Source organism: Dermacentor andersoni, chromosome 10 (genome assembly GCF_023375885.2).
Source record: "Dermacentor andersoni chromosome 10, qqDerAnde1_hic_scaffold, whole genome shotgun sequence".
In the NCBI taxonomy this organism is placed as follows: Eukaryota; Metazoa; Arthropoda; class Arachnida; order Ixodida; family Ixodidae; genus Dermacentor; species Dermacentor andersoni.
The window spans coordinates 111,244,840-111,521,926 of record NC_092823.1 but is presented as its reverse complement, the minus strand read 5'-3'; the positions used below and the strand labels follow the sequence as shown (position 1 = coordinate 111,521,926).

Here is a 277,087-nt window from a genome sequence, read left to right as displayed (position 1 = left end):
AGAGTTCATGAGCTCATCTTCAAATTAGTTGAAGAAGAAACTCGTAAATGTGGTGCTTACAGCAGCCCACGAAAGTGTGCAGAAAGTATGGAAATAAATGCTAACTTAAAACGTTGTGCATAAAACGTAAGTGCGTTAATAACTGAAGTGTGCATCCTCCACAAAGGACCAACATGTCCACTCCTTATCTTTCTGCTCCCTCTAAATCAAAGCCATTCAACGCCATTCTCCGAGTCTTATCCAGCCTGGAATAAAGAGGTTGTGAAACTTCTTGTCTGTTTGCTTAAACGCGCTTTTGTAAACACAGGTATTCTATTGATTTGTTGGTTGAAAGTCCTCTCTCATAATCATACACCGGTGATTGATTGATTGATTGATTGATTGATTGATTGAGTGATTGATTGATTGATTGATTGATTGATTGATTGATTGATTGATTGATTGATTGATTGATTGATTGATTGATTGATTGATTGAGTAACTGATTAATTATTTGATTCATTGATTCGTTCATTAATAAATTCATTCGAGCATCCATCAAGGCTGTTGCTCAGTAAACAAGTCATCCAGTAAGTGAACTATCGAACTTGTGAGTGACGCAGTAGTTGAGCACAAGATCAAACAAATTCTTAACGGTGCCATCGAGCAAGCGAACAGTTCAGTGAGCGTGCAAGCGAACGAGCGAGCGTATTCGTGAAGTGCTGGGAAAAAGACTGCATCAATTATTGAGCTATCGACAATTCGCGCAAGTTCGCAAGTGACGGAGTGCGCGACCGAGTCCGCGAGTGCACAAGCTTTTTCGAGCGAGGGAGTGAGGAAAGTGCTAAATAAAGTGAGTGATCTTGCGATAAATGTTGCAATCTAATGATCTCCGCTGATTTATCGGGTATTCGTTCAGACAGATAGGCCATGCCGGAAGAACTTACCCTGAGCCTCGCCGCCGAAGACGGCGGCGCGCGTCTGCAGCACGGCGGTCACGAGGGTCCCGAAGAACTTGTCGAACGCGTCCTGCAGGAATCCCGCGCCGGCGTGCTGCCCGCTCCAGCGGTTGCACATGTAAGCGTAGAAGTCGGAGCACGGGTCCACGGTGGCGTCCGTGACGGCGTCCAGGTAGCGCAGCTCGCGGCTGCAGTTACCCTGGCCGCACTCCCTGAGCGCCTCGCGCCTGGGCCTCGGCGCCCGGTTGGTGAGCGCGAGAGTCACGACCGCCACGACGGTGACCAGGATGACGCTGAAGCTTAAGCAGCAGGTGACGTTGGCCACTTTCTGCTGGAAGGGCGTCATCTCCGCGCTGGACGAGGTCCGCCTCTTCAGCTCTGAGAGTTACAAAAATGACGTCGAGCTTCGTGGACGAGAGGTGGGAATACAGTGTTGAAAAGTTAAGAGTATATATCGATCAGCCCGAGTTAAGGTTGTGTGGGACGAACATCGCGAGTAGCGGACGAGGACGACTGATACCATTTGACCAGTTGAGCTAACCAGCAAATGTCCGGGCAGAATATCCGAGCAAGTCTTCACACCAGGAAACTATCGCTTGACTTGGAGAATTACCGAGCAATATGTTTTGCTGGGCTAGTGGTGTGTTGACGTGATCAAAAGTGGTGCCGAAACCGCGGTACATGTTTTCAGCGACTGCTACAACAACCTGTTTCGGGAAACCTGCCTCTTTCAACCGCAATATCTGCGAGTGAAAACTTTGCTTCATTAGGTGATGGCATGACTTTTCAAGCGCTTTCGACAAACATAATTGCATTATTGCGCAATATTTCTTTTAACCAGTTTTGAGTGCGCAGGTGAAAATGAAAACAGAGGCTTTCTTGTTCTGGGTTAATACATCCAGCACGGGTGATTTGGTTCGAAGACAACTCTGATGTCGAAAAATCATGTCATCACCTAATGAAGCGAAGTTTTCACTCGCAGAGATTGCGGTTGAAAGAGGCAGGTTTTCTACAACAGGTTTTTGTAGCAGTTGCTGAAAGCATGTACCGCAAAAAGAAAAATAAGGCAAGGTTGAAAAGAGAACAACGCGCGGCAACAATAGCAATGAAGACAGAAGCCAGAAGAAAAGAAAGAATGGTTGTCATTCCATACTTCCATAAAATTGCACATCGCCTAAAGAAGACAGGATCTCGCTCTGACGTCAAAGTCGTGTTCTCGGCTCCCCAAAAACTTGAAAGACTTTGCAGGAAAAGCTGCTCGATTAAGAATGAGAAACCAAAATGCATGATAAAGCATCAAAACAAGTTCATTGCATGCAAAGAAGGTGTAGTATATATCGGGTTCCCTTATCGTGCGGCAAGTGTTATATCGGCCAAACCAGCCGATGCGTAAACGAGAGGCTAGCAGAACATCGCCGCAAGGTAAAGCAAGGCATCCAAGGCCACATGGCAGAACACTGCAAGTTATGCAATGGTTGTTATTCTATCTTTAACAGGTGCACTATATTGTTTTGTCACATGAATCGGTTAACCAGGAAGATAGTTGAGGCCAGAGAAATTCTTCGGCATGATCAAAGTTGTGTGAGTGCCCCGTCTGTAGCATTAAGTGATAAGGAAGTGAGGTTTCTAGATGGTGAAAAGGTATGACAGTGACAAGTTTTGGCTTCGCCGGCACATGTGGCTAAGCAGTTTTCGCACGTGTTTTTGTTTGTTTTCTTGGATTCCTGTTTTTTTTTTTCCTGATTGTGGAAGCGTATATACATGTCGCTGTCACAATAAAAGCCAGTTGAAGTTTGCGCATTTTGTGTGTCCCTTCTTCGTTCGACGTCCAGCCTTTGTGCGCGCAAAAGTTTAATAAGAACCGTGTACAACCAACTCGCCCAAAACGTAACGCTTTCGAAGACAAAGGTCGATGTCACTGTAGTTAGCTGCTTAAACGTCAAGACAGTACTGTTGCTTGTTTCGATTGATTGATTGATTGATTGATTGATTGATTGATTGATTGATTGATTGATTGATTGATTGATTGATTGATTGATTGATTGATTGATTGATTGATTGATTGATTGATTGATTGATTGATTGATTGATTGATTGATTGATTGACGCTACTTCGTACTCTTTCCGGCAAGGCACTTACCCACTGGCACTTCTTCCTCCATCAGGTTCGGAGGGCATTTCTCGGCCACTTCTTTAGGTGGAGGAACCAACTTTTTTTGCTCGCTTTGCGGGGGCGCTGCATGTAAGGCCAAAACAAAGAGAAATAGATAAGGGTATTAGAAGCTCCGTCGCATCTGTCTCTAATGCAGGTAATCAATCCATAAGTTCCACGTTTCACCGTAGAGGGCGTGCTTACGCTGCTACTGCGTACTGCATAACAAGGAATGGTTGTTTGCCTGACACTGCGCCCATCCGACAGCGTTTCTGCACCATCAATAAATTCGTGAAAATACGTGTTGCGGGATGGTACTGACTAGACTAATCAGTACCATCAGTCAGAATCTAGTCGGTGTTGATGGTACTGACTAAATTAAAAGAGCGCTAATAAAGCATGAACAAGACAGGAAACTGAACAAGCGCGCACTAACAAGTGATATATTTCAGGAAGAACTAAGTGCACAGTCCATGGTCTGCATAAGCGCGCAATGCAAATGGCATCAGGGTTGACGAAAAAAGAAACTCGGCCGGTTGCTTATCGGCACTATGTCATATTAACGTTTACGGCAATCTATTTTCGTCCACAAGTTAGCTCACGTATCGCTATAGCAGAGAGGCGGCGATTGTGTTAAGGACATATCTGTTAAGTTTTATTTGTCTTCTGTTTCTGTCTTCTTGTGGGTGTGTGCTTCTTTCATTTAGCCTGAATCATTCCGTACAACTCATTCATTCCATTTGATTCGCATTCGGTTCGATAATTCGCTATTAAGCCGCCGTCGATAATAATAATAATAACAGCCATAATAAGTTATTTAAGAACAATAATTCGCTAGTATGATTTTACAAATATCCGCTTCTGATTGAGTATAAGGTACAACGACGCATACTAGAGCCTCGAAGAGAGTTAAATGCAAGTGATGATTGCTTCGAAAAGATTCTGCGGCGGATGCACCAGTTCCCGACCGAGCGCACTGGACGAATGACTTGCGTTTAACAATTTCCACTCGTTCAAAGCGTAGGCGACGTCTCAGGCAGCCGGTATAACAATTTCCTATCTGGGTTTTCACAAAGCAACTTGTTATTTAACCAGCCTCATCACATTCGCATGCTTGTGAAACAATATGCAGTGGTGCAGTATCATACTTCTGTCCTTCAACGAACATAACATTTTACGTTCACGCGTGGATGTGCTTCTTCCTTGTCTAATTGGTGTCATTAGCAGGGTGCATCAGATAAGGGAAGGCACCTTACAATGTCCTCGTTTCTCTGGGCATCCAGTGGCAAATGGCACTACGTGCGCCTATGAAATGTGGCAAGTGAACCATATATTTTTACAATACTCACTCCGCCTAATCTACACAGGGTGTTTCAGCTAACCTTAGCCAGAGTTTAATATGCCGATGCACTCTAAGACGACGCGACCAAGCGCATGTTGCTCACGTATGTGTAGTGTGTCACGCTGTTTTTTGTATTTTGCTTAATTGGACAATTAGTCAAGATTGATTAACCAAGTTCTGAAGCAACGAAGCTAGGAAAACAAAATTCAAATTAGAAAGTTGCAGAGCGGTTTGCGAAACGTCTGAATAAACAGTTTGTTTTTCTATCTATTAAGTATTAGTGTTTTTCCGCTTACTGCAGATGCCCGCGAAGTACAAAAAAATACCACGTGACATGCCCGCTTACACCGTCGTGATTGCAACGCTCCCAAACATTTCTCGCACAAACGAACATAGCACCTAGCAGGGTGTGCTGCCGCTTAAAAGACGACAGGGCAGGCGTTGGCTGTGCGAATTACGCCACCGATGTGCTTCCCTCGCGGCGTTTCATGATAGCAATAAGCAGGCGCAGCGGCAGCACATCCTGCTAAGTGCTATGTTCGTTTGTACGCCGAGCGTTTGGGAGCGCTGAAATCACGGCGCGCAAGCGGACATGTCACGTGGTATTTTTCTGTATTTCGCGGGCATCTGCAGTAAGAGGAAAACCACTGATGCCTAATAGATAGGAAGTTATAAACTGTTTAATCGGGCGTTTTGTGAACCGTTCTACAACTGTCTAATTGAGTTTCTTTTTCCTGGCTTTGTTGCTTCAGAAGATGATTAAATAATCTTGACTAATTATCTAATTAAGCAAAATACAAAATATAGCGTGATACACTACATACAAATGTGAGCAACATGCATTTGGTCGCGTCGTCTTAGAGTGCATCGGCATATTTGTAAACTCTGGCTAAAATTAGCTGAAACACTCTGCATATTTCACTTCACTTCATCACAGTCCTCAGCCTAGTTTCACGTCCCCTGCAGCACAAAGGCCGCTCCCAGCAATCTCAGTCACCGCTGTCTTGCGCTAGCCGATTTCAAATAGATCCTGCAAATCTCCTAACTTCCTCGCACCCCCTAATTCTCAGCCGTCCTCGACAGCACTTTTCTATCATTGGCGCTCATTCCGTAACTATGATGGACCCCCAGTATACCTCCCCTATGCATTACACGGCCCACCCAGCTCCAAATTTTTCCCTCTTGATACCAACTAGACTATCGGCTACTCCCGTTTGCTCTCTAACCCACGCAGCTTGTCTTCCTGTCGCTTAAGGCTATACGCCTAATAGTTCTCGTTTCATCGCTTTGTTGCGCAGTTTTTAACTTCCATCTCAAGCTTCTCTGCTAAAATCCAAGCTTCTGCCCCATGTTAACTTTGGTTAGGGAAGAAGAAGAAAATAAACGATAATAAAAACAATGGTCCGGCAGTTTTGTTGGTCAGGAAGGGAAAAATATTCTATATTCAATTCCATATTCCAAGGATTGTTTCTCTGATATTCGTATTCGATCCGGAAATTTCGCTATTCTAACACCCCCAGATAAAAGTGGCGCTCACTACTGCTCTCGGGCAAACCGGATGGCTCGGTCTCTTCAAAGTCGGTGCTCGATCCGAACGCACTGGTTGACGTTGTGGGCAAGGTGCTTCCGTGTTCTGCAAGTAATAAAAGAAAAGTACCACGCTTTCGATACGCGCCAACGTTATGCTCTCGAATACCGCAAAATCTCACCTAATCACTTACTCTGCTTCGGGAGCACAGAGACGGGGGGCTCCACAAAATCGGCCATGGTGCTTCTGCCTCGTCGTCTTAACTCCAGGATGCTAGCAATGACGATGGCGACGATGTTGATCTAAGCTTATGGCACGTGCTCATTGAGAAACCTGGGAGAACCATAAGGCAGCTCGTAGAAATGAAAACTCGTCCACACGTGGGAGACCTAAGGCCTCGTCGGCGAAAACTCTGCAGGACTATGAATAAAGTTGTTACCAACCAACCAATTCTAAAGACAGACTTAATTGCACTAAAGGCTAACTGCGATAATATTTAGGATACCCGTTTCGAATAGTTTCGATGAAGAGCAGGCTCCATGCAAAATTTTAACTTCGAAGTAAGAGTCGATTTGTCAAGAAGAGCGCATAAAAATAAACGTTTTTCATGCCGAAGCTACAAAGGAAACCCATACGGGTTTCCGCTTCGCATTTGGCGAAAAATTTGTACTAGCTCGCGATTCTAACCCGGGACTACCGTGCCCGGGACCAACGCCTTTCCGAAACAGTCGCTCTCACCAACTGAGCTAACTAGGAGGCTAGCAGATCCCAGCTCGAGGGCGAATTAATCGACAATTCGAAGCACAGGGACACACAATATGGCAAATCAGTTCTGCAGAATGCCGCAATGTGGAGGAAGTATCATGAAAGAGAAAAAATTGCCATCCACCCAAATGCAGCACGAAGCTACAAAGGAAACCCGCACGGGTTTCTCACAGAGAACGCTTCGCAGTTCTGGCAGAGTGACCACCGCAGAAAGGCGTTGGTCCTGGGTTTGGGTCCCGGACCAGAATGAATTCTTCGTCAACTGCAGAGCGTTCTCCCTGAGAAACCAGTATGGGTTTGCTTTGTAACTTCGTGCTACATTCGGGTGGATGACAATTTTTCCCTTTCGCGACTTCTGAGATGCGGGGGTGCCCACGGCTGTTGGCGATACACCGAAAATTTTCGGAGGCGATGTACTCAGACATCAGTCCTATCGTCTAAGCGCCAAGCGCACTTGTCTGCTTAGGCGATACTTTGACTTAGACTTTCACTTTATTAAACTTGAAGATTTATTAAACTTTATTAGACTTAAATGCTGCAAATTAAAAAAAAAGTTAGCAAAACCAGCTCAGGCGCTTCGCCAAGACTGTTTGAGTAATATGGGCTTCTCATTTATAAGCCATTAAACCAAACAAACTTCCTTGCAAGTTGTACTTCAATTGCACATGCGCCGCGCATCGTGTAGTTTGTGCTGTCTGCCGTTGTGATAATCTCATTCTTGGAAGGGAAATTCAGTTCTGAGTATCTTTTCTTCCTACTAGAGAAAAAGGTCCAAGGCTTAGCCGAGCGCTTCTTTTTGGTTCTCGTCCATCTCTCGCCACCCTTACTACAACGGATCCCCGACGACTCGTCCAAACGTCAACCTGGAGTGAGGCGACTTTCTGACACCCCTTTACGTCACACACCTAGACGCAAATGAGTAGCCCATCGGGAACGTCTCACTCCACTATGTTTAATTGCTGGTGGTGGCGCTCTGACATGGTATGTTTAATTGCACGCAAAGCTTCAGACACTCTGACGACTCAGCGTCCAATTGAGGCTAAATGCGTCCCATTTGCCGTGCTCAAAGAGAAAACGAGGAGAAAAACTACTGTTCTTTCAAGCATAACTTCCACCGCGTGCCAACTGATCTCGGAGGTCGTTCTTCAGAGCATCTGCTTCCAAAGCCGTAGACAAGAGGGCGCCAGCACCTAACCTTTTCCTAATGATAGGAAGGAGAGAAACTAAATAAAAAACATGAAACATGAAAATACTTCGGTATTCTTACTCATGATCTTACAAATAACAATCTGCTACGTGTTTTTGTTAACTGCATTGGTGCTTTTTACTGCTGCGTCACCACCACGTCCCTTGAGTGTCTTCCTTTTTTATTATTATTGCTCTATTGAAGGTCTGGCATGACTAAACCGTAGAAGAAATAGTGACAAGCCTCAGACAACAGTAAATAGTTTGGTATAACAGCTTTTGTACAGACACTTTTGGTTTCATTTCCAAGGAAGGAAGGAAGGAAATCAACTTTATTCAGGTCCTGCAGGCCACGAGAGCTTTGGGCTCTCATGGAGTGGACGTCTCCCACGACGTTCCAAGGAGGATAGTGTTGTGACGTCATGACGAAGTAAGTGGTCACGTGAGAGCAGAACATTGAGACGTTATGACACTCGCTTGGCCTTGCTCGATCGTCCGCTATGCTGCTACACCGGGCCTCACAGAAAGGAGCAGCATACGAGTCTACCGAGCGAGCTGGATTGAGTCTCAAAAGGTCGCAATGTCCTTATCCCACGTGACCGCTTGCTTCCATCGTCATGGCGGATATTGTGACGCCATGATGTCACAGTACCCTCCTGGGAAACTAAACCGAAACTGGCTGCAGAAAAGCTATTGATGCGATTAGCCTTCTTAGGGTACTTCAGGCACTTTCTGTGGGCGGGCTGTCGGTCTGTCTATTTATGTGCCTATCGATGTCTCTAACCGTTTTCGCACGGTTCTTTCACGGTTCATTTTTGTACAAGCCATATGCAGCAAGAGTTGCCTGAACTATGGATACAAAATTATGTACGTACGCACGGATCAAGCGTGGTGGTGTTGCCCACAGGGTCCCAAATACGTACGCTTATAATCACGAACTCCTTCGCCGTGTACAAGTGTTCGCTGCTCCTTCCAAACCGGCATCGGTTGCTTCACTCCGTGGTGAGAAACTCACCATTGTGAGTTTCTCTTCGCCGCGCGCACATTCGTTGCACGGTGAAGCACCTTGTCGCGCATTCACTGCGTCCGTTGTTGCCAACCATACTTTGCTGAAACGTTCACATGTGCAGGGGTTCGCGTGTGCATGTCCATGCTGTATGTGATTGATTGATTGATTGATTGATTGATTGATTGATTGATTGATTGATTGATTGATTGATTGATTGATTGATTGATTGATTGATTGATTGATTGATTGTACACAGGCGGTTGTGTGAGCATGAGGTGCGGGTGGTTCTGGCGGGCTCATGAGCACATTTGTATTTTCTCGTGTGAACTAATGTTTGTATACACGCCCTTGTATCTGTGCGTATGCAAATTTTGCACATGCCGCAGCATGTATTTGTGCCTGTGTTTGTGTGCTTGTGAACTTGACAATACATGTGCGAGCACAACCGCACGTTGCAGCTGGCCATGCGTGAAGACTGATGTGTTAGAATGTGCTGGAATGTTTTTATGAGTATCAAATGGTGCGATCTGTGAGGAATGCACAGGATATACAGTGCATCCTAGCTAACGCTATCCAAGCCGTTCAACGAATGCAATTAGTAAGAAAATGTAGTGCAAGATACACTCTTAACACCTACAGTGTTGGGTCGTCAGCCGTCCTGACAAACGAACACCGTAGGCCTCAAAGTCATTTCTTGTGCCGTGTATTTTAAACATTTGTTTTTTCTTCAAACGGCTTGGCTCACGTTAGCTGGGGCAACCTTTGTGTAACTATCGTGGCATGCCCACTTCGACGGGCTCAAAATAATGCATAAGAGCACAAAACCTTGTCCAGCGGACAAACGCATTGTGTCTTACGGATTACTGGAACATCAGAGATCTCGACCCTAACAGCGCTGGTAAGGCTATCTTGTTGCGCTTTCAACAACAAAGCCTTGAGACCTATTTTTTTTTCGTTTTTCCAGGTGAAGCTTTGTTTACCTCTTTCCCGAAGTTAGGTGTTCGTTTCTAACCGCTGTTGACTTGATGCGTGCGCATTCCTTATGAACCACACATTCTTCAGCCTTTCCGTGCACTTAACTCGGCTCGATATCTGATCAGCACCGGGCGACTGTGGCATTTGACTGAAGGCTATGTGTCACATGCGTTCTTAGTACGCTAGTGTCATTCATTACGCATGCGCACACTAGCAAGCCACCTAAACGCGCAGAAATTGTCAGCGTGGCGTTTTCTGACAGTAGTAAGAACACTTGGTTCCCGCCAATAATTGAAAAACGTTGCTCTGAACTACTAACCAATCAGGAAGAAGCAATTTACGTCATCAGACGTGTATAAAAGCTTACAAAAAGCCCTTGAATTCCGTCAGTTAATTGTAAATGGCGCCCTCTTGAGACCCACACAGCTGCCGAACACGAAGAAAACAAACTTCCCGAAACCATGGACGCTTCGCAAGCTGTGCATCGAGAGAGCTGCACATTAAACATAAGATGTGTTGATTCAATGAGCCGTTCTGAAAAACTCAGAAAGCTTTGCCTACATGAACAGACATCAGAGAAGCGTTGGCCTTCGTTTTTTTTTATTATCCTTGTTTTAGGGGAGGGGAAATTTTATGTCATTTATCGCACTTATGGGATAAAAGAAAAAAAATTGGCAGTGGCTTAGCTCGGCTGTGCCAGGATATACGTAGCGAAAGCTAAGGCATAGCATGGTTAGCCTTGGTTAATCTTGATTGCAAGTCCAGGTTAGTCTGGTTGTCTAACTAGCTATGTTGTGGCGTTTAGCCAGCCGTTCGGTGCGCTGTTCGTCCGTTTGCTGGGCGATTCGTTTCCTCTTCATATCGTTCCGATGTCGATTCCAGGCCTCCTCCTGCTTATCAGAATTGTCGCCGTCCATACTGCCGCCTCAACTGTGGTTGCGGCGCACGCGAGCTCTCCTTTTCAATCTTCCTACATGTTATCAGGCATGCGACGCAGCTAACGAAGCGAGCGGAGGCGAGCGCAACGACGAGGAACGCGGTGTGACGTCATATCAAACGGTGGCGAGGAAAGGTGCTGCGCTGCGCAGCGGTGGTACACCTGTGGCTGGGTGCTACCAGTGGCGCATGCGCAGTAGTGACTAGGGAGTGAGTGAGAGAGAGAGAGAGAGAGACCGTGTTTGGCGAGGCGCGCGTTGTGACGTCATGTGCCTCCTCGGAGCACCGCCTTGGCGAAATCGCAAGTTCGTGGCCAGTAAAGCTGTCGCTTTAAAAGAAATTAAATCCACTATAAGCACCTTGCACCGGTCACAGGGCGCCACACGACGCTGTAACTTATCATCCCAGCGTTGCCGACGTCGGCCACTATAGATGCGAAGAAAATGAGGCGACGCTATACACAACAAGAACTCACACTTCATCGTTCGTCTAATTGCTGAGCGCCGTTCTTCGCCAAGCTGAAGGTCGGCACTGCTCACGCTTCTAATCTGGATCGCGAGCGCGCCGAGTCAAGTGGAGCATGCGCACTTGGGACATTTGCTGGTCTCGGACCATCTCCCCTAGCGATAGGTGATTAGAGATGTCGCAGCAAATGTTTCAGGTGCCCCTCCCGTTTTGCTTTTGCTGCTCGGTACTGCCTGTGCGTACTGGTGCTAGCTGCTCTCAACTATGGAAAGCTTCAGCGCAAGGTGCTTGCACACCTACCAGCTGCCGCGAAGGCGCTCGCAGCAAAAATCGTAAGTCAAACATGGTCGTTGCACTTAGAATTCTCTATGTGCTGTAGTTAACGTCATGATCACAAGATTACGCCACTGGGGCTGGTGGACACGTCTACAATGCTCAGTTGTTCCGTGAACTGACACGCTTAGGTATTGGTTAAGCCTTTGTACTGGCGCGCTAACCTACGTGTTTATTTCGTGCGCCGCAATGATGATACGCCGAGAGCACCGTTCCTCTTTTTCTTGCTTGCTCTTTTTTTCTTGCTGATGTTTATTTTTCAATATGCACGTCAAGTACTCGACAGTGAACTTTGACATCACCGCTGGTCACATCCATTCGCACCTTAAACGTGCCGTTCTGAAACGTGAGAAAAAAGAAATAGGAATTAAGGAACAGTACGCGCTGCAGGGGCGAACATACCGACCTAACTGCAGCATTGCACGCTTGAAGTAGTATCTCAAAAGCAGAGAGACACCCCAAAGCACTCTGCCAGTAGTACGCCTAGAGTCAGTCTACGAAACTATTCTCTCGCGCCCCCTGCTTCATCACTCGACAGTCCCAAGGCCAAGCTCGGGGTTCTTCGTTCTGCCGTGTCCTAGTGCGACCGTGCCTTTCATCGCATCACGGCCAGCGTAGTTCAACATTTGCCGGTCTTGGGCACTCTTACCTATATAGTGATGAGCGACCGAAAGCGAAATCGCAAAATGGAATTAAGTGCCTCAGATTTAGCGTCGTCTACTCGCTAGGCTATGTGGTGCGACGCTGCGGTTAACTGTGGAGGGCTTGAGCGCGGGGTGCCTGTAGGAATGTTTTTCGGTGCGGCGCAACCAGTACCCATAGAGAGAAGGAATACACGCTGCGCTGTGTGTGTCTTGCTAAAAAATAAATTATTGGGTTTTACTTGCCAAAATCACAATTTGATTGTGAGGTACGCCGTAGCGAGGGACTCCGCTATAATTTTGACCATTTGGGATAGTTTGGGTTTTTTTTTTCGTCCGTCGAAAAACGATATGCTAAACCTCACAGCGCTATAAATAATCAACGAGATTAGCTTTCCACGGACTACTTTCGGTTTTGGTGTCACGGGAGGTGTGTGTGTGTTGTGTTGTGTGTTGTGTTGTGTGTTGTGTTGTGTTGTGTGTTTGTGTGTGCGTGTGTGTAATGACGTCATGGCTCACAAGGTGGTCACGGTGGGGGAAGTAGATGGAGACATTTCCACAATCGCTCCCGCTAGCTCGGTCGTCTGCTATAGTGCTACTCATTGCGCGCCGCGACGTGGCAGCGTACCACTATAACAGACCACCGAGAGAACTGGAGCGAGTGCCGAAACGTCCTGATAACCTGTTCCCACGTGACCATCTTCTGTGCCGTGGTGTCACGGCACACACGTACCTACTGCGAAACCAAAACCGAAAGTCGTTCGTAGAAAACTAATCTAATGAATTATGTAGAACGCTCTGAGACTTACTAATATTAGCTTTCTTTCTGTTTTCATTTAGGGGGAAGGGGGTCATTGTCCCTTTACCAGACCACCTCGAAGCTCTTTCCCGCCACTGTCGTCGCTATCGTAATAATCATAACAGAACTGACCCCTATGTGATGAAATCCATAGGCTCCCACGCGCACCTGCTCTTCAAAAAATACTTCCTGCTGCACCAAGCGTGCACTCACCGCGAGCACGGCTTTAATTATTGGGTGGATGAAGAACACCAGTCTTGAGGCATAGACACCGGCCGGAATAGGGCAGGTGTTCTTCCATGGCTCCCCTATTGTCTTCTCCATGTCAGACTCGCCGTCACAGCCTTTGTATGTACTGCGCAGCGCAGTAGGGAGGGCAACGTTGTGGTAAACGAGTCAGGACGGCCGTCAACATACATTCTTAGCGTGACTAGAAATGATTGGCACAACTGTGCCAGGGGACAACTTTACCTAACAGTGGAGCCAATTGAAGCTACGAAACCGAAATACATGCTCTTCTTGCACACGCCGAAGTAGTTCCTTAGTATCGTCCATAATCCTAAGGTTTCTGTAGCCCTAAGTGTATACTTGCAAATTTAATCATTTCGAAACCAGATTCTGAGCACTCGTATATCAAATTAAAACGCTTATTTATCTGACAAGCGGACTATAATTGCATACTGATACACGTGCGCAGGCGCCGCCTCCGTAGTTTTGGCTTCATTGCCGTGGCAAGCTGCCCCCGAGTTAAGCGAACAGAATTTGCTCTAAAAACTCACTAATCTTACACAAAGTCGTGTGGTGCCATTCTTATAGTCTCAGCATCCATTTCTTGGCTAACTTTCCCGCGCTTTTTGCTGGTTCAGGATTGCACAGCTATGGAGCCAGCCGTCATCATTAAGGCAGACTGCAGCCCATAGCAGCGATGAAATGAAAAACGTAAAAGTGCAAAGCTCAGTCATCGCGAGCACCAGCATCGGAACCATGATCCAGCGCTCTCAACGAAAATTGGCGGCTCATCCATCCTCTGGAAACGATGGGCGACGTTGAAGCGATTAGCAATATTGTGGTGGGTGCGTAATTAGTCATATATTTTATATGTTACGATGACGATTGTGATAAATTTTGTGTCAACATGTCATACCTGAATGACAAGACATTACGTGCTCATCAGCAGACACACAAACGAAGTGGCAATCTCGCCACCAACCGCAATGCCCAGTGATCCTGCGACACACTACATCTTCCTCTAGTCACTGGACCCTGGTTGAAACTTTGTAGCAACCACTGTATTCCTAGCATCTTGGCTGCAACTTCGTTGCAGTGGCTATCCATCCAGCAGCCGCGCTCGAATGGGCACATACTATTATTACATACTTAGCGTCGAGATAAAGAGAGGGAGAGAAACGTTTATTGGTTAAAAGCACTTTCGTGTAATGGTGGGAGACCCTTTAGTCAAAGGCCCCACTCGACTCGGCCGCCCGCTTGACCTGTCCTTTGAAGGACTGTCCCGAAGTTGTCTGTATGAAAAGCCACCCATTGGCCCATACCCAGTGACCCAAGTTGTCTACTAGGCCCGACAGCACCAAGTTATCTATTCGAGCACTTACCCAGAGACCAATGTTGTCTGTTTTGCAAGACCGCGGCCAGCTAGCTCGGCCCAGTGACCTGAGCTAGTAGACAACTTGGGGTCACTGGCTCTGTGAAAGAGAATATAGATGCATACTGGGGTGAAGTTTCCAGAGAATGCTTATCCCATTAACGAGGCATGGCTTCCGAGACTGCGCATCGCGCGCGCTCACGGATCTCCAAAGCCATTCCCGAACCGCAGAGGTTCCCACATGAATTATGCAGTAGGGAACTGGCGCAAATGTCTGCGGTAGCTACAAGTGTTGCGCTTCAGCCAGTAAGGAAATATTGGAAAACAGAAATCTTGCGAGATTCAAGCAAGAAAATTTCGTTCTAAAATAATTAGAGGAGAGTTCCTAAAGCTTCATTCACCAGTCTGCCCCCCGTGGTTTTCTGCGTGTCCGCTTCATAAATAACCACAAACTTGCAGATGACGTGTTACCATGAGCAGAAAAAAGAGGGACAAATTTTAAAATTCAGCTATGTTTCTTATGCTACAACGAAGGACACCCACCAGGAACCCATGTCTTGCACGCAAGGCATCTTCAATCCGTTCGAGTTCCACATGGTGAACTTGGTGATCAGCGGACCATGCAGTACTTCGTGGAGTTCGCCGACGTAGTGTATGGTCATGTTTCGGCCCACCTTGGCGTCCTCGATGCTCAAGTTGTGGATGGTGACCAAACTCGGCTCCGCTGCGGTATACAGACGGAGGTGAGTGTTCAGTATGCGAATGTAGCGATAGGCAGCGCCGAACGCTCATGCAACCGAGAAATGTGGGAGAACGAGGGAAATGAAAAGTACAAGGATGACGCTTCTAGCACTCCCTTCTTTCCGTCATCTCCTCGTTTCTTTTTCCTTTCATCAACCCTGCGGTCGAGCTGTAAACAAGGAAGAATACCCTTCAAGGTGGCGCCGATGTATCGACGAGGGGAGAGCGTTAACGGCTACAGTAGTCGTCCTTGCGGGTGTGCATGCGATGACCAAGGAAATGGTGATCATGAAATAAACAAAACTCGGCATACATACACAACACACACACGCGCACAAACAGCACAGAAATATGCGCACGCACACTCACATACGGTAGAATGCTGTGCAGGTGCCACGCAAACATCTGTAGGTTTCTTTAAACAACTTCTATGTATCCAGGTTCTTCCCTTACTCGCTCACTCTTGAGGAAGTCCCCTCCTTTCCCCAAAGGGAGGGTAAAGTGTAGTGTATGGGCAGGTGGTGCCGGTAGGTGGGGAATATAGAGCGCGTCTCTGTCTGCGCGCCTACCTTCCAGCACCTTAAATAGGCGAGGAGCGCTCATTGGTGAACAGACAATTAGGGCAGAAAAATGACTGAATGGAATAAAATTTCAATGCTGGAACAGCGCTCCCGAGCGTTTGAGAACATAAAGTAGCAGCCATATATAATAGGGAGCAGTGTTTCCCCAACAGAGTTCTACGGACGCACGGAAATGCACAAGAGCGTTCTAACAAAGACCGAAGGAAGCGCTAAAGCGATCATCGATTGAAATGCCGAGCAAAACACTGCAATAGCCATTTCATACACTTGTATGTAAAGCCGCGCCGTGATCTTCGATTCAGGACAGACAGACAGACAAGGAACTTTAATGACAAGGTCCTGAGAAGCTTTGCCCTAGGGCAGAGCTGCGGGCCGCTCCCACGTTGGGACTGGTAGGCCGAGCCTAACCGCCGCATCGCGGGCTCTCTGGACAGCCCAAGTTTGACGTGCATATTCTGAGCTCCGGATGGCAGAGCTCCATTCTTGTTCTGTGATGCGATTGGGTCCCTGTAACGAGGGGCATCGCCAGAGCATGTGTGCGAGATTGCTAACAGCCCCACAGTCGGGGCAAGTAGAGCTGAAAGCCTCTGGAGTAATCGTGTGGAAATGGGCCAGGTTTAGATAGCACATAACTAGCACGTAACTCGTGCGAAATGAAAATTCAGGCAGAATGTATCTGCAATAAGCCAAGACGACAGGCCCTTCTTCCCTAACAAAATTACTAGCTCGAATCACGTGACTACCCTCCCGCGTTTTGAGCTCGGTGCGCATAATTCGTATATTGCAAACTATAGTTTATGCGGCCAACTTGCATCCGACGTGGTCATGCGAGCCTCCGGCAAAGGCTAAGCCTGAGATTAGATTATGGGGTTTTACACATGCCGAAACCACGATTTCATTATGAGGCACGCCGCAGTGGGGGATTCCGGAAATTTGGGCCACCTGGGGTTCTTTAACGTGCACCTTAAGTCTAAGTACACGGGTGTTTTCGCATTTCGCCCCCATCGAAATGCGGCCGCCGTGGCCGGAATTCGATCTCGCGACCTCGTGCTTAGCAGCCCAACACCATAGCCACTAAGCAACCACGGCAAGTAAGGCTAAGCCTGAATATCGCCTTTACGCGACAATATTTGAATTACATCCGACGAGATATTGTGGTGTGGTAACACCACAATATTTGCAAATTGCCTGAGAAAATGTAGCGCGTACGTGTCGTTTGTCCCCAGTACGACTGTTAACGGCAGACGCTGGCCTGTTCATTACCTCTAATTAACCACAGGTCGTTAAGTGAGAAAGCTTTACAGGTATAATATCAACGAAACGAGTAATCAAGCCTTTTTTATAATTTTTTGGTAACGCAGGATTAGATTCAGTGCTACGAACGAATGCTTGGGACGGAAACTTTTCTATCGTCGCATGCTGCTTATCCTCATCACCGCTCCTCAAAACACTGACTCCTTTTCTCCTCTTCCTCATCCCTATGGCAGAACAGCCGGCTAGATGAATATTGCCTCATGCCGATTTCTCTACGGTTCCTCTAATAAATTGTCCTGTCCTTGTAGCTTACGGGAAAATAGGGAATTCACGGATAACTGGAGGACAGGGTGGATTACTCGGTTATCCAACTAGTCGACCTGTCAGATTTAAACTTGGCGCGTACTAACCCACAGGCACGTCCACTTTTCGGGATAACCTCGCTCAGTGTACCGAAAGTCATGTGACGACGTGAAGCTGATTGCACTGACATTGTTCACGTAAAAAGTCCCCTTAAATTTTGCGCGACGGTGTGCGGTTACTCTTCGCATTAGTCGTAAATCACGTGAGCTAACTGTAAGCACCTGTGTTGCTCAAAACCGTTGAGCCCGCGCCTGAATGACTGTAGGCCAATTAATCGTTCTGAGGCGCACAGTGTTCGCATAAAAGTGCTCACTGATCAATTTTTGTGGACAAGCGAAATGCGATCAAGTTGTGACTAACTAGAATGCATTTATTTCGTTTCCGCTTTCGCCAATCCGTTTGATTTCAGGTCTGTACGCGTACAGTCCGATTACTACATCAGAAACGGTGTAACATCGTTCTGTGGATTCGTTTCTTGCGAAAGTGTATAACTTTCCCATTTTTCTACGTGTTTCACTTGTCCAAAGTGATGCATCATTACAATATGTACACAGGTATAAGCACGCGTGAATTCAATACCTACCGGCAGACGGCGATAAAGACAAGGCGATAATGCTGCGATAAAGATCCTTGGGCTGCGAAGGTGCAGTGCACTGGTAAAAACGTCTATCAACCCGCGCATTTCCTAGTGAGTAGACTTTTGATCTGCGGTACCTTGTGCTGAATGACTCTTCATATATTACAACTATAATGCATAGGACAAAAGGCACGTTCGGTTACACATGGTCTGTGCACGTCTATTTTGTTTACGAAAAAAAGCGTCAAATGCCCATAGAGCGAAAAAAAACCGGCGTCTGTAGCAGAGAAATGGCACCTAAATTCCCATTGGCTGCGACGCCACATCACGTGGGCGCCTCGACGGAGCAGAGCGAGCTAAAGGGAACGCTTGCTGGCCCCGCCAGGTGAGCGTGAGGGCATCGCCACGTGACCCTCGCTCTCGGAAGCCTGTATGATCCACGCGTTCCTTGTTCGGGCAAGTTCTCGCCTGTATTTCAACTTCGCCTCAGTAATCGCTATAAAGAAATTAATGTACAAAAAGCAAGATAACTTCGAAAAGAAAAACGCTGGCAGCAATGACTTTCGAACCTACTACCCCACGCTCAGAATCCGAGTGTCTTGCCCACTGGGCTAAACCCGCGCCTCGTAGATAGCAGGCCTGTAGTTGCACTCGGCTTTATGACATAATGTCATTTGGAACGAAATTTCCATTTCCAAGCCCGGCGTGACGAAAACGGTGATGTCAAAATCACCGCGGCTTGCTCGGGAGCGTCTCCATTAGGTTATGTGGCAGTTGGGCAAGTAACATGACGTTATGGATCGAAGTACACCGGCCTTGTACTATCTAGGAGGCATTAGCAAAGCACCTCAACGCACTCGCTTGCCCGCGAGGAGTTCATAATTCGAAGGACCACTTAGCAGGGCTCAAATGGACATTAATGCTTTCGCACGCACAACTCATAAGTGTTTAGGTGTCCTCATTTTCTTGCTTTTTTTTTTTTTGCTTACAGGGTGTGATGAACTATGCTTATGTCCTGAAAAGAGGCGTGTGTGCTTTGGAAGTTTTCCAAAAATCGCAACGAACAAAAGTGTCACTACGCACGCTCCGTGGTGAATATAGATTCAAATCTGCGACGCCTTCTATCTAACAATTTCCTCGTACACAGCAACTACAGGTCACGAAGTCAGGTTCTACAGCTTAAGCTGTTATGGGCTCATTACAGTAGCTGCTTTTGCTGGTGATCTTGCCCGCCAATGCCGCTGCCGCCGGTGTACATCGCAGTTATCGCCGGGAATGAGAAAAAAATACCCAGTTCCCGCCGGGATTGAACCCGGGCACACTGCACGGGAGTCAGCTACGCTGCCACTGAGAAATGCCAGCGCTAGCTCGAGCCGGAAACATGCGCTATAAACGCCTCCTAGCGCGCGAGGAGACACGCGATGTAGTATTCACGCCGATTGATTGATTGATTGATTGATTGATTGATTGATTGATTGATTGATTGATTGATTGATTGATTGATTGATTGATTGATTGATTGATTGATTGATTGATTGATTGATTGATTGATTGATTGAAAACTATTATTCCACTGAGCTGGGATGCCCGCCTCTTAACCTACGTGCAGCTAGGGGGTGAGGACGAAGCAGTCCCCGCGCGTTGAGGACGGTGAGTCTTCACGGTCTCAACGGCCAGGCGGATTGCTCGACGCTGGTCGACTTCAGCCTCGCTCTGGAGCAAGGCCTCATAAATCATAATCATCATTAGCATCTTATCGTGCCATTTGTGACGACATGTGACATGCGCTCCACGTGGCGTCGACACGTGCACACTTTGCATTGCGATTGCATTGTTTCCCACCGGGTGTCCCGACATGTAGCAGTTGCATGTAGCTATTTGCATGCTGCATGTAGCTTGACCTGGTTAACTCAAGCAGGCTGGGTGAATATTTGTCACCGCTCCGTTTCAAAGGGGATGCAAATAAGTAATCACCATTGCCCACAGCACCGTATCGTGCCACGGGTCAAGGGATGCGACGTGCGCGTCGCGTAGTCTGGATACCTGCGTGTACTCTTCGGTACACGTTATGGCGCCTCCTCGCAAGGTACGAGCCACTACTGAACAAGCGAGTCGTAGAGTTACACGCGCGTCTGCAACCAAGCAACGTCGGGCTCAGCAGACCACTGTGCAGAGAGTAGCACAAGCTGCAGCTCGCCGTCGACGCCAGACGGACAGCTCTGATCGTTCTCGGGAAAACAATGCGAAAAGATCACCGCGAAGACCCTCTAGTGCCTACTGCCGAAAATGGAACTCTTATGGAGCCGCTCCTACAGCTTACGCTGTGACTGTGCTGCGTGTGCTGCGCAGGCCTCTGACATTTCTTTCACCAAAGGGCGCAACGCATTCCTATTTCTTGCCTTGATACCGTGCGACGCTACTTCGAAGGAAGTGCTAAAAGTATCTCGAGGATCTGCCTCTCTCCAAAGAAAAGTGCACCTGTGACTTTTGCGGGAACGATGAGACTGTTTAACACTCCAGAAGGATCGACATTTGGGCGAGTTGGTACTGGTTGAACATCTTGAAGGGGCAGCGCGAAAAAACGAAGACAGAAGGCAGGAACACACAGGACAGCGCTGAACTCACAACTAACTTTATTCGAAGGCATACACACACTTATGTACACAACCCATAGCCACGTGCTCTCCCATCCATGGCGTCAGTATCAGTGCGCAGGCAAAAAAAAAAAAAAACATGCAAACCCATTTAATCTAATGCTACGCTATGAGGCGGCTTAAATATTCAAATTCACTATCATGCAAATATAACGATGGCATGCTTACACAACGCGACCCTTTTTTTCTGATATGGAATGCCTCAATAATCTTTTTTTTGCCTGCGCACTGATACTGACGCCATGGATGGGAGAGCACGTGGCTATGGGTTGTGTACATAAGTGTGTGTATGCCTTCGAATAAAGTTAGTTGTGAGTTCAGCGCTGTCCTGTGTGTTCCTGCCTTCTGTCTTCGTTTTTTCGCGCTGCCCCTTCAAGATGTTTAACACTCCTTGCGCCTTTGTTCTCGATGCGACGTGTAGGGCTGCCCTCACCGGAACTGGCTGTCCTCAGGACCACTTTCGGCAGCGAATATCCATGACTGTGGCCGTGTGGCCGTGCGCTTCAGTGGCCCGCGAAAACAAATTAGGGTGTTGTTGCAGTGTACCTCAATCCGACTGGTCTCCGCGACCGCTAATAATCAATCAATGCGCACCCTCACACGTGCGTGTAGGTCGCCCGATCTCTGAGCCTTTATTTCTCTCTTATCGTCCCTTTAACATTTTCAGCGAGTTCAGGGTCACCCTGTTTTTCGTTTTTTACTCTCTCCCTTTATGACCTTAGCAGCGTTGCCCGCTACGTAAATCTTCGTACATGTATATCGTTTACGTACATGTATATCGTATACGTACGAATATCGCACAGATATCGCACGTATACTTTTCGCCAATACAAAAGTATAAGCACTTCATTTGCGTTCAAACAGCCATTCTTACAAACGTTCAAGTCCGACCCTGACGTACTGCTATTTGTTATGTTCTTCCCCTGTTGAAGAATCACACTTATGGAACCTTTCAGCATTACAAGCGCCCACAAGGAATGTTACCGGCTTTGGACACAAATCCGGTTTTCCCTTATATATTGACGGAGTGTGTAAGTAATAAGTGCGTGGTATATATCGCTCCAAAATGTCTTCTGAGAGAGCTGCCTAAACACATCGACTTACAATGATCCACGGCGTTTACTCCGGGGCAATGCCGTTCTACTGTGAAACACGAGGACCCGGGTTCGATACCTGGCCGCCGTGGTGGGCATTTCATTAGGGATGAGTTGCGAGAACTTTCGTTCACTTACATTTATGTGAAGGTGAAAAAAAAAAACTCAGGCCGTCACACTTAAGCCAGAGCCTCCACAACAATCGCATCTCACACAAACTCAGTGCAATTGCTTCGAGACGTTAAACCGTTACGAATGAATTACCTAATTAAGCAATCAATAGGCTTACACTGGCACGATGACACGACGGGATGCTGCACGGAAGCCCAACAAGAGCAGGCAATCAGCGCCAAAGCAGCGCAGCACAACACCGCCTCCTTTCTTCGCAACATCGTCAAGGTTTCTTGCCAGCGCGGCGTTGCAGACTCTCGCTGCAGGTCATTCAGGTGCTCCCTTTATCGACGGCATGGGCACACACGCGATCGTGGCCTTCTTTGCCTCATTATTCTTGATTTCCACGTGCGCCACGTAGAAGGGCTCATATTTCTGTTATTTTTTTATCTCCACCACGCGCGGTCACACAAGCTCATCAGGTGCGCTGTGCCAGCCCGGACCTTTGTTTAAACACGCGGCCTATGTACGGAAAACGTCATGTGCACACAGGTTGCCTTTCCTCGGCTATGATGTTTTTTATGGCAGCTGAGAAAGAACTAAAAAGGAGGACGCCGTCGGATAGCGACGAGCACGACGACAACCTGCTCTAGTGGCCCCGAAAACTGTCCGACGAGAGAACAGACGGATACAGGCACATTTTCCCAGCTGGGAGCGGTCATCATCGCAAGGCACCGTTCATCTTTTTGACACTCATCTGTTATGCGTCATTCGTTACCTCCTTGACGTCATGTACGGGCTTCACCAAGCTGCCCGAGTGAACATCGGGGCGGCAACTAATGTGCGCACATAGTAAAAGTTTATTCGCCCTTTTGGGTGCTGGTTTGTAAAGCTGCGAGAGAAAAAAATCCTGTACACGACTACATCTACAGGCCAAACTACACCTGCGATAAGGAACGCTGCAGTTGAAAACTGTACTTGAATTCTAGCCACCTAGTTCGGCCGAAATTTGTGACGCAATTGAGAGTTTATATATTTAAGTTTATTTTATGCAGTTCCCGTCATCTGTCACTACTATTACGTTTACTTGCAGCAAAGGTCGCCATCAAGAGAGCTGTATTTGTCTCCATCAACAATTCGATCTTACCAACGATGTTAGGTATAAGACAAGCCACAGCCCCTAAGGGTAATACCTGTCGGCAACAGTGTTAAGGGTAACGATTAAAGGTGTCCTTAAGGGTGCATTAGTTTTTGCTGCGTACATCCCTTTCAGTTCAGTGAACACATGCGCACGAATTAGATCATGCAAACCACTGTATAAGTCGACATCAGCAATGACCTGATGACAAGCGTAGTTTTGAAAGCTTTTGGCAAACCACTCCAGATTTTTGTGAACGTGGATGGTGCAGCGTGACTGTTCTCTAGCTGGATAGGTCGTGCATTCATGTTCACGGGGGACCTTGGCAAGCGGGTGCCATAGCAAAGTGGGCCGACACTGGAGACAGTGTTGGCCGAATGTAGCCGAAGCAACAGGAGTCTCAGAATGACCGCTACAGATATAAATGTGACTTCAGCATCACAGTCTGTAACTACATTGCTTATTGCTAATAACATTACCGCCGACAGTAATCGTGAGATGGGTTCCACCATACTTTTTTGACGTAAATGTCGCTTTCTTTGTACGTCTCCTGCATGTTCTACTGGTGATTTAGCATCATCATAGTGAGTCTCGAAATTCTGATCGTCATTTCTTTAAATTATTTTTTCAAACAAACCTTTTTTTGTCTCTCCTGTTGTCTACAGGTGCTGGCTCTCTTGTCGGGTAAACGAAGTGTGTGGTCCCGCACAAGGTGTCGCTCAATAAAAAAAAATTGCTTGCAAGATGAAATGATATGAACAAGAGTGCGTCAGCAAAATAACTCCATGTCCTACTCATCAGAGTAGGACATGACATCAGAGTAGGACATCAGAGTAGGACACCTATGACACGAGTGAATTGAAAACATTACCGCTATCTTTGCCTTGCCACATCGAACCGCCTTCGGAGTCGACTTAGGTTGTAATAGGACAAGTTGTAGCGTTCCTTCGCAGAATTACAATATATTACTCGTCACGCACCATCGCCATCGCCATTATGCTATCGTCGTCGTCAAGCCATCGTCGTCGTTGTACCACCGTCTTACCATTGTCGTCACACAAAATTGCTAGCATAGACATGGACATACTGCGCCACCTGGTAAAAGTGAGTAATACCAAACAATGCTAGATATCCAGCTATCTGAAAAATGCTTCGTGTTGGATCTGTATCTTTGCTAAACACATTTAGGCCTTTGTACTCGCAACTTTACCCGTGTGCCATAGAAGAGCCTGAGGTTGAGCGCGAGTATAGAATACTTAATTACGTACACCGCTTTAGTGTTGTACCTCTTTCTCTCTCTTAAGTATTCTTGAATCGACAGTTATTCGTCAGCGCTTAGCATAGTAACAGCAACACGATTCAGGATATTCTGTTCTATTTTTCTTCACTTTCTATCACGTCGAGTATACCGCATTTAATACAATGTGTCGTAATATCAATTTATTCACGCGTATAATATTCCATACCACGCATGAATACGAGTGAAATTTCTTCCTGCGTTTGTTGCTCAGCACCAGAACATCAACGCCATTGCAGAGTCCAGAGCATCGAGTGATTCTGCATTGCATGGAATAAATCGTTAAGAATGCACGCAAACACATTTAGGCCTTTGTACTCGCAACTTTACCCGTGTGCCATAGAAGAGCCTGAGGTTGAGCGCGAGTATAGAATACTTAATTACGTACACCGCTTTAGTGTTGTACCTCTTTCTCTCTCTTAAGTATTCTTGAATCGACAGTTATTCGTCAGCGCTTAGCATAGTAACAGCAACACGATTCAGGATTTTCTATTCTATTTGTCTTCACTTTCTATCACGTCGAGTGTACCGCATTTAATACAATGCGTCGTAATATCAATTTATTCACGCGTATAATATTCCTTCCTACGCGTGAATACCAGTGAAATGTCTTCCTGCGTTTGTTGCTCAGCACCAGAACATCAACGCCATTGCATAGTCCAGAGCATCGAGTGATTCTGCATTGCATGTGATAAAACAAGTGAAATTGGTCTCCTTCTGCACGACCGCCTTCTTCTTAATCTGCCTCTTTGCTCCCCACAAACAAAACACACACACTGCATATGTGTGTGTTGTATCTGCGTCACGTGTTAGAAAGCTTCCCGCCGACCAACGTGCGAACGCCATGCGTTAGGATTGACATTGCCCTCCTATGGCTTAAACTCAAGCTCTGCGACTGTGACAAGGCGTCCACGACCAGGCGTGAGTATCACTACAAGCGTCAAGATGGTACTTCCCTGATACGAATGGTTTCAGTCTAAAAGTATATTAATTTACTTTACACTGGTTTGCCTCCTCATAGGCTTATCATGCGTGGATATACAGGCTGTCTCAGCTAACTTTAGCCAGAGTTAAATAATATGCAAATGTACGTAGCTTGACAGAACAAAGGCAGTGTTGTTTGCCGTAGCTTGGAGATACTCAGATTATTTTTCATTCCGCAAAATTATATCATTAGTCCTAAGTAATTAATTAATCAACTTCTCAAATATAATTAGATGAAAAGTGTCAATGACAAAATTGCAGAGTTACATGAGAAACTCCCGATACAGCTTTCTGCTGTTCAATACATGTTATATAAGAGTGTTTTTCCAAACGTTAAATAAGCCCACGAGTACACGCAAAGTGCCTCGAGCGGCCAGATGCTAGAGTGTCTGGCCCTTATATTTTAATAAAAAATATAAAATAGATAAAAAAATACATTTTGCGTGCATTTGCGGGCTTCTTTGACGCTCGGCAAAACACTTTTATGCAGCGCGTATTGAGCAACAGAAAGCTGCATCGGGAGCTTTTCATGTCGCTCTACAATTGTCTCATTGACACTTTCCATCCAATTAAAATGTTTGAAAAGTTGGTTAATTAATTAGGACTAATCCGGTAATTCAGCAGAACGAAAACAAATAATCTGAGTATCTCCAAGCGACGGCAAACAATATTACCTTTGTTCTGTACAGCTACATGGCATATGCATATATTTAAGCTGGCTAAAGTTAGCTGGGACACCCTGTATACGTAGCTTACATGCTACTTATACACGAGACCTGTTGACAAGTCTACTTCCTGCTGTCTATATTGTGGCCAACAACTCCTTTGTTTGCAGACTAGGTTGCAAATATTAGGGCGTAAAAAGTGCGATATCACCCATCCACAGGCTGTGTATGTACAACATGTAGACTTCACAAAAAAATAAACTTGTATAGACTTGCTGTAGAGTCTCAAGGTCTTCGCAAGGCTGGTCACCACCTTGGCAGTTACGCTTGTGAACCAACTCGTTCCATACCCCTCCCCCTTGTTCGCTTGGCTTTCCGCTTGAGCCAAGCTAAAAAAAACTGCAAGGTCCCAGGAATGTCAGTTAAGGGACCATTATTTTTAGCCGTACTGCCAAACTGTCATATTCGGTTCATTATCCGGGAACTCTCGAATATCGTGAGCTTGCTAGAGATGGCTGCGCCTCAGACAAAGTCATCTGTGCATACAATGCCTGTCGGGCAAGGACACTGGCTAAGCACAATTAGCGTCACACAAAATTAACAGCGTCCTTGATTTCTTCAGCCTCATTTCTTTCACCTTGACACGTTCAGCTTTCGAGCAGAGCTCACACTCGCATCGGTCACCCCGTTAACTGCATGCATGATTTATTACGTGCTGGATTACTGTATCTACTTCCTTCTTTAGATATGAGTATAGGCCCGCCACCACCATCCATTGCGACGGCTAGAAAGGGGATGATGGAAACGCCATAGACACAAATCTCGAAGGACACGTTTTCTTCATATTGTTGGGTGGCCAAATGGACCAGTCCGATCACGCCTGCCATTTCTAGGACACCATCTATTGGGATTACATGCGCCATTTTGCACATTCACTTCATAACTCGTACTTCCTGCCGTTTTCTGTGTCCATCTTTTGTCAGCGCTATTAAATTTCGACCATGGCAAATTTAAGGGCCTCTTGAAGAACAGTTCCTATTTCAACAAATTCATTTTTCATAAAGAACAGTATTTTCATCCAATACCTAACAGTGGCTCGACGAGAGTTGCATCATTAAACAGCGCACAATCTGCATACAGTGAATTTTATTCCATTATCCCTTTCTGTATTACTACTTAAACAAGAATCTTCTCTTATTGCATAAAGAAGTCCACTCCTCACAAACCATGGCTCACACAGGCTTGCTGCTAGCACTCCTTAGAAAAAAAAAAAGGATAGCTTGCACAGAGAAACTAAATGGCAGCCATTTAATCTCCGGTCAAAATAAGGCTACAAGGAATACTGCAATATTCGTAATAACCTATATTAAGGAACTTTAAAAATGTTATAACGAGAATGAAATCATTCATCGTTCTGACATCAACAAGCGAATAGGGATTAATCATTTTTAACAAGCCTGCGTCCACTCAGATAACAAACTTCACTTTTCCGGTCCAGCTCAGGTGGGCAACGCGTATGGCACATTTTTCTCTACTACTCCAACCACTTTGCCATCCAGTACCTGTGATCACTCATAATTCAGACCCTTCCTCTTTTCTTCACCGCACTTCACCTGACGAAGTACGCACTATCATCTTGAATATGAAAGTTACTAGCTCAGGAATCAACCATATTCCTGCATGCCATATAAAGCCGGTGGTGAACAACATTGAGCACCTGTTCTCATTTATTATCAATCTCATTTTTGAAACTGGCGTATTTTCCGAAGAATTAAAGCACATCGAACTAACTACAATATTCAACTAGTGTGATAAGTCTCTCCTGACCAACTATAGGCTCATCTCTATCCTTCCGTTGTTCAGCAAGCTTATTGAAAAAGTGATCGAAGTTGGACTGTCGAATCACCTTTCTGAAATTTCATATTATACACCCAAAACACCTTGACTTCGTGCTGGGCTACTAACCGTTCATTAATAAGATTTGTCGGCAGATGTAAGTTGGCAATTAATAAAGGGGCTCCATATTTGTTGATTTTCACGAAGTATTTGACACATTTATTCAAGGCGCAGTATCCACGGGCATAACTGTGTATGGTATAAATTGTACCTCACTAAAGATGTTTCGAAGTTGAAATTGCTCGCATAACAGGAAACAAACTGTCAGTATATCGGGTTTCATCTCCCGCAACCATACCCAGTTTTGGGATCCCCCAAGGCTCCATATGGGTCCGATTTTACTCTGACTCTATAGTTATAAGATTTTCCTGAATATCTCACTTCATCCACTGACTGTTTATTATATGCTGACAGTACAACACAGATTGCTTTCAATTCCAGTTCGACGCTTTAACATCCCAATTAAACATTGACTTGATAAATTCAATCATGCGGTGTCAAAATATCCAAGTTTGCTATTTTTAGTTCAAAATCCTCTTACCTCTCAGGTGTGCCCCAAATTTTCACTAATTCCCACACCATACCACCGACTGAACAGTGCATATTATAGGGTGTCGAGCCTGACAGCTCCTTAAAAGTTACCTTGCACATATTGTTCTGGCAGAATAAGATATTTTATGGAATCAGGATTCTTCTCAAAGTAAGAAATTATTTCCGACAACATACCTTAATCATACTTCAGTATGCCTTCCACCACACTCAGCTATTGTTTTACATCTTGGGTACTAATTTACAAAAGCCATCTAGTTCCTGTTCAACGAATTCAAAATGAAGCTATCTCATGCTATTACGTGCAGCCCTTGCTATTCTCATCTCTCCACTTTTTCAATACCTCAATATACCAAGGATTGATGATTTGGTTAATTACGATCTCTAAATACTCGCCTATCAGATCATTAATAACCGCAATCTTCAATTCATCCATAGTAATGAGATTAATAAGCATAATGTAACACCATATTCATTACAAAACAACCTACTTCTGCCAAAACATCGCATTACGGCACTCAATAGAGCTGCTTCTTTTTGGTTATTTAAGCTATGGAATACTTTACCCTTACGAGATTAGGACTAAGCTATCACTTTTATCATTTAAATGAACTCTATCATACGTTTCTTCCTCTGTAGTTAATTTGTAATTAGCACAACACAACTTCGTATATCTAAGACTTTAGTATGTACCTACGTTCCATGTTGTATCTGAATAATCGCCATAGTGACGTTTTGGTTAGGCATGCATAATCAGTATGCGACCTTGTTGTTAACCATTCCTTGTGGTTTGTTAAAATGGTGCTGGTGCTACTGTTTATTTGCAATAATTTTTTTTGGCATTGCTTTACTATGGATTTTGTTTGTTTGCTTTAACTTAGCTATTAACCGAGGTTAAAGCAAACAATCAAAATTACCTCATTTTTATTTAGGTACTATATATAAAGGTATATATATATATATACGCGACACTCGGCAACCTCTGCAAATATTCTCGACCTCATCCTTACAAACAATCCTGACCTTTGCTCTGGTATCACCCACTTAGATGGCCTTTCTGACCACGGCATTATCACCGGCAACCTCACACGCCCGTTTAACACGCGACAAGCCACCAACAAAAAAATCAGATGCTACAATAGAGCCAACTTTGCTAATATGAATTCCGAATTATCGAATTTTTCAGAGCACTTTATTGACAGGTACCTATCATTCACGGTAGAAGAAAATTGGCTTCTGTTTAAAAACTTCCTCAAAGAACTAATAGAAAAATTCATACCTATCATTACAATAAGAAGCAACCGTACTACTCCCTGGTTCACGCAGCAGCTTCGGCGTTTAAACAATAAAAAAAAGCGACTCTACAGACAGGCCGATAAAAACGTTACGTCGGTTTCTTGGCTGCGTTACAAAGCCTGCGATAAAGAACACCAAACATTACTTAAAACCACACGCCGTCATTTCTTTTGCCATAACCTAACATCTATGCTTAAAAATAACCCTCGAAGATTCTGGCGCATCGTGAATCCCAAACAACATCCTGGTATCACTCTTCATGATAGCAACAACATTTCACTTCCGGAATCACAATGCGCAGAACTTCTAAATGAGACATTCACGGCTGTTTTTACCTGCGAGGACATTACTACCGCACCTATGAAGGATTGTATATCTGACATTGACATGCCAGAAATTGATGTAACCGAAGCGGGCATATTTTCCCTTTTAAGTAAACTGAAAATTTCTTCTACATGTGATCATAATGGTATCAATAACACTATACTGAAAAATACACGCCATGGCATCTGTAGTATTCTGACGGCCCTTTTTTCACAATCTCTCGCGACAGGCACTATCCCCGATGATTGGCGAATAGCCAAGGTAGCACCCTTTTTCAAGTCAGGCGACCGTTCTTTACCATGCAACTACAGACCTATTTCGCTAACAAGTACCATATGCAAGGTCATGGAACACGTCATTCACTCCCAAACTGCCAAATACTTAGAAAGCCACAACATAATATACCAGTATCAACACGGTTTCCGCAAGGGCTACTCTTGTGAAACACAACTTGCAGGGTTTGTTCATGACTTACACTCAACCATTGACGCTGGTTTACAAGTAGATGCAGTTTTCCTTGATTTCTCCAAAGCTTTTGATTGCGTTCCGCACCACAGATTACTTCTCAAACTTGCATGCCTTAACATACACCCTAACGTCCTCACATGGGTTAAAGATTTTCTTTCCTCCAGGCTCCAGTACACTTCCGCTAACAACTACAATTCTTCTTTTGCCCACGTTACTTCCGGTGTCCCCCAGGGCAGCGTGCTAGGTCCTTTACTTTTCTTAATATATATTAACGATCTTCCTTCTTGCGTAACGTCCCGGGTTCGTCTCTTTGCCGATGATGTCGTAATTTACCGCACAATTTCCTCTGATATCGATCGCCAATGCTTGCAATCTGACCTTGATGCAATTGCCTTATGGTGCTCCAAATGGCTAATGTCGCTTAATATCTCTAAAACCAAGTTCATGACATTTAACGGCCGAAAGTCTCGAATTGAAAACACTTACTTCATTAATAACAGCACGATTGAGTCTTCCACTTCCTACAAATATCTTGGCCTTCATTTCCAGTCTGACCTAACGTGGCATCACCATATAAATTTAACCCTGGCAGCTGCTAACCGTACTCTTGGAATACTTAAACGAACCCTCAAGCAAGCGCCACCACTCGTACGAAAACAGGCATATACCACAATCATTCGCCCGAAAATTGAATATGCTGCGGCAATTTGGGATCCCCATCAGGTATATCTAGCCTCTAACCTTGAAGCCCTGCAGAACCGTGCTGCTCGATTTATTTTTTCAGATTATTCTACATTCACCAGCGTTACATCTTTAAAAAATCGTGCCGGTTTGCAATCCTTGAGCCTTCGTCGAAAACATTCCCGCTTATCACTATTTCATAAAATTTTCCACCATTCCTCACTTCGTGATGATTTCTTTCAGTCACCGCCGATTATCTTTCCTCGCCGCGATCACCCTAACAAAGTAAAACGCATTTTGTGTCGGTCATTAACTTTCGCTCAATCCTTCGTACCACGCACTATCATCGATTGGAACGATTTACCCTCATACATAGCCATGGAAACTGACATAGCCAAATTTAAGGAAACAATTTGCACTACTGTGAGAAGCTGCTAAAATGTTGTTTCCTTATTCAGTGTGTTTCCCGGATAATTTTTATGCTGTGTGATGTGCTGCTTGCTCCTGACGTTTTTATGTGACGTTCTTTTTTTTTTTTTGGTTTCTTATGTTGACTACACTGACTTGTTGAACGAAAACAAAAAAACGTCTTCTAAATGTTTTTCTTTTTATGTATGCTGTACCTGAATGTACACTTGCTTTTCTTGTAGCCCCCCCCCCCCTATGTAATACCCTCCTTCGAGGGCCTTTAGGGGTATTGTAAATAAATAAATAAATAAATAAAGGTTAAGTTATCATGAGTTCAGTTTAGCGGCCTGTTCCTGTGTATAGTTCCTAAATTTTATTTTTTGACAGTAAATATTGAATAAACTTCACTAGGTAGCGCAAACCCTCACTCTTCTATATCATTACCCACATTTTTAGTAAGTGAAGGTCAATGTTTTCAGTGCTCCGCCATTTACTTGCCTCGCGAAACTTCGAAGTTTCTTTGATTTTTATCATTTCAGACGACATTCTAAAGAAGCTGAGCGCATAAGTGATTTTGTGACAACAAGCATTTGGCTTCTTTAGGTACAACATATTCCATTAGCGCTGGCCCGGTGAGAACATCTCAGCGTTTCGAGTTTGCTACATTAGTACAACACCCTTGCACGTAGCTGTCCTCATCATCATCAGCCTATTTTGTTATGTCCATCGCAGGAAGAAGGCCGTTCCCAGCGAACTGCCCGTCTGGCGCGAACAAATTTCACCTTGCGCCTGCCCCCCTGTCATATGAGGTGGCAAATGGCACGCATGGAGACATCAGCCACTCGCTCTGTTCGCTGGGCTCCTGCGCGCTTTGGTCAGCGGGAGAGCTTCTCCTCGCTATGCTTGATCAACCATCTTGTTAACCAACAAAGACCGCCAAGACGTGGAGTATTCTTTCAAACTGATCTGCAAAACGCTCCAGTTCATATCTCATGAAACACAGAATTCAACTCTCTTCCTCTGGCCTAGTCAACGTACGAGTACTAATTATTTGACAACAGAATTTTCGAAGAAGCATCGATGGTTCTCATTCTGGCAAATTGCTACAAATAATCAGGCTTGTTTGTGTGTAATGAAGGTCCCTTCTTGCATGCTACCACAAAGTTTGGTTATTAGGTGAACACTACAGAAAAATATTGGCAAGCCAGATCAATGGCTTATTCGTCTAGACGTTTACGATGATTTTCTGGGACAATGTTTCACTTGTTTTGCGTATAACATTGCCGCCGAGGAACCCGCTGTTGCTCAATTTGGACCGTTCGCGCCAAAAGGGACAGCTGATGTAATCTGTCTGCCTATTTATCCGGCGGTACAATAAAGTTGCTATCATCATCATCTGACCTGTGGATTAGTCAGTGCTGACGTCACATGAGATACCATTGCCCACAACAGGTGGCGCCACTCTGATTTTCTATTTTCGTCATTTTCTTTCTTGAAAAAGGCTTCTTTTCACCACAGAGTTAATGTAACAAACTCAAGAGGCAAAGCTCCCCATGGCACTGATGCATTGGAATCGGTAACCGCAGGGGTGCTGCCATGTTGCAGACGCAACGACGCGATGCGATTTAGACGAGACCCGCAATCAATTCGTTCCGAGCGTCCCTAGCTATGGTGTGTGCCATCTAGTTCAGCACCTGCAAGCGCCTCCTATACTTATTGTAAATTTTACATCGGATTTTACAAATAGCCATTGGACTTTTCTGAAAAATATATACGCAATGAACTTTACACATTCTCCATGCGCATGTACGTGTACATGCTTGTTTTTGCATCACAGTTTAATCGTTTTCAGCGCTACAAAAATGAGAGGTATCAGCATGGGGGCGTCATTGTGGTTTCCACTTCTTTCGCCTAGCTTTTGCTCTAGAGTCAATATACTAACTCTATGGTTCTCGTTATGAATGGCGGATTCTTTATTAAAGAAGCCCAATCTTTCACTCCATCTCAACTTAATATTTCATTTAGTGTGCATTTAAAGTGCTTTCAAGTTTATGAACATTGTGAGGAAAAAGGCAATTTAGGCTGCCCCGTTGAAGCGAGGCGAAAAAGCAGCTGCCAAAGCAGTACTCGTTCAACCATAGGCTAATAAGCAGCTTTTTGTACCATTCTCATTTGAATCATGATTCTAAGGATGAGCATAAACAAGGAACAGGCACATGGTAAGGAAACATTTATTAACAACAATGCTCATGAAGGACTCTTTTTTGTGCTTTGTGCATGATCGGCCTAGCAGACCAACATATTGAAAAAAACACGCATTAGAAAAATATCATCACATGGTGGGAAGAACAATGTTTATACACTGGACGTTTCAAACATTTCCTTTGTGTCAGCTGCCAACTTCGCCTGATAGATTCAAGGCAAAAAACAGGAACAGGCACACTGTTCTTAAAACCTATGAGAAAAACTTAACATCACGAACAACTCTTTAGAAACAAAAACTCAACAACAAAGAAAGGTGAACTGTAAATACATTTGGCAATAAGTTAATAGCAGTATCAAAGGCACTATGGCTGTTGCTTGCATGCAACACTATGCCTAACTACTCAAAAGTTATTCAGTGCTGCCAACAACAAAGCCCACACATAGTGTTGGAGCCACAGTACAGCTATGGGAGTCATTACATCAGTTTACTGCTTAAGACAATATACATAGCAGATCGGAAATTTAAACATGAAGAAAACTTGCAAATTTCCAATAAAACAAATCTCGTACCTCAACATAGCACCTGAGATTAGTAAATATATGAAAAAGTTTGCTTAAATCAATGTTTAAACAAGGTATGCCTTACTGCAGCTATGTACAAAAAATGGTGAAAAAGTCTTTGGGACAGTCTAAGCCTCAACACTACCAAACAGAAGATGACAGAGTGACAGTCATATGCACACAAAATGCTTGCAAATCATTTTCATCACAAAGGAGGGACTTGACGAAGTCCATACATAACAGAGCAATTGACATTCCGTGACTAAAAAGACAACCACCATACAAACAGCTGCACAAAGAATAGAAACGACCGATGTGATACTTACAACTAATATTTGCTCATAGCGGACCTTCCAAAGAATATAGCAAGGCTTGTAAAAAGGGGACTCATACAAAAACAGATGCTACTAGGAATCCTAACAGATCAAGCCACTGTTGTCTAGATAGCCACCTTGTCTGTCAGTAGAAACGAGGGCAAAAAAAGTTAAAGCATGCACATGCCCTTGCTCCTAAAGATATATTCCATCTTCACAACACAGAAATATGTATAAAGAAAGCACCATTACGCTCCAGCACAGCAGTGAAAACAGCACTGGTCATGGAGTTTGTTATGAAATGGTCTACAGTAAAAGGAAAGAGACATAACTTCCTGGAAAACAGTAGCTTGTTCTGAAAGTTTCTGTTATGCTTCCTTCTGAATAGTGCACAAGTGAATCCAACACAATAAATGAAGAAGATCCTAGATAAAGATGTATGCTTCTCTTTGGGGAAGTGTGTGTTTGCTAGTTGTCCTTACATCAAAAGAGTGCATCTCGTCAAAAATTCTAGAATTCTGTACAACACCTAACAATATGTGCAAAAGCAACCCTGTCTCTGACTAGTCTCACCAACAGCAATAGCATCACAAAACAAGTTCCTTTTGGACGTGTTAAAGGAGATCACAGGGCAATGCAGTGTGAAACAACAAACCTATTGAAAACAGGTGAGCAGATATCATGGGTGAAATATAAAGAAGGTCCACTGTACTAAGACAGGGAGGGATGCGTTTGCCTCAGAGCCATTGGACTAGCATGAAAGGCTAGCAATTTGGGACAACGTTGTAAGCTTTAAATTAAGAGCACAAGTTGGCAAATGCTTTTTTCTGCTTTCCTTGATGTTTGAACAATTTTTCCAGAGTTAATGTATTGGCAAGATCTTTCAGCTTATCACATTGCTTATGAGTAAATGTGAAGAAGAGATGAAGGAAAGAAGGTGAGGGGTGTTGCAGAGAGGTTTGATAAGCAGCCCTTTGCTCCCTGTGGTGAATACACCCACAGCACAGAAAAAATAGAGAGCCATGTAAAACACAATCAGTACTGTGCAGTGGAAAGCACACGCTTTATGTTTCAAGTATCCTATGAGAAAGTTCAGCTTCTCACATCAGATCTTCCTTGCATGCAGCATCACAAACATCTTAACAGAGCCCCAACTGTGGCTTTGGCAGGGTTACTGGAGATAAGAAGACATGCTGAACATGCGCAGATCAGGTTAAAGTGTAGAATATCACTCACAACAGATTGCCAACATGGCAGCAGCAACGACATTTGCACAAGTCACATACAGCCCAATGGTTTGAATCATGGAAAATTATTTTTGCAATTGAGCATGTTAAGTATTCTACAGAAATGAGCAGCAGCTGCGTGGTGTTCGTTTGGTGCTGTGTAATGAAATAATAAGCACTGAATTATGCTTTCATTCTAAAAGTCCGAGTGTCATTTCCCCCATACCCTGCATCAAAGGTCACACATATTGACATGGGTAGCTCAACTTCCCTTCTCTGCCCTGAATAATGAAGCTTTTTAATGTCTTTCAGATGAGCGTTATGGGACTAGGATTGCTAGGCTTACTGCTCAAAGGCCATTACTCTAGTAGCTACTCCGGGGTGTCATCAATGTCAGCCCCCAGTGTGCAAATGCCCAAGCCAAGCCGCATTCCGCTTCGCAAGACTTCTAGGCTGCACTGTGTGTAATTGTAAAAACTTCCCTCTTCCATGACTAACATAAGTGACATTGAATACACACTTGCATGTTAACTATTACACTGAATACCATACACAGTCCACTGCCTATTTTTCTAATCTAGAATACTAATTTCTCAAGACCACTGTTTGAAAACACTTCTTTAGAATGCTCGGCATTGTTAAAGAATGAGAGTCAGCATGTGGTCAAATTGGCAGAATACACAATACGTGCATTTTTAGCAAATGAACAAAGATCACTGCTTCACATTACAGAGTCCCCATGATCAGCACCCTAGCCCTTCACAACCTTTGAGACAAATGAAAGAATGAAACGAGCATCTAAACCCTGCATGGCACAAGAAAAGTTTGATGGAGTAGACAACAGAGGTGCTGTGAACACCTTGCGCCATCTGCTCACTCTGTCTTTCTCGCTGTTCACAACATAGGTTATAACTAGTATAAATAAAAGCATCACGAAATGGTGGAGGCCGGCTATCCATTACTTCAAACCTGAAGGATAAGCACACACAAGCACTAGTGCCTCACAGTACGCTAATGCTTAGTCTTTATAGTATAATTACGCTTATGTCATACCTAATCATAAAAATAAAGCTTCTCCATGGTGTTCATCAACCATTTGTGGGCTAGTTGTCAACATTCTCCTTAACTGTATACACAATTATCACTCCAAGTGCAGGCATCCCAAACTTCAAAAGAATTAAAATGATGATAGAAATTATACCTTTGCAAGAAGCAAAAAGCATCTTTTAGAGCTGCTGCTCATATAAAAAAGTTTTTTTTTTTTCGGTTGTGAACACGAAATTATTCTTCACCTTTACATAATCTATGTGTTCACCAAGGATTAAAAACTGCATGACAATCACTGTGAAAGTGGCGGGAAACAAAACGTGGGTTCAAATTGATATTTAAAATGAAGACTAGTCGAGTAAATTTTAAGGCAGCTTTCCCCCATAAGCAATATCCGATTTGCGAAAACTCGGGAAATATGCGAGAGGATCAGAACGAAATACACCAGATAAAACTATGTAAGCAGATGGCTGTTTTTATTTCTCACCTCCTTCATCACGCTACACTGGCGGAAATAAATATTATTACTCAGGAAAAAAGAAATGCAAGGGGGGTCATGGCTTGATAACGAACACAAGGCACTGTTGTAGTGGCTTTGAAACATAATAACAATTCAATCATTAAGGTCTAAATAGCCTCACAGCTTTTACAGGAGTACTCTTGTGTTCTCAGATTAATTTATCCCAGAGAATGGTTTGTTCTCATGCAAGATTGTTCCGTGTTTATTTAACACAATTGGCTTAGGGCCTCCAAAAGTGACTGAACTGGCTTTCAAAACTTCAAGACGCTTAGCTACTTAGGTAGAGACTGCAAAAAATCAGTCATAGGATAAACAGTCAATTTCAGATAAGGTAACTAAACAAAAACAATTTTGCTTTTAAGAACTTTGTTGAGCACATTCAGTCTCATCAATCAGGGCAATGTGCTCAAACCCAAGTTGGCTTAACACCAACATGACTTGAGTTAACCAAGCTAAACACTGTACAAACAAAAAAGAAACGTATCGTCCTTCAATCTGATAGTGAAATTCGTAGCACGGTGCCATATTTCTATTGTGGTAGAGAAAGTGAGCCTTGCGAAGCATCCCTGGCCACATCATCAACTGAGCTCCCAGGGCCAGGAAGTGTCTTAGGTGGAAGGAAACCCTTCCAGAGCTTGTGCACTTCTGCTGGAAGGTGGTGGTGCCAGCTCTTGAGGTAGTAGCGTGTGTACTTGCGAAGCTGACGGAACTTGCAGAAGGTGGCGTCACCATCCGAGACTTGCTTGGTCTTGACGAGGAAACCATTCTGCTTGAACGTGTCCTCCAGCTTCTGCTTGATCAGTGACCTCTGGCTCGGTTTGCGAAGACCCCGTGGTGCTTCCGAGGGTGACGGGCTTGTTGATGAACCATGGCCACTGCTGGTCCTCGGGTCTCGACAATTCTGCAGGACCGCCATCAATGCTGATCTACTGCCACTGCCCGAACAGTCTGTATGGGACTGTGGTTGAAGAGGGTGTGATGGCCTGACACCAGCACCAGAAGCTGATGTTGGTGTCGAGTAGAGGGCATAGCCAAATGGCAACTGGGTCGTAGGCACCACAGATGCGGACACCATAGACTGGTGACCCAGTGTAGCAAGTGGACTTGGCTGAGAAAAAGCACTGTAAAGTCTACGGTTTGGTGCAGTTGTGAGAGGTGCTTCCAATGCAACCTGGAGTGGAGACTTCTCAAAGCTGCCAGACACGGACGTCCTCGGGTCCTGGTAAGGAAAATGATAGTGCTCGGAAGGCACACTGGGCAGGTACGGTTGCGAGGAACAGGCCGGTAAGCAACAGGGCACAAAAGGCGACGCACCACACACTGCAGGCGAGAAACAACAGCTGTCGCTGTTGCCAACTGTGGCACCAGCATCCTCTGTTGCACGCACTCTTGTCTTCATAGACAAGTCCAGAGGGTGCGACGCATTGGAAGCTTCATCATTTTCCAAGAGGGACAGGTACTTTCGGTAAGGGACGACCCTGCGTGTCTGCGAGGGCTTTCTTCGGTGCCGCTTGGAGAGGCACTCGAAGAGGATCTCCGACTGTTTGACAGAAGTGTCGGCGCTCGCGTCGGCCGCGCAATTCGGTGACGCGGGCGCCGAGTCAGTCCTGCTTGGGACGTCCTCCGAGCAGCACGACGATGACGCGAGCTCGTTGAGGAGCTCGCTGCTTCTGGAAGGAATAAAACATCCGGGCGTCGCCCGAAGCGCTTCTTCGTCCACAGGCGCAGGCGGTGGAGCTGTGACGGCAGCGACCACGGGTCCCGCCTGACAAGTGACCTGGCCTTGTTGCTGGGGCCGTGGGTCCGTGCTCGGTCTTGACGCATCCGCAGCTCTGTTGGTTGGGCTCGACGCGGGCGGTGGGCAAGTCGATGCAGGCTGCCGCCGGGTCACCTCCGCTCGCAATCTGGAAGCCAGCTGAGACGGCGTAGCTTTCTCAGCTTCGGTCGAGGCGGCGGTATCGTTCCCGGCCGAGTGCCTTGACTCCGTCGCCGCTTGTACGAAAGAGGAAGACGACGACGAAGGCGGCGGCGCGTCCGACGAAGACACGGACCATTGGGACACCATGATCTGCTTGGTGCCGTGCTCCTCCTGGAGCTTGCACTCGGCGTGCACCTTCCAGACATCGTCGTGCGAGCCATCGTCTTTCTCCGAGGTGATGCTCTCGGAAGGGATGAAGTTGTGGAACTTTAGGCAGCGGCTGCCGCCACCGCGCCGGCCGCTCCGGCTGCGCGTGGCACGCTGGCCCTGCTGCTGCTGCGCCGGCTGGCGGCACAGGAACGCAGGCTTCATGGAGCAGAAGCGGCCGCCGCGCTGCTGCAGCGGTGAGAGCACGCTGAAGAGGTTCCCATTGGGGGCGTGGAAGAGTTGCTGGAAGTAGCCGCTGCCCTGACGCTGTTTGTCTGGCCTGCCCGAAGCGTGTCTGGTAGCGGCACCGCCCTCAGTTCTGCAAAGAGGAAGGCGACACTTTAATATAGGTGCTGTTGGCCGAATAACGTGTCAAGTGCGGGCAATTTAATGATGTGAAGATGGCCGAAGTCGGCACGGTTTAAGAGACTCTGAGCGGAGCCTTCAACTTTACGGATACGATTAAATCTTGACTGTGTTTCTTGAAAAAGAAAAGAGCCTTCGGAGTTGAAGATAAATTAGTCTAGTGCTCACATTGAAATATTAGAGCGTCTGATAGTTCGCTGCATCTAGCTTCTCAGGGACATAGCCAGAAGGGGGGACATACTGGGGTACGTGCCCTCCCCCCTAAAAAAATGTCTGCCAGGGGTATCCGGAATCAAACGTGCAACACCCGCCTGCCCTGCCCTCCTCCTCCAATCAAGTGCGAGCCTCCCTTCCGCACCCTCTTTAAAGAATCCCTGGCTAGGCCACTAAACTTATTAGACCTGGCTGAGGAATGAGAGGAAACATCCGACAACACTCACAAAGGCTGACTAGAAACATCATCATCATTCATCATCAGCCTGGTTACGCCCACTGCAGGGCAAAGGCCTCTCCCATACTTCTCCAACTACCCCGGTCATGTACTAATTGTGCATGACTAGCAACGGTAATGTTTAATCATGGCGAAGGGCTGTACATATGTAGGCATCACAAGGGGCCAAAGAACAAACTATTTATATGTCACCGTCAACGTGGGGAGCACATCTGCACTTAAACACGTGGCTATACAAGTGGCCGCAACCCAGAGTATTTAGCGAGTATGACGGTGAAAGTAAGATTAACTGATTAGACAGTTTTAGAATAGCATTTGTCGCCTCACGTACGTTAAATGCAAGCACCTTTGCGGGACGTTACAGTCCGCGTATCTTCAAGAGATTTAGAAGGACCGTCTGTTGCGCTCGTTGGTCTGACACTGTAAATTCCAAATACAGCGCAAAAAATACACATACACATAAGGAAGACACGAAAGCCGCGCACAAGCGCTACTACCAACTTATTCCAATCGACACACCCTTCAATTTTATAAAGCGAGCCACGCACAAGTGTCACTCCTCTTATCCCATGCGACGGTGATAAACATAACCAAAAAGTAAAAAGGTGAACAATAAATACTGCTGCCTGCTTTAGATAGCAAAATTCAAGAAGTCCAGTTCAGCACTGTTCAAAAGAATAGATGCTTGGCTTACACAGATAGGTGAATTTTTGTTGATATAGAATGCGTATAAAGCCACTCGAGCCGTGTGGTTTGCAGACTTGCCTACGATAGTAGTCTCAGAAAAAAAGTGCTCCGAAACAACACGCGATGATATGGGCAACGAAATGTGCATATTTGTCCTCCTTTTTTTTTTTTTCATAGCCTTTAGCGTGATCTCCCTGATCCGGACGTTGATGCACCTCTCGGTGTGGCCGATGTACGCATTTCCACACTTCGAGGGAAGTGAATGTACCACTGCTGTCAGGGTGTTCACGTCTGGTTTCGCAACGTAACTTGCTGTCAACGTAAATCCGAGGGCAGAGCCTGGAAAGCCTATTAGGAGCCGTAAAGGCCACAGGAATACGATGCCTCTTCGCGACCTTCTTCAGGTTGTGCGTGACCTTATGCATATAAGGCATTACTAGGGGCTACGCCGTCCTTCGCTGGGTCTCCGCGCTTTACGTTCCGGCTCTGTTCTTTACAGATTGCAGGAAAGATTCAGCCACTGCACCAACAAGCAACTCAGGAAATCCCGCCGCAAATAGGCGACCAATGTGACTATCAAAGCTATGCTGCATTGTATGCGGGCACGACTTTCGGAGCGCGCCATCCAAATACCGAAACGCGATGCCCCTTTTTACTGTTTTTGAATGGGCAGAGTCAACAGCCAAAAGGCCGTTCTTGACCCATGGGAGGTACTCCCAGCATACATGGCCTGCGCGAATAAATATAAAATCGAAGGGTGTGTCGATTGCAATAAACAGTTAATAGTAGCGCTTGTCCGCGTCTTTCGTGTCTTCTTTATGTGTATGTGTATTTTTTGCGCTGTATTAGGAATTCAAGAGATTTAGTTCGACGTACGGGAACGTTAAAGTAAGGCAGTAGATGACAGGGCGCCGTCTATAGTGCCTCATGCCGAACGTATCCAACCTATAGAACAATCCATTAGCAACCATACTACCTTTCTATACGGCAACGTCACGTTAGGCCTACCGACGCCGAAATCGCCGAACCACCTCAGAAATTGGACACCCTATGCACTCATGACTAACGTTTCAGATGTGTCTAGAGCAAGCGAAAGCTCATTTCAATAGTTATTGGTGATCAACGACCGGGAGAGCGCAGCCATCCTGATAATTAACGCTAAAGCTGGAGCCATGGGTGCCACCATGTTCGACAACGCTATTTCTTAGCGTCCCCCAAGCGTTGGGGAATGCACCTAACCCTTGGGCGTGGCTTGCGTCCCTTAACATAAAACTCTCTGCCACGAACACTAAACTCGCGAAATCAGGTACGTTATTGTTGCGCACGTAAACCGAAGAAACCCAATAACACACTGAGCATGCGCAGTGAGGACAACGCCATTTCTTTATTACGTAACGCATTTACGTTTGGTCGTAAACGCTATTCTAAACCTCTACTGATTCGGTTTAGTGTCGCCTGGACTATGACAGATGCGGTAGTCGCGTGCGTGAGAGATCTCGAAATGGTTTTCATATGTGTTCTTTACTCAGCACCTATAAGCTAGGCACAGGATTGTTTCCTTTTTTTTTCATTCAGTTCCTTTATATACATATAATTAGGCTGCAGCCGAGGCTGGCAGTCGAACCCGCGACTTCGTGTTCAGCAATAGAACGCCACAGCCGCTGGGCAAGAACATAAGGAACACTCGCCAACTGCGCTCTAGCTGCCACGTGTTTGCCTAGCTATACTCTCCGAAGCCACGTATTTTTAGCGCAGTAGGACGAACTTGGAGCTACAGCACCTTCCTCGTAGCTAATTTCTGGGCGACACAACCAGCGTGGTAAACTGTAAAATAAATTGCACCCTTAACGTGGGTGCAAATGAGCCTAGAATCCACACCGAATAGGGGCGTAAGGGTGAGTTATAGAAGGATTATTTACACCCTTATTTACTTTTAAGGGTGTTAATTTATCCTACAGAATACCGCAGTGCAAAACATCCACTCGGCCCCATTCCGAGAAGCCACGCGCTCCGCCCGATTCATCCACGCATAAATACGTCATTCCCGGAGTTTGAAGCGAAGTTGCAGGCCAGTTTTGACTGCAGAATACGAATCCACGATGCAGGCATGCCGATGCTGAATAACTAACTCTTAAGTTCATCAAAGCCAACCGATCCTTACGCTTTAAAGTGGAAAACAGAAGAACTATGGCCGCTTCTCAGTGCTCCCTAGCTCCCACTGAAATTATGCATACGATTGCGCAACACGTACGAGTAGTACGACAAAACAAATGGTCGCTAGTACACAGCAATACTCTGCAAGAAAAGCGGTACATTCAAAAACTCCTTCGGCCTAAGTTCGGGCTATTTCCACGGGACAACACATCAAACGCGCGTACGCGCACAAGAACGCAAACAAAATGAAGCCTTTTGTGCATACTCTTGCTAAAATGTCCTACCTGGACCGATATGAACATTTCATATATGAACGTAAACGTTAAAATTTGACAGAAATGAACATATATGACATATATGTTCATTTCCCATGCATGGCATGCATGGCTTATTTTCCATGCATGCCAACACTTGCCCAATTTATGATTTGTCCGTATATGGGCTTCTTATACGGCCATACTTGTGGAATTTTATATGGCTATATCCCCGGCTCCCATACAAAACCACATCTGTTTCGCTTATGTGTATAGCCTGTAACTGAGTCTGCTTCTCTTTTTCTTTCTTTCTCTGGGTCTGCCTTACATGGCAGTGTGTGCTAAGTAACATTTGACTGACAGGTCGGACACATCCTGCGCTGTATATGCCACATTTAATTCTTAACCCATACGCTGACCTGGGGCATATTTAGTTTAGCGCGTTGAAATGTAAATATATTACATAAATATAATAAGTATATTCCCCGGCTTTTATTTGAAAGCGCTGCGGCTGATGGCAACGCAAGAGTGCAGCACTTCGCAATTACATCGCTGTTTAACTCAAAAGAGAATGTGTACATTTGCACCAGTCAATAACGTTCGCTCGTTTCCGTGACGTCACAGCGAAGGCGAGCTCACCTCAATGTCGGCGTTTCTCGAGAAAGTGTACGTTCTGAAACGCGGAGGCTAAGAGAGCAGGTACAGTACAGTTTTGTGGGCGGAGCTTGTACAGAATTCTTTGGTTGTCACAGAGCATAGCCGAAAACAAGAAACAACTATATATAGACTGCACATTGCTGATCTCTCACATATTTTTTAAGCAATACAATGTAACCATACTTTGTAAAAGAAACCTAATTCAGTGCAAGTTCAGTCAACAAACTGCAGTGCACTTGCCTAGCGTGCCTTAGACGTTCATAAACACATTTCCCCCGAGACGCAGACACTGAAAGAATTTCGGCTACGCCTTGAATCAGGTCATAGAAAACGAGCGAACGTAAATGGCTGGCACATGTATAGAAATTATCTTTGGATTAGAAAGGCACGTTTACAGGTTGGCTTATCTCCGTTCAATAATTCATTAATGCAAGGGAACTGCACAGTTCTAAAGCGCGGAATCGAAATCCAAAAATGCATCAAGCAAACACGTCTGCATAAAGCATCGCGATTTTGTCAAGGCACGTGGGCAACCAGCGAGTAACGAAGAAATAAAACAGTGATCGACAAGAACTTAAAAAAAAGAAGGGATATATGTGCGACGCAGACGCCGTCGGTGCAGACGGTGCTGTTCTGCGCAGCGCGCGGTCGTCTACATTGACGTCATATGAACATGTAGGGTAACAACAACAAAAAGCGCTGATCACGCGCTTCTGCTTTAGTCACCGGAGGACCCAGGGTGCGCGGGCGCGTTCTAAATATGTCCCGCGACGCAGCGGTCAGATGGAGAGACGAGCGGGCCGAAGAAGCACCAAATTAATTTTAAAAAAAACGCAGATGGCAACTACGCATAAAAGTAGGCCGGCGAATGCGACAAACATCAGTTTCGAACGCATCGCACACTTTTTGTCACTTCTTGTAACTTTCTGTCGCTACCTCCCATCTGCGCATGCGATGTGGCAGCAGGCAGTAACATCAGTATACCGCATAACGCTAAGGTAAAATAGTGGATAATAGCGTTTAAGAAAGTACTCTGATCAAAGAACCGCTGGGTGCGCTTCCGAGATGACAAAACCATTAGGCTTATAGGAGCTGAAGTTCAAGACCGACGATGTAAACGCAGAACCTAGAGAATCGCAGTCAGTCACTGTTATACCAAGCGGTACGAGGGTAGGTCGAAACATTAGGCATCTACGCTGCTGCGAAGTCAGTCTGTACCACAGCTATAAGCAAAAGCGATTCAAGCGAGCAGCAAAAAGGACGCAGCCGCATCGAGGAAACACGTGCCTTACCGACAAAGCGAAACCGTTCGGTCGAAACCTGGAAACTTCCGCAAGTTTCGAGTGTCCGAGGCAAGCATTCCACATTCCGCGAAAACTAGCCGAACATACTACGCCGTCATCGCATCCAGGACGTATTGATTCGGCTAAGTGCGCACACGACGTGGACAAAGTCGTACGGCACGGACACGAAATCTTCGAAGAACTAGCGGCATGCCTTGAGCGAGGCCTGGGCACGCACGTCTGAGGATGGACGGAAGCAGGAAACCGAAGTGCGAGTCACGCGACAGACAGACGACCAAATATAGACAGACAGGCCTTGGCCCAATGTCAGCGAAGTCGAGTGCCCAACTCCAAGCGGCGAACGCGAGAAGGAATTCGCGGGAAGATGCCTGTCTATATACCGCAGACCACGTTCGTCAAGAGTACACAATTTCACAATACAAAACGTTCGGCAGATTCCGCAGCGTCCGTATACTAGCACGCCGAAAAAAAGAACAAAAGGAAATGCCTACCAAAAAATTAAGTTTCCTATCACATTATAAAAAAACTCGCGCATTTCATGCTCGTTACTTTGCGATCCCGTCTCTTGGACGAAGCGCGACACGCAGTGCTAAACTTGACAAGGATCACTCAATGTTATTAGTCAGAGCGCTCGATGCTGTATCGACGATTCCTTGAAATCGGAACACATGACGACTGCGCAAGCAATATCGGTATCGCGCCTGGAACCAGAGGCATTCTTTTTAGTTCCAGAAGAGAAATAAAGAAAGCTTACATGTCAAAGCATCCAAACTTCTCAACCGTTAACAAGAAACGGACCTAGAGGGAACTGCTACACGGCACGCCGATGGTCACATTGAACGGACTCGCAATGTCCACAAAAGGAAATGAGCGTGCCATTAGTCCCAGACATTGGAGATTCTTCGCACAGATGACGTGCCCAATCCAGAAGGACACAACGTGGAATCATCCCGTTTGGTCAGGAGAGGGCCCCACCACACTTCTCGTTCTTGGTAAGCCTAGTTCCTCGTGACGCGTTCAATCAACAAGTTATTAGGACCAACAAACAACGTAAGGACGAACGCGAAAACAAAAATGAAGAACCAAAGTCTCACGCGTCAGCTCGCCAGAGAGAGACACACACACACAAAAAAATATAACCGGTCCAGGACCGGAGGTCGGCACCGACCATTGCACAACCACGGCGAGAGAACGAACTCACTGTAGAACGCAGGACGTGGAGCTTCAACGACACCTCTGGTTACACAAGCCTCTTATTTTCCGCGCTGCATAGTGCGGCCACACGATCACATCCGGCAACAACGGACGTTCGGTCACCGCAGGCGGGGATCACAACACATCACAGTAGCGGCCACGGCCAGCACAATCTTCCACAGAGAAGCGCAGTAAAGACACTGACGTCTCAGCTTGCCAGTATGCGCCCAAACGGCGCAGTCATCCAGGCACCTGAGCGCATCTCGACCGACATGTAGGGACAAGATGAGAAAGCGAGCGGTGGGAGGGGGGTGTTGCCAAGAGCCAAGAAGGAAGAAGGACCCTGAGGAAGGGGGGAAAGGGGGGGTGGGTGCCGGGGACGAGTGACGCAAGGGCTCGGAGCCATCCCCCAGCCCCCCTTACACCCCGCCATCTTCGGCTTCCGTTCCCTCCCCTACCCGCGCCCTCTTTGCTCCACTACGAAACGGCCACCGCCGAAAACTCCAAACTGGGGCCAAATTTAGCCGCCCCACCGACACCACCACCGACCATCTTCTTCACCAACTGCGCAGACTCCTTTCCCTCTTCAGGCCTCGCCGCGCGCGGCGCAGGATCGTCAGCCAAGGGGCGAACGACGCCGCTAGCCTACAGGTCGCCGGGGCAAGAGGGGATCGCAACTCCTCTCCTCCACCTCGTCATCATCATCCGTGCAGACACACACATCTCTCACGTTCCTCCTCTCTCGAGACCTCGAGAAAAAAACATGCGAGGGAGAAAGGACGGCTCCTCCGACGAACCAAAAGGGAAGAAGAAGAAAGGAAGCCGCCGATGAGCGCGAGGTTGCCATCAGTGACTGAGTGACTGAGCAAAGAAGGCGGAGAAAGGGGCGAGAAGGAAAATGAGAGAGGGGATAGAGAAGGCGATAGAAGGTTTCGGGCCCCGTGCCCGAGCCTTCACCGCAGCCAGGCGGCTCGCGCGCCCAGACATTCTTTCCCCTTACAAGTCACTTCGAGGGCTCCCCACCCCACATTGGCGTGCGTGTTTCAGCCTTCTTGAAAAAGAAAGGCAACGGCGCAGCGGGGCACAAGAAGGAAGGGGAGAGAGTAGGCAGGCTAGAAGCGGAGGAGCTCGGTGGCCCGGGCCCGTTTGCAGGCACTCTGCTACTATTCATAGAGCGTCGTCATTCTCGTTGCTTCACCTAAGAGGAAGAGAAAAATGTTAGAGGGGGGGGGGGGGGGGTTAGTCGTCTACAAGACGTGCCCATATGATGAGCGGTAGACCACTCTACGGTCACAACGGTGCAGTGCAGTATGACGTGTCTGCAAGATTTTAAATGAAGCTGCGGAGACCACGGCCCGAAGCCCGAACGCTGCTGCCCTTAATTGCAGAATAAAATTGTAACATGGAACGAAATTTAGGTCACCTCCGATAGCAGCAATCTTTACTATGCTGAAGGACGACTGCGGGATTCGGTTGTACGTACCTCGGCGAACCCCCTCAGCGCTTGAGATAAAAGGCACGGAGGTTCGAATAGAAAGGTTCTACAATAAATTTTGGCTTGTGGAGACGCAGCCCCCCGCCCCATGTTAATCTCTAACTTAACTGGAAAATTCCACACCGGCAGGGTCTTCGGCATGACGCTCAATGTTGCTCAGTCGGTGTAATGAATGGTTCACTTCCGCAAAGACCAGAAACCGAAAGCGCGCATGCTCATGGGACGTTAGATAGAGTAAAAAAAAAAAAAAACTCAAAACCGCATCCACGAGCGCCCGAACGTGAAAGACAACAGTGCGGCATACATCTAAACGATATACAGCAGTTTACCTGCCGTGGTGGCACATTGGCTATGGCGTTGCGCTGCTGAGCCCAAAGACGTGCGATCGAATGCCGGCCACGCCGCCCACATTTCCACGGGGGTGAAACGCAAAGAAAAAAAAAAGATCCACCTCCATTCCACCCTATGAAAGCGAATGTACAACGAAGCTGGGGCGGACGTCAAACACGTGCCTCCAGCCCAACTGACGTTAGGCGACGTTACACAAGCACTATCACCACAATCGACGTACGTCAGGCGCGCACGGATGCGTGCGGAAGTGCAGCACACATCGTCATTCTCCAAAGCCGTCCGCCAAGCGCAAGTGTCTTATTGAACTAAATTAATGTTTAAAAGAAAATTGCGTCAGGAAATGCGTAAAGTACGACTTACACACAAGCTGCGGACATTATCGCTTCGGATGGTTATTCGAATATACGAGAAATCATAAATTTGTTTCGCGGAAACTGAAAGACAAAGCTCTTTTCCGGCTGCTGTTTGAGATTTGCCTGAGTGGCCGCAGCCGCAAGGTGGCGATAGCGTTAGCACAGCGTACATTGTCATTTTTGTAAGCTCTCTGCCTATATAGCGCAAATGCGTTATTGAACTAATTTAATTTCTCAAAGAAAAATATGACAGAGAATTCGTAAAGTACAACTCACACACAAGCTACAGACATGTTATCCTCCGACTGTAATTCGAATATACGAGAAAACATCATTCTGTTACGCGGAAAGTCAAACACAAATTCCTATTCCAGCTGCTGTTTTTGAGCAAGCACGCCATGAAAAATCCCGACCAACTAGAGGCTAACAGCTTCGCTGTAAAACACCAGTGCACCGCGCATTGGGTGCACGTTAAAGAACCCCACGTGGTCAAAATTAATCAGGAGTCCCCAGCCACTATGGCGAGCCTCAGAATCAGATCGTGGTTTTGGCACCTGAAACTCCAATATTTAATTTTGTAATACTGCAGTTTGTCAAGGCGCAAGAAATTCTTGCAGAAGAAAGGCGCATAAGTTGATCAGAAGGACTTCGCCGGTAAAGATGTATGCATAAGGCTAAGGGGAAAATTGAAATTTAGGTTAACTGCAACAATAATACTTAGGAGACCATGCTATAGGCCACATGGTAACAACTCTGCACGTATACGAAGCGGCGAAACTACGGCGCCAAAGCTGTCCTGTCAGTCTCTTCAGTTCTGCAGCGTGTCAGGTGTTTTTCAGTCTGTACAATCTTATGTTCATAGTGTAGTTACAAATAGTTTATTCACAAGGTAAATCAATGCCTTATGAATAACACAGCAATATGTGGCAGTTTAGATGGCAATAATATGCATGACGCTTTAAGGAATGAAAGAAAGCTTAAGGAGTTAGCAATGAATCCGTTTGCGACGATTCAATTGTCTGGTATGTATCAACGCGTGAGAGCGCTTGCGATGCAGCTTATAATGTGCCGATTAATGGAGAACCATAAAACCGGCAAATGGCGTGCCGGTATGAGTACCGAAACAAAAGCCGGCGTCGTTAGGGAACAAAACCAGTCGTGCCAGTGGAAAACCGGCCAGGTAGCAGCACTAATTGTGACCAGCGTCTACCTTCTTGCTTACCAATCCAATGTTCACGTACAGGTAATTTCACCAGATTCCGAGGACGCCAAAGCGGGACACGGGAGGGAGAGGACAGGGAGCAGATTGATAGAAACAGGATTCAACATTTATTCCAAGTTTCGTTTACGTTCACGAAAACTCTGCTCCAAGCTATTCAGTAAATTTGCACTAGCATTTCGGCATTATTCGACGTTCTGGCAACGCCACATACGTGACACGCAAGACGGCAAGAAGACTGCGTGTTCAGTCAACACCACCTAGTGTTGGTTCAGTTTACTCTGGCTTGGCTACTGCACGTTAACCAACGCATTAAAGAAGTCCACTCTTAACTGGATCAAGAAAATGGTTGTGCGTTGAAACCCTCGGGTGCGACCTTAACTGCACCAAAAGCGAACCGTTCGCTTACCCTTGCCTCACTGATCAAAATCGCGCTTTCGCCATGGAAGGCGTCATTCTGGCAAATCGCGCGAGAACAAGCGAAGGGTTCGCTTTCCGAACATTTAAAAGGTAGCAGATGGCGTGCCTTACTTCCGGTAGTGTTCGACTTTTCCGCCGGCCTCTGCAGTATACTTAAAGATGGCACAATCATACCCAAGATAGTCTACAGCCGATTCTCAAAAGAGAGGCAAGCATTTCTGGACAACCAGGGGTCCGGAGACGCCAAAGCGCGACAAAGTAAAGTCCCACACGTAAGCCGCGGGACAGTGGGACCACGGAGTTAAAAGAGGGCAAGTCCCGCCTAAGCCGGGACGCCTGGTCGGGTTACGTATAGGGCTCATCTTTCTGAAAAGCGTAAACTGTCAAGGCAGCTGAATACGTCTCTTTGATGTCCATTTAACCTGCTGCAGCGAAATTCCACAACTTCCTAAAAGAAAAAGATCTGGAGCAAGTAAATCACCACTCAGCACGTATACAGAAGGCAAGGTAAACAAAGCACCCTTAAAATCAACCATGCCGCCAACCATGGACCAAAGAAGAAACAATTAATCTGGTTGCTAGGAAACGAGAACTATGGAAACACATAAGAAAAAAGGAAAGTGAACGGGGAGGCATGTAGGTCTACTGCACAACACGAAGTAAACGGAGCGGAATAGCAGAAAAAGGAACCGAGATGAGACGGATGGGGAAGCGTGTTAATGGCCGTCGACGAAGAGCATTTGGCCCACATCCCGACACACACACACACACACAGACAGAGAGGCACAGAGAAAGACATACAGACAGGGGCACACACACGCACACGCACACACAGGGAGAGGGAGAGGCGAGCCACTTGAAAGAAGCAGCGGCAACAACACGGCGTATATACAAGGATAGCCCAGCCGGCAAGCCTCTATGGCAGTGGCGCTCCCGCTGACGCAGTTTGCGGTTCGTCCCGTGCCCGCCAGCGGCTCTTTCCGTTCCCGTTTAGGCTAATTCTGGAACTGGGTTTCGCGCACCCGTTCTCTCCTGGGGACGGATTTACGCGCATTCAGCGGCACGGCAGCAGCCGCCTGGCACGCGGCTGGGGCGGAGCCTACAGAGAGGGAGGGGAGAACAGGAGAGAGAGGGGGAGAGAGGGCCCGGCATCTCCTCTCCCACACCTACATGTGGCACTGAGTGCGTCAGCGAATTTGGCAAGATTTTGAACCGCGGGCGAGAGAAAGACAGACAAGAAAGAGACGTGCGTCTCAGGCTCTGCAGCAGCGCAACGGAGTTCGGTGAGGCGCCCGGAAGAACGAACGTGCGTTCCGCGAGACCGCAGACCCGCGGATCGGTGGTCGTCTCGAACAAGGAGATTATACAAGGCCAAGCAGGCGTATTCACTGCGCCAAAAACGGAGTTAAAATTTGCTTTGCTAAGAACCTTAGGTATACCGTAACGGTATACAATATATTCTGCCTTCCCTGATAAACAGTGGCATACGTATTGTCTCTGTAGATGGATTGGTACATGTAAACCGCCTATTTAAGAAAAAAAAGCTGCCACAATATAGCTGATGTTCGATATAAGGCGGCCATGACGTCACTGGTCCATTCTCCGCCTACATCACGGCTATAAGCGCACTACTCAAGGTTGGTTTTCGTTACTGAGGAAACCATTGCTGGTTGGGCAGGGTGGGTGTGATGTGGCCACCAGCTATGGCGCATATTGGATCGGAGTGAACAGTGGCTTCCAGAATCTGTCCGCACTGTACGCACGCAACCAGTCGTTCATTCTTTCTTTATTAATATTTGCAATGAAAAAAACGCAGTTCTCTATACGGTCGTAAGCGTGCGATAGTAGGGTGTCTTCTCTAAAGACACGACCACTGACTGTGTGTATAGCACGCACTCCACCCTGGCCCGCGGCCAAGTTCCAAAGCACGGCGAGAGATGATACACTGAACACAGTGCATTCCTCTCTAGGCCTGCAGCCCCGCGTTCGTTGTCCCCCTCGACATCGCGAGGCCGCGTTGCCAAATCGCAGAGTGCGCCCCGCGCCGTATGACCTCGCGCCTTTGTTGTTTTCGCATCTCGAGGACTCCTATGGGCGCCTAGCGACGAAAGACGGTGTACGTCTCTGCCCAGCGCCTCCTCGGTAACGCAATTATGCCTGCATGGATACTCGTAGCCGTGACGTCACGTCAGTCGTCTGAAAGCCCCGAATACGTTCAGAAGCGAGCTCAGGCTGCTTGGCGCCTTCATGCCTGTGTCGAGATATACCACTTTAAAAATTTACTTTGCAAAGCTATACACGTGAAAGGTTGTGCGCATTTACCTACGCAGTTTATCAGGCTGGCCAATTTCAATGCACTGGTCATAATCCATACGAGCCGTCCCTTTATGGTCAATCCGTGGGCTGAGATGAACAGTAGATGGGTCCATTTCCACGTACAGTCAATCACAAAACTTTACGGGCCACAGAATGTGAGAAAAAGCTGAATAGTTCCGAAAGGTATTCGCCTTCCCAACATCTCATAGCCTAAGCGAACAGTTAATATTGCGATGTACTGTTTTACTGGCTACTCTTACAGGATGTTCGGAAATTTTACGTTTTTCGAGATCCCGTGGTCCGTAAACATTCGTGGTTCACTGTACGGTAAGTTCATCAAGGCTCAAAAGATCATGTGGTACTCGTAAGAATTAACTAGAGGGAAGCGCGAAGGATATCAGCGACACTGAAGCCACGAAGGAATAACGAAGATAACCGAACTGGCGGCATCAAGCTATCTGGGGCCCGGGCTCGGTGCAGTCCCTACAATGGCGCCCTACCTTGGGCGTACGCAGTGTCCCGGGTCCACCTCTACACACAATGGCGCGCAGGTGCGGGGGCAGAAAAACGCCACCTGCAAATTCGTTCCGTCAACGTTCCATAAATCATATGTCACAGTGCGCCAGCAAAAGAAGTAATAGTTTACTGCAGTAACAAGGTGGAGACGACCACGGCCAAAGCCTCCAAAGCCTCCAAAGCCTCCAAAACGTGTTAGACATCTCGGAGGCCATGGCTATGACAACAGGCGCACATTCTGGCACCATCTCAATGAAACGTCGGCAGCCGCAAGCGACGGTAAGCACGTACGTCTGTGACCTCGAGTGGGAAAGGTCCGAAGGCTAAAGGGGGAAAATGCTGTGCACTTTCGGCCGAAGAGCGAATAATTGAAGCCATTTCTTCTCCAGCTCCTCGGACGGTGTCCTAACAGCAACATAGTGGCGCAACGCAACTGCAAGCGATGCAGCTGCTGCTGTGCAGCAGAGAGAGCGCCCTGGCAGCTACGAGGCGTTTCACAACATTGGCGCAAAGCCCCGTTATCCATTGTCGTGTCGAGCGCCGCCACCGACGTTGCGGTCGTTATACACCTAGAAGGTGCACGCGACGGGACCGAGCAAAAACAAGCTCGTAGGTTCACCGGCTTCACCTCTGAGACGACTGCACGAGCCACGTTGGGGTCACAGCCGCGCTGGAACGTGAGCACTAGCGTTAATTCCAGCGCGGCAGGGGTGGGTAATGCACGCGGTTGCTCAACGGGAACGCTACAGTCGTGAGCACAACGCTAATGCCAACATGGGGAAGGCAGAAATAACGCTACCCTGGCTCCGCTGCAGAGCCAATTGAACGGAGCGCTTTTTTTTTATAGTCAAACATACTGCGCGCCCTCCACGTGCGGACCGCGCATGCGCCGTTGACGCCAAGACAGCACGGCGGCGGCGCGAGCGCGCCTCCAGTGCCCATATAATCGGTACTGCAATAAAACCCTCAAGGAGGCAAGGTATAAGCCTAGAAACCGTTTGAAGAGTGTGTAAACATGTTTTCTTATGGCCGGCATCAAGACGCCCTATGCATGGCATGCCAGCAGTAACGCTTATCCCGTTCGTGCTTTGGTTAACCGTGCGTGCTGCAACGGGAACAGCAAGAAAGCAACGCCACGTCACCACGTACTCTACAAGCTGCCAAGCCTTCTATCTTCCAGAAGGCCTTTTTACACCACAACTATGGTTACCGTCTGCTCGAGATATTACGTGACTGGTCTCTTATTTCCCTTTTAAAAATCCCGAGCCCCACTGTCGCGACAGCAAATAAATCATCAAGACAGAATAAAAGAATGCATCTGTGACTTACAAACAAGCTGTCTGATCTTTAGTAAGGGTGCTGCATGAAGAATCCAGTACCGTCATCTTGGCTTCAGGTTCCAATTCGTTAGATGAGCCAAACCCGCTTTGCATACGTCAGGTCATGGCATCCTGGGACTCACAGATAGGTGCTGAGTTGTAGGCCTTACTGGAATCTGGAAGAAATTAGAACAGGCGTCAGAACAAGAGCACCGACAACATATTGAATATTAGAATGCTGGAAAGAGAGATGCGGGCACAATAATATGAATGAACTGTCGTTAACCAAAGAAACCAGCATATTTTCCTTGCTTCATAAAACAATTTGAGATGAATGTTTCAAATGACAACAAAGCGCGATGTAATAAGGTTCTATGCTTACTTGTTCCCATGACTATCGTTTAGTAATAAGAAAAAAATTAGTGAGTCATACCACAAAAAAAAATCTAGAGCCATTCAACTCTGTGAAGGTGCAGACCAGCGAAGCTGTGTAGCAAACGACAAAGAGGTGACACCGAATTTTGAACAAAGGTACGGACACATTTACTATCTTGATCGGTGGTCATCGTGACGAAAGGTACCCACAAACATTTTTATGCATTCGCATTCATTCGTGCAATACATTCGTTACAAACATCCGTTACAAACATTAGTGTTTTCATTTCGCCATATACTAAGGCAAAGAATTTCACACCGAAATCACCGCACCAAATGGCAGTTGGCCAGTGCCGCAAGCGCCTCCGCAGAGGGAGGTGAACCATGGCAACGCTGGCATGAAGAGCGGCATCGGAGTCAGCTGTGGAAGAATACGAGGACGAAGGCGCGAGCGATATATTAAGGCAAATAATTTGAGACCGAAATCACAGCACCGACTGGCAGTGGGCCAGTGCCGTCACTGCCTTCGCAGAGGGAGGGGCAATATGGGAACGCTGACATGATGAGCGCCATCGGAGTCAGCTGTGGAAGACGACGGCAGCGAAGGCGCGAGTAGTGGCACGAACGCGAGGGGCAGTATGGAAACGTTGGCATGATGAGCGGCAACGGAGCCAGCTGTGGAAGACGAAGACGACGAACACGCGAGCAGTGGCACGATCCATTGCTGATGATGATAGTTTTTGCTCGCACACATGAAAATTGCGCGGAACCCTAACCATAAACAACTTCGCTGTAAAACACGTAACGAAAGAACAGGTAATAAATTCTCAAGTGTTCACAAGAAGCACTTACATGATGTCCAGATGACTAGAGTTCTGATTGTTACGCACTGAAACCATTCATTAACCAGTTAAGACAGAACCGTTACCCTTATAAAATTCAACAATCTCACATTTGTCACTGCCGCTATCACATGTGCCGTTTCAACCTGCCACGCAATGTGGTGACTCCACCATTCCGCTGTTTCTGAGATGCTATACCTGTTCGTGTGAGCTTCCGAGCGTTCAATCCTCTCCTTCATTCGCTATGCTCCCTCTCTCTTAATATCTCTTCTGTTGTTCACTCACAGTCCTTTTTCCATATACATTTTACCTTCTAGAGCAGGCAGGCTTTCCACCCCTACTGGTAGCAGTTGCCAGCTAGCTCTCTCCCTCCTGTCTGTGATCGTCTTAGTGCGGTAGCCATTATATAAGCTTGAAGACGCTTCTTCAATTATTCTTTCCATGGCGTAAGTCCTGCAGGTCACCACGTCATCATCGAAACTGCAGCAGCTGCTTATACCCTCAGAAACACCACTTGCTCCTCGTACAGCTAGCAGAGACGCCTCCTTCAAGTCTACCGATTTGGTCCTCTCGCGATGCCCGTCCAACACGAGTCAACGGGGGTTGCATAAGTTCGACTTAATCTAATAAGCCGTTCGTCGTAAGCCCATCATCTTTTTTCAGTGTGGCTATTGGAAACCAACCAAATGCCCACACATTATTCCTCATATCAGGAAACTCGGCATAACCGGGTGCCTCTTAATGGGCCTCTAATGTATATTACACAGAATTGTCTACTCTTACGACAGCCCCCCTAGCGTTCTCGCACGGAGGTGACAGTAAGCGGCATACTTGTATTCTGTTCAATGGAGTGTTACACTCTTATAAAGGTTTGCACCCTTTAGTGTTTACCTTGTCCCACAACAATAATATCATATGCCTTGCTCGCGTTTCCTTTCTTGAAAAATATGCGCTCGCTAGTTTCCTGTCGAGAATGCTAGGTCACGCTGATAACGCGCATGCCGTTCGCGACCTGCAAGTATACCGGGCTCGCAGCGTTAAAGAAAGGAAACGCAAGCAAGGTAGAAGAGAATTACTGTTGTGGGACACCATACGTCCCAGAGGGTCAAACTTTCAAGTTTTTTTAACATAAGGCAATAAGACAGCGCGCACCTGCAACCGTTGCATGTATAACGCAATAATTTGTCGAGGATAACCAGCTTGCAAAGTCACAAAGCCGTTTGAAGCCGTAAGAACGAAAGTTAGGCAAATCCTTGCACTAACCATAATTCCCATGCTGGCTAAGCAACCATGCTTGCTGCTCCCACAGACAATAGCGCCAGAGTTGCCTCTAGCAATTTTTTTGTGTGGAATATATGTTGGAGATGGCCTCCGTGATAGGGTGGGAATCTCGGAGGCAATGTGTTGTAGGACAAGCTAATCCCTTAAAAGACGGAAATTTTTATTAGAGTATACTTCTCATTTTAAGGGTAAACGCTTAAAATCTTCCTGGTATGAGATAATTGACTCAGTAAATTTTGAGCAAAACTCGAACCAAATTTTAATGAAAGTCCTAATGTATTGAAATGGGATCGATATCTTCTTAAGGGGCAGCCAGAGTTAACCTCAGTGGTGCTTATTAGCATTCGCTCCTGTGACCACTCACAGGGCTGCGTGCAATTAGGATTCGTTCCGGATTAAGCAGGACAAATGTGGCAACCAAACATGGTATATCGAACAAAACGGACCATGAAATGACAGCGGTTGTTTCGAAGTAGGCTCTTGACTATCCACACGTGACACTCCACGTTCAATTCTAAAGAAGAAACTCGGGCCATCTCCGTGCATTTAAGTACTTCCGCGGCGCGGCCCCTTGTCTATGGTCGAACGGCGAATTCGAAGTACGCCAAAGCCATGGCCTTCGAGACTGCCGCAGATAATGTCACAGTCTCTGAGGCCATGCAAAACTGATGAGTTTTTTTTTCCGGTTGTTTCAGCTTTCTGTGACGACCATTCCCTTATATCACGGAGACATGCGTCTTTCCCGGCATATCATGAAACAAAGGAAAAATCTAACTTAAAAAATCGCTGCTCTGTTATGACGGCACGCAACTTCGCAACATGAGCACATTTTGGTGCCCGGATCATTGAATATAACATTTAGCAGCGTTACTTGACCGCTTTGTCAAGACAAAATGCGAATTTGGCTTCCTTCACGCTCCTTTGTAATGTCCAACTCACACCACCCGGAGAGAAGCAGAAACCAGTCTTGACCACGCTTCGCCGTAAAGCAAACGACGGCAGCAAACGGGTGACGTCATACCCGCCATATTTCGAACATTACGATTTCTCGCCCTTGAAAATTCAGACAAGGAACTGTGCCAAGTGTTATTATGGACGACCTGGAGCATAATATGACAGCTTACTATGCAATCTGTGCAAGAACTGAGCAACGCAAAGCGCGAAAGATATATATATATATATATATATATATATATATATATATATATATATATATATATATATATATATTCCAGAGAAAGCCGCCCGTGAATGCACATAGGACACTGATGGTTCAGTGAGGTTTTAATATTTTCTGTCCCTGTTGTTCTGTGCATAACCAACAGTATACAACAACATGTACGCACACATGAGCGCACTAGTGCTTTTAATCGACAATGTGGGGCACCGTGACCCTATTACCCGGACGTTCAAATATGTTGCATTTCGGCTTCCACGGAAGTCCGTCTACAAATGCACGTGTCTTCAGCAGAGTAGAAAAGCCACACATTGCTCCTGCAGCTATATGAAGAGCAAGTCCCGTCGATGTTAATTTGGGTCGAAAAACTCAAAAGTCAACGCAATTCATTCACGAGGAAGCCTTAGCTCGGGGTTTCCTATCTAAATACATGAGAAAATAGAAATCGCTTTGCTCGGCTGCACCAAATATGATTAGTTTTATTACAATTAGGAGAAAAAAAGTTAAAATCGAGTGACTACAGGAAGCCAATTTCTATTTAGGTCGTCGATTTTTTGCTAAAGATTGTTGAAAATTGCAAAATTTAGAAAAACGATACTATCAAGTTTACAAGTATGCAACTTGGCAATGAAAAGCGATATAATAATTCTGTAAACTGCACACAATAATACATTTTAAGCGGACAAAATGTATTATTAACTTGTGAATAGGACTTTTGCAAAACCCTTGTACCCACAGCAATATATTCACATGATTTGTTAATTAATATATTAAGTTTGTCCGCTTCAGACGCACTAGTAGATGCATTTGACAGAACTGCGATATTTGGTCTTGGTATGGAGTTACGAAATTGTGCTTCGAGCTTATATTTCTTTCACAGTTACCAATTTACTGCAATTTCCTGAAAAAGAAAGTATAGAAATTCCGCTTCTAAAAGTCACTATAATCTGACTTTCTACTTCAAATGCAACAAATGTCACCGAAATTGGTCCAGGAGTCATCTCAGAAAAACATCTCTGCTTTTTAAATCTATTTCAATATGCGACATGGGCGACCATGTGATTTTCTGTGCGTTTATATACACTATACACACTAAAAACGGTTGCACCCTTTGGGGTGTATATTAGTCCCACAACGATAATCGTCATCTGCCTTGCTTGCATTTCCTTTCTTGAAAACTCGGCGCTCGCTACTTTCCTGTCGAAAATTCTGTGTCACACTGATAACGCGCAAGCCGTTCGTGACTGGGAAGTACCGGGCTTGCAGCGCTAAAGGAAACGCGGGCAAGACAGATGACGATTATCGTTTGGGACAAGATAAGCCTCAAAGCGTGTAATTCTTTTAAATGTGTACACTCTAAAAAGAGTTGCACCCTTTGGGGTGTATATTTGCCACACAACGATAATCATCATCTGTCTTGCCCGCATTTCCTTTCTTTAATGCTGCGAGGCCGACAGGAAAGTAGCGGGAGCGGCATTTTCAAGAAAAGAAACGCAAGCAAGGCAGATGACGATTATTGTTGTGTGGCAAATATACACCCCAAAGGGCGTAAACTTTTTTTAGAGTGTGTATGTTATTACCAAAGATTGGAGTTGTGCAAAAAAAAAAAAAAAAAAAGAAGACCGAGTATCAAGCAGAACTAATCAAAATGAGCTGCTCATTGCAAGAAAACAATGTTCGGCGTGGGTCACTCACCGACAACGATTGATAAAAGCCGCGCAATCAGCTGCAAAAAGCCGCAAGCGCAAGTTTCGTAACTGAAAGAGCACGAATGCGGATAGGAGACGCGGCGCTCGCATTTCAAGAAATCCAGCAGCAGGCCACTCGAGCCCGGCACTTGCGAAACATGGAATAACAATAGTAAAACAGCGAGGCGGTCGCACCAAATCACGCGGAAATCGCCGCACCTGTTTATACATAGCGACAGGCGTGAAATACGGCAGCCACGTTCCGCGCCAACGTTACAACAGTGCAACAATGTTCAATCAACCGTGCTTGCCCAGTGTGGCACACATTTCCATCATTGCAAATGGGCAAAACAGTCATTAATCAAATCTCGTTTCCATGAACTTAGCATTTGCACGAGACGTTGCAACGACAAGCATTAAAAAAAAAATACAATTTCGCAAACAGACCTACACTCGGTTTGATGCAGTGACGGCGCACTACTCACCTGGCTGTCCGAAGGATTTGGCGCACCGAGAGCACTCCACTGTCACTTTGCGTCCGAGTCACTTTTCGCTAATCACTTAGCCGCACCGACCTTGCCGTCACGACAGACGCCACCGACGCGAGTTCGCGTATCACCGCACCGTACGACGAATGCACGTAACCACCGGTGTGCCGATATCACAGTGCCCAACAACTTCGAGCGCGAAATGCCGCAACGCGCAGTCGTGCTCGTCCTCAAAACGCGGCGGCCGCCTTGGTTCCATTACGCTTCGGTGCATATTAGGCAAGCCGGAGGTCGCCGACTCGAATTTCAGCCAAATTTGGTAATCCCGAGACCGTTTCCTCGGACGTCACGTGCCCGCATGGTCTCAAAATAAAACGCGCGCGAGCGGCCAGACCTCAATACGAGGCCGCCCGAGACGCAAGGGCGAGTGTATTGCAGCGTTGAATCTCTCGGTATCAAGAAGTAGGGAGAAAGAAACGCAATCGGAGACAGAAACTACGTTAAGATTCAAGAACGTCACATCAGCTGGGCCGAGCAGCCCACCATGATTCTTGCCGATGGGGCGCTGCCATGATTGTTTACGTGAGATGGACGTATGAAATAGCAGGGAATGAATGCACAGTTTGTGGTCTGTGACAAGACACAGTTATGAGAACTTGTAGAAGTGCATAGGACGTGCTCTAACAACAAACAAAATCAAGCAAAACAATGTGAACTAAAAATATGTTTAAAACGATGTTTAAAATCCCAACTTAGCACTTAGCAGAGTGGCGCAGTGGAAGCGTGCTGGGCCCATAACCCAGAGGTCCGTGGATCGAAACCACGCTCTGCTACATTTTTTTTTTTTCTGTGAAACTTTTTTTTTCATTTCATCGGCTTAAATAAGCGTCTCAAGAAGGCACATAAGGATGTGCATGGCCCTTAATAACGTAACTGCAATTAGCGGTTTAGTTCTTTTTTTCTTTACTGCCGGAACTTTCACGTAGCAAACACAAAGGATATCATCCTATTAAGTGAAGTAACTGATACATAAATATACACAAACACACTTTCAAGTTTGTGCGCATGCATATTGTGCGGTCAGTCACATTGTGGCTGGCCATATCACGTTTAAAATTCCTTTAATGTAGCGAGCGGCTCAATCCTCGCCAGCCAATCCGGAGTTTGCTGTTTCGTAAACCGGGACACGGGTCTTTCCACAATAAATACCTGTGCCAAACGTAGGAAGCAGACTTTCCTCTGACGGCATCCGAACATGACTTCTTATCACAGCAGCAGTCACAAAGTTTGCGTCAAAGTAAATGCTGTTGTTGTAGTGTTCAGATAAATTTTGTTTACTACGTGTCGACGCACGTCTACGTCCAGCTCGTTTCCGTGGTGTAGTGGTTATCACGTGCGCCTCACACGCGCAAGGTCCCCGGTTCGATCCCGGGCGGAAACAGACTTTTTTTTTTATTTTCAAATTTATTGTTACTGTTATGTTTATTATTTTCCTGCGGCATGGTATGCAGTATGATTGCAGCAAATTATGAATACTCCATAGTAAATTGATATCTGATCGAATTATGAACGATGACCTCCCCACTTCTCTGATTGCGGAATTAGTTTTAATTCACCAAATCAACATAGTGCTCGTTAGAGGTTCTTAACAGGGAACATCTGTCGCATAGATCAATAAATGCCCTTGCAGGGGCTGCTAATCTTCAGAAACATCGGAGGGGATAAAATTAACTTATATGTGCCGGAAACTGTTTGCCTTAGGCCAACTGGCATGCATGCCATTCCGGCTTTTGAGAATTTAATATGTACATAGTCTTCAAGATATTAACAATACAAGCAAACAAGGGATTGAAGCGTCAGGCTGCAGCTTCTTGTGGAGCATATATGTGGCATCGGTTTCAGAGCTTCTGCTTGAAGCGCACCGTATGTTCAGAGTTAGCAAATATATGGCTATGAAATTATGCGCACCGTCGGAACCGATGTAGATGCTTTCCGTGCTGTTTGCTTTGATTGCCTATAAATAGCGGTGATGTTGACGGCGAATCTTTAATTTATTCAACGTTTAGTCCAATACGACAGTGGTGGGTTGATGTGAAACGTTACCTTGCATGCACCACTGCTGTTTGTCTGCGCAGTGCACAAAACACACAGGGAGACGTGTTTGCTTGAAGCCTTGTTGTGCGCCATTGTTCATAACCTGTGAGAGAGTTGAGCGTTGTCATTGCCTCACATGACACATCGCATCGCGGAAGAAATATTGGCAGAACTATATGGGGTTGTACGTGCCAAAACCACAATCGGATTGTGTGGCACGCCGTAGAGCTGCGCTCAACTTTTGTATTGGGGAGTATCGTGTATGTAATCGGTGACCTTTTTACTACTTTATATAACTTCACCACATCACTTCTGCGATTAATGCAAGTTATTTGGGTTCACTTCAAGGTGAATTGGCGCATTTATGAAATTTCAGTTGCGGTGCTAAGTGTGAGCGGTCGGGTTGGCGTACCAAGCTCATCGAATGCATTGATTCGATTGGCTCCATCCTGCAGCTTGCACAAATGAGCCAATCGTGATCGAGAAGTTCGATCCCAGTTGGGCTCGATCGCGACCTAATATATGCAGTCTGTGACACCGTGAATCAAACGGCTCACTTGCAATCGCTAATATATGCGCTATGTGGTACCGCAAATCATACGGTGCACTTACGATCGCGATTGGCTCCTTTGCGCAAGTTGCGTAAGGGGGCCAATCGTGGTCCATAAATTCGATTCTGATCGGGCGTGAGCACGATCGAAAGCGCATCCTGTGACATCGGTATCATGTCAGTCAACTTAAATTATACATGTTAATCCGTTCCCTAATTGTGAAGAAACTAATGCCAATAATTCAACTCCCGCCAAGACCAGTTAAATTCAGTGAATACGGCGTTATTTATTTGAAACATTACTTGGGTTTCCGTGGCATTACTACACCGTGGGCATTACTCCCGTCGGCTTTGATGACACGCACCCGAGGCCGTGATGTTTTTAGGACACAGTCAGCCTGCTCACAACTATGACGTCTGGCAACTTAGAGGTACAATGGCTGCGCCCATTGCGATGGCTGACGACGTGCGGTCAAGTGACACTGCGCGTAGAAAGCATAAAAAGGAAAGCTTACCCACACCCAAGATCTTCAAAAAGACAAATGCAAAGTTCCATAACAATGTGTCGAAGCCACCGTTCGGCAGTGAGGCTTCGGAGGCCGTCAAGTTCAACCAGATGCTCGTCAAGCCGAACAAGAAGTGGTACGAGCAGGTAAGAACGTCGCATTCCCTCGTGTTTGCAGCTAATTCATAGTTCTCTTCATTCTGAGTAAAACGGCTCCCAGGTTGTCTCTAGGTTGCTGCAGATTACCTAACGTAGCAATTACGGGCAATGCGTACAGCCTGTCCTAAAGTATCACATCTGTTGTCAATGAATATCCTTTGAAGGCGTGGATTTTACTGACGGATTACAATGACGACAACGAGAACACGTCGCGCCGTTCACACGTAAATCTCTCTGGACACTGGTAGAAGGTGCGACATATTTTTCATCGGTGATAAGCACGTTATCTTGTCAACAACATCAAGCTTATGTCTTGAAGGGGACCTGTACTACTTTTTCTTTAAGTGAAAACAAACTATTTCAGAAATACTTTGCCGCAAAAAGCACGTCAATGCGTTCAGCTGAAGCGGAGTTATTGGCAATCAAACACGGCCTCTGCTGTGCTCCCATTGCTTCTTCAATGCTTTGCATTGCGAAGGCTTCGGCGCAATGGGGCGTGCCCACAACGCTCCGCCTTCTAATGTCACCGTGGCGCGCAGTTCAAATTTCATTTGGCCATTGGTTCCTGCGGCGCGCTAAACATAAGCCAAGCGCAGTTGTCCTCAGCTAGCCGCAATGCGCTTAGCCAGTGGACTCGTGGCGGCACCCCGCGGCAGCCGCGGTATCTACGCCATGTAGCCGATCGCAGCTTGATGTCAGCTGTCGGCCAATAGCAGCCGTCTAAGGAAATGACGAAATAGTGCGTCCGATGACGCAATAGTGCGTCTAAAAGAGAGTGAGGACAGGGTCTTCTGTTGAAAAGAGAGCGTTTGAGAGAAAGGGGACTTCGCGATCCGCTTTCGAGCTCCACGCACCGCGTACGACAGCAAAATTTGGTTGAGATGTCCACAAGAGCGTATGCTGCCCGCGGGCTAAGTTACTTCACCAACTCCGAGGGATGATTCAGGACCCCTTTGAGGTCGTGTGTGCTTGAAAGCCATGTGGTTGTACTTGCCTGTCAAATTATAGTCAAAGTTACTTGCGTAAATTTCTTATTGGTATCAATATAATCTTAACGCTTCTTTTCTCACTTAGCATATGTAGGTTTATCGCTTATTTTCTCCACAGTTGTGTTGTATCTTAAACTCTGAAGCCTGGTGCTTCCTAGGCAGTAGTGTAATTCGCTGTTCTTTGTGTACTACTAAACACATCCTTCCAAATGTGACTATGCCAGTTATTCAAAGACAAAGTGGCTGTTGACGATGTCATAGTGTCCAAGCAGGAAGAATTCGGGGAGTGAGCGTGAATAAATGTCGAGGCTACAGCATTTGAGCAAGCTTTATTTCCTCATCCTTCCTATTCAAGCCACTGAATTAGACACACCATTTGAATCGAAGGTCATGCCGGGCACTTCGAAGCTTTTCCGGTGTCCAGTAACTTCAGTTGCAGTAGTGTCACTTGAAAATCTCACTAGAAAGTTGGGGCTTTACGGAATGTTGCTTATGTAGACGTAAGCATCCGAGCTAGTGGCGCTTTTTTGTGGAATTGGTTTAAGCAAGAAGCACACAGCTATTATTGCGTTGGCAACCCATATTCCGCTTATTTGTTGACACAGAACCATGATGGCGACATTATCATTAACATACATTTTCTTTATTATTTTTCCTTGGTGAGCACCCTCATTCAAAAAGTGTTTCTAGCACTTCGTGGTTAAACAAAATGCTACAAGGTGCCGTAACAAGTACTGCTGCTGTCGTCTTCATTGCTGGTGTTCTGGTAATCTTTAAAGGTAAAGGGTAATACTTTATGGTCTGGTTCGCGGTAGTCCAATTCAGCTCTTTTACACTTCACTTATGTTTCTTTTTTTTTTAATATGTAAAGCACTCAAGAAAACTGAACATCGACATTGTAAGGCGCGTGGGAAGTGTTGGTGGACCGGCACACTGTGTCAGTAGTTAGTAAGGTCTGTGGGGTCTTTCCATGGTTGTCGCTGATGTGACCTTTCCGATCACTTGACCTATGCAGCTTCCTGAAGGAGACTCCATGACAGTTCCTGACAACCCTCCCGAACTGGTCTCAGCCAAGCGCAAGTTGGCGGAAGCCCTATTTGAGCATGACAAGGAACTTTACAGGAAACGTAAGCTCGTTGACACAGGCACAGTCGTGACTTGCAACACAAAGTAGCAAATTATTTTTGAAGAAGAGGGAGGCAACGGTTTTTAAGATGAAAGAGCATAACACAAGGATGTTTGAAATACAGCTTCCGAACCTTATGTGCATGTGGTTTTCTGCAACATAAGCAAGTGCAACATTGTGCTAGCTTTTGCTAACTTATGGACATACCATCTATGGAGACTAAACGAGGGCTCTTTGGCTGGAAAGACAAGCAACCAAAAGCCAGCCTATGTTCCTGAGAGTTTCAGAAACTCCAGCGTTTAGTTTGGTGGCTCTTGAGCAGTCGGGTGAACTCCCGTGCGGCTATTTGAATGTGTGTGTGTGTGTGCATGGCCACTCCTGGTGCAGGGGTAGTCAAGCACATGCATTGTGCTACTCCAGAGGATGTATCTGGAGGATGTATCTAGTGGTCTGGACTTGCAGAAGCCTGGCGACAAGCATAACAGCATGATAAGTGGTATGATAAATGGATAATTCAAGAATGCAGTTGTGAACTCATCACTTCCAACTCAAAAGGAACTTGCAGAAGAGTGCCAGCAAATTACGTTGGCTCAATTATGTAACATTTTGTTGGAGGTTAACGGTTTACCAAAATATTGTTGCATCCTTGTAAACAAGTTTGTCCTCATTGCTGAAAGACGGAGAACTGCTGGCAGTCTTGTAAGGGTTTTTATGCTTGCCTACCTGCGATTACACGGTATGGCTGTCTAAGCATACTTCACTGTTGCTCTCGGATGAGGCCTTTTTATGCAGTAAAATACCTCGCAATTATTTCCCCTTAGAAATACTCATGCCCCTGTTCAAGTGTTTTGCCAGTGTCAAGAAGTTGCAACATGTCATATGCCTCCTTTATGTGTCCTTAGGGTGCTACTTGCACATTCGTCTGAATATCATAGCAGTCACTTGGGTACAAGGGGTGCATCCAGTTCTTGTTGAATTGTTGAACAGGCAGGCGTGTGTCGTTCCTTTGATGTCGGCGGAAGGTTTTGTCTCGACGTTGGCACATGTATGTGCGCTTAGTGTTGGTGTATGACGACATAGGAGGTATGGTCTTATTTGATCTGCTTTGTGTGGGAGGTCATTGACAACACACAGTCAGCTTCAACTGCACAGAAGGCTTCGCATTTAATGTGAAGTACCATGGCTTATTCCAGACACTTTGCAGTAGGTTGCTGTCTCACGCAGGGGTTGCCAACCGTGCAGAATTAGGTGAAACATTCCCGACTTGATGCAGTCGGGACAGCCAAATGTCGTGACTTTTGCTTTTTGCTACTGAATAATGATCAGTAAACAAGATGTATCTTTTTTAGTGCCTGAGAGTTTGGTTGCACATTCTTCCATTGCATTATCATAAACAAAAAAGCGTCTTTCTTTTGTTGTTGTAGTTCTGTTGTAATCCCTAACCATTGACAGCACCTCTATCTGTATTGGTAGATGTGTTTGCCAGACAACTGCACCTTTATTGTTTTGAATCGTATTGTGACAGGGCAAATTTGTTGCATGTAGACTTGTGACTTCTGGCACTGGCAGGGTTGGTTATCGCCACTTGCCTCCTCCCTCTCCCCGTCCCGACTTTGTCTACTCGAGAGTTGGCAACCCTAGTCTCGCATAATGTGTCCCTCTTCAGTAAAAAAGTATACCCTTCAGGTGCTCTGTCCACAATTATGCCCGCCAACGTGGTGCAGCAAACCAAACACACTGACAAAAATAATGGTATTTAAAACATCTTGCATACATCTTGAAACACTTCTGGTTGTACCTAACCTGCAAACATGGATAATATGTGCAATATGATTTAGTAAACTGAGTTGGAAGGTAGATGACTGGGTGTATGTGCTCGGTCTCGGTATGTCATCATGTAGCAGGTTTGCTTCCTTGCGTGTTCTTCACGGTAACTTACATGAAGTTTTTTTTTTATCAAGAGGCTGGATAAGGGCTTTCCAAGTATGCTAGACACAAAATACATAGTTCTCATATTTGACATTCCTGTCGAGAGTTCCCGATGGCATGGAGCGCTAATTCTCTTAACCTAACAAAGCTCGATGTATAATTATACTTAATCTGTTCCGCAGCTGTACACCTCTGTTTCGAAAGATTTTAACGGACAGGATCAATTGGCACCTTAAGGGGATATTCAAGTGACCAATGGTGGGGTCGAACCTCGGTCTCCCAGAACAACAGCAGCCCGATGCTCTAACTACATTTGAACCTTCCTTTACACAAAACTATGAAAGACATGAAAACATGTTCATTATATCCTATATTCGTTATAAGCACATATTCGCTACACCCCAATATTGGTGAAAAACAGTTTACATTTACTTCGTTATATTGGATAATTCTTCATGTCCGCTATATGTCTATGTTTGACTGTATTAGGCCACGATTGCACATACTTCTCTCGTACGGATGTCAAATATAGTTCTTTGATACGAGTAGCGCATCTGTCACATTGCATAGCATGCACGAGAGCACGTGTTTTTAATGGCCAGTTTTCATTCAACCAGACTTCCTGCTGTCTTTTGCAGGCCTCACACAGCACATCAAAAAGTTCCTTATAAAATTGAATGCATGCCAGTTTCTTCCATTCTTCCCAACATGGCAGCTAGTACCTTGAGACCTTGTGTTACACTGCACCACCTAGGCGATTTACGTACATTTGCCAGACTGTTACTTCAAGCAGCTAGTGCTATTCAAACACCGTGTAGCATCATACTGTCTTCGGGATAGGCTTAGGTTGTAATGGAACAGGTTGTATCATTTCTTCGCTGGAGTACGATAAGAATCGGTTGTCATGCTGTTGCTGCCATACTATCATCATCATGATCTCCTTGCTGCAGTTGTTGCACGCCTATTCGTCCATCTGGAAACACATTGCAGGACCTCAAGCAGTGCTAGATAGGTGGCTACATGGAGAGAGCTGCACATAACATCGGTGCTGACAATGTGTAGGATCTGCATAATTAAAAAAACATCTTTCTGTGTGTTAATTTGTACATTCAGTGTGTAAAAAAGTGCTTTAACTTTGTCGCTTTCTGTAAAAAAGTAATGTAGCGATGCGAGATATATTACAAGAGGTGAAATTAGTACCTTTGCTGGGACTTAGTTACTTGTGCTAACAAAACTAGCGGAAGAAGGTTGGGACAGAACAATTAGTCTTGTTAACACTAGTAACTATGTCTCAGCAAATGAATCAACGCCAACTAGCCCAACTTTTTGCGTAAATTAGCGCCATTTCTCAGGGACCATGTTTTCTGAGCATGGGGGCACAGAAGAACGGAGGAAGTGAGTTTGTGCTGAAAGCTTAGGTCATCACCAAGTACAATTCACGGATCTAACTTGCTCGCTGTTCTTTCACAGACGGGGAGTCACGGGCCCGAGCCTCAGATATGCGATGGGTGCGAACTGTGCTGGCAAAAGGCGTGCTTGCCGACAAGGTGGCTGCCCACACGCTGTTGATTCAGGAGAGTCCCCTGCACAACCTGGCGAGCGTGGACGCTTTGCTGGCCATGGTGACTCCTAAGGGAAAGAAGGAGTGTCTCCTCGCAATGGGTGAGCCATAAGCGTTGTGCTGTCTTTGAGTGGGAGATCTTCGATAGGCACTAGTCTCTTTACACTTTGATTGACACAAAATTTAGTTTCGAAGACAGTGATAAATTAGAGTTAATGTCTAGGCTCCCACAGGGAGCCAGATATGCGAGCCGCTTGCACAGCCATTCGCCACGCCTGCTCACGAGGAGCTCCAAAGTTCAACAGAGAAGCCAATTCTACAACCGCACTGCAACACTGACAAGAGCACTAGCACTTTTAGTAGTGGTTGTTGTATTCACTTACGCCATTAAATAGTCTTACCTTGGAGTTTGCTGTATTGTAGATATACATAGAATCGTAATCAGTGCTTTGCAAAGCAGGAACTCCACCAGATTGTTGCGTCAATATCGGAGACACGCTTACAAATGTTTCTTTGTTGCACCCTGCCTTGTTTCCAATATGATTTACTGCAGAGATGACCGTCGTTGGAATGCTTCCTCTAAATCATTGTACATTTAATTGTGATGTTTACTTGTTCTGTTCTACATAAATGAAAGCACACTACTTGTGAAAACGCCAGTGCACAGGTTAGTCGCACCATCTATTGGCAGGTAAAGACACCCTAGATACAGAGACTAGCTGTATCTAATGACACATTTTATGCAGTTCAATATTTTCAATCACTTTCTTTAAGGAAGTGAAGTTTATGTGTGAAATCGGTAAATGTTATATGATTGTCACTATAGTAATAGTGATCGACAATAAAGCGCCAGAGGTTGTTTTGATGCTCATTAAACAGGCCCCAGCAAGCACGAGGAGTGGCTTTTCCACATTAAAGAGAATCACAGCACGGTGGACCTTTGTGCATCTGTGCTCTCTGTGGCAGCATATACAGTAACTCTAGTGATGAGATGACAAACGATTCTGCCAGTGTATATCATAGGTAATGAAGCCCAGTTCACGACGCCACCTGTGTAGTGGACCCAGATTTGCTGTGGAGGCTAGGTGTGCATGTGCTGCCACGTTGAGTATCACGACACATTGGGGATTGCTTCATCTGCAAAAAAGCTCTGTATTTTCTGTATTTTCCTTACAAATGTCCATTTCCGTGGACGACTACAGTCATGGGATGTGTATGTCACGGAAATAAGCTGCTTGGGAGGAAAAAGTCACTGTGGCACCCCCGATTATCTTTCGCTTGCTTTTCTTGCCTGCTTAGCATAGGTGATCTGTTAACAGGAGATCAGTCTTCTTTGGATATCGTGTACGTTTGGCACCTTGATTGCATGGGATCAAATGTTGCTGTTGTATTGGCATTTGGTGTAAGCCACAAGGAGTTGTATATAGATCTAAAAATTTTTTGTAGTCTCTGCTCAGTGTACTGGCTCATGAGGTGTCAGTTGGAGAAAAAATCCTGTAAATCTCAGAAAACCTGTCAAAACATGTCTACCATACCAGAGAAAGCAACCGAGCGGAAGAGATGGTATAAAGAATTCTGTATTTTGGTTTCCGTTCAGAGCGCTAGTCAAGCTAAAAAAATTAGATTACAAATCTTCCGAACACAAACTTGGAGCTTTAAGTAGGGAAGTGGCAGTGGTATAGTTCTGGGCAGCATTGATTAGCTTCTTTCTTTCTTTGTTTCTTTCCTTTCCGGACACTACCCTTTTCATTGGTTGAAGCACAGTAGGACCCCATTGATACGATCCTGTTCCATACAATTTCCCGACACGAACGTTTAGATCTAGAACACAAAAAATGACCCCATATAGTTACCCTTCTTTTTTTGCCGGTGGACACATTCCCAGAAAACACGATCTTTTGGCACTAATGTTCAGTACATTGCTAGACTGTGGTTGTGTGATATGTTTTCTGGCTTCTACATCCTATGTAAACAAGAAAAGGCACAAGGTGCATGCAATCACGAACAGTAGCAGCCTGCTGCAGCAGCTTCTGCACAAAACTCACCCACCTATGTCTTGTCAGAACGAAAAAGCTGCTGACCGAGGCTGAATTCGAGGAGCGCAAATGTAAGCTTGCTGAAGTCGTAAAAATGACAATGTGTCTCTCGGGCCGCTCCAGCCTCACCAGCCTGGCATTTGTCAGCATCTTGTGCTGCAGATGTTCGTGCAGTGCTTCGCATTATGTAGATGTCAACTACAGTTGAAGCCGCCAGATTTCTTTGTAACTTTGGATTGTACGTTTTCCCAGTTAGTACGTTTCCTTTCATATTTTTAATGCACTGGCATTCTTAGGGCACTTCACGCACTTTCCAGAGGCTGTATGTATGTATGTATGTATGCATGTATGCATGTATGTATGTATGTATGTAACTATTTTCCTGCCTACGTGGGTCACTGTTTAGCCCCTGGTTGAATGGTTAGTGCGTTGGGCTGCTGTGCTGAGGTAACAGGGTTCAAAACCAACCGTGGGACCAATTTGGGTCACTGAATATATGGCAATGTGTACATATGTGCCCGTCTTCAATGAAACTCTTTCACGCCACATAGGTGATTGTGGATGTGGGAGTGGTAGATACGCTGTTCCAAGGTACTCTTTTACGCCAACTTGGAGCACTAGGTAATAATGTCTTTCCCACCAACGCTTTAACGAGCTGTGCGATGCATGCACTGGACATGTGCCGTTCTTCAATGAACCTCTTGCCAACTTGAGTCAATTGCTGAGGCTGTCATTAAACAGTTGGTAGTTTGGCGCTTCGCTGTCTCCCTTTTTTCTGTCCCTTTTCAAGAAATGTATTTTGTGCCACAAAGTATACCTAGGAAATCTAAGCACCAACTAGCCCAAGAAGAAGTCCTTTTGAGTCAATGAGTATGTGCCACTGAGTGTGTGGCAAGCAGGGGAACAATTCTCAATGTTCACACGAACCAGAGGGCCCTGCATTTTGGAGGCCACGTGTCTGCTTCGTGGTGGCACCGGTAGATGGTGCCGAGTGTTTTTAGGGAATGAGGAATGCCACTGCAGTGCACACTTCATACATAACTTGTTTCGAGGGTGGCATTACATTGCGTCCCTATATTGGTTCACTGCTTAGCACAATACCATTGACAGTCACTGTGAGATGGGTTCTGCGGATTTTTTTTAAACATATTGTTACGGGGTTGGGGGGAATATATGTATTTACAATATATGCAGCTACAAGGTTGTAGCTCAGTAGTTAGGGTAACACCATCTACCAATCGTCGAGACACTTCAACCCCCTTTTCACCTCACAACGTCCTTTTGTCCACAGCAGCACAAACTCGTACGTGACAATATGAATGAGGTTCTACTGTTGCTGACAAACAACAAAGAGTGCCTCCTGGAGGTTGGCATTTCTTGAACTGTGCAAATTGTGCGCGAGTATTTAGAAGAGACCTTCTGGAGAAACAAGGGGGAGGGACTTCTTAAAGGGTGATTCATGGAATTATGTGAATTGGGAGTGTATTAATGAAGTTCTGCTCTACTTATGGGATGGCATACATACAGTCACTACAGTTGAACCTCGCAATAATGAAATCGACGGGGAATGCAAAAAAATTCGCTTTAGCAAGAATTTTGTTGTGGCAAAATGAGACAGCCCAAATAGATAATGCATCACAGAATGAAACTTAGCTGTCAAAATTTCGTTAGTCTACTTTGCCAAACTTGGTCGAGGATATTGTCACATGGTGGTGACGGTGAAAAACACTGCAGCAAAACTGAATAGCTTAACTAACTTTTTAGGGGGTGAACCTGTTGCCCACAAAAGCAAGTTTCACTCAAAGCACAACGATAGCGGCGAACACAGTCGGCGATCATCAAAATCTGATCAGCTGGTCAAGTGCGTTGCCTTCTACTACTCGCGAAAGTTCTAGTGTAATCACTGGTGCCCGCGTGTCTTTCAGAAAGTACTTCACAATTCGCTTCGTGCATACAGTCAGATTACACAACGTTTGGCGACGACAAACGACGGTTGGTACCATCAATGACATTAAAGAAACTTCCAATACATGGAGGCGCGTCTTGCGCTGAGCAATAGTGTTTAAAATTTGAAAAGTGGTTAACCGAGAAGGATAAACAATTACACGTGTCAATATAAAATTGCATTGCCGACAGTAAAAAGTGCGCCGCATACACTTTCTGAGATGCGATCACTTTTGTGAGATTTTGTATAACTCGGCACCGGATGCAGAGCAACAGCACTCCATGCACGCATCAGCATTTCTCCAGCACACGCTGTTGCCCGTAGCCTCCGACGCTTCCGGTGTCGAGCGTGGAAGTGATTGCATCTCGTATACCCTAAGGCAGTTGATCAAGCTTATGGCACCTCTGGACAATTCTATACCCGGTGCCGAATCTGCACGCGATGCCTGTCGGGTGGCACCAAAACCAGCGTTCTTGAAGCAAGGGATGCGTATTCTCGGACAATCGCTCAATCACATGGCACCGATGCATGGCACTCTATGCTGCGACCACCATTCAAGCGCCATAAACCATTCCGTGTCGGTGGTACGAGTATTTCCTTGTTTTTTGCTGCATGTTTTTCACCGAGGCGCACATTATGCACTGCACTAGGTGTGTGAAAACTGTTGTCACATGTCAGTAGCAACGTGCGCACCACTTCAAATGGGCGGTCAGCAAACTTTATTGGTGACCATGCAGTGTTTCCAGAGCACGCAATCACTTCCAACGCTTGGTTGTTTTTGTAAACAAAAATGGTGGCACCCACGCAAGTGTAATGTGTTGGTATTTTATGCAATTTTGGTGCAAAGTAATCACATTTGAGCACATTTTGCAGCCTGCTAGCCTTGCGCAAGTGGGTAATATGTGGGGTTACGTTCCAGCAAATTTCGTTATGCAGAATTGCAGTAAAGCTACATTTTGTTGTCGAGAGGTGCGAAAGGCCTTGAATCCTATGGCTGTTCGCCGGGGATACGGAAATATTTCATTGTGGCGGGATTTCATTATCGCAGGTTTCGTCTGTACCACATATTCTGACATGACACTGTATGTAAGATGGTCGGCCCAAAAAGGCAGCCTATAGTTGCTTCAAAACTGCAATGTATTTAATATCAGGAACATATTAACAGGTTTTTGCTGTTCTGGTAAGGATGCCATAGTGAATGTTTTCATAATACTGTACTTAACTTATGTGTTCAGTCAGTACTTCTAGGGCGAATGTGCCTATTGCACATACACACATGCTATGTTGTGTGCATTCATGTATCTATACAATGTATACACATTTCCTATTGGTACTTTCAGATGCCCTAAGAGACCTGTTTCTCTCTGATCTCCTCGTACCTGATAAGAAGTTGAAGGCCTTTTGTCAGGTAAGAACATGTCAGAGCATTCGGAGCAGAATTGAATGCCTGTCGAACTTTTGGCAGACAGGCAGATGGGCAGGTCCTGCTGTTGCAGCACCACACGAGGTTTTCAGCCTGATTTTTGAATTTGAAGGGGGGTAGAATGCAAGATTGCTCATGTACGAGGCATTTGCGCAAGTCCCCAGCTTGTCAAAATTAGCTAGGAGCCCTTTACAACGGCCCTCTCTCGTAGCCCCTGCTTTTCTTTGGCACATCAGAAGCCAACTTCAGCATTTTTGAATCTTGTGTAAATTGTTGTAGGTCCTTCTTTTTATGCTCGTTATTGCTGTTAATGAACTAAAGTTTGTATAGTGGATTTGGTGTTACGCTGGTAATCAATAGGTTGCAGGATCAAATCCCAGCCATGGTGGTTGCATGTGATGGAGGTGAAATGCAAAAATGTCTGTGTACCATCCATTGGGTACACATTAAAGAACAGCAGGTGGTCAAAACTTATCCACAACCAATCCTCACCACGGTAGGTCTCATGATCATATACGGGTTTTGGTGTGTAAATCCCCAGAATTTAATTTTTAGTTAAAGATTCTATACAATTTATCTTGCACTTATACCGTGTAATTGTGGTTCTAAGTTAATGAAGCGCTCTTACTAGTAACCTATACTTATCAACAAACTGCATTCTTCCATATCTGTTTGCCTGGTTTGTTATTTTTTTATATCATTCTTAATTTGCTGAGCTGTCAATGAGAATTCAGAGTCAATGCTTTCCCTTATGAAATTCCTTTGGGCCTTTAAGGTGAAGATTGATACTGAAATGAAATTTTGGAAATAAAAAAGCCTAGCTTCAGGTGGTTTAGATATGGAGCAGCTTCCATCCAAAACTTCGTTTGAAATGTGAGTGGGTGCATCATGAAAAACACGCAAAAATATAAATTTTTTATACAAAGATTGAAAAAGAAAAGAACGCGCCACCATTAAAACTTGCCACAAGTATTGCAGAATCCAGAATATTGACAACTAGTCCAGCTGCTCAGCATAATTTCCGAGATTAGGCCTTGCCCATGGCACACAGAAAATATTGGAGGCGATACCAAATTTATTTATGGGGAAGTGCCACTTTGAAATAATTGCGTGGCCTACTGCCTGCCTTGTGACCAGTTCATGTGTTCACGTCACATGACCCACTGGCTACCCATGCACTCAGCGCCCCCTGGCGAGCCTGAATGGCAGTGGCCCGCTCGAGTCCAGGACGCTGCTCCTCTGGCACTTTGAGGACCTGCTGAAGCAGCGGTATGCGACGTTCCTGCAGTCCGTGGAGACTGTCTCCTTCGACCAGGTGGAGAAGCTCAAGCTGCGTGCGGTCACATGCATGTTCCACATGCTCACGTACCACCCTGAGAAAGAACTGGTGAGTATTGCACACGATTGAGGGTGAGTGGGAGAGAGGGGTACCCTTAAAGGGCCCCTCACCAGGTCTGGCCATTTTGAGCTGACAAGTGCATAGATAGCGTACAATGTGCGCTAACGATCGTGTTTGCAGAGAATTACGTCGCTACGTGCCGCGGAAAGATCTGAAATTTCAATCTGAACGCCATTTTCCCTTTCCCTTGTGGCGACCGCGCTCAAAGCCGGACAATGACGTGCTGGTGTCCCTGCGCCTACATACTCAGGTCCGCAGTGTGACGTCGCTCGTGGTGACACGTAACTTCGAGAATTATTCAAGGCAACATCTGTTATTTGTGTGATCTGTTGCTTGAATTGATGAATTGAGTTTTAGAGAAATAATAAAACACACAAACATCTGTGTTTTTTGTTTTACTTCGCACCGAAGCAAGAGAGATATACTTCTGCTTCGTCTGCTTGTTCCCACAGTCGTGCAGTCACGTGCGCAGGTACCAAAACTGCCATTTTCTACCGTGTTCCAGTGCGTGATCATGCCCTGCGATGTGCTTGTTCTGCCTCAGTATACGTGCAGCACTGAATTATACCGCTAGTCATGTGTCCTTTTGCACATCGCGCAAAATCATGCGCTGCACGAAACCAGACAATCGCAACAGCTCATGCGCAAAGCTGTCAGCAAAAATGCGCAGCGCCGGAAAAAAAGAAAGAAAGCGAGGACAAAAACGTGGAGGCGGGGCCCGTGATGTATGCATCATGCGATCCACGAGGTCCGGTATGGGAGAATGCAGGGAAGGAATTTAGCTTGCGGAGGCTAGATGGGGCGAGTGAAGAGAGCGTCTTGCTATGCAGTGAAGCTCACCTCCTGAAATCATGGGTTCGCAGCACTGAAATATTTTTATCTTGGCTATTAATTAGCCGATTTTGAAAATTTTTTGTGGCAGAACGCTCCCTAGAGGACATGTAACGACTTTCAGCGTATAACAAAAATTTTCTGTGGGGCCTGGTGAGTGGCCCTTTAAGATGGCTGTACTCCACATAGCAGGCAGCTTTGAAAGCTTGAGAGACTTATCTCCCTCCTTGCATTCGCAACCCAAAAACGGTGCATCACAGGAAAAAAAGTCATAAGTTATGTGATTCGATGTAATGTTAGGTCTGTCACCTTTATGTAGCAAGATGTGACGCTACTACTATTACATTGCTGATTTTGTAACGATTTACCATCAAATAAGCATCGTTCTTGTGACCAGCGGTCACGAGCCTCTTGGTGGTGTGCTTGTGATCAAAACATACTATGCTGCCCGTTAGAAGCATGAAGGTGCACAAGTGACACCTGAGTTGACATGAACTTCCTTCAGGCCACAATCATCAAAGGCGGCAAAAACCAATTGAAGGCAAAAGTTTCACATCACTCATGAACAATCTTGCAAATCTCCTGCCCTGCCTAGCCGAAGCGACATGCACATTTGCCCTGAGATAAACAAGTTCTTTTTTCCCAGGTGCTACAGAAGGAGCACTGACAGTAATCTTTTTCGTTAGAGATGCAAAGAGCTTCAGTCATCTCCCATTTTTTTCTGAATACTGAATTTGCACGACACCAAGCAACACCAACACCATCAGCACTCAGAAAAACCAGGAGATTTTTGATGCTCTTTGTATCTCTAATGAAAAAGATTACTGCGTCAGTGCTCCTTCTGTGGCGCTCGGGAAAAAAACGTGTTTATCTCAGGGCAAACGTGCATGTCGCTTCGGCTAGGTAGGGCAGGAGATTTGCAAGATTGTTCATGAGTGATGTGAAACTTTGGCCTTCATTTGGTTTTTGCCATCTTTGATGATTGTGGCCTGGTTCAAGGAAATATGTTTGAGCGGTCGGGTACACCAGCAGTGCCTCCCCGTCTACATAAAGTCCGGTGTTCTTGTTGTGCCTCTGCTCGTCCGTGTTTATTTGTGTGCTGGAACAGTGTTTCATGATGCTGTCTGCAACTTTCTTTAAGTTGTGGGTAACACGGTGCATGTAAGGCAAGACCTCTAGCCTCACCGTTCTCTGCACTTGCCCAGCCCTTCTCCTGTGAGCAAGCGCAGAGAACGGTGAGGCCGAAGGTCTCATTGTTATCCGGCCACGGACGGCACATTTTGATGAGGGCAAAATGCGAAAACACCCTTGTACTTAGATTCAGGTACACCTTAAAGAACACCAGGCGGGCAAAATTTTTCCAGAGTCTGCCACTACGGCGTGTGTCATAATCAAATCGGAGTTTTGACATGTAAAACCCCATAATTTAATTTTGAAAAGCCAGAATTTGTTTATGCTGTGCTGGACCTCGCTAAGACTTCTAGCATATCATTAGTTTCTCTCTCCACCTTGCCTTTTTCAGTTCTTACTGGAACGACTGATCAACAAACTGGGTGACCGCATGCACTCAGTTGCCTCGCGGGTGGCCCACTACCTGACGCAGCTGACCAACCACCATCCGCGCATGAAGGGTGCCGTACTGACCGAAGTGGACCGGTTCGTCTACCGTCCCAACGTGGCACAGAAAGCCCAGTATTACGCCCTCTGCTTTCTCAGCCAGGTGAGTGCAGTTAGGTGCCTCTGCCAAAAGCGTGGTTGAATTGAGCAGGGAAATGTTTAGAGGTGTCTGTAACAGGTGTTCCAGTGCTGTTTGGTCATCATCATCATCAGCCTGGTTACGCCCACTGCAGGGCAAAGGCCTCTCCCATACTTCTCCAACTACCCCGGTCATGTACTAATTGTGGCCATGTTGTCCCTGCAAACTTCTTAATCTCATCCGTCCACCTAACTTTCTGTAACTCTTAACGACCTTCGGTTATCTTCCCTCCTCATTACGTGTCCTGCCCATGCCCATTTCTTTTTCTTGATTTCAGCTAAGATATCATTAACTCGCGTTTGTTTCCTCACCCAATCAGCTCTTTTCTTATCCCTTAACATTACACCTATCATTCTTCTTTCCATAGCTTGTTGTAGCGGTATGCTTCTATAAAGTAAGAACGAGTTATGATCAACAAACTTTAGCATTCAACCTACCATTCCTTTTTGAAAAATGTTTTGAACACTCAGTACACACTTCTGACTGCAGTGCCTATAAACGTGATTCCCGAAAACTGGCATGATTAGAGAGTTGTATTCTGAGCAGCCGACTAATGTCTTGCAAAGATGGGATCCTGAGTTGAAAGTCCGCGATATTTCGTTTTGATGCAATGCCTTTCGTAATTCATTTTTTGTATGGTCAGTGAGGTATTCGAATGTTTTGTCTCCCAATGTTATTGATACTGCTTTTAATTCAACTCTTGTTGATTCAGTTTTTCTGCTAATTTGATCCTGACCAAAGCTCCGTGCCAATGCCAATACATTTCCATGTTCCCAAAGTTTTGGTATTTTGATTCTGAAATGCAAAAACAACAAAGCCAAACTAATGAAGTATGCATGCTGTGCGAATTGCTCTTGCTTAACTGAGACGATCATCATAGACGGGTTCTGCCAAATAGTTTTGCAGTTTTGATTCTCTACTCGGTCTTATTACGCGTACCATATTTTGGTGAGCTTGACCAGAAAAAAAGCGTGTGTTATGATTGAGTAGTAGATATCATAGTTTTCTTCTTCTCACTCCCGGTGCTCTTGTTCATGCAGCTCCTTCTCTCGGACAATGATGTGATGCTGGCACGTTCCTTGGTGTCCTTCTACTTCACCTTCTTCAAGAAGTGTGTCCAGCGTTCCAAGGTGGCGGACGCTCGCACCATGAAGGTGCTGCTGACGGGCGTCAACCGAGCGTTCCCCTATGCTCGAGCAAGTGATGCTGAGGGCTTGCCGGACGACCAAGTGAACCTCATGTTCCGTCTCGTCCACCTCACCGACTTCAACATCGCGGTACAGGCACTGACGCTGCTTTTCCAGGTCAGTGAACAATCATTTAAGCTGGATGTACATTGCAATTTTTAACTCTTTTAATGCATTAACATTCTTATGGTACCTCACACACTTTCTGGGGTCTAGCTATGTTTATATGTGGGTTTTTACCTAACCTTTTTCCTGACTGCCTAAGTCACTGGGTAGTCCATGGCCGAATGGGTAATGCATTGGGCTGCTGTGCGGAGGGAACAGTGTTCGAAACCAATGGTTGGGCCAACTTGGGTGGCTGAGTATGTGTGTACAATGCGTCAAACAAGGGAACGATTCTCAGCATTCAGAGCCACCAGCACGGCATGCTTCTAATCTCAGAGGCCATGCGCAAACTTCTCCACAGCACCACTAGGTGGCACTGTGTGTTACAAAAGGCTAAATAAAGATTATGAAGTTGTTCTAGTGATATTCCTTGATGGGGAATCATGTTTAGGCCTTCTGCAGCTATGTCGCTCGTATTGAAATGCATGCAACAAACATGTGGCTCACGATGTTAGCTGTTTGGCCATGTCAGAAGGAGCGCAGCATTCTGATGCATTTGCGTCATTTCACATGCTTTGGGGAGTGAAAGTAGAGTTTGCTTTATTGTCGACCTCTCTGGCTTCTGAATGCTGGTGGTGAAGTGATCCGACGTATGTCTCCTGGGTAGCTCACATGTCGCAGTGACGTCCATTGTGTGAATACAGCTTCACAGGGTCTCTGGGGCACCTATTTTTGCACTGTCCCATAGTTCAAGCGTTAAGAAGCCTCAGCTTGGAACGAACTGTCCCAACAAGGGTGCGTGTCTTTGTCGGGGCAAAAGGAAGTTCCTTGTTTCTTTGTGAGGTCAAGTATCCTTGTCAGAATGTTGGCTTCCCTTGTCAGCCCAGTGTTGATCAACTCCCTATTCTTTCTGCGGCACTTTTGTCTTGTATGCATGCACACACAGATTGTAATTACCATGTCTTGCATCAACTAAGGAGGAGGGAAGCATGAGACCAATAATTAATATACTCATTGAAGTGGACAAGATTCAAAACTTTTTGAAATGGTGGCACATCTACGCAGTGCTTTCACATCTTGACTAATGGCAGCCTTCTTTGTTCACATCAGCAGGATGAAGAATCACATAGGTAGTTTTTTTTTTTGCTATAATCTCTTAACACTTTACTTTCCTCTTGGCTGTGGCTAGATCCTGGATGCCAAGAGCTCACTGTCGGATCGCTTCTATGGGGCCCTCTACCGAAAGGCGCTGGATCCGGCGCTGGAGCACTCAAGCCACCAGACCATGTTCCTCAACCTCCTTTACAAGTCGCTCAAGCGGGATACCGAGAACAATCGGGTCAAAGCATTTCTGAAGCGACTGCTGCAGGTAATGGCGTTATGATGGCCACGTTTCTTTATATTGGAAGCATATTTTGTGATAACTGCACTTAGTGACAACCTAAGAGTCCAGTAAAAGCTCCGTGTCCACAAAAGCACACTATACCTGTCCTTGTGCCTCTGTACTCCAAGGCAGTGTTCTTGAATAACATTAATATTGAAAGATATTTACCTCCAAGGATTCCTTAGCGGCATATAATAACATACTGTTTTTGAATATACTTAAAGGAGTACTGACACAAAAGGAATCCACGTGGTTTTTTCTCCTTTAATAAGTAGTTAATGACCTAATAATCACAGCAGGAAACCTCATTTACTTCAGAGCGCGACAGGTAATTATTTGCAGTCTTTTTTGTAGCGACCAGTCGAAGTTTCGGTTCCAGAGAGCAACGAGACGGGACTGTAAACAAAGTGGTCACGTGTTCGCAAAAAGCCATGACGTATGCTCTGACGCGCAGCTAGCCTGCGCGACCAGCTTGCTGAATATTGTTGTGCGACTGCCGCATCGGTCGGCCGACCGCAGCCAATGACAGCGCCGGTAGCGTGAACGTCATGGCCACGTGGTAGACCCGGCGGGGCGGGGCCGGCAAGCGGGCGCCTCGCCGCTCCGATCATGTCTGTTTTTTTTTTCTCTCCCTGGTTGAAACGCGGGCCTCTTTCGCCGCTGACGGCGGCACATAAATGGGCTACAATTTGTTTCTGGCACGAAATAACTTGTAGAATAAAGTGACCTCGAAAGAGTGCGAGTTATAAAACGTTGTGCGAAATAGTAAATCGTTATCATGATTTCCACTCGGACGGGGTAAGCGCTGACGCGCCAGCAATCGTCTGTATATGAGGCGGCTCGCCTGACTGGCCTGTTTACTCATCGCTACTAACGGCACCGGGAAAACTAACCGTATTTTCACTTAAGAGAAACATAAATGTTCAGGCATTGATTGTGCTGACGAATTTAGGCGCTTTATTACGAGCTGCGGACCCTCAGCTCCGGATAGACGGCCGGCGAGCTAGGCCTACATCGCCTCCCAGCGATCGCAAGCTCGCTTGGCATGCTCGTTCGGTTCTGTGGGCGCCAATGAAATCAAATGTGCTGCAATTTAAGCGTGACATAACTGTGTACAGGTTGTGCCGACTAACATATGCGCTTCGTTATACGAGCTGTAAGCGATCGTGTCACAAGCGCAGCCGGTGTCGGATTCAATGGCCCAGCTAGCTATGCCTGCCGGCTCTTGGCCATCGGCGGCTGTCAACGGATCCGATACTGCTAACGCGGCCTTGCGGAAACACGTCTACAGTGCTCGCATAGACGTGTTTATATTGTCATCGTTTGTTTCAAACAAGATAGCTGTGCAAATACGGTTGCTTTCACTTTCTGTTCGAAGTTACGCAGCATTCCGAACTTCCACACAGGGGCGCCGGTTCTGGGCCGTCGCACGCTCATTCGTACCATGTGTCCCGAATCGCCACATGCGGCAAGTCGCACACGACGCGCCGTACTACAGATCACACGGAAAATCGCGCCATGTGTCTCGCGCTTTAGATGTGGCCAATCACTAGCGACTCAGATATTGCAGCCGGCGATGGCGAGGACGAACCTCAACAAAACCCTTGCATCGGCCACAATCAATGGTAAGACGCAACAAATTGGCGTTGAACGTAGTGGCAGCGCAGTCAAGCTGATAGTGTGGGAAATATCCCGATGGACACGACAAAAACTGCAGTTGCAGTGACACGGAGAGCGTCCCACTACAAGTACAACAGCTTGAACAAGCAACAACAGAGGAGAAGAGCACGTGTAAGCCGCATGGCAGCCAACGAAAATTCGTGACGTAGCCACATGACGTAGCGTTTTCATGGCTATTTACGATTTCGGTTGATGTCAATGTCACGAGGTGCTTTGTCTTGCGGTTGGCTGCACGCACGTACTTTAAAATTGATTTTAAATATGTTCTAAGCAATATTCGCCGCTGATATATTATAGACAATGCGTGTGTAACCAACTAAATCGATCTCACCAAGTTATCTCGACTTCAAATTTTTGTGTCAGTGCTCCTTTAAGTAACCCATTTCAACAAGCCTACAAGAAGATAGACAAGCAATTAGATTAAAATTTTGCGAGTTTAACAAGATTTTTGCTCAGTCAACTTTGATTGATTAGCTAATAAATAAAGTATACAGTGTAATCCCATTGATACGTTCCTCGCCGTTGCATTTTTCCCAGCTGCTATGTCGTGCTTACACAGTCCTGACCTAAATTAGAGTAACTCCCACGTATTATATTTTCATTTGATATGGCTCCATTTTGTAATCTTCCCGCAGTTTGTGTTGCGTTTGATTGCAGCGGTCACGCAAATTTAGTGGCGCAGAGGGAAATTCGCTCTCTCACATTGCAACAAGTGATTTATGTGTTGCAGCAAGTGACCAGCACATGGCAACAAGCGACTGATACATTGTGACAAGCAACGAAGTCAATGCAACAAGCAACCGAAGTTTACAATCCGTGTGCATCACTATGATTGGGAGGAAATGCGCACAGAGCAGGTGGTGAAGCACCCGAAAAAGTGCGCATCGGGTAAAACTTACAGGGAACCGCAAAGCGCAGTTTCATTTATTTTGGTGCCTGCAAAGATCATGTTTGGATTGCATAATTACCAGTTTTCTTTAGCCAGCTTCGTCTCAATAGAGCCTTGTTATACAGTGAATCATAACAAGAGTGGAAAGGGGGCACTGTGATAGACCATTGTAGTGTCCCTTAATTGTACATAACCTCACATGCCATCCCTGGTTACAGTACGAGTGCCAAGACATGTAATAACTCCACTAGCTACCATTCAGAGCTGTTTCTGACATTACTGTGGCTATTACCGCTCTTCCTCGCTGTTATGTTTTCCTGTATGTTAAATTTTTTTTTTAACGTGGTCCCTTGAAGAACTTGTCAATGGGGTTCTACTGTAAATAATACAAAGACAAACTCAAACTTACGAGAGACAGAGAAACATAGTCACAGAATTACAGGTGGCGCATTGAAATTGTGCTCGTGTTTTTTTTTAGAATCATCCAAAAATGCTTTGAAACGAACATAACAAACTGCTTCAATGTAATGTGATAAACATGATGACCTAGTACATTGTGGCAAACCATTTTCAATTTCTGGTCTGCAGGCATGCCTGTACCGGTCTCCGCATCTGGCTTGTGGCATTCTCTTCCTCGTGTCCGAAGTTCTCAAGTTACGGCCAACGCTTCTCGATGCTCGCACATTTGATGACAGCCACAACGAAGCCCCTGAGTGTGCCGTGCAAATGGACGACAACGAGAGTGATGGCGAGCATTATGATGATGCTCCAGATGATAGTGTGAGTGTCACCATTATAGTGCTTGCACTATCAAGTTATACTTTGTCTCTGTGCTGCTTCGTCAAGTTTTTGTCTGAAGCCTCTTGTGTGTCATACGTGTCTCTGAGACAGAAGTTTACTTGTGATAGCAAGTTAGAAAGTAAAACAACATTTCAAAGGACACTAAAGGAAAATATTACGTGACTTAATATTTTACTTTTGTGACAACCATAGCAGCGAGCACAGTTGGCGGTTGAAGTTAATCTTACTGCTCGAGTGTGCATCACTGTTCATTCCAGAGCATTCTGGGGCACTCGTGTCAGGTTACAAATTTACAATTTGTTTGTGTGTTGCACGCTGTCAGTCGCGTTAGGGTGGGCCCATCATCTTACAAAAGTAACAACTGTGCTCTCACAACCATGTGAAGCCAAGGAAAGCATGGGGGAAATTGTTTGTTGTTTTAACCCTTTCAGTGTTACTGACGCACCAGTTTGTATCTGCGTTTCTGCCCCGCCATGTTCTTTTTGACACTCTTTTTGTCAGATAGGATTGTGAGGACCAGACCAAGAGAGCATTTGCTGCTATCTGTGTCATTTTTTTTTATTTCACCTAAGATAACCTATTGTGTTTGTTTTATAATATTCGAAATATTGCAAAGGGAAATGAAAGTGGACGAAAAAAACTTGCCCACTTTTATTCCCCTTTCACATCCACTTCCCTTTACCTTTTCTACACTTCAATAAGTACAACAAATAATTTGCCCTATGGTTTCCTTGGCTTCGTATGGTGTGACTACGAAAAATCGGGCCCCTCGGTTCCCCTTCTTCTTGCTCATAACTGTGCTCGCAGAGTTTCCGATATAGCAAGTGAGCATTCTGCACCAAGTGTAAACATGGTGACTGTGATAATGCAGTTAAAGTGGTCACCTGTAGAAAGCAAAACGGTGCATTTGTGGCAGTGTGGTATAACAGTATAATGTTGGATGGTGAAGTAAGGTGAAGCATAGCAGCAGTAGATCTTCATTGACGACACGCATATAAGGTTTTTGCACGTTTCTGACATCTAAGACATCAAGTGCGTGCCCTTTATTCGTCAGGACAATGGAGAAGCTACAGATGCTGCAAAACTAGCACGCTCAGATCAAAGTGGCAGTCGGACGGGAACAACCAGCGAAAAGCAAAGCACGGGTTCCTGGGTTCATACAAGGTTGGCAACTGTTGACGAGTCGGGAGCCATGACAGTGGAACGGCGACGGAGAACTGGGTATGTGATGCCTTCTGGGACTGTTTTCTGTGCAGCACTTGAGGGTTTGGGGGAGTTTTTGGATCAGTAGCTCTTTAGGGTCTGCAGTCTGCATGTATCACCATGTTGACACAGTGAAAAGGACCGAATGCAGAGAAGGAAGGAAGCTTTTGACTTGTTCGAGTGCGTGTAGTTTATATCCAGACATGCCAACTGTTCTGGAACCTATATTTTCATATTCCTGAGAGCGAAGCCTTTGCTTTGTGCACTGATTCCTAGAACTTTCTTGACCTGGAAGAATTCTCTTCGGCTATTGTTCCATATCGGGAATGGTCCGACTTCCCATCCGTTAGTTCTACAAACCTTGATGCAGTCAGGAGTTTGGCAGAACATTCTCTGGTCAGATAGAAGCATCTGTACAAATCTGTACATATTGCAAAATGTAAATTTTGGTTTTCTGACATCGGTCAGTTATCCGTTCAACTAATGTTTCTATGCATCTTGAGTGCCAGGCTCTATTACAAATGGCCATCACAAATTATGATCAAGAATGCTGAGGCTTACTGTCGCAATCATGATTGGTGTGTTCATCGTGGCTCCACATAAAATGCTCATAATGGCCGATGATCCCAAGCTAAGGCAGTACAGGAAAACCTCGTTAATTTGGAAAATCACATAATTCGGACTCGTCCTCTGGTCTCGTCATGCATATGCATTATTTAATGCAATCAAACTCTCGTTAGTTCGGACACATTTGGCCTCACATCGATTAATTCGGACAACTGTTGGAGCTCGGCAATCGCGGAGCGCCGAAAGTGTGTGACACAAATGACCAAAAACAGCGCTAGCCCCCAACCTAAACGAAGCGGTGGAGTCTGCGTTGCCATAGTCATCAGCGGAGATCGTATGTGAATGATGGCAACGCCGGAATGCTTCGTCCTTATTTGTGCCATTGAAGCCTTTATATGCCTCCGTTCTTCAGTTTACTGCCACTCATGACAGCGTGTTGGCTGCGTGCCTTCATAACTGTGTAGTCACCGTCCATGATCGCGCCGATAGCGACCGCTCTTTTGTCCTCAGTTGTTGCCACAAACAGTAGTTTTGTTTTGACTTGGTGCGCATGTTGGCCGTGTGCATTCATAACTGCAAAATAGAAGCAGGATGTGCCGGTTCATTCAGTGAATAAAAGCATGTGGACGTAGTACGCATTCGTTTGTTTTCTTGGTACCCTCGATAATTCGACATTCGAGTAAGTTGGACATTTTTGTCGGTCCCATGAAATCTGAATTAACAAGGCCTTACTGTAGTAGTCGAACATGTGCATTAAAGTACAAGTCCAGCTCTTTCTGTGAAAGTTAGAGTTTCTCTTGCAGGGCTTCACATTATTCTTTTTTCTTTTTTTGCAGGTATGACCCTCTGGCTCGCAACCCGCTCTACTGTGGCGCGGAGTTCTGCCCTGCCTGGGAGCTGCGCCACCTCAGTCGCCACCACCACCCGTCAGTGGCGCTGTTTGCCGAGCGCATCCTGCGAGGGCAGCCCGTTGCATACCCTGGTGACCCGCTGCAGGATTTCACTCTGTCACGCTTCCTCGACAGGTGAGCAACAGAATGTGTTCTGAATGGCACATCAATGCTCTGGCTGATCACTTTTCTAATGTTTGCGAAACTACGGTGCTAATCATCATCACTAACATGACGATAGCCATCATCAGTGGCAATCGCTTTCTAGTCCACGTTGCAGCAATATGCTTCTCGGGGGTGGTATTCCCAGGCAATCATTTTCGGAGATATAGTTTCAAATTCACAAGATCTTGGGTGAGTCGTCGCCAAACGAGTCCATGTATACCGCTTACAGCATTTCTGGTGCTGTGCAAAACTAGCTGTTGTCGCAAAGTGCTAAGAATGCTGTTGGTCGTATACTTCGACGCCTCCAGTGCCGAGTCTCATGAAAGTGAAACTCTCTCCAAAACATATCACCCGAAAATACCACCCATGGAAATTTCATGGCAATGTCTGCCGGGCTGCCATGAAGCTACATCTCAAGGCAAAATTCATGCTGCCATGAAGCCACATGTCATGGTGAAATTCACGTATAACATGTACCCCAACTTTGCTGTATTAAATTGCTTGCATTTTTGGTGCAGGTTATAAAAAGTACGGTATTATCTACTCGTGTGATTTATAATCTGTAGAGCCTTAGTGATATCTTTAATGTTAAGCCCGACTGTTTTCTTCGAAAAAGGGCTGTAATAACTGGACATTTATTTTGAAAATCTTGTGTTTCAAACTTGATTGTGGTAGTGGTTGTGATTTTGTTGCTGCTACAGGTGCTGTTGGCATGGCAGTTAGTGCTGTCAATTGCTATGCCTAAGTGCTGCTGTACAGAGCATGAAACACTGCAGCACTGGTCCATTATTTCATCGTCAGCATATTTTATGCCCCTGCAAGATTTCTGCCAATGATGTCCAATTTAATCTAGTCTCAACTCTACCATATGCCTGGAAATGTCCTAATTTTATCACACAACCAAGTTCTTCGTCATCCTTGACTGCGTCTTCCTTCTTTTGGCACTCGTTCTGTAATTAACCACCATAGTCTGCTGTATTTTCTTCTTCAAACTCGATTTCTCCCTCTTAATTGATCTCATCTACAATATCGGCTACCCCTCTTTGCTCACCAATTCACACTCCTGCGTTCCTGTATCCATTACGCCTATCATTTTTGTATCCATCACTCATTGCACGGTCCATTAGTTCGCCCCTGTAAGAACACAGGAGTGAGATCTTGCACCCTTCTGAATATCAGCGGTTAATGCCTGTTCTTTAAACTGTGCTGTCCTGTTTCCTTGTTATTCATATTCTGTCTCTCTCTCCTTCCAAATGCCAGGTTTGTATACAGAAACCCCAAAGCAACCGGCGCCAACGAGCCCATCATGGAGGACCAGGCTGCCAGCGTGTTCGGCAAGCGTAGGCAGTATGTGCCCAAGGGAGTGCGCAAAATGGACGTGCTCAGTCGCCAGTACCAGCAACAGGTCGAGGCCAACATTCCACCTGAGGAGACATTCCTGTACAGGTGAGGGGTCTGGCACTCTTGAATTGAAAGTGTGGCTGACCGGTCTGAATGTGCAGTTCAGTTTACTGTTAAATGTTACACGTGACTGTTTTTAGCACGCCATGGATTTCTCACTTTTTTAAAACCCGCCATAATAGCCCACTGGTTGTGGTGTTGTGCTGCTCAAGTCGAGGTTGTGGGTTCTATCCTGGCAAAGCCTGCATTTATATAAGGACGAAATGCAAAAAACGCTTGTGTGATGTAGGTGCACGTTAGAGCAACCCCATGTGGCCAAAATTAATCTGGAGCCATTCACTGTATGATCCCTTATAAACCACCGTGCAGTTTAGGAATGTTGAAGCCCACAATTTTTATCACTGTTTTGACATACAGACCTAAAATTGCTTTACTTTCTTTTAGGGGGGCATATGTTAAAGTAGCACGCTCTATATTTCTATAGACATTGTTACTGTGACATAGCACCCCCTCTGTAAAAAAGGAAAACCTTTTATTTCTTAAATATAAAACAGTCTTCCCAACTCTGTAACCATGTTGTACAGGGGTTGAACATCTGCCTTTGCCAAGTAAATCAAATGGTTGCATTTTTTTTCTTCCTTTTTTCCTTCTCGGTAATCAGGTACTTCAAGCAGGAGCGGGAGCAACGCAAGGCCGAGAAAGGTGGGGATGAAGACAAGAAGAAGCAGAAGAAAAAGGAGGCGGACGACGAAGAGCTTGCATCTGACGCGGAGAGTGTGGCCAGCGACGACGTCGGCCGGGTCCTGGACATGTTCGAACCAGGCGTCGATGGAGAGCTGGACTTTGCCTCGGCCTTCTCTGGAAGCAAGGTCAGTCTAAATTTGGCTTTGTGTGAGAGCTTACTGTTTGTTTCTGCTATGGCAGCATTTAACAATCTCTTAACTTTGCTAGTTCAGTGATTCCTGAAGGAATCATGATGCTTTATAAGTAATATCAAATGCAGAAAAGAACAAAAACTGATACTAACCTGAGGATGAGAGTAACAGCCACTATAATTGTAACATAATTTACGTAGACTTTGTGGCGCACACAATTAGTAGTCCGTGAATTTTAGATAAAGCCTACATGTTACCAAATGTTGAGATTAGCTGTCTCAGCTATTCTTTGGAGCTTGCCCCCTGTAGTGTGCAAAATGCCATAAATATAACATGCAACCAATCTTTGAATTATTTGTGCCCATTCTTCTCACACTACTGGTTAAATTTTAAAACCTTGAAGGTACATAAACACCCGCAACATAATGAAATTGTAACAGGTGGTTCCCGCATATCAAGAAAACATGCTAAGGAATTGTTATTTTTCTCTGGTTCTTCTCAGTTCATTGCACAGAATATGATATCGTTATTTGAATATGAAATATAATCCAAAAAAGGATAAATGTCTGCTCTAAAATCGTCAATACATCACATGTGCTGCAAAAGTCCACCTAGAATAGTATTCTGGAAAGAATGTGTTAGTGGAGTAGATACTTCTTTTCACTAACGTATTAATCACTGGACAATTGTGCAGTAAACCCTCATTATGACCAAGTCAACAGGATTGTGAAAGAATTCGACACAGTCAGCGTCCAATTTTTCGGACTTCCTAGAGGCCACGAAAATGTTTGAAAAATCGGGCAGTCCGAAAAAACGAATGCATGCCTTTTACTGCCCCCAAGGTGCTCAAATCGCCACAGGCACGTCCGAAATAGCTCTAAAAGCTTGTCAGTACACTTATTACGCGCATCGGTGTTCGTACTGTGATAGGAAAGGGGGATGCACGCGTGTATAATCAAGGAATACATACTGCGTCCGACGACAATGGACCTTTCCCACTCTTGGTGTTTTCACCGCAATAGTTTGTGCATGCTTCACCGCCTAGCAGTGCTGTATTGAGGCGAAGCCGTCTTTCGGGAACCGGCATTATGCAACGCGTTCTGCTTTCTGAGCTTGGAAGCCATTGGTGAAGATTACAAAGGCGGAGTCGGCGCCATTTCTGACAGCGGCAAATTTTTTAAATGAGAAACGTGGCTCCGAATCGCAAGAAGTCTGCTAGCGAACGTCGAAGTAGCTAGGCCTAGCGTTGCCGCGGTGGTGGCTACTGCTGCCAGCGGATCTGCTCGAGCGCCTGTTCTGAGGCGGCGATATAATCAAAATCGGTGGTGGCTTCGGTCCGTGCCGGTTTGGACTTGCGGTCATGGCAAAAGGTCCGCAATATCGGACGGCGAAAGGCTTTTGCGTCGGAAATTTCCGTTCTTATGGGGTACTGTGGTGGCGGGGCGAAGGCATCCGAATTATCGCGCATGTCCGAAAAATCGGTCGTTGACTGTATAAGTGGTGCTTCAATAAAAGCAACTCCAAAAAGCTAAAAAATTCGAGGTGAGATAGCACAACTCCACAAAAGTCTAATACGGGGGTCACGCGACGCATTTTCGATCGCGATCGAGCCAGATCGGGATCAAATTTCTCGGTCGCGATTGGCTCATTTCTGCAAGCTGCGGAATGCAGACAATAGGAGAGAGAGAGAGAGAATAAACTTTTTTATTCGGTGAATGAAGCTTTGGAGAGGCGTCCTCATTCCAGGATGCCTTGAGCTCGGGCCGCGTCCTGGGCCCTCGCAATCAACCGTTGCTGATCCTCGAGGTCGGAGCTGGCCAAGGCTCTCTCCCAAAGCTCGTTAGTGGGGTAAGGGTCCGGAGGATTTAATGGAGCCGCTCTGCAACCCCCTACTATGTGCCTGAGGGACCCGGGCTCTGCGCAGAAGCGGCATTGCGGAGAGAATTTTGTAGGGTCTATGAGGTGATTTCTGGTTGGGTGGGGGAATGTATTAACCTGTAGATCTTGGATCGGGTGGTCGCCCATCTGCTTAATCGACTCGGCCATTTACTTAATCCTTCCACGAAGCTTCCATTCATTTGGTGTTGTGCACAGGAAAATGAGAGGTGGACAAGGGGGAGTTCTGGCTTGCTGTTCTGGTCAGCTGGCATGATTCATCTGGTCAGCTGGCATGATTCATAGCTTTGATCACACTTCATGGAGTTGGTAAAACATGTTTTCAACTTTGTCCGTTTGTTGTTACCAGTGTTATAAATGAAACTGATCGATTTATTGATGGAACAAAAGGCTGATGTTTGTTTGTACCAGGAAAAGTGTAATTGCTCTTTACATATTGAAATGCTTCTCACCTCACCTTGTGTGACTGCCACGATAGCCCAGTGGCTGTCACGTTGCACTATTGAGCTCAAGGTTGCAGGTTCAGCACCGGCTGCGGTGGCTGCATTTCAGTGGGGCCATAATGCAAAAAACCTGTGTTTCGGTTTTCGATGCACATTAAAGAACCCCAGGTGGTAAACTTAAACCTGGAGTCCCCCACTATGAGCCTCATAATGAGATCTTGGTTCTGGCACATAAAAACCCAAAAGATAATTTATTTAATTTTACCTTGGGTTTTCCTATACTGAAGTATCTCATAGATGGAGCTGCATCACATATTGCTTTGCCTAAAGTTGTGCTTTAATGGGGAGGTATTCTGTAAGAGTCCACCTAGTGGACATGTCCATTTCGTGTGCTGCTTAAGTGCTGATTGGCTGTGGCACCTCACTGCTGCGGACGCGCAGACCAGCCCAGCCAATCAGAACTTCAACGGCAGACGAGATGGACATGCCCACTAGGTGGACTCTTACAGAATACCTCCCCAGGAATAGCACTGAAGAACGATTGCCATACGTATTTACCCAAATCTGACGGGCCGTTGAATCTAACATTCAGACAGTCTGTATGGGTTCAAAGTCAGAAGAGTGGGCTCCCAATTTTGATAAGAAAAAAGTAACATGCCTCTGACTTTGAAATCAGAAAAAAAAATGAAACCTGCTGATCTTTCACAGAGTGTTAATTTATTCACGCATAATGTTTGTCATCATCACTGTTTGGAAGGTCTTCATTGCTACGAACCACAACATGTCATCCCCCATGCAGTTGTTTATTGCCTTTGATATTTCGCATTTCTTGACCCATTCCACAACCTACTAAGTATTCCATGCCTTCACTAATCACTTCGTCAGTTTGTCCTGCCACACATGAAAGACTTTGATATGGTAAGAATGTGTGATGTGGCTCTGTTGCCATTAGCCTGGCATATAAAATACCTTTCCTTTTGAATGAGCTTTCGCAATGGAAGCAGCATGTCAATGTAAACACTTGTTCTGCGGCTGTCTTGTGGTGACATAGGAAATGGCACTTGCTCCAATGTTTCGCTGTTGCCAACATCGCAGATGCGTCATTTATTTTGCATCCGACTGTTCAATGCACAGGCTATTTCTGGACCAATTCTCTTGGAGTGCGAGTTAAGATAGGGTAAACAGGTTAATAAATGTGCCCTAGATGAGTCATCTCATGTTATGCACTGTCAGCATTACTATTTCTTTCCCAATTGTAGAAACTGCAGAGGGAGTGTTATTGTGAAATTTGATGGAACTTCTGGCACAACTTTTCTATAGCAAATTGGGAAGTGGAAACATTAGCTAACTGGGTTCCGCGTGGACCAACTTACACAGTGTATATTGAGAGCTTTTTAAAGCACGGAGTGTTTATTCAGACTCAGGTAAAGAATTACAGATCATACCTTTTCTTCAGAAACGCAAGAAAGGCCGGGCAGAGTCTGACGATTCTGACGACGAAGAGTCAGATGAAGATGATGATCTCGAGGGGCTCGAAGATGATGAAGAATACCAGGAGGCCCTCAAAGGGCTGCCCATTGGCAAAGGCGGATCGGAGATTCAAGAGGAAGACATTGAATTTTCTGATGATGGTAAGCTGATTATATTCAAGTTAGGCATAAACTTATTAGAGGAATTATTGCTTGCTGATAAAATAAATAAAGATGTGAAAAGATGTCAAGCTCATGTCAGACTTGCATAAAGCACACAAACATTGTGCACCAAAAAGTGCTGACGAGACTTGCCAATGTCTGCAGTCAAGAGCCAGCTTTAGCTTGGGGCTAACTCCTGCCTCACTCCCCCCTTTTTTTTTATTATTAGGAGACTTTTGTTGACGAAACAAGAGGCCTAATGTGTCTATACGTCACTTTAGTCTGTCAGTTGGAGCAGCTATGTTTACATATAACTTGCTGGGCTGTTGATGACATTTTCACATTATTGAAGCAGTCATGTTAAGTTCGCAAACTTGTGCAACACGAAACACGTGTTATGTATGGTATATTGCTGCCTGCAAATTGCCAGAAGAGCATTTGTCAAAGACAATATCAAAGCTTTGTTAATAGCAGCAGATGACGTTGACTCGTGAGGGCTCCTGTTTGTATTGTTTGCATTGCACGGTATGGTCACTGTTGAAGGGAAACCTTAACCAGTAATAAAGCGCAAGTATAATTAGAAGAATGTTTTGCTTTAATATTGGAAAGACGTGACTGATACAGTTAATTGGATGCACATTTATATACAAAAGTATTTGTCTGTAAGCCTTGCACAATATCTCGAATTGTTGGCCGATTACAAGCTGCGCGTTCCCTTTAACAGTGGGATATGCTCTGTCATATGAATCCATTGAAATATGAATCTATGGAATGCACAGTCTAGCAAAAAGCAAAAGCGGCAAAAGTGTATGACTAACTGTGATGTGCCACAGTGGTCTTTGTAACACCTCAGAGCTAGTCATACATCTTTGTGCCATTTGCTTCTATCTTGATTACGCAAAATCCACACACTCCATTGTTCGTGTTTCAATCATTGATTTCAGGTAATGAAGTGGAGTGTGCAAAACTGAAAGAAACTGTCAAGGCAGCAGTCAATGATGTGGCATGTGGCCTTTTTTTTCGTACAGATGACGAGTTCAACACAGGGGGAAAAAGGCCTCTCAAAGAGTTACCTAACAAGGGCAAGGTCAAGAGTAAAGGGTGAGTACATGTGCTGCTCCAGAGTCCTTTTGACTAGGACAGTTTGTTGTTACAACATAGTAGGTGGACCACGGAAGAGTGGCCATGGGCATCTAGAATCAAGGGACCAGGGAGTAACTAGATGCAGCTTAGCAAAACTTGATAGTTTGTATAGTACATGGTGAAATTCAGAGATGAGAGAGAGTACGAAATGGAGCTGCTTATTTTATACACACTTGTACGCCCCAGAAATGTCCCCTGGTTCCTCTAGCTGGGCAAATTCCAATACTATTCTTGAAGATCCTTTGTGGTCGACGATCCTGCCAAGCACTAGAGAACTGAAGCTCTTGTGCCACACAGAACAGTGATCGCCTGAGGGAAGCAACAGTGCATCCACTTATATCCTTAACAGATTTCCATCAACATGCAGCCACTGAGTCTTGGTGATCAACGGGGTATAGTTGATCCGGAGTGCAGGAGAGGCAGGTGCCTTGGGTGGAACTGCAAAGTTCAATTTCAACGGTCTTGCCTTCTTGAAACATCTGGGCAACAGAAACACTTCCTATAGCTTGAATGGCGCGTCATCTTGGGCGAGTCATACCAATATGCAACCAAACAAAGCACTGTATTAATTGCAGTCATTACATTCTATCAGTACTTGCATATGGCACAGATATTTGAAGGTTTACAAAAAGCACGAGTAGTTATGGACTATGCAACATGCAATGAAAGGAACAATGCTAGGCATAACGTTAAATGACAGGAAAGCAGTGGTGTGAATTAGCAAATGGCAGTAGCAAATATTCAAGTTGACATTAATAGGAAGGTATGGGAGTTTGGCAGGCCTTGTAAAGCATAACACGTAGTCTCTTAAAAGTACAGAGTCAGTGCCAACTGGAAGGGAACGCAGTCAAAGAAGGCAGAGAACTAGATGGTCTGAAGAAATTATAAAGTTTGTGGGCATAGGATGGACAATGCTTATGAAACACAGGGATAATTGGAGATCGCTGAGATCAGCCTTCTTCCTGCAGCAGTCATAAAAAGGCTAATGATGATTTTTCATAAAATATTTTTCAATATGACAAGGGGAATAGTAGAGAGTTTTAGCATGTCCGGTATACTGGCAGACACAAGTGGACTGGGTGTTTTACAGGATGAGTGGAGGCACAAATGTGAATGGCCTTCACAGTGTCATACACCTGGTGGCTCGGAGCTCAACCAGACAAAGACAGCTAGTGTTGTTGTAACCAAGTGTATTTTACTTCTCTACTTGTGTAAGCTTCGTGCAGTGGTGTAATCGTGTTGCTGCTGGAAATTTACACCAGCAGTAAGGTAAAATACACTTGGTTACTGCAGGATCAGCTGTGCTTGTCTGGTTGAGCTCTGTGCCTCCGCTCATCCAATAAAATGGCCAGCCCACTCGCGTCTAGAGAATACCAGACATGCTAAAACTTTCTAATGAAACTTAGCAAAGCACTGGTTTGGTCTGATTGGTCGTTATGCTGCCTTTTCTTTAGAAATATAGTCACTAGAAGCTCATGGTGTGTTTCTTCTTGAAGCAACTTGCAGCCTTTCTTCTGTCATCTGTGCTGTTTAGTATGCTATGCACAAACCAGGTAGCCTGATTTCATGCTCTCACACACTGGAAGCTTGAATGGTGCAGATTTGCAACTTTGTTGTGCTGCATTCCTGAAATTCTCAGTGACAGGATACTTTGGAAAGTTCAGGATTAGAGATTGCTTCTTTACCTAGACCTGAGCAGTAGCACATCCAACAGCAGCTAGGAAGCACTCTCGATCTGCAGCTGTGCATATAGTGGCTTCATTTTTTTGGCAAAGGCTGTATAATGTGAAAGTGTTGCATTTAAATTATTCGTAAGAGATGACATAGAAAAGAAAAGTAGACCGAGATGGTACAATACAGACAATTGATAAATATAATGTACTTACGTGGAAAATGTCTTCATGTTTGTGTGTGTTCATATTTGTTCAGGGTGCAATTCTCGTCATGTCGTGATTGATTAGTGCTCGCAGCAACGAGGGTCTTGCGACTTCCTTCGCAGTGTGGCCCATTTGTCCATGCTGCACGACCCGCGTCTTCATACAAGTGGACAGGTTTTCCACTGCGGCGTGCACGTCCCGATAATTTTTTTGCCATTGAGCTGGCCGGCAACAGATCGTCTGTCCATCGTGATGTAGCTGCAAGTTTGATGCCGTAGTACGGGCCGCGGCAGAACCAGTCTTCATCCTCGACAGTTTCCGTACCTTGTTTCTGACGCGGCGCATGGATTGTGCTGAGTCTAAACGAAACTACTGCTCGCCGTATGCGCTGCGGACAAAACCGCGGTCGTTGTCGACACGATCGTAAATGGCTACTGCGCAGTTCTAAGGCACATGGCCATGGAGTTCACTTAATTGTCTCTAGAGGCAAAAGCTCCCCATAGCGGCCATCCGTTGAAATCGGTAATTGCTAGGGTGCCGCCATGTTCTTTGCTGGGCAGACCCGCAGGCACGCACTACGAGATGCGATTGAGATGAGACGCGCAATCAATGCGAGCCTGAGCCTCCCTTGGTGTGGTGGCACCATCTACTTCAGGTGCATTCAAACGCACCTTTTCACGCAACGTGAATTTTACATTGAAATTTTGTTAATAGTTATCAGATCATTCTCAAATAACAGAATGAGCTTTGCGCATTGTCAATACGTACATGCTACGTGTAAATAATTATTTTTGCATTATATTTCGATTATTTTTAGTGTTATAAAAACGAAAGGTAGCAACATGGCGGCGCCATTGCGATTGCCACCTTCCTTTATTTTGTCCAGCTTTTCCTCTAAAGTCAGCACAGTAAACCTATGCGTGCGGCCAACGCGCGCGCTGAGTTAGAACGAAACTTCAGTTCGCCGCAATCCCTGCACGTGAAACCGCGGTCATTATTGACATGATCAGGAATGCCATACACTTCTGAAGGCACGCAGCCAACTGCGCGCACTGAATTAAAACGAAACTGCCGGTCACCGCAACCGCGGTTGTTATTGATGCGATCGCAAATGGCAGCCATGAAGGCATGTGACCAACGTCCACACTGAGTCAAAACGAAACTGCTGTTTGCCGCAATCGCAAACCGCGATCGCTATCGACATGATCAGGGATGACGACTATGTAGTTCTGAAGGCACGTGCATTGAACCCGGTATTGTGTGTGGCATTAGACGTATAAAAGTACAAATAGACACGACACGTTCCGAGTTTCCGTCATTCCCGTATTGTTTCCACTGGTGACTATCACGATCCGGACTCCGCCGCTTTGTTTCAGTTGGCTGAGAATACGGCTTTTGCTCTTCTACATCACACATTCGTGGTGGTCCGCGCTAGGTGCGCTTCGTCGTTTGTCCCAATTAACCAGTGCACGGCCAGATAAGTCCCAATAAATGAGAGTTTATATAATTAAATAATGCATATGCTTACCGAGAACAACGGGTGAGTCCGTATTATCCAATTTTGCTAATTAACGAGGGTTGATATGACGAGGTTTTATTGTAGTTGCAGTTGTTTTCATTCATTCTATTATGGAGTGTGACTAGAAGCCTACTGAAAATTGCGAGCAATTTCATTTGATAGAGGTTCAAGGCTGTTATTTAAGGCAAACAGCAAGATTAGCAGCCGTATATATTGCAAATATTTCTAAATTCAAAGTGAGAATATTACCGTAACACTCGCGCTTTTTTGTGGACAGTTTGTGCGAAATTGAGGAGTGCAGTAATCATGCATGGAAACTTTCTGAGAGATTGTTCTAGGTGCTAAATAGAAAAATGAAGTGGCTGTAAATCAGGTTCTCATTCCACTCTGTAAGCTCAAACAAAGAACTACTCCTACCCGCGGTGGTTGCTCAGTGGCTATGGTGTTAGGCTGCTGAGCACAAGGTCGCGGGATCGAATCCCGGCCACGGTGGCCGCATTTTGATGGGGGCGAAATGCGAAAACACCTGTGCACTTAGATTTAGGTGCTCGTTAAAGAACCCCAGGTGGTCGAAATTTCCGGAGCTCCACTACAGCGTGCCTTATAACTAGAAAGTGGTTTTGGCACGTAAAACCCCATAATTTTTTTTCATGAACTACTCCTAAACCACCCTTGCATTTGTAATGGGAGCACAGGTTCCACACAGGCAGCAACTGCAAAGGCCCTTTATTTGCTAAACTGATTGCCAAAAGTAATCAGGTTACAATGTCAGGTTATGTAACGAAATTGTACATTTTTTGCACTCTCTGTATGTTTGTGTTGCTGGACTTGGGAGAATGTTGAGTATGCTGTGCACTGCTGTGGTGGAAACTGTTTGGAAAAGGAAATGGCAGAAACCATCGCTGCTCTGCGCAATCATCATCACCAGCCAGAATAAGTTGACGGCAGTTGGTGCAGCATTTTTCACGGGCTTTAAGGTTGCTTGAGGAAAAACAAATATTCTATGTTTTTGATGTCCTATGTGGTGGTTGCAAGCATTGTGCAAGTACATACGGTACATGCAACTGAAGGCTTATTCGGGCAAATGAGGACACATAAAGACATGATATTTCACATGCATTTAGCCTCTAAATTCTGTGTTTGTATGCACAGAAACATACATAGAAAAATTATGTGGAGATGGAAACAGTGCAACAATTTTACGGATAAATAAAAGAAACTTTAGAAGTCGTTCAGGCAACGTTCACGATAATTTTGATATTTTTCATAGTTTTTCATTTGATTCTGTTAACATGACGCACACTGCATTCCATGTGAATTTGCATCTTTTGTAAAGTCAGAAATATCAATCTGTTTGAGATTTGATGGCATCATTTCAGAGGCATGTTTTTTCATGTGTGTCTCAATTTTGTCATTGCAAATCAATATTAGGTGCATGTGACAGAAAACAATGATGGCTATCTTTCGTGTTTCATTTTGCATTTCAGTTTCGACTTGTCCAAGCTTGTTGCTTCTGCAGAAGAGGTAAGCTGCATACATCTCAAGTTTACTTCAATGTCATGAGAATTTTATGGAGGCCAAACTGGCATGCGAGCAGTTACTGATTGAAGAGAATGCCAGTTGCACGTGACAACATGAGAGCATGGTGTGGCATTGCTGCATAGACAGTTGTGAGACAGCTTTTAGACTAATGTCTGAGCATGACTCGTACACATATTGTGGATGTTGGCCAGCATAGAAATGAAAAGGTGTGTTTTGGTTTATCTTGAGCTGATAGCAGAGGTATCACTTCTTTTTATTGCCACGTCACTGTTGCCCTGTGAAAACAACATTGCACTGTGACAACAAGTTGCTGGCAGTAAAATGCTCTGGCAACATTATGTGCTAGTATTGCCCGATTGTTTGAACTACGTCCGGTAATGTTTTGCTTGTTAGCGGCATATTTTATTAGTCCAGTCTGTTGGGTTTGGAAACACCTCAAGCTATAGAAGTTTTGTATGCTAACTTTTGCTTGATTTTGCTGTGATGCAAGTGGAAAATAAGCAATCTTTTTTTTCCCTATACCTTAAGTTTTCACATCTGCTGGAAGAAAATGCCGGTGGCGTGGACACAACGACATCGCAAGCTGTGTCGAACAAGGACAAAGCAAGTAAGTTTGCAGAGTGGAGCTTTTGGTTTGAGCGAGTTACTGAGACATACTATACTATATTGTCAAGCCGGGTTGTAATGAAGCCATATAGAGTGAATTGTGTTGTATAATGAACTTACGAAAATACATACAAAATGTATTCCTTTTAACAAACTCCACGTCTGATATATCAAGCTCTAGGCGCTTACAACTACCGCCAAAATGTGCCAGCCGCAAACGAAGAAAACAAAATGAAACAAGCCAGTCCTCTTGTGGAGGAGGGTGGGGTTGACCGCAACCACGTTGGGCAGATAAGGGTCACTTACATGCCAGTCACATGAGCACACAGCAAACCTACTTGGTCACCTGGTCTCGGTGCAGCTTGCCTCAAACGCACATGATAGCACATTATCTGTATGAAGGGAGGACTGTGTCTATCATGTGCCATGCTGACTGACCAACGTGGAGCCGCATGTGGGGACATGGCCACCAGCAATGTGCCTGGAATGGTGGCGAAGCAACGACGAGCTTCGTTGCGTGTCGAGAAGCTAGAACTTATTTGCAATGGGGAGAGTGCTTTCGAGTGTAACAGTGCTTCATCAACTGCTGTGACATTGACTCTAATGGGCTTGAGTTCGTCCAAACCATGTCTCGTATCGAGAACGCTGTCCTCGTTGATGCAAACCATGTCTCGTATCGTGAACGCTGTCCTTATTGATGCAGCTAAAACTAAAGTGCAAGCAAGCAGCCTTTTGTGCTGAGTAGCGAAATTTCTTGCAATAAACGTTTTTCTTGTTTTTTTCATGGATAGTAAATGGCAGTTATTGAGCATGTCTGAATTGTCAGCATTTGAATACTCAGTTGTCAACTGTATTTTATTGTTATTTGCTGTGGGGGAATTATCCCATCTACAGTAAACTTGTAACGAAAATTTGGTTAAAGTTTGTTAAAGGTTGGTGCGGCTGTATTGAAATCTTGGGTATATTGAAATAATTGCGGCGCATGTTCCGATTTGTTATATCTGAGTTCCACCGTGTACCATACATACCGTGCAGAAGCACTACACATAGTATATGCAAGATAAAACCCATGCCCCCTTCATAACTCGCATGAGAAAAAGAAATGCTTATAAGTTCCTAAATATGCAGGTATTACCTGAACGAATTAGGTGCATGCAACAACATTCTTGCCTTTACAAAAGCAAGCTGGCACAGTTATCTGTGCAACACAACACATGGAAGCAATCTTGTTTTTGTCTGGTCTTCTCACCATCGACCGTGTTCACACTTGCCGACTGTTGAACCACACTAGCCTTCTGGCTATGGGTCTAAACAATTATTGTGTATCTGCTTGGACACTGTATGCATAATAAATTTAAAAAATGTGTGTTGTAGCTTCAAAGCAGTACCGGCCTCTTGGCGGTGAAGCCTTACCTGACAGCAAAACACATGCTAAATGTACAAATCTGTTCTACTCTTTTAGCGATGGTTGGTAATGGACTTTCGCATGTGTTGCATGTCAGCTTCCCTCTTTGGCATGAGTAGTTTCAGTAAGATTACTGTTGAGGGTGGGATGGAAGGAAGGCAAAGGATGATTCTTAATTTCGTTAGTGGCGCATGGAGGTACTCCGTGTTAGTAGGAAGGGGGTGAGGGGGGAGGTACCAGGAGAATATACGTTGGGGGTCAGTACACTGCTCCACGTCGTCCCTCTTTGAAGACGCCGATGATTCATGAGAAGCTCCTGCTTTGCGAATTATCACTTAAATGTGTGTGCTCAATGAAGCATGAAAGAAGCTACAAAGCAACATATGCCTACATGTTGCATACTCTTGAACTGTGGTTTGTTCTGACACTTGGTGCCTGACCATTTCCCTCCACTATACCTCAGTATATACCTTACTGTGACCAGCATTTTGATGACAACGATGCTGACACTTAAATTTACTGCCACCTTAGCCCTTCTAGCGAGGAGGAAGAACACAGTGCAGTCTCATGTAGCTTTAGTAAAAAAAAAGAAAAGTTCAAATTCAAGGATGCTGGGTCTCGGCATCATTGTATTCGGGTCCCAACAACCTTATACATCTCAATACAGTCAAAGCTCATTAAGACGGACCTGCGTACTTTCGGATATAACGGACCATATATCAACATTAGTTTGCTCTACCTATTTTATTAATGCAACGAAGTTTGCTTTTAACGGACTGCGCTACAACAAACTATCGGCTGCAGTGGACGAAATTAGCGGCAATATTTGTCAAAATCTGGCGTTAGAATGGACTTTTGCCATGTCGATACGGGCTGGCATCTGACTTGCGAGGGTCGGCCGATGATCGCGGCTCAATATCATGCGTGCACGACAGAGGGAGGAAAGCGGGGCGGAAGCAAGCCGCCTTTCGCGCGCGAGGCACGGAGACGAGGCGAGGGAGAAAGGTTGCACTCCGGCGGCAGCGGTTAATCGTGCTGACGCTGTATATTGAAAGCGATTGCGATGTGGACAAATTGCGCCCAGTGCCGGTAGTTTCGTATGCACTGTCCTTTCGACGTTTAGTTTGCATTGAAGCGAGGGACAGCACGAAGGTCAATTGGCTCGCTGTTGCTGCCTCGTTTCCTCACTCCAACGTTTTGATAGCAACTTTCCGCGGTGATCGAGCGAGATGGGCTGATGTTTACCTGCGTGCGTATGAAACGGTGCTTGTGAATTTAGTTAGTAAGCTAATGTTCACAACTTTATATAGCCGATGAAACTGCTATCCTTACTTCTCTTAGCTGTCTATTAATTTGGTATCACAATCGATGCTTCTCTACTTGTCTGCATTTGCTTATCGAAGTTATCAAGGTTTCACTGTTGAAGTTAATATTTCTCTTTAGTATCCTTTCAAAACTTCGTGAAATAATAAATCGATGATTTCTTGTGGTTTGTATTCAACAGTTTGTACATCCAGTTTTGATATTGTGTCCGTTAACTTCTTCCCTCCACCAGGTGCAAAGCAGCTCAGATGGGAGAGAGACCGAGATGCTTGGGTCCGCGGAGAAGACTGGAGAAGCCGCAAGCGGAAGCCAGGCACTGGTTCTGTGCCGAGACGCGACAAAATGGCTGGAAAGCGACAGAAACGGCGCTGATGGTGTCTGTTGCATTATTTGTAATAAAAACTGCACAATACCTGTTTTCTTGTCAGTGTGTGTTGCACGCTAGCACTTTACAGTTCGTTTGTTGTGACCTAATTTAATTATCTTATATCTCCTTCTAAGTAACAGCGCTAAACTGACAAGAATGAAGGAAGCAATGGGACAGGCGCTGCACTCGCAACCAAGAGGTTTATTGAAAGCAAAGCAATTTTATAAACACAATAAAGTTGTGTAAACTGCAGGAACGTGATGCATACACAAGAACAGACATGGTACTATTTTTGGGTGCATGCTCACACGACCCGGACATCAAAAATGTGTGCCTGGTAGTCGGGTGTGGTCCAAGGCGACATCAATAAATTTCATTTCCTTACCTGATAATGACAGCAAAGTGGAATTCGCAGTATGTATTCGCTTGCAAATTAATTGACAAGCATGGTGACACGCGCAGAGGCAAACATGAACAGATCTAACCCGAAGACCGTGAACACTCGATGTCACAGCCTTGGCCTGAGGAAAAGCATTGGTAGCGGCGAGCAAACGATTCCTGCTGCGTCTTGCTCGAACGCACCTCCGAGACTAGAAATATACTAGACCTCTAACACTAGGCACGTGAGAAGACAGGGCACACCCAGCCACCAGCCATCTTCGCTCGGCGATTGCACCGGCCACAGATTATCTCCACACTAGGGCTGCATATCAGCCGCGGCATGTGCAGCTATGGTCAAGCTAGACGAAGAAAGGCGCGCTCTCCGCGAAACCATTTCTTTCGCTTTTTCACTCGCAGAGTATCGGCGCAACACGTGATCTCTGAGACTCGGAGTACTGGCCGGGAATGTTTCGCCAGTTTTGTTCTTGGTAGTGTTTAATCAATGCACACTTGTTTCGGCGGCCATGCTGTAGCTCTGCCTGCAGGGCGGGAGCCCTAAAACCTACCGCGTGCTCTGACGTGATGATCCCGCGTTGGCCGATAAGTTTTGCTTCAATCGTTTTGCACAGTGTTCTTTCTCAATTCTTCCCTTCCTCCATGGTCAAAACGGTGACTGTACCTTTACCCCTGTGCATTTTGGACAGTGTCAAATTCCGCAATGGCCGTATTTTCAGCCAATCAGAGAGGCCATAGTAGGCCTCTGGGCCAATCAGCTGAAAATATGGGGAATTTAACGATATGGCGGAATCTGACAATGTGCAGATAGCAACCCCTGTCCACCTGCGCTAACATGCCTTCCAAGTACGTTTACCAACATGCCCAACACACAGTTGTCCATGAATGACCAATGTTTCCGCCTCGACTTCGTGCGCCTTTATCAATCCGTGATCTTGTGACGGTGAGGCGGAAGCAGACGCTACTCATCCACGTTTTGAGGCAAAAGCTTCGTCGTAGATCCTTTTTACAGCGATTCCGTGGCTGCCGTCATGTTTTATCACATGGTGGCGCGTCATTGCTTGCCTCAGCTGCCTCCATGTTTAAGATTGATGTGCGTGATGCTGATGCCTCTCAGGAAACGTCTGTTCCGGCGGATATCGTAGACGGTGAGTGGGTGGACTGCCAGACGCTTTGGCCGCAGCTTCGGAGGACATGTAAGCGCTTTCGATTCAAACAGCATGTGCAGCCTATGCGCTGCTTTCACTAAAAACGGGGCTAAAGATGTATTCGAAGCTGTCGATATTTTCCACTAGTGAATTAAATCAGGATCAGTGTGTGTTACTTTTCATTCCTTATTCGGAGAACATTTTGAAGCAGCGGTTTGTAATGTTTCTGGCTCAGTAGCGTTTCTCGCTGAATTCACTATATATCTAATCGTTTACTTTCTGCCTTATCACTAACGAGTGTTCTCAGTTGCAATAGATTTGTTCATGCTGCACACAAGGCTTGGAGCGTAGATGTTCTGCACTTTGTAATAGCTTGTAGTAATGACATATTATCACTAATTACTAGCTTATACCCCTGTGGACCCTCACAAAGCGTTCAGCTTCGAACATTCATGTGTAGTCGGTGACAAAGTGTAGTCGTTACCTTTGCTTGGGCGCATTTATTCAAATGTGCGCCAATTCACTTATTCTTGATACGTTGGCGATATAGTGGGCGTAAGTTTGCGTGTAAGGGTGGACGTGTGTAAAGTGCTACAAACTTACCATGCCAGGCGCTACTCCCTTTGTCACTGTGTAACGAGCGGTACTCATTCTTGCCGACGTACCAGGGCTGAAGTCCTTTCTTTGGGGGTTAGCGATACAACTCTGGCGGAAGGGTGAATTTTTTAAAAATCTTCTGTGAAAGCCGCCTGTGTCCCAAAAGGCTGGCAACATGAGCGGTCCTGATGTAGCAACGGTCTGTGAACTTGGCCACACAGATGGATTCTATTCCTTAAGATGCCAGTAACTATTTTTACAGTCAGCCACTGGACACATCTTTCATCTACCGTCCCACATATTGCAGCACGAATGGAGCTCAGTGCGTTAGCGAACAGCCAGTTGCGTTTCCATCAGCTGATCGCACAGTAGCAGGGCAGAAGCTGCAATGGCTTTGTATTCGCGTGCTTTCGCTGAGGCAAAGCGCGAAAGCACAATCTCGTTCCTCTAGAGCAAGCTGCTTCGCGAAAAGGGTCTATGGTTTCATTGAACCAAAGTTTAATGATGATACCATTTTCGTGGTTTCCTCGAAGAGTGTAATGTTTGGGGCAAGGCATGCACGGATCCTGAATGGCTACGGCTACGCTCAGTAGAGTAACCGGGAGGGGGAGGGGAGGGGGCGGCACACCGGGCACCTGCTCCCTCATCCCAGACGTGTTTCGGTTAGTATGCGGTCTGCTCAGGTTCCCCTCGCCCTCCCCGACCCGTCCCAAAGGATCTACCCCTCGAACGAAAATTCTGGCTACGCCGCTGAGTATGCTACCTTCAAGGACTCGCTGGCAAGAGCATTGACTTTCTGTCTACATTGCTGGCTGCATGGCAAATTCGAAAGGAAATCCAGGTGTGCCGTATCCAACCATCCCATATGGCGTGCTTTAGGAGAACGGAAGTCCGCTCCACGCAGTATAGGAACCTGGTGCGTATGCCGACCAGTTTGGACTCTGATAACTTCCTATGCTCGCGTCAGTCTAGCATTCACCGAGCAAATATTGAAATATATTGAAATCCGTTCATGGCGTGGGAAAATAGATGTTTCCTTGTCTGCAGACGCTAGCAGACGCATTTAGTGTAACGCATGCATGGGCGTTACGTGCGATGAAGCGCTCCAAAAAGGACGATCGCCGTAGGCTTGTAACTATACACGTATGCTATATCGCGGGACCATAAGATGGGCAAGAGTTCAGACATGCACACGCATTGCTTAGACATAGGTGGCATGTTTGCATGAACACAAGACGTGTGAAACGTCACTTCAAAGGCGAAATAAAGCAGCGTACTCCGCCTATAAAACACTCTACGGTTGGGAATCAAGACGGCACCTCGGGAACATAACTATATCGCGCCTCCTGCTCAGCCATTACGCCCGTATGACGTTTCCCCTGCATGCCAGATTCGATCCGAATCCCATCGTAACGACTTGAAATCATTTGGAAACCTTCTGCCACACGTCGTCTCTGGTAGATGATATTGCAGATCTGTTTCCCAAACGCGTTTATTATTCAAAACTGAAAAATGGGCGAGTTGGTATGGAAGTATGGCTAAATTCAGAGCGCGAACTACTGGGACACAAGCTAAGGCACAATACAGGACACGGCACTACTTGGAACTGAAAGTTTCTTGGAAAGGTTTTTTTTTACCTGCTCTTTTCTATGGCGTTTGATGGCTTAGGGCATGACGGGTTTATAAAGTCTCTAACCTTTGGCGTAAACTTTCTATTGTAAGTAGCGCCGTGTCCTGTCTTTTCTTGTGCCTTAACTTGTGCCCCAGTAGTTCGCGCTCTGAATATATGCACAGTTCACCGCAAAAGTTTACGGACCACGCGAGCGCGTGCCAAACCGTCTGTCCGCGCCACCTATCGCTGCGACAACTAATGTGTCTTCTTGTTATTCGCTTGCATACAAGCCTACTACTACCGCGCAGCGCATTGTTGGTTGTTATCACGCAAAGCGCTCATACGCAGTAAGGCCGTCACGGAGCGGTGTGCCGATGGGTAGATATCAGTTTGTACGAAGAGTTGCGACGATACTTATTTGTTACGCAACGTTTACTACGACTGCGTCTTTTGATCGCATCTTGTTCCAAAGGATGTTGCTGTTCTGTCCATGGAAAGAGAAAGGGTAAAGTGACGTCTTACCGCTATCAAGAAAAAAAGAGAGTGATAAGGATGCAGGCACAAAGTTTCCTTTACGCACGATAGACGCGTCTGAGTGCAAGTGGCGTGAGGTATCGCAGAGTGGCATCAGGCCACACCGAAATTCCATATTGCTGAAAGATCGGTGTAATGGCATGGATCATAAGTAAGGGAAGATGGCACCTCGAGTTCAGCTAGACGAACGAATACACATTGTGCGCTTATTTCTAGAAGGCGTGTTTCAGGGTGAAATTGTCGTCGAACCAATAGGAGTCGAACTGCTTTGGTTAAGATAATACAAGCTTTCCGTGAAGACGGTATACATTCACATATGCCGAGCGCAGTGGACGTACAAGGGCCACGACTGAGGAAGAGTACCGCCTGATTACTGCCGCAGTCGTGAATGAAGCCTTTCGAAGAGCGAAAGATATCCTCGAAGCACTCTCTCTCACGGCATCGTCGGGCACAATAAGAAGAAGGCTGAGTGAGCTGAGGCTGCACTGTTTAATAGCAGCGCAGAAGACCAGTTTCTAAATCAGGCAGTCCCTGGAAAGGCTTACGTTCGCTACTGCCGTAGAAGATTTGACAGCCGAAGAATGGGGCGAGGTGATCTTCCTGGACAAATCGACTTTTTCCACACGCTGGGACCAGCAGCGGCGTGTTTAGCGTCGGCTAAATTGCCGGTAAGTTTATTATTTGTGCATAATTTTAGCATAAAAATAATCGCGGTACACCCAATAGTCTTACATGGCAAATAAGTTTCATCTAAAACGACCTTCAAGAATTTACCAGATTTTTCTGTGTGTGGTGGAATGTTTACAATAGTGACTTAACTGTTCCGTCATAGTTTCGATTATTCCGAAGCTGCCAATGCGATTTTCGACGGCGATATGATGTAGTGAGCATTGCTTTCATTGCAAACTCTGTCGTAGTTGTAGCCGTACGCAGTTCATGCACAAGAGGAATCCCTAAATTTTTTGGACTCATTATTGTAAACTAATTTTATGCCTTTTTCCTGCATATTTCTGCCCGAATACAAGCAAAGGGTTCTCTCCTGTGGACGATGCTCATCTGAGCGCGTGGGGATGAGCGATTTGTAAAGGTGTCCTTGGTCTCCTTGTGCGCCTGGAAGAGCCCTCTACGCCATCGCGGTACTGCGGAGTTATCGTCAGGCCCCTTGTTCCTTATTTTTTTGGACGGTTCGTTCAATGACGGTTGCTACCTTTTCCAGCATGACCCGGTATAGGTAAAGCACGGGTTGTCAGCGCATTGCTCGAAAAACTGAGTAGCCTGAGTGGCCTCCATGTGGCGATGACCTGAATCATGTACAGAAAATGTGTGGGACATGCTAAAAAAAAAAAAAAAAAAAAAAAAAAAAAACGCCTGGTGAAACGAATCAACCGCGGCCGCACTGCGGACATGCTGTGGCAGGCGATCGCACAAGACTGGAAGACCCTGCGTTCTCGAACTGATATTATTAGCTCTCTCTACGAGTCGATGCCAACACGCATCAATAAGGCGACCGAAAACGGCGGGCACTTACATCGTACCATTTTTTTTTCTACATGCCACGTGGCATTTATGGGTGTTATGAATGAACTTGTACAGAGAGTCATTGGACCCGATTATACCTGATTTTTCAACCGGTAACCGCTGTCGTGGTGTGGTGGTTTGGGCCTTGCGCTGCTAAAAGCGGGGACCTGCGATAAAACCACGACCGCCGCAAAAACGCAAGAATGTCCATGTGCTGTCAGATTATGCCTGCAACATAATAACGTGGTTTTTGGCCAAGGGTTAATTTTTTTTCTCTTACAGTGCCGCAGCACTCGTGCTGGCGGTGCCTGCGAAACGTGAAAATGCGATCACAAGAAAAGTTCAAAGCAGCAAAGAACAGCATTCAATGCAAAAATAACCATCGTCGCAACCCGTAAATCACACTGATGCCAGCCGAAAGGCACGCGACTGATAACAGTTGTACTGATGTACTGCTCTCGAGACAGACGCACGTATACGCATGGCTGCCGAAGAGCGCATCGCGTTAAAAAGAAAGAGAGAGAGAGAGAGAAAATATTGGTGCGGAGGGAGAAAAACAGACAGTCCATGGATTAAGGGAGGGATGCGTCTTGGGCGTAGCGCTGCTGTCGATCGCAGCTGACGTAGCCGATGTCTCTCGAGGAGGTTGTTGGCCACGCGCTCGCGTGGTCCGTAAACATTTGCGGTCGATTATACACCACAGAGTGGTGGAGGAGGAAATAACTTTATTGTGTCCTGAGGAACGTACCCCTCCCCACCCACTCTTGGTTTAGTGGCCGGCAGGGGTCGCGGGCCGCACCCACGTTAGGACGGGAAGCCCGTGAGCCTCCGCCCTTTCGTGAGCCCTCTGGACGGCCCGGAGCTGGGTCTGGTGGTCGTCGATTTGCAGGGCGTCCACCCAGTCTTCTTCTTTAGTGAACAGGGTGCCGCTTAACGCGGAGCATTGCCAGAGCATGTGAGTGGACGTTATGTGAAATTCCCTAGGAACCGGAAATATCGCGTTTAGCTCGAAACTGTAGGCAATGAGCAAAAAAATAAACATAAAATTTAAAAAAAATCAGATCCATAATCCACTATTTAGTCACGTAAGGTTTGCCACATCCGATCTTGTAAGCGGAAAGGTGTTCCACGGTGTAAGCCGAATATGTCTCGGCTTTACCAGAACAACGTGCGGCGAGTACTCTTGCACTGAACGCACGTATACAGATGTAACCATAGCACATCACGTGTCATGAGTAGTAGTATAGAAGGGGATCGATGCGTTTATTGTGCCTCTTAATAATTAAAAAAAAAAGGTCATGAATGCGCGTCGTCTATATTCGCGCGCGCTTTCATCTGACCATATTCTGGCCATCGATCGGCTGGAAGGCAGTCTCGTCAGCGATGGTCTGCAATATCCACTCCTTGTAGACGCTGACGGGCACGTAGATTCCCGGCATGCCCTGAGCGCAGCCGACACCGTGAGACACGATTCCGACCTGGATGTAGCGGTGCCCCTTGCGGAACATCACAGCAGAGCCAGAGTCACCCTGCGCACGTAATAGAAGTAACTGCCGGCTCAGAAGGGTCGCAAAATACTGCGGTTCCATCGATGGAAAACCCTATACGGGCGCCTGTTTTAAGGCCTCGCACCAGCTTTTGAGACTTAAACCAAACAAGCGCGGTGCGTAGACCACGCGTTGACGATCGCGTCTTCAAATTAAGTAGAAATTACCGACATTGTGTGCAATTAGCTCAAATTAAAGCGCTTGTGCCCTTCCTCTCCAGGGACCAGTGCTTTCTGGCGGAGAATCAAGTTCACACGCATACCTCTTACACGCCAGACACAGCACTGACAAGAAATGAACGACAAGGACAAAGCGCGATCATTCTTTGCCACGAACGAAACAGCTGTGAAGTCGAAGCGACTCCGCATAAGGCGTGCGAGACACGCCTCAGTTTATCTTAACTGGGTCACACTGTGCGGCGCCGTCTTCAAGACAAACCGGCAGGGCAGCGTATCCCGTTCCGTCGATAGCTCAGTTGGTAGAGCGGTGGACTGTAGAGGTTTCACTCAAAGCGGACATCCATAGGTCGCTGGTTCGAATCCGGCTCGACGGAGGGTTTTTTCTTTTTTTTTTTTTTTGCAAACAGAAAAAAAATAAGCGGGATCGACTGGTGAGGTGCTCAACATAGTCACGAATTATTGCACGCGACTTTGTTATCCCAGTTAAAAATAAGTACGCCGAACCTTCACTGGAGATGCGCAACGCAGCAAGGAAGAAAATAACAGGGGAAATACAGGTGCATAACTCTTATGCGATGATTATTCATGTATGCCAATAGCCGAAACGCGTCATATGTGTGAGGCGTCTGCTGTAGACGCGCTTCTCTCTCGCGCTTCCCTCTGGACATGCTGCGCCATCTAGCGCCACCGCGTGGTCTTTTGCATGGCCTCCGAGACGCGTGGAGTGCCGGTGCCTCGTGTGAACACTGAAATTTTCCTTCCCTTGCCAACGCGATAAGAGCGTTGATATGTTGTTCTTGAGGAAACCCGTGTGACGCGGATTCGATTCCGCCCAGCAATTTTAAATGACCTTCTTTTTTAACTGAAGAGCACTGTGAACGAAGTTAGGTCCACATTTTCATGCGAAAGCATCAACTGGTTCATTGAGCGAAACAACCGGCGTCTGTCAACTGGAGCAGCGAAGCGGCACCTAAATTCCCATTGGCTGTGGCGCTACGTCACGTGCGCCTCTCGACAGAGCAGAGCGGCCCAAAGGGAACACCTGCTACCCCCCATGTGTTGCGTGAGGGGAGAGAGGGTAGGCCGCGACGCCACGTCATCCTCGCTTTCGCTCTTGGAAGGTTGTGTCATCCGCGCGTTCCTTGTCCGCGCAAGCTCTTGGCGACGTTCTAACTTCGCCTCGGCAATAGCTGAAAGGAATGAATGTATAAAAAAACAATGCATTCGAAATGAAAAACGCTGGCGGTAGTGAGTTTTTAACCTACGACTCCACGCTCTCAAGTCGAGTGTCTTATCCATTGGTGTGAACCAGCGCCTCCTAGATAGCATACCTGTGCACTATGCTTTATAACATCACGTTACATGGACCAACATTTCCATTGCCAAGCCCGGCGGGACGAAGGTAGCGACGTCAAAGTCACGGCGGCTTACTCGGGAGCGCCGCCATTAGATTCTATGGCAGTCGGCCAAAGGAGCATGACGTCAAGGATTGATGTGCACCGGCGCTGTGCTATCTAGGAAGCGTTGGCCAAGCGTCTCAGCGCGCTCGCTTGCCCGCAAGGAGTTCATAACTCAAAGGACCGCTCAGCAGCGTTCAATCGGACATCATCGCTTTCGCATTCATAACTCATCAGAAGTGCTTATGGGTCTTCCGTTTTTTTAGACTTCACTACACTACTTTCGTGATCTCCCCACATTCTTAGACTGCGCCATCTTCGGAATCGCCCCACATTTCCAGTTAGTTAGACAGCCAGAAAGAAAACTGGTCCGACAAAGCAAAAAAGATGCCATTCGTATTAAATCAGGCGGTGCTTGTGGGGTAAATGTGACGTCATTCCTCGGCCCCGCTGGGGGAAGGCCGGAAAGAAAAGTTTGCAGACGCTAGCCGAGGCAAAGGGAGATAGTCTCTATGTTGGCAGTGAGGAAAGCCTCACTGCCAACAAAGATTTTGGATGGAGCCTGGTAAAGGGCCCTAAAAGGCTGGGGAAGATACGTTGACTAAGTAATTTTTGTGGAATTTCTGTTACCGCAGAGGCATGTAGATTTTAAAATGATTCGTAGCAGTAATTAGGCAAGTAATTATGAAATTAACAGGGAATATATCTTAAAGAAAGGGTCAGGCGATCGATTTTATTGGAAGACGTGCTTGAAGCTCGCAATTCGATCAAGTCATAACTGGTCCCAGACATCTATCGAAACCTGATGCTTCCGATTTCTACGGCGTAATGAGTTCCGCCTAATTTTACTCAGAAACACGAAACTGAACGATCGCTGAGCGCTAGTGTGACGCCTTTAGCAGACGCCCGTAGACGTCACTGATTAGGCCTCACCATCGGGCCAGCACGATCGCAGCGAGATCGCAGCTTGACGACGATGCTCGTAACTATGCATAAGAATACCTTGTATATTGTCGCACTTGTGTGCGAAACCGGCTGATTAAGAAGATCGTGAAGGACTTACGGCGTGCAACATCCTCCTTTCTGCAAGATACGCAGCTCGCCAGCTGGTTCTCAGCCCTGATTGGGTGACGCTGCGCTACGCGGAATTGGCGAGGCGGAATGTGTGGGTGCACTTATGGCACCCTCGACAAATCGCGCTGGTGCGCCCCGGGGCGCCCTCATGCGCCGTTTTATCCAATCATCATCGGACCAGGGCGGCCCGCGGTGCACACCAGTGCGATTTGCCGAATTCGCCATCAGTTTTTTTACTAGGGCGCAAATGCAGGTACGTGGTACACTGCAATTACGGTGAAGAGAAAGACGGGAACCTGGGCAAGTCATGTAATATAGAGGACAGATAACCGATGGCTAATTAGTCCTACACAACATACACTAAGGGAACGTAAACGAAGTCGAAGGGGAAGAAATTAGGTGACGTAATGAGATTATTAAAGTTTGCGATATGGGGATGACTGCTTGACGAGGGGCCGCGTCAACGGTACCATGGGGAGAGATACTTTAAGCTGACTTAGATAAGCAAGGTATGGTGATGATACTGAAAGGTTTAATAAAATCAGTCATATATCTATAGGATGACAATGACGGCTATAGTGACCTTGACGCTTACGTGCTTCAGGGGACGTTTTCGTTTTTTGCGGGAGTATAGGGGGATGCAATGAAACCGTTTCGTATCTTTCACTTACCTGGCAAGCGTCTGTGTCTTCTCCGTAGGCGCACATCATGCTGGACTTGTTGAACTTGTATGACTGCAGCTTCTGCTCGCACACGGACTGCTGCAGCATTTGCAGCTTCGTGTAGCGCAGCCTATCCGAGGGTCCCCGGCCTGTTTGGCAGTGTGAAGGGCGAGGCAAATATTGTGACCGCAGGTTAAAAAACAGTTGCAGTGTTGAAATTCTCGGTCGTCCATAGCAGGAGGAACATAAACTAAAGGATCGGTGTTATTGGTGCAAGAAATTGCGCTTGAATTGCGTATCCTATAGACGTTGATTATGCTACGACGTTCGCAGTAAGCTGTGTGACTGCGCATTTTGTTACTCTCAAATAACGGACAACAATGCACCGGTGTGTATACTTTGCCTAAATTTTTTTTTGTCTACAGATCTTCGGACGGTGTTTGGTATAAAAAAAAATAAAGCTACCATCTTACTTAAAACACGTTTCGGGCTGGTTGGTTAGAATCCATGATAGAGTGTATAAGCGCGACTGAACGAGGACGTAGAAAGAAACAGACACACAGAGAAGCGCTGTCTCTGTGTGTCTGTTTCTACATCCTCGTTCAGTCGCGCTTATACACTCTACCATGTTAAAATGGAAAAACAGCAAAAGATGCGCCATGCTCGAAGCCGCCGCACTCACTGCTCTTTTGAACTCCCCAGCCGGCCACAGTGACGGTCCTGCCGGTCAGGTCACCGAGATCGAAGTTGAGGCAGACAGGCCTGAGCTGGGCGCCAAAATTGAACGCCTGGGGCACCCTGAGTACGGCGATGTCGTCGTGGTACTCGTCCTCGGAGAAGCGTGGGTGCAGAGCCACTGCAGCGATTTGTGTCTTGGTCGCGTACTTCGACGTCGTGTCCGCTGCGCCGTATATGCCTTCGATCTTCGGTATCAACTTGTGGTTCCTGCGTGCGGTGTTGTGCGTCTGACCATTACAGGAAATCGTATCGATAAGGTCGGAAAAATAAACGTAAATCATGGACTTACTCACATGATGTAAGCGCAGGGCTCACTCCCAATATATAGCTTACCAAAATCCGAATAAAGCGCGCCCACTCACACTCGGACGCTCTGAGATCCGGTCTAGCCTTCCTCTTGTAGGTTGGCCCAAAGTGAACCCAAGGGAAGCTCCCTGTGGACTCGCTCATTGTGAACTCACTCGGACCGAGATCCGGTCAGGCCTGACTAACTAGGACTCGTGCTCATCGAAAACATTTGTCAGTTTCGGCAAAGCGTTGGCGAGGACATCAATGTTTAGCGTGGCGCTCGAGCTATAAGAGGGTGCGATCGTGTACAGCTAGAACGCCGTTCTGGCGTGTGAGACTCTGGAGAGCTCATCGGGGTCTGATTTTACGGCGATATGAATTTCGCGGATGCTCGAGGCACCAAAACGCTGTCACCGCCGCCGTTCAGGCCACCGTTGAGGTGGCCCTCTTGACAGCGCATACGGGGCTCACGCGGGGAGAGTTAGCTCGATGGTCTCCACAGACGCGGAGTGCGTTTGACTCCAAAAGCGACGAAAGGAAGGGGACGACCAAAGCTTTGGGACGACATGGTCAACTTAATCGACTCTGCGACAGAACCAGGACAGTGTTCTGCCTTTCGCTTCTGTCACGATCGAGCGTTGTGCGCGCGAATACTGTAAGAATCACTCTGCTTTTCAATAAAGAGCTTTCTCTTTCTCTCTCTCTCTCTCCTTACAGTGCAAACACACTGCTTTCCTGCAGAGCTGCTGTGCGTGTGCTTTGGTCTGAGCGGGACGGACAAATGGCAAGATATGTAACGTTATCTAATATTATTTGACTCGGTGTCGACTGACGCCGACGGTGCTACGTCGGTCGTCTCACCTCCTGCGTCTCGAGGTGCAACGCCTCCAACGTCAGCGTTGGAGGCGTTGGAGGCGTTCACCCGACAGCGTTGTGAGACGCCTGGCAACGGCCAGGGTGCTGTTTCTTCAACCCAGCAGTAGCTGCGTCACGCTGACATGTCGCACCCGCCTATAGTTAGAAAACAATCTGAGGAGTTACAGCTCAACACTAGAGCTGACAATTCGGGCGAAACTGCCGTAATTTTTTTCCTTCTTTCAATCTCTGTCCCAGCCTTTCTTCGTTAAAGGGGGTTCGATCCCGCCCGTGACGGCCACATATCGCTGGAGTGGAAGTACAAGAACGCCCATGCACTTGCATTTAAGTGCACCTTAAAGAATCCCACGTGCAGTGTCAGGCACGCCGTGCCCCCCCCCCCCCCCCCCCCCTCAATGGCGTGCCTCATAATCAGATCGTACAGTTTTGGCACGTAAAACCCAAAACGACTCTGTTTTCTCCTTCAAAACGAAACGAGGTCATGAAATACTTTCAAATATCAAGCAAGTTAATTTAATTTTCAACAAAACAGACGCTGCTAGGCTGTACTTTAGACTATTCCTGGCGTTCAAACTGTAGAAAACTTCATGCCTGCAGGAACACGGCCGCGATTTAACGCTAGACCATGCATTGTGCGGCTGCGTTGGAGCGCAGCCCTGGTAGGAATAAGACGTAGAGGGGCCTTCGTAACACCCTGTTGAGGGCTAGTTGGTTCCATCTTCAGAAGTATACTCTGTCTCTCTATATACGTGTGTCTGTGTGTTCTTGTATCAGACGCGCTGTTATAGTAGAGGCGCCCCTGTGAAAATTTTCACAACAACAAATAATTGTTTCTTTGCAAAAATATCAAAGTGATACATTTTATAACTGCTGCTCGGTTTCATTAAGATTAGTTTAATAGGCATACGTTACTGATGGAATTGTTAGCGATGAATTGCTGCATATTACAGTTTGCTCTAATCCTGATGAACAGCTTTCACAAAAGTGATGAAGCTGGGATGAACACCTTCGACGGTTGAGTAATGTAGAATTGCCATGTAAAACATAATGCAGGGTTGCCATCCAAAGCATTGCTTGATATCTTCAATATCATCTTCCGAGGACTACTTTTTGTGACAATGGAAGGAAAGCTAGCGAATACAAGCGCGCACAAGTAAGAGCGCTTCTGAAAAAAGAAGTCCCACATCCTCATAGCGTTAGCTTAAGCTGGGAAAGAGAAAACGTAAATATATTGTTTACAGCAAGAAAATAAGACAGAATCAACCATAGAGCGTTAAGTCGATGATTTATTTTCCTGTTTTTCTCTTCCGCGTTTGGGAAAATGAGAAGCCATCACCCGTTCAAGTTGCAATCTGTTCCAAGAAAGGAAAAGTGTCGCGAAACGCTGCCGGACTACTTGGCGCAGGAAGACGTGCGCGGAAACTCCGCCCCTGTGGCACTTTCCCTTGGTTGTCGCAGGTAGTTCACGAGTATCGAGAAAACCGAAACAAAGATGTGCGATCAGGTTTAAGGCTCGTCGTCACATGATTTCACTCATGAACATAGAACGGCCGACTGAGAGGTCAGTCACACACATTTTTTTTTTGCACTCACTCACTGTCTCACACTCATGTGTGCACCCACACCCATCGCTACTCACTCACGTTTTTACTCGCACCTATCAATACCCACAGACGTTCCCTCTCGCTCATACCAGTGTGTATTCCCATTCACCGGCACTCACTCCCTGTTCATACTCACATACTCTCAAACTCGCCGGCACTCATCGATCCTCACCTCGACAGACACCCTTTTTCACTCACTATCACTCTTTCTTACACCTTTGAAAAGAACGTGCAGCGGGTATGAGTCAGCGTACACGTCAGTGTGTATTTACTGGCAGGTTAGTCCATAAGTGTCCACAATAAACGGACAGTCCGCTTAGGACACTTAAAAAATACGCCCACTTCCTCTTCCGCCCGCCTCTATCTTTTCTACCTGCCGCGGCTGATCAGCGGCTATGGTCGTGCTGCGAAATACGTAGACTACTTGTGTGCACGTTAACGATACACTAAAGTGAATAATAGGCAGTTAATAAATTGCGCATTCACAATACCAAACAGCCACTGCTACCTTGAGTGGATATGCGGTGTATACGTGTGAAAACACGCAACAACAACAGGCAGGTGGCTGTGCCATTTTAATAAAGATCCCACGCCAGCTCACTGTGACGTCACAGATTTTTGACGGCGTCTGATTGGATCTAGTTAACAGTTAATTGCGAAGATGCCGTACATTGTATTCTAGAGGAGCCAGAGATAGAAGTTGGCAAGTTTCGATAACTACTGCGCCGGAACGAGTGGCCCAAGTGCGAGAAAACAGTCTGAAATCCGTGACGTCACACTGACGTGCTGGCGCTGAGGTACAGGGGGGGGGGGGACTTAAAAAGTAAGTGTGGCCATAATTTTCTCCTCCATAGTAATCAACCCGCTAACGCGAAATTATGTAAAGTGGAGTTTAGAAGAATACCTTGCGAGTGTAAACTTGCTTAGTGTGTTATATATTTAGTGACCCTTTAGACAACCCCAAATGGTGAAAATCAACCCAAAGTACTCCAGTACGCTTTGAGATGTTAACATCCAATAACCAATCAATCCCACCTTTCGTGGCAGGCAGGTGCATGCTCACTAATGCTACGCGACGGCAGCTTCGAGCGATAAGCATGCGGCGGCGACCACAAGATCGGTGGGAACGAGCTCGGCAGCGCATGACTGCCACCATCGCCTCTTCTCGCTTTTGCTCAGGAGTTCCCCCTTCGGTGCGCGATCGCCATCCCTAAGTTCCTTCTAGGCGACGAGGGCTTTTTTCTTCGCTTGAAGAAGTACTGACACATCATTTTCAAGTTTATAGAAGCTCTACGTACCACACGCTCTTCATGCGTAAAAAGGATGACGGCAAAATACATCTCGATTTGGTGCTTTAAGAGACGCTAAAGGAAAACATTAACATCATGACGCGTACTCATCCTGTGTACCGGCACTGGTTCGGAGAAACAAGTGTTATATGACAAATAATTTGTGGCGCTCTTGCGCTTGTCAGTATTTCGTATGGGATTTAAAGGCATTGAACCTTCATAATGCGCGAAAAAATTGAGGCAGACTTTCACGACCTGGCAGAACCGCAACACAATTACCAGCGAAGCTGTTTATCACGAGCTGTGGCAATAAATGTTTCAGTTGCCTGTACCATCGATCCTCACCCTTTTCACCTCGACAGACACCCTTTTTCACTCACTATCACTCTTTCTTACACCTTTGAAAACAACGCGTAGCGGGTATGAGTCAGCGTACACGTCAGTGTGTATTTACTGGCGGGTTAGTCCATAAGTGTCCACAATAAACGGACAGTCCACTTAGTTAGGACCCTTAAATATACGTCCCCTTCCCCTTCCGCCTTCACACACTTCAAGACTTTGCCCCTATATGAAACCTTACCCGCATATAACCCTTTCCAGTACTTCATAAGGAGTACTTACAAATGCATTTTTCCATCCACGCACAATTTACTTTGCCTAATCCTTCCCCCTCCCCCCACATTTCGGTGTTGGCTAACTTCGATCACGTTCACGTTCAGAGTTCTCGCAGGGCAGCGGCATAAAATCGGTGTTGGTCGTAAAACATTGTACTTAGGGAGCTCCTTATGGCTTGAATACATAAGTTACGGCAAAGGCAGTGTTTGGTACGCTCACTTTGAAGTTTGCATACACATGACCCACATGGTGGCCTTTATTTCCGGCAAATATAAACCACGTATACCTTGTTTAGCCCACCGAGGAAATGGGAAAGAAAAGTACGAGGGTTCAGTAATTATTTGTGACGCTTAAGTGGGCCATGAACGTGAAAGCTTTCACAAATTGCATTTGCACTTCACAAATTGCAACTAGCTGGCAGTTACGTTAGGCCATTTGGAAGCATAGGCCATGGCGGCCATACTACACTAACACTTGGTTAAGATTCTTTTTGCTAAAGTTGTATTTTATTCACAACTATGCTACTCCCGCAGAGATTTGCCATATCCTTCAAGCATTAATAATAGTGGGTAATACCATTACCTGCCCCTTACGGTCACCAATCAAAGGTAATGCCAAGATATTGCCCATGGTAATAACGGGCAATACCCATTACCTAGCCCTTGCTGTCATAAACAAATGCCAAAATATTATCCTTGATAATAATGGGTAATACCCATTACCTGGCTGGTCCTTACTCTCACAAAACGTAAAGACCCTACCTTGTTTATTTCACCGAGGACACCAGGCGAACGTCCCATCATGCATTAAAAAAGCAGGGAAGGCAAGGGTTCTGTAACTATTTGCAACGTTAATCCTTATGGAAATCGTGGAAATTCCGGGCCACATTTGAGTCTGCATGCCAAATTGCATGCTGACTGAATTGCATGCAGAATTGAATTTTTTTCTAACACGGAGTTCCACAGCGATGTAGAAAATCGTAGCTGAAAACGTCAGCGAGACATTTGTGAGCGCTAGCTAAATGATTTGTTTTACAAAGGCAGTAATTTATGCGCCTGCGTTTAGCTTGGCACAAAAATTTCTCTTTGCTCTAAGCTCGCTGAACTTGGTCTTGCAGGCATTTGTAGTCAAGCCCGGGCAAGCGGAAAAATTTCGTGCTACTTGTAAAACATACTCATTAAGCTCCGGAGCACTTGCATAGGTAATTTATTGCGAAGGCTTTAGTTAATCCACCGCATTTCAATTCAGCGCACATATTATATCCAGCACCTTTTTATTAGTTTCTTCGAATATAAACGACGTGGCTTGCATAGTTAATCGAGGACACTGCAGAAACAAAGTTCATTGCGTGTTATCAAGTGTAAAAAAAAGAAAACGAGCATTAAGTAATTATTTGTAGCGCTTTTATACAAGCCAGAAATACAGAATTTTGACCACGCAGTACACCTAACATTCCCCCTATGTTCACTGAATTCAAAGTTGGTGTATTTTGCAGTTGCTTTATCTTACTTGGAAACAACGGTGGATAACGGAAGATAACGGTGGATAACGGAAGCCTGGCTCTCTGGAACGCTTGGTAAGTAAACTTCTACAAAGGCTATACATAACCTACATAGATTAGGCACTTATTGTTCATCCTTCACAACATGCTTTTTAGCTTAACGAAATATAAACAGTGTGTCTCGCATAGTTAACCGACGAAATCAGGCCAAGGAAACGAGATGCCTTTATTAATGCATAATATTTGGGTGAAGACGAGTATTGAATAATTTTAAAACACATAATCAACATAAACACCTCAAATCTCATTTGCTGTGAATACTAAGTTTTAGCATTCTCAGGCAAGCGGAGAAAATTTTTGAGCCTTTCAAATAACGCTTCTACACGGCCACAGAACGATGGTTTGGCAGTTTTCATTTAACCCCTAATTGTCTCATAAAGTTCACAATTTGCCCGCATATTACCGCTATCGTTCATCACATTTTCTCCAAATTTAAACTTCATGAGTCATGCATTTTTCTTTCGGGAAATAATCGAAACCGGCCATATAAGTATTTCGAGCATTCATGTAGTCGCATTAACAGCTTCACTGCGCACTGTGAAAATTAAGCAGCCACCACGCTCTGTAGCAGTCAGCGAAAGCGAAGTTTTCACGAACCAGCAAAGTCAAAATGGCCCATTACAACGAAAGACGCCCTGAAGATTCCGGTAACGAAAGCGTCCTTCAGCGCTAATAGTGGCCCTCCCAGAGGAACCTGAACTTCAAGAATCAAGGCGAGTTGAATCACGTGACGCGACGTGCTCAACCACGGCAGCGCTGAAACGCTGGCGTCTGGCGTTCCACTGCGGCCGTGGTTCGACTTTCTAGAAACGCGCCGCAGAGATACGCAAAGAATTACGAATATATATACAACCTTAATCATTTCTCATCAAAAATTGTGCAATGAGAGATGTTTTCAGCGCCTTCTTTACTTATTTAAGGGGCCAAGACTGCAGTCACTATATATATATATATATATATATATATATATATATATATATATATACGGCATAATTTACACGAATTGTGAGAACACGTCATTGTGACTTCATGCGTACCTGAGAATCAATTGGGATTAGATTATCTCTAAAGTGCAGGAAGAGGCTAAGAAAGAATCGGCTATAAAGAAAGTCGGTACTGTCATGTCAGCCCTCCTTTGACAAAAAAAGAAAGATTGTAGGTTGTACAAAAAAGATTGTACGACTGATTATCGTAATGTTGCAAAATGACAAGTTTAATGGTAAACGTTACATTGGGAACTCCTATCTGAATGAAAAGACTACGGTGAAATTGTTTTGGGCCGTGTCCGCTTGTATTCGTCGTAGCGTGATATCTTTACCTGACGACGCAATGGCCGGCCGTGAGGATGTGCCACCGTGTGATGACAGCGCCTCCGCAGGTTGCTGGAGATGATCCGTTGAGGTAAACCAGAAGCCGCACCTGTGGGTCGTTTTCCTCTATTAATATTATTATAATAAGTCATTAAGTTGCACGCGAAAAGCACACCACGTGTAGTTTTCGTACACTCTTCGTGATGACCCATGTCCCACTGTATATGAAACGAAGTGTCTCGGTGCGTATTTCGACAAAAGAATATGCTTCTCCTCGCACGTTTGATGTATGAAACAACGTGCCCTTCGCGCTCTTGGCATTGTTAATTGTACGTCAAGGTACAAGTACCAAGATGCCGCACAAACCTTTTCGTCGATTCTTTTCTGCCCAAGACAGCATCCGAATGGAACCACCTCCCCGTCTCTGTCGCCAGCAGTCCGGTTCATTCATCCTTTCAGTCTGCTATATCTAACATTATATAATGATTAACCACTCCTCTCTGTAACGCCATCAGACACTGAGACTATTTTAAATAAATAAATAAATAAATAAATAAATAAATAAATAAATAAATAAATAAATAAATAAATAAATAAATAAATAAATAACCCATGAATTCAACTCGCCGGCTGCCATTCTGAAATTGTATTCTTCTGTTTGCCTTCCGCTGTTAGAGGATGTTTCTTCAACTTGGCATCGGAACGTGCAAGTGTTATTCTGACCTCATCGAACGTGTCCATAATAAATTTAGAGTATCCGCTGTTAAGCACCGCTTTTGCCATTCTGGCGACCTTAGTCCAGCCCTTTCATATGTACTTCAACTTGGACCTCTAAAGTGAAGACGTCCTAAACGGACATTTTGTTACTTTATAAGGCGGTACGTATGCAATAGTATACATTGCCCCGAGATTCTTGATCGCCTACAATTTTCTGGACCGTGCAAAGTGTGCCAGGCGGCATTCCGCGTTTTCTGCGTCGCCTTGTTGCACCAGTCACTGACCTATGGCTCGATTTCAGAAAACATTTAAGGCCTGTATTGACGCATTTCAGAGTGCATTGCCTGTGTTCTGTACACGTGCAAATAATCACGTTGCATGATTGACTTACTTTGACTGCCTCATTCTCGTCTTCCTTTTCCCTGTTTGTTTCCATACCTCAAATTATTTTGCACTGCAGCAACGTGTAAACTATCGAACACATTCTTTTCCACTGTCCCCTTTGCATCGCGCACAATCATTCACTGGCGCCTCTTGACGGCTTTGTCGTCACTACCACGAGACACCACAAGGCAGTAAAGGCTCTAGAAATTTTTGCGTTCGACTGGCCTGTTAGAGAGACTATAGTTCTCACGGACGTCCCCAACCTCCTCTATTTATTTATCGTGTTTTTACTCTTTCTTTCCTCTATTTTTCCCTCTTTCACTTCCCCTTCACCTTCCCCTAGGGCAGGGTAGCAAATCTGGATCTTTTCCGGTTAACCTCCCTGCCTCTCTCACCTCTTTCATCTCTATCTCCCTCAATTTGTTTTGTTTACCACATTTACTATTTCTGCACATTGTGCATCACTTTTTAAGTTCACCAGACGAAAGGCTCCTTAGGTGCTGCTGGGCACTATATAGACGCTTAATTGCTTGCTTGCTATATTGGTTTAATATTACTAAAGTATAACAGAACTCAAAGATTCTACGTTGAGAACTAGAGCAATGACTCTTATTTCGATTTCTAAGGACGTGAAATATAACTTTTCTGCAAACGGTGACATCTCTGTTAATATTCTGTCCTTGATTTTCATTGCAGCTAAGCTGCATTTAGTGTTAATTGCATTGGTATGTAAACTTCCTTTATAAGCTTGCAAGTGCAAGCCTTCAAAAGTACATTTATAGGCACAGGGCCCTGTTTTCATGCTTCTTCTCTGACGACACTGCGGTACATTATCTGTTACCTGTGACAATTTTTTTTCTGTCCTCTAAAGTTGTTTTCTCTACCACATTTGTATTTTCTATGCATGGTGTCTTGTATAATGCTATTTAGGTGCACGAGTACAAATACTCTGTATCTGTTTGTGGGCACTTCAATGAACATTTGATTGATTGATTGATTGTTATACTCACCATCCAGGGGAACATCCCCTGACTGGCGCGCATCCCGTTGATCACCCTGGTCTCGAAGAACACACCGCATTCTATAAAGCCCGCAGTGCGAACTGGACTTCATCAAGAGGTCTACAGCACTTAAAGAAAGACACACTAAAAAAACAAGTGTCAAGTTCAGCAACGTCGCTACGGCACTTTTAATTGCCTTATTAGGAGATGTGCCGCCTTTACTGATAGTTAGCGCTCGTGGCAAGCTACAAAACGTGACGTCGGAGTGCAACGTTTCCTACACCGTGTATAGTTTTGTCGCGTACGTATATGCGTAATTGTATGATTCTTTAATTACGTGTTACACCATGAATGTCATAACTTTTATTTGAAGGTACCTGATGTGAAAGAGTTCCTGACGCCTTATGTGCGGGGCTTCTTTTTGCGAACAATTACAGTGTTTAAGAAAAATGACAGGACCAAGATGGCACTGAACGAAGTGCAAGGTTTACCAATGTAAAAAAAAGTCACAAGGACGGCGCACTTAAAATTATTCATCAATGATATTAATATGATGGGCGCAGAACAATTTTGTAATTAGGGCAGAATTTGGCGCAATGTCAGGGCATTTAGCGTCCTTATTGTCACCCCTATGCCTCACAACCACCAAGTATAAGTTGTATATCTGCCTGAATGAAATTCATTCTGTTCAGGTAGGCCTAAAGTTTACGCGTGGTGCTTATCCACACTTTGATTTATTATGTCTGCATGAATTGAGTGCAGTCGTGAAGATGCCCATACTAAACAATTGTGATGACGAGGGTGACGTAACTCCAGCTAGCTTATGCTAGTTCTTCGCGTCGCCTTAGAAAGGTAGCGTTGCCTGGAGGAGGCAAATTGATTGTTCTTGTTGTATAACTATAAAAAAGCACTAATCATAGGCTACAAATTGACGAATGAACGTTTGTTTGTAGGCTTTTCCTGCATGAAAGTGTCGCAATTATGAAGGAGCAATATCTGTAAGTAATGGTAGCAATTAGTGGCATGGCTAAAGCGCACGAAATAATGTTAAGTCTCCATTTTTCTCACCAAGGAAGCAAGAAAAGAATAATTATTTTTAGTGAACAAATACTAGAGAGCTAACTACGCACTGAGTCCCCCTGCTTGTGCTGCTTCCTAGTATCAGTTTATGGTTTGAAGTAATAGATAAGATCGGCTTGGTTTTATGTGATGTAACTGATGCCGCTTACAGTACCTTTGGTACTGAGTTGCCGGAGTTGTAAACTTAGTGCTTCTGTTTCTGAAATTCACCAATTTTGGGGGGAAGAGGAGGAGAAAACGCGCAAAAAGAGAAAGATGGGCCATCACGCTGCTTGAATATATATACTACACCAGCTCGCTTTGACGTGATGAATATTGACGGCGCTAGTTTATTATAAAGTTCCCCCTAACATTAAAAGTGAAAAATATAAAATTCGCCTCCATTCCGCCCTGTGAAGGTGGACATACAGTGATGCTGTTGGCTGATGTCAGACGACATTTACACAAGTACCACCATCACAAGCACCGCAGCGCACGCGCGTGCGTGAAAGTGCAGTGTGCATACCCATTCTTCTAGGCCTTCCGTCAAGCCCAAGTGCCTTGTTGAACTAAATGAATGCTTGGAAGTTAATTGCGAACAAAATGCGTTAAGTACAAATTAAGCGCAAGCTGCAGACATGTCAGATTTGGATTGTTATTCTAATATGGAGAAAACTCAAATCTCTTACGCAGAGACTGAAAAACAAAGCCCCTTTTCCTGTTGCCGTTTGAGGTCTGTCTGAGTGGCCGCTAGGTGACGGACCCCTCAAACTTCGTAAGGTAGTGCCACGCTTTGAAGAGTGCCGCCTCCTCCTCGTGCGCTCTGGCCGACGCCGCGTCGCTATTGGCCTAATAGCATCACGCGGGCCGTCGCACCGTGCATCAGCGCCATTTTTGCTCGAGAAGCGTCTACGGAGTGGCGAGGAGCTGATGTTGGCGCCGTTGCTACGCTCGAGCAGTGTAGGCGGCGCCACGGTCGAGCAGGGTGCGTGAAAGAGAGGAGAACCGAGGAGGAGTGAAGGCGGAGGAGGAGAGTGTCGCTACTTTACGAAGTTTAAGGAGCTTATGGCCCGCGTATGAAATCGACGGAACTATGTTTGTCGCCGCGAGGGAAGCGAGCGCCAGGGGAGGAAGACGTCTGGAGGTGGAGAAGAGAATCGCCGCGTTCGCGTTCCTATCCGTTTGTGCTTCGACGCCACGGTGGTCGCCGTGCATGTTCGCGGCGTCTCTTCTTTGCATGTGTAGCAGTAAGCGCTTTCCCTGTGGCACACCAGGCGTTGTATCGTCGAGATCAGTGTAGCATCCGCGACCGTGTTCGTGTACTTTCCGTTTGCGGTTCGACGCGGTGGTGCTTGCTGTACATGTTCGCGGCGTCCATACGCTTGCGACTAACTGGCGCTCACGAAGTGAAACGTCACTTTGACTTTCTGAACAGTGTGCGCCGTAATGTCGATTACAGGTCGCAGCACGCGCTGTGCGACAGACGCAACGGGCAGAGCGCCCGCGCATCAAGGACAGACACATCGCCTGCACGCGCTCGTCACGCGAGTGCGGAAGTGGGTTGAAGTGGCGCATTCATCGTCATTCTAGTAGCTAGGCCCTCTGTCTAGCGCAAGTGCGTTATTGCAAAAGCTGAATTTCTCAAAGTAAAATGCGCCACAATATTTGCAAAGCACGATTTACATATGATAGCGTCGCATTGTAATTCGTATATGCGAGAAAACTCATTTCTTTTACGCGGAAAGTAAAAAAAAAAGCAATTTTGCGGCTGCCGTTTGCTATGCAGTGAGCACAAATCGAAAAAATTGCGACCGACTAGTGGCTACCTGTTCATATAGGAGGTGTAACGTTAAGGGATAAGAAAAGAGCAGATTGGGTGAGGGAACAAACGCGAATTAATGATATCTTAGTTGAAATCAAGAAAAAGAAATGGGCATGGGCAGGACACGTAATGAGGAGGGAAGATAACCGATGGTCATCAAGAGTTACGGAATGGATTCCAAGGGAAGGAAAGCGTAGCAGTGGGCGGCAGAAAGTTAGGTGGGCGGATGAGATTAAGAAGTTTGCAGGGACAACATGGCCACAATTAGTACATGACCGGGGTAGTTGGAGAAGTATGGGAGAGGCCTTTGCCCTGCAGTGGGCATAACCAGGCTGATGACGATGAGTGGCTACCAGCTTCGCTGTAAAACAGAGAAAGAAAGAATGAAACCTTCTTGCCTACGGGGATGATAAAAAAAAATTTTGTCTTTTGGGATGCTGGCTCCTGCTTTTGTATACCGAATGAAAGGACGTAAACTTACGGCCGACTGAGATGATATCCATCACGCTTCGAACATGTGGACGTCCAACGTCAGAGCATGCAACAGCATGAAGCATGACTAAAAGAACACGCTTCGCGCCCGCAGCTTCGTCCGGCAAGTTTAGTTCAGCTGCGATCCCGACATCGCGAATCAGAGTGATTTTCTTGGCACTGCTTTTTCAACCACTCAAAAGGCGGCCGGAGATGACAGAGCTATGGAAGGCTATAACGGCTGTATGGCGGGCTGGACCTGAATGGGTTTTGCTATTTTGTTGTCGGTGTTGTTGTCGCTGTGAAAAAAAAAAGAAGAGGAGTTAAATGCCTCGTCGCGCTTTCTTTGCAAGAACGCGGTGTGAATCGCAAGTGGAATCACCCTGGGGCGCTTGCCGCGCGATGAAAGGCAAGGTAGTAGAAGCCCACAAATGGACTGAGTGGTAAATCTCGGTTTTCCTTTGATCTGGTCGTGGAAATGTGCGGCTGACGCCGTACACGCGTTCTCATATACAATATAGAGGGCGTGAATTCATCTTCTGCAAGACTTCTTATAGCTTTCACTGCTGCTTTTTCTTTAGACGTGAACCCTTGCCCTTATATTTGCGGAGCCTTTTCCGACATTGAGAGACTGGATGGGGCCAGAGGCTTCCAGGCAGATCTCTCAGCCCTGATCTTTGTGTGCAAGAGCTTTTTGACCTCCCGTACGAAAAAAGCTGAAAGAAAAAAAATACTAAAAAAAGAAATGTCAAAAAATGAATAAAAAGAAGGAATTCTCAGTGGTTTCATCGTGGCAGCTCGAAAATACAACGCGGGACCGCATTTAAAAGGGTTTTCGTCCATACGAGATGTCTGTCGTGGGCCGGGTTCCTTCACTAATATCTCCGAAATTGCGATCGGCTGGCATATACTCGTCCATACAGTACTGTAACGTAAGGACCTTTCTTGTATACACGCATTTAAACGTTTGTTTATGACGTCATGCCTATACATGAGGTATGAGCATATGAAACATTTGCTCTTGTCACTGGAGCAGAAAGCGAAGAAAAGTTCTTCCAAAGTGTAGGTGGAATGAAATCTTAATGCTTTCTTGGTACGAAAAAGAAGTGTTGCTCAACTCACGTTTTTCGTTTTGAAAATCTGCCGCAGTAATAGTCTGCAATACAAAAAAGGAACTCTTTAGGCATTATTGGATCCAGTAAAACACTAGTCATATGCTCCATCATTCATATTGGGCATAGGAGGTTACACAACAATTCAGGAAAGATTCTCTTAAAAAATACTTCGCGCTGTTGTTTCTACATTTTCGGCTACATGGCTGCTTGCATTTTCGGCTACATTCATGGCTGCTTGCTGCGATGTCTGTGCAGAAACGTCACCGCTCTTTAATGTAAAAAATATTGGATTCCTTTGTTCTTCCCTCTCAATGCAGACTATACAGGGCGTTGAAATAGGTGATGTATTTTTCGTACATGTTTTATTCTTTGTATCAGTGTTATCACACTTCGTATTTTAATACCGTGAATAAGTCTTGCACAGACCAGATGCAGGTACGTCAGTCTTGAAGCATTGCGCAAGTTCCTGCACTTTCTGTAGGAGACACCCACATGTCTACCAGTGTACATCGCATAAACCTCTTAACAAAAAAAAAAAAAAGCCGATGAGATATGATTGTTTTCAAGACCTTTTGAAGGCTTAGGTTCCACTGTCTGACTTTACGGGCTCGTTTACGTTCTCTAGGTGATGCACCATAAACTGATTTGTGAGGTTATCCGGTCCCAGTGGATTCCTCGCTATGGACAGAACGAACGCCTATAGATGGTATCGCGTATCGTTTGTTCCGTGCCGACAGTTCGGCGATTCCTTTTGCTAGTTTGCGACCAATAAAGATCATGGTCTCTTTAGGAGTCAATATTTAGCAGGAAATGCAACACGCGAGCACATACGCGTGTTCTCCACATTGACACACAGTTTCTCATAACCTGGTCATGACGTATTTGGAAATATGAGCACAGAAAAGAAAACGACGTTCTGTGTCCCCGCCCATTCTGTGCAAACAGTCTAGAATCCGCGCGGGATTCCAGAAGCCGTCAACCGACTGATATTAAAGCAGCCACCGCGGCGTGGGGGGCAGGACGCATTACAATGTATCGCTCGAGATCGATCAAATGTGGCACGCGCGCATCTTTTTTTTTTTTTTTTTTTCTGAAAAGCCCCAGCAACCAATCTGAAAACGCTTCCTAACGATATTCTTCCACCGAGGACAAATATAAGTGCGTATAAAAAGAAGGAGCCTTCTGTGTACTCACCGATACGCTCAGCAATATGACGGCCAAGGTGACGCAGGATCGAATCGCTTCGCGCACCACGTGCGTAGTATCGGCAATTCTGCCCACCATTGACGTCGCCGCAGGTGGATCGGTGCGTTGACCTGTCATGTCGTTTCCCCTGGCGACTTCGTTTGGCGTTTCCTTTGTGCCGGGAGGCAGTCTGGCGCTGCGAGAAAAAGGAGCGCCTTCATGTCGCCGTCTCGTGGGCCACTGCCGACCTCGTGCCGCTTCTGTGCTCGGGCTGACTCTTTTTTTGTCGAGTCCTGTGGCTTTCACGCGTAAATGATGACGGGTGAAGGCAGCTAACGAGGCAATGCAGTGGCTTTTCCCCCCAGACCCCGCCTTCTGTACTAATCAGCGTTACCTAACGAATAATGCGCCGCGCGCCCTCTTTTTTTTTTTTTTTTCGAACGACTCTTGTTCAGCGTGTGCCGCAGCTGTTTCGAGGGCTTATAAATACGTCCGGCAAAGAGGGTTAGCGGACAGCTAATCCGTGTTACGCTATAGCTTCTGGCTCACAATTCGGCCTGCGCGACTTCAGTCGTGTTCGCGGTGCGTATGCGAATGTGTTACCCAGCGCCAGGACGAGCGCGTGTCGAAACTACCGGAGCACGCAGCGTTAGCGCTCGAAGTTCTGACGGGTTGTGAGTGCGAGGAAGCCGTTTTCACGTTCTCGCCCTTTTAACGTGCCGGCGCGGCCGGGCAGCTTTGGGACTTAAACAGGGCGCGTATGTTAAAAAGGTGAGCCAGCCGACGCGGTCGGAATGCCACCCGGCAGCGTTAGCTCAGGTAATGTGCCGCCATGTTTCTCAGCACGAGGCCAAAGGTTCAATTCCCTGCCGCGACAGTTCATATACCAGTGGAGGAGAACTGCAAAAAAAAAAAAAAAGCAAAGGAAAAGAAACCCCTAGTGCACCCTGATTCGGGTAAACGCCAAAGAACTAAAGTGATCGAAATTATTGCGAAGACCTCCACTGCAGCGTCATTCAAAACTGAACTAAGAGCTCTAGACACACAGACGCAGCTTAGAGACTTTACGTAAGTTAATTATGGACAATAAGTTTCACAGTCCGCTTATGCGACTTTTTCCCGAAGAAGGACTGGCACGCATTACAAAAAGAAAAAAAAAAGCACGCAGACAGAAAAAAAGCTGAAATCAACTGCCCTTGTGTTCTTGCTGCTTGCGCTTTTAGATTTAGCAATGCAGCAGGCCTCGGAAGGAGGAAGCAGGAATAGACGGAAATACAGGGAAGTTACAGTTCTCAGACCGGTTGCCTACCCGGTGCTGGGGAAAGGGGGCAAGGAGAATAAAAGATAATAGAAAAGATATATTACAAAAAAAAGGAAAGAAGAGCAATAAAGAAAGATTAGAAAGGAAAGGCGAATACGGCAGTGCTTGAAGTCTGTTTCTACGACCAGGTCTCCGCAAGAACCGCAACAACGCTTTCAAGGCCTTCTGTGCTGAGGAAGGTCTCGGCCAGTATCTCAGGACCCTTTCCTCCGACAAATTGCGTTTGTCAAGACTATCCAACACTCTTAAAAATTCTTTCTTGGGCGCAGTGACGCGGGTAAACTCACAGAGAAGGTGGGTGATTGTTTCCTCACACCTGCAGTTATTGCATGTAGGGCTGTTGGCCATTCTGATCGGAAATGAGTAAGCCATCGTTTGCGGGATAACGATGCCCAATGGGTGCGGTTCGGAAATAGTTGAGGCTCTGGTAATGAGTGATGTCAATTTTTATTTCCTACTGTCAAGGCCGGACATGAGCAGCCAGAAGTTAAAAATATCTTGCAAAGATTACTTAACTCTCGACTGAACGTTAGAATAAAGCTGCTTGGCCCACGAAACGCACGCCAGGACGGCCTGAAACGCAGAAGACATACTGAGAACGTATACAGACCTCATCTGCATTGGAGCTTACCCTCCTGCGACGTCTTTCCTGGAAGTTCCATTCAAGCTGCCAGACACACATGTAGTCCGCAAGGCGCTCTGTCGACTATCTCCTGAGTAGAAAGTACGGCTCAAAAACGAACTGGAACTAATGCTAGATGCTAAAGTCGTCAGGCCCTGCACATCCCCGATTACATCACTTATAACAATTGTGTCCAATGAGTACGGTGCTTCGAGGTTGTGCAGAGACTACCGATTGACAGATCGACAGACGTGTTTCCCCTTCACGTTCCTCGGATTGATGACATAACAAATGTGAATGTGATTGAAAGATGTGAATGTGTTGCGCGATTCGATCTCTGCAAAGGTTATTGGAAAGCTTTTCTCCAAGAACCCAAGAAGGTTACAGCCTTCGTCACGCAATGTGAAGTTTTCGAATAAAACACGTTTACATTTCGCTGCACGAACTCAGGTGCCTGGTTAAAAAAAAAAAAAAACGACGAACAGGGTTCTTTCTACTTTTGCTGGTGAATTTTGAAACATCTACCTGGATGATATTATTAGCTAACTTGAAACAGAGGACCAGCATGTCAATCATTTATCACAGGTTTTGGAAGCCCTGAGTAAAATCACGTTGAAGATAAATATAAGAAAAAGCTAATTCTTTGAACGATCTGTAGTAATTCTGGGCAGAGTGTGACGGCCAAATGAGGAGTACCAAAGTTGAATCTGTCGAGAGCATAAAAAGATTGCCTAGGCCACACGATTTTTTGTTAACCTCCAAGTTCCTGCCTCGTATGTGAACACCGGTAGAATGCATTGACTGTACACTTTTCTTGTCAATGATAGTGGTGAGCTCCCAGTCAGGGTCTGGCGATGCCTGCCGTATGAACTCCAACCCATTTTTTTATTCTTTAAATTTCCTTCTTATGATCACGGTTCCCTGTAAGTAATTGACCTGTAGATACGCATATTCCTGTACAGATACCATAGAAAATGACTGGCCATCAAGAATGATTGTTTATTTGCCAGGCTAATAAACTTTACCTTTGTCTGCTGCATATTAATCTTTAAGCCTACTCTTACTCTTTCTCAGTTATTTGTTCAATCATTTGTTCCGATTCATCCCCAGTGTTGAACTGGGGCCGTATTCTGTAGCGGTTCGCTTTGGAACCGGTTCGGTCTGGCTGTTGCCATTGGTCGGCGCTTCGTTGTCGTCATCCCTGGTGGGCGGGACGACAAATTTTGTTGACGTCACACAGGTTGCCAATCATCTGGAAAGGAACCGGTTCCCTGCTACGAGAGGAACCAAGGAAAAGTGGTTCGCTCGAGGGTCGCGCGCGGTGGCGAATATGATGTCGAGGGTTGCTGGGCAACCGTGGCTGCCGGCTAGTCTCGCGCCAGCTGACGAGCCGGCACCTAGACGAGACGAGACAGAGACGGCAATGGCGGCTTCTTTGGTTGTGCTGCTGGCGAGCGCCGAAAGACAACGACGCGACGAGAGGCAACGACGCGACGCGTTCGGCATGGCCGAAGAAGAGCTTCGAAGGCATTTTAGGCTCCCCAAAGACATAGTGCGACGTCTTTGCGATGAGCTGGAAGAACATCTCGGACCTCAAAGATTTCGTGGTGTCGACATTACGATGAAAGTGCTGTGCGCGCGGCGGTTTTTTGCCACCGGGAGCTTTCCAGTGCGTCGGGAATGAAGAAGCGATTGCACTGTCGCAGCCTTCGGTCAGCCGGATCATTACAGCCGTCGCCAAGGCCATTACGGTTGTGGGCAAAGAAAAAGGATAGGTTAGATTCCCATCCACGGCGCAACAGAAAGCCGCCGTCAGCTGCTGGCCCAACACATACGACGTCTTTGCTAGGTAGGGGTGCTCCTCGACAAATGAAACGAGTATTTCGCGCTGCCTCGCTCAAACATGAGGACCCAGCCGCCTGTTTTTGTGCGACGACATCGTTTCGGTTTCGGCGCGCGAAAAAGTCCAAAACGTAAACAAAGCGACGCAAGTTGTTTGCATAACGTATGGCACACCACCTAGCGACTAAATAAGAAAACAACACAAATAAAATTATAACTCCCAGTAGCCGTCTGCGCCGCAAGCTCAGATTTATTACTGAAAATTATATTTGCAAGTGTTCTATACAAACCAATGTTTTTTTATCAAACCGGCAACATCCTTCAATTGCTATACCATCCCCCAAGTACAAACAAAAATGATGACGTGATCTTCCGGCAGACCGCCGCTCATTGATTGGTTCCCCTCACGCCTCCCCGTTCCACTCTTTCTCCGAGTGACGTAATCCAGACGTAACAGCCAGACCGAACCGGTTCCAAAGCGAACCGCTACAGAATACGGCCCCTGGGCAATGTCATCTGCAAACCGAAGGTCGCTGAGACATTCGCCGTTGAACCTCATTACCAAGCATTCCTAGTGTAATAGCTTGAATAATTTTTCTAAGCCTGCAGTGAAAAGCATTGGAGAGATTGTGTGTCCTTGCCTGACTCCTTTCTTGATAGGTAACGTTTTACTTCTTTGTGGAGAATCAAGGTAGCTGCGGCATCTGTAGATATTAATCAAGATATTTACGTATGCTCTCTGTACTGCTTGTGCCAAGGGAAGGGAAGCGCAGTCGAGGACGGCCGAAAATAAGGTGGGGTGGCTACATTAAAAAAATAGCAATCGGGTATCGCAAGACGTGAAATTGGGTAGCGCAAGACATGGATAATTGGAGGTTATTGGGAAAGGTCTGCGTTTCTCAGTGAACATAAATATAGGCTACTGCTGCTGCTGCTGCTGCTGCTGCTGCTGCTGCTGCTGCTGCTGCTGCTGATGATGATGATGATGATGTTGATCAAAATCACCGTTGATTTCATGTGACTGCGTTGTTTTAACTATATTCCTGCTCCTTTACCAGAGCAAGATTGACCACCCTGGTGCAGTACTTGCCCACAACCTCCTATATGAACACAACAACCAAACCCCGGCCATAGCCCCCAGCGCTTGCGAAGCCACTGACTACGGTGGCGGTCAGACCTGTGACGCAGCAGAGGGTGCTAAGAACCTCTGGATCCGGACAAGCCGCCATTGGAATCTGAACCTGGCAACGTTTAACGCTAGAACGTTAACTAGTGAGGCGAGTCTAGAAGTGCTATTGGAGGAATTAGCGGGCATTAAAAGGGGTATAATAGGGCTCGGTGAGGTTAGGAGTACAAATGAAGCATATACAGTGCTAAAAAGCGGGCATGTCCTGTGCTACCAGGGCTTAGCAGAGAGACGAGAATTAGGAATCGGATTACTGATTAATAAGGATATAGCTGGTAACATACAGGAATTCTATAGCATTGACGAGAGGGTGGCAGGTCTTGTTGTGAAACTTAATAAGAGGTACAAATTGAAGGTCGTACAGGTCTACGCCCCTACATCCAGTCATGACGACCAGGAAGTCGAAAGCTTCTATGAAGACGTGGAATCGGAGATTGGTAAAGTCAAAACAAAATACACTATACTGATGGGCGACTTCAATGCCAGGGTAGGCAAGAAGCAGGCTGGAGACAAGTCAGTGGGGAAATATGGCATAGGCTCTAGGAATAGCAGGGGAAAGTTATTAGTAGAGCTTGCAGAACAAAATAATATGCGGGTAATGAATACCTTATCCTGCAAGCGGGATAGCCGAAAGTGTACGTGGAGGAGCCCGAATGGCGAGACTAGAAATTAAATAGACCTTATACTCTGCATTGACCCTGGCATCATACAACATGTTGACGTGCTCGGCAAGGTTCGCTGCAGTGACCATAGGATGGTAAGAACTCGAATTAGCCTAGACTTGAGAAGGGAACGGAAGAAACTGGTACATAAGAAGCCGATCACTGAGTTAGCGGTAAGAGGGAAAATGGAGGAATTCCGGATCAAGCTACAGAACAGGTACTCGGCCTTAACTCAGGAAGAGGACCTTAGTGTTGAAGATATGAACGACAATCTTATGGGCATCATTAAGGAGTGTGCAATAGAAGTCGGTGGTAACTCCGTTAGACAGGATGCCAGTAAGCTATCGCAGGAGACGAAAGATCTGATCAAGAAACGCCAATGTATGGAAGCCTCTAACCCTACAGCTAGAATAGAACTGGCAGAACTTTCGAAGTTAATCAACACGCGTAAGAGAGCTGACATAAGGAAGTATAATATGGATATAATTGAACATGCTCTCAGGAACGGAGGAATTCTAAAAGTGAAGAAGAAACTAGGAATAGGCAAGAATCAGATGTAGGCGTTAAGAGACAAAGCCGGCACTATCGTTACTAAGATGGATAAGATAGTTCAAGTGGCTGAGGAGTTCTATAGAGATTTATACAGTACCAGTGGCACCCACGACGATAATGGAAGAGGGAATAGTATAGAGGAATATTACATCCCACAAGTAACACCGGAAGACGTAAAGAAAGCCTTGGGAGCTATGCAAAGGGGGCAGGCAGCTGGGGAGGATCAGTAACAGCATATTTATTGAAGGATGGTGGGCAGATTGTTCTAGAAAAACTGGCCACCCTGTATGCGCAATGCCTCATGACCTCGAGCGTACCGGAATCGTGGAAGAACGCCAACACAATCTTAATCTATAAGAAAGGGGACGCCAAGGACTTGAAAAATCATGGACCGATCAGGTTACTGTCCGTTGCCTACAATGTATTTACTAAGGTAATCGCGAATAGAATCACAAACACCTTAGACTTCTGTCAACCAAAGGACCAGGCAGAACTTTGTAAACGCTACTCAACAATAGACCATATTCACACTATCAATCAGGTGACAGAGAAATGTGCGGAATATATATAAATGTGCGGAATATATATATATGTAGCTTTCATTGATTACGAGAAAGCGTTTGATTCAGTCGAAACCTCAGCAGTCATGCAGGCATTATGGAATCAGGGCGTAGACGAGCCGTATGTAAAAATACTGAAAGATATCTATAGCGGCTCCAGAGCCACCGTAGTCCTCCGTAAAGAAAGCAACAAAATCCCAAGAAAGAAGGGCGTCAGGCAGGGAGATACGATCTCTCCAATGCTATTCACAGCATGTTTACAGGAGGTATTCCAAAACCTGCATTGGGAAGAATTGGGGATAAGAGTGAATGGAGAATACCTTAGTAACTTGCGATTCGCTGATGATATTGCCTTGCTTAGTAACTCAGGGGACCAATTGCAATGCATGCTCACTGACCTAGACAGGCAAAGCAGAAGGGTAGGTCTAAAAATTAATCTACAGCAAACTAAAGTAATCTTCAACAGTCTCGGGGCGGAGAAGAGCAGTTTACGATAAGTGGCGAGGCACTAGAAGTGGTAAGGGAATACACCTACTTAGGGCTGGTAGTGACCCCGAATCCTGATCATGAGGCTGAAATAATCAGAAGAATAAGAATGGGCTCGGGTGCGTTTGGCAGACATTCTCAGATCATGAACCGCAGGTTGCCATTATCCCTCAAGAGAAAAGTGTACAACAGCTGTGCCTTACCAGTACTCACCTACGGGGCAGAAACCTGGAGGCTTACGAAAAGGGTTCTACTTAAATTGAGGACGACGCAACGAGCTATGGAAAGAAGAATGGTGGGGGTAACGTTAAGGGATAAGAAGAGAGCAGATTGGATGAGGGAACAAAGACGAGTTAATGACATCTCAGTTGAAATCAAGAAAAAGAAATGGGCATGGGCAGGGCATGTATTGAGGAGGGAAGATAACCGGTGATCGTTAAGGGTTACGGACTAGATTCCAAGAGGATGTAAGCGTAGCAGAGGGTGGCAGAAAGTTAGGTGGACGGATGAGATTAAGAAGTTTGCAGGGGCAACATGGCCACAATTAGCACATGACCGGGGTAAATGGAGAAGTATGGGAGAGGCCTTTGCCCTGCAGTGGGCGTAGCCAGGCTGATGATGATGATACTTGTAGCAGTAGCTTACAGCATCCGTTACGGGCCATTTTATGCGGGAGCCATCAGACAAAGTACGAGGAGTGACAATTTCACGCCGACCTCATCGCGGCGGCATAGAAAAGCGCGCCACGTGTAATGGCATAAATGGAATCACGATATTTCTTTCTGCACGTCGTATAGTATCTGAATCATGCAAAATTTCTATTTTTTTCAAGAACCACAAGCGCCATAATGAAAGAGAAATTAAGAGTGTGTTTTGTGTGTATGAAGGTTATTATCGCCTGAAGAACTGCTCGGTTGTGTGAAGCAGATTTGCTCACTATCATGGAGAACACTTTAGAATGTGCAAAAGTGGCGATCGTATCTTTCCCAGGTTGCCAGCGCTCGCGGCGCGCCTTAGCAAGCGCGCTTTTCAATTGTGCAGGATGTTGTAAGGCTCGCAAACACTAGACTTTGCGTGCCTATACTTCGCAACTTCACGTTACGGTCCTGACTGCGAGAGATGTCGCTTAGGTAGAGGAATAAGCCTTATTCATCGTGGCGTGGGCGACCACGACGAACGCCGCCATCGTTCAAATTTGCACCGCTCCTAACTAGGGATCAAGCGTCATCGTATCATCTAAATTTGACTGTAGAAGCACTGCATATACAACAGCAACACTTTGCGCGTCTAAAGCAGTATTGAAGAGAGAGAGAGAGATAGAAAGGCATGGGTATATGAGAAAAGTATTCAATTACGCAAAGACGAAACACATTCATAAGTAGGGACAGCGATGTGCTCCATTGTGTGTTCGAAGAGAAATTGCAGTGGCAGCCCCATATAGCAGCAAAGGCGGTAGGGTAACCAATCTACTGCAGCAGGTGGTTTTATAGCGGTGCATTATTTTAGCACAAAAGAAAAATAACGCATAACGACACTTAAAAGCAGATTAATTAGTATTGCATGAAGAGTAGAGTTGAAACACGAATTGCCGACGGGTACGACCCGGACACATCCAGACAAGCGCTATGCTTCTAGTATTTAGAAGTACTTCAAGGGATGCTACTTCGTGCGGCACCTATTACGGAGGTTGGGCTGCTCAAGCAGAACTCAAGCATTGAGGCATCTGTGAATGTAAGATGTACGCGTGTCAGGGTAGGGGGGTGTACGGGGGGAACGCATGTGTCACCTGACCAGCCAAAATTATACAATCCAAGGCATACTTTTAGCGCTTTTATCTACAGTCACGTTCAATATGAGCCGAAACTCGATGTCCGTGGTAGAAGGGGCTCGAAGACTGCACGGAGACGCCGACATACGAAAACGTTGTAAAACTTAACATTCTTCAAACTGCTCGCAGTTGTTAAACGAACTTTTCTCTTGTCGACGCGGCCACGTGCAGTCTTGCGGATCCTTCGACCACGATGCCATGTTGCGGCTCATATCGAACGCGTCTATACATGTCTGTCCTGACCATTCCGTGGTCCAGACCCATCGCGCCGGCTCACGACCCATCATGGTGTCTATATACCCGTGCTTATAAAGATTGCAGGTTATGATATATGTGTTGGTGGACTTATTCAGATGAGGGCAAGAGAGAGAGAGAGAGATTAAGATGAAAGGCAGGGAGGTTAACTATAACTAGATATTAGACTCCGGTTTGCTACCCTACACTGGGGTTGGGAGATAGGAGTTAGAAACAGGGCAGAGACGAAAGAGTTTAAAATAAGGGAGGGTAAAATGCGAAAACGCACGTTTACCTAGATTGAGGTACATGTCAGAGTACCCCACGGGGTCAGAATTCAGAATCCCAAGCGGTGAGGCCGATCTTGAGGGGTGGGTGACCCTAGGGATTTCCTAGTAATACCATTTAAACTTTCAGCACGCTAGACGCTAAGATTCGACATTTTGACGTTTCTTTGTCGGTTGTCACCGAGTCCTTTTTTTCGCTCTTAAGAAATTGACTATTCGTATTTCAAAATAAAATTTACAAAAACCCATACTCACTTGGCCACTGTTAGCCTGCGACTTAGTCGACAGAGTTCTCCGAAGCGAGCTCCTTGTCTCGCCTGCTTCGCAGAGTAGGCGTTGCGTCGGAAGGATTCCAGGAGGCTATAGCTACCAAGCTCGCTTCCCACACTTCACGCTTCTTACCAGACACCGACGCGAGAGGTGAGGAGGAGAAGGGGAAGAGCACGATTGGGGAAAAAGCGCACTAATTAGGCTAGCAGCAGTTACCGCGCCCTGCTCTCGTCGACTCCAATTAAAGTCAAGAGTCACCGCTTTTAAAGGCGACGACGAAAACTGAAGGCGAGAAATTTCGTCGCCAGTTTCTCGAACCGACTTTCTCCCTCGTTGTGCGTCTGTGTGCGCTGATTACCCTTTAGTTAGTCAGCACTTGTCTAGCGGCATTGGTTGCTAAGCAATGTGGAAAGTTATATAGCTAGGTCACCGCTTGCGGTTAAAGCTACATACCAGGCTAATAATTCAAGTGCGCGTGCCCCTTTCTTGTCCTGTCTGGCTGTCGCGCTAGCTCTAGTGGCGTAAACGGCTGCGAGCTTTACCTCATGCTCCTTTTCTGCTGTCACATATTGAACCGTTAAATGTGATTCGAGGCTCCTCGGCAACGCAGACGTTGCTGCCTTCCTCTCTCGCCTCTTGCTTCCGTACTGATCGCATTAATTAGGCCTAGCGCGAGACCCTTTATAGACCCAATTTACGCCGGAATCCCGCAAATTGTGTTAAAGAGACCCGTCAAATCTTTGCGGCTCCGGAATTGCTGCGTCCTAGTTTGGGCTCTTTCTTTTCGCTCGGAGTTCGTGGCTTCTCGACATACGAATGCGTTTTTTTTTTCCCACGGCGCAACGTTAATCGCGGAAGGCATGGGAAATGTTGCTCTCAAGATTGCGTTACAAGGTGCGTGAGAAGAGAAAAAGCTTTTTGCTCCTGCTGCTGCTGTCTTCTGTGGCATCGTAAGCCTGTTGCGAGAACTGCAGGCACGTGCTTTTCTAGCGTATGTTCTTGTTGTCGGGTCGTTACGCGCTTGCCGTGGCGGCGTGAGATTCGTACGCAGACCGTGGGGAGATGCACGACAGGGGCTTTGTCACTCATTCCCGAAGGGCACCAGGCGGGGCTTCTGTTCGTGACTACATGCGCGCTGGCCGGCTGGTGCCTGTGCAATTGTGGATTAGTGGCGTCGCGACCGTGGCATGCCACCTCATCACGGGCCGCTAACGTAAGCTGCCAGAAAGGGGATGTCGCAACGAAACGAGAGAAATACGACACTAGAGCTTTGCTAGCGCAGTCACCATTGAGTTTCATATTCCATGAGAAGTCATTGAAATGTTAAATTAAAAACGTCATTAAAAAGACAAGAAGTAGCGTAACACGCAATTAATAAGAGGACTTGAGCACATTTGCCTATGTACTTGGGGTAAAAGCATGTAGATATGAACCAAGTGTAAAATCCGTGTACTGGGGAGAAGCAGGGATGCCTTCGGCACGTGAGTTAATTGAAGCACATGACATAAAAAAAAGAAGCATCTATATGAACAATACGTCTGTGACTCTGTGCATAATTGAACAGCACTTCTTGGATTATCATTTAGAATAAGTATGCACGAAATGTCGTCTCCATGATCTGATTTCTTTGTGTAAACGTGCGGTACAAATGGGCTTCCTACAAAAAGTGAACTTGTCTGCTCTGAATAAACTTAGTTGCGAGCAACGCCCCACCTGTCTTGTGATTACTTCGCATATTTTCGCGTCCGATTACACTATAACATGTATGAACTAGTCCAGTAATAAGTATTTACTCATAAAAATGCCCTGTAAACATAGAATCTCGCCGTGGTATTGGCATATTGAAGGAGCAAATGATGGCGAAGTATTTGCTGCGATATTGACACGTGTACTTGTTTATCTTTACAAGGCGACCACGTTTCACCGTCTAACAACTGTTATCGCACAGCGCAGGACGCGCCTGCATGTATCGGAAGTTTCTGGAATGCTATCGATGGTTCCATCCGCTGTCTGTGACCGCACCTTGTCTAATCTGATTCCATCTATGCACGACGACAATAATGTGGAACTTTGTGGAAGACGTGCGGGTCCCAGCGATTACTCTGGAACGTTCGACGACTGATGTATAAGAACCGACGCGCTTGATCAACACCACCTAGATAGCACAAGGCCTGTTCACTTCTATCTATGACGTCATGCTACCTGGCCCGACTGCCATAGAATCTAATGGGGATGCTCCCGAGTAAGCAACAGCGACTTTGACGTCGCCCCTTTCGTCACGCCAGCCTTGGCAATGGAAATTTCGGGCCAAGTAGCATGACGTCATGGAGCGTAGTGAACAGGCCTTGTGCTATCTAGGTGGTGTTGGCTTGACCCGCTGATCATTTTTATACGATCGCCGACTGTATTCGCCACTGTCGCCGTTCTTTAAGTGCAGCCTGTTTTTGTGAGCGCAGATTCGCCCAATAAAAGTTAGTTTCGTCTTTCCCAGTATTTCTACTGTGTTCTTTATACGTCACGACCACGTGACAATATTAGCGCTCGTTCACCATCAACACATTATACCACTACTGATACGATCTCGACCGGGTGAGGTGGGTCTTCACCGCAAGAATCAGGAAACGACGACGAAGGTGGGCATTGTGATGATGAAAAAAAAATGAGAAAAGTGTATTCAATTCATTAGTACATGGTTGTAACTCTCATACCAGTTTCGAGCAGTTCTGGTTAACGCGGGGGCCAGGACGGCCTTAAATAACCCCTTGCGGTATTGTGACCGTCGACGTCTTCTTCCGGAGCCTGAGGAAGTAGGTTCTGTCCTCGACGACCTCCTGCCCTTCGGGTTTTACTTCCTTCGTCTTCCCTTTGTGTCAGCTTGGGGGAAAAAGGGGTGTCACTGTTTCGGAGAAGTGTGCAATTATGTTGACATGGGGGGCACGCCCGCTTGAACGCTTCTCACACCTGACAGGTTTATGTCCAGGATTATTGTAACAGCCTTTTCTGGGAGGCGGCAAATCGTCTTGTCATTGGAAGGTACGCCTGGATGTCTCTCAAACCCGACAGGTCAATCATAACACTACTAACAGATGGCGTTAAAGCTTTGAGGATTGCACATAAGCTTGAGAAATAAGCTAAGGGCCCCGCAACAGGTGATAGAATGAACACCGACAGAAAGTCGAGCTAATTGGTAGGGATTCATCGTGAAAAAAGGTAAGGTGTACAGACGCGGACACAAGAGAACCAGACAGCCGAAACGCCGGCCATCAACGCGACTATCAAAAGTGATGGGCGGCGTTTGTGTTGTCTGGTGCTCTTGAGTCCGTGTCGGCACTCCTTACCTTCTTTCACGATAGAACCGAAAATGATTAGAAGAATGTGGCATCGATAAATTGCGGGAAGTGCCGCCGATATTATTCCTAGTTCATAACTAGAGGGAAGAAAGGGAGTGGAGCAGCCTGTTTATTGCGTTGAGCAGATAGGCGGTGCTCCGTTAAAAGTAACACAGTGTGCGCCTACGGATGGGAAATGCAGAAGATGAAGGCGGAAGATTGAGCGGTGTAATGAGGTGAAGAAAAGACCAGACATGTAGATGGAGTTGGCTAACACACCAGGAGGAGTTAGCAGATGTCCAAATCTATGCCTCAGTTGCGGTTGTTCTTAAGTAACAAGAAATTGCGACAGAACGCATATATGACTGTCGAAGGTGATGAGTTAGTTCTGAATCAATACAGCGACACAACATAATACCATCGTTGAAAAGAGTTATGCATGAGGCTTATATTGCAGTGGCTCATTGACTACGTCCATTGACTGCCCAGTGACTCATGTGACGCACGTAGGCGGGAAAACGGCTAGATAAATAGGTAGGTACATAGCCCCCAGAAAGTGCGTGAAGTACCCTAACAATGCTAACGCATTAGAACAGATGTAAGAGGCTATTATGTCTTTTCGAGCTGCATGCGCCGAAAGTGGTTGCATACAATAAAACGCCGTCATAACCGCATGTTTTAGATATTACTATTTGTAAGACGATGGGATAGACCTTCATCCTGCAGTGGACATAAATCGGCTCATGGTGTTGATGTTGATGCTGATGGTTTTTGCGCATTTCTGTTGTGCAGTACGAAGTCTGCATAAGTAGGCCACTGAAACGTCACCCATCTCTTGCAAAAACGTTAAAGATAAACCACAGTGAATCATAAATGTGTGGCGTGCAAAATCAGTGATGACGGTGAGCCGTAATGAACAGGTGTATATTTTTACAGAGCAGGAGGCCCTAGTTGGCGGTCATTCCTCGGCGGATAAATCTCCCAGCCACTTCGCGCTGGTCACGCGTGATCTGAACCACGCGCCCGCTTCGCTTCCTAGGCAATGGCCTGTCCCTAGCCAGCCACCGTTATCCTCATCTTCCTCGACGTCGATGCTGCCACAGGAGGTCCCTCTCTAGTGACGGGGCCGTGCAGGTATCAGAAACGATACATTGAAGAGTTTGGGTCGGCGTGTTGGGAGTTGAAGTGTGTTTAATGACTGGCGAGGACCAACTGGCTCTGGGCTAATTGGTTTATCCGGTGACTTAGGGAGTGGGTCCACAACCAAAGCGGGTTTGAGACGATCGATAGAGATATTGTCCTGTCGGCTATTTAAGTCCACAGTGAAATGCTTGTCGGCACGATGAATGACATGATATGGAGCGTCGTAAGGGCATTGTATGAGTTTCCGTACAGAGTCGCGGTGGACGAAAACATAAGTGGACATCGCCAGCTCCTTGGGAATATGCGATGCGGTATGGTGTTGGCAGCGTGGTTCAGGAGCACGATGCGTTCGAAATGAAGCTGGCAGAGAGAGAGAGGAATGGTAGGAAGGCAGGGATGTTAACCACTCAAGAGTCTGGTTGGCTACCCTAAGCTGGGGTAAGGGAGAAGGGGAATAGAGAGAAGGTGCAGAGTACGGACAGTACTTGAGTTAAAGCCGCTCGCGCAAACCAGACGTTCTGAGAAAGCAGAAAAGTGCCTTCACTGCCTTCTGAGCCGGTGATCGGTTGGTACGGTGCTCTAGTACTGTCTGTTCACTCAGAGGACGATAATCTAATTTCCTCAATGTGTTGGACAAAAATTGTCTTTGTGCTTGAAATCGAGGACAATGGCACAATAAGTAGTCAATGTACTCCTCGCATCCGCAAACATCACGTGCAGGACTATCAGCCATTACAATTCGTGCTCAGTAGGTATTCGTGAAGGCAACTCCAAGCCACAACCGACACAGAAGAGACGCTTCGCGTCGGTGCAGACCGGCTGGAGGTCCGAGTTGCTTGCAGTCTATTGATGTAGTCGGTGGGGTCAGGGCACGGCGATGAAATGGTAGGTTGGAAGAACTCTTACGGAGGGCGTAGTGGCACTGCTCCAAAAACCATCTTGGCAGGCGTAGAGCGTAGATCTTGCTTCAGTGTAGCCCAAAGACTCAACATAACCAGTGGTAGTCATGTGGACCAGTGAGTCACGTCAGGCTGCGGTCTGAGCGAGGTCTTGATGGAGCGTTGACAACGTTCAACGAGACCATTGGCGATGGGGTGATATTCCATGGTATGTATGAGAGAAGTGCCTAGCAGCGTCAGCAGGTTATTGAATAGTGCTGATTAAAACTGGCGTCCTCTATCGATTGCAATAGTAGATGGTACGCCGTATCGCGAAACCCTGCCCGCGACGAAAGCGTTTGCGATGGTTTTAGTATGAATATCGGGTAGAGGGAAATCTGGTCATTGGGTAAAGTGATCTACGCAGGTTAAGAAGCAGATGTTCACGTTTGAGGGCGGCCATGACTCAAAATATCAATGTGTACCTTGTCGAATCGTTCAAATTGTAGAGTAAAGGATCCGAAGGGTGCTCTTTTGTGTCGGTGAACCTTCGATTGTTGGCATACCAGACAACCACGCGCCCGGGCACGTACGTCCTTGTTGAGGCCCCGCAAGCAAGACGAAACGGTTTGTCACTAGATGTTGCGTGGCCCGGATTCCAGGGTAGGATAGTTTATGAGGGTCATCAAAAACTGTGCACCGGAAATTGAGTGGTACGACTGGACGTGGGGTGCACGTGAAGGCATCATAAAGAATAGGGACGGCGCAAGGGGGAAAGCGGACATCACGCAGATGTAAGGCGTCAGGTATACCGCGAAGCGCAATTACTTCGGTGTCACTTGTTGCTGGGCAGCGAGTGCGGAGAAGTCGATGCTAACAGGGTTGTTGTCCGTAGTGATGGAACAGGCACAACGCGAGAGCGCGTCCGCTGCGGCATTGTCCTTTCCGTGAACGTGCCGTGTGTATGTCGTGAATTGCCACATGAAGGCGAGATCGCGTGCTTCCCGTGGTGAAAATTTGGTACAATTTGACCGGGCGGTGAAGGTCAAAGGTTTGTGGTCTGTCGTAATGTGGGCCTCTTGTTCGCCTCAGTAAATGTCTGAAGTGACGGGCAGCCATGTACATTCCGACGAGTTCTCTTCCGAATGTGCTTTAGCGGGTCTCCGTGGATGAAAGCTTCCGAGAAAAGAAGGGGCTGGGAAAAGAAGAGCAAGGGCCTGCCAGATATTATCCGTGGACTGTTGAAGCACCGCTCTTACTGCAGCATCGGACGCATCGGTCATGATGCAAAGTCGGACTCCTGATCTCGGATGGTCGAGAAGGGTTGCCTGAAACAGCTTGGTTTGATGGCATCAAAAGCGGTTAGTGCTTCTGGGGTGAAGGTGAGTTAAGTTGTTTTCGATTTGATGCTCTGGAGCGTGTCCGTTAGGGGCCGCAGAAAAGCGGCGCAGAGAGGTATGACGCGGTTGCAGACATTCACGAGGCCAAGAAACTCGGGCAGTTTGCGGATGGAAGATGACTAAGCAAAATCTTGTATGGCCTGGACTTTTAACAACGAGGGACAGATGCCATCCTTGTCGACACGGTGACCGATGAAGTCCAACTTGAGCGCGCTTAATTCGCACTTCGTCCTACTGATGATAAGGACGCGTATTCGGCGAGGCGTTAAAAGAGTTGGCCCAGATGTTGGGTGTGTTTTTCTGCGTCGCGAAAGAGAAGCAAAACGTCGATGTACGCGAAACAGAAAGACCAGCCTATTGTCACCGTGTCGATGAACCGCTGAAAATTTTGTGTAGCATTGCGAAGGCTGAAAGGCATGCGCACATACTTCAAGAGTCCAAATGGCGTGATGATTGCCATCTTGGAAATATCCGCTGGTTCCACAGGAATTTGATGGTGAGCCTTCACCAGGTCAACCTTCACAAGGAAATTCACAAGGAAATAAATTTCGAAACTAAAGGAGAACTATAAATGGGAGCGTGGGCTTGAGTAATGATAGCTAAGATATCCCTACAAGCTCGAAATAAATACGAAATCTAAACCTGCACTGCAAACGTTGTTACCCTATAGCATCCTGTTAAATGGCATTGGGCACAGAAATGTCTCCAGATGATTAAAATCATACGGCAAATTTACGTGTTCGTCATTTTTTTTATGATGCGTTTTACCTGATGGTGGATTTTACGCTGGCTCTGTTGGCGATTCTTGTGTAAAATTGGCCTATGGAATTACTGAATACCATCCTTGCAAACGAACTTAATGTAAAGGGATGTCACCCAAAAAGCATTTGCGTCGCGGGAGTGCAGAGATAATTTGCTGACGATGGGGTTATTTATGAACGGGTCCCTAAGTTTACTCTGGTTACGTAAGAACGGCCCTGATTTGCAATAAACATGTTGGTGTACTTAACAGGTGACGTACCGGAGTCTGCTTTGTTAGAGCGCTGCTCTTAGATGCCCGTTGCTGCGTTTAGCGTCGGTGTAATCGAGTGAAGGCGGAGCGCAGCGGGGAAGGAAAGAAGACGATAGCGAAGATAGCGCGAGGAGCAAAGCGGTAGAGGAGGTTACAGTGAAAGCATGAGGCGTAAGGCGGAGAAGTCGAGTATGGCGAAAAGGTGAGGAGAAAAGCAGAAGGCTGCGACAGCGAAGAGAACGCAAGGAGGAAAACGGAGGAAGCCACCTTGAAGCGCCACCAGATGGCGCTCACGTGAACGCATCCGCGGCGGCGCCGGCCGTCTGGGGTAAAGAAAAAAAAAGAACCAGAAAGCTCGCCTTTGCACACTGCGTTCACCGAAAGCGTTTACCGGTAAAAATTACGGTTGCATAAGCTGCAGTTCCCGGGAAGCAGCAACTGTGTGGGCGGTCTATAGAGAACGCCGCGTGTCGCGGCTCTGCCATTCGGTGCGGTGATCGGTGCGATGCCTCAATATATCGCGGAATCAAAATACGTGTAGAGCTGCTCTCTAGTTCCTGGCCCTCGGGCTTAGCAGCACAATACCAAAGCCACTACGTCACCACGCCACCACGACAGGTCAGGGGGATTGCTTGTTATGTTAGACACCTGTATTTCATTTTTTGAGCGCTTTCGAGAGTGCGTTTACTCTTTATTTAATATTATAAAGGAAACTCAGGGCCAGAGGGAGTGTTCTTCTTCTAGATCTGCTTAATTCTGCAAAGCGACTGTGCGTACTCCTTTCAGTCCAGGTGTGTTCCTACGGATACGAAAACTTACTTGTGGATGTTACTAGTGGTGACAAGATATTTCTAGAACACAGCACTGGATCTTTCTCTCCTAACGAAGAAACAATGCCCTAAGCCATCTTATTTTGGAAATAGCATAAAAAGTGATACTTTAAGAGAGGAACTATATGGTTTGACGTGAAGTTCTACATGTGGCTTTGCGTCACTGGTAATGATTTGTGTTCCTTTCGTATCGGAAAGCCGACAGCTCAAGAACATCGAGTGCATACAGTTGTAATGAATAATTTTGTTATTTTCGTGATGCAACACATCGTCTTTAAGAACTTGATATCCGTAATCTACAGTTCTTTTGTAGTTATCACGGATGTCTTCGTGTGGCCTAAATATTCATAGTAAAGGTGACGGATATTTTAAATATTGCGGCATGTTCTTCTTTTAGAAATATAGATACTGTCGTTTAAAGAACACTAACACATAATTTGTTACTGAACGGGATACGATTGTTCTGTATCTCTCTTTCTCAATGATACACGCTGAATTCTGGGATAAGTTTACTCGGAACGAGAAAGCCGAGGCAGTTCGTGTGCTTGGTAATGCATGTTCTGCCGCGGAGATGCGTTGGGAAAGTCGGCGTAGCCTTCGTCTGACGTCACAGCCTTGGTCAGCCATGAAGCAAATGCATCCACCCGTGTGTACACACCAGGTACCCCTTCTTGACCACAGCCAATTCCATGAGAGATTATTCCAACTTGTACGTATATACCAGTAGTGGTTTTGATCTTAAGCGGTCCACCGGAGTCACCCTGCATGTGGTTTGAAGACAAGCAGATAAGAATAGCTCTAATTAAATTAACGTTTTAAGTTTGTTTATTTGTACTGTAAGCCACCACTCAAGCATAGTTAGGGGCTGGAAAGAAATGCCAGAAGGAGTGGCAGAAACGATTACAGATGCAATAGCTTATGGAAGGCCATGAACAGTTTCATGTCCACGTTCGTCAATTTGGTACTAGCTGAGATGTAAAATTTAGAAATAGAGGGACCTTAATACTATAGTAAAGGCTACTATATTACGGGCATGTTTATAATTCAAGGCAGAGATTATCAATGTCACTTCGGGCGAGGTCTCTGCCTTGTAGTGGCATTGTTGATAGAGATCAATCATGGCGCGAGAAATTCGTGAGAATTCGTTACAATGAAGTCTTCATTCTGAACTCAAACAAGGACAGTTACGAAATGGGCCATGAGATATTGAGAGAAAGACGAAATTTTTATTGGGGCTGGATATCTTGGCAATGTGAGATTGAAGTGAATGAATGAAAACATAGAGGGAAGTGAAGCGAGATGGGTGACATTGTGCAGAGTAGCACACAAGGTATAATTTTAGCACGAAGGTCGTTCATAACTTTTGAAGTATTTTAAATCTTGCCTGCTTTCACATGTGAAACTGTCCATGTACGAATCTCTCGTTGTGGAAACGAATGACATCCTTAGACAACGTGAATGGGCAGGCAGATAGAAACAGGTTATTGCTATAGTGAGAGCTAAAAAAACCATGCTCGAAAATTGTGCAGAGGAACATCCTGGAATCGAATTCATGAAATAACGTAAACAGATTGAAGCTACTTCATTGAACATTGAAGCTAATTGACCGGAACCCGTCAAATGGCGGTCGAAAATAAAATCTGAACAAACTTCGCGTGAAACTGGGACTGAAAGGCCTTCTGCTCAGTTGTTTCTTGCGCACGATGTCACTGACGTACGCCTTGTTTCATCGTCACTCTGACCTTGAGGTGTGCGTTGAAGAACTAGCGCTAGCAATGCGGAGCTCCTATGCGCCTTCGCGTGGTTTGCTGCTACGTGATTATGCGGCGCCATCTAGAGCGTAGTCGGCCTATAATGCTGGTATGTCTAATATTTTCGCTCACGACGTTGCATCTTTTCTTATCTTTTTTATTTTGCTTGTTTATTTTTGCGTTATTAGGCATATTACGCACAAAAGGATTCAGACGAGATGACAACAACGCAAATACTAAACTTAACTTGCCGTGGCCAGTAAAATGCCAGTTGAGTGAACATCTTGGAGGCAGATATGAGACGCAAGAAAGCTGCAGACCTGAAGCTTCAAGAACCAATGCGAATAAAAAAAATTGACGTCACCAGTTTTATGCGCTATAAAAACATGAAGTCAAATAAATAAATGGATAAATAGATTGATGATCTAGCACAAGACGTTTGACCTGTATTTACGCTCTTATAGTAATGGAACACGCAGCACAGTATCGCCATATCATGGATTGTGCCATGTCTTGCCGTTTATGACGTGTTTTACGCAATGTTTTGTCACCTCCATTTGATGAAGTTTTGCCTGCGGCTTACGCCGCCGGGGGGGGGGGGGGGGGGAGTTCCAAGTGATTGAACTGAGTGCTAATGGTGTCGAAATAATTGACCGTCAGTCAGTCAGAAATCACATGTATATTAGAGCGGAGAGCAAGTGTGGCGTACCTGGCAGGTGTCCATGTCTTTCTGGTACGCACAGTAGTTCACATCCTGGTTGTAGTTGAAGTACACACCCTTGCATGCGTCGTGCGGCAGAACTCTCAGTGACGTGTACTGGAGGTAGTGCGTTTTCTCCCCACCTGCAGAGAAGCAACAAAGATCATCTTCTGAATTTGCTAAATGTGACGTGCGTCGTTTAGTGACACAACGATAAGAAATAAGTATGTATAGTAAATTGTTGGGCCCTCGTGGACAGTCTGCGCGTAATTGACTGGAAATATGCGTCTGTTCTTTTCTGTTTTCTAACGAGATGTAGTCAACTTGTTTGGAAGCAGTAGTTTCGCTGTAGAAAGGACTGACAAAACACTTGATGATACAGAAGCGACAGCTAATAAGAAAGATTATTTAAGAAAGAATGGCGACTTCGCCTTGACCTGAAGCATGGTGTGCAGAGGCAGGGGTTAAAGAGACCAAGCATACACGTAGCGCTATTGAACAATAACGTGTAAATACGATATGGCTGATTAAGCCTCATATATATAGAGAACAGTGCTAAAGCATGGAACAAGCAAGAAGCCGTACACTATGTGTTTTGTGTGAGTATCGCTCCCTCACTCGTCTCATCCTGCACAGCTCTGTTCCCTGTAACCATGACGCCTTACTTAGGCTTCCCACTCTCCATTTTCCATGGACAAATTCAGCCTTTGTTTGTGATCACGTCCAGTGGCCTCTACTGTTTTCTCGCCTTTTCCCGTCCCCATGTAAGATGTCGGATAGTGATGATCCGCATAGCGACCACTGTAAAGCGATCGTTGATAAGTTTGAGGGTGCTTGGGGCTTCTAAATGCGATATAATTTCTTTGGTTACCTTTCAGGCAAATTTTCGTCGTCTCACACCTATAAACAATAGAGCTCTATCCAAAAAGTGGAGAATGTAAGTCCTGATGTGAAAAATTGAGAAGAGGCAGGGACGTCATGTCAGAGCCAACCATATTCGGTGGAAAGAAGAAGAAATAGGAGGGGAAAAGGATGAGATGTTCTTGGCCATACCGTTGAATGTGCCGCCATTTACTTGCTCATTTTAAGGCGGAGCTTTCTTTTCGAACCCTCCCAGACTATTGTGACCTTGCTGGGTGCTCTTTTCTTGCTTAATTTCCCACGCGCAGGACAGCACTACCATCTTTTTCACCCTTACAGGTTGAGAGTTCTTTATTGTGCATAATATTGTGCCCTGGTTGCGGGCCCAGTTTTCTACATAATTACTTAGTGATCAAAAAATCATGCCTAAATATTCTCATTGCAGCAAGTACACGCTGTCACGAGCAAAATTCCTTGATTGACGCAAGCCTTTCTATGCGTTATTTTCTTGGGTAAGGGGTTTGGCGCATCTGCTTCGTTGACCATTCGCCGAGTAATGTGCAGCGCAGTGTTGCACTGCCTCCATGATCGGCCTGCGCTGGTCTGTGCGCGGACCCTGGATACAGTGTTGCAGCAAAGGCTACCAATCCCAGAGACAGTATATTGCGCCCTCACGTCAGTCACGTGGTGGGGGCATCCATGTCTTGACGTATTCACTGGCAGGCAGGCAAACGCGCTGATGCCAATCGCTGTGAACCTTCCTTGTTGGCTTCGATATTGAGTAAGCTTTGAAGCCTGGCGGGTACACACGTATAGCCTTTGTGATAAGAAAAATATGTGGTGCACAGCACGGCAGTAATATGAGGAAGCAAAATGCAGCACTGCGTTTGTGTGCTGTGTTCGACGCTGTGTTTTGCACTGTTGCTTTGAATAGAGAGCTCTCGTTTTGCTTCGCTCGATCGGGTGCGTGATTTCATGAGCGCATTCAAAAGCGCATGTTCTGGACTGTGGGAAAAACGTCTCCTGTGAGGATTCCCGATATTCTAAATTCTATTGTTACGGAGATGTTATCATGGAATTGTCTCTTCTTTTACAGTGTTATGAACAGCAGTGAAAAATTACGAGAATGCGTAACTATAATATTTGGGCAACCATTCTAAGTGACGACATATTAGGCCACAGCAAACTCATGTTTCCGCAATGCTTTGTGTGCTTTTATATTCTGTCACTTGCGGTGATTACGTTTAAGAAAAGATCGAGTCCCTTGGATGCTCGTATTCTTCTCGCTCATGGACTTATACAGGATGTTAAATGGGGGATAGTAAAATGACCTGGGTACTACTCCATCAGACACTCTAGCTGTATCTTATGCGACGTGAGGACGCGCAAGGTATCGGAAAGGTGGTTGCTATTAAGATGTCACGCCGAGTTTGCAGTAGGTACCTTCTGCGAGACGTCCCCACCCAGCGACCAAAGCTTCAGTGTTGGCGATGTCCACAGGTTCCAAGAGAACGCATACAGGCCTTACGTTGTTTCCAAACGGGAATGGCCGTTCCACCTACGCAAAAAAGTCAACGCAAGTTCCAGTGAGAGCATTGTGAAGAATTTAATTTTCAAGTGAACGTAAACGGTCAAAATATGGGAAGGTCATTTATTGTGCACCACTGTGAGAAGATGAGAATTTAGGTTGCCTGGTCTCCTAATTTCTTATGCTTGTGTTGAAGAACAGCATTTTTACAGTGTTGCACATGTACTCAGCCTGAGTTACCTGAAATAGACAGTGTAATCTATGCGTACGTTTGTTGTAATATTGCTCAGGTCTTTTGATTTGATTACCTACAGTGCCCGTTACATCTTGATATTTAGAGTTGTCAGCAGCAATGAATTTGGGTGCCGACATGCATCAGTTTGCTCATGAACTCCTCCGTGTACCTATATGTTGCGTGTTCTACTATCGCATCGGATTTGGAGAAATGTTTTTTGTGGATATTCAGTAGGTTGACCTCCTATGGTACATGAAGCCATTGTCAGAAGAAATAAAGTAACTGCTTACTTGCTGGAAATATGCTCTGAGGCATCTAATCAGCGGCAGTGGAAGGTGCACTCGAAGGACGCAAACTCTCCTATTTTCGATGGCTTTTTAACACCAATATATGGGTGTGACGTAGCACAGCCAGATTGGACTACATTCGCGCTCCAGTATGGTTCAATATTTCTTTAGCGCAATGACTCTGCAGCCCTGAAGCTAGTGTTAAATGTCTACATTTTGCCAATGGTCAAACCCTATCAATGGCTTACATTGACTTCGTCCTAGCCATCATCTTAGATGACCAGCACGATGAGAGGCTACGTTTGTTGTGGACTCGTGCAAGCTATCTATAGCTTTGTCTACAGAAAGTCAAACTACATGAGCCTACACCTTTTCTGATGCTTTCTTCTTACAGGTACCTAAAGCATGTTCCGTGTGAACATTCTGATACGTTAAGTTTGATGGTAATATTGAGTAAATGATGGTAAAATCTTGAGTTTCAAAAGATCTGCCTCACATTTACGTCTTTTTTGCATAGGACGTAAAACAGTTAAATTTTTCATCGAAGATGTTTATATGAAACATAGGAGAAACCTTATGACAACTGTTTCTGATTTCAAGCCATGTGTCATACAACAGGAACTGACGATCTCCTATAACAATGCAGAATTCTTCCAGTTAGCGTTATTCATTTAACTTTCTTTTCAGACTTTAGTGCTGCAAACAAAACGCAAATGAGGCAGGGAACTTGTTTTTGAACTTTGTATGCCCTCTGCCTTTTCAATTTCACTGACTTTTCATTTACTGTGAAGTGCAGTTGATACATTCTGACCGAATGGAGTCAACAATGGACCTTTGTTTGCATGTCGACAGTGCTCAACAAAATGTACCAGCTCACAGGTTCTTAGCTATTTATAGACTGGGCTGTAATATTTGTCTGTGAAATCACAGTCTGTAGACAATTAAGAGCCGATAAACATGTAAAGGCATAGGCGTATAGACCAGCCTATAGGATTTTTCTATAGAGAGCCTTAACGGATTTGTTATAGACAATAAATAGGTAAACGTCAATAAAAGTGATAATTCCTTGGGTGGCCTGTCGAGTAATGCTTAAATTGGTCTGTAGAGTGTATATATAGCTTATATAGAAGTGTTCATAGAATTCCTGCAGACTGCCAAAATAAATTTTTCCAGTTAATACGTGTTTGCTTGCGTCGAAATATTGTTACATCTTTAGCGCCCGTATCGTGTACTTCCTCTTGTCTCGTCTGGGTAGCGCCGCTCGCCCATAGAGACGTGTACATCTTTTCTATTTGACGCAGCAAAAAACGTAAGATAAAGCAGATGAACATTATATTCGTGACCAAAGACACAGTGGTCACTGATAAGAATATTTATGCATATACTTCCTATAAACTGTTTAATTTTTTTGTAATCGATGCTTCTGTGCTTGCATTAAAATATTGCCTGATATTTTCTTTTTGACGAAGCAAAAGACACTAGAGATAAAGCAGATGAACATTAAATCTATTACCAAATGCAAGCTTGTTTTATATAACTGTCTATATGATTGAAGGCTTTATTCTAGAAATAATTTTTGGGAACGTGCGGGTGAATGCATAAAGGTACTGCTAATTGTGAAATCACGTGCAACTAATTCAAACCCAGTTGCACTGCTACAAGTTAATGCAAATTAAGATCTGCGTTGTAAATTTAGCAGCAGTGGTAACAGGAACCACTGGGACTAATGTGATTCTGCATGCGTTTTCGTTTGGGGTAAGGTAGCCTTGTGTAGTATCTAGTGACGTACCTTTATAACGGCGATGTCATTTACTTGCGAGACGACGTTGTAGTTTGGGTGCGCTAGCTTCTTTACGGCTTTCACTCTTTTGCCCCGAAGCCGGTCAACATGTCCATAAATCACATCAATGCTGGTTACTTCGACGCCGTTGCTACGATGGGAAAGGCAAGCGATTATGTATGAGGTTATTTGAAAATGGACCATATGTTCGTTTTGAAGGCAAATGGTGCATAAGAGCTGACTACCATAAGCGAAAGCGTACGCTTGAGACTACCATGGCTTACCTTGAGGAGGCGGCCCTCATGAGCCATATTTAAGGCACCAGGGACCAGGTATGCCCCGTCAAAATATTCTTGATAGAAGTGAAGAGAGGATAGCTGTCAGAATGTACACCTTTTAATGACAACCTAAAGTAGGTGAGGGGACGCAATCGGGGGATTTGTTCTGCTGTATTGTTAAAAATATTCAGTCCCTTTACAGTCTGTGCCTCAACACTGAGGTTTGAGCAGCTGCGGAGTCTTTGGATTTGAAGATAGATTTGCAGCCTGTTCGTCATTTGCATGTATATTAGGCGCTTTACTGCACCAGGAAGATCATTGCATAATTGCGCACCTCGTTCAGGAAGACCAACCAGGTCAGTGCAAACTTGAACAGTATAATTCGCCAAGTTATGCTGTGCAGCAAATTTCACTAGCAGCAAGACAGATGGGTGAAAGTTCCCAAGAACGTGCGCAGTCAATTTATGAGTACACTCACGATTAGGTCTGTGTTTTACACTGTACCGAGAAGAGTACAGGCTTGGGCTGGTTGGTAAAACATAGTTACACTGGAAGCATAGCGCGCAAAGGACGATGCACAAAGACTAGACAGGACAAGCGCTACACTACGAAGCCTGCGCTTACTTACACCTTAAGACAGTGCGCCGCGGTGAGCACGTGGAGCTTCGTTATAATGGTTCCTGCGCATCCGTGCTTACTTCCATTGAGAAGAGTCAACTGTAGGTGAACCTAAGAAAAGAAAAGATGAAATTCGTCAAGGTCATCGTGGTTAGATGAATCGCCATACATCAGAGGAATAGATGAATGAATGTTAGAAAAGATTACCTTATTGCTTTACGACTTCCAGGCGACAAGGCAAGAAATTACTAGACGGGAGAGAACATGGCTTGTGTTTGTCTCTCTGGTCATTTTTCTTTCATGTTTTCGCGTTTTTTCCACCGCAAGGAGTTATCGGTAGGTCGTATTGTATCCGTATGATGTGGCACAAGGCAGCAATGGCAGCTACGACTGGGCAGAACAGTGTACCGAACAATAGGCCTTAGAGAGACCGCTATGTTAGGTAATTATCTTATATTCGTATATTCGTATTCCCTTTTTCGGTCCTCAAAATGTTCATCACTATATTTCCTCTGCTTTGCTTCTACCTTGTACACAGCAGCAGACTAGAATATACTAGCCTTTGATGCAAACATCACATTACGCACGTATAATGTCTACAAATACGTTGCGCGGCTGCATGTCAAAGGTACGCTATGCGATTGATGTCAGTTGAATAAATATATAACAAATTCCTGAAATTAATTCTTTTCTATAATAAATTCTCTCTTTGTTATGCCAAATGTCCAGTACCCATTTCGACATTCCAAGGAGCAGCTTCGATCCAACGAAACGTATTGTCACGGGCGGCGATACTGTGGCCGGTGCTTGTACGATGACGACGACGAAGGTGTGGCCATCTGGTGTGCACGCGCTCGACCTACCATTGCTTTTTTCGACTACTTTTCAAAACCATCTGACTCGCCTGTCCACCATGCTTGATGTTTCTCGCCGGGCTCGCCTTCAGTTTACCTCGTCGACATGTCGCTCTGGGCCCCGTCAAATCTGTGTACTCGGCAACCTTGTTGACGCAGCAGGCGTTCAGCCAGACCCTGTCAAAGTCTGCACGCTTAGTCAGTTTCCTACTCCGCGGTCGTCCAAGGACGTCCGCAGTTTTCTTGGCCTATGCTCGTACTTCCGCCGTTTTGTCCAAAACTTCGCGGATGTAACCCGCCCTTTCGCTGGCCTACTCAAGAAGGACGTCATTTCCACTTTGGGTAGCAAGCAAGCGGACGTCTTTTCATCGCTCATTGCCATCCTAACGAACCCACCTGTTCTCGCACATTTAGACTCGTCAGCCAGCACGGACGGTCGTACCGATGCCAGTGGCCATGGTACAGGCGCCGTCCTCGCACAAAAGCAGCAGGGATTACACCGTGTGGTCGCCTACGCAAGCCGCATTCTGTCTCCAATGGAGCAAAATTGCTCCATCACAGAACACGAGTGCTCAGCTATTGTCTGGGCCATCACAACATTCCGACCGTATCTCAGTGGCAGGCACTTCTCAGTTATTACAGACAGCCATGCACTATGCTGGCTTTCCCCGCTCAAGGACCCCCTAGTCGCTTTGGCCGTTGGGCACTACGCTTGCAGGAATAAACATTTTCCCTGTTCCACATATCTGGACGGCTTCGCCTAGACGCCGACTGCTCGTCTTGATGCCCAGTCGATCCCCCTGATAAAGTGAAAGATGAGCCCGAAGCGTTCGTTCTCTCTATTACAGACTTCGTGCACATAATTGGCCGAACAGCGCCATGACTCATATTTGCGGCCTATTATAGGCGGTCTCAACTTTCCACACCATGCCTCTTCACTACAGATGTTTGTGCTTCACGACGACATCTTACACCGCTATAATGCCCGTACTGACGGCGCTGAGCTCTAGCTTGTTGTACCCGTTCACCTTTGTTCTGTTGTTTTGGGCCAGCTTAAGGATGCACCGACTGCCAGACACCAAGGCGAATCACGCACGTATGATTGCATCCGTAGGCGCTTCTTTTGGCCTAGTCTCTACCTTTCTGCGTGACAGTACGTTGCGGCTTGTGGCCTCTGCCAGAGACGCAAGGCACCTGCCCTACTGCATGCTGGCAGCCTTCAGCCCCTTGACATACCTGATGGACCATTTTTTCGGGTGGACTTCGATCTTTTAGGGCCTTTCCCCGTGTCAACCACTGGCAATAGATGGGTTGCAGGCGCTACTGACTACGCAACACGGTACGCAATGGCAAGGGCACTTCCCACCAGCTGTGCTACTGCTGTAGTCGATTTCATTCTTTACGATGTCATCATGCGCCACGGTGCTCCTCGTCAAATAATCACGGATCGCAGCCGCTGCGACCTGTCTGAAGTAGTCGACGACATTTTTCGTTCCTGCTCGATCGATCACAAGTTCGCCACTGCGTACTATCCACAGACAAACGGCCTTACTGAACGCTTCAACCGTACCCTTACAGATGTGCTTGCTATGTACGTGAGTGCCATCGAGACTGGGACACCAACTTGCCTTTTGTGACCTTCGACTACAACTCTTTGCGTCACGACACTGCTGGCTATTCACCTTTTTATCTATTGTTTGCTACGACTCACCATTGCCTGTGGACACCATAATCCATCCTCGCGCAGACACATCAACTGCCTATGCTCGTGATGCTCTTTCCCGGGCTGACATCGCCCGCCAGGTTGCCCGTGATCGCTTATGGGCCTCACAGGTTAAACAAAAATATATTGATGACCTCCGACACCGGTAGGTGAACTTCTCTGCGGGATCGCTCCTCTTGCTGCGGTTGCCGTCATGTCGCCGTTGGCCTATGCGAAAAACTTCTCTCGCGTTATGTTGGCCCTTACCGCGTCATGCGCAAAGTCACTAATGTGAACTATCACTCCGCTGAATCTCACGTCAGCATCTGCAGCAGCCACGAGTGGCATAGTCCATGTCTCGCGCCTTAAACCGTACTACTCGACTGGAGCCCTAATTGCACCGAGACGGTGGTTCTGCCGCCGGCGGGTAGCGTCACGGGCGGTAATCCAGTGGTCGGTGCTTGGATGACGACAGTGCGGCTATCTGGTGTGCACGCGCTAACCCTACCATGGCTGCAGCGTTGCGCGTCTTGCCTTGTAAATATATCCTGGTATATGGATTCTCCCCGTAACAATATTATTATGGTACTGCGCTAGCTCACATGCAGAACTAGCAATACAACTTAGTAGAATTGTTGGGTGCGTGTACGAACTCAGCCCAGTCTAACCAACATGGTCGCAAAATAAATTGTATCCCGCTCTGTTCTATTCTAGAGTAACATACTGTATGTTTTCATATGGGGTACAACTACACAAACGAATTATGAAAAGCCAATAATTCTACAGAAAAATGTTCTGCGGGCATTCGAACAATATCGTGGCCTCATCAGGGACTTGAAAACTAAACCCCTTTTTGGAAAATATTCAATGCTAAAAGTGATGCAACTATAATATTTCAAGCTCTTACAATGGGTTATGTAAAAGAAACATGGATGTTTTCAGAGTACATCAGCGGGTGCAATGTACAACATACGTCAGCAACGCAAGAAAAAGAACAGCAACACTTAGGACCAATTATGGAAAACAACACATAGAATACCAAGTACCGGCATCGCTAAATCGCTACATGGTCTCCTAGATTCTGATCAAATACATTCTAGTGCCATGGTCAGGTGCATCCTGACACGTAATGCTGTTGAGCCTACTTAAATAATGAAATATTTTTGTCTTGTCATGCTTTGTCAGTTCGCATTGTGTGATACTAACGTCTTTTTTTTTCTTCACGTGACGTACACGTCTGTGCTAACTTAGTTGTGTGACTGTTGTGAATGTGTAAGACTTGGGCGCTATTTGTTGTTCTTGTTTCTCTTTTTTTACGCTCTTTTTTCTCTGCTATGAAAGATATATTTGTTCAACATAATTAGAGGCATAATATTTTGTCATGTTTATCGGCCTGCGTGCCGAACTGTAATAGGAGCAGAGGCCCTTTGTCAGGCTACGTAGCCTTTAGCCTATGCTCCCGTTCCTGTAAGCAGGGAGGACAAATAAACTTCAATCTTCAAACTCATCCTCGAGTCCGTCTTCAAGCTTTGGTCATCCATCTGCTGCTAATTCTAAGGGGCAAGGAGAATGTTTTCGCGTGAGTACATTGCTCATATCTGGTTCTATTATTGTAGTGTTGCCATAAGCACCGCATATATCTAGCAACATCAATGACAAAGCGTGTTTTATAACACGCCTTTGACACGTAGAGGAATGTACGCGTAGCGGATTGATCATTGTGTGTTAGCTTGACGTCATGTGCGCTTGACTGGTCAAATCTAAGAATGACATAAGCTAACCAATTTAGGTTCAAGGCATTTGGCCTTAATCAGGGTTCACCCTGAATTTTTTTCAGCCGCGCAGATGATCCACACTGCCGCTAAGAGGAGATGAAAAATGAGAGCAAAGAAAAGAAAGGTTAGCTAGTGTAAGTAACGACTAGCTACCCTGCATTAGGGAAAGAGGTTAAGGCAATAAAAAGTGATAGCATGAATAAAATAAAACAGATAACAAAATGCACAGACTAACGCGATTCAGCAGGCTATACGATTTTCTGAGTAGGCCACTCAGTAAATTAAGCTAGTAGACTGTCAAAAGAAATCAATAGAACAAACCAATATATTCGACTGCATAGAAAAAGGAAATTCTTGTTTTCGCTTACCATCCATGGGAACTGGTGCTTTTCCGCTGATTTGCCATTCACAATAAATTGGAGGACATCAGGTTTCCCACACTCTGAAATGCAGGCGCGTTAATAACTTTCGGTGGCTGTCTTTCATTATTTTGGCTCTTGACATGAGCTGAAGGAGTTCAAAACCGATTTCTTGTTCCTAAACGCTTCTTTAATTATAGATATTTTCTGTTATAGGCACACAGAAAATGCCTAATGACAATTCGAAATGCCGCGAGCTATCACAGAGTCCTAAAAGACCGGGAAGCACGCTTTAACTGCACTTGTGTAAATGTCACTATAGATCCCAATAGTTGAAACGAAAATTTCGCACTCTACACAGATTTGCGGACACTTACGGTTTTCCCGGAAAAGTTCATAATCTCGTGAGCTTATTTATGGGCATATCAACGCCATTTTCTCCATTTTTGCTCTACCGTCCTTTCAACGCGATCTAAGACCGTTAGTGTATTTTTGTGCAAATGCTCATTTGATTCTTTTCCTGGCAATGATGACAACGCTTGATATTTTTTCTATTCTTATATATATCATACATATCTTTATTCATGGTGTCAGTTCTTTGAGCCTTTCGATATATGCGCGCATATTACATGCCGCTATTGGTGTTTCATTGTTGTTTCTTGTTTGTATAAATCTTTATTCATCACTAAAAGTTTGGCCCGTGTACATTGGCGCAATATTTACTGTTTGTTGTAGTTGTGTGTTGCTAAGTTCACACAACAACTTGATAATGATGCTACATCTTTTTTAAAGTTTTGTACTCTATGCAAGTGAATAAATTTAATTAAAAAAGGAAATGAGTGCATACCCGGCTCGTTTAGTTCAATTGGTGCTGCAGTAATCTGAAAAATTGTTTACGCAATGTGACTTATGATCAGTTGCTTAAGTTGCTGTGGCGTATTATAAGTATGCATGACCTCAAATGATGCTTGTTTTAGAAAGTACAACTTCGTAAAAAATAAACAAGCCAAGATATGCTAAATGTTTACGATGCCCGGTTTAAATCAGTGTAACACTAAGCAGTCTTGTGTAATTAAAGAATTGGTTGATGGAATGTACGGAAAACAGGTTGCACCGCAGAACGGTCACCTAACAAGGCAACTTGTCTCTTGTCAACCTATGTACGTTATTTTGAAGGAAGGAATAATTTTTTTCCTGCGATAGCAAATAATAATGTGCTACAATTAAAGTTGAAACTGTACTTAAAGATGACTTGTCAAGCTTTCAGTGTCTGTCCTAAGTGTGCGTCCTGTCATTACCTTGAGCAAAATCTTAAGATCCTCTCTGCTTTTGCACCGGCTTCCTTTTTTTTTCGTTAACTGACAGTGCGGTTATTCTTTTATTTACTAACAGTCATGACGTAGGATTTATCAAGATTCGCGCATGCGTATATGATTCGTAAACGCTACGTTGACATTACGAGTTTTAAAGCGTTGTTGCCTAATGAAAGCGTTCGAGTTACGTTCAAGGATAGAAAATTCAGAAAAGGAGTTGAAACTTCTAGTGAACAGGGTGCAATGCATGAGGACGTGTGGACGAAACAGTGAAAGTGTAAATATTTGTAAATGTTTTTATTCTTTTGAACTGCAGCATCAGACTGCGACAGAAGATGAAAACGCTGTTTATGTGAGTGTACAGCCTTTGTCGAAAGTTGGGCAGCCAATATGCGCGGGACTAGTCGTCGTCTAGCCACGTTTATAGCCTATGATAAATCACTCAGGGTTTGGCAGAAACAGTATTACTCAGCACATTGGTCTTCGGAGTGCGACCTAGACTCACCACAGGAGGCGACAACAAAACTTGGTAACTTTCACAGGGGCTATTTGACAATATTGTACGTAATAGAAAATTATATCATACATTCGAGAATCACCGTATAGAACAATCTTTTGTTTTTCGTTCATACGAGGGATTCATAGCCCATTGTACAGTTCATGCTATAGGGCTCGTTTTCCCGAAACATACGATGTAACAATGCCTTTCATTTATTTGATTGCTATATTGCAATAGCAATATTACCGTCAATAGAACTTTTTACCGTAATTGCAGGATCGAGCAAGTAAGAAAAGAGTCAAGGTGCTAATACTTCCTATCGGGCAATATGTAACGCTTCTTGCGAAATTAATTGCGGATCATACTCACGAGAAGAAAACCTGTGGCAATCAATTGCAGAACAATGCACAAGCAGGTCATGATGAATCTGCTTTTCCTCCAAGGCTTCAGGCGCCTGCGTTCGACAATTTTCAGAGTTTAATACAGGAATAGAGCGCAGATTCTTTACGTACACGACTACTTTTGCCTAATAAGTCTGAGGCAAATTGATTCGAGATCAATGATGAATGACATAAATTTACGTGATTGTGGTTTAGAAAAATGAGAACGAACTCTTGTATTAAACTGACTGTACAAGTAGGTAATAGGGATTGAAACGAGATGCGTATCTTAGAATATTACAGTGAAAACAAAGGAAGAACACGATGAGCATAACCACAAACATTCGTGCAGCGGTATAGATATGCTTGGGAGATTTCTTGAATGCGATTAAAGAAAAAACATGCCACGTCTTCGTTGGCAAATAGCTACAAACGGGAAAATAACTACATAGTGGTCACAAATAAATGCAATGTAACCGCAGGAAGTGGCAATGCTGCAATCCAGAGCTTGTGCAATGTGTCAGGAATCGCAGTAAAAATAAATTCCTGTTGGACTTATAAGGTGTACTGTAAGCATCATTTTACAGAGCTTTAACGTATTCATTTTGAAAGATAACAGCATTCAATAAATTAGAGAATAAGCGCTCAAAAGGAAATGGAAACAACAGGCTCCTTAGTAAAGTGTCACGCCACCGGAACCCTTAAAATGACCTAAAATTAAGTTATAAATTTCTATGCTTTTATTTACTGAACAAAAATATGCAGCAGTGTATTTTATTCAATGATGCAAAAAAACAAAAAATCCGCAGACTCCATCTTGCGACGAATGTCGACATTAATGCGATTAGCAAGAAGCAATATACTGTATTGCCACCTCCAAAAGCCACCGGACTCATCTCTGGCCCTTCTCTTTTAAGGCAGCTCGATGCCAATACTCGCTTTAAATGTGTAGAGAAAGAGAATGCATTTATTTTTAATGAGGTGGGGGACTGCCTCGTAGGGTGGAGCCTTTAGTTCAGGGCCCCCTTTGGCTCACGCCAATCCGCGTGTCTCGTGGATCAGCCGTGGCTACTATTGCGGATATAAGCTGGTGTAATACACGGTCCCTACAGGTGCCATTTCGTTTCTTACTTCCGCGGCCCTGCCCTGGACCGTGTACGAAATTCATCGTGACTTTGGCTAAATGGGCCGCGTATTGCATGGGAAAAGGGAGTCATTGGTTGCAATTTGGTTTAGCAAGTATACGGTTTGGTAATGTATTCGCCAGGAAGTTTTAAACACAAAATTGGGCAATTATAAGAAAAGTTTCTTCAGGAGTTCCTATTAAGTACACCTAAATGAAGAAAAACATTTTTTCTCGTAAACAACTCAGTCAATTTTGAAGACGTTTGTTGCACAAAAAAGTAAGCTCTGCCAACTGTACGAAATATATCCGCACGCAGACACACCTAAACGCACGCATGCAGAAGCATGCGCACAAACACGTGTCACCCCAAACACACGTACTCACTAGCGCGCGCCCATGTACAAAACACGCACATGCATACACAAACACGAATAAACACATGCCCACACAAAACACGCACACACGCGCCAACATACACAAGAGCACGCTCATACTTACAAACCCGTGCACAAAGACGTGCCTAAAGACAAAGACATGCACGCATATACACACACGCATGCGCATACACAAAATTACGCACGTACAACCGCGCGCGAACATAGACAAGAGCTCACACACACAAATAAGGGCACAAACACATACCTGCACAAGCACAAATGCATGTAAGACATGCGCGCACCCATACAGAAAAACATGCATGCGCACCCCCAAAACACTAACCCTCACACGCGAAAACCCAAACGAACACACATACACGCACACACAAACACGCATGCACACAACAAACGCGCGTGCAGCAAATCGCGTACACGCACACACACATGCACGCATGTAAACGTACAGGCCCAAACACGCACACATACATTCACGTACACTTGCGCGCACACACACACACACGCTTGGACACGCACTCACATAAACACGCATACGCAAACACGCGTAAGTCCGCACGCCCATGCACCGAAACATGGAGGCACACACCGCATATTTGTTTACGCACCACACACACCCAGAAACACACACACACACACACACACACACACACACACACACACACACACACACACACACACACGCACACGCACACGCACACGCACACGCACACACACACACACACACACACACACGCGCGCGCGCGCGCACACACACGCGCACACACCAAGCTAGCCGAAAGCACGATGAAGAAAGGTGTCCGACAAGCAGTAACGGAAGTGCATGATCGTACGAGAGAGAACCGACATAGAATAAAGAACAAACTTAGAGAAGGGAAACTGTGCCTTCCACCGTGGTTCGAAAATAAGCAGCGGCAGCGCATGGAACTTACTTTGGGGGACGCCAGATGACGTTGCTCACTCCGGAAGCGGAAGTGCACATTTTTTTTTTAGAGCAAAATTCAATATGGCCGTTTTTTGCCGGTCGCGTACGCTGGTTCGCGCCGTGCTTGCCCTGCAGGCTATGCGGCATGCCTCAATGCCTTCGCTGCCGCGTAGCTGGTGCGTTCTAATTGCCAAGAGCCTCTACTGACGCCCATACAAACAAGCCACAAGTGAGTGAACAGAACGCGCGACTTTATTGGCAGAAGGCAAGCAGTATACATTCTCGTACAATAGCAGAAATAAAATTTGCATGTCGAGATACGCTGGAATCATTGACGCGAGCTCGTAAACGGCTCACCGTCGTCGTCGCACGTGGTGGTCAGGTTAACGAGCAACAACCAGCAGCGGAAACATATTGGACAGAGTGTGCCACTTGTTTGCAGCGACAGTCGCCGTTAAAAATGCCCAAATTGCATTGCGAAGCAATCGGGTGACGCAGGCATCTGCTGCCGCAGCCTACACAGCGACATGGGCTACCCCAGATTTTAGCCGTTCACTCCTTTCCAACCTGCACGTTTCTTTTCTTTCGGGGGCCGCTAATGTGTGGCTCACACTTGGTGTCTCACTATGGACAAGTCGCTTTCGTGGGCATCGCCTCCACCAGCTACTTTTGCGGGCCTTTCCAACCATCTGGCTATCAACTTCATACGCATCGGACTATGTAAGCACGTATGCTGGTCTCCGTTCATGCCTAATCGCGGCCGAGAAAGGCCAGAGGCACAATATGCCCATTGCTGCAGCAGGAAAGCGCGAACGGGGAGCACGAATCACGGTGCATGAAAATTGGGAGTGTATGTCGCTGTGCAGGCTGCAGGAGCGAATACTTACTTCGAGAGACTGCTTCCCAGTGCAACCGACCAGGCCGCAATATTCTAAAAACATAAAACTGCGACCGTAACCAAGTGACATAACAGCAAAATTAAACAGCAATCAGTCACCGCATGAGGTTCAGACAATACATTATACATTGGCTACGAACCATCTTACAGGCATAATGCTTGCCTTTGTCACATGTGGTGGTCTGGTAACGAGCGACAACCTGCGGTACAAACAGATTGAACAGAGCCTCGCACCTGTTTGAACCAACAGTTGCCGTTGAAGATGAGCAACTTCCATTGCGAAGCAATCAGGTGACGCAGGCATCTGCTGCCGCAACCAACACAGTGACATGGACTACCCAGCATTTTAGCGTTAACTCCTTTCCAACCTGCACATTTATTTTCTTTCGGGGGCCGCTATGTGTGGCTCACACTTTGTGTCCCACTTTGTCGCAATGTGGACAAGTCGCTTTTGTGGGCATCACCTTCGGCAGCCATTCTTGCGGGCCTTTCCACCCATACGGCTATCAACTTCATACACTTCGAACCATGTAAGCACATATGCTGGTCTCCGTTTTGAGCAAATCATGGCCGAGGTAGGCCACAAGCACAATTTGCCAATGGCTGCAGCAGGCCAGAACGAACGGGGTGCACCAGTTACGGTGTGTGTATACTGGGAGTCTATGTCGCTTTGCGGACTGCAGGAGCAAATGCTTACCTCGAGGGACTGCTTACCAATGCAACTGACCAGGCCCCCACATCTGAGAAACGTAACACAGTTACCACAACCAAGTGTGGCAGCAAAACCACATTCTGCAATCAATCACTTCACTGTAGCTTGCACAAAGACCCAGGCTATCAAGGAAGAGGAGCAATCATCAACGAGACTAGGAATATGGAAAATGAGAAAGCTTGCATTCAAGAGAGAAGCCACTCTGCTCTGCAAGCATTGAAGGCTAAAAACATCAAGAAAAGTAAAATGGTGCATAGCACATGTGCATAGGTTAATGCAAGACGCATGCCGATGCTGCATCAGCTATTTCACGAGAGGAATTGCGCATGACAACATACACTAGAAGATACTGCTACAGATATGTTAGGCTGCTAGACAGTGACTGGTATTAAGTATCAGCGAAGAATCGGTTGACCTTTATATTTGGATGAGGATGAATGACCTCTAACAAAAATGGGCAATGAGAAAGCTTGCATTTATAGAAGAAAAATTACACTTGGCACAAACACAATTAACATGGCTAGGAAGCTGATTAAGGGCAAACTGATGGAACTCAATCTTTTGGCCAGTGTCGTCCGTGCTTGGTCAGATGTTGCAGGTGCAGCTGAAGACGAAGAATTTCTAGAAAGTCCTTCTTGAGTTACCTGGATGACTCAGCCAAATGTCCGTGCTGGTGGAATGGTGGCTGAAGCTCTTTTCAGTCTTGACACAGTCCTCTGCAGACTTGATATCTCATTCATATTCTTCTGCATGTGCTTTGTTCTTGGTGTAAAAGCCTTGCAAATTCGGCTCCAGCCCCTTCCTGTTGGCGCAGATAGGAGCTCCTGTGATGACCAAGATGTGCTTGGCATAGACTCTGTTGGGGCAAAACGGTGACACATGAGATACAGCACAGATTAGCCAAATTTATGTGTGTTTTATATGTTCGAACCAATTATACTGAACCATAAATATGAACAAACATTCATATCTGCTGCAAACAGCAAGCCAATACAGCATATATCAAACATATTTATTTCTGAACCATGTGTTGTTTACCTTGTAGTAGTAGCCAATGTCCACACAATGACTTTGTTGTAGCAGGCAGCAGCTTCTGTTTAGTGCGTGGAGTGTGTTGCTTTATACTGGTGCCGTCCTCATTACTGCATGTCTGGAACAGAAATTTTGACTGAATCAGAAATTGAAAAAGCAAAGTTTTGCAATATGAAATGCAAAAAGGTGTGACATATATGTTGTAATGATTTGCGACTACAGAACACATGCAAATGTACACTGTCTGTTCTAGGGTGCTTAAGCAGCATGTTAAATAAATATTGCTATTGTCCATAAAATTGATGTCTGCCTAACTACAATGCATGTCAACAGCGCAAGTACTATTAAGATCACAAATGAGAACATTTGTGGGTTCATTTATGCACTAGAAGTGATCACACTGCTAGTTCCAAAAGCAAATGCATGAAAGTCATGAAGCTATTAGAACTGATGCATTATTTTTCTGCACGAACGTGATGCACCGCTTCACTACTGCAAAAATAAATGCCCTACGGTAAACCAATCTGAACAGCAAGAACATTTGGAACCAACAAGTACGAAATATAGGTGAATTATCATGCTTGCAACTGTTTAATACATTAAATTCTGTACTTTCACTTCATTTTACCAAAGGATTATTCGGTTTTGTGGACGAAAGACGTTGCCGGCCGACTCGAAAAAAAAGTTTAATATGTATATTGATAAGGCTACTTAGTCACCTACAACCACGGCTACAATAACATGAAAAATGAGACGCGCGTTCCGATATCGCTCTTTCTTTCCTGGTTGTGTGTGTAAACCAAACGACAGCCTCGCAAGTAAAGGTTTATTTAGGAAACAGCAACTGAGATCCTCACTGCCCATATGTAATGCAGGATCTAGTTCGTTAACTTGTGCCCGCCTGGAAGGTAATGAGACGGATATTACATAACGGTTCAAGCAGCGGTGTTAAACGACTCACCGTTATTGCCGTTGTCAGCCGCAGCAAAATCCAGCTCCGGTTTCGATGCAGACCTGTTCCGAATGGCTCACGACCGAAACCCAACTGCCGGGCTTACATGTCCGCTTGCAAACACGTAACTTCACCCCAAGTTAAATAACGCGAGACATCGAAGCGCAAGAAACTAGTTTTAGAAACAAAGCAGTCTTGAGTGTACGAACGAATGAATCCGTGCCGCCGTGCACTCGGAAATACCGGTCAAAATTTTAAATCTAGGCCAGAGGTCACGTGAAAGATCGATGATGCTGAACGCTATTTGCGTTTATAATGGCGAAGAAACAATAAACTTACTAACAAAGAGTACAATATCTAATTAGCAATGATAATTTTGCCCTGTTTTTATGTAAAAGAAAATGCTTCGGTAATTGTAAGAGAAAGTTTGTAAGATAAAATTGCGCTTATTACGACGCCTCTACCGGGAAATGTTGGAACTAACGAACGCATCCCGAAAGTGATGCTACTACGTCGGCTTTGTTAGCAGCGGATCGCGGTCGATTTTTTCGCCCTCTGTGGCCATTTGTTGAACTTGAGAGTGTGCTACCCCTGAACCGATATGGGCCGTCGCTCCGAAAGCCGGCGCGTCCAGGGTAAGTTTGTCTCCGCCTTTAACGGTGGCGCTCTTGTCGAGGCACCCTATTTTCTTTGGACACGTTGTGCCATCTGGCGGCGCTGCTGCAAAGTTGTGTGTAATCACCGAAATATGCTGGGCACTGCCGCTTGCCAACGCTGAGAAACGCGACAAGTACGAGGCGTGTAGTGCTACCGGGCACCTTCTCTGGATTTTCGCTTGCGAACCTGACTGGAATTTTGAGTTACTGAGATCTCCTTCGAAACGTGGCGGTTACAAGCTGCCACCTAGGCTGCTTGAGCTTATCGGGCACTAACTACTTCCATAGGTCACTAGAATTTTTCCTGTATCTGCGTGAACGTTTCTCGCTCCCTTAAAGGGACACTAAAGGTTACCAGAAACTCAAGTTAAAGTGGTAGAGCAATGTTCTAGAACGTCTAAGGCGTCAATATAATCGCGAACAGAGCTTTAGTAACCGAGAAATTGAGGTAAATGCATGACACGATTTGAGACCCCCCAGCGACATTCCGGTACTAGCCCGATGACGAAAGCACTCCTCATAATTTGTGTTACTAATACTCAACTACTCGTATTAAAAATATCATTTCATTCGATTATAAGACGAAAAAAAATGCTACTTGTCTACGTCTATTCGATTCTAAGAAAAAATAACATTTTGACGTTACCCTTCAGTAATATGGGTGTTCCAAAGGTTTCGTTTTCGCTCGACTCTGCGCGCTCGACTCTGCGCCGCGCACGCTTTGGAGTTTCAGTAGTTTCGTTATCGCGTCGTGCTGTGAGGGTTCTGCTGGCTCGCGAAACTTTCATTTGGAAGAAGCAGCGAGAATGCCACGTCCATGTGATGTCGTGGGAAGCCCTCTTGCTTTCCCGCTCCGGAGAGCCGGTGTCGAGGCCGCCGTCGTAGTACGCAACGACGCCGGCAGTGCGAGCCCTCATCAGCAGGTCGCGCTCGTCGGTGCTCAAATCGCTGAAGTTGAGCCCACCATCGCGAGCCAATCTGTCGGTGTCCGGGTCCATTGCGACGAGCGTCGAAGTTTGCGTCATAGAATGAAGTACCCGCTTATGGGCGTCTTGCGCTGGAGCTTGAGGTATAGTAGCGGCGCCTGGTGGCGGTGCGGGAAACGACATCTGGGTCGTGCCAGCTTGGGTCGTATTGAGCCCTGGTTGTGGCGAAGCACGTTTCTAGGCCGAGTTTTGCGTCGATTCGCACTTTTTTATGCCCTGTTGCGAGTGCGAAAAGGCTCGTCACTTCTCACAGACCACGCCGACCACGCTGCGAGCTCGCCGCAGCCTATAGTTTAACGAAAACGGACTCTCCGTGTGCCGTGGGACGTAATGTGGGACGTAATTCGTTTCTCCTTCCGCTAGCCACCATACTCCCGCTTTCGCTCTGCTGTCGGCTCTGTCTTGGCTCTGTTTCTGGCCGCGCGTTTGCGTTTTGCGCAGAAAAGCCGTAGCGCCGTCTGCGGACGCCGTTCTACTCACCGATGGCGCAACGTCACTATGAGACCATGATGTCAGTACTCCTCGATCGGAGGCGGGCGATTTGAACTGCGCTAGAGGTACGCGGACGCTTCAGAACGCATTTTCTCTTAAACTAAGTCTCTCCTTTGCACGAAACAAGCGTTTCGAGGTTTCTGTGATGGTATTTCAACAGTCCACGTTGACTTAATAGTAAACTTTAGTGTCCCTTTAAAACCTTTATATTTGAAGTATAAACCCCATTCAAGCAACCTTGTGCGCGACAGCGACAAGCGACGCGATGGCAGTGGCGTAGCCAGAAATTTCGTTCGGGGGGGGGGGGGGGCTCACGTTGCAGGTGGACCTCCTCCTTAAGAGGAAACATTAGGTCGGATGCTCTTATCTAAATACATGCGTGAGGAGAATTCGTTTTTCTCGGCAACCACTGCTCCGAATTTGACGAGGTTTGTTGCATTTAAAATAAAAACTGAATTCTAGTGACTGCTTGTTTCGAATTTTCGATTTAGGTCGTCAATATTTTATTGAAAAGTGGCAAAAATCGAAAATTTTCAGAAAACGAAACAAGTATACAACTCTGTAAATCAGCAATGATAATTGATATCACAATTCTGTGAATTGCACATAATAGTACATCTACAGCGGACAAAATTGATATGTTACACATGAGTGTCAAAAAATTAAGTATTATGGAAATATGGCTTTTGCAGAACCCTTGTACATAACATAACCAATTCACGTAAGATACAGATTGACATATCGAATTTGTCCGCTTTGAATGGTATACATAACATAACCAATTCACGTAAGATACACATTTACATATCGAATTTGTCCGCTTTGAATGGTGTAATGGATGCCGTTTACAGAAACGCGATATCTGTTCTTGATGCATAGCTATTATTATTTAAACTTCGTGCTTCTATATTTTTCGCACTTTCGAATTTTTCTAAATATTTTAAACAGAGTTCAGGCCCTAAATCAAAATTCCGCTTCCAACAGGCACTAGAATTTAACATATTCTCTCAAATGCAACAAATTTCATTAAAAGCGATTTAGGAGTTATCTCAGACAACCGTTTCTGCGTTTTACATGTATCTGAATAGGCCACGTCGGAGTTGAGCCCGAGCTAAAGCTTTCTCTGAAACAATTTGCCTAGGGATCAAATACACGAATAATAACTGCATTGCCATTGCCAAAGATGCTGCAAACGAATTGTTGAACGCTACGCACTGTCAGTACAAGTAAAATATGTATTTTTTCATAAAAGAATATACTCGTATGTGCCAAAAATTGTGCCCAACATAACTGATGTCAATGCTTCCATGTATTTTGTCTATTTAATAAGTAAAGATAATATCACACGAACTTTAGAACTACATCAGTTCGAAGCCAGCAAAGCAGTGCATGCCGCTGATATGAAAAATGTAAAGGCCATAAAATGAACAAGTTGAGGACAAATATGTTAATGACACTTTGTCATTCAAAATCCTTGTTTACATTCTTGTACATATGCAACAGCCAGTGAAAAATCTCAATGACGCTTCCATTTGTTCCAGTGTATTACGCAGCAGCAGCTGTCACCGGTCGTGTATCGTGAGTAATTGCACCGAAATTATAGTCGCAACAGAGACCACGTACAGAAGCATGAGTTCTGCAGAATATACGAGGGCGAGTCAAATGAAAGTGAGCTAATGCGAATATATAACAAACGGGGTACTTTAATTAAAAGTAGCCCCCATGAGCATTTAGACATTTGTCCCGATGACTAAAGAGTCGCGCAATTCCCGTCTCATAAAGCTCCTTGGGTCGCTCCTTCAAAACGTCTGCAACTGACTTTCACGACATCGTCCGAGACGAATCTGGTTCCCTTGAGCTGTTTTTTCGGTTGCCCCAAAATGTGGAAGTCGCAAGGCGACAGGTGTGAGCTGTGTGGCGGATGTTGCAGCGTTTCCCGCTTGAACTTTGCCAGTTTTGTATTAACCACATCAGCGACGTGGGAACGGGCATTGTCGTGGAACGAGATGACCCCATTCGTCAATTTTCCACGTAGTTTGTTCTTGATTGCGACACGCAGCCGATCCGGCGTTTCACAATATCGGAAACAATTAATAGTCTCTCAAGATTTAGCAAATACTATCAGTAATGGCCCCCGACGATCGAAAAATAAAAGTCAACAACACCTTACTGGTGGAAATGACGGTCTTTGCTTTCTTTGGGGAAGGTGAATTTGAATGTTTCCATTGTAAGCTTTGCTGTCGTGTTTTAGGCTCTTAGTAGTGGCATGATGGTTCGTCTCCGATCACAATTGCAGACCAGAAATCGTCACCTTTATTGTGATACCGGATCAGATGAGTAAACACAGCACTGATCTTCTCCGTATTCTGCCGGTGGTTCAAAATCTTGTGCATCCATTGCGCACACAAGAACCGATAACCGAGATGTTCATGAATTAAGGCGTGAACCAAACCGCGACTGATGTTCACACGCTCTGCCAGTTCATCGATGCTTATCCTCTGTTCTTGTCTCATCAGCTCATCAACTTTTGCAATTTTGTTAGGTGTGATTGCACGATGGCTTTGGCCCGGGGTTACGATGTTATCGCACTTAGACTTTATGCGGAACATGATGGCGACGGCGACGGCAGGAATGCGCCTAGAGTGTCCATATAATTGCTATCGCAATAATATAATAAGAGTATCCGGCAGCTTAAGCGTCCCATGGCCCATTAATTTCTGCAAAAGAAATAACAAAATTGCACTTTCATCATACAACAATTCGCTGCACCGCAACAACGCTTCTTTTTTCGTTTTGTGGTGCGGGGGCACCGTAATGAAAAAAGAAACGCAAAGTATGTTGGTCACAATAGAATGCCTACTTCGGGCAACTGATATGGCTATTAAAGGAATATCGAAGAAAACACGAGACGCTTGGTCCACCAAGAACCAGGCGCATACTGCTCGGCATCCTACACCGGCGAGACAAGACTTTCTGGATAGGTGGCGCTCAAGCGAACGCGGTGCAATTCGTCGAGTCCCCACAGTGATGGCGGCTAGCGACCATTGTTTCTTTTTCTCGTCTGCTAGCTATAAAGCGTCCAAAGCTCTGCCAGGCGAAAATACACTCGGCCAGAGAAAACCGAACGCGCACCGAAGTGCGCCGCGCGCTGGTCGGGGCAACACGAGAAAAATGCGTGCGGTCTGGCTGGCTCTGGCAGCGCGCGGGTAGGGGAGCGAGAACAAAAAATAAAATGAAGAGGCTCAATGTGTCTTCGCGATTAAAAGTCAAAGTAGAAAAAACTAAATAAGAACGTAGTTGCCTTGGCTAGCTTTAGTGTCTTCACTGGATGCTTTGGCGCAGGTGAAAAAAAAAATTTTTTTTATGTGACATGACGGCACGAATGAACCACCACAACGCTTCGTCTCATCGGGCCTCGCTACGGGCTTTGTCAACTTGTCTGATAGCATGTTGATTTGGCTTGTCTCGTTGTGTGGCCCGATGTGCGACTTTGGAAAAGTCAATGCACCTTTGGCGTCAAATATTTATGGGAGCATTAAACTTACAAAGTTCCGCAATTGAAAATCTAAAGCACACGTTTGGAAATGTCAATGTACCTTTCACATCAGATGTTTATGAGAACTTTATACCCATAAAGTTTCAGAACTGATATCCACGCACTCCATAAATTCCATGATAGAGTGCAGATTCCGCGGCCTCGGCGAAATGCCGCGGCGAGCCCGTTCGCCATGAAAACACCCTTGAAACTTTGTGCTCGGATGGGGCTGCTTGCGCTATGTGACTCCCAGTGCATGGGCGTTGCCGCAAAATTCAGCCTGAGTTCGCAATTTTCGCGGTAAAATGGCTCTTCGAGCGTGAAAAAGACGCTCTAGACAAAATCCAGAATGATTTCCGGCGCCGGGGGTTGCTTTTGTCGGCGGTGCATGGACAGCGCGAAAAAATTTCGGGGGGGGGGGGGGCTGAAGCCCCATAAGCCTCCCCCCCTGGCTACGCCCCTGCGCGATGGAGATGGCTGTCGCGTTCGCTCGTCGCCTACAAGTCGTACCCCATGCGAGCGATGACTTCGAGCGACGTCGCCCCAGTGTTGCCGGTATGAGGGCAGCAGTATAGGCGCCGAAACTAGCTTGACGCGTGCTTTATTAACTTGAGTTTATGTGTTTTACTGTAAAAATCCGCATAAAGTATTTCTGAAGGTCTTGCAGTAGGTCCTTATCCTTGCACTATAAAAATTCAATCGTGTGCTCTTTCCGTGCGACAATTAGAAGTACTTGAGTTATGTACATCCAGTTCCGGCTTCGCGCTAATGGCTAGTCGCTCATACACTTCCGGGCGAGGAGCGACGAATTCTAGATTTGCAGAACCGAGCGATCGCGCGACAAGACCGAGCGATCTGTTCAAGCGACGGCCCGATCCGTCGCTCGTCGCTGTCGCACACAAAATCACGCTCATGGGGTTTAAGCTTCAATCGCACGGTTATCCATGCCTCCAGCGGATCCGGTCCCACCGATCCCTTCGCTTCTGTGACGTTGATGCTTCCCTCTGGACAAGCTGCGCCATCCAGTCGCGAGAACGCCAAATCTACGCATGGGCTCCGCGATGCGATAGCTGTTTCGTTTTATTACGATTGTTATTATTTTTTCATTGAAGAGCGGCGCGTGCCAAGTCACTCAGATTGACGTGAAAGAGGTTCATTAAAGACCGACACGCTACCAGTGCAATGGTGGCGCCATGCGCTAAGCCTGCGGATGCATCACCAGTGAATCCGTTTCAAAGTGGGAAAACGGTTTGAGCCATGGTTACCGAAAAGTTCATGAAGTATCGTAAGGATGCTAATTAGATAAAAGAATATCCAGAAGAACTTGATATGCTTTTCTACTACGATTTGTCAGCCCCTTGGGGAAGCTCAAACCGGCGCTACTACGAATTAGTAGGCGCTGACTTCTTTTCCGACATAGGAAAGTTGCATCTATACTTACGCGCTGGCTCCGTCACAGGCCATTCGCTGTACATAGAAGGACAATAGACGGCCATAGAATGAGACGCTGGCTTCTGACATTTCTAAGAAGGCGTGTCAATGGCGTCACTTTGCAGCTGGGACATTCAGACAATATCACTCGCATACTATTTTGTTTTGTCTGCGTCAATGAAATGCGTTTCACTTTCACGGCAAAATCCGGACGGCTAACAAAATTTGCGTTTATGGAGAGACGAGACCGTGCATAAGTGTTTTATTGATTTTGTTTTATCTGAAGTTTGAGATTCTGCGGTACATTTGCGTTCACTAAGCTGTTGAGAGCTTAGTACGCTGTCAGTGGCGTAAAGCCGTGTCGAACGGCCAAAGTGGCGATGCACTTAAATTTTACAGTGACGAGCAGTTAGGAGTGAGTTACGCTATAATTTAAAGCTATTCCAAACTTTTCTATTCCAATTCTGCAATCAGCCCTCCGCGATTGGTCAAAAACGTTTTTGACCACTCCCACGTCACCTGTCTGTCACGCGATGTCACGAAAACAGCGATAGCTCCCCATCTGGTCTGACGTGCACACCTGCATATGCGTGATTGGACAGAACAAAAGAAAAATAGTTATTTTTGGTTCGACGCCGTTTTGCCATTAACCTCCGACTATTGGTCAAAGGTTTTCGGGCTACACCCACTTGACCTGCCTGTCACGCGACGCCACAAAACCACGGAAACTCACCAAGTCAAAGTGACGTGACCACGTTAAAAATGCATTAATATGTCCAACAAAACTGAGTTTTCTTCTGAATAGCCGCAGGCTGCCCCGTTCCGGAAGGAATAAATGAAAGCTGCCGGCGATCTCTCAGCTACTGGCTACTCGCAGCTGGCGGAGAGCATGGGTTTATTTGCGTGCAATAAAGCTTTTTGCGTGGCCGTGTGACGTTTTCGAGCACTTCCGGCACGTTTACGACTTCGTTCTGCCAACTCTTCTTTGCTCTTCTCTTTTTTAGCGGCATTCTTAAGCGTCCGTTGCATGCCGCCGCGATTTTCGACCAGTCAACGCAAGCTAAGTAAGGGAAATCGGACCAATCACAGAGGCCAGCACTACCCCCTTCATCCGGTTATCGATTTTCAGGGCACTGGCTAGACGCCATCGAATCCCTCTCCACTTGAGCGTGCTCTTCGCCTCTTGTCAGCCATTTGGATCAGACAAGCAGCTCAGTCTACGCAACTTTAGTCGTTCTTAAAACAAACAAAAGTGACCTCCTGTGAATTACGAAAGCGTTTAATTGGTCTCTTCAGACAACCCTGCCGATCACCGCCCGATGCTTGCGTCAGCGGTTACGCAAACTTGACGTTAGGAAATCGGAATAAAATCCTACAGGAATATTTTCACGTTATAGGGCCCAGGAGTAAGCCTGACCTCTTCCTTCATTCGTCCCGCTTGAGTCATGCCTTCAAATGCAACCACTGCCAATCTGAAACATCACTTTCTGTCCTTCACACACACACCCACACACACACACACACACACACACACACACACACACACACACACACACACACACACACACACACACACACACATATATATATATATATATATATATATATATATATAGAGAGAGAGAGAGAGAGAGAGAGAGGAGATACAAACAACTATAAGGTGCCTCAGAAAGGCTGACCTACAGTTTATAGGAGGATATATCGAGGAGGATAGGTTGTCATATCGAAACCTAGGCAGGCTTTCTTATCCCATGACTTCTCCACACAATTTCCCAAGTCGTGAGATTGTTCCCCACCTGTGGCAAGTTGTGTCTTTATCCGCTTTCATTTCCATTAATTTATGATTTCTTTAATTCATTTAGTAAGCACAAGTAATTTCCCATGTGTTGTCCTTGGTGTCTTTATTTTCTGGGTTCTTCTGATATATATATATATATATATATATATATATATATATGAAAAAGCACCTGAAACAAAGGGCCTGTTAGGTCAAGTGTGTACGGAGGTGGCAAGTTCGGCCAGCCTGCTAGCAAAAGCAGGAGAAACGGCGGGCCCGTCTGGAGAAGTCTGTACGGGAGTGGCAAGTTCAGTCAGCCTGGCAGAAAAAGCAGAAGAAACGGAGGGCCCGTTAGCACAAGATGGTACGGAGGTGGCAAGCTCGGCAAGTCTGGCAGAAACAGCACAAGAAACGGAGGGCCTGTTAGGCCAAGTGCGTACAAAGGTGGCAAGTTCGACCAGCCTGCCGGAAAAAGCACAAGAAACGGAGGGCCTGTCAGGCCAAATGCGTACGGAGATGGCAAGTTCAGCCAGCCTACATGAAAAAGCACAAGAAAGGCAAGGCCAATTAGACGAAGTGTGTACGGAGGTGACATGTTTGGCTAGCCTGCCAGGAAAACCATAAGAAACGGAGGGGCCGTTACGAGAAGTGTGTACAGATTTTCAGGTTCGGCCGGCTTGCCGAAAACAGCACAAGAAACGGAGGGACCATTAGGCTAAGTGCGCACGCAAGTGGCATGTTCAGCCCGCCTGCCAGAAAAAGTAACAGAAACGGAGGGCCCGTTAAGCCAAGTGTGAATGGAGGGTTCAAGTGTTCAGCCAGCCTAACAGAAACTGCATAAGGAACGGAAGGCCCGTTAGGTCAATGCGTATGTAGGTGGCAAGTTCAGCCAGCCTGCCCGAAAATGCACAGGAAACGGAGGACCCATTAGGCCAAGTGTGTGTGGTAGTGGCAAATTTGGCTAGCCTGCTAGAAAAAGCACAAGAAATGGAGGGCAAGTCAGGTCAAGTGTGTGCGGTGGTGGCAAGTTCAGCCGGCCTGGTAAAAACAGCACAACAAATGGAGGGCCCGTTAGGCCAAGTGTTTTGGGGGCGTGGCAAGTTCGGCAAGCGTTCCACACAAGCACAAGAAATGGAGGGCCCGTCAGGTAAAGTGCGCGCAGACGTGGCAAGTATTGCCAGCCTCCGTGAAAAAGCACAAGAAACAGATGGCCCATTAGGCCAAGTGTGTAAGCAGGTGGCAAGTTTGGCCAGCCGGCCAGAAAAAGCATAATAAACAAAGATCCCGTTCAGCCATGTGTGTAGAGAGGTGGCAAGTTCGTCCAGCCTACCAGAAAAAGCACGAGAAAATGAGGGCCCGTTATGCCAAGTCTGTATGGAGGTGGGAATTTCAGCCACCGTGCCAGAAAAAAAGCACAGGAAACGGAGGGCCAATCAGGCAAAGTGTGGGCGGATGTGCCAAATTCGTCCAGCCTGCTTGAAAATATACAAGAAACGGAGGGCCCGTTTGACGAAGTGTGTACGGAGGTGGCAAATTCGGCGAGCCTTGCATAAAAAGCGCAAGAAACGGAGCGCCCGTTAGACCAAGTGTGTATGGAGGTAGAAACTTTGGCCAACTTGCCAGAAAAAGCAGAAATAGAGGGCACGTCAGGCCAAGTGAGTACGGAGGTAACAAGGTCGGCAAGCCTGGCAGAAACAGTACCAGATATGGAGGGCTCTTCGGACCAAGTTTGTGCGGAGGTGGCAGGCAAGGCCAGCCGGCGTCAAACAGCACAATAAATGGAGGGCCCGTGAGGCCAAGTACACACGCAGGTGGCAAGTTCGGCCAGCGTGTCAGAAAAAGCATTAGAAACGGAGCCCTCGTTAGGCAATGTGTTTACGGAGACGCCAAATTCATTTAGGCTCTCAGAAAAAAGCACAAGAAACGGAGGGCCTTTACGCGAAGTGTATACGGAGTTGGCGAGTTTGAGCAGCATCCGAGAAAAAGCACAAGAAGCGGATGGCGCGTTAGGCCAAGTTTGTGCGGAAGTGGCCAATTCAGCCATCCTTCCAAAAACGCACAAGAAACAGAGAGCCCATTAGGACAAGTACGCACGGAGGTGGCAAGTTCGGCCCACCTGCAAGAAAAAGCAGTAGCGGAGGTCCAGTTAGGCCAAGTGGGTACGAAGGTGGCTGATTCGGTCAGCCTGCGAGAAAAAGCAAGAGAAACGGAGGGCTCATTAGGCCAAGTGTATATACAAGCGGCAACTTCGGTCAGCCTGCCAGAAGAAGCACAATAAATGGAGGGCCCGTTAGGCAAAGTTTGTACAGAGGTTGCAAATTCGGCAAGCCAGCCTGAAAAATCACAAGAGACGGAGGGCCCGTCAGCCCAAGTGTGTGCTGATATGTAGAGTTTGGCTAGCCGGCATGAAAAAGCACAAGAAACCGAGAGCCAATTAGGCCAATTGGGTACATAGGTGTGAAGTTGGTCCAGCCTACCAGAAGAAGCACAAGAAATTGAGGGCTCGTTAGGCCAAGTGTGTATGGAGGTCGCAATTTCAGCCAGCCTGCCAGTAAAAGCACAAGAAACGGAGTGCCAATCAGGCCAAGTGTGCTCGGAGGTGGTAAGTTCGGCCAGCCAGCATGAAACAGCCCAAAAACCGGAGGGCCCGTTAGGGCTAGTACGACGAAAGTGGTGAGTACGGCCAGCATGCCAGAAAAAGCACAAAAAATTGAGAGTACATTAGGCCAAGTGTGTATGGAAGTGGGAATTTCAGCCAGCCTGCCAGAATCAGCACAACATAGGAGGGCCAATCAGACAAAGTGTGTGCAGAGGTGGCAAGATTGGCCAGCCTGCTTGAAAAAGCACAACGGAGGTCCCGTTAGGCCAAGTATGTACGGAGGTGGCAAGTTCGGCTAGCCTGCCTGAAAAGCCCAAGAAACGGAGGGCCCGTCAGCCCAAGTGTGCGCAGATGTGGGAAGTTCTGCCAGCCTGCGTGAAAAAGCACAAGAAACGTAGGGCTCATTAGGCCATGTGTGTACATAGGCGGCAAGTTTGGCCAGCCGTCCAGAAAAAGCATAAGAAACGGAGGTCTCGTTCAGCCACGTGGGTAGACAAGTGGCAAGTTCGTCCAGCCTACTAGAAAAAGCACGAGAAATTTAGAGCGCTTTGGCCAAGTCTGTATGGAGGTGGGAATTTCAGCCAGCCTGCCAGATAAAGCACAAGAACCGGAGGGCCAATCAGGCGGAGTGTGTGCGGAGGTGGCAAGTTCAGCCAGCCTCCTTGAAAACGCACAAGAAACGATGGGCCCGTTAGACCGAGTGTGCACGGAGGTGGCAAGTTCGGCCAGCCTGCCTGAAAAAGCACAAGAAACGCAGGGCATGGAGGTGGCAAGTTCATACAGCCTGATAGAAAAAGTACAATAAACGGAGACCCGTTAGGCGAAGCGTATAGGGAGGTGGCATTTTCGTACAGCCTACAAGAAAAAGCACAAGAAATTGAGGGCCCGTCAGGCCAAGTTTGTATGGAGGTGTCCTTTTCAGCTAGAGTTTCAGAAAGAGCACAAGAAAAGGAGGGCCAATCAGGCCAAGTGTGTGCGGAGGTGGCAAGTTCGGCAAGCCTGCATGAGAAAGCACAAGAAACGAAGGGCCCGTTAGGGAAGTGTGTACGGAGGGAACAAATTCGGCTAGCCTTGCAGAAAAAACAAAGGAAACGGAGCATCCATTAGACCAAGTGCGTACGGAGGTGGCAAGGTTGGACAGCTTGCCAGGAAAAGCAGACGAAACGGAGGGCGCATCACGGCAAGTGTGTATGCAGGTGGCAAATTTGGCAAGCGCTTCACAAAAAGCACAAGAAACAGAGGACCCGTAAGCCCAAGTGTGGGCTGAAGTGTAAAGTTCTGCCAGCGTGCATGAAAAAGCACAAGAAATGAAGGGCCCATTATGCCAAGTGTGTATAGTGGTTGCAAATTCAGCGAGCCTACCAGAAAAAGTACGAGAAACGTAGTGCCAATTAGGCCAAGTGTGTGCAGAGATGGCAAGTTCGGTCAGCCAGCATGAAAAAGCACAAGAAATGGAAAGTACGCAAGGCCCAATCTTTAAGGCGGGGGCAAGATCGGCTAGTCTCCCATAACAAGCACCAAAACGGAGGGCGCGTCAGCCCAAGTGTGTACGGAGGTGGTAAATTCGGCAAGCGTTCCACAAGAACACGAGAAACGGAGGGCCCGTAAGCCCAAGTGTGTGCTGGTATGTAAAGTTTGGCCAGCCTGCATGAAAAAGCACAAGAAACGGAGGGCCCATTAGGCCAAGCATGTACATAGGTGTCAAATTTGTCCAGCCTACCCGAAGAAGCACGAGAATTTGAGGGCCATATAGTTCAAGTGTATATGGAGGTTGCAATTTCAGCCAGCCGGCCAGAAAAAGCACAAGAAACGGAGTGCCAATCAGGCCAAGTGTCTTCGGAGGTGGTAAGTTCGGCCAGCCAGCATGAAAAAAGCCCAAGAATCGGAGGGCCCATTAGGGCAAATGCCTACGAAGGTGGCGAGTTCGGCCAGCGTGCTTGAAAAAAGCACAAGAAACGGAGGGCCCGTTAGGCCAAGTGTGTACGGAGGTGGCAAGTTCGGCTAGCCTGCCTGAAAAAGCACAAAAAACGTAGGGCCCGTCAGGCCAAGTGTGTATGGAATTGGCAAGTTCGACGAGCCTGCAAGAAAAAGCACAGGAGGGACCGCATAGCCAAGTGTGCATGGAAGTGGCAAGTTCCGCAAGCGTTGCACAAAAAGCACAAGACATGGAGGGTCCGTCAGCCCAAGTGTGTACAGAATGGCATTTTCGGGCAGCCTGCTTGAAAATGCACAAGAAACGGAGTGCCCATTAGGCCAGGTGCGTACGGAAGTGGAAAGTTCGGATATCCTGCCTCAAAAACACAGGAAATGGAGGCCCGTTAGCAGAATCGTATACGGAGTTAGCAAGTTTGGCAAGTATGGCAGAAGCAGCATAAGAAACGGAGGGTCCGTTTGGGAAAGTGTGTACCGATGTGGGAAGTTCAGCCAGCCTCAGTGAAAAAGCACAAGTAACGGATAACCCGTTAGGCCAAGTGTGTATGTATGTCGCAAGTTTGGCGAGCTGGTCAGAAAAAGCGTAACAAACGAAGGTCCCGTTCAGCCACGTGTGTACAGAGGTGGCATGTTCGTCCAGCCTACTAGGAAAAGCACAAAAAATTGAAGGCCCGTCAGGCCAAGTCTGTATGAAGGTGTCCATTTCAGCCAGCCTGCGAGATAGAGCAGTAGAAACGGAGGACCAGTCAGGCCAAGTGTGTGCGGTGGTGGCAAGTTTGGCCAGCTGGCCAGGAAAAGCAGATGAAACAGAGGGCGCATCAGGCCAAGTGTGTACGGAGGTGGCAAATTCGGCAAGCGTTCCACAAAAAGCACAAGAAACGGAGGGCCCGTCTGCCCAAGTGTGTGCTGATATGTAGAGTTTGGCTAGCCGGCGTGAAAAAGCACAAGAAACCGAGAGCCAATTAGGCCGATTGGGTACCTAGGTGTCAAGTTGGCCCAGCCTGCCAGAAAACACAAGAAATTGAGGGTCCGCTAGGCCAAGTATGTATGGAGGTTGCAATTTCAGCCTGTCTGCCAGAAAAAGCACAAGAAACGCGGTACTAATCAGGCCAAATGTGTGTAGAGGTGGCAAGTTCGGCTAGCCAGCATGAAAAAGTACAAAAAACTGGAAGCACGCAAGGCCCAATATTTACAGAGATGGCAAGTTTGGCAAGTTTGCCATAACAAGCACAAGAAACGGGGGCCCATTAGGTCAAAAGTGTACGGAGGTGGCGAGTTCAGCCAGCCTGTCAGAAAAAGGACAAGAAACGGAATGCCCGCTTGAACAAATATGTGCCTATGTGTAAAGTTTGGGCAGTCTGCAACACAAGCAGAAGAAACGGCGATCCCGTCTGGCTAAGTGTGGGATATTTTTGTGGTTTCTTAGTATTAGTTCTATTTGGTGATTCATTGTGATGACATAGTCGTATTGTGTAAAGTATGTCACATCAATCCATCACCTGCTCCCATGGAGTGTAGCTTTATAGTAGCAAAATTGAGAAGTGTGCTAGAAGAAAGGCGGAATACGTAAGGCCTTCTGAGTCATCTTAGGAAGGTGATGATGTTTATAGACGGTTCTGCTTTTTGTTTATTTCGCAATCTGGCATTATGTAATGATCATGGAGCTATGTTACACTAAGTATCACGGACTGTGAATTACTGAAGACCAGTTCATCCTTCGCCTTCGTTATCTATGGAAGCTTATTACTAAGCTTCGTTACATAAACTCCGTTTGTGTCTATTAGCGAGGGTACATGATTGGAAGTTTCTGCGTATTTGTCCAGATCAGCGTGAATCTTGTGTTTCAGATTCTTTTTGGATAGCGGGCTGTGAGTTTTTTGAATTTGTATGGGCTTGCAATGGGAGTGGCTTTCATGTGGCACTTGCCGCATTGTGTATGGCTGAGAATGGTCGCTTCTTAGAGCCTGTCATGTTACATGATGCAGTCCAGTCAGAGCTCACCTATAAAGAGGTCTTCTGCCAGAACATCATCATTCTTAGAAGCTGCAACCCCGTGGGTTTGGGGAATGCCGATGTCAAGACTGCTGAGCTACATTGAACTCGGCCTCCAGATGCACCATCTGGCGGCGGGGGTGCTGTTGTGACTGAGGATCCCTAGGAGCAAAGGATGCCTCACCGGCAGACGTGCAGCTCTCTCGGGTGCTGTTCACGCCTCATCGTTGACTCAAGGCCGCTGACTCAGAGTCAGCTAAGGCTTACGGAAAAAGAACCATGTTCGAGATTTTCGGCTTCTTGAATGACCAGAAAAGACAACTCATTTCGAGATAACAACGCCGCCCTTCGACTACTGCGAAGGCTAGCCTCCCGATTCTGACAGACTGACCGTCATAAAGAGGCGACTAATTGATGACACGGTCATTGTCAAGGACTGCCGGAGAAAGGACATCAACGGCGGGTTCGCTGTTTGTCACGTGGTTGCCTTGTATTGTGTAACTTTGGAGACAAGAGAGCTGGCAAAACGATGGGACGTTGGAGACACGAGCGCTGGTAAAACGGTGGGACATGGAGACAAGAGAGTTGGGAAAAGGCAGGGGTCGTTGGGGACAGGAGGTTTTGAACAGTTCGGCCTTTGTGATTGGCCCGTAAATTCGGTCGACGAGTGAAACTGAAAAAAAAAACGGCATAAAAAGCGGATCTGTGATGCTTCAAAGAGGGGAGGCTGGGACATTCAAAGACTAGCATTTAGTGGGCTCCGAGAGTTGGAGCCGTGTCTGTAATACTCAATCATGCACTTTTGAATATAATCCTTGTCTCAACTCTTACACGTCGATCGGACACTCTCTTTCTCACGGCTCCTAGCACGGCACCATGCTTGGAACCTTTGTGACCGCACTGACCCCCGACTTGACAACAATACGCAGATCGCGCGCTGTATTTTGGAGGTAATCTGCGCCTCGTTGAAGATTGCAGTCAGGGATGGCTGGTCCCTTCGCGTGCGCTGTTGATCCGCGCACCCATTGTTATCTTTTCGCTGATGTTTATTTGGTGGAAAATACTTTTCCTTCTCAGCATCAGACAGGTGCTGGCAAAGTACCGATAAGCGATGTGCCCATTGTTGCCTTTGCTGTTGGTGCTAATGCTGTGTTTGTAGCCGGTCAACGTTGCGACGTCTGCAGCCGCAGTAGAAGCTAGCTCGACGCATGGTTTCTATTTCTCGTTGTCGCCATGATGTACCATATAAAGTCCAAAAGCCACATGAATCACCGACCCATATATTGTGGGTGCGACAAAAAGCACGTAACAGTTGGCCGAAAATGATGGAGGCTTGATGGGAGTTATCTCCCCAGGCGCTCATTATTCATGTTAGTTGGACGTCACGTGATAAACCGCACGCTTGGGAAGGAGAGTACGCATTATAGTTCTCTATTCCTGCTCTAGCTGCGAATGTCTGTGCGTGGCTGACGCTTACGCTGCCGGCGGGCTGTATATAACTGTTGGTAATTATTGAAGGGTGCAATTATCAAGCTGCAGCAGGAATGGCTGCTGCCTTCATGCGCGCTGTCTTCCTTCCCGGGCCGTCTTCCTGGGGCCCTAGTGTTGCAGATAGCGTAGGCAAAGTTCAGAGTGATAATTGGAGACCGCTGATAGAACTCGTCCTGTAGGCAACATTACTATAGGCAGATGATGATGATGAATCTCATTTGCGGAGTTGCGGTGAATATCGCGGCTGTACAAACCGTTCGCCCTCACTTCCGGCATTCTTCGTAATGCCAGCGTTGTGATAGCAATTGCTCGTAGTCATACACGGAGATATTTACAGGTTTACATGGTCAGTACATTACACTATGCTTGTTACTTTGATTAGTTAGTTAATGTTTACTACAATTTATATAGCTGACATGACTAACGTATAGACTCGTGTAAGGGCCACTCTTGTCACGAATTTGGCTAGCCTTACATGGGACCGGGCCATTTAACCTAATTTTTCCAACTATGTCCATGAAATCCGCCATAAACCTCTGCGATTGCCTCCTCTCGCCATGTAGGAGCGAGGCGCAAAAGTGCGCTGCACGCGAAAATTCCCTCATGATCACGATCAGAATCAGTGCACCAAACGGGATTGCTTCTCGGTTGGGTTGCCTCTAATATGGGCTATGAAGGTGGGGTTGCGGCTCTTACATAGATTACACCATAAGAATTTTGCTTCGCGTCATTGACTTTTGCTTTGCTATCACTAATACTGCTTCATCATTGCGGCAAAACTTCTGTCTCGCTATCTCTCTCTCTCTCTTACTGCAAGTTCGAGTAAACGCTGCTGTGCATGACTGCTATTGCTTTTGATTTCGAGTGAACCCGGCTTGGCCACATTTCGATTACTGAGTGAATTATGTACGTATACGAGGACCGTTCTGAAGATAAGTTGCGTCATTTTTTGAAAGAGAGAATGGTACATCAGGGGAAACAAACGATGACCATAACAATCCCCGCCCGTTGCTGGTTCAATGACGGAAGGAGTGTCAGAGGAGGAATGACGCATGCGCAGGCAGCCGAAGAAGAGAGAGTAGCAGCCGACGGGCGGTGCCCGAGGTTATTCGCGTACAAATCACGATGACAGACAGACGTGTGCTATTATCCGGTGTGAATGGGCAGGTGGGACTAGTGCGTTCATAATCCATGAACGCCTACAGATCTTGCATGGTGAAGAGGTAACGTCTCGTCAAATGGTTGGTCGCTGGTGTTGCATGTTCAGTGGTGGAAGGCAGATTGTGGAGGATGAAGATGCGTCGCTTCGGATGGGAGAGATCGAATCACCCTGCCTACATCCTGTATATTGCCCTATCGCACATCCACCTGCTCCCTTGCATTGAAAGCCGCAAAAACGGGTCGTCGCTGCCACAACAATGCTGAGGTGGAGCAGGCTGTGCGACAATACCTCGTATAGCAGGGCACCGAGGTTTACCGTAGCGGCTTCTTTAAACATTGTACACTACGAGAAATGTCTCAATGTCGGTGGCAACTAAGGGGAACACTAGTGCAAGGTGTGTAGTTGATGATGCCATGGTGTATTTATTTTTGGCAATAAAGTTTCCATGTGATAATAAATGCCCAAACTAACTTTCGGAACCTCCCTCGTATATTTATGACCTCTGCATCTAAGTGGTGATGTTTTCATCCCTAATAAATGTTGTTACTATAAGATGTTTTCTTTCGTGAGTCGTTACCACTGCCTACTGGACAGAGAAGCGTGGCTGAGGCACATATCATTCACGTGCATTTCACACACCGTTCATAAAGGACTCTTTAAAAAGGGGTCACTGAAGTCGGCAGGTTTTTCTCAGGATCAAAAAGCACACAAAGCAACTTGAAGCGAGGCGAACGTACAGCAACATATCTTTTAGGCGTATGCTATACATACCATTAAAATAATTGTTAGTTGGCTACCACTTTCTGTTTAAAAATATTATGAATGTTGTTCTATCTATATATTTACATATTAGGTTTGTATATGGTTTTGGTTGAGCACATTAAAAAATGACGTGAGAAGATACGGAGCAGGTAGCCGCCGCTGGTGCTTCTAGTGCGCTTGTCGTCCTATTGTCAGGAGTTGCGGAAGTAAATCGAAAGTATAAATTAACAGATGTTTACGTCGGACCGACAATGATGCAGTAAGCTTTTAGCCACAATATATTTTAAGTGAAATGGTAGAGGCAACTAAAAGAAACCTGAAATGATGTAACGGAATTTAGGTAATCACTCTTTAGGGGGGAGGGCTAGTAGGCTTCAGCGGTAGCCTATTTGACTTGGACTCAGTAAAGAATTTTGAGATATGTCATCTATCATGTGCTCGTATAAAACTCTTTTAATAAGTTTTACCATATTTGAGGTAACAGAAATAGGTGTAATATTGTAGCCAGCTTCTCGTTTTTTAAGTAGCGGAATTAGTTTGGCTGTTCTCCATTCTCGAGGAATCCAAGCATACTTTAGAGAACATTTCACCGTGTTTAAAAGGCTTTCAGAGGACATTTCAAATAAAATCTTTAGCACGGCATTGAACATTCCGTCAGGATCTGAGACTGAGGTAGGCAGAGATATAACGATATTGGAAAGCTCTGACAATGTGACTTCCACGAAGTCATCTGCGATAGGAGGCCATAATGGCCCATTTGGCAAGCGTGATCTTAAGCATTGCACTAAGCCCTTTCCTATTACTTCTAAAGAAGCAGATCTCTCGCATGGTGCAGGAATTATTGACGCAATATTCGCTGGTGTCGGTATGAACTTTCCAAATCGGAGGAATCAAGAAAGCTTTTTTCTTGCTAAGCTTAGAGAGGAAGTCATGATGTTTTTTATCATGCCATTCTTTGGCATTCGATACTGTTCGCTCGAATGTGGCAGCGCCGAACTTATAATCACTCCAGTTACTCGGACACTGATTGTAAATTGCCTTTATCCAAGGGGCTTTTCGTCGTCTATTCACGCTGATCCGGACAAATACGTAGAAACTTCCAAATATGTGTCCTCGCTAATAGACACAAACGGTAACGAAGCTTAGTAATAAGCTTCCACAGATAACGAAGGCGAAGGATGAACTGGTCTTCAGTAATTCACAGTCCGTGATACTTAGTGCAACATAGCTCCATGATCATTACATAATGCCAGATTGCGAAATAAACAAAAAGCAGAACCGTCTATAAACATCATCACCTTCCTAAGATGACTCAGAAGGCCTTACGTATTCCGCCTTTCTTCTAGCACACTTCTCAATTTTGCTACTATAAAGCTACACTCCATCGCAGCAGGTGACGGACTTATGTGACATAATTTATACAATACGACTGTGTCATCCCAATGAATCACCAAATATGACTAATACGAAAAAACCACAAAAATATCACACACTTGGCCTGAAGGGACCGCCGTTTCTTCTGCTTGTTTCGCAGATTACCCAAACTTTACACATAGGCACACATTTGTCCAAGCGGGCATTCCGTTTCTTGTCCTTTTTCTGGCAGGCTGGCTGAACTTGCCACCTCCGTACACTGTTGACCTAATGGGCCACCGTTTCTTGTGCTTGTTATGGCAGGCTAGCCAAACTTGCCATCTCTGTAAACATTGGGCCTCGCGTGCTTTCTGTTTTTTGTACTTTTTCATGCTGGCTAGCCGAACTTGCCACCTCTGCACACATTTGGCCTGATTGGTATTGCGTTTCTTGTGCTTTTTCTGGCAGACTGGCTGAAATTGCAACCTCCATACATACTTGGCCTAACAGGCCCTCAATTTCTTGTATTTTGTGGTAGGCTGGACCAACTTGGCACCTAAGTACCCACTTGGCCTAATGGGCCCTCCGTTTTTTGTAATTTTACATGCAGGCTGGCCAAACTTGACACATCAGCAAACACTTGGGCTGACGGGCCCTCCGTTTCTTGTGCTTTTTGTGGAACGCTTGCCGAATTTGCCACCTCCGTACACACTTGGCCTGATGCGCCCTCTGTTTCATCTGCTTTTCCTGGCAAGCTGGCCAAACTTGCCACCCCCGCACACACTTGGCCTGATTGGTCCTCTGTTTCTTGTGCTCTTTCTCGCAGGCTGGCTGAAATGGACACCTTCATACAGACTTGGCCTGACGGGCCCTCAATTTCTTGTGCTTTTCCTGGTAGGCTGGACGAACATGCCACCTCTGTACACACGTGGCTGAGCGGGACCTCCGTTTACTATGCTTTTTCTGGCCGGCTGGCTAAACTTGTGACCTACATACACACTTGGCCTAATGGGCTATCCGTTACTTGTGCTTTTTCACTGAGGCTAGCTGAACTTCCCACATCGGTACACACCTGCCCTAATGGTCCCCCGTTTCTTATGCTGCTTCTGCCATACTTGCGAAACTTGCCAACTCCGTATACGCCTCTCCGAACGGGCCTCCATTTACTGTGCTTTTTCAGGGAGGTTGGCCAAACTTTCGACTTCCGTACGCACTTGGCCTAATGGGCCCTCCGTTTCTTGTGCGTTTCCAAGCAGGCTGCCCGAAAATGCCATTCTGTACACACTTGGGATGACGACCCTCCGTGTCTTGTGCTTTTTGTGTAACGCTTGCCCAACTTGCCACTTCCATGCACACTTGGCTATGCGGGCCCTCCTGTGCTTTTTCTTGCAGGCTCGTCGAACTTGCCAATTCCATACACACTTGGCCTGACGGGCCCTCCGTGTTTTGTGCTTTTTCAAGCACGCTGGCCGAACTCGCCACCTTCGTAGGCATTTGCCCTAACGGGCCCTCCGATTCTTAGGCTTTCTCATGCTGGCTGGCCGAACTTACCACCTCCGAAGACACTTGGCCTGATTGGCTCTCCGTTTCTTGTGCTTTTTCTGGCCAGCTGGCTGAAATTGCAACCTCCATATACACTTGAACTAAATGGCCCTCAAAATCTTGTGCTTCTTCGGGTAGGCTGGACAAATTTGACACCTATGTGCACACTTGGCCTAATGGTCCCTCCGTTTCTCGTGCTTTTTCATGCAGCCTGGCCAAACTTTACATATCAGCACACAGTTTGGCTTACGGGCCCTCCGTTTCTCGTGTTTTTGTGGAGCGCTTGCCGAATTTACCACCTCCGTACACACTTGTGCTGACGCGCCCTCCGTTTTTGTGCTTGTTATGGGAGAGTAGCCGAACTTGCCCCCTCCTTAAAGATTTGGCCTTGCGTACTTTCCATTTCTTGTGCTTTTTCATGCCGGCTGGCCGAACTTGCCACCTCTGCATACACTTGGCCTGATTGGCACTGCGTTTCTCGTGCTTTTTCTGGTAGGCTCGCTGAATTTGCAACCTCTACACACACTTGGCATAATGGGCCCTCCATTTCTTGTCCTTTTTCAGGCACGCTGGCAGAACTTTACACATCAGCTCACACCTGGGCTTACGGGCCCTACGTTTCTTGGGCTTTTTGTGAAACGCTTGCCAAATTTGCCACCTCCATACACACTTCGCGTAATGCGCCCTCCGTTGCGTCCGCTTTTTCTGGCAAGCTGTCCAAACTTGCCACCTCCGTACACACTTGGTCTAATGGATGCTCCGTTCCTTTTGTTTTTTTCTGCAAGGCTTGCTGAATTTGTCACCTCCGTACACACTTGCCCTAACGGGCCCTTCGTTTCTTGTGCTTTCTAATGCAGGCTTGCCGAACTTGCCACCTCCGCACACACTTGGCCTGATTGGCCCTCCTTTTCTTGTGCTATTTCTCGATTTCTTGTGCTTTTTCTTGTAGGCTGTACGAAAATGCCACCTCCCTATACGCTTCGCCTAACGGGCCTCCGTTTATTGTACTTTTTCTGGCACGCTGGATGGACTTGCCACTTCCATGCCCTCCGTTACTTGTGCTTTTTCAGGGAGGCTGGCCAAACTTGCCACCTCCGTACACACTTGGTCAAACGGGCCCTCCATTTCTGGTGCTTTTTCAAGCGGGCTGGACAAATTTGGCACCTCCGCGCACACTTTGCCTGATGAGCTCTCCGTTTGTTGTGCTTTTTTTCTGGCACGCTGGCTGCAATTCCCACCTCCATACAGACTTGGCATAACGGGCCCTCACTTTCTCGTGCTTTTTCTGGTAGGCTGGCCAAACTAGTCACCTACCTACACACTTGGCCTAAAGGGCCATCCGTTTCTTGTGCTTTTCTCACGCAGGTTGGCAATACTTGCCCCGTCTGCACGCACTTTACCTAACGGGCCCTGCGTTTCTTGTGCTTGTGTGGAACTCTTGCCGAACTTGCCATTCCCTAAACACTTGGCCTAACGGGCCCTCCATTTGTTGTGCTGTTTCTACCAGGCTGGCTGAACTTGCCACCACTGCACACACTTGACCTGACTTGCCCTCCATTTCTTGTGCTTTTTCTAGCAGGCTAGCCAAACTTGCCACTACCGCACACACTTGGCCTAATGGGTCCTCCGTTTCCTGTGCTGTTTCGGGCAGTCTGGCTGAACTTGCCACCTACATACGCACTTGACCTAACGGGCCTTCTGTTCCATATACAGTTTCTGTTAGGCTGGCTGAACACTTGAACCCTCCATTCACACTTAGCCTAACGGGCGCCCTCCGTTTCTTCTGCTTTTTCTGGCAGGCGGGCTGAACTTGCCACTTACGTGCGCACTTAGCCTAATGGTCCCTTCGTTTCTTGTGCTGTTTTTGGCAAGCCGGCCGAACCTGAAAATCCGTACACACTTCTCGTAACGGCCCCTCCGTTTCTTATGCTTTTTCTGGCAGGCTAGCCAAACATGTCACCTCCGTACACACTTCGTCTAATTGGCCTTGCGTTTCTTGTGCTTTTTCATGTAGGCTGGCTGAACTTGCCATCTCCGTACGCACTTGGCCTGACAGGCCCTTCGTTTCTTGTGCTTTTTCCGGCAGGCTGGTCGAACTTGCCACCTTTGTACACACTTGGCCTAACAGGCCCTGCGTTTTATGTGCTGTTTCTGCCAGACTTGCCGAGCTTGCCACCTCCGTACCATCTTGTGCTAACGGGCCCTCCGTTTCCTCTGCTTTTTCCGCCAGGCTGACTGAACTTGCTACTCCCGTACACACTTGTCCTGACGGGCCCGCTGTTTCAGGTGCTTTCTAATATATATATATATATATATATATATATATATATATATGCATACACACACACACACACACACACACATATATATATATATATATATATATATATATATATATATATATATATATATATATATATATATATATATATATATATATATATATGTAAAGCCAGCAAATAAAGACACCAAGGACAACACATGGGAAATTGTGCTTACTAAATGAATTAAAGAAATCATAAATTAATGAAACTGAAAGCGGATAAAAAGCATCTTGCCGCAGGTGGGGAACAATCTCACGGCTTCGCAGCACGCGTAATGCGAACTCGTGGGATAAGAAAGCCTGCCTGGGTTTCGATATGAAAACCGAACCTCCTATCGACTGTAGGTCCGCCTTTCTGAGGCACCTTATAGCTCTTTGTATCTCCCCTCTCTCTCTCTCTCTCTCTCTCTCTCTCTCTATATATATATATATATATATATATATATATATATATATATATATATATATATATATATATATATATATATATATCAAGGACAGGAAGTGATGTTTCAAATTGGCAGTGGTTGCATTTGAAGGCATGACTTAAGCGGGACGAATGAAGGAAGAGGTCAGGCTTACTCTTGGGCCTATAACGTGAAAATATTCCAGTGGGGTTTTATTCCGATTTGGTCTTGTTTGGGATACCGACAAAGACGTCTCAAAGTCATCACTAACGAAGATGCTTGAATCATTGAGCGAACAAAGGGTTACGAAGAGGCAGATCTTAAGCTTCGCCTCACTCATGTACGATGCCTTTAGATTCTTAGCGCCATTCGTGCTGCTAGTCAAGCTATTTATACAAAGACTGCGGTTAGAGAAATACACCTGGGATGCGCCACTTTCTGAGTCTCTTCTTATAGAGTTGACAGCGTGGATTAAAGGCCTCAGAACTGTTAATCAGCTAGACGTCAAGATGTATTTTGGTCAATCCCTCCTGGGCAAGAATGTGCAGGTTACAATACACGCTTTTAGTGACACTAGCCCAGTTGCGTACGGCGCCGTGCTTTCCCTTCAGATACGAGACTTCAAGGGAGCCACAACAGTTCAGCTACTACTAGCCAAGTCGAGAGTCGCACCTATACAAAAGATAACTGTGCCACGATTAGAACTCATGGGAGCCCTAGTTGCAGCTCGACTAGCTGCAACAGTGAAACGTGCCCTATATCTAGAGGGCATTGAAATAGTTAAATGGACAGAGTCTATGATCGTGATTCACTGGCTACGCGGTTCAGCGAAACGTTAGGAACAGTTTGTAGCAAATCGAGTTACAGAGATGCTCCCTCTAACTCATTTGAACATGTGGAGACATTGTCCGAGTGATTAAAATCCAGCCGATTTACTGTCAAGAGGATCCACTGCGGAGCAATTCTTACAAAGTTCAATTTTGTGGAAAGGACCAAACTTTCTCTACACTGAGACGACAATCGACGAGCCCTGCTACACCGAGGATACAGTCGAAATAGAAGAAACTACCTGTACAGCAGCAGCAATTCAGGATACAGTCGGCCTAGAATAGCAAATTACCTGTTTGAAAGCAGCTGCTCCACCAGTGTTTACAATTTTAAACATCAAAGACTACATCTCTTACAACCGACTGATGCGTAAAACTGCGTGGATACAGCGATTTTCTAGAAATTGCGGGTACACAGACACCAGGAATGAGGGACCTTTAGACGCAACTGAAGTACAAGAGGCTGAAATTTATTGGATACGTCAAACACAAGATAAAGTATTTCGACCGAATGTCAACAGAATGAACATTACATTCCAGCGGTTCAGACCATATCACGATGAATTAGGGCTTCTTCGCTTGGGAGGTCGTCTTCAGTTCAGCAACCTCCGGGAAAGTTCCAAGCACCCCATTCTGCTTCCTGCGTCAGACACACTCACAAAGTTGTTGGTCAAGAAAGAACACCAACGACTTTTACACGCTGGACTCGGTTTTCTTTTTACTGAACTGAGAGAAAACTTTTGGGTACTGAGGGCCAGGCAGGTTGTAAAGAAAGTTATTCACGAATGCACAGTCTGCCGGCGATATTCCTGCAAGCCGTACTCGGAGTCTTTCTCGCCTCTGACAGCTGAACGTGTTCAAACCTCTCCACCTTTCGAATTCAGTGGTATCGATTTTTCCGGACCGCTTCTACACAAAGATAACGGAGGACCAACGAAGAAGTGTTATATACTCATCCTCACATGTGCAGTAGTCAGAGTGGTTCATCTGGAGCTTGTCACCAGTCTTACTTATGACAAATTACTGCTAGCATTTAAACGATTTGTGGCACGAGACGAGGAATTTGTAAGACTGTATATTCCGACAGCACAAAGACATTTAGAAAGGCCTCAAGGGAGATCCAGCGATTTTATGAAATAATGAAATCACAGGAGGTGCAATCGTATTTCGGAAGTCACAGGATTGCTTAGAAATTTATCAGCGAACAAACTCCCTGGTGGGGAGGATTTTGGGAACGACTCATTAGATCTGTAAAGTCTACATTGAAGAAAACACTGGGAAAAAGTTTCTTTACCTATGAAGAACTTTCGACGACGCTCTATCAAGCAGAAGCGATGATAAATTCACGACCGATAACATTTGTGTATGCAGAAGCCTCTGAACCAATGCCGCTTACGCCAAGTCATTTCCTTATAGGCCGAAGATTGGCTATGATTCCTCCAGACTTGTCGAGCACAACATCAAAAACAACACCGTCGTCAGGCGAATTACTTCAGCGAAGATCGAAACACAGATAACATGTGTTAAACAATCTCTGGAATCGGTGGCGACGAGAGTACCTCCAAGAACTTAGTTCAGCTCACATTAATGAAACTAGGCACTCAGAATCAGTGAAGCTTGGAGACATAGTACTGATAAAGGGATTAAACCCGCCAAGACAATTGTGGAAGATGGGACAAGTGACCGAATTATTCCTGGGCAGCGACGGCAAAGTTCGCTCATGCAAAGTACGCACTTCCAATGGCAACACGTTGCGGAGACCGGTACAGATGCTGTACCACCTAGAATCTGCTGGGCAAGCTCCGTCTTGAAAAGAAACAAGCACGCGCAAATTGTTCGGCCTGGAGCTGTTAAACTTATGCTCCGAAAAAGAAGTGAAGAAGCAGAAGTTAGAAACGAGCGTGGAGCCGAGCACGCGCCTGCATTATTTTAGTTGTTTTTACAAGCGTCGAATAGAGAAGACGTTCTCTATTTCGGCTCCGCTTCCTTGTTGTCAGCAACATGTATATTTCACGTCGCAAACCTCATGAGGTATTTAGTAGTCTGAATCATAAAGCATACAGATTTTGATCGGAAGACAGATTTTATTCCATTGAAAGAATGGCATCATGCCAATGCTTCTTGCATTTGGTGCTATATCTTTTTAAATTTCAGTTGGAATGTGTATGCAATGTCAATGATATCGCTTGACATGTTTTAGATTGACTGTTTTCGCAATTTAGGCAAATTCGAATTCACAAATAACCTTGTCGATGATGTCAAGAACTTGCTTAGCAGGAGTATATCATTAACATTTGCAAGATAGGAGGCTCTTGAATACATATCTAAGCCTGGGGTGCATGCCGCCCTATAATCTTATCAGCAAGTTTCCGGAAATCATCTACAGTGTTTCATAAATGAATGTAAATTTGCTTGTACGGGAGAAATAAGAAATTTAAGCAGGTGAAATACGCAGCATAAAAATTATGTCAGCAAGGAGCAAGCATCAAGAAGCACTGTATCATTAAGCACTGTCACTCAATACGCATAGACTGTCAAACAAGAATTATTGGGGTGATTTAAAATTTTGGTAGTGGAATGAAATCTGTCTTTTAATCTACATCTTAACTCTTTGATTATACACTCTACTACCACTACCTTCACCAGAAATGCTCATAATCATTATCCTATCTACGCCAAATCATCCTGGCCGATATTCATGTCTACATAGGCTGCTTTTTTACTGCTAATTCTGCGTGAGAAATAGGTGTCCATATGAAGACCACACCATCTACTCATTTCCCGTTTTTTGATGAATGATACGGGAAGAATTTCACACTAAAATGCATTGAGCTTGAGCAAGTTTTATGTTCGAAGCTGTTGATTCTTTTTTTCCTTCGCTATCTTTGACCCATCTGGTTAGCTAAGTAGAAAAACTGCAGGAGAAAGGTGGCGGCGCCGAATTAGACTTGTGCTTCAAGGCACCTTTTCACGATCACTGGAGGAACTGCTTGTAGTCTTGGCTTCTGTAGTCAACTTCTGTGGCCTCGGCATCTTTCTTGAGGGCCATTGCCATGTCTAAGAAACCTGTCGCCACAGGCAGCATAAAAGGGATAATTTTCTAAGCCTTTTTTCTTAAAAGAGCCCATTTAACTTGTATTTGCAGCTTTGCGACACGAAATCGCCGTGTGACTGGCCACTCAACTCACTTTAAGTGTATTTGCGGGCTTCTTCCATGGAAAATCACTTTTACATAGCATACAATGAGCAACACAAAGCTGTATCAGGAGGCTTTCATGTTGCTCTACAATTTTCTCATTGACACTTTGCATCTAACTGTTTGACAAGTTGAATAACTAATTAAGAGTAATTATGTACTTAGGAAGAATGCAAAAAGTAATCTAAGTATTACTAAGCGACTGAAAACAACATTACCTTGGTTCTGTCTAGTTACATGACATTTACCTATTTCTAAATCTTGGCGCATGATAGTTGGGACACCCTGTACATCAAAAAACAATATTACAATTTTCATAATCATGTCGTGCACGTTATTGGTGGCTATGGCTGCTTCAATATGATTCTTTCAGTAAGGTGCAAGCAGTTTTGAAGCTAAGTTTTTTTGTACCAAGGGCGTGCTATCTAGAAAATTAAGGAAAATGTCAAGTTGTGTTCACTATTCAGATGTTTAACTAAGAAGCTGTAGAAAATGAAAACAGGACACAACATCGAATAAATAATGCAAAATTTGAAAATCCCAACTGAACAAAAAACCAGTTTTAGAAATGCAGCAGAAAGCCACCAGCTTATGTGGAGTACACACTTGCTATGTACTCCAAGTGCAGAAGCTGTTACCGCAATTCTTGGCCACCATAAGAACGTAACAATCAACAGCTTTCAGCAGAATATTAACGCCACTTAATGAATTGGGCTTTGAAGATTCTCGATCTGAAATCCTCAACAACTTGTTCTGGCGTTGAATATGTTGAGCTCATTCTGTGTTTTCAAAAGCTGGCTCTCAGAAAGCAGGCTCGCAGCCACTATTTCTCTAAAGGAAACATCAGCTTAACTCTGAAGATAGGGTTGACCGGCATATAAAGTGGATAATGCATGGCAAACATCATGAACACTCTTAGATGTTAACCGCTGAGGTCACTCAGGCATCCATTAAATTATGTGATGCAGACACATGATATATTGAAGCTGGTTTCGTGAAGTGTTTCATGCTTCCGAGGCTTCTTCTCCAGTTGTGATAGCTGTCTCCACTACAGAAATAAGCGATGAGATTAAAAAAAGAACACGTTAACAATACGTTCGCCATTTGCAAGAAACCAGCAGTCCTTCTGGCTTCTAGCTTGCCTCGTGCAAATCTACTACGCCGCAGTACTTGCCTTGCGCAGTACCAGCCACATTAAAATGCAATCGGTTCAGGGCCCTTGCCCTCTGTTTTTCTGCTTTGGAAACAGATTACCAAGTGCTCAGTTGGCGTCGAGAAAGGGGACACAAAACACTGTGCACCGCTGATTTCTAATATGTTTTGCTGTATGCCGCGCCGGATGCAGGTGAAGCCAGCGGAAATGCGATGTCGTGCCGCGGCTTGTCCTGGAAGCAGGGCGTATGGTGCACTAACTATTGCTTTTGATCGGATAATATTGCTGCTGTAAAATTTTTTCTTCGTGGTTTTCCACATGTTAGGAGATGTCTCCACATGTCTGGTAAGCACTTTTATGAAAATATGAACCCGTATACGATAGTGTTTTCATACATAAAGTGTTTTATCATTTACCAGTGTTTCCAGTGCACGCCACTTATGCGAGCAGCACTGTGGGTACTGCAATGGAAAAATTCTAGAGACCTTCTCCAAACACTGCTCTTGTCTGCATTGGTGGTTTACAGCATAACAGGCATGTATTTTAGGCGAAGAAATGCCACACACCCGTGCAGATGAAATGCTGCTGCAAACTCATGAAGTGCCAACTTCCGGGACAAGGTTGGCTTCAGTGCGCGATGTGGTATCCATCCCCTGTAGTAGAGATCAATGGTGTGTACCCTTTTATACTGGCTTTCCTTTTTGGTCCGAACCTTGGCAACAGCTCAGACCTTATTTTTTTGAACCTGCAACATGTGCAGAAAAAGTCACTTCACTGTGCGTTGAAGCTATGGCTTTATTTTTCTAAGCAAACCACCTGCACATTCTATCAGATCATTAAAAAATACAGTTGGCACGTTTTTACTAATGTAGACAGGCTAGTTGCTAGACGTGTGAAACATGTTAACAGCCCTCTGACAGAATGCAATAATAGAAGCATACACTCTAAAGCTCCACTACAACTTACGTGACACTATATGAGTATGCAGTATGGTTACTGGATGCTTTAGTTCTATGTCAAGCAAAAGTTATTGTAAATTGTTTATGGTGTATTTCTACTTATTCTGAGTCATCAAAGTGCACAATAAACGCTCCAAGTTTACACATTGATAGCTTTTCATTGTCTATATGACTCGTTTCATACTTACACATGCAGTAATTCCACTGTAATAAGAAACATGAGTTAGAAAAAGAAATGCCGTGATAATCTTCCACATTTGCTGAGGGCAGGAGCAATGGCCAATAGCACGTGGTTGAAGCTACATAAATATTCAGTTTTCACACAGCCAGCCTAATTGTTCAGCAAGTAATAAAGAGGTATGATGTGCACCTCCGCATGAGCAATTCCATCTGTCTACTTGAGACTGCACTGAGGCTGCTGCTTGGTACTGTTCAGCACTTCGGCTTTGGTTTTCTGCTATAGAGAATTGTTTAGGTACTGGTAGCTTACTTTGAAATAAAATGGAACTTGGAGCACTGGTCATATGCACATAAATAATGCGACTGCAAATATACCACAAGAGGAGGACTATGGGTCTCTTAGAAAAAGAACATATATATTACGATTATAATGTGATGTTGCGCCACAATGAAATAAAAAAGCGGCGCATAGAAGTGGACGGCGCTTCCATGACGCCAACGTCATTGGAAAGCCAGTATTTCGGAAGTGCACGCGACACCGTGAAAACAAGGCAAAGCCGTGTTTGGTAGCGATTCCAGTATTGCGGCCGAGGGATTTAGCTCGCTGCAGTTAAAGTGCCAGAAAATATATGTAGAGAAAACTGCATTATAGTCATGTCACAAATAATATATAACGTGAAGAGAATTAATTCCAAGGCCAGAAACTATCGAAAAAAATCTTGCTTTATATTCATGCAAATTGGTTAACTGCATGACATGTTTCACATGATAAATTTTCATGATGCACCAGCAGTGTGCAGGGTTTTATAGACAAAGTCAAATACATTTGGTGCAAATATCACACTATGATGGTAGGCAATGTTGGTAACCTGTAATAATATAAAAGGTGTGGCCTTAAGAGGAAGCTTTAGCTCGGGTGCTCCTATCTAAATACATGTAAAAGGAGAATTCGTTTTTCTCGGCAACCACTGCACCAAATTTGACGGGGTTTGCTGCATTTGAAAGAAAAGCTTAAAATCTAGTGACTGTTGGTTTCGAATTTTCGATTTAGGTCGTCAATTTTTATAAAAATTTGGCAAAAATCGCAAATTTTCAGAAAACGAAACTATCAAGTTTACAACTCCGTAACTCAGCAAGAAAAAATGATAGTGCAATTCTGTGAATTGTACATGATAGCACATCTAAAGCGGACAAAATTGATATGTTACACATGAACCTCAAAAAATGGAGTAATGTGTAATTACAACTTTTGCAGAACCTTCGTAAACAACGTAACAAATTCACGTAAGATGTAAACTGACACATCAAATTTGTCCGCTTTGAATGGTCTAATGGATGCCGTTTACAGAACTGCGATATCTGTTCTTGATGCAGAGCTATTAGCTTGTAAACTTCGTGCTTCTATTTTTTTCAAACGTCTGAATTTTTGAAAATCCTCTTAACAAAATTCAAGCCCTAAATCAAAATTCCGCTTCCAACAGTCACTATAATTTAGCTTTCTCTCTCAAATGCAACAAATTTCATTAAAATCGGTCCAGGGGTAATCTCAGAAAAACGTTTTTGCGTTTTTACATGTATTTGTATAGGCCGCGTCGGAGTTGGGCCCGAGCTAAAGCTTCCTCTTAACGTTACAACAAAAGTTGCAATTGTTCAATGAGAGGCCTGCAAATTTTAGCATGCAGGGCATCACTTGGCTAAACAATAACGATGTAATGTCTATGCATACAAGTATTACCCATACATTTTTGCCATTGTTCACAAGAAATCAATTTTCCCATCTGAGTCTGTCTTATACAAGATTAGAACTAAAGCATAAATTTTATACAGTCGCCCTAATACGAGAAAAAAACCTCATTTGACCTTCACAGTAATTAAGACCTCTGTTGATGCCAGCCAGCTACAATGCTGAACCTTGGTGCATGCTTTACAGGGAAATTATATTGATATGATTTACCTCTAAAGCTATTCAGGACTGCAGCATTGTAGAACGCATGTACAAATGTTCAATTCCATGTGTAACAGCCTAATTTATTTGCTTGCGCAACCTATAAAGTGCAAATTAATATTACTTTTCCCTGGTTATCATTTCTTCCTGCTAGACCACAATCGAATGACATCCAATATATTAAAATATTAACTAAGGGAAACTAATTTATATATTAACACCTTCGCATACTGCCACAACTGCACTCTGCAGATGTCTGCAATAATGAAAGGGTGCTTGTCCACCAGCACTCCGATATCACTAACAGTGATCACCTACAAAGCTAAGTAGAAGGTCATGATTCACGTAGCAAAATGTTGAGAGGAAAAAATCCACTCACTTAAAAAAAATTAAATTATGGGGTTTTACGTGCCAAAACCGCTTTCTGATTATGAGGCACGCCGTAGTGGAGGACTCCGGAAATTTCGACCACCTGGGGTTCTTTAACGTGCACCCAAATCTAAGTACACGGGTGTTTTCGCATTTCGCCCCCATCGAAATGCGGCCGCCGTAGCCGGGATTCGATCCCGCGACCTCGTGCTCAGCAGCCCAACACCATAGCCACTGAGCAACCACGGCGGGTCCACTCACTTGGAGAGCAGCAATACTGCGATAACTTGAGAGAGCAGGACTCATTGTAGGAGCAGACCTCTTCTCAGCTCCAGCAGGACAATAGCAATTAGTATTTCAGTAAACGAAAATTAATAATTAGTTATGATAAATTACCTAGTACTGATAAGTATCAATACAATCTGATTTCCATGATTTCCACTCTCTGCTTTAGTAACACAACTGAATTATTCTTAAAATAGTCTATGATGATTGCATTCGCTTCTCTTGCATGTCCACATTTTTTGCAACTGATACAACATTTACAGCTTGCTTACTGACACGAATGCCTTGACTGCCCAGACATCATTCGAATCAAAACGTCTTGCTGCACCGCAAGCAGCTGTACCAAGAATACACAAAGCAGACCAGCTAGAGCGATGAACCTTTCTTTTATCACTAAAATAAAATATTCTGCGCTTTTAACGCAATTGAGCAAGAGGTTATAAGTGTCACACGGTAAATTGCGAGCGCTATCGAGCCGATCGCGCTACCATTGAACTCCATCTGAAAAAGTAGGTGATCCTTTCCTTGATTTGTGCGTCATTTTCGCCCTAAGAGCTGCGCACTGGCCTTTTCAAACAATATTTCTGTTCGCGACGCCAGCTTAGCACACATAATTTTAATACCTAAGTTATGCAAACCAAATAAATTTAAAATGGATTTACCTCGTGAGCAAGCTACGAGCGCGCGCGTACACGGTTGAACATCCGTTGAGACGAGGCTATCCCGTGTCCGAGCGCATACGTGGGCTCGAACATAGGATTTCTTCGATGCAGCACCGTGCAGAGTTTTGTAAATGAAGTGAAACTCATTCAGCGCAAACATACCCGCGCTATGACGGCACATGACGAGCGCACAAGCGTACACCACTCAACGACAAGTTCGGAACTTTGCAAATTTGAACATGCCGAGGCTCAAGGAGCGTAAACATCTATCGTTTCTATTCTTCGCTCCCGATGCGTCAGTCGCCCTTCCTTGGGGCCTTGCTGCACTCTTGAGTACAAACCAAGACATATTTACGGTAAACTAACAATTTTTACAACATGAAACGATAAAAGCTGGCTGACTACACTTCTGCAGCTTGGTCCACCGCTCGTTAGACCTGAAGCGCAGCGCGCGCTGCCCCCTGGTGCCGCACTCTGTGAGCACAGAGAACAAAACAGAATCGATTTCGTTGTCACATTTGTGCTCTAGTTGCTGGAACAGTAAAATAATTGCTTGGCAAATAATTGAATTCTGAAAGGGAAGAGCGCTTTCTCTTACACAAGGTAATGTATTTTATACAAAGAAATAGAGAATGCAAGAAGAAGAAAGGCAGGGAGGTCAACCAGACGGTTCGCTACTGGTGATAGCAAACCCCAGTGTTGCAATGCAGTGCAAATCAGTGCACTGCGATGCGTCAATAAGCTCTAGTACAGTGCTAATTTGGGCTGTTCGCTGCACGCAATGAAGGGTAAATAATGAGTTGTGTCATGACATTTACCCACGGATAAAGCACATGAAACAAATGCTGTTGCATGCTGGGTCAAAAAGAAATAAAGCTTGAATCGTTACGCCAACTCGGCACTGGGCGTTCTTTCTTTCCTTTTCCTTTTTATTCTTTTTGACAGCACACAGTACTAGCACGGTACTAGGTCCTTCATCTTCCGTCACCTTCCAGTAGTTTGCACAAATGTCGGTGTGTGCATGTTCGCGATCTTTATTGTGCCGTACAAGAACCTGCGCGCTCACCGGTCTTGTTTCAGTATGAAGCACACAATGTTTGCTATTACATCTTACCGCAAGAATTGACAACGCATGAACAGTGAAGATTATGCGTAATCGTTGTGTCTCAATGCGCAGACAGTTTAGAATAAAGAACACAAACAGCGCGACGCAGGACGAGCGAGTAAAGAGCACAGGACAGAGCACGGACAAGCAACCAAACGCTTCATTTGCAGAAGCAGCATATGAAGACATCATTGAAGGCTACATAAAGAGCACAAATATACTGCTTCTGCAAACAAAGTATTTGGGTGTTACTCTTTACTCGCTCGTGCTGTGTCGCGCTGTTTCTGTTTTTTATTCTAAAGATGAACTGACGACAAGCCGCTTTGAACACACTGCTAACGAATACACAGCTATTGACAGATACGAGATATTACGGAAATATTACCGGAATGAGTTAAACCAACTACACTATACTTCAGGAAAACCCTTTCGCTATTGGGTTAATCGACCTGCACGTCGAGGAGGAGGCGTCCTTCTCGCAATTTCTAAAGATATTCCATCAGTTCATATAAATATTAACACTGAACTTGAAACCACGTGGGCTTGCCTAACTCTCGGTCACACAAAGATAATCCTCGGCGTTTGCTACCGCTCACCCTCGTCATCTGCCACTTTCACTGAACAGCTACACGATGCTATTAACCTAATTTTTTCCCGTTTTCCTACAACACCGTTATTCTCACTCGGCGATTTTAATTTTCCAAATTTAATATGGAATACGCATCCACCCACCGTAAAGCCTTTTTCCGTTCAGGCTAAAGATTTCTGTGAACTGTGTTCCCTATTTTCATTTTCCCAACTTGTGACTCAGCCTCCCAGATCATCAATCAGAACCGCTAATACGCTTGATTTAATCCTAACTAATCGACCAGAACTTGCTTCCTCTATAACATACCTACCTGGTATTAGCGACCATACCTTACTGACATTCGGTTTAAAAGTCTGCTATCCCAAAAGGATAAAAGTTAAGAAAGTAATACGCGATTACAAGAAAGCCAACTTTGAAGCCATTAACAATGAACTATCGTCATTTATTCAAACATTTTTTGTTGATTTTGAGAACCGTACGGTCCAGTCAAATTGGGATATATTTGTAGACCAAGTACGCCTATTAACTGAAAAGTTCATTCCTAATCGCATCATAACTTCTAATCCTCAATCCCCTTGGTATAACTCTTATATAAAGCGCCTATCTAACAGAAAGAAACGTCTCTATCGCTTAGCTAAATCATCTGCAAGTAAAACAACTTGGAAAACCTATAACGTTGCCAATCATCTATACTTAACTGCGCTAAAAAATGCTAAAGACAATTACTTATCCCATACATTACCTGACATGCTTACGACAGATATCCGAAAGTTTTGGCGCGTCATTAACCCGTCTTCTGATAGCTCGATCACCTTGAAAGATGAGTCTGGTGAAGTTATTCCAAATGAAGCTTGCGCAAACATTCTCTGTGAATCATTTGCAAATAATTTTTCCACTTCATCGCACATTGATCTACCACACACAGAGCACTACAACTATCTCATTATGCAACCCATAGCTCTTGACTTTGCAGGTATTGCTAGGCTGATTGATGATTTGCCTTTAAACTCAGCTCCCGGTTATGATACCATTAATAGTAAATTTTTGAAAAACACTAACACATACTGTTCTGTAATACTTGCTAATATTTTCCAGCAATCAATAAACACTTGTACTCTGCCTGCTCAATGGAAAATAGGGAAGGTGGTTCCGTTGCATAAGTCTGGTAACAAAAACTCACCCCTGAATCACCGCCCGATTTCGCTTACCAGCACCTGTTGCAAACTTCTTGAACATGTTATATTGACTAATCTCGTTAACTTTCTTGACTCGAACACATTTTTTACCTCTGCTCAACATGGTTTTCGCAAAACATTCTCATGTGAAACCCAACTAATATCTTTCACTCATAGATTACACTGTATTTTAGACCGCGCCTCCTGTGCCGACTGTATATTTTTAGACTTTAGCAAAGCATTCGACAAGGTTTGCCACAAACTGCTCCTATTCAAGCTGAGTCTTTTAAACCTTGACAGTAACCTGCTGAAATGGATTGAGTGTTTTCTTACTAACCGTCATCAATTTGTTACTGTGAATAATTATGATTCATCATTGACTGAGGTTCGTTCTGGTGTGCCTCAGGGATCAGTACTAGGGCCCCTACTTTTCCTGATTTATATTAATGACCTACCTTCTTCATTGACATCTCATATTCACTTGTTTGCTGACGATTGTGTGATATATCGTGAAATAATTACTAACGACGACACTAATGCTCTTCAGTCTGACTTGGACTATGTGATTGATTGGTGTAACACTTGGCTCATGGAACTTAATATTAATAAATGTAAAGTTATGCGCGTGCAGAGGAACACAAGTACTCTTCCTACTTACTATCTAGATAATATTCCTCTAGAACCCTTTAACTCATACAAATACTTAGGAGTTCATATAACAGCAAAACTAACCTGGAACATTCACACTCAGTACATAATAAGTAAAGCTAATAGCATGCTCGGTTACTTACGCCACAAGTTTTCCAAAGCTCCATCATCCTTAAAATTACTACTTTACCAGTCATTAGTGCGTCCTAAATTAGAATACGCTGCAGCTGTGTGGGACCCATAGCATGAAAACGTTATTTCTTCACTCGAGCTTGTCCAAAATAACTCAGTCCGATTCATATTTTCAAATTATAACCGTACCGCTAGCGTAACATCAATGAAATACAATCTATCTCTTCCATCACTTGCATCTCGTAGAACAATAGCACGTTTGACACTGTTTCACAAATTTTATTACCATTCCTCCCTTCACAGTAACTTCATTTCTCAACCTCATTACCTATCGAGCCGCATCGATCATCACCATAAGGTCAGACTTCAAACAGGCAACACTAACACTTTCAGTCAATCTTTCTTTCCCAGATCATCACGGCAGTGGAACCACCTTCCCTGTGAAATTGTATCTATTGTCGACAACAAACTGTTTCGTAAGGCTTTAGCTAACATTGTATAATTAGGAATTATTAACATGTTATTTCATTTACTTGCCGTACTTACAAGCGACTAAGGACGACACTGGTTAACATTGTAATAACAGGAATTATCAAGATGCTACTTTCTTTACATTGTCTGTCGTACTTACAAATTTTGGGCAAGATATTACATAGTATTGTATAACTAGTAATTACTAACACACTGTATTGTTTATTTTCCGTACTTTATTGTTATACTTCCCGTTTTCCCACTCCCCTCTGTAATGCCTTCGGGCCTTGAGGGTACCATAAATAAATAAATAAATAAATAAAATAAATAATCGCTTCCCGTATTCGAAAATTTGATCCGGCCGTTGTACTTGGATCTATAGGCCGCCACTTCCCTTCGAGACCATTAAATGGTCTCGAAGGGAAGCAACAAATTTTGTTGCTGAATGTAAACGCAGTTATGGTCATTATCCCACTCCCTGCGTTTCGGTATACTGATATAAAGTGCGCACAATTTTTGTCGTAGAGCACCATTGTCATTCCCAGAGCACCAGCCTCTGAGTGCCGCAAGTTTGTTTACATTCGCACGTATGCCCACGGCTCGTCATTCACTTAAACACATATGCTGTATTTTTAACTGCAAAGCGCTTAATTTGAGAACATTGCAAACACACGCATATATTTACGCTTAGATTAGCGTTATACAAGGCCCGTATGCGCGGAAAACAGCGACAAGAATAGAGGATGCGAATATATATTTATACGATCTGTTATTGTAGCTTTTGGTAGAAAGCTAACTCCCACATTTGGTACATATCTTCATAATGCCTAAAGTTTGCGTGTTCAATAAAATATTGCTAGGTGAAACTTTGTTAGTACAAGCGCTTATTCAGACAGCATGTATAGTTTTCCTCGCAAAAATACGGGTGCTCGCATAACAAAAATACGGAATTCTGTTTGTTTCGTGCAAAACAGTGTAGCCACTGCATTATTGCAGTGAAATGTCCGTAAAACTTAAAACAGGGAGCACCTTTATATTAACGGTAGGTTTTGCCATATTTTTGAAATACGACATACTTTTCGTATTTCTACCTGAAGTTCATCCTTATATTGACGGAAATCCTCCGTATAGTGACGGAAATTTTGTACAGTGTATCTGAAGCGCCATGATAATGGCCGTAATGTAATAGTAGAATAGCCCGCATTTACGTGCACACATATTGCTGTGTTCGTTGACCGGGTGAAGTTTGATAATAAAACGCCTCGCATTGTTCAGAAAGTAGGCAAAGTCAGCGAGGCTGTCTAGACAAATTCGCATGTAGGCTGCCTCACTCTAAAACATTCTTATGCCTGACATTCGGAACCACTCCAAAGTGTTGTTGAGAGTCTAGAATATCCAAAAAGAAAGAAATATTCGGCAATTTCGAATAGTGAATTTTCGAAACCAATATGAACCGAATAGGATGGACTATTTGATTCTTATTCAAAACTTTGCGTATTCGCACGCCCGCACGCCTAATGTATTGTATTATCTCTCTCACCCCCTAGCAACACGTGCAGGTTTATGAAGTGATTTGTAGCTTGGTTACGCAGAATTGAGTTGCTATAACGATTACTATATTGTCTGTTCAAAGTGAATAGCGCCACCCGGTTTGATGTGCGAAGAAAACCGGGGATTCATACTAATAATGCTTCCTAATCGTAATAATCTTAATGAGCTGGATTATAATTGAACGTCTACAAACCCTCAATTAACGACATAAGCATGATTGCAAGCAACAGAGTTAAGCCATCCATTTGTTTATCTATGCATTTTTCTTACCATGATAAAGCGATTTGACTTGGCGTATTTTGTAGAAGCTTTGTGTTGATCGCCACGGGGTATTCCATGAAATATCACTTTCTTTGAGCAAGTATTACATGCGTAATGATAGAGCAACAGCACGAGAAAGGCTGACTCCAACAAAAGAAATGGATGTAACAGGCGCTGTTAAGTCCGGTTGCGTCAGTATGCAACATTACCGACCCTCCGAACTTGCAGCACTTGTCAGATATCACAAGGATGCCAGACCCTTAATGCATTTCAGATGTAATACACCTCTACGCGTATATAGAGGACAAGTACGCATTCTAAATTATACTCGGCATTCGGCATGGGTCAATTAACAAGCCGTTGCATCGACTCAGGCACGCAGGAAGGTAACACGGTAGACTAGGGGAGGCGAACGCGTCCGTTGAAGTAGACAACATAACCGGTTTTCGTGTGCGATTGCCCACGCAGTTCCACCCCACGTAGTCAAAGCCATTCTTATTCCTTCCAGGGAGCAGGGCGAAGATTCGATGTTCTTGTTTATCTGGATATCAGCGCTTGTAACACTTGACGTAATACAACAGAACCACTCATCAAAGGTTACAAACGTCACACATAACATTTGTTTAATGATTAAAACGCAAGGATCGCACTCTGCGCACTGAAACTTCCAAGCCTGGACACTCACCATGAAACCAAGATAATTTTGTATTGCTCTATAATTTCAAGTGTATGGCTATATTATTTCGAATCCATGCATAGGACCTTTTGGTCGGGTCCCTCAGGGAAAAAAAAATTCAGGAAAGCGGCGTGGTTAGGAAAAAGCCTTGACATGTGCTCAAAACACGTGCTTACGAGACTACTGCATACTTTCCGGGTGCCGAGCATTGCTCTTCTTTCTATAACACGCGCCTTAAAAGCTTGCTTTTTTTCCAATCTAAAATGCAGTTGCACCGGAAACTCGGTGATAGATTGAAGGCTACCGGAAAAGAAAAGTGTTTGGCACGTTTTGCCCTTTTCGGCGTAATTTTCCTCGTACCATACGGGTAGTGACAAGGCTATGCCTGTCATGCTCTGACTCACCGAACGCTAGTTTTCCCACTGCCAATGCACCACCGCCGATTCTCGGCATTCAAAGCAGAGAAATTTTGTTTCGCTCCCGAAAGCCATCTGCTTCAAACATCGAACCGCGGTCTTTCTCAAGCATTGTATCGCGATGAGTTGAGGGCGCCGAAGTTGCCGGCGTTGATGGCAAGGTTAGCACCACCAAAAGCGGCCACACAACCACATTGTGTTTCCTTTGTGAAGTTACTCATGCTAAACACGCCGCATCAAAATTAATATCCAATGGCACGTGTGCTTTAAGGCGGATGTGCACAGCTGCACAGACCTGGTACGGCGCATGCGCCTCACCTATAAAGAGGCCGTTGTGCGCTACATACTAGGCACAGCTACACCGGAACCCAGCAGCTGCGTAGCTTGGTTAGAGCTTCGAGGGTTCCACTTCACGAAAAAAAAAGTTTAAACCATTGACTACGGGGATACTCTTCTTTACCGAAGTTGTTCCAGCGCCCGTCGCTTGGATTGTAATTTTGACCTTCAGTCATTTCTGGTAGGCGCAACTCGGAAAAGAAAGTTACCTGGATACAAGTAAGCTATAATTCTTTTTGCGTTTGTTCAAGTTTTTAACGTATTGTGGGACCCAATAACGCAAAGCTATTCTAGTATGTTTTTATCCCGATCTCCCGACATTTGCATAACCGCCGACTCAAGCATTGGGCAGTAATTCGCAGCGTTGTTTGAACAGGTAAATGAAACGCTCCTCTCCTCAATTCCAGGAGGTCACTTTTGTTTGCTTTCAGAGCGAATAGCATTCCCTTACTTGGAAGGTTTGTCTTATATATTTGGCTGTCCAGAGGTGAAGAGCACGCAGAATTGGAGAGTTTCACTGTGGCCGGGCTAGCACAGTGTAAGTAGATAACCTGATTAGGATGGTGGCACAAACGTCTGCTACTAGCCCGCTTCTTCTTGCTTAGCTTTCGGTGTCTGGTAGATAATCACGGCCGCGCGCAACGGAAGGGTAAAAAACACAGCTTAAACATATCCTCGGCGAAAATAATTTGGCATAGTGATTTCGTTTACGTGTTGAAAGGGCTCGAGAACGCTGTACTGCCACGCAGAAATGTTTATTATACGCACATATATCCATTCTACGCGGCAGCTTCGAGTAGCCAGTACCAGAGCGATCAACAGGCAGCCATCTTCTATTTATTTCTGAACGGGGCAGTGTCCGGTTGTTCTCGGAAAAAAATTCAGTTTTGTTCGGCAGATTAATACAACTTTAATGCGCGCATTTTATGTGCACTTTGACGCAAAGAGTTTTCGCGGTTTTGTGACGTCGCGTGACAGACAGGTGAAGTGGGCGCAGCCTGAAAGCTTTTGACTAATTGCAGAGGGCTGATGGTAAAAAAGGCTTAGAGTAAGAAATAGTTGTTTCTTTTTGTTCAATCTAATCACGCATATTCAATTTGCATACGCGAAATCCGATGAAGAGCGTTCGCGGTTTTCCTGACGTCGCGTTACATACAAGCGAAGTAGGGGTATGGTATGGTATGGTATGGTATGGCAAAACTTTAGTGAAGTCCTCCAGATCGTGAGTCTTCACGAAGCGGGCCGCTCCCACGTGGGAACCGGAAGGCCGAGCCTCTCGGCCGCATCGTGGGCCTGCTGGGCAGCCCAGAGTTGGTCAGCCAGAATAGGGCTGCAGAGAACCACCTCCCATCTGACCGAGCTGTTATCGATGACAGAGCGGGACCGGGCACACCGCCAGAGCATGTGGTCTAACGTGGCTATTTCTCCACAATCGTGGCAGGTAGCATTGGTGTAAGTATCCGGAGAGATTTTACGTAAGAGCGACGGATTTGGATACGTATTCGTTTGTAGTAGACGGAGCGTTAATGCTTGAGCTCTATTGAACTGCGGATGAGGAGAAAAGTAGGTTCTACGGATGAGATAGTAGTGTTTAGTAATATCGTTGTAGGTGAAGAGCGTGTCCCTGTTCTCTGGGGAGTCGGCTTCCGATTGGTTGAGGGTAGCGCGGTGGGCAAGTTCATGCGCAGCCCCGTGAGCCGACTCGTTGAGGTTGGGAGGAGCACCCTTTATCTGACCCTGATGTGCGGAAAACCAATAAATTATGTGGTGCGTGATTGCCTTGCCCCCAAGAAGTCTGAGGGGCTGTTTGGAAACGATGCCTTTTAAGATGCTATGAGTGCAGATCTTGAACCACTATAGATGATATCCCGTGAGCTATCCAGCAGGGCTAGTGCAATAGCCGTTTGTTCACCTATTTCGGAGTCCCTCGTCCGAACCGGGGCAGCATTCGTGATTCATTGCCGACCATCGACAGTGACGATGGTGAACGCCCGACGTCCCTTACAAGAAGCGGCATCCACAAAGCTTTCCTGTCGCTGATCATTGTGTATTTGCCTAAGGAGGTTGGCCGCCCATGCCCTCCTTCTACCGCGATTATGATCGGGGTGCATGTTGCTAGGTATAGGCGCGCCCGTAATGTTCTCACGAATTGACGGAGGAACGTCAGAAAACTCCTCCGCTACTCTATTGGGGTGATATTCGATTGCCTGCAAGATGGACCTCCCTGCCTTCGTTGTTGTGAGGCGAGTAAGCTGTGCGCGCTCCTGGGCCTCTGCAATCTCTTCGAGAGTATTATGAATGCCAAGCTGCATTAAGCGCTCTATACAAGTGTATACGGGTAACCCGAGAATCCGTTTAGTAATCTTTCTAAGCTGTGCATTCAATTCATCCCACTCTGCCTGTTTCCATCGATGCATGGCTGCCACGTATGTAAGGTGCACGTTAAGGAACCCCAGGTGGTTTAAATGATTGCGGAGTCCCCCTCTACGACGGCCCTCATAGTAGGGTCGTGGTTTTACACACAAAACCCCATGAAAGAAGGGCAATGCATTCTTTTCTAGAATAAGTATTACAAGCATGTTAGAAGAGCTCATGTTGCCGAAATAATATGGTCCAATATAATTTATTTATTTACCTATTTATACCTAAACATTCACCGACGATGACGGCACTTCCTAATGCGAAATTTGAGCGCCGCCCTATACGAGAAAGAAGTATGCGGGTCGGTATATTGTATTGTGATTATATGGCTACAGGGCTTATATAAGGAAGAGAACGCTGTGAGTAGCGTGGCTATCGCGGACAATCTGTCTTGTGCGTCACACTGTAAATGTAGTGAAGTGTGGCGTGACTACCTCGCTACTTGGGAGAGCGCAGGAGGCCACGCTTCAGGGACGCGTGGGCGCGATTCACAGCAGCTGCCTCAGACGGACCTCCACTCATGCAGAGCTTTGTTTCCATACATGGTGTTGGTGGACGCGCTCACCACATGCCTTATCAATGGCGTCATGAGTCAACAGACGACGGCGCGCTACTCTGGCACCGTCTCGTAGCGGTCATTGCCGCGGAGCCCGTCTTGCATGGCACTGCGGTTTTCTTCTCACGCTTTCACCATACCCTGCTCCTCCGCTTTCCTCCTCGCGCTCTCTTCACTATCGCAGTCTTTCATCCTCCGCTGCGCTCTGCGTTCACTCTTTCATCTTTCACTGTGCTCGTTCGCTCGGTTTGGCTGGGACGCCGCAAGACGCTCCTGCTCAACGTAAGAACGGGCGCCTAAGAGTTGCGCTCCAAATGCCCCAAATTGTAGTATTACATGCGAGGTGGGCATTTCTAAAGGCAGACGTCGCTGATAGTAGCTTTCAAGGATGCATGACTGAAGCTGCGCACACATGTCCGCAAAGCGCATATGTTCAAACTTTTTTACCTCTTATTTTTCAGCAGCACACATTGGCCGTACTGAGGATCACACCAAGAGCCATGCCGAACGAGCCGTCCAGGAATCCAAGGTACAACTCGGAGCTGTACGTCAACAACGATGATCGGCAGCGAGAATTGAACCTAAAGGTTCTAGACCTGCTTCAGATGGCATTTTCGTCTCAAGCCACTGAATGCCATCAGTTCCTGGACATCGGCTGTGGTACCGGAGACTTCACCCGCGACTGGCTCCTTTCGCGTTGTCCACCCTGCAAAAGAATCATCGCGGTCGACGCCTCAGAAGATATGCTGGCCTATGCTCGGCAGCATTGCACGCACCCCAGCATCGAGTTCGAATACCTCAACATCGGTGATGACGTCAGCAATTTCGCCAAGAAGTATGGCAAGTTTGATCGCATCTACTCCTTCTTTTGCCTCAACTGGGTCAAGGACCAGGCTCAGGCCATGAAGAACGTGTCGACGCTGCTGACCTCTCGCGGAGAGTGTCTTCTGGTCTTTCCCGCCTGGTCGCCCACGAGGATGCTTTGGAGGAAAGTGGCGAAGTTGGATCGCTGGAGCAAGTTTTCAAAGGTAAAACTTGTTAGCTTTGAGCTTCTTTATGTTGTCTTATCTTAAAGGACCAGGCGGCATTCTTACGCGGTGCCAGTTGCTCCTTGTTGCTTTGGAATGCACATATATAATTAAAGCGCGGGAAGTTCTGAGAGGAACACGAACAAAGTTGTGCACGTGCACCAGTGAAAAAGAGGGCGCGGAAGAGAGTGCAAGTGCGCCCACGAAAATGCACAAACGTCCGCCAACAAACATCCACAGACCTGCAAGCTAGGGAAAGTGCGAAGTTCACTCTGAGAGCCCACACGTTAGATGACAGCACTGCAAGAACTTGGACAAGGATACTACACGAATTTACATGTTAACATACTCTAATGACACAACTGCGCGTAAAAAACTTGTACGTGCATGACAGATATATAATTTTGGGCATTTAGACATTTGTTAACAGTGGACACGAAATTCTTTAATGAAAAAGCAATTTATTTATATTTTCCAAGACAAGAATAAAAGATTACAGATTAAAAGATTAAAGCGGCCGGCTCTCTTGCCTGTTACGTCGTTTACAATTTTTTTTCCCGCCGCATTGGCACGGCAGCCTCCCATCAAGCTTGTATTTCACAGCACCTGTAATCTGTGTTGTTGCCAAGAAAGGCTCCGATTGTTAAAGATCAGGGTACCTGAGAAAAAAATTAAGGAAATTGGTACTGACCAGTTTCAGCGGGAGACATAAGAACTTGAGTGACAATTACGAAGCTGATTATTTGGGGAAGGTTACTAATTTTTAACTATAGACTGTATTACTTTACGGGAGGTGCTGTAAATGTAGAATTGAAGTCAGCCAGTGAACTTATGCTAAGGACACAATATTCTTACACAAATTTAGAAAATAAGAACATCCATATATGCAGCGCAATGCCTTGTTGTTTCACTAAAATGTTTGCGAAATTTGGCGATGGTTAAAAGCTTTAATTTAGCATTGAAATATTCACCGCACTTTGCTAAAATGAAGTACAGAAAACTGCGTTTTCTGGCCATTCATTGCATGCGTTCTTTTTCCTTGAATAATTATTCAATTTTAACGGATTCTACCTCTCCTTCATTTGAACAGTACCATTCTTGTGCGCGAAAGCACATACGAGTGTTCTCCGGGGAACTTTTGTGTGCGACACCCGCTTAGAACTACGTGGCTTGAGGTTCTCAGTGAAAGAAAAGAACGAACAAACAAGTAAATCAGTAAAGAAAACAGGCTTCACACTCGTGTGTATTGAACCAAGAAAGGACAACTCAGTAAGAATAAATAAGCAGACATATCGATTGGCAGCCAGTTGAAACATGCAGTATTGGCGACCAGCACCTCCCTTCCCTGCTGTGTTGCAACTTCGACCACCGTGTCAGGGGTACCACATCACAGTTTTGCTTCCATCAGATGTTCGAAGGCTTCGTGCCCAAAAGTCAAGACCTGGAGGATGACGATGCGAGGATATCTTACGCCCAAGATATCCTGCGTCGTGCCGGTCTGGAACCCAGCACCTGCGTGCTCCTCTATGTACAGCCAAACTACGGCAAACCAGAAGCATACATAGGTAAGAGCCAACATTAAGGGAGTTAGTGCAAGGCCTGAACTTTCGTAAAGGGGCCCTGAACGACATCTTTATTGGAACCGAGAAATAACTGTGAAGTTAAAATAGACTGTTTGAAAAATTATTTGCCGCAAAACTTACTTCCACGAGTTCAGCAGAAGCAGACTTATTGGGCATCAAAGGTCCCCCGCCCATGATTCCCTTCGTAGTGCTCCCCGTGTGTTCTTCAGTGCCTTGCACTGCGAAGGCAAAGGCGGAGCTGGGCGTACCCACAACGCTCCGCGTACAGAATGTGGCCCACAGCTTAAATTTGATTTTGGATGTTCGTGAAGATGCCACTACTTCCGATTTTGGCGCCTACGACGCTTCAAACCCAGAGGCTGGATCTCAGTTTACGGATGATTTCGCGGTGTCTATGCCTTTCGCAGCACTACAATGTAGCGAATAGCTACGCTTGGGCTTTGTCGCACCGAGTGACAAGTAGCACATTTCGTTTAGCGTTTATCTCTACGGAAATGAAGCAATTTCCTATGGTCGAAGGAAACTTCGTCTTTATGTCCCCTCGTAACGAGCTTCGACCATGACGGCGACACACCACGAAGGTGTGCAGCTCGTGAAGCAGATGCACTGTTCCAATGGATGTGGGCGCTCGGGCGGGGTCACCATGCGCCTCGAGCTACGTCACCCTCAGAGACAGCTCAGAGCAAGCAATTGTTGTCCTCAGCGACCCGGAGTAAGCTCAGCGAACGGGCTCGTCGCGGCGCCCTTGCTGTGGCCGTGGTATCTACGTTACGTACCACATGGCCTCCGAGATTTGGGCGCGGTGGCAGGTATTGCTGCGGCCGGCCCATTCGGACGGAGCGAGTGTAAGTTCATTGGTCAGTGTGGCAGGCTCCTTCACCACACCGGGGCGTTCGCACCCGAGGCTTTTCCATGGGTCGAGGAAGCTTTCGAGCGCTCCAGTACTGTTGTTTAGACTCGGATGTGGAGAGAAAAACAGCATTTTGCACTGCAGCATTATCATTTGCTCATTAGTAAATGACACCTGAAGGTGTGTGAGGGGCAAAGCGCATGCTGGCAGCTATTTCCTCTCAAATGTATTAATTTCTCTTTTCATACGTACTCCCAATACATTCTCGTGGCCATGTAGAAGTAGTATACCTCTGCAAAAGTTCGTCATTGGACGATTAGAAGGCATGAACAGCCGCTAACAAGCACCTTTCATCGACCTTTCGAACAGCGTGGCATATCAAAGTGGCATATCAATTAGTGAATCAACGCAGTCAAAGGTGCACAAACGAAACAATAAAAAACTACACGAAGTAAGACAATTGAGGCAACAACAACTAATGTATGTCATCTACGATAAGGTACCAATTCACAAAATGGTGTTTGAATCCAGACATGATCTGTTTACAAAACTAAATGATTAAACAAACATCAGTACTACAATATAAATGGATGACAATGTAGAACAGTACTGGAAAAATATACAGGCACTAAGAACTAGCTGGTTGAGACGGCAAAATTTCCGAGGCAGTGGTGAAAAAATGCCTGGGAAATATGCAGTGAAAAACCTTTCGTAACACGGGAAAAGAGAGGCAGCGCGCACGCTGACATCTGGCCTGAACTGCCTTCTACAGCCGCCTAAGTGTGCGCTGAATCGCTCAGCTAACAGTGCCATCTAGGGGTGGCCGTGCGCGCTCACCGCATTACATGTTTCGTTTGCTGGTCAGTGCGCCGAATGGTACAGTCTGAGCAAGACCTGACACCGCACGCCATCTCGGAGGCCATACGCAGCAGACGCAGCCGCAGGCAACTGCCGTGCGTATACGCAGCGTTTGCTTTGAGTGCGACAGGGCCAGAGGGCGCGCTCGTGCTCACGTGCTCCAGTCTGGCCGTGCTACGCTGCGCAGGCCGGCTTTGTCTTGCACCAACTTGACCGATGGACAGTAGCCACATCCAAATTGTGCATTTAGAAGCGCTCCCAAATGCTCAATACGAAGCGATATATCTGTCAATGCGTCTGGCCAGGAGCGGCCAGGAGCGGGGGCATATGCTGGCAGGCGCACGTGTGGTCTGACGTTACATTTCGTGTGGTTAGAGGCTAGCTGAGTGTTTAAAACTGATCGAATTTTAGCGATACCCAATGGCTATGAAATCGATAAGACGAGTGGCCTAAGTTCAGTACCTACGCGGGCGGCCACGGCCGAGCCTCGGCAGACGATAGTCGGCTTCTACCGCAAGCCCATAATTGTTATCGAAATTACAGATTTTTTACTTAATTCAGCTTGTTTATTTAACTGCGTCAACAAATATACGCAATAACAGCTAGGAAGAAACGCACTGACCCAAGCATCCTGCTTGGCCGATGTGAGCAATTGACCAGTAGCAGCCGCGTATAGGAATTTGCTAAAATACGAAATATAGCAGCCGGAAGAGAGTGAGGAGACGGCTTCTGTTGAGGAGACAATGTTTGAGAAAAAGATGACTTCGTGCTCCGCTTGTGGCTCCCACGCACCGCGAGCGAGTGCAGAATTTGGCTCACATACTCGCAACAGCGTTTACTATCCGCATAATCTGTGTTTTAACCAAGCCGGTATGGTGGTTCAGAGCCCCTTAAAAGAACCCGTCAAACTACGTTAAGACACACGCTTTGAACTGCGGAATGTCGTTGGACAGTGACGGCTCCTTGTGTCTGCTTTGTCCTCTGCTAAGGTGCTAATTGCATTCCTGGCGAGACTGTAAATAGACTTGTGTTTGCACCTAGCGCTTTTCGAGTATATTGTTAGATTCGTGCATTCAATGCGTATTTCAATGTGTGGGTGTCTATTTGGATGTGCAAGAAACGCAAAGACAATGCGCGTTTATAATGTTGTGGAACATGTCAAACATGTCACCCACTAAGTAGAGACAGAGCAATCGTGCACAAACTCACAGATTTCTTTTTCAGGCACCACCTAGTGTGCTCGCACCAAAGGAAAAAAAATATAGAGGCGGAAAAATATGGGGCTAATCTGAGAAAGCGGTTACTCTAAATCTCTTTATCTTTCGCAATTATATACTCAAAAGCAAGAACCCAAATGAAAAGCAAAGAATTGGCGTTTGTAGGAGGCAGCGAAAGGAAATCAAACTACAGCTATTATTGTTACAGTCTAGAAGAGCGGACAATTAAAGTGGCCACATAAGAAAATTATGCGCACAATATCCGGCTTATCTGGAAATTCAGATGCATGGCAAAGAGAAAAAAAATGCAATTTGCAGTTTCCCTTCATTCTGTCGCTTTCAGATATGCAGTTATCCTTGAACCCCGCCTGGTCCTTGGCCACTTCCGAAGAAAGAGAAGCTCTCAGGAACGATGTCACTGCGGAAGTACTGAAGTGGACCAGCGAGAGCGCGTACTCTGCCAGACCATCGCTGTATGTCATTCACGCAAGAAAGATAAAAACGTAAACAATGTATTATAACATACTCTCATCCAAACAATTCACAGTGAAATCCACAAACACGAGGTTTCAGGAGCATCGAGCTTTTGCCCGTGCTTGCAAAGTTCTGAGAAATTTCATTTACTTGGTGCTTTTATGGATGGCTGATGTGACCCCGTAGGTGCTCCGATGGCTGGATTAGTCCACCGAGTGATACTTTAAGAGTTGTGCTGATGATCTGCTTGCTTATGCTCAAATTATGGTGTACCGCCGAAAGATGCATTGCAACTGAATGAAAAGTTACTCAGATTTTTTAATGTTTCAGAGTGCGAGAATCAAAAAAGGAAATGTCCGCGTACGTTATGCCAAATAACGTGTACTAGCATCTGCGGTCACTAAACACAACAAAAACAAGAACACCTTAGAATGTTAAACCTCAAAGCCTTAAATTAAGAGAAGCCATAATTGACGCGCCAAGTCTCTGAAAATATCGTATTACACGTGGTAATTAAAAGCATATGGTGAAAAACTGACATGAGCTTGCGACAACAGCGTTGCAGCTAGGGATGTTCGGTATGGGGAAATTTCTTACTGAATCAATTGCGAATAACTCGAGATAAATAACCTGCGAGTATCGAATCGGATGTTGACTACTTTCCCATTTCTAAACGACATTAAATATTAAGCTCTTGCGGAGTCTTTTTAGTAAAAAAATAAATTAGGCTTCAATGCGTTATTTATGCATGCATGTAAATAACGCACGGAAGTGGAAGTACGGATACTGTAGGAGCTTGTACATGATAAACAACTGGGCTTCGTTCCCTGGGGCATCGTGATAATGTTGGAAAGTGAAACAAGAGAAAAGCACGCAACCAAATACAGTGTTGTGTTCGCTGAAGGACGAGAAGTGCCATATTATGAATCACGGCATGATAAATTAAAGAAGGCAAACATCGTGAGAGTGGCCAAACAATCAATCGAGGCAACAAATTAGCACGACGGATGCCTCAAAAGGGCCCATTCGATTGAATGTCGGGAAATTGTCGAGTAGAATTATTCGTTATCTGCCATTGCACTCGCCCAGCAACGCAGCAGTTCTCCTGCAGCAGAATCAGCCAGAGCAGCCCTTACGTCCCTTGAAGTCTCCAATAAGTGTTTTCATCTCTCACTTATTCGAAAGAAACGAGAGTTCGACAGTTTCGAATAGTTAATTCTCAAAATAAATGCGGATCGAACAGCAGATACTACTCGATTCGTATTGTAACGGATACGAAAGGCGCGTACAAGAAGAGAGAAGAGAAGACGAAGAGAACGAGGAGTTTGAGAGGCCGGGCTTCGCTACGATCACGCTACGATCATCGTCCATCTCCTGTAAATAAAAACCATTTCTTCGCAACTCTTCGTAACAATATTCATAATTTCGAATGTTTGCGCACGTCCTGGGTGCAGCTTAATACTGGCTTGATGCACCACGTTTACGAAGAAGTGGCATCCGCCACAGTAATGCACTTTCTGCAGGGTTTTCGCGAGGATGGGAACGAGGTAAGCAATCAAACCGACGAACTATGCCGAAAGCTTGACGCGGCGGACGTTTATAAGACAGTCAACGAACATCCTTACATTTGTTACAGTTGCCTAATAGAGCAATCTAAACAATACTATTCATATAGAACTTGAAATATTCAATTTTTTTACTACTGTGGTAATATTGGAAACGCACCTAGCCGGTCTATTGACAGAGGTAAGCAGTTTGGTAATGCAGTAAAGCATGAAAATATATCGGTTGAAGAGAAGCAACCACATGACTTAGTTACAAACATGAGTAGTAAATAAAGCTAAGAAAAATTTCAGGCCTCATTGTGGGCTATGCAAAGTGTAGAAAGCAAATAAATGACGAATGTACTGCGTGAAAGGATTAATGTGCCACGTGACTGCAGCGTTAGTGAACCATTTCACTAAAGGTTCAGCCATAGCGTGGCAAGCAAACACAGCAACAAGTACAAATTTGTAAGATCATTATTAATTATGAATTATCAGACAGTGCCATGCTAATTTAAGGGTATTTAAAGATACAGAAATATATCTTTAGGTACGGTAACTTTCAGAGACAGATAACAAATGAAAAGCAGAGAGGCGAACCAAATTATTTGCCCAGCTGGCTGCTCTGCATAGAGGCATGGACAAAGACTGAAAAGATGAGAAGAAAATAAAAATTTCTGTTCACACACCATAATTTTTGAAGCTGTCCCATGCTTTAACAACACACTAGCGATTTTAAGTCAGTTCAGGCCAAGGACATCTGAGAACAGGGTTCAAGAATTAGGGTTTTCTAAAGGGATGTTTATAAATCTTGTAGAGCATGACACTGAAGACGTTTAGGTGTGCATTGAAACGGCGACATTCGAGCAGAAGGTGGGCTGTTGTCTCTGACCCTATTCTCGCTATTTGTCTCACTATTCTGGTCATTCCACTGAGGTACGAGTAGATATTACTAAAGCTACTCCAAGCCATAGACGACAAATTGAGTTGCCCGCCGTCGTGGTAAGCCGTGGGTAGCTTTCAGAGCAATCCTTCATGTGGTGGGTTACTCCATGGTAACTTCTTCCGTTTCGATGTACGATTGTAAGGTAGATTCAGTTTGGGAAATACAAGCACTTTGCCGTTTGTGGATGCTGCTGTACCGCCAAACATTGCGAGAGCAATGACAGCGTTAAAAACACACGCCCTGTCAGCCTGGGATCTGTAAACAGACCATATCTGAATGGACCAAAAGGGCCCGCTTATCATGGCTTTTAATGACGTCTTTCATGACGTCTACATGACGATATTGACCCCCTCTACGATCACTGTTGACTTTTCGATAGACTGATACAAGACCAATAGTCATTCTGCGTGGGGAAAAATTTACTTCTCTGACGTAGATCTTGTCAAAAGATCAACAATGTCCTGGTTAGTTACCACGCTGCTCTTCAAGCCCTTCAGCTGAAAGCTGATACGTTTCTACTTGCTGCTCGAGAAAGACAGCCAATTTTCAGAAGGAAAGTACTTCATTTGGCATCAGGCAAACGAAGAAAAACGCCGACAAGGAGGACGTTGACGTCATAGATGTCTTCTATTGCTGTCTGGACTTAAATAGTCGAATAGACGCTTGAAAAGTTCACGCATGCCATGGTGAATGAAGGTGGTTTGCCACTAGTGAAACTGTATCAAGCCTTGAGAAGTCATGAAGAGGCTCAGAGAACCAGAGAATCACCTTCACTCGGTTACCCTCAGGCCAGTTCACCATACCAAGGTCAGTTACGAAGTTTATTGCAAGCACCCCCGAAAAGCACTTCGGCCGCTCAGGCTCAACCCCGAAAGCCACCAAACTCTTCACGGAAGAGGCGGAACGTGGCCCCAAAGAAGCCTCTATGTAGAAATGAAGCCCCACGGGTAGCCTCGTTGCCGGCGCTAGTGACAACACATGCAAATCACGCATTTGACAGTCGACCAGCACTGATGAGTGACTGCTACCAACTACCATTCGTGCTCAACACTGCACTGCAATTCAAGTCATCTATTTCAACACCAGAAACGTCGCGGACGTCCCTCGGAGCACCAGTTCCTCCAGCCTTCTATTTCCGTGATCTTCCTAGAGACGACCGTCGTTCCGAAGCCAAGTGGTTTGTTGAGGAAGTGTGGCCAGAGTGAAGTGGACAGTGAAAGAAAATGGAACATCATCTATAAAAAGTACAGCTGTTGATGGTGAACAAGTGCATTCTAACTTGATTTTCTGAGCTTAACCATCAGATGCCCCTGCTACTTAGCTGTGTTGCCTGTCAAAATTTTATATCGATCACGGGTATAAGGTGGTGGTACCAAATTTTAGGACGTTTTGAACTTTATATTGCTTCTGCTAGCTCTAAAACCTTGACTTTGCTTTAACCATCAGCAAGTGACTACGTGTAAAGACTGCAAAGTGATTGATGGTTGACCTAGGCTTTGCATATTGAAAACTGTCAGTCATCTTCTGATTCTAGCGCTGGGGTATTTTCTTCCAGGGAATTTTTCCTTCCCGCATTTCAATAGTTTGGAAAAACAGCGCCTTTGCCACTTGCAGTGAAACTGGACATAATGCGAAAAGCGCCACCTGGTGTCTATTTTCAATAGGTATCTTTGGAACACGATGCTTGTAATGAGCGATGCTAGCAGTTTCGTATCATAGGCCACGTAACGCTGAGCAGGCTATTTTAGGATAAGTAAGCACTCTAGGGAGCGTTAACAACGGCCAACTAATAGAATGGAGCCTTTTGTGTGTCGTAGAATATAAGACCATAGTTCTGGGCCTGCCGTACTTTTCGGCGTATTTCAAGCTTTTGACGCGAAGATGAGCTACTGTCTGTCATGCACGGTTAGCGGCAAATAAATTTTGCTTTCAAGTGACGCAGGTTAGAATTGATGAGCAATAGCCGAAGCTAGCCTCAGGCGACTTCAGGTGAATGAGATAGGCAGTCTCCCTGCGCTCGGGAGCGAAATTCTTTAGAGCACAGTAGCTCGCGTTTCCCGACAATTGTCTAATTTTATTCGCGATGACTTCCCAGTCTTTTACCGTTTACGGCATCGAGCTTCCAATATTCAAACTATGTTTCATAGTGATGGCACTTAAAAGACAAAATTGTTATCCATCCGAATGTAGCACGAAACTCTGATTATAATTCACAGCTCAACATCTCCGGCGTTTTGATAAATTTTGCCTAGTATAAGAATCATTTACAGCGATACTGCTACAAAAAAAAGGAGGATCAGTGCGGAATGTGATCGGGTGCGTCCCCAAGGATTGCAAATAATCCATCCCCTCTAATTCAAAAGCGGCGAAAGCGCCACTATTACGACTCGCCGGAAGAGGACTAAACACAGGCTCAGCCTGTGTTTAGGCTGAACACAGGCTCAGCCTTACCCGAACGGATCTGCCGGTTGGCTGCTTAACGCACATGTTTATTGTCACCAGATGGCTGCTTTTCTGAGCAGTTGTGGAATATGTTAAATGTGAAAAATTATGGGATCCACGGCATATAATGATCGATGTTAATGCGAAGGCAGCACAACGGATGTGAATAAACGTTACCATTCTCGCTTTTTGTGATTTCTTATTAACGCAGTCGGCCTTATTAGGGTACTTCACGTACTTCCAGTGATCCGTTCGTCCACCGTACATTCCTCTGTCTCTCTGTCTGTGCCTCTAATCACTTTGCTGCCAAATTGGGTCACTGGTAGACCATTGTCCAGGGGCTACAGCATCAAGCTCTCTTATGAGGGAACCAGATCCGAAACCAATCACCTGGCCAACGTTAGTCATGGCTATGTGACATTCCACATGTGCCGGTCATCAATTAACCCGTTTCACACCTTCTTTTTTGGCACTGCGCGTGCGCCACGGTTTTTATGTGCCGCTCTTCAGAGAATCTCTTTTACCCCCAACTTCGGCTACCGGGTATGTAACACCAGGCGTGTGCCACACTTCTATGCGCCTCTTTGATGTCACTTTGAATGACTGAATATGTTAAAATGGTGTCTGTGCCACCCTTCAATAAACGTCTTGCACGTAAAGCTGGGCCAGTGGGTATGTGTCGCTCTTCAGTGAACGTCTCTTACGCCAACTTTGGCCACTGGTTAAGTCCAACTGGGTATACGGCGCATTACTACTTGAACCTCTTTGCCTCCACCTTGGGTCACCACCCTCCGTGCCAATATATTTGTACCGCCCTTCGATGCCAAAACATTATGTAAATCTTTCCTGTGCGGCGGGGGGACCAGACTGATCGGCGTCATATATACTGAGACACTTTTATGCAAAGATGTATTCACGCACGTGCAAGCGGGAACTTCGATGCGGTGGCTCTAGATGGCGCAGCGTGCCCAGAGGGAAGCGCAAGACAGGAAGCTAGCTGCACACACGCCTCGTACATGACGCGTTTCGGCAATGGTAACAGGTGTTGGCAATGGTAACAGGTGTGTTGATGCATCATTTCATTGATGATAGTCCTAATGCCGACATTCATCCTAAGATGGATCCTGCATATCTTTTGTCCATCTGGTTGATGACGTAGACGTGTGTGCTGCTGCGCCGCATTGTGGTTGCTAATAAACTGACACAGCGCCAACCACATGCCTTGTGTGGCAAAAATTCTTGTGACGACGTGACGAGTCACTGTGACAACGTCAAATGTTGCTCCTCATGGCTCCCGTGTACACTTGTGTTTTCACGGTACTCTGCGACTCTGAGCAATAGGACGTAATGCCAGAGATGTGTTTTCAATTCAAAAGGATAGACAGTTGGGCGAGTTGGTACGGTAACATTATTTTGGCGTTTTTTCAAGGCCTCAATTTGCTACGGTTTTTGCAATCACCTATATATATGTTCTTCGTTTTAATAAAAATTTAGTTGAGAGTTAGCGCTCGTCCTGTCTGCTCCTTTCTGTGTCTGTGTTTCACTTCGCGCTAGAAGCCAAAATAGTGTTTTCAATTGCCTGACAACTACACAAGTAGATGCGCTAGGCACATTTTGGCGTTACACCTTTTGAAGTATAACACGTTTGGCAAAATGTTAAACATTGTTCATTACGAGGTTTGCACGCTTCCGTTGCCGGCGTTGCCGCTCCGGGTGCGTCCATACGTGTAAGGAGCAGCCTGTGAAAACAGAAGTAGAAAACGTATTCCTTGGTCTCGAAACTGTGCGAACACATGATTAATAGAACCACAAGGGTACTGCACCTTAACTGACGATATCCAGTTCCAACACTTCCTTCACGAACGCAGGGAGCCAATTACGTATTATTTGCGGCGCAACGATATATAGCAGGTTTAACAGCAGTGCGGCGGCGTTTGTGCGATTAAATCTATTCCGCTTTCTGCGCCCTCAGGAGCAGACTAATGCATATCTCCTGTTTCATATGCAAGCCAAACGGGAATCTGCCGAGCGCAATTTATAGCACATAGAATTTCTCACTATAACACCTAGAGGGAAATCTGGCGCCACCGTCTATGGCAGTTTCCTAAAGGGCGCTGTACCGTCATGGGAATGACGGTATATGCGCCTGTGGGGCTTCTCTTATCTTGTGTTGTAAGGGGCTTCGTTTAAAACGTGGATATGGCTACACAAATAACACGTTCATAAAGTAACATCTTTATGAAATATTTTAATTCTGGCATATTACATTTTCCAGTGAAGTTTACTCACCTACAATGAATAACCAAGCAAAGAAAAGCAAGAACAGACGACAAACTATTCCAAAGCATGAACGAATCTTGTCCTCTCTCCTCCCATATAAGCTGCTCACTTATGCATTTTACGTTTCATATTATTGTACATGCAATAACAAGTTCAGATAGTTAAACAAAACATGTTTTGTGTAATAATAAAGCTAAAACAGCTTTTTACTTGCAGCTTTAGTAGAATATGAATCATTGTTAGAAACGGAACGGTGCTTGCCTCGCTCTCCGAGAACGATGCCAATCCGAAGTCACAACATACCGGCTTTCCCATGCATACCACAGCTCAGCAGCGCCAGATTTCCCTCTACAGATGATATAGTGAGAAACTCTATGCTACAACAGAACGCCTAGCGCCATCTGGAGTGCAAAGTAGGATACATCATTTAACGAGGAAACACCTGCTAGCACAATGAGCCGCTGAAGGAGACGCGCGACAGCTGCTGTGCACGAGAGAAAGTGAGGAAGAGAACACCTGACGTTCCTCTCTAACACTTGCGGCGAACAGCCTTTGCGGCTGCGTTGCGTGCGATCGAGGATACCCGAATGGCGCGGGACACCGAGAAATATACCCGTCGAGCGAGTGAATAAATTCTTTGAATTATGTAAGAAAAAAGTTACAATGACGTTTCACTTCGTTAACACGTGTTACGCGCAAGCGTATGAGCGCTATTGGCGTTTTGCGTGTTGCGCTTAAAATGTGTTAAAGATGCTCTTATTGAATGAGTGTGGCGGTTTTTTCAAGGCTTATTTTTTTATTTTGCATGCTTTGTAATAAAACTGCACTTAGCAGCTGCACAACACCGGCTCTGCTGGCCGCCATAGGATTGCTTCATGCTTTATGTCCGTTTTTCGGTTCTTGTGCAGTGTAATGTGCCATTAAGAAAGACGGTAAGGCGCTGTGAGGAAATGCACAGTATCTATTATTTCCGGCAACTTTCGTAATCTACTATTGACACTATTCATTTTCCCCTTCTTCTCCTTCTTCCTCTTCTCGAGTCTCCTGGGTATGCGAAGCCACCGCCTTTTGCCAGACTCGTTCAGTTCGTGCCTGTCGCTTGACGACGACTTCGGGTTCCGTCGACTCGCGCTCGGCCTGCCGTCGCTTGCATCGCTGGTCCGTCCTTCTCGCTCTGCGCTCGGCTTCTCGATCACGTGACAAACCCGGTGCGTTCATAGCGCACACAGAACCCGCAGCAACTGTCAGTGGTGGTCATCCCAGCGCTCCTCCGCCTTTCTTGCTTCGCCTCCTTTCTGTTACCCCGCTTCGCCCACCGCCAGCTACACTTTCTTCTAGGTGACATTGCTATTCCGCGCGCTTGGCGCCATTGTCCGTGTACTTTCCCCGACGTGCGATTCTCATTTCTGACTCCAGGCGCCTTTCTGCTTCGATGATTGCTTCCCTAGCGGCGATACACATAATCTCGCCGCTTTAACAGGCGGAGCATGTACGCTTGAGCGCTCAAAAAAAAAAAAATATGAAACATCGGAACAGCTGGTACCGTGCTGCTCGCGTTTCTGAGGTTTGCGTCATGCACAGTGCTCACGGAATGAAACGCCTCCATTTAGGGTAAACTAATGCGCATACTTTCTTTTCCATCGGCTTCAGTTCTTGTCACAGCGATATAAGTTTGGCGCGTACACTTAGATCGGAGTCCGCGTCAACTTTGATGACTAGATCCTTAGTGACATCATATGGTACTCTCGAGTACTTTGCACACATACAGGGTTCTACTAAATGCGCCCTGTAGTGTTTCCTTCCGCGAGCGCTGTATGTACATGTTATCGTGTAGATGCGCGGTACACCGCTAAGGTAGACCATCGTGTACAGTGGAGCAATAAGAACGGTGTGAACTGCAAATTGTTCAGCTTCTAGCCTTACGACTGTGTCGTAATTACATTGCTGATATATTCGATCCTGGATTGACAAACTTAGCCTATGTACTTTCTTTTGTGTTGTTGCAGCTGGCTTTTGATGTACAGTGAGCGCGGAAAGTTCGCGCACCGTGACATCTGAGAATACTTTTGAAGCCGCTGCATAGTCTGGTATTCTAAATTCCAGCCTGCATTCAAGTATACGCGACCAAAGTGCGGTTTATTTTTCCGGATACGCTCACAAACAGCTGCAGAGTTCAACGTTTCGTCACGTGCTGCGGCCCGTAAACATTTGGCGCCAACTGTACGTAGCGTTTACTTACGCCAAGGAACGAAACTACCATATATGACGACATCTGTGGCTCCCGCTTCATTATGGATTGACCTGGTGGCTGCGCCTTTGCTATAATTTATCGTCTATAAGTGTCACTAAATTAAACTCTCGGTTGCTTTAACCTCATTTGGATCGCGAATTATAAGTGCCCGCCCACAAATTTTCTCACATCACAGCACAATTCTGACGAAAGCAAGTTCAAATAATTTTTCTTTACAGAGAAGGCAAGTAACGGCGCCACATGTTTGTTGAATATATTTACTGACCAGGACCAAATCATGCATTATTTCGTGCGTTATCGCAGCAAGAACAAAGCAGCAATAATACAGAAATTTCTTTTTAGGTTGTTAAACAAATGAAGATCATTGTTGTGTCTGAGTAATTAGGTAGATCCGGTTAACTTCCGTTCACGCGACGACACTGTGCATCGCTGTGCATTCGTACGCACATTGTATTTTTTTTTATTTTCGCAGTTATCCTGCCATATGTCGTGTCGCGTCTTCTTATAGATTCCTTGATTTCGCTGTCACGTGTGCCGCTCATGCCTTGCGCACCAAAAGGCCGAAGCACTGACTGCGACAGCAACGATTTAGCTTTTCGCCCTTGTACTAATCGGTATGTTTGTTAACATTTAAATGCGGCATATACGGCAGGTATAAACACATACCATACATGCATACTCGCGGACAACTTTCTGGGGCCAACGATTGAAAGCTGCGGAGGCAAAGCGCACACAAGTGAGAGCGCATCTGAAGAGTCCGGCGTTTTAATCCGCGTTCGTTTAGGCTGGGGAAGACAAAATATAAACACCTTACTAGCAACATTTAAATAAGACAGAACACATGAGTGTAAAGGTTTACTTATTTTGCAACTTTTCCCTTCCGCGTCTGGGTAAACGTGAAACCGTCGCACGTGAAGCTGCGTTGATTCAGCGTCCGTTCCGAGTAACCGAAAACACTGTCAAACGCTGCCGGACTACTTGGCGCGTTAACACATGTGCAGCAGGCACGCGCCCGTAGCTTTCTCTTTATTCCCACATAAAGTTGTCTGCGAGTGTAGCTAAGTATATGTCGACCCACACGGCAACGCCGATGGCGGAACTTCCCGGGAGGTCCATATAATTGCTATCGATAAAAAAAGCTATCTTTCGAAGGCGCCGGTCTTCCTTGCCATCTTCAGCCAAAGGCTCATCCGACAACTTGGGTTGCCTTTTCAGGCTCGGGCCAATGCTGCCTATTCAAATAGATGTAGAACGGAGAAACACTTTTACAAGATGACAACTGGGCTGATTTCAATGAAATTTCTTGCATTCGAGAAAAAAAAAAGGAAAATGCTAGGAACTTTTGATTTGATGACGAAATTTTGATACAAGGCCTAAACTTATCAAATATAATTTTCGAAAAATTGCAAGTTTGAGAAAGACTAGAAGGAAGAAGTTTGGGAATACGTAGGTCTTTGCCAAGAACAGATACCGCTGTTCTGTAAACTGCATCCCTTAAAGAATCCAAGGCGGACAAACTCATATATCAGCTTTTATCTTACTTGAACTTACATTGATCAAAGTTCCTTGATCAAGGAACCCGTACGGGTCCCGAAACGTCTCTGTGGTATTTTCACCTTGACTTGGTAATTGACCGCAATTTCTTCTTCATCCTGTTACCTGACCAGACGAACCTTCGTCGAACTCTTGACTACTTGAACTTACATTGCTTACAGTCGATTTTCGAAATTCCTACTCTCATATTAAAGGTATATTTGATAGCCACGGGAAAAATACATACATTTTGTCGGCTTTAGATGTGCTATTAAATGCGGTTTACAGAATTGTGATATCGCTTTTCAATGCCGAGTGACAGAGCTCTGAACATCTTGAAAGGCAGGAACACACACGACAGTGCTGAACTCACAACTAACTTTATTTATTATTTAACTGTCTTCGTCATATTGCGCTGCCCCTTCAAGGTGTTCAACCAGTACCAACTCGTCCAAATGTAGATCCTCCTACAGAGGTCTGAACTTCATTGTTCCGTTCTATGAAAATTTTCGAGTTTCCTCAGTATTTATTAAAGAACTGACTACCTCAATCGAAAACTCGCTGAAAACAGGCACTAGATTATGACATTTTCTTTATCTTAATTTGCAACAAACCTCATCGAATGTGGTGCAGTGGGTGCCGAGAAAAACGAGCTGTCCTCTACCACGTATTGTACCGAGTTTGGCGCTTCCTGACCCTGCAGCGCCACTTCGCATGCATGGCAGTTCGGCGTACCTTCCCTTGTTCTTCTAAAAATATCTGCCTGTTGTGCCGTATAAACCACATAAGCAGGCCGTAAGATGTCGTTTGGGAAGGTGGCCGGAATTTTCCTTCGCAGCACCGACAGCGTCGCTATCATGAGTGCCGCGTGTTGGCAACACTGGTGATTGAGAAAACAATTTGGTACCAAATAATTTTTACAAGAAAAGACCGTCGCATACGGGTTCAGATTAGCGTAAAAAACGGTTTTGCCGGAGAAGTAGTGACAACAACACGCCCTGAAACGCGGAAAGCCACGTACAAAAAAAGTTGTTACGAGCGCAATATTATCTGGTCGCACGCAATGACAAGTGCGGCATACGCCCCGTTTCCGCGAGAAGCCGCTTCACGACACCACACTTCAGCTATCTTCATGTAGGTCGGGCTTCCCGAAGCGGCATACAGGAAAATATAGTTGACATCCGTTTGTATGGCAGCTCTGACACACAACGTTTTGTATTTCTACTATGTCGATTCGTCCAGTATCCGCGGAATGCGCGGGAGGAGCCAGCAGGCTACGGCGAAGGCACCTCACTTCTAGTCAATAAATACCGGTAGTTGCTAGAGCATGGGCCTCTTTCTCCGATGTTGAAATAAAGGTATTTGTATTTTGCTAGGCCCTGCCGCCTCTCTGTGCCTGGTCGTCGGCTTCCGCGAGGCGGGCCGTGAAATAAAGTTGACGTGGCTCTAGTGATTCACCGTGTTTCTGCGATTGACTCACTGGGATGGCTTGGTGGGCTAGTTGGTAAAGCATGTTCGAGGGTTAACAGCGCTATGTCCCCGTCTATGTGCGCTGCTAACTCTTTAAGGTGCGGTTAATTACTGGGAATGTCGCCCTTTCTCAAGTGACCCCAGGTTCTGGGGTCACTTGGCTGGCACTGCAAAATACAAAGTGAATTTGTATGGGATTTCGATGCACGTTCGGCTCGCGTGGCGATCCTCTTTGTATAGCCCGCACTCTAAGAGGCCAAGCGATATGTCAAAACCGACTTGGAGGAGCAAGACGACCGGTCCAGCACACCATTACTTTGCTCCCAATCGGGGCATAATAACTGACCCCCAAAGGAATCCGTGCTGCATTTTCCTTTGATTGGTCGCCAAGAGCAGCTCGACTATGTACTTCGTGTCTTGCTGGCCAGGCAATGCTGCAGCACACTTTACCAAGTGGCGCCGTGATATAAGTCTCACTTCTTGAGTTTCGCAGTGATTTATCCACTATGCTTCTGACGAAACAAGTCTAGTGAATATATTACAAGTGGATTTAAGCTTGCGTGAATTCACGCATCATATATGCACCTTCATGCATCCAGTATGCGACGTACAATGTTTCCGTCGGTAGCGCCAGTGGTACGCTGTGGCTGCTGGCGGGAGAAACGTGTCACTTCCCTCGTTTGGTTATAAGTAGGTTGAGATCTGCGACGGCTTCCGTGTAATAATTACTTCATATATTGATACACAAAGGTGTGACACAATAATATGTCGAATTGTAGTGCGTATACCTACACTCTTAGACACAGGTACACACTTTGGGGTGTATATTTGCCACACAACAATAATCGTAACCTGCCTTGCTTTCGTTTCCTTTCTTGAAAACGCCGCGCCCGCTACTTTACTGTCGGGAATGCTATGCCATGCTTATAACGCGCATGCCGTTCGTTACTGAGAAGTAACGGGCCAACGCCTCCTAGATAACACAAGGCCGGTGCACTTCGATGCGTGACGTCATGCTACCTTGCCCGACTGCCATAGTATCTAATGGGGACGCTCCCAATCGAGCCGCGGTGGTTTTGGCGTCATCGTCTTCATCACGCTGGGCTTAGCAATGGAAATTTCGGTCGAAGTAGCATGATGTCACAAATCGGAGTGCACAGGCGTGCTATTTAGGAGGCAGTGAACGGGCTCGCAGCGTTAAAGAAAGGAAATGCGGACGAGATGACGTTTATTGTTGTGTTTCAAGATAGAACTGAAAGGGTGTAATTTTGTTTTAGAGTGTACATACTTTATAGGTGAAGCATGTTCTTTTATCGCAAACGCGAGCACTTAGTTAAGCCTTCGCGTTAAGGCCTGCAATGTGTAAACGGGGCATCGAAAGTTTTAGTTCCCGTATGTAGATGCTCTGCGCGCCTAACATTCTGGCGAGATTCACATGTGCCAGCGCATATTGTAAGGAACTCCCTCGAACCTCCTCAATGCGTGTCAGATCTGCGCGCCTAATTGCGTGACGCGCCCTTGTAGTACGTGTAAAGAAAAGTGCGCAAAGATCGGGAGAGAAGAAAAATACAAACGACAGGACCGGGCGCCTCAGGACAGAAGAAGAACGTCCCCGCTCGTTTGTGTTCTTCTTCTGTCCTGATCTTTGCGCCCTGCTCTTTACACATTCAAGCATTAACCGACTAGCCCAAGCAAGAGTTTCCTTGTAGTACACATGCGTGGCAGTCTCTGTAGGGACATATTTTTCAAGTTATTGCCGTTCAGTCACGAAATTGGGCTTCAATGTTGTCACGCGAGAGCTCCGAGACAAAAAAAGGTGATCACAAGGAACTATTGAGAATGCTGCGCCGTTTCAGTGACCCTCATTTGTGGCGTCCGCTGTTTGGCTATAAAAAAAATATAGTTCGGAACCATACAGCGACAACCTGAACTTCAGGTAGCGATAAACATGCAGTTCGCAAGCTTAGCACAAGCGTGGCTCTGAACCTGGCTCGTCTCGGACAAAGTTGTCTGCGGTAGCGTTCAGCTATGCCAGGAGATAGCATGAATAGCCTTATTCAGGGATGGAATCTTGATTGATTTCATGTTGTCCCGTCGTAGCGGCGGTTGAGTCAAGCACTGGCAGGACGGCGAGTTAAGAAATCATTTTATTGCGTGACCTTGTGCTTGGACATACAAGCAACACCAAAAGCACAAATATAGGACGAGCACAGTCGTCGATCGTCGAAATATAAGCCCACGTGTCAAGTCCCTCCACTTTAGGTCATGTCCAAATACGCGCACACACTACGGCTCCCTCCCAGTAACGGGAACCAATCTTAAAAGATCTGATTTTTCAGGCTGAATGCATTAGAACTGATTGCAGAGGCGAAAGTACGTCATGGACGCCATCGTATACACATTTCCTGTTTATACAGGTATCACATATCATTCAAGAACGATTACTCGTGATCGCTTGCACTCGTAAATGTACAACAATATTTCCCCGCGCAATCTGATCAGACTAGGCCATTTGTCTGTATAATCGGCGATAACCTCTATTAAATGTTGGTTACATTCAGTTCTTCCTGCGCCGAGCGCTAACCCCATAAATGTGATAATCCGCTATAGAGCCGCGAAGTGTATAACAAGCACGCGTGTCAACATAGCAGAAGGGTTTCACATTTTTTGATGGTACGTTAAATGTGACTCGTTGGAACAGTTACATAAACTCTGAGAACAAACATAAAAGAAAGCTTTGTTTTTAGTCAGCAATACCGTATTAGTGAGCAACGCTGTTTTGAATTAGTGCGGAGTGCCTGTTTCATGGCCTTAAAGTTTTTGTTTGTGAACCATGTAACGATGTGCATTTTCTTTACTTTGACATGGGAACATCCAACACACGCTACAGTAAGAGCCAGATTTTGTGCTCATAATCACTTACCGAAATAAAGCAGCAGCAGAATAGCATGCCAGCTGTTTCTGAGAATGGACACGCCATAAAAATGCTACAAATAAGAGATTAAAATAGGATACAGCATAAAGCTCCGGTAAGCTGAAGAAAACGAATAGTGTAAAAGAATGCAGTACAGAGCACATACCGCCGGTGTTTCCATCGAGCATGTTTTCTTTTTCCGAAAACATTTACTTCCGAAGTTAAGGCAGTTGCAAATTCAGGTGCATCTATTTGACATAAAATGTAACTCTTAAACCCATAAAAGTGCGAAAGCGAGCAAAATAACGCAAAAACTACTTAACGTCAATGCACAGATACAACTTAAATTTTGTATAAGATACGTATTCGTCACATTTACCGGGCGCATGTGCAGTCGAGAGTTGAATTCTCTGGACTACCGCAATAGCGAAGCGTTTAAATTTCTTCTAGTAAAATTCTGCGGCGTGAAATTGTCAATTCATTGTGTTCGTCGAGGAGTTGCTGAACCACTTGCTTTCAGCCTACGTGACAGGCTACGAAGAAAAAGATTTCGTTGCATCCGTGGTCCAAAGACTTTTTCCCGCTACTGTACAATACTGGCACAGGCTGCGCAGTCCGAGTTTGTCTTAGCAGTTTATTTCTTTTTCAGCGCAGGGAAACTATCTCGGAATCTGCTGAATTTTAACAGTTTCCTCACAGCTGGCGCTAAGTTGATCAGATAGCAACTGCCGTGGCTACCGGGACAAGTCAACAGCTTCTGACGACAAGATTGGCACAAGGTTTCGCAGAGTCGTTACTTCGTCGGTTGGAATTGGTGTCCGTTCCCTTTGTTCATCCTGTTGCGACGGCGAGACGGCGTGCTCTCCATACATGAGGTCCTACTCTAAACGAGGGCTTCGCTGGGCAGGGTGAACAGATGGGGGATTCATATTAATCATGTGCGCAGGCGAAAATGAATTCGTTCTTTGCGGACTCTCTGTCAGGTAGGCCGGCTGCGATGATCGCTCTAAGCTACATCTGGCGTATTCTCTTCGCTCTTCCGGCGAAACTAAAAGAAACGGCTGTCTTGTCACCACATGCTCTTCCGCTTGCGCGGTATGAGGTCGCTTTGAAAGAGACGACGAAGTTTGCTCAGGAGTGGGAGCAGCAGCTGAATTACCCGCCGTTAGTGTCTTCGAAGGTGACGGAGGCCCTTGGCGAGAATGACTAGTTGGACCCTGCGAAGCGGTCTCTGAGGAATGCGCACCTCGCTCAGGGCACAGGGCGTCATCGGGCAAAGGCAAATCTCGGTGTTGTACTTGAAGGATTTGCCTTTTATTCGGCGCTCTAAACAGACGCGGTCTCCGCCGCACCACGCGTTTCTTCGTAACGGGTCGAGGCGAATCCATGAACCGGCCAGGAGGCTCCTGATGGGCTGAGCATGTTCTTCTCCGTGGCAAATTTTTATACTCGGCTGGTCCCAGAATGCTATTTCCGGCGTAAAAGTTGGGAGCCATAAAAGGCGGTGGACGGGAAGGTAAAGACAGTTCTGGAAAAGACGACGGCCGAGCTCCCGTGGGGCGGTACGATGGTAAGCCCTGCAGATCTGATACTTGTACTGTAGGTTCCAATCTCGCTGACCCATGGGTCGTTCCGTAATGATGTGCTAGTCCAGTCGGCAGCGTGACCCACTGTACCGATTGGGGCGCGCATGGTTGCAGCGCTAATACACCTGTTTCGCATGGACGTACTTCCGCAGACCCTGAGTAGAGGCCTGATTGCATCGTCAGTTGGTCGGGCCCTTGAAGTTGCTGAAACATGGGGGATGCAGACATAGGTGGTGCACTCCATATTGGAATGTGCCCGGCGACTACAGCATCTGAGAAGGGCTGGCTGTGTGCAAGCTCTGGCGTCCAGGAGGTCACCTGTCTCGGCTGAAACAGTTGTGGCGGCATTGTAACTGTGTCAATTTCACGTCGAGGTTCTTCTGCGAACCACGAGCGACCTTGCCGAGTTGTCCATGTTCCATGCAGTTGAGGAATGATGGCGAATTGTGGTTGCGAACCTGCTGGAAGCGATGACTCTTGCTTCGGTTGAGGCTGTCCGACGAGTGGCAGGTTCCAGGAATAGGGCAGTCGCACTGGGGCTGACGACCATAAGGGTGCGCAGGCTAGATCGCCTTGCTGCTCATTAGTAAATGATGCATACATTGCTTGCGTGCCTATAGTTGGAATAGGTCTTATGGGTGTTGGACGAGATAACTGGGGCCTGAGCACAGACCCTAGCGGTGACTTGTTTAACTGTCTTGGCTGGAGCACGCGCGGCGAATTTTCAACCGTGCCACTTCCAGATTGAGCGTCTTCCGTACTATGCGAGAGGTCGTCGGTATACGTCGATTCTTCAGGCATTTGAGGCGCAACGGGGGACAGCTGTATGGTGGCCTCATCAGCTTGCGAACCCGTTGGCAGCAACGAATCTTGTTTTGGTGACGGCTGTTCAACGAGCGGAGTGCTCAAGGAATCCGGTATTTCTGGTAGTGGCGTGCGGAACATTGGTGATTGGGAATTTCTTGAACACTGCAGTGTGTGCTGGCCTGTTAGCTTTAACGAGTCTCTTTCCTTCTGGTCGCCATTGGCATCCTCTTGATCCGGACTGCTGTTACTTGTACGAGGAATTGCTTTTCGCAAAGTGCTTGGCGATATAGCGTACGCATCGCTTTCTGCATTAGGACGTTCCTGCTTCTGTGCAGACAGCACCTGCTTCGATGGAGATGATGGTTTCTGCGGAATTGGGTTTAGAGTTTGTAGGCTCTCGAAACCAGTTGCCGAATTCTTTGAATCTTCATTTGAATTCTGTGGTGGAAAGTGTGGGCACGTTGATAATGGCGATGGAGGCGCAACACGGCCTAATTGGCTCACGCTACTGCTACTTTCAATGGCGGCGTCGGGCGTTTTCGAGCCACGTGGCTCTTCAGTTGATTTATGTGGTGATAAGTACGTGAACGGCTTTAACACCGGCATTGAATGACGTTGAACTTCACCAAAGTCGCTACTGCTGCTGATTTCATGAACGCTGTGAGCCGTAAGCACCGGTGGTCCCTTTTCTTGATTCTGATGTTCGACCTCAACGCGTGGGTCATGAGGAACCGGAGGAATTGAAGCCTGCTGTGATTCATGCCCATTTTGCTCGCTTGACGCCGACAGCCCAACTGACGCGTTACGAGACATCCTAACCGAGGCATAGGCGTCATCCATGAGGCGTTTAAGATATTCACCGCGAGGACTTAGTGCAACCGGACGGGTTGACAGTGATCGCAACATTCGCTGCGCTTCAACAATTGATGACGACACGATTTTCTGAGCGCATGTTGAACTGTCTGGCGTCGGCGGCTGGGACGATGCAAGCCTTGTAGGCATGCTCGAAGTGTATTCAGAGCGACTTCTTTCGGTCATGACGGCAGGGGCACTGGCTGTCCGAACAATGTCATTTCCTTTGTGGGCTTTCACTGGTCGGTTTAGCACAGTATCATCCTCGAGGTCATTGGAGCTCCTACGCATTGTCTTGGAACGCCGTTCAGCCGGGATGTGTGGGATCTTAGGCAAGTCAGCTCGGACACTGCTGTTATGGCGATGAAGAATGCGGGATGGTGTCGATATCTCAGCAGAATTCTGCAGCCTCGAGCCTTGGCTACCGTTAGTGTTGTCTTCTGCCGGTGAAGTCTGCGGCGCGTCGGGCATGACAAATGGAAAAGGCACCATGGAACTTGCGGACACTGTCCAATCTTTCTGCGTGAAGTATGGCGACATGCTGCTAGGTCCGCTAAGCATTTCTACGGGGCGATATGGGAGGCTGCAATAGGCGGCGCGCTCCGTCGACAAATCAGGGTCAGCATGTTCTCGAACGTGCGACGCGGTCGATGCAGGCAGCTTGAGAGAAAATCTGGCGTCGGCATCCTCACGCACAGGAACACTCTCTTCTTGATAGCTCTGAGTGGTACTGCTTTCGGAACGAACTACGAGAAAGGCACCCAGTCTCTGCTCACCTTTACTTTGGTCATGCTGCACGTTTTCTGCGCAGCGGGTGCTGTCGGAATGCGGCTCGCTTGCCATAGCTTCGATATTGCTTTGATCTTGGTGCTGACCGTGCCTCACACTGCCCAAGACGTCTTCTTTGCTTTCAAGGTCAAGTAATTTTTTTGGGCGAAGAAGCCCGAAACCTCGAATTGAGGAACTCACTTGCCAGCGACGGTCTTGTGTCCTCCTCGTTCTCGTTGGCCAGTTGGATGTCATCTTCGGCTGGTGGTCTTCGCGTGTGGCCAAGTTCCACTGCATGAGTTAGTTCTTTAGCGCCTGCACTCGAAGTGGAAATTTCAACTCGCATTTGATCGCTCTCTCTTCTCGCACGGCGAACGTTATCTTTGGTAGTGGGCTAACTGGACTCTGAATTTCCCATTGATTTTTCTATCGAATTGGCTGGGGTACGCCAATTGCGGTACCCACGTTCCTGAGTGAAGGAAAGGTTAAACCGTCTTATGCCTGTTCCTCGGTTAAACTGCTCAAGCTGCCGCTGCGTGGCACCAAATTGCAGCAACGTCGTCACGCATGCTTTTTAAAAAAATGTTTATCTTTTTGTTTTTTATTGTCGGTGTTGACACGCTGCGATGATAACGACGCACGTGCTCTTAGTTGGAAGTATCAGCTGTACAAAGCAGATAGGTGAGGGTGGCAATGAATATGGTTGCGAACACACAAATACAACATCGGAGGTCTTCGCAACGTTTTTGATTGAAGTTAGTGCCGATGTACGAAATTTGCCCTTGGTTTCCGCGAAATGAGCTTATCCTACCAAGTCATAAAAAGTCTAATAACAAAAAATGCGCCTGTTTGATTTATTGCTGGCGATAATTTCTACGTTGAAATAGAATGCTGCCACTCAACTTTAATACTTCACCTGGCAAAACTTTCTCTTTCTTTACAAATATGCGCATTCTCGTGGCAAGCACGCGCTTCTTTTTTCATGCCCAGTACTGGGTGCTGATAATCAATGGAAATTTCAGCATAATTAAATTAGGATGCTTCACAACTTGCCCGGTATGCTACAGCGTGAGGCGCATTCTGTGGCCACGTTTTAAACGCGAATTCAATCATTATCATCAAGAAGCAAGTACCACCTACAAAGTGTTGCAAACAGAGAGGATGAGCATGATCCTATGCGATAAGATTCAATATAATTGGCGAAATTGCATTGTCTCCATAGTTGAGCATCATAATTAGGTGCATTGTTATCAGTGCTTAGCTGAAAGATCTGAGTAGGACTTCTGGTTCGTCTTGCTTGCACATGTGCAGCCACGTCCAATATGTGCCACAACAAGGTGGCCATGGTTGAAGGAGAAGACGACTGCATGGCTACACCGACATAGGAAAAATTGGCTTGATGAATACCCCTAATTGGGAGGGTATTGAGTTCTCCAGTTTTCCGGATGTCGGCGACGCTGTGCCGTCTTGGGACCCCTTCGTCCGCCGACACGGTGTTGCAACTGACATTGAACCTGACTATACATGCTGACATATTCAGCGCAAGAGAGAACGCCAGGGGCGATACATATTGGGCGAGCGATAATTAAACAATTAACCAATGTTTAAATACCCCCCAAATAAAAGGTGCGAGTTGTTTTATGCGAACTGGCACCGTATTTTTACATAGTGGCGGCAATTGTATGTTTACTTCGTTTTCTGAATTACGAAGGCCGCATTTTAGGTAAAAGTGACGCTTACACCTCGTGAAGCTTATCATTCACTCAAGGTCGTCTTAAAATTTGACTTAATATAGAGTGGGAGCGGCAGCACAGAAGCGACCATGTCGCAAAATATTGCTGGCTTTCTTTGCAGGTTGGTTAGCATTCTCCTGATTATAATTTCCGCTCAAATGGTCTTTGTCTAATTGTGCTGCCGCTCCTATTGAGATGCTCTGAAAGTTTTGCACGTTATGGTGTTGCTTGCAACTCTTGGTGGCAGGAGACAGAGAGTAATGCTGGCCCTCAACTGAGGATATGCTCCAGCTTGTCTTGGACAAGCAGGCTGTGACGGACGATATACTCGCGAGTTTTGAGGGAAAGCTTGCCACGGTGGAGCAGTCATGCACTAAGCTACTTGCACTTGAAGGTAATATGCGCCACCTTGAGTGCGCTTATCAGAATACAGCAGCAAAAAATTTATGTCTTAGAGGATAGAGCTAGACCCAATAATATTATGTTTTTGGTTTACCGGAGAGTACGAATGTGACGCAGAAGGGCATAAAAGGCAAAGTAATTCAGGGTGTGCGATTGGTGACCGCATCGGTGTGGCAGTGTCCTGAGTGGCCAAGAATTGTAAGTTTGGCCAAACAAAGGCAGGCTGACATAGACCCGTTATCCTGAAGCTGTACAAGTACAACGAGAAAATGACCATCTTTAATAACTGCACAAAACATAAGGATACGAAGATAACACTGTCTGATGATTATTCAAACGAAACGGTGAAAAAAAGGAAGGCTACTTTGGCGTTCAGCGCAGTCTGATAGGCAGGCTGGCGCAAGGTTTAAATTTGTGCATGATATACTTTTTATCGGCGACGTTGCATGCGACTTGATGGCAGATAGACGGGTCGAAGTGCGCCCTAACTGCCAATCTGGGCCGCGTGTATGTTGGCTACCACAGAAGCCCCAAGAAATAGGTTTACTAAATATAAACGCGCGAAAAACAGTTAATAAGCGCGAACCATTCGAATGCTTGACTTTATTGCACGGCCCTCACATTTTTCGCATCACAGAGACGTGTTACAACGCGACATTAAAGATGACGAAGTTTCCCTCAATTCTTTTCGTGCCATACGTAATGACAGAACAAAAAGGGGCGGTGGTTGCCTTGTTAGTCAAGAACTCAATTAAGTGAGAACAACTTCTCGTCGTTGATGAGCGCAAGAGTACATGGTGCAAATTCTTCATGGAGAGATTCATTTTAATAATTTGTGTTATTTAGCGTTCCCCCTGGCAGGTCCTCCGAGTTTTTTCAGAAGCTTCATGATTACATTGGAAACATAGCCAGAAAAAGTAGCAGGTTAAACTGATGGGTTATTTTAATCTGCCTGGTGTTGACTGCAACGCCCGCATATCAAGTACTATCGATAGGCTACACGCGGACTGTATGTCGGAAATAATGGCAAAATATAGTCTCATTGAAGACCTAAATGTGCCAACGCGAATACAGGGCCAATTTTATTCGATAGTTGTACTTATCGGAGTATAGCTTTAATTATCAGGTCGATGTAGAAAATGGAATACCCGACCATAGAGGCATAGCAGCCACTCTTCGGAGAGGCGACAAAGGCTGTGCCAAATATCGTAATACGCATGTGCTAAATTTTCAGAGGGCAGATGACACATCGATTCTCGAGCGTCTGGAGATAGCTCTTGACACGATACCGCACGGAGATGATGTGCAGCGTTCTTGGACCTATTTTAAGTCCACAGTTGCAGATTATATATCGAAGTTTGCATCTGTCAGACGGAAACGCGTAGAAATGGCAAACCGCTGGATCCCTAAGTCAAGTATTCAGTTGAAACGCCGACTACAGCACGCCCGACAAGCTACGCCAAGAAACCCTGACATGATTTCTTTTCTTCGCACACAGGTTCGAAAAGAAATAAAGACAGCCTAGACAAGTTTCTTTTCCACTACTTCGACAAAGTACATGATAAATAGTCCGGACAGATTCTGGAGATACCTGGCTGGTTCAAGACCAGCAATAACTGCAGTCCGTGTGAATGATAACATTGGTAGGAAGCTAGTCTTCATGGCAGAAGAATTCAGTCATTCCTTCTGCTGAGTGTTCTCGCCTGGTCAAATCGGCTCCGCGATACAGGAAGCACGGGACATCTGCGGAGACGAAAGTCAAATTTCTAAAGAAGCAGTGTTAAACTCCTATTGAAATTAAATTTAAAGAAATCATCAGTGCCAGATCACATGCCACATTAATTTCTAAAACGCTATAGTAACTGGGTTGCAGAAATTTTTACACAAATATTTAAGGCATCATTAGACACTGGTACCTTACCGGATGACTGGCTTCCGTTTGGCTTCGGGTGATTGCTTTTGGTTTTCCTGCTACAACCGAACGAAATCAGTTACAGAGTCGCCTAATAGGGCTCACCTTCCGGCACTTGCTGAGCGCCGGAAGGTAGCTAAATTGAATTTTATGTTCCAACGTAAATGTGAATACCAGCGTGTGCTTGCAAACCTCTTAGCAGAATATCTCCAAGGATAAACCACAACTATGCTTTCGAGCGTTATACCTCCAGAGTTCATGTCTTTAAGTATTCGTTTTTAAACAAAACAATTGTCGACCGCAACAAACTTAATTCAGAGGTTCTTGAATATCTTTAATCTGTGGTTTCCTTTGAAAAAACTTTGAAAATGCTGTTTTACTAATTGAAAGTCTATATATGCCTTGTAAATATGTGTATATTATCTGCCTTATTATATGCCTTGTATCTAAAATTGTTGTGTTAACAGATAATTATTGATCAATTATTTTTGCGCATGCCACTGTTTTGATATGAGATTGCATTTCTCACCCTGTAACAGGCCGAAAAGGGCTCACAGTATGGCCAAACAAAAAATAAATAAAAAATTGTCTTTCATGCATGTTAAAACTTTTCCGACTCTTATATACAGTACTACAGAGAAATTTTAAGCTGAAACGCATTTGAAAATTAAGCTTCTGCAGTAGCGAAACTACTACTATTACCATTAGAAGAGTCTTAGTAATGCAAAAAAAGATGCGAAAGCCAAGTGGCGACAACGTTATGAAGTTGTGACATGAAGTTCAAGTGGGAAGTTAAGTTTTTCTACCATCAGAAGACTACAAAAAAATACATGGTTGGCCAAAATATTTTTTTGCTAAATGATGGACGACTCGAAACTGTCTAGAGCGTGGCTTGTATCTGAAATATATATACCTATTTGCTTTCTTAAACATCTCTGAATGGCCGCGATCATAAGTGTACGGTGAACTAATCGTTAAAGCTGAGTCGGTTTACTCGTATTATCGCTTTAGTAGAAGCTTCTTAGTGTCCCATCCACGGTGCACGCACTTTGAACTAGGTTATTCGAAGTGAAGTTGAACGCCACACCGCTTAGTACGAAGTGGGAAACCCGAATACCACACTGGTTCGCTCAGTGTACTGTACGCGGTGACACGTTGCATTTTTTTGCGTGAACCTGGATGGGTACACAACACTGCGCACGTCACAAAGAAGGTCGTCGACCTCCTTTCGGAGGTTCCTTGTGTCCAGGGTCGTAGCAAGGGGGGGGGGTGCTTATGGGGCTTCAGCTTCCGCCCGAAATTTTTTTGTGCTGTCATGCACCGCCGACCAAAACAACCCTCGAATCCAGAGATCATTCTGGATTTTGGCTAGGGTGTCTATTTCACGCTCGAAAAGACATTTCAGCGCGAACATTGCCAACTGGAGCCTCATTTCGCTGCAACGCCCATGCACCGGGAGTCACATGACGCAGGGAGCCCCATCCGAGCACAAAGTTTCAAGGACAGTTTGATGGCGAGCGTGCTAGTTGCGGCATCTCGCTGAGGCCGCGGAATCCAGGGACCGCATTAATTTCAATTCCGAAACCTTATGGGTATAAAGTTCTGATAAACTTTTCATGCGAAAGGTGAATTAACATTTCCAAAGTCGTGCCTTACATTTCGAATTCTTGAACATTGTGAGTTTAATGTTCTTATAAAAATTTGACGCCAAAGGTGCATTGACTTTGCTAAAGCCGTAGGTCGGACCATAACACGAGACAGGTCAAATCAACACACTATCAGGCAAGTTGACAAAGCCCGCAGCGAGATCGATAAGATGAAGCGGTGTGGTGGTTCATTTGTGCCGTCATGTCAAAGAAAAGAACATCAACATTTTTTTTTACCTGCGCCATAGCATCCATGTCTAGACACTAAAGCCAGCAAAGGTAACTATTTTTCTACATGCACTTTTATTAGCGAGGACACATTGAGCCTCTTCTACTTTCTTCTTCTAGCTACCAGCAGGTTGCCAGAGCCAGCCAGAGCGCATGCGTTTTTCTCGTGTTGCCCCGACCACCGCGCGGCGAACCTCAGTGCGCGTTCGTTTTTCTCAGGCAGAGTGCATTTTCGCCTGGCAGAATTTTGAACGCTTTCTGGCCAGGAGACGAGAAAAAGAAACAATGGTCGCTCGCCGGCATCACTGTGTGGACTCGACGGATTGCAACGCGTTCGCTTGAGCGCAACCTCTCCGGAAACGCTTGTCTCGCTGGTGCAGGATATCGAGCAGTATGCGTATGCTTCTCTGTGGACCAAGCGTCTCACGTTTTCTTCGATATTCCTTCGGTAGGTACATTATAGGTGCCCAAAGTAGGCGTTCGATTGTGGCCAATATGCTTTCCTTTGTGGTTTTTCTTTTCATTTCGGTGCCCCTGCCACAAAAGAGAAAAAAAAAAGACATTGTTGCCATGCAGCGAATTGTCGCATGGTGTAAGTTCGACTTTGTTACTTCTTTTGCGGAAAATAATGGCCCGCGGGACGCTTCAGTTGCCGGATTCTCCTATTATACTACTGTGATAGCAATTATATGCACCCTCCAGGCGCATTCCTGCCGTCGCCCTCATGTTCCGTATAAATTAAGTCCTATGCGATAACATCGTGATCCTGCGCCGCATGCTGTATGTGCAAGTGAAAGCGTAGGGGGGGGTGGTGGTGGTGGCATGGGTGAGCCGACGATGGTGGCTCAGTCTTGTGTGAGCCAGGGATAAAAGCGGGTAGGAAGCGCGCTGTCTTCCTTCGCGCGCGATATATCAAGTGGGAGTAAGAGGGTAGGTAGTTGGCGGTGGGCCTTAGGAATCTGTGATCTGTGAATCTATGATTGCGCAACACGTTTATTTGCCTTGTTTGACGCATTATATACAGTGACTTTTTCTTAGACACGTAGATTTATTCGAGACTTATACGTATATTTAAATATCTTTTTTTGATGTTTTGTGATACGTGCAGTCAGCTTTCTTTCCATTGACACTTTTTTTGCCCTTTATCAAGCTGCGTCTTCGCATTTGTATATTCGATTGCATCTTCGCATTTCTAGTGCACGAGGGCGAGTCAAATGAAAGTGAGCCAACCCACCCCGCGCAATAATGGTTCGGTTCATTATCTGCAGGGCATGCGCGAAGCACACAGACATCTCTCATTTACAAAAGTGGCGTGCAGGTGTGAGGATAAATGTTCTTTAATGCTCTCCCACAGTGGGTTGAACATGGTTGCGTGACAAAGTCGATACTCCAAATGTTGAACAGCATGGTATCGTGAGGTTTTTGACAGCTGAAGGTGCTTTCCAAAATAAATTGGTCGCCGCATGGCTGCCGTGTACGCTGAACATTGAATTTCATTTGCCACTGTGAAGCGTTGGAGCAAACTGTTCAAATAAGGATGTGAAAGTTGCAAAGGCGATCCAAGACCGGGCCAAAGCCACCGTGCAATCACCCCCAACACAATTGCAAAAGTTGTTGAACTGATTAGACAGGAACGGGGGATAAGCATCGATGAACTGGTAGAGCATGTGAACATCAGTCACGGTTCGGTTCACACCATAATTCATTAACATCTCAGTTATCGGCACTTGTGTGTGCAATGGATGCCCAAGATTTTGAACCACCACCAGAACACGGAGAGGTTCGGCACTGCCTTAAATCATCTGATCCAGTATCACAATGAAGGTGACGAGTTCTTGTCTGCAATTTTGACCGGGAACGAATCACGGTGGCACTACTATGAGCCTGAAACACGACGGCTATGCTCACAGTGGAAACATTCGAATTCACCACCCGAAAGAAAGCAAAGGCCGTCAATTCCGCCGGAAAGATGTTGACTTATTTTTTCGATCGTCGGGGACCATAATTGATCGAATTTGCTAAACCTCGAGAGACTATCAATCGTTTCCGATATTGTGAAATGCCGGGTCGGCTGCAATAAAAAACAAACGACGTGGAAAATTGATGAAATGGGCTATCTTGCTCCACGACAATGCCAGTCTCTACGTCACTGATATGGTTGACACAAAACTGGCAAAGTTCAAGTGGAAAACGCTGGAGCATCCGCCATATAGTCCAGACATGTCGCCTTGAGACTTAGACATTGTGGGGCAATTGAAGAAACAGCTTAAGGGAACCAGATTCGCGTCGGACGATGACGTGAAAAAGTCAATTACGGATTTAGAAGCAGCAACCCGAGGAGTTTTATGAGACGGGAATCACGCGACTCGTTAGTCAGTGGGACAAATGTCTAAATGCTCATGGAGACTACTGTTAAATAAAGTACCTCGTTTGTCGCATATTCGCATTTCCTCACTTGTATTTCACTCGCGCTCTCGTATATCTTGCAGAACTTTTGCTTTTTATATGTGCTCTTACTATAATTTCGGCGCAATTACTCACAATACACGACCGGTGACATCTGCTTCTGCGCAACACATTGGAACAAAGGACAGCGTAAGTGAGATTTTCCCCTGGTGGTTACATATGTAAAAAATGTAAACAAGACTCTAGATGACAAAGTTTCGTTAAAATATTTGTTCTCAACTTGGTAATTGCATGGCCTTTACAGTTTTGATATCAGCGGCATGCACTGTTGTTGGTTTCAAACTGATATAGTTCTAAAGTTCGTGTGATATTTTCTTTGCTTAGTAAACACACAAAAAACATGGAAGAATGGATATCAGTTATTTCGGGCAACAGCTTTGGGACATACGAGTATATTCTTTTATGAAAAAAATACATATTTTATTTGTCTTGACAGTGCGTAGCGTTTAAGAATTCGTTTGCAGCATCTCTGGCACTGGCAATGCAGTTGTTATTCCTGTATTTGATCCCTTGACAAAGTTTATGAGCAGGAGGCCGAGCTAAAACGTAGGCCCCCCCGTACGAAATTTCTGGCTACGCCACTGCTTGTGTCCAACCGTATCCCATAATGGTAAATGAAAAACCAGGCTCCTTCTCACGGGCATCAGTAGAAATTATCTACTGCCAAGTGCCTACTTTCGATGGCGGATGTAATTTTAAGTAGCTCCCACCCTCGTACATGCATTGTGCATCCCGCCCTACTATGGTTGTTTTACAGCCTATGCAGCTGCAACGAAGTACCGGTTATAACGAAGTACCGTTATAAAAAGTACATTTACTGCGTCGCTACTTTCACTCTAACGAGGGTTTACTGTGCGCATCTCACTGTCGATTTCGTTTTTAATAAATTTAGAAATCTTCACTGCGTGTGTATGCTTCTCGCTTGCAAGTTTCCTCCACTGCATGACAAGAGACGTCCATCACCAGCAAGCGCAATTTATACCTTTCTGGTACTTCAACCAATCGCTCCGATATCGATATCCCGTTCAGAGTCATCCAAATGATGAATGCGTGTGCCGCTCGCGCATGCCACTAATAAGCACAACGTACGGAACTTTAGCACGCTGTTTTATCATAGACTATTCTATTCCCACTTGGTTTGCCACGTGGCATAGCGTCATATTGTAGTTAAATATAAGCATGCAGGACCGTTTGTAAAGCTTGTAAAGAATTTGTAAAATGTGTAGACCATTTAATCCTGGCGTTTTCTCGCGTGCACGAGATATACAGTGGGCCGCGCTGGGAAGACGTCGTCGCTCGTCCATTTCAAAACTTCATTGGTCACGTCCTTGCGGAGGAGTTCTTTTTCGTCAGGCGCCAATCTGGCCACCACAGGATTCACGGAGAGCTGGATGTCTATAGGACCAAAAAAATATATTAAGATATATAAGTGTGCAGCTGAGGGATCGGCAAGTCAGATGCAGACAATAAGGCTGTCGCATTTCACGAGGTTGCATTTGCACGTTTATGAGCCAGTGTACCGGTGAATATAATTAGTAAAGATAATGGCAATGACAGCTCATAGTGTTGTGGTGGCGTTGATGACGACGATGGTAGTTGTAGCCACAAGGTAAGGATTTGGTAAGCTCTGCTGTTATGAAGCACTTTAAAGCGTTCGAGTTTGTAGGATTGCACCGTACACGGTGACCTGTTTCCAGGTGTATCTACCTCCCTTACACAACTTCGCGGTCTTTCATGTATGAGTCACTCGGATTCCCATACACCTGCAATGGCTTTTCTTTGTTTGCTGCATTTCGGTAGCTGGTATGCATTACCATCTTGTAGGACAATGGGTCATTTACGTCTCTCTTCATTATGTGCGCGAAAATGCTTCTCAGCAGCAAAGGGACACATTTGTATAATTTATTTGATGCTGCGTGCCATCCAAACGTTTGAGCCGTTATGCGAGAATAGAACTGGCGGCAAGCGTGCGAAATCTAGAAAATTGTTTTTATTGTTGGAACGCTTCCTGATTTTGCCCCGCATTTGCTCGCTAGAAAAAAAAAAATTCTCAAGGTACCCGATAAGTTATTCTTCTTTCCTGCATATAGATTCACACCTCTACCACTCAAGATAAGCACCCATTTTTTTTATCTTGAGGTGATAACGAGGACTCCAAACTTGCCCTCATGAACGCCCCTGCCGAAGCATGCACGTTCAAAAAGGCACTGATGCCGTTGGTGCTTAACGCTCTAGCCTAACGTGGGCATATACATTTTTCTTGGCCTCCGCTGTACCACTTTGTCCGTCGTGCTTCGTCCGTTTTAGGGGCTAAGCGGTTAATTTTTTTTTCATTGAGACCCTTCAACGTCAGTGTGTCAAATACGTGCCACTTCTTAAAACTAAGCGACTTGTTGTACAGAAATGTAATTAGCTGAAAACTGCTCCTTAGGGCCCCATTCCAATAAGCCACACAAGGAAATTTATTGTTTGGTTCCACAAGCAAGTCGTCAGGAATAATTTTGCATTGGGACTTTAAAGAGTCCACGAGAAAAGTGCGTCTAATTTTTAGAAAGACTGTTAGTGTCCGTGGGACAAATACACACCACTTTCTAAAAATACGCGGTTTGGTGCAGAAGAGTCAAACTGTTGCAAATTATTTCTAAGTACTTAATTTTCTCATTCCGCGCAAGAAATTTTAAGAGTTCTGTAAAAAAAATATATACATTTGGCGTGTGGCAAAGAGTTACTCTGCCAAAATCAACAGCGTCCGTCTTTTCAACTCAGATGCAGCTAGAGAATTCTGACCATGGGGCTCAAGTTCTGCTATTGCGATCGGCCAAACGAGAACAGCATTTAAAACGTTGATCAGTCAAAAAATAGTATTTGCCTGATTAATGAATGCCTTTAATCGTTTAATAGTGTACATCGCTGTGGTAACAACAATCCCAGAAAATCGCTTACATATTTCACATTTTGTATGTGTGTAGGCGATTCCGAGTGCAAATAGTAGTTTTTTAAAGCACCTTTTGCGAAAGAAATAATGACCATAGCTGAAGTTCAGTTAGCTTATAATAAACACAAGCATAGAACCTCTCGAATACTTGCCGATGAGCTCCTGGGGATTTTCGTAATTGAGCTGCAGGTAAAGTAACTCGCACGTGTTTGCCGTAAGGTCAGCAGAGTCAAGTATGCCACGCAGGTAGGACAGTCTGGCCTTGTCGTCCTCCAAGTCTTGGCTCTTAGGCATGAACCCATCGAAGACCTTGAAAGATATGAACAACGCTTCTTTGATATCGGAAATGGCCAATAGAACTCGCCATAACAACGCAGAGATCTATTTATTACCAAATGTTCGCATAGCCAAGGTGAACACTATTCTGTGCGCGACTTGGTTTTGCCAGTTCTGTCCCGTACTTGCAAGACAAATACATCGGACATTGCGCTAAATGTAATTTGATCCCTGCGGTCACCTTGACTGACTACAACTCATTTCAGTCTGTTGAATTGTAGTGTGTGTGTGTCAATTCTGACCACCATCAGCTTCAGCCTACCTGTACATCTAGAAAGACAGCTTCGAGTCCAAGGAATGGAACGTGCATGCAACCACATGGAAGACATCTCTGCATAGTGACGACACCTCGTGGCCGTCCAATTACAAGTGTAAAAATAGAGCCAGTACTCTCTCGCGCGTGCGAACCTATATGGAAAACACAACGTAGCTTATATTTAGCGATTAGGAAAGCGTGACTACGTTTTCGTGTGCGCAGGCCAGCAGCAGACGTAGCTTGCTCCGCTTTTGACTTTGACGTTACTTTCGCGAAGCTGTCATCTTTGATGGCATCGTCACGATTGTAACAAGGCTTCAAATGGCTGCTAACTGCTTAGCCGTCTACTCTGACGTTTACGGTGAGCATCGGAACACAGCCACTGCAGCAGAAAAAATTACTAAAGGCACTAGCAAGCTTCAGGGGAAGATCGACGCCGCTTGTTTTGACAGCACTGGTGAAGTAGTAGTTTTGAGCCGGTGACTGAAATACTTTTTTTTTTCATTTAACGCACGTCGAGTGAGACTATACGCTGAAGGAAAATTTAGTTATTCCGTAATTACTATGACTCACTAGAAAATGCACTCAAGATAATTGTATCATCTAGATTTTTTTAGAGCCGCAGCTCTTAATGGCCCGTTCCTGCAGCAAGCGTCGTCGTCGGCGGCGGCCGCGGCGGTGGCGTAACCGAGCTAACGAGCCCAACAATGAAAGATTTAAGAGCGAACGCGGAGCGGCAGATGAAAGGCGCGAGCCGTGAACGGCGGAGACCAATAAGAGCGGCCCCCGTGACGTATGCGGGGGAAACTGGTTTCATGCGGACCCGCCCTACCACTCGATGCGTACTTGTATATGGTCTCAGCCGGACCACTCATTTCGTATTGTGGTCTGCTCGTGTCAGCTCTCGTTCGCGCTTGTTTGGTTTGCATGGTTCGCTCTCGTTCGCGCTTGTTTCGATTGTAATGGTTTGCGATTGCTTTGAAATCTGATAGTATGCACGACGCAGTTTGTTTAGTACTTTCTGGAAGACAAGCGCCACTAGCTACACTGGAACCTTCGACGAATCGTATAAAAGCCGACGTACGTGCTTGACCGGCAGATCAGATATTTTACTACTGCCGATTATGCTACATGTCTCTCTCAAATTTTTTGCCTTCCCTCCAATTTCGCATTAGAGACTGTTGTAATCGGCGGTGAATTTTTTGGTTGACGTCTGCTGGATGATGGAATAATCTAATGTAACTTTTGCTCATTTGGAAACAGTGCATCACAACTAATGACTGAACTGAATAACTGACATGAACAAAAACATGCAAGGCTGGCTTGGGGTAAATGGTATTATGACTTACGTTCGAGAACTTTTTCCAACGTTCGAGCTTTGCCATCGTCCTCCACAACGCCCTCGTGGGTGACCAGGCAGGGAATAGCAGTAGACACTGTCCGGAAGGCGTCAACAGTCGAGACACGTTCTTCGTCGCCTCCACCTGGTCCTTGAGCCAGTTGAGGCAAAAGAAAGAGTAGACGCGGTCGAATCTTCCATACTTTTCAATGAAGTCGCTGACGTCATCGCCGATGTTGAGGTAATCGTACTGGATATTTGGGTGCACGCTGTTTTCGCGAGCGTACGAAAGCATCTCCTCCGACGCGTCTACCGCGACGAGTCTTCGACAGGGCGGACATCTCGGCAGTAGCCAGTCCCTGGTGAAGTCCCCGGTACCACAGCCTATGTCCAAGAATTGCTGGCTCTCGGTGTTAGCTGGCGGAAACATCATGTTGATTAAGTCCAGGGCCTTGAGATTCACGATGCGCTGCAGCTCGTCGTTGTTAGCGTATGACTGGGAGTTATATCTGAGATTCCTTGTCGTTTTCGTAGCCATGTTGAGTTGCTGTAGGAAGCGGCTTGAAAAGGATTTGACGAAGCCGCCAGGAGTGCTTTGGCCAGGGACTTGTCAGGGTTCTCGATATGACAGTTGCGCGGTGAAAGCAAGGTTCTGGTTCCCGATACCTGCCAGGGAAATCAGTTTTTTTTAGTTAGACTTCGGCAACCTACTACAAAAGGTACGTTACGTTAACTTTTCCGACAGTTAACACACAAGTCTTACTCAGTAACAGCCCGAAAAATCAGTTCGAGCTCCAAGCATAAAATTGCACTGCATTACCCTGTTAGGTCTATGGGTTCTAACACATAGATTACAATGGACATGGGCACTGAAAGAAGTTTGTTCCGGAACTCACGTCACGGTTGTACAAATTCTGGGGCCGAACTCAAAAACTTTTCGTTCGTAGCCACACTTTAACATTGGAAGGCCACTTTACCTTATAATTAGAGCTGAGCGAATATTCGAAGTTTATATCATCCGCATTTGAAACGGAACTTATCGTCGTTTTCGGATATTTGAAACATACCTGTTTCGCATCAACCGACCAGTAAAGTTTAGTTACTGTTTTCTGTCTGTTAAAAGCGTCGCAAGCTATTAGCAGTGAAGCAACCGAATTGTTCCAACCGATGCCAAATTCCAGTGCTCACGTTTTTTTCGGTTCAGTGGTGGCATCCTCGACAAACAGCAGTTCTTGCTTGCAGTCTGTCATGAAATGCTCTTGCCAGTCATGTGAGGTAGCAGTTTTAGCTTTCACCCTCCAACATGTGATAGTTTCCATGAAATTTGCCCTTTTACACGTATCTATAGCTCACAAGTAATTCAGCAGCACGTTTCTAGCTTTTTCCACAACTTCTGACGCTTCAGAGCGCAGCTGTTAAGCCGAAACCACACGTACGCTTGCGCACGCGCCAAGTTCGCGTCCGCACGCCTAGCGCCTGTCGCGCCTCGCGAGGAATGGCGGTTTGCATTCACAAAGACGCGGGACAGCGCGCTGACTGGGCTCGCTCACATATGCCTTGGCACCTTATTACTGCCACTCTTTCAAAATGCTTTGGTATCTATAAACGTAACTGTCATATTTTTATAGCTGTTAGATCAGCCCAAAAAGGAAACGAGAAGCTCTTTATTGCACTATATAAATCTGCTTCGCTGAGAGTTGAATGTACAGCGCCATAGCTGCGTAGCCATGCGCGCCAACGCGAGGAAGCCCAAGCGCGCGATAACAGAGAGCTGTTCCCCGAGATCACGCCGCGTTTCCACGCTGTTGCATCTGGAGGGCAATCCCAATTGCTCTCCCCCAGATATTGGACCTTGCCGTTGAGTGCGGGAGTTGGCCGAGGTTGCGGAGGACCTTGAGATGAAAAACTGGAGGTTTATTTACATTATTTACAGTGAGAGTGCAAAGAAATTAACAGTCGTAAAGTCATTACTGACCGACAGCAACTCGGACGCTGCGGCCCGTGGCAAGAAGCCCGAAAGAGATGAATGAAGGAATGCTCTCCTGCTGCTCCCGGTCTCTGGCTTTTAGCCCCTTTGGTGTCTCGAAGTCACGTCCCGTTCGGCCAATCGGCGAGCCCGCTCAGGTGGCGTCATTTTCGGCCAATGGTAGGCGCCCGTGCGAGTGTAAGTCACATTCGGCTCAGAGGGTCGATCCATTGGCTCCACTTGTCCGAGGGATTACTTGTCTCCAGTATTGCCTTCCTGGTCTGCAACTGCCGTCACAGAGGTGGATGAGGGGATTGCTCCCAGGGCTTCACGGTGCATTACGGCCGTCGTTGCCTTGCGGCTTGCAAGCGCCGTCACAATAGGCGGATGGGGGTTCCGAACTCTTCACGGTGACTTACAGCCGTCGTTGCCTCCGGCTTTCCAAGCGCTAGGTGGGAGGCGGTTTGTTCTCGAGAGACCTTTCAGAGCCGCAAAACATCTTTGCTCGGGACCCAGGTTACCTGGAACCGTGCCGGGCTCCCGTTTTATGTTCAGGAAGAGTCAACCAGCTCCACATAAAGGCACACGACTGGGGGGACGCCAACTTGTTTGGACGTGCTGCGCCTCGGGAACGTGGTAGATGTGCTTCTGCGCTCCTTAATTAGGTGTGACAGCGATTCAAAGTGATCTGGGGAACTCGAAGGCGGCTCAGGAAAACGTCCCGTATCTAACAACGCGTACGAGCCATGCCGCACCGTCTGGGCATGCGTCGGCGTGCGGACGCGAGCTTGCGTGTGTCCTCAAGCGTACGTGTGGTCTGAGCTTTAGGCGCCCGTACCTGCGTCGGCGTAACCGAGCAAACGAGCATAGCGAAAGATGAAAGACGCGAGCGGCGAACGGCGGAGACTGATGGGAGCGGCCGCTTCAGGATGTGCCTGCGTGAAACTGGTGTCATGCGGACCCGCCCGATATCCTTTGCTTGCGTCAGCTCCCGCTCGCACTTGTTTGATTTGCTTTGTTTCCGGCCACGGCGGCCGCATTCCGATGGGGGCGCCATGCGAAAACACCAATGTACTTAGATTTAGGTGCACGTTAAAGAACCCCAGGAGGTCGAAATTTCTGGAGTCCTCCACTACGGCGTGCCTCATAATCAGAAAGTGGTTCTGGCACGTAAAACCCCATAATTTTTTTTGCTTTGTTTGGTATTGTTCGCGCTTGTACCGATTGTCATGGTTAGCGATTTTTGTAATCTGATTTTATGCGCGATGCGAATTCTTTAGTACTTTCTGGAAGCCATGCAGGCACTAGCGATTACACTGGAACCTTCGACGAGTCATGCCTAGAAGCCGACGCGCTTGACCTGCAGATCAGGTTTCCGACGATCACCGACTCGATCTGCTCGCCGCTGTCGTTGTGCTTGAGTGTTACATGTTTTTTGCTGGGCACAAGTTCGCCCAATAAAAAATTTAATTTGTAACTCACTTTCGACACTGTGTTGTTCTTCATATCACTACCATGTAACTATAGATCGTAATATCAAATATTGCCGATTAATTCTTTCTGAACAATGAGCGACGCAACTGGTGGAAGTGTTTTGGCCTGCGAATTCGAAACAGCAAAACAACTGCATTCAAAATTTGCATTATAGTGGATATCGAAATTGTCGGCGAAGGTTTTCGGCTTCAGTTTATTTAGCATTTTTACAAAGCAAGTCAATTCCAGTTCAAGAGCTGTATAATCTAATAGGCGGACATTACTTGCACACAAAACTGAAATTCATAATCGACTAATTAACTAAAATTAACTAAAATTTTTAGCTCATTACCTAAAGGCACATATTCAAATTTATCAATTCTAGTCGGGAAGTTCGCAAGGCGGATCCACTTTATACGAATTATCAGGATGACACCATTTTCGAGATATTAATTCCCGAACTTTGCCGGTGAATGCATCGGCGTTCCATTTACTTTTGTGCTTGAATTCATAAAATGATGTTTTGTTAAGAAAGTGGAACGGCAGTGCATTTTTGCAGCAAGCTCGACGACGCATATCGCGTAAATTGTGTCATCGGCACAGTTATATTCAAGTGAATATGCCTTGGAGTCTCACCCGTTAGAATTTGTAAATTGCAGGATGTGCCATAAGACCACAAAGGCACATATCAGCCAACATTTCTAGACAGCTCCCTTTTCTGATCGGCCCACGAAAAGGGCTAGAAATATTATCCTATACGGAAAAGCGATGGTAGCTCGCTAAGAAAGACATTGTCTACAACAGTTGATGTCCGTCTACATCTGTCAAACAACCATAGCTTCAGCCACTTCATAGTCACTTCAGCGAACTGTTTCTAAACGAGTTATTCACAGCCAGTGGCGTAGCTAGGTCGTCTGGCACCCGGGGCCAATAGATCTTCTGTCAACCCCCCCCCCCCCCCCGGGGGTACTGGAGGAACGCGAGGATATCGACAATTTTCGGGTGTCTTCAGACATATATGACACCCCCCCCCCCCCCTCTGCTGGCCCCGTGCACCCCCGGGCCCCCCCCCCCCCCCCCCCCGTTGCTACGCCACTGTTCACAGCTTACTCTGTACTGCTGTAGATAAACTCATGGGGATACAGCGCCGCTCTGCACCCTCCTGATCACCCAAAGATGCGGTGGCTTCGATGATGTCAGTGCATACGCCGCTTTACCGTAGAGAAGAAGCATTAGCTCTAGGCAGCTCCTATTTAAATGCATGAGAACAGAGAAATTGTCTTGCTCCGCAACCACTGCACCAGTTTGTGCGGTGTTTGTTGCATTTAATGGAAAAGGTTATAATGCAGTGACCTTAGGAACCGAATTTTCAGTTGACACCGTAAATATTTTTACGGAAATTCTTGAAAATTGAAAAATTTATAGAAACGTCAATGGCAAAATTTAGAGCTCTCTAGCTCAGTATTAAAAAAACAATGTTATCACAGTTTTGTAAGCAGTACCTAATTCTGCAACAAAAGCGGACGAAATTCACGTGTTGTGCCCTCCAGGGGCCCGGGCCTGCCCGAAAGGCCGGGCCCAGACCGGAAAAAGCAATTTTTTGAGGTGCAGCTCTCGGGTCAGGCCGGACCCAGGGTTGGTCCGGGCTTGAAGCCGCAGGCTCAGGCCAGGGCCGTGCCCGGCATGGGTGAACTGACCCGTGCCCGTGGAATTAAACCGGCTCGTTCACTTAAGTCGGGTTTTCGATCACACAAGGGTGCTCTGCAAAAATCCAAGGCAATCTGTGCGAAGCCCAGCTGAGCTACCACGGAAAAAAAAAGACAGTTCAAATCACTTTTCTTGTTTGGTTTGTTTTATGTAATAGGAATGATTATTTTTCGTGTTCTTATAAAATGAAGCTTCGTTCTCGCCACAAAATAATACAAAACACATCTCTACATCACTATTTCATCATTCTCAATGCGATTATTTTATTTCAATTGCGTCATTGCCGCTTTTTATTTACTGCAATACTATGACGATCGCTTTGCGTTTGCCGCTCGTGTAACATGGACGACTTGCAGCTGAACCGTATTTGCGATATCTTTTTGTGGTCCTTAAATTCACACTTGGGGAGTGGGATCGGGAGGGTCGTGGGCTTCTGAGCGGAAACAGGACTGAGCGCAAAGGACAGTATAGGTCAAGGTCAGCCTAGCGCCGAGGAACTATCGACAGTTTTCTTACTTTTGCGTCTGTCTCACATCTCGAGCACCATCGAGGCGTGACACCGGTTACGCTGTTGCCATCGTTCCTCATCGTGCCAGCCTTGTTACAAGCGCTGTATCTTCTAGCGCAATGTTCGAGCTGTGCAGAAGTAGTAGTCTCGCGTCGTGCGAGCTCCTCGTATATTGTTAAAACACCGTGCCGGGAACTCAAGCGTAACACTAAGCCTTGCTAACGCTATCAGTGCTTCGCCTTTGCGAAACTGCCACATTTTCTTCTACAAGTGTGCGCAGCTCTTGGTTATTGCAAGATGAAGTGTACACATGAGTTTTAACCCTTTGAGGGCAAGAAAGGTAAATATGCGGCGCGGTGAACAAGCACCAAATAGTCGACGCCACATATTTAGGACACCGTCTGTATGTTCTAAAAACGCGCCGGTATTTCCACTCTTTAGTGGCGAACGAGTGCTGCTGCCTTGTGTGGATACAAGAAACTTCTCTCCCTGCGTCATGGCCTCTGAGACTTGCGCACATCGGCATATCGGCATGTCCGCGACCGGCGCGTCAGCGACCGCTACGGATCAGCACGTGTGCGGGTGCCCAGCAATTCGCGTTAGTTTCGTCTCGCCGGCTGTTTCCGTTTGTCGCGCTCGCAAAAAGAAAAGGAAAAGGTATCTAGCGGGTTTCGAATCTCTAAAAAGGTTGCCGCTAGATGTTCGCTCGTTCTTTTTCTTTTTTTTTTCTCGCAGGGGTGCGACTACGGCTGCTAACAGGTGGGCGCTGGCATACACAAACGATCTTAGTTGGCCCTGATTGGTGGAAGAAAAGTAGGGGAACGACAAAAAACGTGAGACGTACAAAAGCAAAGTTCGCAATAGGGGATCAGAAAATTTGGTTGTGGAAGTTCATAGGGTTTTTTTTCTTTTTTTTCTTAACCTAGGTAGGACATTAGACAGTGTAATAGGAAGAGCTTGGTGGCGCAACCCACCACCCCGTTCCAAAGGGGACGCTCATAACATCCATTCATTCATCGTATGTTGCCATGTATGCCTGCGTTTCTTGAGGCTCTCGTAAAACTGATTGCCCCTCACTAGCGACAGGATGAAGAATGACTGCAAGTTTCTGACTGGTTTGGTTATATTGACGGGGGCACAACCATTGATTTTATTGAGTTTGTTTGTGTACGCTAGCCTATACGGTTTGATTACGCTATGAACGTGAGCGCCGGTTGTTCTGCAAGTGAGTCGCGATTGCTTCGATGCGGACCCTAGTGACGAATAAGAATGTATATATACACCAGTGTATCTACTTTTTTATTCTTATTAGAAGTATTTATGCAAGCCCATCTGTGGCCATGGATAGTTTATCCATGTTTAACTGTGGAAAAAATTTTTCGTCACTTTATCGTTTCTCTAAAAAATTGCGGTAATCTTTTCTTTTTTTTTTGAAATGGAATGTCACTCTGTCGATCTTCTAGAATAAAAAAAAAATTCGACCCTGCGCGTCACGTTTGGCGCAAGAAAATTGACCCTCAAAGGGTTAAATGAAATGCCTTGCCCGAAATTTTTCAGCTGGTCTTTGACTCTCTCGGCCTATTCATGTTAGCTGTACACGGGCACTGTCTGAAAAACCTTTTAACACCAAATTTTTAGTGTCATGCTTCACGGAAAATCTGTACCATGTACTTACGGCGCACAATCTTCGTCAGGCTAGTCCATGAAATGATATTATTTTACCGTGTTTGGCCTACCAATTGGTTAGAACAGTAGGCATAGAAAGTTAGAAAGGTTTGCTTTATCAATGGAATTGTGCAGATGATGCATATTTGTTCCAATTATTAATTTATGTATGGTTCCCCACTTGAAAAACACAACAGGACATTTTCAGTCTGTCGTATTTTGGGACGTTGTTTCTGTCGTTCTGTTGTCTGTAGTGTGACGTCCTGTAGTCGGAAGTTCTGTAGTTCCTGATCAATTAATAATTAAAAATTGACAGAGACCTCTTCAAGGATATGCAAATGTATTACTACAAAAAAAGAACAATATAAAAAACTTCCTCGCCCTGGAGTCGAACTTGAGACCTGCAGATCCTGAGCCCAGCATCTTACCACTGCACCACGCCGAATTTTTTTTCTTTAATACGTGGAAAACAAAACTGAAGGTGCATTACAATGTGGACACAACTACACACTTAAAACTCAGGCAAACACACACATGCATCCAAAAAGTGCATCCAGTCTGGCGGAGGTTCCTGCGCAGCGTGCACACTTCTCACATAAGCAGCATTTTGGCGAAAGAAGGATTTTGTAGATCACGGGCTTTCGGCATGGCGATCACACAGTCTACTTCTCCATAGGCTATATAAACCAAGTACTATGAACATGTCATAGGGAGGACCATCCGTAAGCTTAAACGGTAGAAACCTAATTGAATATGGAGTCATGTCAATGCCCTTTTTAAGCGTCCGTTGGAGAATGTCCCAGAAGAATACAGCGTCCCTACAGTCTATGAAACAGTGATCTACCCGCCGTGGTTGCTCAGTGGCTATGGTGTTAGGCTGCTGAGCACGAGGTCGGGGATCGAATCCCGGCCACGCCGGCCGCATTTCGATGGGGGCGAAATGCAAAAACACCCGTGTACTTAGATTTAGGTGCACGTTAAAGAACCCCAGGTGGTCGAAATTTCCGGAGTCCTCCACTACGGCGTGCCTCATTATCAGAAAGTGGTTTTGGCACCTAAAACCCAATAATTTTAAAAACAGTGATCTATGGTTTCAGCACGTGGACAAAGTCGACAGTTTGTTGACCACGGCACAAAGCAAGCCCTCGAATTCAACCAAGTTTTAACAGGGAGTGTTTCCGAATGTAATTAAAAAATGCTTTTACTCCAGGAGGTACACACATTTTTCGGACGCGCTTGAGTACATTCTGATAAGGTCGGCTTAAATAAGGTGCGCAATACAAGGGATCTGGGAAAATAGAGTCCACCAGTGCCGCAGAAATTGCTTTTCGACTCGCAGTGAACACGTACTCCAGGCTGAATCTAACTTTCAAGAAATGTGTCAACAACCTTCTTGAGAAAGCCCCAAGGAGCCTGTGGGACATCTTTTGCATTTGATGACACTAGTATATTAGGAACGTAATGAACTAAACGGAGTTGCAACATTTCACGCAAAAACGGATGTCCACTGTCTCGAAAGAAAAACAGGCGAGAAACAATTTGCCTGACGAAGAGGTGGACTAATCAGACCACCACGTTCAAGGAGGAGGAACAGATTGTCGCGCCGCATCGATTCCCAAATCGAACTCCAAATAAATGTTGCAAATACACGATGCGGTGCCTGAAGGCGAAGTCGTGAGCAGTGCAGTACTTGCAGCACATACATAAGAGGGGAAACTAAGAACACATTGCACACTTCAGCACGGATGAACATTGACAAATTCCGCCCTCGCCATGAATTTACTTTACGTTGAATTTTGCCAACTTCTCCCGATCAATGAGCGTTGCTATTTCTATACTGTGAGAGAGGCACACGTAAATAACGCAGATCTTCTTTCCATTGAATGCCTGCGTAATGTGGTGGCATTGTGGCCCATAATCCAAACCAAAAGCCTGAACTTGTTTCAAAGTTAGCGCTTGCACCAGAAGCCACACAATATTCTTCTGTAATTGCAAGAGCAGTCTTTACACTCTCTTTATCGGTACAAAAAAAGGCCACGTCGTCTGCATACGCAAGAACCCGAACCTCATTAGTCAGTAATTAAAACCCTTCGAAATCTTGTGCTTTAAGAATGCTCATACAAAGTGGCTCTAAATACAAGCAGAACAGAAGCGGTGACAAAGGGCATCCTTGTCGTACTGATCATACAAGCCTAATCGGATCGGAGAGAGAGCCATTCACTATCAGCCTCGTTGAGCCATTAGCATAACATATCCTGACACCTCTAAGGAGCAGGGATCCGATATTTATATTCTAGTACAGTAAACAGGAATGAGTGATTCAGCCTGTCGAACGCCTTCGCCTGATCAAGCTGTACCATTGCCACCTATCCAATCCCCTTAGCTACACACTCTAGCACCGATCTCGCAACATGAATGTTGGTCTGAATGGACCGGCCCCTGATGCCACATGTTTGATGATCGCCGACCACAGATCTTATTACAACTTGCAAACAGTTAGCAAATATCTTAACAAAAATTTTCTAGCCCACATTGCATAAGGAGATAGGCCGATATCCGTCAACTTTTGCAGTTTAGTCTCATCATCGCTTTTGGCTAAAAGAACGGTGTGTCCTTCGTACATTGTGGCGGTTAGGTACCCTACTTCCAAGGCCTCACGGTACACCTGAAGTAATAATGACGATAAGAGGGAACGAAAACACTGATAAAATTCGGCAGTAAAGCCATCCGGGCCGGGCGCCTTGCCCTTCGCTAACGAATCGATGCATGCAGTTACCTCATTAATATCAATGTTTTCATTTGTATAGTCGTAATCATCCTGATTTAACTGTGGCAGCAACGATACAATTTTTTGGCGGCATCTGTATCCAATGGCTTATGGTCTCGAGATAGTTTTTGATAATGTCCGAAAAACGCTTTAGTTAGTAGAGTAGGCTCATTAACAATGATTCCACCATACTCTATTCCTGGTATTTGTTTAGACAGCGCGTGTCGGCGTCATCACCAAGAGCCCTACTGCAAGACTGTTCTTCCAGGAAACGCTGCTCTCGCGCACGCAATAGTGCACCTCTGTATTTTGCTGCGTTCAAAGTTTGTAACTGTGCCTTGACCTTATGAATATCATCAATATATTGACCCGGATGTAGGCATTCAAGCTCATGCAATTCACTCAGAAGTCTATGCAATGCTTTGTAATTATTCTTTTCTTCAAAGGCCAATATTGATGATTCTTCGATAGCTATCATTTTAGCTTCCTGTTTGAATAATTCCCACACAGCAAAGAGTGGCAAGTCCTTGCGGCATGACACATGAGCTATAAGCTCAGTAACACGATTAAGATTAAGTTAATTAAGATTTAAATCGCACCACGCCGAACATGTCTGTCAGGGTGCATTTTGGCTATGTCAACAATAAAAAATCGCTGTCTGCGTTGCTGTTTACATTTGCATATCAAAAGCCAAGATGCGCTTTCACTCCACCGCGTCAACTGCCGCATCTCTAGAAGAGAAAAAGTGTTGTTACCATCGACAGGTACATCTTGGAGTGCTAGAACATCGATTTTGCTGAACGATATCCATATTGAATAAGAAATTCAGAAACTGCCGTGGTTGCTCAGTGGCTATGGTGTTAGGCTGCTGAGCACGAGGTCGCGGGATCGAATCCCGGCCATGGCGGCCCCATTTCGATTGGGGCGAAATGCGAAAACACCCGTGTACTTAGATTTAGGTGCACGGTAAAGAACCCCAGGTGGTCGAAATTTCCGGAGTCCCCACTACGGCGTGCCTCATAATCAGAAAGTGGTTTTGGCACGTAAGACCCCATAATTTTAAGAAATTCAGAAATAGACAACGATGACCGGGGACAATCTTAGGGTTGTTACTACTAATTTGGACAGTTGTCTCTCGCTCTTTACACTTTTGAGCGCGCATATAATTCGTGTGTTCAATGCAAAATAGCTACATAAACACTCGTGGATGAGTCTTCATTCTGACAGCATACTGGCTTCTCACGGCAGCGCTGTACGAGATTAATGAGACCCGAGCGAGACATCTTTTCACGCAACTTTGTAGAACAACCAAAAGCTTCTTTTCCCTTTCGCATAAGCTTGTGCAATATTTCTAGGGAAATTAACTAAGGTTTCAGTTTAATCGCATATGTAAGTCAACAGGCCTGTGTTCCACATCTTACCAAATAAAACAAAACGGATACGCAGCCATTCCCGCAAATGGTATGATTTTGATCAGCGGCCGATTTTGAGGAGGCCGGTAGGGCGTTGCTGGTGCCGCGTCGTCACGGCACAATTATAACAATTGGCCACGTCGACTTTAATGCCGGTGTCGGTGCTATCAGCATTGCCGGCTTCAGAAAAGAACGACTGAATACTGCGCAAGAGAAAAGTACAGTGTACACCACCGATGCGAAACAGACATACAATTTTAAAGGGCCACGACGGAAAGCGCTTCTGTTGCGACTTAATAACTCTTGGCTGTCGCGACCGAATGTTTCTGTTGCGACGTCGGAATTTCTATCGTAACGTCAGAGTCACTGTCACAATTGAAAGCTGTTCCGACTTCAGAACTCTTGTTGTCGTGACAGAACGTTTCTGTTGCGACTTCAGAACTCTTGGTCTTCGCGACAGAATGCTCCTGTCGCGACATCAGAATTTCTGTTGTAACGTCAGAAATGTCTGTCGCAACTACAGAAACGTATGGAACTTCTGTCGTACAACAGAAATTTCTGTAGTTGTGACAGAAACTTTTCTTATCTTTTTCAACTGAGCACTACAGAAGCTTGTCGCATCGCATAACTTCAGTGCACTTCTGTTGTCAACATTGGGTACATGTTGCAACGATAGGTTTCTGTCGTACAACATTTTTCTGTAGTACAACAGAAGTTGGTCGCATTACTTCAGGAACACTTCTGTTGTGACAATTGGGGGCCTATTGCCACAATAGGCTTCTGTAGTATTTCAACAGCTCTCTGCAGCACTACAGAAGTTTGTCGGGTTACTTCAGGAACATTTCTGTTGGGACAACAGGGTGCCTGTTGTGATGACATATTTTTCTACAGTACTACAAAAATCGGTTGTAGAGCTTCAGCTCTCTGTTGTAACAGCAGACATACAACAGAGTGTACTTTTGTAGTGACAACAAGAAATGTCTTTTGTACATCAGAAAAGTCTGTTGCTCCATCAAGAATCTGTAGTTACTACAGAAAAATCCTGTTGTACAACGGATATTTCTGTAGTACTGAAGGCAACCTCTGTTGTCATATTCAACTGGGTTGTTTTGTCACTGAGTAATTTTGAAGAAAACATGACGGTTATCGTGGAAACCTACAAAAGTAGCGAAGATAGTAGTGCTTGGAGATGACCTACAGGCGTATCATGCCATTTGGTGCTTATTTAAATCGTAAAATGAGCAGGCATATAAAGGTTTTAAATCTTTGCTTGATAAGAAATTGTGCTCTTGATGAAGCTTATTTGTTGCTATGATGATATGGGGCCTACTTAAATGGTAAAATAAGTAGGCATATAACGTATAGAAATCTTTGCTTGATAAGAAAATGTACTCTTGATGAAGCTTATTTGTTGCAGTGATGATATTTATGAATCATATTTGCGTTATCACTGAGTTATTTGGCCGGAAATATGGGAGGATACCTGCAGAACTGTAGGGGTTGTAAAGGTGGCAGTGCTTGAAAAGGTCTTGCAGTCTTATTGGGCGTCTACGGGCAACGGTGTTCTTGGAAAGTTTCATCTTATTGCGAAAGCAATCATGCTGACCCTCCAGGCGAGCTTTCGCTGTCACCGTTGGCGGCGCGTTCCTTATATATTTAAGTATATCGATTGCACACGTTTGTCTATGCGGTACATGCAAGGAAGACGCTATAGCATTCGACAGCCTAAGTTGGCGAGAAAGGTGTTGTCTTCTTGTCTGAATTATTCGTCTGAATTTGCGAAAAATGCGACGCACTAGCAAAAGTAACTAAACATATATTTCACAGCCAGGGCCTTTTATCTTAAATTGTTTGTGTGTTGAAAAATGCAAAAAGATATTGGTGCTCACAATCAGGAATTGATGTACTTTAAGTGGCACTGCTCTTTACGGGCAATACAGTGTGCCTTTGCGATGCCATTAGAGGCCCAACACAGCGTGTAAAATCTTCCGAGGGTGCAAGAATATTGGCCAACCCGCGTATGGTGACAACAACGTATAGCTGTGATTGCGTGTAGTTAGAAAACGTTCAGACGCGCCTTACTACACCTAGCTATCGCTGTCAGGGATGTGGCCTTGTGGCAAAACTCTCGGTATTTTCTCGAAGGCTATCCCCAACAATCCTCACCGCTCGGTTAGCGCCGCATCGGCTCACGCCGTTTTTCACGCGTCCACTGACTTTTCAATAGGTGTATTGGCACGTGCGCGAGATGGCACCGAGGCGATATAACGACCCAGTTTCGACAGATAGGCACTCGGCATCGCGTCGGATAAACCTGTGACCCCTGGTAGGCTGCTGAGTGCTGCCTACACCACGCAGCAGCAGCACAGGCCTCGCTAGCTTGCGATCGCTGTCGTTGCTTCGACGTTCGAGCGAAACCGTAATTAATGAAGTGCTGCAATAATAAAGACTTGTAATTGCGAATGTGCAACAAAGCTGCCACTGCTTTTTAGAATACACGTCACAGTTTCAAGTTATGACCTGTTCCTCTGAAGGGGAATCGACCATTATTTTGCAGTCCTTTATTGTCACTGCAATTTTATTGCATTATTGTCTTTGGATACGCCACCGACACAATGACATTTTTAAGGCTGGTACATTAAGTTTCTCCCGAGGGCACTGGCCGAGCGTGTTTATACAGTCGCGGTCCGAGGCCGCACCTAACCATGCAGGCCTGGCCTTCTGCGCAAACAGCTGGCATCTGCAGTGCTCTGTTGTGCCCTGCTCTGTAGCACACCACTTATTTGTGAGCAGCATTCGACCCTCCTCAGTTGCACCAGCAGATGTACTCTACAAAACTAAAACGTCTGTTTGCGCAGCTATAGCGAGTTGTGAAATTCGGGCTTGTAATTTTTTTAGACATACCAATATTCAATAAATTTCTGAAAGATTACCTGGTACTAAATAAAAATTATGCTTCCTATGACTGCTATAACTTTTACTATGAGATACAAAAACATTGTGTTCAAGTCTGTCCAGCGGCTTTCTCCCAAACCCATTTCTGTATTTTACATGTATGTGAGCAGCAAAATCTTAGTCGGCCCTGAGCTAAAGCTTGTTTGGAAGCGCCGAAGGTATGCTTGGTTTTACCCACTGAGGCCATGTCGGCCTGTGCATGTCACACGATCTCAGTTACGCATATCACATAATGTCCATGTCTCCTTTCTGGCATCCCGCCAAGTTCGGCGGTTGTAGCGCGTCACTAGAGAGATGTGTAGCCGCGTTAATTTTTCTTCTGACTACCGTGTTTTTGTGGCAATTAAAAATGTGATGGCTGTTCCAGATAGCAGGAAAAGTGCCTTAAATAAAATTTTGTGCCTATCACTGTCGACTTCTCCTGTCAGATATTTCAGGTACGCACTTAGGTGGCCAGAATTCGCACAGGTTTCAACTTCGCTTTTGCTAATCGCACGTCTAGTTAGCCTCTGGGGTCAGTACTGCTAGAATGCTGATTGTACACTTTTTTTTAAATCTTCGCATATGTATGCGAAACCGAGTGACCCATACATCAATGGCTGCCAAGATTTATTAGGTTGTTCTGTCATATTTAGAAGTCCTAAGAATAGGTTTTGCCACTGTCCCAACTTTACCCAAATATTTGCTAACGTTTCTGTATGTGAAGAGCAATAAGGAATATTCAAAATATCCCGTGGTGTTTATCGACTTCCCTCAACGCAGTATCAAATAATGAATTACAGGCCAATATAAATGCTACCACAAACTGCCACCGGACTTCACCGCCACCTTGTGAATACAGCTAAGGAACTCCAATTACCAGCGCCACGCTAAAATTGTACGTAGGCTTCCGTTATTTTTTTGGGAGTACCAGCTACCCATTTCTATTCGACTATAAATTACTTTCTCGAGATCACGGTCCCAGCTAGGTTGTCTGCCGATCATGAACGTAGGCTCTTTTTTCCCTGGTTATCGAATATGGTTATGGCTATCTTTGTACCAACTCAACCCCCCCCCCCCCCCCCCCTTGACTTCACCGGTTCAGTGTATAAATTATGTGATATGCGTAACTGAGTTCAATTAAGGTACGTGTTGCTTATTAATGATAATAAGCAATAATAGAAATTAGGCGCCAGAATTACACCACGGAACTGCAAAAACGAAAGTTTTGCGTTCATGTTGTCTTCCAGTGACCAACCGCCTACTGCGAAATTTATGAAACTATGGCTCCGAAACCGAATACTGTATCGATGCAAAGAGATTGAGTTTCTTTTTAGTCTTCGTGTAAGTCGAGCCCGCATATGAGAGCAACGCCATAACTATAAATATGAAATATTGCTTAACTTATTCGATCTACCTAGTAAAGAACACGAACAAAGCATTTGTGCTTCTGTTTAATCCTCCAGCAAGGCCTATAGGGGCTACACTTTGTTGCGTCGAGGCTGCATCTGAAGGTTACACGAGCAGTGATGACATATATATATATATATATATATATATATATATATGTGGCAAATCAGCCCTGCGCAATCGCGCAAGGTAGAGGAAGTGCCATGAAAGGGGAAAATCGGCGTCCACCCGAAGGTAGCACAAACGGAACCCATACGGTTTTCACAGAAAGAACGCTTCGCAGTTGAGGAAATATTCCCGGACCTGGACCAGGACAAATTAGCCCTCAACTGCGAAGCTGTGTCTGTGAATCCCATAAGGGTTTTCTTTCTAGCTTCGTGCTCAATTCGAGTGGATGACAATATTACTTTTCATTAGATATATATACAGGGTGTCCCACCTAACTTGGACCAAGACTTTGAAACAAACCTCTGCGTTCTTCAGAACAGAAATCGTGTGGATATTGTTAGCATTTATCTAAACTTACATCACCATTTTCTTGCTCGTCTTTTTTGAGTAATTAGCCGAGATAAATTAATTAACATTTTAAATATAGCTTGAAATGTTCAGGCGTCAATAGCAAAGTTGTGGAGCTTCACAAATATTGCCCGACCCAGGTACTTCCAACGATATAGACTTAGCATGGCCGTTTTTATTCGGGTAATACGAAAGCCAGCGGAGTTTTAAAAAAAAACGCCACGTGACAGCGCGCTCTGTGCTCCCGAATGCGCCGCGATTACAGCGCTCTCATGAGTGATTTGTAAAAACATCGCCAGAGCCGCGCCTTCCCTTCACTTACGAGAAAGGGCTTCAACTTTTGCTCGGCTCTGACATTACCGGCAGCGGCTGGTGACGGGGCTCCGAAAAAGCGTTTCGTCAGCAGCCGCTCGCGCCTGTCGCCGAAGAACGCGCCGTCATCAGCTGTTTATTCCAATATGACGAGAAGAGCATTTTTTTCCAGCGTTTAAGGCTATGCGGAATAGAAAAAATGCATCACAAAAAACATGCATCATACTCCTGGAACCTGTGCGAGAGAGAACATCATTTGTTACAACGCCGCTTTTCGTCCAAGCTGTGCCAGCGGCTAGATGCATGTGAGCTCGACTGTCTATTACGGTCGTGCCTCGCAACCATTTCGAAGAATTTGTTTGCAGTGCGTAAAGCATGCCGTACTCTAGCGGGCAGAAGGTAGACATGGTCTAAGCCTTGGGAGTGGCACGGGTCGGCAAGAGGAAAGCTGCCAAGATATACTGAAATTGGCAATGTGGGGGAAGACCCAACGCGCACAGAATTATGAGGAGTTACTTGACGCTGAAAGAAACAACTAGATTCAAGAAGACGCGGCACAGAAAGGGGACCATCAGTGAAGCGACATTGTGGCTTTTATGACTGCAGACCTTCATTCCAGCGTGCGTGATGTGAGTGGTGAGGTCGGCATTTCAAAGTCTGCAGTGTCAAGAGCTCTTAGGAAGGCTGAAACGCATCCGTGTCACCACCTCCAACTGCATCAAAAGCTGCAAGAAAGAGACTTTAAATGGCGGCTTGATTTCTCAAATTGGATCCTTGTGAACAGTGACGAAATACCGGATTTTGTTGACAAAGTGCTCTGGACAGATGAGGCAACCTTCTCCAGAAATTCTCATGTCAACATCCATAATGCGCATTACTGGAGCGAAACGAAACCGCATCGGGTGGTGCAGACCAGACACCAGTACCAATGGTCATTCAGTGTGTGGCGCAGTATATTTGACGAAAGAATTGTTGGCCCCATATTTTTTTATCACATGCTTACTGCTCTGCGGTACGTGAATGACATCTTAGAAGGCCCAGTCGAAGATTTTCGTTGTGATCCTCCTCTTGAATTTTTAAAGCGAACTAGGTATCAGCACGATTGTGCACCAGCTCACAGCAGCAACCTTGCCCGAGCCTGGCTTGACGAAGCTTTCAAACGCCGGTGGGTCGGGCGGCATGGACCAGTGACATGGCCTGCAAGGTTACCGGGCTTTGCACCTCTTGACTTCTTGGGGGGACATGTGAAAGACCAAGTGTACCGCAAACCTACAACTACACCAGAAGCGCTAAAGGCAGAGATTGCTGAGGCCTGCAGGGAGATACCGTCTTGCGTCATCAAAAAAGCTACATCGGACGTGCTAAAAAGGTTCCAATAGTGCATTACGGCAAAAGGTGACTTGTTTGAATACATTCTTTAGACAGACATCTCAGCGAATAAATCTCTACAACCGTTATCCATGAAAAGAGCCATCTGTGTGAAACTTTTGTACGACGTGGAAAAGGCACGTAAGTAATATGAAATTACCACTTCTTTGCCAACAAGGAATGGACAGGAAGCTAAAAAGCAACCTTCCGTGTCAGTTTACAGTTCTTCGTTTTGTAACAACCAGCGTAATTCACACGACATTATCAAGCTTGTTATAATGCGTGTTTGCATGTTGGGGTCTTGCTCCCAAATTCGAACTCATGAGCTTGTCATTTTTCCTCCGCATGCATTCTGCTAGCATGAGAGTGCAATTATCGCCGCAGAAACTGGAGCCGTGCTGTATTTCAACTGCCGCCCAAACCCACTGGCCTTTATCTCGGAACCAAGCACAACGCGAAGCTCTGTTGTTGGCAGCACGAAAGGCGCGAAGCGAGCGATGTTTTTTACAAAGCACGGTTGAGACCGCTGTAATCGTGGAGCATTCGGGCGCAGACAGCGCACTGTCGCGTGGTATTTTTTTAAACTCCGCGGGCTCTCGTTTATCCCGAATAAAAAGGGCCACGCTAAGTCTATCTCGCTAGAAGTGCCTGAGTTGGGCAATATTACTTGAGCTCCACAACCTTCCTATTGACGCCCGAACGTTTGAAGGTATACTTAAAAAGTGAATTAATTTATCTCTGCTAATTACTCAAAAGAAGAGGAGCAAAAACGGCACTGTACGTTTAGGTAAACGGTAGCAACATCCCCGCGATTTCTGTTCTGAAGAACGCATGGGTTTTTTCAATATCTTGATCCAAGTGAGCTTGGACACCCTCTATATATATACATATATATATATATATATATATATATATATATATATATATATATATATATATGGGTGTGTGAAGCGTGTCGCAAAAGAAACAGCAAAATTTGCCGCGAAGAAGGACATTCTTCGTTCACCTGTATGTGCAGAAGGAATCCTCGTCTACGTGGCGGCCAGGCTAAAAGAATTGTCGTTGATAGGATCTGCAGCAATCAATGCGAAATGAGTGAACGAGCACGTGACGACCTAGACTTGCACGCTCGAGCTTAAGTTAGACTCACAGAACAGGCAGGGCCTATCAGCTCGATATATATATATGGATGTCGATACGAGGAATCGTTACAAACTAGCCCCGGAAACTCAATCGTTGTTTCTCGTCCGGACACCGCCATCTCGCTTTTGAGGTTGTCGATGTAGAGCTGAACAGTTTTTGCTTTGTTTTCCTGTCGACCAGTTTTAATATCTTGACATCGATGAATTGTCCGTGTAAAGGGCCGCGCTTTCTGTGCTGGCCCATGTACAATGAAGCGGAAATGTCGCAGAAGTGTACCACGCAACCTCTCATGTTATGTAGAGCCATTTATCTCTACAGGAAGAGAGAGTGATGAACTTATAAATGTTTAACTCATTTCCAGATTTTTTTGCTCAAGACGACTCTTTCAGTTTCTGTAAACCAACTCTACTGCGGTAACTATAAAGAGCAGTAATGTGCAAGTCGTACACTGCTGAAGACCCGGAAGTTTTCTTGGTTGCACTGCATAATAAGTCCATATAAAGATGAACTCTTAGTTGGAGTTAACTCCTTAACATCTTCTTTAAAGGTTAATTTGGTTAGCTGTATAGATTTAGTCAACCAATTACCAGAAGTTAAGTTGCCAACAACTGTTTTATTCAGCAAAAGCATGGGCTTTACCTACGGCAAAGGCATAAAGGCGAGAAACGGCCACGTCACAGCCGGTTACACCCTGCGTGAGTTCACGGTCGTTTGGAAAGCGCTGCATGTTTTTTTTTTTCGCTCGCTGTTGTAAATCAACAAGGCGCGATAGCAGGAAATGAGAGAGGTGGGCAGAAAATTAGTGCCCTTTGATATATCTATAAATGTGAAACAAAAGGCAGCATTCCATAACGACTTGGTGGCAAATCCTCGCGCTGACCCACCATAGCATGTCCTGTGTAACGTAATTTTGTACTTTCTTTGCTAGAATGATTAATGACTGAAGAGATCACAAAGCGTGTTTATATTCCAGGCCACTCCTGGGGAGTGCACTTCCAGGCCACTCCCCAGGAGTGGCCTGGAAGGAGTTAAAACAAACAGAAAAGAAATTTGAAGCCGATATTCCTAAATTTATGAAGTAGGCTTCAGTATGGTAAAATTTCAACTTTTTACATCGGAAGCTTGATGAAAGAGTACAATGCGCCTGAAGGGCTCCAAGCTTCATCGCTAAAATACGCTGAAATACAGAAATGTCATACTGTGAGACCTCATATGATTAGAGGTATGCCACTGAAGATTTTGAGTCGGTAAGCATGTTACACCGGAATATTTTGATCGTTCTATTATACAATCCCATTAGGAAACACTGAAGCATCTGTTCGTTCTACAGGGTCGTTTTTAGGGTTGGCTAATTCAAATAAATGACGGATTATTACACTTATGGATCATAATATTGATGTTATGGTGAGATCTATTGAAATTACCCTGGTCGTGTTAGTACAATTTATTCCCCAACGCATGTGAACAAATATTTGACAACACTGGCTTGTTTTGTTGATTAACATTGTTACACTGAACGCTTGGTTAAGCTACACCGAGGGACCTGGTTTACTTAGCATTGAAGCAGTGAAGTTGAGGTTTGTGATCAGACGAACGAAATTACAAATTCCCTGCGGTTGCGAAAATTTACAAAGTATAGGCTCTTGTTATCACCTAAATTCGCAAAGCCCTGCGAAACCACAACAAATTCAGCGGCTGAACTGCAGTTTTCTTTTCGCACCTTTGCGGAGGCATGGTTTCGTTCGGATGCTGGTGTTGCTCGATTTCTAGGCTACAACTGGGCAACTCAAATCACAAAACATAAATTAGGTGGGAGCGCGGCGTTACATAGAGAGAAAGTCTATCTATTGACCTCCAGAATGACGACGGGTGTGTCACTGCATATTGTGAGTCGGTAAGCGCGTCACACCGGACTATTTCTTTATCATTGTATTATACCATTCCACAAGGAAACACTGAATCTTTTCTTCGGTTTACGGAGTTGTTTTTAGCGTCTGGTAATTAATATAAATAATAGATCATTGCACTTAGTGATCATAATATTGGTGTTATAGCGAGATTTATTCAAGTTGCACTGACCATATCAATGCCGCTATTTGGCTGTGTTGACACAATTGATTCCCCAAGGCGTGTGAACAAACCTTCGGCAACATTAATTGATCTGTGGTACTCGAACTTCCCCAGTGACGCGATACTTTCTAGCATGTTTTCATCAGGTTTAAGTAACCATTTTCGTCTTCTGTCATCTTTATACTAAATAAGAAACGATTTACACTCGCACGTTCAATGATTCAAATAATACCGCCACTTTCTGCGCACTTATGGAGGCAACCGACTGGACGTACCTCTGTAATGCAAACTTACCACACTGAAGCTAAGGATATCTTAATGGTTATGAATTAATATGCTGCTTTCTCTGTGGTGGCGGTTAGGAAGCATTGAAGGGCTCAGAAGTAATAGATAACTTGCAGTCTCCACTGTAGAATAAAACGAACAGAAACGTGATTTTCTAAGACTTTCTCAGAGCCAGATGCCACGATATCTTAGCTGAATGTAAGAAGTTTCTTAATATACTGAACATAGATATGAAGAAGACTGAGCCATCTTCATACACTAACAAATTTTCGCACATAGTAAATTTCTTATAGACTGCTCTGGAAAGGAATTGAACCTCTTATAGGTAACTAACATGATACAGCACCGTGAAATGCTGATGAATAGTATTCATTATAATGACACAGCACTGGTGAACCAAATTATTGTAAATTATCTTGAAGCAGGTGGACTTACAGCCCTAGATTCTTTATCAGCTGCTACTTTACTTTTTTCATTAAGCCATGTACAAATACTGACACAATATTTTTGGCGCGAAGTACAGAAGCAGAAATAGCAGCCGTCATAGGCTCACCTAAACCTGCATGTGGTCCAAGCTAATAATCCTGCCCCACTTCCAATAAAAAATTAATTTGAGGTATCGTCGGGCCCGTGATTCGCATATTAAATAACATGTTGGTTACTGGAGGGTTCCCAACAAAATGAAAAGTAGCGCGCGTTACTCTTATATTTAAAGGCAAAAAAAAACGAAGACTACCGTAATTAGCGGTGGATTTCAGCTCAACCAATTTTCTCTATGGCTGCTGAAAAAATACGTGCTTATTCAGCTTCCTACACTTTCAGAACTTATTTAGTAATTAGCACCACTGTTTACGACCCTGCAAGTAGACTGAAATCACGTTACTTTATATCAAAATCGCCCTAATTAAGACATTTGAAATTAAACGAAATACTAGTTTTTTTTCTTGAATACTGCAAAGAGTTTAACTTTGTTCCCCATAAAATTCTTCTAAGAAAATTGGACGTATATGGAATTCGCGGTATCGCTGAAGTACTAACACAAAGCTACCCAACAAGCCGATTACAATACACAAGGTTACACATAATATATGCTTTGACCTTCGGACAATAAAGTTTGGTATCCCCCAAGGATATATATTAGGACCCCTCCTATTTATTCTAAGTATTAACGACATAGTGAGCACTATTTTACCATAGAATATCATCCTATACGCCTATGATACTAAGGTCGTTTCCTGTGGCTGTGAGCTGAAAGAGCTAGAGCAGCACGCGAATGTGTGGCTTTACACGCTACAGGGTTGGTTGGCGTTGTCAAATAAAGCTGAATATGAGGAAAGTTGACTTCATGATTTTCAATGCCGAAAAAAAAATAATAATCTACAGCATTATATGAATTAATAAAGGGAAAATCAGACATCCACCCGTTCGTAGCAATTGCTACAAAGGAAGCCCATACGGGTTCTTGAAAGAAAAGCCGCGTAGTTGAAAAAAAAAAAAAACAAACAGATTTTCTCTTTATTAATTGATTCCCTCCACCTTGCGGGCTTCCGCAGAACTATTATGTACAGCATTGAATACTATATTTTATTTTCCGAGGAACGCCCAAATGCCGAGCTTGCACGGTAATTGCGCGTGCCCTAGACATTGCCCAATATTATTTTGGGCGTAATTAAACCTACGCGTGGTATACATGTAGTTTTGAAAGACTCGACCGCCTCCCGCGTTTCCGTTGATCACTCCGATGTTAACCGTAACGACAGACTTGTCCCATATTTATCGGACGATTGGAATAATTGCATACCTTCTACTCCTAGCATTCTGGTTGTAGCTTCAGCACTGCGCACAGTAGTTCTCCACGCCCCTTGTGATGACCCAAGGCAGGCCACTTCGGCTTCTCCCGTACGTCGCGAGGCATTAGAAGTATTACTGGCTACACCAGAATGCCAACGTCACTCATTCTGTCGCAAGACACCACCAACCAGGCCAGCGAGATTGCTGCAGCCGCTTTATCCTCCTCGCTGAACGTTTCTGCAGATAGGGATAGATTTTCTGCAGCCCTTTCCCACATCAACTTCCGGAAGCATGTGTATCTTCGCGGCCACCGACTACTTCACCCGCTACGCCGAAACGAAAGCCTTGACCAAAGGTAGTGCGTAGAACGTAGCGATATTCTTTGTTGATAACATCTTGTTGCGACATGGTGCACCACAAGCCTTCATCGCCGACAGCATTTACTGCAGGGGTCACCCAAGAAATTATGCAATATAGCCAGACAAGCCACTCGAGCACAACTGTCTACCACCGGCAGACGAATGGTCTCACGGAGCGGTTGAACAAGACCGTCGCCGATAGGCTTGCAATGTACGTCGACATCGAACACAAGACGTTGGATTCCATCCTTCCGTACGTGACGTTTTCTTACAACACGGCCGTGCAAGAGAGAACCCAGTGGGCGCTTTTCTAGCTGGTTTGTGGAAGAAACCCGGCGACATTGATGGACGCCATGCTGCCGCACGTTACTGACGAAGACAACTTCGACGTCGCCCCCTATCTCGACCGCGCCGATGATGCCCGACAACTGACCCGCT

The 277,087-nt window shown here is 45.6% G+C and overlaps 7 protein-coding genes and 3 non-coding genes across 13 annotated transcripts; 5 read left to right on the top strand and 5 right to left on the bottom strand.

Moving 5' to 3' along the window:
• Positions 1–11,766: 11,766 nt before the first annotated feature.
• On the bottom strand, positions 11,767–22,378 carry LOC126546097 (uncharacterized). Its single transcript, XM_050194177.3, has 4 exons — positions 22,222–22,378; positions 15,212–15,392; positions 13,282–13,423; positions 11,767–11,967 (listed from the first exon to the last, which is right to left on the bottom strand). The coding sequence occupies exons 1-4, from the start codon at positions 22,322–22,324 to the stop codon at positions 11,881–11,883; spliced, it is 513 nt and encodes a 170-aa protein (XP_050050134.1). The 5' UTR covers positions 22,325–22,378; the 3' UTR covers positions 11,767–11,880.
• An 11,586-nt stretch (positions 22,379–33,964) lies between these two features.
• Positions 33,965–61,389, bottom strand: LOC126544684 (uncharacterized). 2 transcript variants are annotated; one of them, XM_050192131.3, is made up of 3 exons: positions 60,652–61,389; positions 54,814–54,979; positions 33,965–40,066 (listed from the first exon to the last, which is right to left on the bottom strand). In XM_050192131.3, the coding sequence occupies exons 2-3, from the start codon at positions 54,915–54,917 to the stop codon at positions 38,152–38,154; spliced, it is 2,019 nt and encodes a 672-aa protein (XP_050048088.1). In that variant the 5' UTR covers positions 54,918–54,979; positions 60,652–61,389; the 3' UTR covers positions 33,965–38,151. The 2 variants fall into 2 exon arrangements, with proteins under 2 accessions (XP_050048088.1, XP_072141092.1); XM_072284991.1 differs by lacking the exons at positions 54,814–54,979; positions 60,652–61,389 and adding an exon at positions 46,822–47,137.
• Positions 61,390–61,415: 26 nt separating this feature from the next.
• TRNAM-CAU (transfer RNA methionine (anticodon CAU)) lies at positions 61,416–61,487 on the top strand. Its single transcript has one exon. It is a non-coding gene; the product is annotated as a tRNA-Met (tRNA).
• A 535-nt stretch (positions 61,488–62,022) lies between these two features.
• TRNAV-CAC (transfer RNA valine (anticodon CAC)) lies at positions 62,023–62,095 on the top strand. Its single transcript has one exon. It is a non-coding gene; the product is annotated as a tRNA-Val (tRNA).
• A 1,605-nt stretch (positions 62,096–63,700) lies between these two features.
• On the top strand, positions 63,701–103,906 carry Noc1 (Nucleolar complex protein 1). The gene is made up of 18 exons (XM_050192130.2): positions 63,701–63,950; positions 65,967–66,078; positions 69,477–69,668; positions 74,889–74,956; positions 76,155–76,358; positions 78,724–78,921; positions 79,998–80,261; positions 81,439–81,618; positions 84,791–84,982; positions 86,058–86,224; positions 87,610–87,798; positions 89,089–89,274; positions 89,891–90,098; positions 93,900–94,074; positions 95,103–95,175; positions 100,101–100,137; positions 100,684–100,762; positions 103,722–103,906. Exons 1-18 carry the CDS (start codon positions 63,735–63,737, stop codon positions 103,859–103,861), a joined length of 2,880 nt encoding a protein of 959 aa, XP_050048087.1. The 5' UTR covers positions 63,701–63,734; the 3' UTR covers positions 103,862–103,906.
• Positions 103,907–107,956: 4,050 nt separating this feature from the next.
• On the top strand, positions 107,957–222,234 carry LOC126544681 (juvenile hormone acid O-methyltransferase-like). 2 transcript variants are annotated; one of them, XM_055077801.2, is made up of 5 exons: positions 107,957–108,811; positions 121,426–121,506; positions 214,769–215,335; positions 216,744–216,900; positions 220,187–222,234. In XM_055077801.2, exons 3-5 carry the CDS (start codon positions 214,808–214,810, stop codon positions 220,348–220,350), a joined length of 849 nt encoding a protein of 282 aa, XP_054933776.1. In that variant the 5' UTR covers positions 107,957–108,811; positions 121,426–121,506; positions 214,769–214,807; the 3' UTR covers positions 220,351–222,234. The 2 variants fall into 2 exon arrangements, with proteins under 2 accessions (XP_054933776.1, XP_054933777.1); XM_055077802.2 differs by lacking the exon at positions 107,957–108,811 and having other exon boundaries at positions 121,196–121,506.
• On the bottom strand, positions 110,898–140,629 carry LOC140213724 (venom protease-like). 2 transcript variants are annotated; one of them, XM_072284990.1, is made up of 8 exons: positions 140,391–140,629; positions 130,565–130,751; positions 129,378–129,411; positions 124,913–124,983; positions 122,810–122,910; positions 115,203–115,465; positions 114,530–114,669; positions 110,898–111,190 (listed from the first exon to the last, which is right to left on the bottom strand). In XM_072284990.1, exons 2-8 carry the CDS (start codon positions 130,691–130,693, stop codon positions 110,993–110,995), a joined length of 936 nt encoding a protein of 311 aa, XP_072141091.1. In that variant the 5' UTR covers positions 130,694–130,751; positions 140,391–140,629; the 3' UTR covers positions 110,898–110,992. The 2 variants fall into 2 exon arrangements, with proteins under 2 accessions (XP_072141091.1, XP_072141090.1); XM_072284989.1 differs by lacking the exon at positions 140,391–140,629 and having other exon boundaries at positions 130,565–132,042.
• Positions 111,669–111,761, top strand: TRNAY-GUA (transfer RNA tyrosine (anticodon GUA)). Its single transcript has 2 exons — positions 111,669–111,705; positions 111,726–111,761. It is a non-coding gene; the product is annotated as a tRNA-Tyr (tRNA).
• Positions 149,213–177,094, bottom strand: LOC126544682 (venom peptide isomerase heavy chain-like). Its single transcript, XM_050192129.3, has 9 exons — positions 177,065–177,094; positions 163,907–163,991; positions 162,573–162,606; positions 161,735–161,808; positions 157,046–157,146; positions 156,149–156,290; positions 153,753–153,867; positions 151,458–151,591; positions 149,213–149,758 (listed from the first exon to the last, which is right to left on the bottom strand). Exons 1-9 carry the CDS (start codon positions 177,085–177,087, stop codon positions 149,507–149,509), a joined length of 960 nt encoding a protein of 319 aa, XP_050048086.3. The 5' UTR covers positions 177,088–177,094; the 3' UTR covers positions 149,213–149,506.
• Positions 222,235–249,304: 27,070 nt separating the features above from the next.
• LOC126543633 (juvenile hormone acid O-methyltransferase-like) lies at positions 249,305–254,380 on the bottom strand. The gene is made up of 3 exons (XM_055061098.1): positions 252,974–254,380; positions 251,185–251,341; positions 249,305–249,492 (listed from the first exon to the last, which is right to left on the bottom strand). The coding sequence occupies exons 1-3, from the start codon at positions 253,499–253,501 to the stop codon at positions 249,329–249,331; spliced, it is 849 nt and encodes a 282-aa protein (XP_054917073.1). The 5' UTR covers positions 253,502–254,380; the 3' UTR covers positions 249,305–249,328.
• Between the last annotated feature and the right edge of the window lie 22,707 nt (positions 254,381–277,087).

Excerpts from the sequence above, each read along its gene's own strand:
- LOC126546097 (XM_050194177.3), bottom strand. The coding sequence starts at position 22,324 with ATGTTGCGAAGAAAGGAGGCGGTGTTGTGCTGCGCTGCTTTGGCGCTG. Across the intron at positions 13,424-15,211 it reads GTGCAAGACATGGGTTCCTG|TACATACAAAGGCTGTGACG; the intron begins GTGGGTGTCCTT and ends TGCGCTGCGCAG. Across the intron at positions 11,968-13,281 it reads TAATTAAAGCCGTGCTCGCG|AACGGCACGTTTAAGGTGCG; the intron begins GTGAGTGCACGC and ends CTCACGTTTCAG.
- LOC126544684 (XM_050192131.3), bottom strand. The coding sequence starts at position 54,917 with ATGCAAAGCGGGTTTGGCTCATCTAACGAATTGGAACCTGAAGCCAAG. Across the intron at positions 40,067-54,813 it reads AAAGATCAGACAGCTTGTTT|AACTGAGGGCGGTGCCGCTA; the intron begins GTAAGTCACAGA and ends TCCTCTTTGCAG.
- Noc1 (XM_050192130.2), top strand. The coding sequence starts at position 63,735 with ATGGCTGCGCCCATTGCGATGGCTGACGACGTGCGGTCAAGTGACACT. Across the intron at positions 76,359-78,723 it reads ACCACCCTGAGAAAGAACTG|TTCTTACTGGAACGACTGAT; the intron begins GTGAGTATTGCA and ends TGCCTTTTTCAG. Across the intron at positions 81,619-84,790 it reads TTCTGAAGCGACTGCTGCAG|GCATGCCTGTACCGGTCTCC; the intron begins GTAATGGCGTTA and ends TCTGGTCTGCAG.
- LOC140213724 (XM_072284990.1), bottom strand. The coding sequence starts at position 130,693 with ATGACAGGTCAACGCACCGATCCACCTGCGGCGACGTCAATGGTGGGC. Across the intron at positions 122,911-124,912 it reads AGGGGATGTTCCCCTGGATG|GTGCGGCTTCTGGTTTACCT; the intron begins GTGAGTATAACA and ends AACGACCCACAG. Across the intron at positions 111,191-114,529 it reads AAGACACAGACGCTTGCCAG|GGTGACTCTGGCTCTGCTGT; the intron begins GTAAGTGAAAGA and ends TTACGTGCGCAG.
- LOC126544682 (XM_050192129.3), bottom strand. The coding sequence starts at position 177,087 with ATGGCCTGTGACGGAGCCAGCGC. Across the intron at positions 162,607-163,906 it reads TTGCCACAGGTTTTCTTCTC|ATTACTGCAGCACCAATTGA; the intron begins GTGAGTATGATC and ends ACAATTTTTCAG. Across the intron at positions 153,868-156,148 it reads ATGACATCGCCGTTATAAAG|GTGGAACGGCCATTCCCGTT; the intron begins GTACGTCACTAG and ends TTTTTTGCGTAG.
- LOC126544681 (XM_055077801.2), top strand. The coding sequence starts at position 214,808 with ATGCCGAACGAGCCGTCCAGGAATCCAAGGTACAACTCGGAGCTGTAC. Across the intron at positions 215,336-216,743 it reads GCTGGAGCAAGTTTTCAAAG|ATGTTCGAAGGCTTCGTGCC; the intron begins GTAAAACTTGTT and ends TGCTTCCATCAG. Across the intron at positions 216,901-220,186 it reads CAAACCAGAAGCATACATAG|ATATGCAGTTATCCTTGAAC; the intron begins GTAAGAGCCAAC and ends TGTCGCTTTCAG.
- LOC126543633 (XM_055061098.1), bottom strand. The coding sequence starts at position 253,501 with ATGGCTACGAAAACGACAAGGAATCTCAGATATAACTCCCAGTCATAC. Across the intron at positions 251,342-252,973 it reads GTTGGAAAAAGTTCTCGAAC|GTCTTCGATGGGTTCATGCC; the intron begins GTAAGTCATAAT and ends ATATCTTTCAAG. Across the intron at positions 249,493-251,184 it reads AAATCCCCAGGAGCTCATCG|ACATCCAGCTCTCCGTGAAT; the intron begins GCAAGTATTCGA and ends TTGGTCCTATAG.